General features: G+C 42.7%; 2 protein-coding genes across 3 annotated transcripts; both read left to right on the top strand.

Annotated features, from left to right (window-relative positions):
• Nucleotides 1-5,464: 5,464 nt before the first annotated feature.
• Nucleotides 5,465-61,092, top strand: LOC130116584 (cytoplasmic polyadenylation element-binding protein 4-like). Its single transcript, XM_056284532.1, has 10 exons — nucleotides 5,465-5,869; nucleotides 6,671-7,915; nucleotides 26,907-26,997; nucleotides 45,676-45,726; nucleotides 52,387-52,557; nucleotides 53,630-53,719; nucleotides 55,095-55,213; nucleotides 55,483-55,597; nucleotides 59,538-59,719; nucleotides 60,073-61,092. The coding sequence occupies exons 2-10, from the start codon at nucleotides 6,716-6,718 to the stop codon at nucleotides 60,298-60,300; spliced, it is 2,247 nt and encodes a 748-aa protein (XP_056140507.1). The 5' UTR covers nucleotides 5,465-5,869; nucleotides 6,671-6,715; the 3' UTR covers nucleotides 60,301-61,092.
• Nucleotides 61,093-71,732: 10,640 nt separating this feature from the next.
• nsg2 (neuronal vesicle trafficking associated 2) lies at nucleotides 71,733-147,830 on the top strand. Of its 2 annotated transcripts, XM_056285475.1 has the most exons (5): nucleotides 71,733-71,861; nucleotides 82,388-82,455; nucleotides 139,684-139,690; nucleotides 144,456-144,566; nucleotides 147,636-147,830. In XM_056285475.1, the coding sequence occupies exons 1-5, from the start codon at nucleotides 71,733-71,735 to the stop codon at nucleotides 147,828-147,830; spliced, it is 510 nt and encodes a 169-aa protein (XP_056141450.1). The 2 variants fall into 2 exon arrangements, with proteins under 2 accessions (XP_056141450.1, XP_056141449.1); XM_056285474.1 differs by lacking the exon at nucleotides 139,684-139,690 and having other exon boundaries at nucleotides 82,388-82,498.
• The last annotated feature ends 57,170 nt before the right edge of the window (nucleotides 147,831-205,000 follow it).

Below are 205,000 nucleotides of genomic sequence, written 5' to 3' on the forward strand. Positions count from 1 at the left end.
GTGAAAAGTTCGCAAGTTATGTCCACAATTCCGTCCATCCGTCCGTCCGTCCGCTCATCCTCGTAATTGTGGACATAACTTGATGTGTACAACTTAAGACGTTTCACCCGTTTGCTGGTTGGCGCAGGTGCATGTCGTTGACATTTATCCACGGTAAATCTTGCAGGCGTCGCGAAAATTATGCCATTGTCAATAAGCGCACGCCAACAAACAGGTACGACCGCCGCAGTAGAAACCGGAAGTCAGTGGACTACGCGCAGAGCCGATCGTGTCTGTAGGGACGCCCGACCAAGCCGGGGAGGTAACGCGGGCATTCGAACCGGCGATCCCCGTGTTGGTGGGCAACGGAATAGGCCGCCACGCCACCCGGACGCCGAGAGTAGGTGACGTAAGTTCTTTGCTGAAGAAAGGAAACAATGACGTTGTTACAAGCTGGATCACCTCTATTTTGTGATAGAGAAGAAGAAGAAGAAAACACATTAAGGAATGGCTTTCCTCCCAAATACATTTCATTTAAGTGGAAATCTCCGCATGCAGCATTCACCCCCTAGCCCCCACAACACCCCAAAAAGCTACCCATCTCAACCCAAAGACAGCGGCTCTTGTTGTTTCCTAAGCCACCCAGAAATACGCCCACACCGTTTTGTTAGCATTCTGTGAACTCTGAATATTTCATGTGGCGTGTACACAATGTTACAGCACAACATCATGTAGCTTTGTTGCCTACCCGTCCTGCCATGTGTCACTTTCATTCACCCTCCCGCAGACAACGTGTGCGTGTACGCAAACATGCACACATGCGCATGCATACATTGCCCAAAGCCTTTCCTGTGAATGCAGGGCCACATTCACAGAAATGTGCAGAGTCACACACACACACACACACACACACACACACACACACACACACACACACACACACACACACACACACTGCAGAAACTTAATTGCTGGTGTGTTTGAAGACATGTCATGTGCATATGCAAACACACACATGTGACCAAACAATTGCACACACATGCTAGTTTTGGCCCACACACACACACACACACACGCACGCACGCACACGCACACGCTGGGAAGAACGACAACATAATTTATGCCTGAGGTAGAGGTGATTAATTTTTTAATGGATTCAATGTTTTATTCATCGCCTCTTTTCAGTCTCGTTGAGCTGGATGAGAGTCCCAGCATAACCAATGCCAGAGACATGAGGCATAGTACAAATGGACGCTTCCTATACGTTTTTTTCCCCACAGTCGTGCTGAAGCGACAAGGAGGCCACTGCGTGCCGCGTCATAGCGGCAAGGAGTCATGGCATTGTTGCTGTGTGTGTTTCCATTGGCGTTGGTGCTGAAATCGGGACTAGGATGCCCCGGAGAAAAACTACACTGACAACTCGTGACCGTCTATGTAATGTACATGCGATGATGGTGCCGGCCAGGTCATGATAAAAAAAAAAATTCAGACATGTTTGTAGTTTTATTTTATTTTCTAATCAAAAAAGACAAACGCCTGCTTGTTGCGATTCCAGCCCGCACTGCAGGGTCGGTGCAGGATGCAGTGGATGCTGCAGGATATCAGCATCATCATTATCAGAGAAGATCTTCCAGAGAAAGACACGCCGCTCTGTGTCTTTCTGCTGTTCAAAGGGACACAGAGCGAGGGGGGGGTGTCTGGGTAGCGTAGCGGTCTATCCCGTTGCCTATCAACGCGGGGATTGCCGATTCGAAGCCCTGCGTTACCTCCGGCTTGGTCGGGCGTCCCTATACACATTTGGCCGTGTCTGCGGATGTGGGTATGTGGCCCGGTCGCTGCACTAGCGCCTCCCCTGGTCGGTCGGGGCGCCTGTTCGGGGGGAGGGGGAACTGGGGGGAGAATAGCCACTTGCCACTCACGCTCCTACGCGCTACGTCCCCCTGGTGAAACTCCTCACTGTCAGGTGAAAGGAGGCGGCTGGCGACTCCACACGTATCGGAGGAGGCATGTGGTAGTCTGCAGCCCTCCCCGGATCGGCAGAGGGGGGGGGGGGAGCAGCGACCGGGACGGCTCGGAAGAGTGGGGTAATTGGCAGAGGTGTAAAAACCAGGTCCAGAAAGTAGAAGTCCAAACCATGTATTTGCTCCACTCATGCGCTACACCAGCAGATTCTAGTCAACACCACTCCTTAACTAGGCAGGGAAAACTAGCTAATGAAATCAGCTGCCTTAGTAACATGGTTGGAGCAAATACACGGTTTGGACATTTACTTTCTGGACCTGGTTTTTCCTACTCTGGTAATTGGACGGGTACAACTGGGGAGGAAAAAAGGGGAGGGGGGGAGGAAACAGAGCGGTGTGTCTTTCTCTAGAAAATCACCTTTTACCTTATCAGATGTGACGGTTTCAAATGGTATTGGAAATCCAGAGATCGGCACGGTTTACAGCCATTCCACGCCAAGCCGTCCTCTGATGGGAATGCCAGTGGAATGGTTCCCCTCCCTGCTCAGGGCCGTTTGGCCTTGCTTTGGAAAAGCACCAATACAGCAAACCAAAGACGCCTCGGTAGCTGGGAACACAATGGCTGTACAGTGTGCATCCACATCTGTTCTATTTACCAATCATAAATATGCATCCCACCTCCCATCATGCTTTGCGGTTTTGTGTTTGGGCTCCTAGGGAGATGGGAAATGTGTATGCGTGTGTGATTGAGTGTGGTTATGTGTATGCGTATGCACGTGTGTCTATGTTCAAGGGTGTGTACGTGTGTTTGTTTAAGGCACATGTGCATATAGAGGGGAAAAGAGAGATGGACAGATTGCTGGGAAAAGGGTGTTGTCTCTCGAGTGAAGCCGGTAGGACCGGTTATTTTGTCCTATAGAAATCCACTTCCTTAGTACTCTGCCTCATCATCCACCCTGCTCTAATGGGGTTAATGTACCATATGGAAATAATATACTTTTTGTGTAACTCATTTGCTATGTGATCCATCAAACTCCAGTGGGTCTCCCCACGGCTCCACGCCCTGCGTGTGTGTTTTAGCCTGTGATATCATTTTCATCACAATTCAAAAGAAACATAAAACGAGGGAGCAGCTGGGCTTAACAATTATACAGACTCGCAATATTTTTAAGTATTACTCTATCCTTTAGGGGCGGCACGGTGGCGCGGTGGTTAATGCGGCCTCCTCACAGCAAGAAGGTCCCGGGTTCGAGCCCCGGGGTAGTCCAACCTTGGTGGGTCGTCCCGGGTCGTCCTCTGTGTGGAGTGTGCATGTTCTCCCCGTGTCTGCGTGGGTTTCCTCTGGGGGCTCCGGTTTCCTCCCACAGTCCAAAGACATGTAGGTCAGGTGAATCGGCCGTACTAAATTGTCCCTGTGTGTGTGTGTGTGTGTGTGTGTGTGTGTGTGTGTGTGTGTGTGTGTGTGTGTGTGTGTGTGGGTGGACTCTGTGATGGCCTGGCGGCCTGTCCAGGGTGTCTCCCCGCCTGCCGCCCAGTGACTGCTGGGATAGGCTCCAGCAACCCGTGACCCCGGTTGGGATAAGCAGCTTGGATAATGGATGGATGGACTATACCTGGAGGTGTTGTTGAGTTAGCTTTAAAAAGATAGAGTGTAAAGTACATTTTTAGGAGATAATTTAAAGTGTTATATAATCATAATACAAAGGTAACATAGGAAAGGTTATTCCCAAAAAAACACAGTTTTGAGGAATACTCTGTACATTAAAGTCACAGAATTTGATAATTTCTGTCATAGAACCTGACATTCACCATGCTGCTTTTAACGAGGCATGACAAATACATTGACCGAGTGTCACATTCCTTGGTTAATTTTGAACCAGTGAAGCTCTGTACTGGTGTCACTTTGCTTTGCTGTTAGATCTAATTGTCTCCAACAAAACACATTGGGATTACCTCTGTGGTCAACAAGTATAGCAGTGACGGTAACAATCAGCGATGCTAATGCTGCATGCACAGATGCATGTGCTCGCACACACACACACACACACACACACACACACACACACACACACACACACACACACACACACACACGCACACACGTCTGAATTCTGTGAAGTCCCTGCTATTTTCAGAGTTGTGGTAAAGGCTTGCTTGCTAAATTGTAACACTGAGGAAAACACTTCTTAAACTTTGAAACTGATCTACTCAGTGACCATGGGTTGGAAAATGTTTTGCATAATACAAATAATTACTTAAAAATGAATTTTAAATGTTACCATTAAATTGATGATAGGTAATGTAATTGACTCAGATACTCCGTTTCATTAAAGTAGTCTTATTATGCCAGTGTTCAGGTTACTTTTCTCCAAAAGCCATAACTCTGGCAGCTTATTACACAATCAAAATGTATTTAGATACTGTAGTATTGATAACGTGTATATATCAGCCACAGCCAGTGTCAACTGTGATTCTTAGATGTAGAGTTTGACATTTTTAACCCTGTTGCTTGATGGTATTTTTAATCCAATGACGTTATGCCTATACTTAGTCATTACAAGCCATTACAAGTCATCCAGCACCCACCTCCCATTGCGTCCTCTTTTATTAGTACACATTCAATCATAATGCAAAACCCCACTGATCTCCTAAGTCTCCACACTTCCAGCTGGACTTGCACTGACAGATTTATTAGATAGCCATTTGTGGCATCATGTAACACAGGAAGTCGTGGGGTTGTGAGGCTGACAGATTGTGAGCTCTGCAATGACCAAAGGGTGCTAATGACGACGCAGCAGAGAAGAGAAAGAGAGAGAGAGAGAGGGGGGGGGGGGAGTGGGGAGAGAGAGGAAGAGAGTGGGTGGCTTCTTGGTGCGAGAGAGATGTTTCGATGGTTGAGAAGCGGAATTTAGCACAACTGACACAGGCACTGTTCCTATGCCTGTATACTGCCTTGGCTAGTTGGGCTATATCTGCTAATCCTGAGTCATGGAAAAGGGTTTAATTTCTCTGCTGCTTGTGTTGCTTGATATTTTGGATGGGTATAATGCAATAGATATAATCTGTTTTAACAGCAGCAATGTGTATTCATCATGCTGTGGTCTTGAAAAGCAATATGAATACCAGGACTGGAGGTTCGTGTTTTATAGTCTTATATTACAGCAGTAGACCATAATCACAGGCGTTCAACAGCGATGCTTTCCTGGGCTTTGCCCACGATGCTACAGAGGGCTGGGCATCTCGATTTTCTCACGACCTAATACCAGCTGGATCGTGAGACTGGACCTTAGTAGGCGGAATCATTTTTTTTCTTCTTTCGATCATTTCTGACCTCATAGGGTGGTACGGCGCCCTTTAACGCTATATATGGAATAGCCAGGCGGGGTTAGTGCAGTTTGACCAATCATATACTTGCATTACCCGAGGTGTGGCTGAGGAGGGGCGGTGTCATGACATAGGGCGGTCCTCCAACCGGAAGTGTTTCGCTGCCGATCTCTCGCTGTCATTCGGCCGCGGACGGTTCCAGGAGCGAGGGGCAGCCAAGAGGCACAGTGTTCGGCTAGCTCAATAGGCTTAGAGGTAGCTAAAAAAAATATCGAAATCTTGAAAAAAATGAAACCGACTGAATAAGACTTATTAAAAAACCGTGGCCGAAGAGATTTCATATATTGCCACGTCGCAGATCTTTGTAATATACAGCAAAGATTAAAGGCAGTGGAGAAGAGAGAGAGCTGTGTCATTGAGCAAGCAGGACACGTCAGGAAAAGAGAGAAAAAAAGCTGACCGACTGTACTGTACGAGTCAGCTATCAAATCGCCCCTCATCAGCTTTCCCTGCCAGACAGTTTTGTCAAGGACATCGTATCTACCCTCAACCCGAAGGGAGGTAATCTACCGAGCCATTGCCGGGATCGAAAGTGGTAACAGAAGGTGAATAGAGGATTTTTTCGCCACCTAATCTGTCTTGCTAGCCTCTGTGCTAACGTTACGAGCTAGGTAGCTAACGTTAGCTAATGTTAGCTGCCCAGCTAACAGGTTTAATCCAACTGGTCGACCCTCGACCCAGATCTCGTATAAATAGACTGTTACATTGAACGAGGATGTTTGAAATAATGTGTACTATGCTTAATAAAGTAAGAAGATAGTGTCTTGCATGAGATGTTTTTTAATGGTCGAATTTCCAAATAGTCTTGTGACAGCTGTCAAACAAGGTCGAGGATTTTTCTCCGGATTTTGTGTTGTCGTTGCGCTCTTGCATCGTATCCCCCCCCTAGTTTCACTGAACCGTTGTATGATTTACATTCGCCGAGATAGTACTGCAGTAGAGAAATTGTCCGTCAGCTCGTTTGTGCTGGAAGGCTGTCTCCACTGCGGGACAGTCTAATCCACACAGTAATGCTAACTCGTCAGGTTAGTGGAAACCAACAGCTCATGTATAATGCAGATTTCCAAGTTTGCGACGCCACAGCGTTTAAATCGATGTAGCTTGTTGACTTTCGAAGCTCACCTTTGTAATAATTCTTTCGTGTTTATCGCGAGTAGCGCATGACATTGTGTAACGTCATGTCTTGTGATTCATTGTGGGAGCAACACGGAATTTGATGCGCCTCCAAACAAAAAAAGATATTTTATGGCACAAACAAGATGTCAGTTATGTTATCTGAAATGGTATCAGAGGGACATACTGCCAACTCATTGCATGAAATCCTGTCTGTTCCCCTTTCTCAATAGGACCTAACGATCACGGGATAGCATTTGTGTGGGGGGAGAAAACAAATGGGGGATTACGGGTTTGGAGTCCTAGTTCAAAACAACACTGGCAACAAGTCTGCATTCCCTGTCCGAATCCACCCGCATCTGCAGCCCCCACACCACCATCAGAATGTGTCGCAGAGCCCTGCTGCTTTCATAAACAGCACTACAGCCGCAGGGAATGGCACCACGGGAGGCTCTCCCTGGCTCTTTCCTGCCTCTGCCACCCACAACAGCATGCAAGACGAAATTTTGGGAGGCTCAGAGAAGCCCAAAGCACAGCAGCAACAGGAAATGCAAGAAACGCAAGAAAAGCAGCAGCAGCAGCAGTTGTCCCCTGGGAGTCACCAAGAGACTGGAAGTGGTGGAGGGATCATTTCAGAACTAGAGAAGGCCCGGTCAGAGGAAGGCAAGACGGATAATGGCACATCCGAAGGGAGTAACGGGAAAGAGAAGCAGCTGCGCCTCGAGTCACCGGTTCTGACAAACTTCGATTACCAGGAGACCTCTGGTCTGGGAGGAACTGGTCCAGTTCAGTCTAGTACGACCTCGTCATCCCTCACTGGCTTTAACAACTGGTCGGCCGCCATTCCACCGGCACCCTCCACCATTATCAATGAGGATGTCAGCTTCTTCAACCCAGCTTCTGCCAACAATGGGCCACTGCTGTTCCAGAACTTCTCCCACCATGTGAGCCCTGGGTTCGGCGGGAACTTTTCCCCACAAATCGGACCCGCAGCAGCTGCTTTGTCTCAGCACCACCCCCCTCCCCCGCCACACCCCCATTTCCAACACCCCCACAACCAGCACCAGCAGCACCGGCGATCACCGGCCTCCCCTCACCCACCGCCTCCCTTCCCGCACAGGAACGCGGCCTTCGGACAGTTGCCACATCTGTCCAACAGCCTAAACAAGCCCCCGTCCCCCTGGGGTCCGGCAAGCTACCAGAGCCCCTCTCCTTCCCCTGGCTCCTCTACCTCCTGGAGTCCTGGGGGAGGCTATGGCAGTGGCGGCGGTGGCTGGGGGGGGTCCCAAGGCAGAGAGTACCGCCGAGGGCTGAATGGTGGAATGACACCCATCAATTCCATCTCTCCACTGAAGAAGACCTTTCCAAACAACCACGTGGCTTCCCAGAAGTACCCAAGAAACAGCCCTGCAGGTTTCAATGCCAAATCCTGGATGGATGATGGTGTGGGCCGCAATGATAACATATTCCCCTTCCAGGTCAGTTTGGTTTTGACAGATTGTATCCCTTTGTAATACTGAAGATAATCCATCCATTGAATTCCATGGTTAAATTCATTTGCATTGATTTCATTTGATAACCTTTTTTAGGGTTGCTCCACATGGTTGGGTTGTACATATGGTTGTATATCTGAGTGCATGTGTGTCCATGTGTATGTTTGGATTTGATCTCTTTATGTGTGTTTTTTTCAGCAGTGTCCACTTGTTGCCTGAATGTGAAAACATAGAAGTGTCATACAAGACTTGATATTGGCTGCTGATTCTATGTGGTGTAGATGCTATTTTTAGGCCTGTGGATGGGCATGGATTTACATGATGTATTTTTCAAAGTATTGGCCAAGATCTCTGTCGCTGGAATCTATATCTTCATGACTGTGGGTCCCTGATGATGACTAATGTAGCTTCTGTCACTGCAGTGGTGTGTGCCACGTAGACGTGGTAGGAGATGGGGGTGGGGGGCATTGGGGAAGAGAGTGAAGGGGATGGAGAGTGGAAAATGAAAATAGGGAAGAGGTATGAAGCAGTTAAGGTGTCTGTGAGAGAGAGAGGGAGAGAGAGAGAGAGAGAGAGAGAGAGAGAGAGTACTGGAGAAAGAAGAGAAGAATGGGAAAGGGGGTGAGGATAATAGGGAATGATAGATTGAGGTATCGAGAAAAATGGAGATAGAGTGATGCATGAGCAATGAGATAAGACATTGTCATCTGATATATTCTCTTCCGTGCAGAAATGGAAAAATGTAGAGAACTAGACAGATGGAGGGCGCTCGGTACATATTGTCTTTACTCCCAGCAGATCACAAGCTATCAGTCTGTTGTATTTTGTGAAATTGATCTTAATAATTTCCAGTATTAATATTAATGAACCAGGACATGGCCTCCATAGCCTAGCAACCCATCTTTAAAATGCCTACCCGGTTATATTTTGAATTTGATTGTCAGGTCCACATACAATGAAGATGGCCTGGTCAAAACTATCCTCACACGTAGGCAATGGTTAATGGAATTGATGGGGAGAGGCAAAGAGGGCATGGAGATGAATTTGTTTTATTGATCAAGTCCAGGATTGATTGCGTCAATCGTTGTTTGGAGGCGGGGGATGTAGACATGAGGGCTGGTCTCAGCCTATTTGTGATGTGTTAGGGGTTGGTAAAGGCTCAGCTTGATGTTGCCTCTGATAATGCCCTAATCAAAGGCTGTATGTTCTTTATCCTCTCCCCTTTAAAATCTTTCTTTAGGTCATCTATACTGATGACTGTATGCTTTGTCAGAATAATTTTAGTTCAGTCATTGGTGCCAGGTTAATTCCAGTCCCCAATGTCATCCCAGATAGACCAGATAGCTATAAACTGCCTGACTGATTGCATCGTGTTGTTTCGGCTGCAACAGTGGCCTAACAACATTACTAATTGGCTTAAGAGACCACAGATAAAGGCCCATACCTATCCTTGTGGCAAAAGAAAGGCAACATTTTTTACTTTAATTTAGTATTTTTTATATATATATATTAGGGTTTTTTTCCCTCGAAACCGTCAAAGGTGTTGTTATAAGTGCTCAACTAATGAGGAGCGGAAGAAGAAAAAATATACACACATACACACACACACACACACACACACACACACACACACACACACACACACACACACACACACACACACACACACATAGCAGCTCTAACACAGGGCATGTCTTGAATGGCAAACATCACAAACTCTGCCGAGAGGCCCAGGTAACCCGCTGAACCCCGTTCTTGATGGGGATTGGGAATTGGCGGAGGAAGACAGGCTGATCCGTGTGGCACGTGTGCGGCCTTGGATAGGGATGGGTACCGAAACCCGGTATTAAATGTGCACCGGTATTAAATTATTAAAGACCGCAGTAATGATAAACTGACATTAACGGCTCTGCTATTGGTATTGGAGAAATTAGGAAAATAAATGTCCTATTTATTTAGACTAGATAAATTTCATCTTGCACCTTTTATCTCACCTACTCCATTTCTAATTTGCAATAAGATTAAGACATTTGTGCATTTTCGCTATTCCCAATCCAGAAAAGAGACCTCGCTCTCTCTATGAGCCTGTCGTATGTGTGAGCCGATGGGCGAGGCCAGCTCTCTGCCTCTCTCTCAGATGCACGCGCACACACACACACACACACACACACACACACACACACACACACAGAAAACGGAGAAATAAATGGTCAAAAGTCAGGTTATACTTCACTAGAGTCGATGCTGACAATGCTCGTTGCTGCAAGTGCAACAAGTCTTTTGCATGTAAGGGCGGAAACACAAGCAATCTTTCCAAACATCTAGCGAAAGTGCATCAAATACAGGTGGAGAAATGCAGTTTTTGACTGTCTAGCTCGTAGTTCATCTCTCGTTTTCCCATCCACCTCAGGTATGTTATGTATGCTAGCAGCCTAGAGTCAACAAGCAGTTAACTAAATTATAAAAATGTGGGTTAATGATTAAAAATAACACTCTGTCCAGACATGAGAAAATAAAGCGATGTTAATTCTGTTCATGATTTGTTTTGATTTTTCTCTTAAAAAAAATAACAAAAAGAACCGATGAGTCCTGTTAAAATGCCAGATTGATAAGCAGTATCAGTAAGAGTAGTAGTACCATTGAAATCTTAACGATACCCAACCCGAGCCCCGGACATTTTAAGGGCATCACAGACCTGTTATTGCTCAGTCTTGCATGGCTGAATGCCACTTGTCCCTCTAAGAAGTTGGACGCCAACCACACGGGGCCGCGTAACTAATTAGCTTGCTGGAGTCTCATTCGTTAGTGGGAATTAAGCAGACAAATTACTCCACCAACTAAGAACAGCCATGCACCAACATCTACAGAATCGAGAAAGAGCTATCAATCTGTCAATCTTTTCCATGTCCAGGCCGGGTGAGATTTCCCGTGTTGAGTCAAATTAAGCCGCAGGCTCCACTCCTAGGTTATTGCTTCCATCAATTCCTTAAGTTTCAGCTTTGCAACCATACTCCCCCCGGAATACAAAGACTTTGGTTTCCTGGATGCTGCCCTGTGGGTCATGGGTATAACGCTGTCGGATTATTAGTCAGCATTGTTTATGGTCGGAACCACGACAGCATCTGATTGGGAAAATCAACAGTCAGTGATTACGATTATGATCTGTCACTGCATCGATGCAGAAGCGTCTGCATCCGATTTTCAGTGCATCTTAGAATTGAGAAATTTCCACATCTCTAGTAAATAAGTGTCATGCTGAGCTGAGCAAGTTAGAATTTCCATTTTTTCTTATGAATGTTCACAGTAGGATTTTATTTTATCTATTATTGATTTACCTCTGCTTTGTTTCTTTATGCTAACTTTACGGTCGTTAACACTTGTTGGCTGGCAGTTATTGACACTGTAAATTTGAAGCCAAATGTTATGTTGGGTCATTGTGACGCTTTTTGTAACTTATCAAGGCAATTTTAGGCCATGCATGTGTCATAGCCTCGACATGTCTTAACAAGTTATGGTACTGGTTGTAAAAAGGCCTTGCAAGACTAATGACCATGAAGGTTTTTGTCAAAAGCTAACAGGCTAAATGCTCAAGGTGCTCATAAAGCTCTGGGGTGGTACTTAGTTAATGGTAGAGTCACATAAGATAAATGTGCTATCACATTAATTATATTGTGGAATTATACAAAGATTTACATAACAAAATGTCAATCAAATAATCTACCTCCTTTTACATGGAAAAAAAGCTGGTAGGGGCTTTGCTTTCCAAATTATGTTTGGGATGAATTTTAGTCAAGATTCGTTTCTTTTGTATTTTATACCATGGCCATGTGAAAGCCACTCTTTGTGTGCCAGTTTTCAGGTGCCATTGCTTGTGCTGGAGTTGAATCAGAGGAGCATTGTTCCTGTGCCCTCTAGATACCCCAAGGGCACAGAGTGAGGGAGGATAGGTTGAGAATGGTATTTTATTTGTGAGGTAAGGTGACAGGATATCGACATGAAATAAGCCTATCGTTTTAGATAAAAATAGACCATAGCCATTTATATTTGACGAAAGGCCAATGCCAACGAGAATAAACACTCATTTTAGCCTGTCCCCGCCCATTCACATTTTGAAAAAGGTGACAAGAAGGGGTGTGGACAAAGAGGACAGTGATGGTAGTGTGGGTTAGACTTCTCACAAGTTTACTTAGAGAGTTTAGTTGGCTAATGTTGGCGTGTCCCCTTACTAATGAACCCCAGACCGTCCCAGGTCCTTTCTGTGCAGTTTGCATGTTCTCTCCATGTCTGCTAGGGTTTCCTCCGAGTGCTCCGGTTTCCTACCACCATCAAAAAGACATGCATATTAGGGTTAATACCTTTGCCCCTGACCAAGGCAATGGAAAGAAGAGCTGGAGTTGGTCCCTGGGTGCTGCAGCTGCCCACTGCTCTTATACAATAGGCTGGGTTAAATGCAGAGAACACATTCGTTGTAAGAATACAACTTGTTGTTAGAATACAATAACAAAATAAAGTGGCTTTCTTTGCTTCTTTTTTTTCTACTTGACTCATAACACGCTGGTTCACCTACATTACATGGGTCTCCGAGTTCCTGATGCCCCCATATTAAAAAGGCCATTTGGATGGGGTTTATTGTAAAGTGCAACTCCCCCTTGAAGCAAGAAAAATCATAGGTTTTCCTTCCTCAAAGCTGCCGTGTGATGTGTCTTGTTGTTTTTTGTTAGATCTGTCACGAGGACAATCGATTCTACCATTCTAGGGTCATACCAATGGGTTTTCAGCTCAAATAATATAAGAAATAAGCTTTCTGCCTCTTTAAGGCAATAATAAACTGGTACTGGTCGACATGCCTCAAGAAAGATGCACCTATTTATTTCACTATACAATCCCCACACCAGTGAACTCTAGCCTTGTATTGATGCGTCTATTTGATATGCTGCAACTGCTCAGTGCTATTCGATTTTCCAGTTGGAGAGCGGTGCTAAAAACAGCGCTTTTCATATTTGACGCATGTCAGCTGGCACTTCCTGTATGTGACGGCAGACGGCATGTCACGTGTCATTTGACTCAAGGCTCTGCTTCTGTGCCGATATGTTTGGCTCAAGGCTGATGCTTGCTTGAGTTCCAATAGCGTAAGCTGTGTTTTCCAGTTCAGTTGACTGCCATAGTTGGACTGTAGCTCTGCTGATATTGCAGAGGTGTAATTCTTTGTTTTCTCAAGGTCATTTTCAACCTTGACAAGGCTGTGTTAGAGCCCTCGATATTCATTAGACCACAATATTTCTGCTTGCATTACATTACAGTCGTCATGGGTTAGCTCTGGCTAAATATGTCCTAGTCCTGGACAGTAGAGCCTTGATTCTGTTATCATTAAAAACCTAATCATCAGAATGGTGCTTATCGATGTTTTTACTGATTATAGGCTGACTGTATAGTTACATTGGTTGTCAATGTGCTACGCTTGTTTCCATGCAAACTAAAGTTTGGCAGGGGAAATATCTCCTACAAGTGTGGGGTAAATGGACCTAATTAGACACTGGGTTTCCACTATTATCCATGTTCAACTGCTTCACATAGTTTCCATCCTCACGAGCCCCCTAGATTAGGGGCTTTTGTTAAAGAATATTCATTGTTCTTCCTATTTACAGTTGAACAGTATGTTTACCATTGACCTCATTTCCCAGGGTACTCGTTTGCTAAACTTGAGATATGTTTCCCTCATCACAAATATTCAAACAAAGAGCCAAGAGACACCCCCCCCCCTTGATTTATTTATTTATTTTGTGTTCAAGAAGTATAATGTGTGTGTAACACATACAATCCCCACAGACACTTGCAAATGCACGGTCACACATCCAGCCTGGAAGTTGCAACAGTCTGGGTTTCTTAGTTGAGGTAGCTGAAAGAGTGCGAAGGAGAAAGATGGGGGGGAAAAACTCAGATCCACACAAGTACTGGAATTCCACGAAGCTCATCGTTTATTACTACACATCAACCTTACTGAGCCCGGTTGTACGGCTACTATTTTATCATACATGAACAAAACAGAAGCCACATGTAGCTTAAACGTTATTCTTGAGTTGAGAGGCAAAAGGACGTTGGAGGTCAACAATATGCAGTACATCCTGAGCATGTGCACCTCCCAACTAACACTACTCCCAACTAACACTAGAATACAAGGCGCTGTCTAATGACGTTGCTTCTCTTGTATCTACGCAGCACAGTATACAGATCTTAAATGTACATTTCACAATTTCAACTGTTAAAAAGTCAACCTGCGAAACCGGGTTGTTAGTCAATGGATGTGGGTGTGATGATAAAAAATCATGACTAAATTGAATGTCAAATGAGCAAAAATGGCTAACTGTTCATGTGTTGACCAGACCCCACCCTGCCCATGGAGTTGGATGTCTTGTTTTGTCTGTTACCTTGTTAACTTGTTTTAACTCGTAGCCCGTCTGCGTCGATGAATGCTCGAGCTACGTTGTAGATGCATTCCAAAAAGTGAGAGCATGTCCATTTGATGGACAGTTTATCCAAAGCACCTTACAGTGCCATGACTGCAGGCACAGAAAGAGAGGGAAAAAGTGCCAAAAACATGGCTTTTGCCTCTTATACAGGCCACTGCTGTATTAGAACCGCTGCGGTAGAGCTTTAGTGTTCGGGAGGGGCTGCAGGCCAGACACACTGGTGTTAAGTGCCACATGGTGGTCAGCTCATCCTCAGCCTTCAAGACTCACACTCTTAAAATCTCAGGAAAGCCGTCTGCAAGCTTTTCTTCCTTCATTTCTTCCTTCCTTCCTTCCTTCCTCCCTTCTTTCATTCCTTGTTCAATTCTTGGTTTATTTCTTATTACCTATTTTCTCCTCTATTCCTCCCTTGCCTGTGCTTTTCCGTTATTTTGTTCCCTTCTCCCTTTCCTTCCCTCGTATCTCCATTTCTGCCTTGGCCTTATCTCCGCTGCATCCATCTTGCCTCCCCGCTTTTCTTTCTTCTTTCCCTACCTTAATTTCTCCCCTGCTGCCTCACCAATAAAAAATGAATTTCAGGCCCCTGCTAATGTAAGGCATCTTGGGCTGAAATGGACTGGATGTGTTTGGACCAGGGCAAAATTCGGCACAGGATATTGTCTCAAAAACAGTATTAGGAAATGGTTATGAAAACACCCCTTAGGATTTTCAGGGGTTCCGACTGTCAAACGTCTGTTGTGTTCAAGCATCAGCCTCCATCAAAACCCCTGTTTCCAATGGAAGCGTGAAAGCAATTGACAGCTAAAGCCTCAGAGACTGTCATCACTGAACCTAGAACGAAAGATAATTCATCTGAAAAGTCCCCCTGTCCCAAAATCCCCTACAGTGTAGGCCATTAAAGATCAATACTGTAGGTCGGAAATAAGTGTGCTTGCATGTGTTCACATGCATTCTTATAAATTATACATCTCATTCTTTTCTATCAGAATAATGTGATTGTTAAAGTAAAACAATCACAATTTTCAACATTATCTCTGTATGTTGTTGGGATAACACTGCATTAGCAACCATAATACTTGTGAATCTTGTGTGTGTCTCTGAAAATTCACTGAAATTGTGCAGGAAAATGCTTTCTTTGGTGGCATTTGCTACAATAGTTGTATTGTCCTAATTTTCTTACACAGTGTAGCCCTATTTTGATGTAGCCTACCAAAGTTAGAAGCAAACCAGGAAGTAAGGTTTGTAGTTTCACATTCATAGATTGTCCACCGGAGTAGACGTTTTTCTGTACAATTTTGGCAGCATTTCAGAGACAAGTAGAATACTGCTCAGTATTATAGCTGCAAATGGAGTGTCTTCCCTACAACACACACACACACACACACACACACACACATATATATATATACATATATAGGTAGTGTTGAAAATTGTGATTGTCTCTAGGGCTGTGCAATATTGACAAAATCAAATATCACAATATTTTTCACAATAATTCCATCGATAACATGATGATAATTTGGGGAAAACTATTGGTGCCTTTATAAGATAGTTACAAGGATTAGTAATGTGACCACTAAGCAGGTAGAGGCCTTCGTTGTTTATGTCACGCAACTAAAAGTCTAGTAAGTTCAGAAAATTTAGTCAATTTACTGTAATTCAGCCTTTAAAACCAGGAAATGACAACATTTAAGCGATATTACGGTAACCAAAACCCAGGCAATATCCTGTCTCACTATGAAATGAACATCATGTCGATATATTGCCCAACTCTAATGTATCCCTTGGGAAGCATTTCCAAACCAACTGGTTTGGAAAGTTGTCTGCAAGGATTGGTTTGCACCCAAGCAAACTTATCGAACCATCATTTCAGATCTAAAAGCAGAGCTGTGACCCCACTTAGACAGCTACTGACCTATAGCCCATATGTTGACGAAATATTGCCATGGCCAGGAGAAGAGGGGGAAGTCATGGTTATGAAATGTCTTTGGCCAACGGCAGCATCAGCTACTAGGCTTCTGAGGAAATGTGGCCTCTACTCCATGGTTAGTGTAGTAAAGGTAGGGCAACACAGTTACATTTTCTAGGCCAGTTTTGATGTGCAGCAGTGCTTGTGGCGGTGCACGAGTTTTACAACTTAACCACCAAGGAACACCTCGATGCTGGGGGACACTTAAATTTCAAATTTGATCCAAGACCTCACTATGCCTTGTTGCTGGGGGGCAACACTCTGTTACCTCGGACAGGTAATGGTGTGTTGCCACTTGAAAATGATTCTCAAATAGGGTTTCTTATGGTGTCTTACAGGGCTTTAAAAGTTGTCTGCAGGAAATCAACTGCAAAAAAGTTACCTATAATTCTGAATGTTCATTTCACTTATGTTTAGTTTTTCAATTTGTGTCGGGGGAGAAATATCTCTCGATCTGGTTATGTGGTTATTCTACCATTAATTCGTCGTGCAATCAAACAATTGGCCTGTCAGTCAGTCAGCCAGTCAATCCAAATGTGTGTCACACGAGCAGAGGTCAAGCACTTTGTGGGTCGTGCTAAAAACAGGGTTATATTGAAGGGAGGGCAGCATTTTTTTATGTGAAGGAATGAACGTTATTCATTCTCGCTAGCTTCCCCTCCCTATGTGTGACATGTCATGACACAGTCATGCAAACAAACACAAGTCATTAATTTGCAGAGAATGTAGGTTAAACCGTGACCCCTGGTCCCAAGTGATGTCGGGGGTTAAACAAAGAAGCGCCTTTTATTTATTTAATTTTAGAACGAAGAACGGCTGTAGCTGTGCTGGCGAACACATGACTCATATAGCCCCGTTATGACCTTCCCGTACCCTTGACAGACACTCTAAAGCAGGAAGAAAGTGTGTGTGCATGTATGTGTGTGTGTGTGTGTGTGTGTGTGTGCGTGTGTGCGTGCGTGTGTGCGTGCGTGCGTGTGTGTGTTTCTGTGTACAAGAGAGAGAGAAAATATTGTACACCCACATGTTTGAACGATTCCTAATTAGGCCTTTGCTTGTGTCATTTGCAGATATTAGTGTTGTGACAAAGAACGAGGTAAGAGCAGAGGTTGCTCATGAAAAAGGCTAGAGCTTGGCCTCTCTCAGCAGTGGAGGCCCTGTATTCTTTAGCCTTCAAACTGTGACACACACATGCACACGCGCATAAACACAAACACACACACAAGGTAGTCTGACCCGTCTCTGTGACCTTGAGCACACTACACACATACACTCACAAATTGCACACCACTCTGCCGCTAACAGTGGGTAATAGGGTGTTTTTGACAGCAGGGGGTTATTTAATGTCATTGTGGGACTTTGAAATACTTTGACCAGAAAGCAAAGTAATCTTGCTTTCAAAAGCTCAAATCTGCTTCCTTTGCCGTCTTCTCTCTCTCTCTCTCTCTCTCTCTCTCTCTCTCTCTCTCTCTCTCTCTCTCTCTCTCTCTCTCTCTCTCTCTCTCTCTCTCTCTCTCTCTCTCTCTCTCTCTCTCTCTCCTCCTTCTCACTCACTCTCTTCGGCCCTCTTTCTCCCTCTCAATTTGCTTTGCCTGACCTTTTACTTTTACTTTCTCCATTCACTTCTTTCATCTCCTGTAATGTCTGCCCCCTCTTGGCTTCTTTCAGGGATGTGATCAAAAACACAAAAGAAGGAGGAAAAAGCTCTCATCATTCTTTCTTCTCCAGGCTGTTCCCCTCTCTTCCACCCTCCCTTGTCTCGTTCCCTTTTACATTAACAGAGAGGTGACATGGATGATTAATGTTTGGGTAAATCACCCACAGCATGCTGTTTTTAATCATTTCTGTCTTCTCTCCATGCTACCAAAATCTCCTAAGAGCTGGCCCTATTTAGGGAAATTCTGTTCTAAAACTACTTCGAAGTAAAACTTGGGAGGAGAGGGATAGTTGGGAAGGCTACCTAAGGGAAGGCTCACTCTTTATTTTTTTATCCAGAACTCATTAAAATGTTGGGCATCATTCACAATCCTAATATATTCCTTTACTTTGTTTGTTCATAATATGTTTTGAATAGTGGCAAAATGTAATTTGATTTTCAACCACATTTTGCATTTGGTGCAGTACATTGGTAAACTTCCGCACACATTCATAGCAGGAAGTCCTGTAACCCAGCAGTCTTGTAGAAGAAGAAGAAAGTCCAAGCAAAATGTAGTTGTAGCAAGGGATGTGCAAGATAGCAAAAACTATTAAAATAAGACCCAGGTTGTAGAAAAACAGAGTTACTCTTCAACTATTTGGGTAAAAAAACCACAAAAAAACCCCAATTAAGTGGTCTATTTGATTTTTCGTTTTCTCCTTGTTCTGGAATCAATTTGGTCCTTCCTCTTTGCACATTCCAGGGGTTGCTGATTTTCTTTTTTTTTCTTGTTTTCTTTCAATATCTTGTTTGTTATTGTTGTGTATTGCTTGTAACTACCCACCTGGGTCATTTTGGGGAACGCTCACTGATTCTGGTTAGGTTTTCTCCAAAAGTTAGTAGTGGTTGTCAGATAAAATCACCGTCCATTGCTGCAAAATGTGAGTCAACGACACTTTTTGTTGACGGCGGTCGAGGAAGGGGCAATGTCTGACTTGTTTTGCTTTGTCCAACTCAGGACTGTATCTAGTCTGGTCCGGTCTAACAGGCTTGAGAAACTCATATGCTGTTCTCATTGGTGCCGGCCAAATCTGGTCAGACAGATCCAGCCCTTTGCTCTTTGAGCACATCGTGTGGCGGGTTTCAACATTCTCCTTGCAACAAATGGTTGGACTTCAACATCGAAAGCTGTGACAAAGAATTTGAACGTGCTGCCTTGGAGGCGTTTTTGACTCACTGTCAGCAATATCAAAGATTCACAAAGAATGTCTTAAATATTTAGTTTTGATCTGTGATATCCTTGCCTGTTTGCCAACTGGCTACAGTAAAATACTTGTTTTTTTAATTTTGGCCCTTTGTCTGTGGTGAGTTAGCAAAGACATTGCACATTTCTAGCTCTAATGACCCTCAATTAGTTCTTCTACATCCAAAACCTATTCCTTTTTATGGGACTGTTATATAGATTGTGCTTGTTCCTTTGTTCCTCTTGTTTTTATATTGGTAACCACTAAGTCCAAAAAAACATCACCTTTTTTGATGCCATTTTGAAGGGAGGTTCCTCCATTGCTCACTTCCCCAAATCACTAACTTTATTCCCGTGAGTTTAGGTTCCACATTAAGCATTTGCCATGCAACAGCATCTTGGAGGAGCACAGTCATTTGAAGTCCTGCCCAGCAGAGCAGCAATTGGTTTCTTCAAAATGGGACAACTCCGTTTATTTTTTTTTCCTTTATTAGAGTTTGGTAATGGATTACCATTTATTATTACCATCACTTCCATCAGTACCAGTCCCAGTAGTGAAACAAGACAGTATCATGCCAGCTTTAATTTGGTCTCTTCATAAGGAGAAATCTGGCAGCTTCCTGAATTATTTTATGCCATTTGTTAAAAGTAAGCTTGTCTTGGGTAATGTGGGGTTGCTCTTATTGTTGTCATGATATGAGCTGAGGTTTGGACGGAGCAAATACGAGCAGGGCCCTTCCTAGCCACGCTAGCTTCATAGCCTCGTGGGTACTTGTGTCTTGCATGTATGTCTCTGGCTATGGCAAGTGAGCATGGTTACCTTGTGTGTGTGTGTGTGTGTGTGTGTGTCTGTGTACTCCTTGTAATTTGTTAGGGATGAGCACTTAGCTGGCCAGTTGTTTAGAGAAGAGAATAGGCAGATCCGATGATTAATCACCATTTGTAGCTCTCCAGTCCACTGCTTAGCAACTACACTGCTGCAGCTGACCCTCTTGTTAGTCTTGCTGAGTCGTGAGTCCCTTTCGGACATAAAATTAGTTGTGGATTGGTATGATTGTAGTATTGTGTCATACCACTGTACTACACCAGCAAGAATATCACCATACAAGGTGGTATTTTGACACCAGACGAAAAAAAAAAAAAGAAAAAAAAACGAATGAATGCATTTGGTGTTTCAACCAGTTTCAGATACAGAGGCAGGCTAATGACAGAAACTGGCAAGATAACCATCCTTTCTGCTAATCTGTACAGTTATTATGTGCTTGTAAATTTTGTAGAATTGTTATTATCCTGTCTGCATTAACCCCTGAGAACCTGTCCTTGCAGGGTCTCTCACACCAGATAGTCAGGGTGCCACATCTTCTTATACTTAAGATGGGCACCCTCTCACCTAAATATTAACTTTAGTCTTTCCATGTCATTCTTTTGCTAGCTATCAAAAAATGTATCCATGCAAAACTAATTTCTGTGAAAATATCAAACTTAAAATGGTGCAGTATGCTCAAATGAACCATGGTACATCTAACACATGTTAGCTGTGTGGGCTGTTCATTCTGCGATTCGGCTTAGTGGAATATTTCGAGGTGTTGTCCACACTCCCGCTGAAGAAACAATCCTGGGATGTTTGTCTGGGGGGATTCTCAGCAGTTTCGAAGTTACTGGCATATTGGGGTCGGCTGACATGGAAAGGAGTCTTGTGGACTTTGCACCTCCAACATAAATGTCAATGTTTTGAAAAAAACATTGTAAGAGTCAAACTGTAGACTAAAGGATCCCCCCCCCATTTACGTTTGACAACAATACAGAACATAACTTGTTGCATTTTTTTTCTTCAAATGTTCTGTCTAAAACCTTCACAGTTAGCCCTTCAGACAGCCTTTGGTTGCTCCATTTCTGCCTAAAATCCTTTTCACCCCTTTTCAGTGACAGGGTAATTGGGCAGTAATGCTGCTGCACCTCCTGGGTGTTTACCATTTGAACCCTGTCCTGAACATGCTCATTATTTACTCTCTGGTTCTGCTACCGCCAGGTCTGCACCTGTTTCTGCCCTCATTGTCTTTTTGAATGTGTGTTTTATTCCACCTGAGGCCATAGCCTAAGTTAACATGAGACGCTGAGGCGGATATGAGAGGATAGCAGATCTAGTCCGGCCTGTATCCCTGTGTTGATATTTGTTTTGAAGGCAAGGGAGTGCTTGGGTGGACTCCTCTTCGATGTGGACTCTGGCCTGTTTTAGTGGTTTCTTCCCTTTACCAGCCAAAACGCTGGTAAATTCTGGCTACAGCATCGAGGTTTCGTCCACTCTACCAGCCAATGTGGCAGGCGTCCAAGTCAGACTCTTCTGTCTCTTTGAAAAAAATAAATAAATGGTTTTAGCTGGTGAGATACTGGAAGCAGCTGTTCGATATTGGAATCCATTTTAACATTAGCTGGAAAATGTTACTTTCCTTCCCTGCCCTTGGTCATTGGCTTGTTCTCTTTCACTGACACACGTCTGTCTTTCTGGAATCTTTACACAAGCTTTTTTTTTGATTCCATGATGTAGCACACACACTGTAGGCTATATGCTCATGTCTTTCTCTTGCAGGCATATTTTAAGCATTGTTTTCCATAGACTTTGCCCTGTTAGTTTGTGGAGAGACTCGAAGTTTGTTGTCAAAGTAGAAAAATATTCACCGAACAGGTTAGGCACAGGGACTGGTTTAAAGTCAGACTGCTGTACAGACAGACCCACCAGTGAACAGACAGGCAGTCCAGACAGAGTAGATACTTACATAACAAAGGCCGACAGATGCATTGGAGTGACTCTTGTTGTGCAGGCCCTGTTTGCGGTCATCAGTTAGCCCGAGGACAGAGCTGGTCATGCTTTGCTGTTATCAAGGATGCTGCCGTGGTTGACTAAAGAGCCAGGGAGGTGAGGTGGAAGATGGGGAGGGTGAACTGGACATGGGGATGCAGTTAAGTTTGCATGCTCCCAGGTCATTTTGATATCAACAGATATCTATTTTATGGAAAGATTTTGTTGAATAGAAAGTTTGCTGTAGTTGAATATTTAGGCAGCCTATTCTGACAGATTCGTTGATATCTGACATCTCAATAAAGAAGAACATATGTTTTTATGGTACTTCTGTTTTTAAAGCGAAAATGAGATGTTTAGAGTGTGAAAAATGTTACAAAAAAGGGAAGCGGCGAGCTCAAGGTGATGAGTTTTAATTAAGTGCATGATATGAGTGAAGTCCTGCGGCTTCAGGCCACCGACCCATTATTTATATTATTTATTTATATTTTTAAGTAGAACTGTACTTCTTGAATATTTCAAGTTTTGGACAGTTAAAGATTTTTTTGAATCACCTACCATTAGCTTTATATTTAGCCTCGCCTGTGTTTTTGCAAAATCTGTTAAAGAAGTTTAGCAGGAGCTGTTTGATGAGGTGGAGCTTCAACGGAGCTCTTATCAGCATGTCCCATTGCATTTGTGTGTGTGTGCGCGTGTTTGTCTATGTGTGTGTCCATAACTGTGTGCGTGCATCCATGTCCAGCTTTTATCATGGATGCCCTTGCCATAAGTGAAATTGGTTTCACTCTTTGTCTGCCTCAGCTATTACTTGCCCCCCCCGCCCGTCTATAGTGCCTGTTTTCATATTAGACTGTGAATATGTACTACATTAGTGAAAGATATTTTTGAGCTTAATGTGAAGTCACCATTTGCCCTGCAATTTTGAAACAGCCAGAGTAACTGGAAAAGTAGCACAGCTAATACCCAACTGTCACTGCATTTGGATAATATATATTTTTATTATCTCTGCCAGGCCTGTAGGGGATTATGCATTTGGTTGCGTGTGTGCTTGTGTGTGTGTGTGTGTGTGTGTGTGTGTGTGTCTGTCCACGGCTAATCTCGCAAACTACTGGGCCTATCAGCCTAAAAATTTTTGTGCACAGTTACGACTGTATGATGAAGAACCTCTCGTGGTTGCAGTGATTCAAAACCTTCAAAAAAAGTTTGTTCTTGCCGCTTGTTGCTGCTCCCTCTCTTCCTTCACTCTCCAGCTCGCTTGACCAACGCTGCTCTCCGTTGCTGCCAAATCCGATTCTACCGTGCACATGCGTGACTCACATCTACGGTTGAGTCAAATCGGGCAGCGATAGTGTCAAAACCAAAACATTATGTATTCGTGTATGAGTCTTGAAAGTAAACGAGAAGTCGATTGTATTTCACAAGCCAGCAAATCACTCGCTGCTGATCTCAGCACAGGAGAAGTGGAGGAACAGTGGATGAACCAAATATAAATTGCCTTACTCTCCTCGCCGCCAAGCAGAAGTGATTTAGTCTCCATTGTTGAAACTCCACTATAAAAATACAATTTCAAGAGTAGGATTAATCACAGTCACAGCTGGAAATCATCTCAGTAGCTACAATAAAACATTTCCCATGGCTGAGCTAGGTTTTCTTACCATTGTCTAATGAATGAAAGTCAATCAGCAGAGCAGCCATTCGCTTTGATTCATTTTATATCATGAAAACCACAAAAGTTAAACACATGTGAAGTGTAATAAGGAATATGATATAATATTAAGTAATATAGTAATGAAGCATAATAAGGGCTTTGAAATTATTATAGCCTAGGGCTGGACCTGAATATTCCGCTATCCAGATATTCATTCGTTGGGTGGGTATTCAGTTTTCAATTTTGGGATTCGGATATTTGTTTTTTTTTAATTTTGTGGTAAATATAGGCTATTAATAAAGGCTAACCGTGAAAATACATTTTGTCAGCACACTCTTGTACTGTATTTGTACTTTTTAATTGCAATGTTTTTTTTCTCCCCCCCTTTTTTCCCCAATTGTACTTGGCCAATTGCCTCACTCTTCTGAGCCGTCCCGGTCACTGCTCCACCCCCTCTGCCGATCGGGAGAGGGCTGCACACTACCACATGCCTCCTCCAATACATGTGGAGTCGCCAGCCGCTTCTTTTCACCTGACAGTGAGGATTTTCACCAGGGGGATGTAGCACGTGTGAGGATCACGCTATTCCCCCCAGTTCACCCTCCCCCCGAACAGGCGCCCCGACCAGAGGAGGCGCTAGTGCAGTGACCAGAACACATACCCACATCCGGCTTTTCACCTGGGACATGGCCAATTGTGTCTGTAGGGACGCCCGACCAAGCCGGAGGTAACACAGGGATTCGAACTGGCATTCCCCCTGTTGGTAGGCAACGGAATAGACTGCTATGCTACCCGGATGGCCTAAAAAATGTTTGTTTTATTAACAAATAAAAACACAGACAATACAAACAACATTACTGTAGTACAACAGAGTCCTTAACAATTAATGCTTGAATTAAGTTGAACGACAAGTGTTTGCAGCGCTATGCTGTGCATCTCAGCCGAGAACGGAGAAATGTCTGGCTGAGCCCCCCCCCCCCCCCCCCAATTCTAAGTTCAAACACCGGAGAAGGGGAGATAAGCACACCTGACGGAGATCTGAACTCTACTGAGTGTACTCAAGTTTAGTATGACTGCATCCTATAAAGCTTTTCTTGCCCCATGACACAATGCACTTCACAATGAAACAACTGCATTGCATTACAGTATGGTGGCCCCAATGACATTCCTGCCCCGAACCTTGGTGGTATCAGTTCTATGCTTAAGGCATGTCCTGCCAAATCATAAGGTGCTGTACAAACTGAGCTTCACAGATTCCCATGTACAAACCCCAATTCCAATGAAGTTGGGACGTTGTGTAAAACGTAAATAAAGACAGAATACAATGATTTGCAAATCCTTTTCGACCTATATTCAATTGAATACACTACAAAGACAAGATATTTAATGTTCAAACTGATAAACTTTGTTTTTTTGCAAATATTCAGTCATTTTGAATTTGATGCCTGCAACACATTCCAAAAAAGCTGGGACAGGGGCATGTTTACCACTGTGTTACATCACCTTTCCTTTTAACAACACTCAATAAGCATTTGGGAACTGAGGACACTAATTGTTGAAGCTTTGTAGGTGGAATTCTTTCCCATTCTTGCTTGATGTACGACTTCAGTTGCTCAACAGTCCGGGGTCTCTGTTGTCATATTTTGCACTTCATAATGCGCCACACATTTTCAATGGGAGACAGGTCTGGACTGCAGGCAGGCCAGTCTAGTACCTGCACTCTTTTACTACGAAGCCACGCTGTTGTCACATGTGCAGAATGTGGCTTGGCATTGTCTTGCTGAAATAAGCAGGGATGTCCCTGAAAAAGACATCGCTTGGATGGCAGCATATGTTGCTCCAAAACCTGTATGTACCTTTCAGCATTAATGGTGCCTTCACAGATGTGCAAGCTGCCCATGCTATGGGCACTAACACACCCCCATACCATCACAGATGCTGGCTTTTGAACTTTGCGCCAATAACAATCTGGATGGTCCTTTTCCTCTTTAGCCCAGAGGACACCATGTCCATGATTTCCAAAAACAATCTGAAATGTGGACTCGTCAGACCACGGCACACTTTTCCACTTTGGGTCAGTGCATCTCAGATGAGATCGGGCCCAGAGAAGCCGGCGGCATTTCAGGGTGTTGTTGATATATGGCTTTCACTTTGCATGGTAGAGTTTTAACTTGCACTTGTAGACGTAGTGATGAACTGTGTTAACTGATGATGGTTTTCCGAAGTGTTCCTGAGCCCACATGGTGATATCCTTTACAGAATGATGTCAGTTTTTAATGCAGTACCACCTGAGGGATCGAAGGTCACGGGCATTCAATGTTGGTTTTTGGCCTTGCCGCCTACATGCAGAGATTTCTCCGGATTCTCTGAATCTTTTGATGATATTATGGACTGTAGATGATGAGATCCCTAAATTCCTTGCAATTGTACGTTGAGAAACGTTGTTCTTAAACTGTTGGACTATTTGCTCACGCAGTTGTTCACAAAGGGGTGAACCTCGCCCCATCCTTGCTTGTGAACACTGAGCCTTTCAGGGATACTCCTTTTATACCTAGTCATGACACTCACCTGTTTCCAGTTAACCTGTTCACCTGTGGAACGTTCCAAACAGGTGTTTTTTAAGCATTCCTCAACTTTCCCAGTCTTTTGTTGCCTCTGTCCCAGCTTCTTTGGAACGTGTTGCAGGCATCAAATTCAAAATGAGTGAATATTTGCAAAAAACAATAAAGTTTATCAGTTTGAACATTAAATATCTTGTCTTTGTAGTGTATTCAATTGAATATAGGTCGAAAATGATTTGCAAATCATTGTATTCTGTTTTTATTCACGTTTTACACAATGTCTCAACTTCATTGGAATTCAGGTTTGTAGTAGTCATGGGTGCTATTGCAATTATGAAATACTGCATTTTCCTCTGTGAACAAAATTGAAAGCTAACTTACTGAATAAAGAGCCTCTTACTGTTGTGTTAATTAGCTTGCAAGTTAAATTAGGTTAATTTGAGTAATTTGATTTGAAAAAAAAAATGAACATAATGTTCACTGCGACAGTTGCTCCGGTTGGGCTGCTCTGTGGCTGATGACCATTTCTAGGAATGTATGAGCTGAAGCAGGGTGGTATTGGGGGAAAAAGGCTTATGTGGTCCCTAAATATCTTACCTTTGAAGAACACAAAAGGTAAATCAAGTCTTTCTTGTCTCCTCTGCTCTCTGTTTAGGAACGTACCAGATCATTCGATGGCTTCAACATGAACACCCTGGAGAGCTCCCTGATCGACATCATGAGAGCAGAGCAGGACACCCTGAAAGGTGAGAATGCCAGCTGTTAACAGGAAACAAACAAAGCCTCGTGACCCATAGTCCACAAGTGCACCTTTTGCAAATCAACAAGGAAATGGGACCCTGTGGACTGCAACACACTATCACAAGACATCACCTGCTCTGTTCCACATGGAGGTCTCCACAGTGCTGCTAACATGCTTAGAGATGCAACCTTTTTCAGCAATGCAAAGTTATCACTTCTTACATTTACATACATTTTTAAGTTTGACATCTAATTGCTTTCTTGTCTGTTGACAGCAGTGACACAGGTTAATGTAAGCTTACATGGCTAACATCATGACTGGCTAGAAGACCTAGCAAAACAAAATGGATGATGAGAACAATTCTCCAAATTATCTGAGTTTTTTTGATGAGAAATTGCAAGCCGGTGCCAAGTGTGAGCCCTGCTTAAGTTTGTGGCCCTGCCTTTCTGTATATATTAATTGCAATCATGTGACCCTGTGTCCCTCCAAAAGAAGCACTGCTTCTGTGTTCATGCAGGGAGGTTGAGACTTTGGTTTACGACACAGTCACCAAGGGTCTGAAATGAACTTGCTGCCCCACCAGCCACTATGGCAGGTAGATGGAAAATGTTACCTGCCACTCAGTATTTACCTGCTGCTTCTGAAACCAGCGTATGAAAAAAGAACTATAAACACTGACCCATAAAGCAGCATTTTAAATATCAAATGATTGAAAATTCTGATCTAAAATACATCAGTTGTCCACATCAGATGTGGCTAGTAAAAATCTCATCTGATTTTACTAGAGCCAGCTGGTGCTTTCGAACACGGGAAGAACAGTAAACAGTTGTCTAATGGCAGAAAATCTTAGTAGTCAAGAAGCGCTTGAGGAGGGCAACCACCTTTCCGCTAGAGGCCATGCTGATGTGTCTTTTAGCAAGATCTTGGAACTGCTACCAGCTCCAGTGGCACTGCTGTGTGTCTGCTGCTGGGCTCTGGGCTCTATGTTCTTGGTGTGCAGGAAAAGAGAGCTTTCTAATTGTGATAATTTTACATGATAATTTCATTCCTTCATTCATTACCCATACAAGCTTAATAAAAACTCAGGGTTGTGGGAGGCTGGAGCATCTCCTAGCAGACATTGGGTGGAAGTTAGAGAGACATCTTGGAGAGGCTGCCAGTGCAACGCAAGGCCCACACACACACACACACACACACACACACACACACATACACACATACACATACACATACACACACGCACATACACATACACATAACACACACACACACACACACACACACACACACACACACACACACACACACACTTAGTGTCCAATTCACTTAACATGCATCTCTTCGGACTGTGGGAGGAAACAGAAGTACCCAGAGAAAACCCACACAGAACACAGGGTAAATATGCAAACGCTAAACAGAGAAAGCCTGGGCTCGGACTCAAACCCTCTTGTTGCAAGGCAACAGTACTTTTTAAGACGTGACCGTACCACCATTACAATAACAAAGATGATATTAATAAGAATGATTTAATACATACATGAGTAGGTATGTGGCTTATTGGCAAACATAGATTATTGTCAAAAATGGTACTTTTTTGGCTGAGGTCGATGAAGGATCACAGTTAGGTCATTCACTTTAACATTTACTCTCTTCCATATATGTTAAGTGTTCTTATTGGTACCAACCAAATCTGGTATAACCTGCCCTTTCCTCTGCGAGTGGTGCATTTTATTACAGATTTCAAGATCCCCTAGCAATACTAGAAAGTAAAAGAAAGTAACAGAACAAATCTGAGCCTTCAAAACCTTGAAGTAAAAGGTTTCCAAGTTTCAGATTTTTTTGTTTTTGTTTTTCCTTTTAAATTTTTAGAACTTAAAGTGTTTTGAGCTTGAACCCAGTTAATTGCCTCCTTAACTGATGACTGATCCATCATTACTACATTTACTACATTACATCGCTACAATTACATGGAAACCAATAACCCAGTTACACACAAGCAATAATGTTCTCTTCCTTGTTTAGTCTTTAAAAAAAAAAAAAATAAAAAAAATTACATGTTACTGCAGAACGCCATCCTGTCTGAAAGTGGACTATTTGCCGGCTTACCTGGTCCATCTGTTTACTCGCAGAAAGCAAACCATTGCAAACTTGGCGTTGGTATTGTAATCAGTTGCATTCACTAGGTTTTTTATCAGCGTCCACACCTTTAACTGGAAACAAGTAAGGATTTCATGGAAGAGACGTGAATGCAGGCATTAATAAGAGCACATTTTTTTATGAAGCATTGAGACAGGATTTTTTTGACAGTTGTGTAAAGTTAAAAGGGAGTGTTGCCAAGTTATTTCAATCTTATGACTTGTGATCTTATTATGAAAGCGGTCAAGGGAAGTCTCTGCCTCTTTCCACTCATGCTTTTTTCCTATCCTTTATTTGTGACAAAGGTTGAAAATGAAGTTATTCACTTGTTTCCTATTTGGTTTGCTGAAATGCCATGACACGTGGTGAATGTAGTCGATTACGATTCTATATGTTCCGTTCGTGACAAAACACAGACCCAACTTGCTAATAGCCATTTTGTGTTTCAAGTCTCCTTAACAACACGACTTTCTGCTGTGTTTGTATTTTTCAAACATCAGGCACACCGTATCTGGTGACCTTTCGCATTTGCCATTTCGAAAACCAAATCGACTGCTGTTAACATGTTAATAAATCAAAAGATTTAGCAAAAATTAAGGTATCATAATCAGGTTTTGCATACACTGATTTAGATTTTAACCATAACCCAGTAAAGATATCCTGATGAAGCCATTTGCATGACTTTCTAAAGTGGGAGTAATTCACTTGCATGTAAAAATTGTTTCCTGACCGTGTCTGAGTGGCCAAGTGCCTCGTAGGACACACTGAAAGGGCAGGCTGATGACTGATCATACAACAATGGTTATTCGCCATCTGCCACCTTGACCTCTGCCTTAGTAGAGAACGTTCTTTTCCTAAATCACATACATATTAAGTCTTCGTTGTGGCTTGTAGGGATGCACTGATCCCCATGCTGGTATCGGATATCATGCCGATACCAAGCTCAAATGGGGTTTCGGTGTCAGAAATTTTACCCAACACTAAAATCCAATACCAAAAGCCATGAGTTACAAGTCATAAATAAAAGTAAAATTGCTTGATTTACTGCCTTTTTGGCACATGGAAGCCTGCATCTCTTTAATCATGGAACAAAAACCGATTCTATCTCCATATTTTTGCTGATTGGTCCCAAACTAATGGTCTGCACTGTTCAGCAAAACTAATGGATCGGACTGGTACTCGATATTGGCCGATACATAAAGATTTGTGCTCTGAATTGGTACCAGGAGTGTAAAAGTGATATCTCTCACCCGCAGCTGTTTGGCTGAGGACAGGTTTGTCTCATCTTAAGGTAATGTTGAAGACACCATAATGCTTAGGCAATAGGCAATATTTCCTCTCACATCAAACATGAGGTGGCAAAAATTCAGGTCTCAATGGATTGCCTGAATATGGTGCATGAGCATGACCTCCTTTTCTATGGTGTTTTAGGAGAGATGCAGAGAGCAGAATCCAGTTGATGGAGGCTCAGGCTCTGTGTGTTCCGTGCAAGACTGGATTTATGAGGACTATGGAGGGGCTTATGTTTAGGGCTCCTGTTTTCAACCTGGCCTGAGGAAAGGAAGCTGTTGTCTGTAATGCATATTAACACAACTGTCTTCTACTTCTTCTTTTGACTGCTCCTGTTAGGGTTCACTGCAGTAGATCATCCCTTTTCATCTCTTCCGGTCCTCTGCATCTTCCTCTGTAACACCAGCCACCTGCATGTCCTCTATCACCACATCCATAAATTTCCTCTTTGGCCTTCCTCTTTCCTCTTGCCTGGCAGCTTCATCTTCAGCATCCTTTTCCCAATATACCCCACAGCTCTCTTCCACACATGTACAAACCATCTCAATCTTGTCTCTCTTGTTTTGTCTCCAAACCATCCAACCTGAGCTGTCCCTCTAATATACTCATTCCTAATCCTGTCCATCTTTTTCACCCCCAATGAAAATCTTAGCATCTTCAACTCGGCCACCTTCAGGTCTGCCTCCTGTCTTTTCATCAGTGCCACAATCTCCAAACCATACAACATAGCTGGTCTCACTACCATCTTGTAAATCTTCCCTTAAACTCTTGCTGGTACCCTTTTGTTGCAAATCACTCCTGACACGCTTCTCCACCCACTCCACCCTGCCTGCACACTCTTCTTCACCTCTCTTCCACATTCCCCGTTACTTTGAACAGTTGATCATCCACTTTCACCACCTCTACTCTTTGCATCCTCCTCTCATTCACGCATATGCATTCCGTCTTGCTCCTACTAACTTTCATTCCTCTTCTGTCCAGTGCATACCTCCACCTCTCCAGGCTCTCCTTCACCTGTTCCCTACTCTCACTACAGATTGCAATGTCATTCGTGAACATCATAGTCCATGAAGACTGCTGCCTGATCTCGTCTGTCAACCTGTCTATCAGCATTGCAAACAAGAAAGGGCTCAGAGCCGATCCTTGATGTAATCCCACCTCCACCTTAAACCCATCTGTACTTCCTACTGCACACCTCACCACTGTCACACTGTCCTCATACATATCCTGCACCACTCTTACATACTTTTTTGCCACTCCAAACTTCCTCATACAATACCACACCTCCTCTCTTGGCACCCTTCATGTGCTTTCTCTAAATGCACAAAGACACAGTGTAACTCCTTCTGACCTTTTCTATACTTCTCCATCGACTCTCTTAAAGCAAACATCACATCTGTAGTGCTCTTTCCTGGCATGAAACCATACTGCTGCTCACTAATCATCACCTCTCCTTGTAACCTAGCTTCCACTAGTGTTTCCCATAACTTCATGCTGTGGCTGTAGTTCTGTAATTACTACAGCTCTGCACGTCATCCTTATTTTTGAAAATCAGTACCAGTATAATTTTCCACTCCTCAGGTATCGTCTCACTTCTAGAATTGTGTTAAACAATCTAGTTAAAAACTCAACTGCCATCTCCTAAACATCTCCATGCCTCCTCAGGTATGTCATCTGGACCAATCGCCTTTCCACTCTTAATCCTCTTCATAGCTGCCCTCACTTCCTACTTGCTAATCCACTGCACTTCCTGATTCACTCTCCCCACGTCATCCAACCTTCTCTCTCTCTCATTTTCTTCATCAGCCCCTCAGAGTGCTCCTTCCACCTTCTTAACACACTCTTCCTACTTAGCACATTTCCATCTCTATTCTTCATCACCCTAATCTGCTGCACATCCTTCCCAGCTCGGTCCCTCTGTGTAGCCAATCGGTACAAATCTTTTTCTCCTTCCTTAGTGTCCAACCTCTCGTACAACTTGCCATACACCTTTTCCTTTGTTTTCACCACCTTTCGCTTTGCCTTACACCGCACCTCCTTGTACTCCTATTTACTTTCTGCATCTCTCTGACTATCCCACTTCTTCGCCAACCTCTTCCTCCATATACTTACCTGTATTTCCTCATTCCACCACCAAATCTTCTTGTCTTCCTTCCTCTGTCCAGATGACACACCAAGTACCTTCCTAGCTGCCTCCCTCACCACTTCTGCAGTAGTTGCCCGACCATCCAGCAAGTCTTCACTACCACCCAGTGCCTGTCTTAACTCCTCCCTGAACTCCACACAACAGTCTTCCTTCTTCAACTTCCACCATTTGATCTTCAGCTCTGCTTTCACTCTCTTCCTCTTCTTGATCTCCAAAGTCACCCTCCAGACCACCATCCGATGCTGCCTAGCTACGTTCTCCCCTGTCACCACCTTTGCAGTCTATCTCTTTCAGATTGCACCTCCAGCATAAGACATAGTCCACCTGTGTGCACCTTCCTTCACTCTTGTACGTCACCCTGTGTTCCTCCCTCTTCTTGAAATACATATTCACCACAGCCATTTCCATTCTTTTCGCAAAATCTACCACCATCTGTCCTTCCACATTCCTCTCCTTGACTCCATACCTACCCATCATCTCCTCATCACCTCTGTTCCCTTCACCAACATGTCCATTGAACTCCGCTCCAATCACCACTCTCTCCTCCTTGGTACACTCTCCACATGTCACCCAACTCACTCCAGACTTCTTCTTTCTCTTTTATCTCACACCCAACTTGCGGGGCATATGCGCTGACAACATTCATCATCACACCTTCGATTTCCAGCTTCATACTCATCACTCTGGCCGACATGCTCTTCACCTCCAACACACTCTTGACATACTTGTCCATCAGGATTACTCTTACCCCATTTCTCCTCCCATACACACCATGGTAGAAGAGTTTGAATCCACCTCTTGCTCCTGGCCTTACTCAGCTTCCACCTGGTCTCTTGCACACACAGGATATCAACATTTCTTCTCTCCATCATATTAGCCAGGTCCCTCCTTTTACCAGTCATAGTGTCAGCATTCAAAGTTCTGACTCTCACCTCCACACTTGTACCTTCTTCCTCTCCTGTTGTCTCTGGACATGCCTTCCCCCTCTCCTTCTCCCAACAGTAGCATAGTTTCCAACGACACCCTGCTGGCCAACAGTACCAGTGGTGGCCATTGGTAACCCGGGCCTCGACCGATCCGGTATGGAAATCTGATTTATGATCCGCATATTTGATTTGGCATAGGTTTTACACTGGATTCCCTCCCTGACACAACCCTCCCCAATTATCCAGGGTTGGGACAGGCACTAAGAATGCCCTGGCTTGTGCATCCCCAGTGACTGGGTTGTAGTAACACAACTGTGCAGTTCCAAATTTAGTGGATGTTCACAGTCGACTAACCACAATGCAGACAGATATTTTTTATCACAGCAATTATCTTATTGTTTGAATCTGCAGAATTTGGCTTTTGTAGTTAACTGTGCCTATGATTTGATGATTTGATCTAGTTTAGGATTATACAGTAAATACATCAATTAGAGCAGTCTGGTTTGCCCCTAAAGAGGTGTCAGCTTGTTAGCCTATTCATTCCTAGTTGAGTTATTGTCCCCCATATCTCTGCTCTTTGAAGTAATTATACAGTATGTGGATATGGTGTGTGTGTGTGTGTGTGTGTGTGTGTGTGTGTGTGTGTGTGTGTGTGTGTGTGTGTGTGTGTGTGTGTGTGTGTGTGTGTGTGTGTGTGGGTGTGTATGTTGGGGGGGGGGTTGAGCAGCTGTTCTGTTGTGCTCAGTTAGTTCTGTGCAGCTGTACACAGACATACCAAACACCTATACACAACATCAGTAACCTAACGATCAAATATGTTAAAAATAGTGCACACTGAGCTATTATGCAACAAAAAAAACAGTGGTAATTTGTGAACTCTTACCTACAGGAGTTTAATCTTTGGGGGTGTATGGCCAAGGCTTCTTAAACACCCTTTACAACCCTTAATAATAGCAGTACTTAGCTTTCTCTTGGCTATATACCATTTTACTCCCTATGACTTTTTCCTAGTCTCATAACACTTAGTCTTATGGCTGCAAACTGTTGAGTTTGATAAATGATCAAGATTAAGGTATATTTAATTAAAGGGACTATTTAGCACTGCTTGTTGATTTAAAGGGAGGAGCCCATAAAGGCTATATACTGAAAGAGAAGAGAGAGAAGGGAAGGGTTATTTATTAAGAGGGTGTAAATGACATCGGTTAAGGGTTTCACAAAAACAAGTTATTTGTTAAGCGAGACCTTTTTTGGATGGGAGAAAGAAGCTGATCTTAATTGGGATGGAGTCGCTAATATTGTTTATTGGTGTAAGTCACATTAGTTATTAATGGAGAGTTGCTGACGTACCTTATTGGTGGAGAGGAAGTGACCAATATTGGATATTTGCTGAAAGGGGAGAAATATTATTATTATTTTTTTTTGGACAAGGACATTATTGGCTAAGAATGAGTATAGACGCTCAAAACTGCCCGACAGTATTGAGGAAGTGGCAAAAAGTGGATGACTGTTTAAAAGGAGATTGATGGCTTAAAATCATACAAATTGATGCTGGTAAGGTTAAGGGACCCGTGTTATCAACTGAAGGTCTCGATTCAGTCTCAACAACAGCCACTGTATTCCAATTATGATTTAGGGTATGGCACATCGATGGCTGAACACAGTTTTCAACTATTTCTACTGTGTTCTCTTGTACACCATCCACCATTATTGCTTATAATACTTCCCTCAAACACCAACAAGTACAGTCACATAGTCTACCTACTTGTTTAGTTATAATGAATATGTCTACAGTGGTCATACTATAACATGCACCATGTATAAAAAAGGGATAACAGTACAGGAAGTACCACAATTAACCACAACACAGCTCCAGGTATATCCAGTTGTGTTCTAATGTTGTGCTGTCACAAATAAGTAAGTCTTCCCTTTATCAGCTTTGTTAGCCACATCCGGTACACAAGCCTTGGCTATGCTCGCATAAATTATCACATCTGTCTGATCCAGGGGCTGGCACGTGAGCAACCCAACATGAAAATGTTCGCATTTAAAGCCACAAAACTCTGCTTGATTTACAGTAAATCCATGTAGGCCTACATTGTTTTTGAAATTCGTTTTTTAAATGGTGGCCCAGTGGTTCGCACTGTCGCCTCACAAGTAAGAAGGTCCTGGGTTCGAACCCTGGGATTGTCCAACCTTGGGGGTCATCCCAGGTCATCCTCTCTGTGGAGTTTACATGTTCTCCCCGTGTCTGCGGTGCATTTTCTCCAGGTGCTCCAGTTTCCCCCACTATGAAAAAGACATGCATGTTAGGGTTAATACTCCTGTCTGTGCCCCTGACCGAGGCATGGCAAGACAAACTGGAGTTGGTGCCCGGGTGCTCCACGGCGGCTGCCTACTGCTCCTAGTTACACAGCTAGGATGGGTTAAATGCAGAGAGGAATTTCCCCACGGGGATTAATATAGTATACCAAAATCACAAAAAAAAATCAAGAACATTTATAAAGTTAATGCATTTTCTTTATGAGGATTTTGAGTAAGATGCAATATACTCAAATCTTAATTTTGAATAAGATGCAATATACTCAAAATACTTAATCTCTGCTACTTCTCTGGGATGCATCTAAGCACTGCTGTCCTCGGATTTAACTTCAAATTGTTCAGTTTTGTCCTATCCTTTTCTCTGTGGTGTCATATCTGCAACCTTCCATTTCTTTTTAACTCTCACACATTGATATGTATTCTTTCTTATTACCGTACATGGAATGTACAACATGTGACCTGAATAGCTGCTTTCTGTAGCCTATTCTTTCACATGAAGCCTTTGGTTTATTGTGTAGTATGATACTGTTTAGTCTTTGTTACACTAATTACAGTGAATTACAGTGTAGCTTGCACAATGCCATGCAAACCTCATCACCAAGATGTATCCAGTTCATTTTTTCTCCTCAGCAAGGCAAAACACCCCATGATTATAGTGCATTACTTTCATTTAAGCTGTAGTCCTTCTCCAGGGCATCGCTCTCTCTCTCTCTCTCTCTCTCTCTCTCTCTCTCTCTCTCTCTCTCTCTCTCTCTCTCTCTCTCTCTCTCTCTCTCTCTCTCTCTCTCTCTCTCTCTCTCTCTCTCTCTCTCTCTCTCTCTCTCTCTCTCTCTCTCTCTCTCTCTCTCTCTCCCCTCCCCCACCCCACCCCCATACACATGTACTAACATACAGGCGGCATGCATTACATACGTATGCACATTTGCATTAAGAGAGCCCAAATCTTGTCTTTCAGCATAAACAGATTGAACAAAGTGAGTGAGGGAGGAAGCAAGAGGATAAAAAGAGAGAATGGCTACTGTAAAGGGGGCATTGAATGGCTTCCAGCATTGTCCTAACTGAGAGAAAGGATCTCTCTGTTTAGTTCCCAGACTCCTGTGAGGTTATGCATGTGTGTGCATGTGAAAGAGGAGAGAGAGAGAGAGAGAGAGAGAGCGAGAGAGCAAATGTTGACTGCTACTGTAGCTGTGTGAAGCAAGAAGCTTGCAGTTAAGGTTCACAGAGCGGACATACTTACCCCCTCAGACACATGAGGTTTTGTGGTGTGCATACATGCGGGCCTCTGCTCCGCATACACTCTCAGAATGCAATGACACTGGTGGATACTTAGTTGTATAGCTGTTGGTTGACTGGTACATCTAGCTACAAACATCCGTCAAACGTGAATGAATGTGAAACACATAATTTAGAGTTCCATATGCAACATGGAGAAAGCAAAACCCGTAATGATTTAAGATCATAATTTTCTGCTTTAGATGTCTTTTTGGCGATATTAGACACCTAACGGACTAAGTGAGCTTGAAAATTTAGTGGCCAGCATCCAGAAGAGCAAAATCTGTTGTGATAAGTGTGCTCAATAGTGGAGAGTTCTCTATCAGAGATGAATTTTGTGCTTCCATTGCAGTCACAGGTGGTCCACCCTGTTTAATGTAGTCAGAGTCCTAGTTCTGCTTTAGAAACTATCCAACAAGGGTCCTGTGGAGCTGAGCAGGAGAGCCATGGGGCACTGAGGGAGGAGCCAGTAGAATTCCGTGTGACACAGGCATCTGAATGCACCAATCCCAGGGCGTTCTATACCCTTACAACAATGGCAACACTATTTCAGCCTGCGTCTCTCATTATCCCGCTGCAGCATGCCAGCTTAACCCAGTCTTGCATAACTTTGAAGCTTGTATGGCATCACAATTTGTGTGTGTGTGTGTGTGTGTGTGTGTGTGTGTGTGTGTTTGTGTGCGTTTCAGTTATGTGTTTGTTGCACTAGGGGTTGAGGTTTGCTGCGTGATACAGCCTGACACATGCCTCAATGTACAGAGCTTAGAGACAAGAGCACAGATGGGGAAATGGAGAGAGAGAGAGCGAGAGAGAGAGACTCCCACAAATGTTGTCTTTAATGAGTTTGATGTGGCAAAAACCCTCAGCATGCCCATAGCTTTCATAGACAGCTCTCAATTAAATAAACAGGAAGGAGCTTTCTTTGAAAAATTCTCAACACTTAAATTCCAGCCGTTTGAAATCTTACACCATATTCTTCAATGCGCGCAGCACTATTTTTGACAGCACCTGTCAGTAAAATGCCTGTGCATTTATCCACGGTCAGGAACATTATCCTATCCAGAGCTTATGCACTCTGCCAAATTGGGAACTGATTAAGGGATAATAGAAGAGTCTCGACAAGTGAATCTCATGACCATCGTGCCTTTTTAGGAACTGATACTTGAAATCATTGCTCTTCATCACTCTCAACAGTTCGGTGCTCATTCTGTGCAGTCATAGTTTTCTGGCGTGTGTGTGAATGTGTGTATATTCAGAAGAACAAAATCGCCATGCTAACTGCTAAGCTGTCTTTCGAAAAATATTTAATTGTTCAATGATAAAGCAGCTAAAATGATACAGATTTTTCAGGGTCATCTTCTTCCTTTGGCTTGTTCCCTGTTTGTCAGGGGTCGCCACAGCGGATTTTAAGTTTCCATTGGTACCCTGTGAGGGCACAGCACCAATGGTGGCTGTTGTTAACCTGGGCCTCGACCCAGATAATACTAAGATAATTAATTAAGATTAATATTAAGATTCATTTTAATATTGAATTATTATTATTATATTAATATTAAGATAATTAAATAGCATAATTTCAGGATAATACTAAGGTTAAATAGGAGCTTATAACCCCAAACCTCAAAAAGGCCTCTTTGGGGAGTCACGTGGGACCGCTGAAGAAGATGGACGTCTAACAGCATTGCTCCTGATGAACCCCCAGAATTTCTTTATATGAATGCTTCAATTAACTCCACAAGACTTATAAAGTGTGGTTAATATACTTGTGAATACTGCCGCGAGTTAATGCTCATTCGCTTCACCGATGTGGCATGACAACAGCAAACGCTAACCCAAAAATGAGAGCTGCAAGGCAGGGTGCTAGCCATGATAGCATGGCGAGCGGGGCTACATTCAGGCCTACTGAAAAAGAGTCGCAGTCTCCACAAGCTTTGGTGCCACCTGGGTTTGCTGAACTGCAGGCTGTGTTGCAGAGAGCGATGGAGGAAAGGTCACGGTTGAGTGGCACTTTATCAGCCCTGCAATTGGATGTGACCAGTGTCAAGACCAGTGTTTCCCAACCCAGTCCTCAAGGAACCCCTATCCTGCAGATTTTCATTGTAACCCTGCATAAGTATCCCTGCTTGTACTTACTCAACCAATCATCTCACAGCACTTAATTATGCAAGATGTGCAACATCTGACATAATTCATTGCTGATTGGTTGAATAACTACAAACAGGTACCTATTCAGGGTTGCAAAGACAATCTGCAGGATAGGGGTTCCTTGAGGACTGGGTTGGGAAACACTGGTCAAGACTACTCAGGGCAAAATGAAAACGGATATCACAGCCATTTTTCAATGACTCGATGAGGCTGAGAATCGGATCTCTGAACTTGAAGACAAGAACATGCGCCTGCAGCAGCTTGCTGATAACAGTGCTAAAGAGTGTGCAGAACTTTGGGAACCTGTGACAGATGTTGCTAACAGAGAGAGGTGTTTCAGTGCACAGCTATTTGGGCTGAAAGAAAAATCTGAAAATAATGTCAAGCTTTGGGAGTGCGTGAAGCAGTTTTTCTCTGAGGCTCTTGGGGTGGATGTACAGATACAACAGATAGTGCGCTGCTCTCTGAACAAGATGCAAGCAGAAGGTGCTCAACCTCACCCAGTCATTATGCGCTTTCATAGTTTTCTGGTAAAGGAGCAATAGCACCGCTGTCTGAACAAGATGCCAACAGAAGGTGCGCCGCCTCGCCCTGTCAATTTGCGCTTTCATAGTTTTATGGTAAAGGAGTGGGTATTGGCTGCAGCGAGGGTGAAGGCTCGCGACGGAGGGATCCAATGGGGCGGGGTCTTAACTTTCCATCTTCCTCGACATAACGAAGGATGTGGCAGAGAGGAGGAGGTGGTTCACCAAGGTCAGGAAGAAGCTGCATGAGTTGGATGTTCGCTTCACGTTAGCTTACACGGCCGTACTTCGCTTCACATTGAAGGGGGAGAAGATGAGCTTCTGGATCCTCGTAAGGCATGTGGAGCTGCTGTCTGGAACAGAGCGCGAGTTATCGGAGGTTGGCTCCGGTCAGAATTAGAGTGGATGGCAAGGATGACAGTTCTCGCTTTGGATGAACAAATCTCTTCTAATGTGTCCGGCAAGCGGGAGGGCCACAATGTTCATCACAGAGAGGTCTGGACTGGAATCTATATGTAAGTTTTGAACTGGACTGGGACTTTAACGCTGCTGCTGAGATTTGTGTGTGCACACGGAGCATGCAGGACAGTGCTAACCGACCAAGTTAAGTACGATGCCAGAAGTTGTGAGTATGGCCTGTAACTGAGGAGTTTATGTAGACATACAGGTGCAGGTATCTTTTTCTTGTACATTTCTATCTTAATCTTATTTTATTTCATTCTTTTGATTATAGTTTAGAACAATTTATTTGAGCTGGTTGATAAGCAGTATGGTGTTAAAATGAGGACTCGATTCAAATTCTTGTTAAGATGTTTGGCAGTAGTCACAGAGTTATGACATAGGAGTGACATGTACCTAAGATTGGGGGGGGGGGGTTTGGAGGGCTAGCTGGTTGTTGCGCCTCACGGACCATGTACGGGCAGGGATATCCTTTTGATAAAGGTATTGTTGAGGGAAAGGGGTGGGGGTGTATGGGTTTATTTGCAGTGTTATTTTTGTTCATTATGTTTTTTTGATACAGGGTTTTATGTGACATGCACAGCAAAGGTGATGGTTCAAAGGAGTTGGTGCTCTCCTCTCTTGCGAGCACATTCTCCACTAGATAATAGATAACACTGAGTAGTCTAATGGCTAAGTACATAAAGATAATTACATGGAACATTAACAGATCCCAAATCCTATAAAAAGAAGGAAATGGTTGAGCTATCTCAAATCTAACAAAGCTGATATTTCCCTGATTCAGGAGACTCACATGGAGCGTAAAGAAGCAGACAAACTTAAGCGTGACTGGGTAGGGCAGGTCTTTCATAGCTCGTTAATTAGTAAAAAGAATGGGCTGGCAATATTAGTACATAAGAAGTTGAATTTAGTGGTAATTAATCAAAAAAGGATGATGAGGGCAGGATGATTTGTATACAGGCCACCACTGATGGAGTTAAAGTTAATATTTGTAATGCATATGCTCCAAACAAATATGATAGTAATTTTATTCATATGGTTAACAAGACAATGGGGGAAATTGGGGAGGGTCAAATGTTGATTGCGGAAGACTTTAATCAGGTGCAAGATGCCCAATTAGACCGAACAACATATCATAAGGTTGTGCCAAGGGACGATTAGCTATACAAATGATGATGAAAGACCTGGGTCTGGTAGACATATGGCGCTTGGTCAATCCCCGAGAAAAAGAGTACACCTTCTATTCACATATGCGTAAGTCATTCTCAAGGATAGATTATTTCCTGGTCTCTAGTGAAATGATTGAGGAAGTGGCAGATTGTAAGATTGAGGTGATAGCTGTCTGATCATGCTCCAGTTGAGTTAAGCATAGTGATTAAGTCGAGTGGAAATAGAGTAAACAGGTGGAGACTAAATACATCAGTGCTTCAGGATCCCACGTTTAAGACTGCTCTGGAAACATACCTTAAGGATTTTTTTTATCATCATAATGGCTCAACGGAAAGACTAGGGGCGGTATGGGAAGCGTCGAAGGCGTATATAAGGGGCAGAATAATTTCACACACCACTGAAAAAATGGACAAATATGAAAATTAAAGAGCTGGAATCTCAGATTAAAAACATGGAGAATGAACTGTCACAACTCTATAATGATAAACTGTTTAAAGAAATCTGTGGCTTGAAATATCAGCTAAATGAGATATTCAACAAGAGGGCAGAGTACGCCCTCTTTAGGTTAAAAACAAGCTTTTATGAAAGTGGAGAGAAATCTGGCAAGTTGCCTGCGAGAAAAATGAAAAAATATTAGTCAGGTTTTTAATTCCAGTGATTAATAGTGGTGGGGGGAAGTTTTGACAGATAAGGTGAAAATCAACAAGGTCTTTAAAAGTTTTTATGAGAACTTGTATAAGTCGGAGACATCTGTAGATGAAATCAAATATGAAGAGTTCTTTTCCAAAATAGTCCTTCCTGTGATTTCTCCAGCCTATGCAGAGATGCTGGATGCACCTATAGATGAGTCTGAAGTTAGGGAGGCCATATTGTCAATGAAGGCCAGCAAATCACTTGGTTTAGATGGCTTGCCAGCTGAATAGTATAAAAAGAACATTGACATTGTGGCACCTATTCTAACCGATGTGTATACAGAAGCACTGACTGAGGGACAGCTGTCACCAATATTCAACGACGCTGTAATCACAGTTCTGTTGAAAAAAGGCAAGAACCCTTTTGATCCAAGTAGTTTTCGCCCAATCAGTCTGGAAAATGTAGATGGCAAGATATTGACAAAGGTATTAGCAATGAGAATGGAAACAGTTCTACCACAAATTATTAATGATGACCAGGTTGGCTTTATAGATCAGCAGCAGACAATCTTAGACGCCTACTCCACCTTATGTGGTTAAATCGTAAAGAAGATATTCTGGTTTCTACTTTCTCACTGGATGCCATGAAGGCATTTGATAGAGTATAGTGGGGATATTTGGTGTATATTTTGCGGGCTTTTGGCTTTGGAGCAGGGTTTATTAAGTGGGTCAAGGTACTATATTCAGCGCCGTGAGCTGCAGTTCACACGAATGGTATCACGTCCCCCTTCTTTAATCTGGGACGTGGAACAAGGAAGGGGGATCCTTTATCTCCATTACTCTTTACTCCGTTTGTGGAGCCACTAGCAGTGTCAATCAGAGAAGATTTCAGAATTAAGGGGGTCCTGGCAGGAGGCAGGGAACATAAAACATTTTTTATATGCGGACGACATCTTGTTGACAATATCAGACCCAGCTTCCTCTATTCCAGGTGTCATGGACATTGTTGAGAATTTCTCTGAGATTTCAGGTTATAAAATCAACTGGCAAAAATCAGAGGTAATCCCAATCTCGGTGGGTTGCTCCCCTGCTGACATTGGTGCATTTCTTTTTTTAAATGGCTGTCATTGGGGATGAAATATCTAGGTATAAGTCTGAATACAGACTTTCAAGAGGTCATTCAAATTAACATAAATCCAGTGCTCCAAGACATTAAGACTAGCTTTGCCAAGTGGAAAGTATTGAATTTATCTCTCTGGGGGAAAATAAATACGGTTAAAATGATGATATCATCAAAGGTTAACTATATCAATATGATGCTCATTTAAACGCATCAGTGCGTAAGCAGTATAACGAGGTAGTTAGGGACTTCCTATGACATGGGAAGAAATCCCAAATTAGTCTTAATAAGCTGTTCACCAGTAGAGGAAAGGGTGGCAGGGGGTGGCACTGCCAAATATAGAGTTGTAGAACATTGCCTTTGAGATGGTGAAACTATGCAAACACTGGTCAGGGAGTGGCTCACATCTGGGTTGGATGGAGATAGAGAAATCGTTTACCTCCCTGTTTAGATTTATAGATGCTTTGTCTCAAAAACCTTCAAAATCTCATCCTGAAGGGGAAGTCAATCTAGTACTTCAGCACTCATGGGAGGTTTGGAGCAAGGTTCATAAAATGTTCGGCCTTTCTCAATATAAACAAGGTTACTCTTCTTTATGGGAGAATACTGCAATTAAGATAGGGAAGAAAACAGTATGTTGGGGGGGGTGGCACAGTAAAATGGGATAGCCACAGTTGCTGATTTATGTAATGAAGGAGTGTTTTACTCCTATCAGGGGCCAAAGGATCATTATAACCTGACTGATAAAGGGGACTTTTGGAAATTTCTCCAATTACGGAACTGTGTACAGTCTATCAGTTACAATACAGGACAGGATGAAAATGTATTACAGAGGTTCCTAAAGCTTCCCAATATTGTACAGTCATCCTCTGCATTTTATAAAATGGCAGCCATTACTCTGTATGGTAAAAGTGAGAGTCTGAGGATAATATGGCAAAGGGACCTGGACATTGAGCTTGATAAAGAGGTATGAGAAAATATTGTTCAGGATGTGGGCTGGTCAGTAAGGGATAGTAAGAGCAAATTTATGTATTATAAAATAATTCATAGGTATTAATGGACTCCAGTCAGACTTAAAAAGCTTGGTCTAATTCAAAGCAATGAATGCTGGAAATGTAAAAGTTCTATGGGTACTTTTGTACATCTCATGTGGGACCGTCCGCTGGTTTCCCCATTTTGGACATGAGTGGTTGGGGCAATTGAGGAGTGGTTGGACCAGCCCTTGCCAAGTTAGCCACGTCTATGCCTTCTTGGAGATAAATCTGCTCTACCAGCTGGACTCACAAAGGCACAGTTTGGGTTAGCCCTTACAGGCTTCCTTAATGTAGCCTATATTAAGGAACTGGAAAAATACAAGCACACTGTGCTATAAGGACTGGATCAAACTTATGACGGCTACAGCTTCATACGAGTTGGTGATAGCTAAAGTGAGAGATTCTGTGTGTAAATTCGCTGAAATGTGGGGTAGCTTTCTCAGATTTATTAGTGGTAAGGAACATAAGATGGCAATATGTAAAAGAGAGTCTCGATGTATATCATATGGGGTGTTGTGTGTTGTGGGGAGGGGGGGTGTTGTGGCCTATCATGCTGTGCTGTTAAGCTTGCTACTGTTTTTTGTTTTGTTTGTACTGTAATGTTGGTGTTTTGGAAAAAAAAATATATTAATGACAAAAAAGGCCTCTTTGGTTTGCATGACATTTTTATTAAACATGGGTTTTGTACATAGAATTTTATTGTTGACAAATCATAGCTATGCCCATATCCCATGGGACGATACAGTTGCACAAAATGGCTGTAATATAGTTTGTCAATTGGGAGAAAAGGCTTGACAGTAGTCTAAAAGAATGACACTTGTTCACTAGGGGAAGTGTATTGGCAAGAATCTGGCGATACATTATGTATCACGATACAGGGGTTACGATTCAGTATATTGCGATATATTGCAATACTGTAAGAAAGGCGATATACATTGCAATTTCATAGGCCTGTGTTCTTAGTGATTACGCTACTTCCTGTCTCAGTTTACGTTACGTTGGAGTGGAAGAGTCAAATGGCGGAAGATAGGATTACAACACTGCTATCTAATGGTTGGGTTTTGCACATAGCACAAAATGAACCACTGTCTGCCATGAATCTTTGCATGTAAACTGTTAATTAAAATTGATGCAGGGCTTTTGAGAATCGATACGGTATCACAAAACATAACCAGGAATCGGGAACATTTATTTGTCGTTTCATTTCATGTACACAAATATTGTTTCCCCCAGCCCACAGCAGTGCAACACAAAGACAAAAACACCTTTCTAAACTACAATAACACATATAGCCAAACTACAAAAAAATACAAAACACATATATCTAACATATTAAAAAAAAAAATAATTTCACTGTCCAAGAGAGCGAACGCCGGGATGACTGTCGGAACTGCTACATGTCAATGTTCACACTGCTTTATCTACTACTTTGCTCTCTCATTAAAACCCCTTCTTCCATCCATATGTCACATTTTGTTAATGGTTTTTGTTTTGTGTTTCCCTGTGCAGGTCGGCTGGGCTTTCCCCATCCGGGAGGGGACAACCCTCTGCCCCTCAATGGTACGTATGGTAATGTACTCTCTCTGATCCGCTAACATTGTGGATAAATAATTGGAAATATGACTAGAGCAGGCATAGAAGAGTTTCTAATATATATATATATAAAAGATAATTTTATACAATATCCTCAGTGTTATCAATGTTATTTAACTCCTATTCAACATGGCCGCCCTGTTGACACTGTCCCCGTTAAATTCAGTTATAAATCAGAAGGGATTTGCCCTCTTTTGATTTTTTTTGGTTACAATGATGAATCACAGAAATTGTTTTTTACTGGAAAAATCTGTGTGAAGATAAAATTTAGTTTAATTCATTTCATATTCCCTACCAGACCGCTGCAAAATAAATCATGGAGTATTTTTTATTGCGCTAAAAGTGGAAGTGGTGTTTGTATATGTGTGTGTACATTGGTTGGGGAAAGGATTGAAGTAAATGCAGTAAAAGGGCCTGGACAGAGGAGCAGGATGATGGGGAAATGGATGGATTGATTGATGGATAGATGAAGGTAGGGAAGAAGATAGGGGGAAAAGACAGATAAAAGTGGTATCATGGTGAGGCTAGCCTTATGCCACTACAGTTTAACTCCTTCTATTAAGGGCACCCCCCTCAGCCTCTATCCTGGAGACAGTAGGTATCTGATTATTTCTTTCTTTTTCTCTCTCTCTCTCTCTCTTCCTCTTCCCCTATTATTTCCACCTAAGCATTCTTAATCACATGTAACCAGTTAGTGAGAGTGCTGTTTTTCAGTCGTGGGTCTCAGAAATGTGAAAGTGGTGAATGTAATGGCTTATCGGGGCTCTGAATTATTTCTTTCTAAACAATATATTTGTTATGTGCCCTCCCTCTCCTCCTTTCAGCATTTCCTTCTATGGTCAGGTTGCACAGGCGAAAAGGGTGTCTTTTAAGTGGATATAAATATTATATGACGCTTCGTGCTCTGAAGGTTGAAATCTGGAAAATCCCTTTGATACATAGCAGTTTCCACAAGAGCAGTTGGATATCCACAAGCCCATGCACAACTGAGGATATCCATCATGGAGAGTGTATTTTTGCTCTTAGGTATATGCCATTAAGCTGACCCATCATGCTCTCTTTCTGTCTCTCCCTCCCTCCCTTGATTTTTGCTCTCTCACTCTGTCTCCTCTTTTCCCTCTCGTTTTTAAACTCGGCCCCTTTTGGAAACCTACATAACCAAGCTATAGTCTTGTGCTTTTGAGGTTGGATAAGGAGCACAAATGGTTCAAGCCACTGCAGTAATGGGGTAGTACATGGAGACTACTGGCTGGGGAGAGCTTCTCTCCTGCGCTTCCTCCTTATCCCTGGGTCACATGATGGGATCACATGGTCTGGACATCTCATGTAGCCCTGAGACAGATGGTGCCAGAGGATGGGCAGGACTCAGAAATTGCAGTCTGTTTTCTCTCTCTCTCTCTCTCTTTCTCCCTCTTGCTCACTCGCCCACTCTCGCTGTCGCACTCTGAAAATGCATGCAGCTATTTTTTCAGTTACCCTCCTGGATATTGGATTCGCTCTTCCACGAGTACACGTTGCTTTTAATAAGTGCATTTCTTCATCTCTGCTAATCTAGTTATCTGACTTTATCTCTCCTCCTCTCTCACACTCAGCTTTTTATAGCATATGCTGCTCTTTCTGTCTGTTTTATACACACCCTCTCTTGCATTCAGACACGGGGTGGATGGGTGGGGGGGTAGGATGCTCTCAATCTTCTTCACACCCCCCTAAGTGCCAGGATGTCCATCTGGCTGTGAAGTCCACTGAGGGTGTTGAAGATAACCCACTCATGTGCACCCCTTCTCTTCCATGTTGTTGTTTTTTTTTCAGATAAGCTAAGTTAAAATTTCTCTGTTCTCCATATCACTTTTTAACTAGTCTAGTACACATCACCTCTGTTTGGTGCAGATGAGTCCCACTTAATTGAGAAAAATAAATTTTGTGTCTTCGAGGATCTTCGGTCAACCACCATGTGTGAATGGATCAGGAAAAGCTGAGTCTTTCATACAGTGATGTGTATAGAGAATAGTTAAGCCAAGCTGTCGACCCACGGACCTTCGTTAGACATAGGCCCAGCATTCAGTGCGGAACAAGGAGCTGGATTCCTGGCGCTGGGTTTGCACCATTAGAAAAGCAAAGTAGTCCACCAACCCCCAGGTCATCACAGGTGTGGGTGAATTGACATTCACTGAAGTCACATGGATGAATGGCCTCAAGGTCAGTTGTTCTGCAGTTTAATCCAACTAGTGAGAGCTGTGGTGGGCAGCCATATGGCTATCAAGAGCCATACAGGTGTTCAAATCAAAAAACTCTCAAGCTAATTACAGTAAAAAATCTACCTCTTGGGGCATCTGGGTAGCGTAGCAGTCTATCCATTGCCTACCAACACGGGGATCGCCAGATCGAATCCCCGTGTTATCTCTGGCTTGGTCGGGCGTCCCTACAGACACAGTTGGCTGTGTCTGCGGGTGGGAAGCCGGATGTGGTTCTGTGTCCTGGTCTCTGCACTAACGCCTCCTCTGGTCGGTCAGGGTGCCTGTTCGGGGGGGAGGGGGAACTGGGGGGAATAGTGTGATCCTCCCATGTGCTACGTCCCCCTGGCGAAACTTCTCACTGTCAGGTAAAAAGAAGCGGCTGGTGACACCACATGTATCGGAGGAGGCATGTGGTAGTCTGCAGCCCTCCCCGGATAAGCAGGGGGTTGGAGCAACAACCGGGACGGCTCGGAAGAGTGGGGTAAATGGCCAGATACAATTGGGGAGAAAAGTGGGGGGGATTCTTCCTCTCTAGTTTAAGGTGCAGCATGCTGTCGTGACATGAATGGTGGAGTTGTTAGAAAGAAAACATGCAGACTCATGATGTCCGGCCACATTGAGAAACACTTATTTATCGAGGTCATCTCACAATGGAAGGGGCTTAGATTCCATACCGGTCAATCAAGATGCTTCAGCCCACTCGCCAACCCACCCATCCATATATCTATCTATCCATCCTTCCATTATCTATACCTGTCTAATCCATTTCAAGGTCACACACACTCTCTCATACCTACGGGCCATTTGGAGCCTCCACTTTGGCTAAGATGTGTGTGTCTGAGTTGCGTGAGGAAACCAGAGTATCGGGAGGAAACTCATACAAGAGCACGGGGTGAACATGCAAACTTCACATGAATGGCTTAGTGAACCCCGGACCCTTTTGCTGTGATGCAGTAGTGCTAACTAACCACAAGGCAATTGCATTGCCAGATGCTAAAGCATTTTCTGCTCAGTATTGTACCTTGTCCTGGAAAACCGTGTCAGCCAAATGCCGAAAATAACCTACAAATGATTCTCGTTGCCAGTCATACGATCTTTGGCCTTTGAATTGACTGGTTGCTCTGTCCATCTTTTGTCAGCTAACAGGGAAGTAGTACCCGCTGGTTGTAGTTAACAATAGAACACTATTCCAAAAATACAATCTGTGACAAACTCTTTCATGCGATAGAGACACATTTAAATAGAAATGCTTCAGCCGGAATCTTTTTTTTAACTCTCTGCTTGCCAGTGTTGTTTATTTACCCTTGTTTTTTTTTTGTTTTTTTTTTTGTTTTTGGAGATACTTTATTGATCCCCGTGGGGAAATTTAATTATGCTCTGCATTTAACCCACCCCTTGTGTAGCTAGGAGCAGTGGTCAGCTGCAGTGTAGCACCCAGAGACCTTATTTCTTCCTATTGCCTTGGTCAGGGGCACAGACAGGAGTATGAACCCTAACATGCATGTCTTTTTGACGGTGGGGGAAACCGGAGCACCCGGAGAAAACCCACCGCAGACACGGGGAGAACATGCAAACTCCACACAGAGGACGACCTGGGATGACTCCCAAGGTTGGACAACCCCGGGGTTCGAACCCAGGACCTTCTTGCTATGAGGCGACAGCGCTAATCACCGGGCCACCGTGCTGCCATTTCCGATATTCTCAGTCAGAGTGACACAGAAGCTTTTTGTCTAGATGTGGGCTGCAACACGCCGAAACCTCTCTTCGCGGAAGCCTGAGCCGATATCCTTGCAAATGCAATGGGATTTCTACAGTTGTTAAGATATTTTATGAGAAGCTGCGTTACTCTTACTGCGTAATTACTGCAATACTCCTGTATGAAGTAAGACATGTGGGGACAGAACTGCATCGATTTACTATTGACAAACGGCAAGAAACAAAAATAAGAAAAGTGAAGCCAAGCACCTGTTGGGTGTGTCTTTGTACCGCTGGTCATGTGGGCCACTAGTGGTATGTACTGCGCCTTTTATAATCATACTGTCATGTTGTTGTTGTTTTTTTATTTGTCTTAATTCCACATGCAGCCAGGAATTATGGCAGAAGAAGAGGTAAACAATGATTATGGACACATTCTGTCAACTTCTTAGAGCACAGTGAAATTCTGCAGACCTTGATAATTTCATTGGTTTTGTGACGTTAAGTCCATGGTCTACCATGGTTTTGCTGATATTGCATTGGCTTGCTTGTTGTTAAGTGAATGTTTACTTAAGATTTGAATGACCCTGTGCTCGCTCTGCATCCAGCCAATGATGGAGTGTTTGTCTGCATGACTGTTCAGTGTTGTGCCTTGTAACGAGTCTGTGTAGGTTTGGCTACTTGTTTTCGTTCTTCTTTTTCCCCCCCTCTTCTCATGCTTGACTTTATTATGCATTTGCCCCATTTTCTCAAGCAATGTGCACTGAGTTTATCATCTCAGCTCAGACATTGCAAGCTACTGTCACATTCGATGTGGTGAATAAGGTACACACCAGCTCCACTGTATCCAGTCTATAGAACGCATACACATGGCCAGGCACATGTCAACACACACACACATGCGCGCACACAATTACAGTGTGTAATCTGAGGGCTAACTCCCTTACATAAATCTGTATAAAGCAGCTCAGGGCAGGTTGGATGGAAGCAGGAACAGGCCAAGCAGGGCTTAACCGAACACACACACAGCAAACTCCAGTGAGACAGCAGCACTAAATGGTTCCAGAGGAGGCTATTTGTGTTTATGTTTGCGTCCATGTATGGCTGTGCAGTCAAGAGCATGTGGATAAATTTGTGTGCATGTGTGCAAATCTACCCAGGGGTGTGACACCGCAGTAGAGGTGGGGAGGATTATTGCTGTACTTTGCCCAGCCCTGCCTCTGAGCATGTGTGTGTGAGTGTGTGTGTGCATGCGTGCACATGTCTGTGTGCTTGTTCATTCCTCTACAGAACCAGCAGTTAGTGGCCCTTGCAGATTTATAGAAGCTAATGAAGTTCAAAACACCTGAACAGAACTTCTCAACATGCAGTGCATGTCTCAGTGATATACACTTTAATGATGCATTATGTTTTCAATACACATATCTATACAGTTAAACATAACTATAATCAATACACATTCATGACTCATTCATTTTATTGTAGTTTTTATTCTGACAGATATTGAAATGTGCTTTTTACACACACACACAAACTTCTACTGACCAGTATTTGCATCTTACAGAGAGGAGTCCTTTTATCCCCTGAATCCTCTTTTATTTTACATTTCCTATTTGCATGTCGATATATATATTTTTCCCCGGGTTTCAGTATTTTTGTTTCGTCAATGTAAATTCCTCGTGTGTGCGAACTTGCAAATAAAAACAGATTCTGATTCTTATTTCAGGCGTTTGCAGATTTGCCATTGACAGTGTGGCCATGGCAACATCACTGAGGCCGTTGAGCTGCTATCGATGTACATTTTCTCTTCTGAAACGTCACACACTTTTTTCTTAAACGGAGGCAAATGTTAGATTGCGTAGCTGAATCAGAAAACTTGTCAGATTAATTTATCTGCAGGGGCAAGGTAGAATTATTTGCATTTAAGTACATGCAAGCCTGCATAATGTAATAATAATAATGATGATGATAATGATAACAACAACAACAATAATAATAATGCTTTTTATTTATACAGCGCTTTTCAAATATTCAGACGCTTTGCATATAATAAAATAAACAAAAGCAACACACCAAAAGCATAAAGTACACAACATTAGTCACATGTTAAAAGCAGTTCTGCAAGGGATGAGTTTTGATGGATTATGTGAACGTGGACAGATGGGTACAGTCTCAAGTGTGTTTGAGGAGAGAGCTCCAGAGGGAGGGGGCAGCAATAGAGAAGGCTCTGTCGCCCCTAAAGGGGAAGATAAAAGTTTTGGTCACACTTTTCTTCCTCACACTTCCAAATTAAAACGTTATTAAAACATTTCCAACAATTCTCAAGATCCCCCCCCCCCCCAAATCCACATTATGGCACCGTTCAAAGCACTGCAAACTGAGTGTGTGTTGGAAGCCATCACCTAAATGATTCACCCTTAAAAACGATTAGAAAAATAATCCCTCTCTTTGAAGGTTGAAGGTGTAGGAAACGAGTCTGTGTTGCCATGGGAACCAGAAATAGGTGTACAATTTCAAGGTAGTCAAGAGTTTTTAATTACCAGTAGATGCTTTTCACACAAACTTTTTAGTGAAACACCCACAACATTAATAAGAATTGCGGTCTCCCACGATGTTGATGACCCCTGGCTCCTCTCTCTCCCTCCATGTTTCTGCCCCAGGAAAATAAACAGCTTCCCTCCCTTTTCTTCTCCTTCAGGCCACTCCTCTCTGTTCCCCATGGAGGATGGTTTCCAAGACGACGAGCGTGGCGATCAGGGCCTGGCAGGCCTTGGATCGCCACACTGCTTCCCTCACCAGAACGGCGAGCGAGTCGAACGTTACTCGCGCAAGGTCTTCGTTGGAGGGCTTCCTCCTGATATAGATGAAGGTACTCCGATCATAGTTCGGGAAAAGATGTAGATATAGGACATTATGATACGGTGAGAATGCGTTGGAGATATTGGCCATGTGTATGGCCTGTGTGGTAGTATGGGGTGAGCAGTACCAATACTGGTGATGCGGTTCTTTAAACTAATTGTCTGCTGAGCAGTGTTGCCGAATGCATCAAGAAAAGACTATCATATCTAATGATCCATATGCACACTAAAATAAAACATCACTCAGCAAAATGGAATCAGCTCAGGGACAAACATGGTTGTTTTCCAAAAGCACGTCAAAGTGGAAGAGAGGAAGAGTTTAGTTTTAAATGAGAGATCATGAGGGCATCCAGGTAGCATAGCAGTCTGTTCCGTTGCCTACCAACATGGGGATTGCCGGTTGGCTGTCTATGGGTGGAAAGCCGGATGAAGGTATGTGTCCTGGTTGCTGCACTAGTGCCTCCTATGGTCGATCGGGGTGCCTGTTTGGGGGGAATGGCATGATCCTCCCACGCGCTACGTCCCCCTGGTGAAACTCCTCACTGGCAGGTGAAAAGAAGCGACTGGCGACTCCACATGTATCGGAGGAGACATGTGGTAGTCTGCAGCCCTCCCCGGATCGGCAGAGGGGGCGGCGCAGCAATCGGGATGCCTCTGACGAGTGGGGTAATTGGCCAAGTCCAATTCGGAGAAAAAGGGGGGAAAAATCCCCCCCCAAAAAAGGGGAAAAGAAAAGCTGAGTCAGAAATACTTGTTGGAGTGATCTGATTTTTACCTCTGAATGGTTTTAACATGTGTGCCCCCGATTCAATTTATTGATCATTTCAAGGTGACCCTTCCTGTAGACTGGAATGGTACCCAGTAGTACCACAGCAGAAGCATTCTGGAGAGGAGTGAAATTTGCAGAAAGGAAACTGCTGACTGGTTTTATAGAACTGTGAACTGATGGCTATCATCACATTTTACTTCGCATTTCTGCCTAGGGTTAACCTTGAGGTGCTCCATGGTATTTTACTGCAAAATGAAAAAAAAAAAAAAAAAAAGCCCTGTCAATAACTGTGAATTTGTTTTACCTGTGTCCAGATGAGATAACGGCCAGTTTCCGCCGCTTCGGCCACCTGTTTGTGGACTGGCCTCACAAAGCAGAGAGCAAGTCCTACTTCCCCCCCAAAGGTGAGTCAGGTTGTTTACCGTTAGAGCTGTTCCATGTTTAGCTGTGTCATACGCTTGAGTTATAGATAGAAAGTCTGCAGTTTTTAGCCTACTGGTGGATTCATCAGTACCGGTTTCACTGTTTACCGATCCCATCAATTACTGAGTGAAACTAGGTCGGTTTATATATATATATATGTGTGTATATATATATGTATATGTATATGGACTGGCGGCCTGTCCAGGTTGTCTCCCTGCCTGCCACCCAATAACTGCTGGGATAGGCTCCAGCAACCCTGAGAGCAGGATACGCGGTTTGAATAATGGGTGTGTGTGTGTGTGAGTGTGTGTGTGTGTGTATGTATGTGTGTATATATATATATATATATATATATATATATATATATATATAATATCCAGTGAGTCAAGTAAATTATGAGACAGTACAAGCCTGTTTCATGCCATAAGCAATCATCAGCTGACAGCTGATGATGACTCACTGGATTATTGTGCTCCTTATTTGTTGATCACTTTCCCTACCATTGAGTGTTTCTTTTAACAAAATTATATATAATACTTGACTCACTGCGGCCTGTCCAGGGTGCCTCTGCACCTGCCGCCCAAAGACTGCTGGGATAGGCTCCAGAATCCCGCGACCCTGAGTAGGATAAGCGGTTTGGATAATGTATGTGTGTGTGTGTGTGTATATATATATATATAAACTTAGCACAAAAGTAAGGACATTTGTGTTTGGTAGATTATTTCTTTGTTGTAACAATGCTTCTTGGCAATAAATCTTATATCAGGCACCTGATTGTCAGCACCTGGGGTACCAGAAGCTCAAAACAAGAGTCAATAGCAACAGCAAAATAAGCTGTTTGGCATTGGCAGAGAAGATTTGGCAAATTTGTCATGGGCGCAACCCACATACTCAGCTCTGCTGCTCATCCCACAAATGCACGTTCCTTACAAATGTGGCACCATTTAAAAGGGAAATAAACAGGTTTTCCAACGGTATAAGATTTATTGCCAAGAAGCATTGTTACAACAAAGAAATAATCTGCTAAACACTAATTTCCTTACTTTTGTGCTATATATATATATATATATATATGTGTGTGTGTGTGTGTGTGTGTGTGTGTGTGTGTATACACACATATGATTGGATTGTGGGGCTTTGATAGAATTCTCTGGTACAACACCTCTATTCCTGGTATCCACCCGATCCCAGTGTCAACATATCCTCCATGCAGCCTTTTTTCATTTAAAGAATATCATCTGCATTTTAATGCTGTCAGGATTTCTTGTCCGCTTCGCAGCACTCTGCAAACAGAAGTGTAATCTTAACATTTTGTCAACATACAGCAGCATGAATGACCTTTCCATATGTGTGTAGGGTATGCCTTCCTGCTGTTCCAGGATGAGAGCTCTGTGCAGGCTCTGATTGATGCCTGCATTGAGGAGGATGGCAAGCTCTATCTGTGTGTGTCTAGCCCCACCATCAAAGACAAGCCGGTTAGTGCAAGCACACACACACACATACGTACATACCTGCATAGTAATTAAAAAAAGCCACACCCATTGGCTCATTTCGTGTTTATTCGTCTTTACAAGCTGTTTAGCCTGTCTGTCGTCTAATATCTGCTGGACGTGACCTGTGTGGCTAATTGTTCTTCAGTTACAGTTCCTTTTTATAAAGAAGGGATAAGGCTGGTTGTGGCGTTTGAGTCCCATACGCTGCTTGCTCAAATCAAATAAGCCTCTGTGGTTTTTGTGTACGGCAGGTACAGATTCGTCCGTGGAACCTGAATGACAGCGACTTTGTGATGGACGGCTCTCAGCCCCTGGACCCCAGGAAGACCATCTTTGTAGGAGGTGTCCCTCGCCCTCTCCGTGCAGGTAACCTACATTTCTGTTCCAACAAACCTGTTTATTTTCTCTCCAGATGACTCTTAAGGGGGAAAAAAAAGTTTTACAGTGACATAGGGCATGGTCTAGGGGGTTGGGTGAGGCCAGAATAAAATACACTGTATTGGATTTGAAATTTGTGCATGGTGACCTCTGCTGCATGTCATCATCATTCTTCATTTTTTTTGCCACTCTTTGTTAAGCCTTACAATGCATTTTTCAACAAAGCAGAAATGGCTCAACTCATATATACATACGTAGCTCTCCTCAGCAGAAAGACTCACCAAAATTATGTACAAAATGTAAAAATGGTGCGTAGCTTTTGTGTGTGTGTGTGTGTGTGTGTGTGTGTGTGTTCTGTAATAGTCTGTAATTGCTGATTTAAAAAAGGACAGGTCAGCTCACCAGTATGGCAGGTTTTTTTTTTTAACATTTTTTTATAAAAACATCTGACCGATATCAGAGCACCGTGGTGGTTAAATTCAAAATAAAGTGGTTAAGTTCAACCTTTTTTCTCCTGGTTTTTGACTGAAATGAAACATTTATTGTGATACATGTTTCCACTATATCGCCCAGCCCTGTTCTGTAATCTGCATTGCAAGAGCTTTGTTTGTATTGTCCTCAATGATTTTGCAGTCTTTGCATGTTCTGGGGTTTGCTTTGTGTTTATATAAAAAAAAAAAAATCCAAAAAGCAAAACAGAAATTCCTTTCATTTACTTTATTGGATATTTGGAAATGTAGGCAAAGCAATGTGGAGCAAAATATGGTCTTTAATAAAGCCATGTGAAAACCAACCGGCCTGTGCTCATAGTTAACGTAAGACCTGCTGGGTGTTAGAAGCAGCACCACACTGTGTTGCTGAAATCAGCTTTGACCCACACCCGTCCTTATCAGGGAATATTCTGCTGCACATTGTACTGTGTGGCCTATCACACCGCAGACAAAAAGGCATTTACTTCTCGAGTAAAATGACATGTACTGTTTACCACTTTTCTCAAGAAATGTTTTCTGTGCAGTAGCAGTAATGTAGGATGAATCATCAGGTCAAAACATCAGAGTCGAGCCACTGGCCATCTTATGGGCCCTTGCTCTCACATTTGGGCTGTCAAAATCTGCTCTGGTCTAATCCATCTGCATCGATGGCTAAACATCACAGGTAACTTGGTGTGTATTTAAATATTCTGTGATGGCCTGGCGGCCTGTCCAGGGTGTCTCCCCACCCGCCGCCCAATGACTGCTGGAATAGGTTCCAGCATCCCCGCGACCCTGAGAGCAGGATAAGAGGTTAAGATAATGGAATGGATGGATATTTAAATACTGGCTGCATGAGCTGGTGTGTTATATCTGTTGGCATAGGTGGTGCTTAGGGCATCAGGTAAGGGGAAGCTAAATTTGCTAAACATAACAGTAAAGTAAAAAAAAAAAAACAGTCAAAAGACAAAACATTTTAAACCAAATAAGCTTACACGGCAGTGCATTGCAAAATGTAGTGGGGAAGTCAGTCAGCTTGGTATGGAGATCATATCAATTGGAGGTTAAATCTCCATATTATCACATGGAGATATAGTTTCTTGTTTTCACAAACCAGATAAATGAGTGCTGTTACTGGGCTTATGCTTCTCATTTGTGCTTATATCCAATTCCTTGGGAACTATACGTAGCATTGACAAGGCTTTTATGGAATGCAAAACCACACAAGGTGCGATTTGTTTTGTCTCTCCAAATACTGTTCGACACATGCAAACTTCTCACAGCCATAAGCACTAACAGATGCATAACCCCCATCAGGGGACATCTCCAACAATACAACTGTAATCAGCAAGAAACAACAATGACGTTGGCTCAGAAAGATGCACGCACAATCACACACTAGATCTATACACGCTAAAACATGACGCTACCTCTGTTTCTTCTCATCATCATCATCTAAAGAATAAACACATAGCTGAAGGTTTTCAGACACACCCTTTTTTGAATAAATACCACAATTAATTGGATATACAACGGGGTAGGCCTACCGTTCTGTTGCAGTTCAAAAGCAAGCATAGTAAAGTCTTTTATTTTTATTTTTTTTGGATCCCCCCCCCATTTTTCTCTGCAATTGTTCTTGGCCAATTACCCCATTTTTCAAGCCATCTCGGCCGCTGCTCCACCCCCTCTGCCGATCTGGGCAGGGCTGCAGACTACCGCGTGCCTCCTCCGATACATGTGGAGTCGCCAGCCACTTCTTTTCACCTGACAGTGAGGAGTTTCACCAGGGGGACGTAGTGCAAGGGAGGATCACGCCATTCCCCCCAGTTCCCCCTCCCCACCCCAGAACAGGCACTCTGGCCGACCAGAGGAGGTGCTAATGCAGCAACCAGGACACATACCCACATGCGGCTTCCCAGCTGCAGACATGGCCAACTGTGTCTGTAGGGATGCCCGACCAAGCCGGAAGTAACACAGGGATTCAAACTGGCGATCCCCGTGTTGGTAGGCAACGGAATAGACTGCTACGCTACCCAGACACCCCCTTGGTTTTGTTTTTGTTTTTTTGCTTTTTTTTTTTTTTGCATTGAATTGACCATTCAGTTGAGCTTGGTGATGCCTGGCCTCAGTTTGATTGGCTAAAACTTACTTTTTTTTCCCTCTAAGGGAAGCCAGGCAAAGCTGGCCTCCTTTGAGCAATGGTAGCATTTCACTGACCACTAGACAGTGCAGAGGACATCAGCTACCCCTTGTAATGCACACAGAGGGACGCTGTTTCACTCGCCAGACCAGCTAAAGAAGAAAAACAAAGGGAATAGTAAAACTCAATAAAGACACAGCAGTGTGAATGACACATTTTGCTCTCTTTCTTAGAATATACTTATGGGGAGGCCAGGCTTCCTTTGGCCTCCGAGAGAAACTGCCTCTGTAGGTTTATATCCCGTTTGAAACGCTCTGCGAACTGACCCGCCACTGAATCTTTGGCGCTGAATCGTGACTCATTTAGGCACCTCTTCACGGAGGACAGGGGCTTTATTTATTTAATGTGCCGGGATAGAAACTCAATTCTGAAAGAGGTGGTACGCCTTTTTCTCTTATTGGCCAATGATAGAATAACATGTCTTTGATAGGCTTGTTTTTGTGGCGTTGTCTTTGAGTGCAGATTAAGTTTTGTTTTTGTTTTTTGCATTTTTTTTCTTCGGCAAAGTTTGCACCGCAAAGGACCCGTCCAGTCACCACTCTGTTAAGGTCCAAAAGTCTTGCAGCTTAAGTTTAATTTAGGTCAGTTTACAACTTCACCTCGATTGACTTTTTACTCCTTTGTCCCCAAATTATTTGATTATTTTTTTTATCATGGCATCACTCCTACATATACATACTTCATTCCTTTATGTAGCTTGTTAAGCTGAATTCGAATGTCAGGGAAGTTAAATTACAGTTGCGATCACTAAAAAGAAATAAAAAGATAAATACAGTGCATCCGGAAAGTATTCACACCCCTTCACTTTCCCCACATTTTGTTATGTTACAGCCTTATTCCAAAATGGATTAAATTCCTTTTTTCTCATCAATCTACACACAATGCCCCATAATGACAAAGTGAAAAAGGTTTTGTAGAAATTTTTGCAAATTTATTAAAAATAAAAAACTGATGCACTGTAACTGACCCCATGTGTATGTCAGTGGCCCAGTCATGTGTTGGATGATTATTTTATTCACAGACAGGTGGCTATAGATAGGATTCATGTTAAATGTTTTTAGTGATAATTTTGGGAAAGTTAAGCTTCCCCTACCCTCTTAATAGTGCAGTCTATGTCTGTGGGTGTTGGCTACACAAACAAATGATGGTGTGTTTCACCTACATGTGTGTCTGTCCACCACAGACTTTGCACATAAAAGCCTTTTGCAGGTGTTCTATTTTTTTGGGACTCCTCATATGTGACTGTGTGTCTTTGCAGTGGAGCTGGCCATGATCATGGACCGTCTGTATGGCGGGGTGTGCTACGCAGGCATCGACACAGACCCTGAGCTCAAGTACCCCAAGGGAGCAGGGCGGGTCGCCTTCTCTAATCAGCAGAGCTACATTGCTGCTATCAGCGCTCGCTTTGTACAGCTGCAGCACGGGGAAATCGATAAACGGGTGAGTAGAAGGAGAGGAGACCTCAGATGTGTTCGTCTCGCTTCTCTCTCCGTCTCCCACTTCTGTTTATCTCACTACACCTCTACTTCTTGCTCCGTTTCCCCCCTTTTCTCCCCCCTCTGTAGGCACCATCATGTCCCTCTTTCCAGTTGACACAAAAGATGTTAGGTCTTTACATTCAAAAGTCTAGCAACAGGACGTACGTAATGATTGTCCTGTAGATTTTGTCTTTATGTCTTCTTTTGCCTCAGTCACTCGAACAAAATGGAGCAGATTTAATGTACCATGCGTGGGCACATCTCTTTGTGTGTGTGTGTGTTTGCCCCCCCCCCCCCACCCGCCTTCTGGTGCAGGTGGAAGTAAAGCCATACGTGCTGGATGACCAGCTGTGCGACGAGTGCCAGGGAACTCGCTGTGGGGGGAAGTTTGCCCCATTTTTCTGCGCCAACGTCACCTGTCTGCAGTACTACTGCGAGTACTGCTGGGCGGCCATCCACTCCCGTGCCGGGCGAGAGTTCCACAAGCCCCTGGTGAAGGAGGGAGGAGACCGGCCACGTCACATCTCCTTCCGCTGGAACTGAGCAGACGATGGAGAGGGAGAGACAGCAGGGGAACAGGAGGGAGGTAGTGCAGGAGTCGCAAATCATTGTAAAAATAAATGCACTTTTCTGTTGCTGGTTTCTTTTTAGATTTAATTTCGCAGAACCCTTTTTTTTTTCCTCTTTAAGTTATGTGTATCTATATTTTTTAGGGTAGAAAAGAGAAACTGGAATTAAATATCCAAATATGTCCAGCAAGGAAAAAAAAATTGGTTATATAATTTTATTTATCCATTTGATGTTTTTAAAAAAAAATATTTATGGACGATTGGGTTGAGAGACGCTACTCTGCTGTTCAATTGGCATGTGATTACCCTTTTCCTTCGAAACAAGACATTGTTGTGATTGCAATACAAAAGGTCCCAGTGTAGGTATTTTTATTTGGCCTTCAATCGACCCTTTAATTCTTAGCAAAGCTTTCACATTTTACCTTATTGTGTGTCTCCAGAGCAAACGCAATCCCTTTGGTATAATTCATTTCCATATGTTTGATTCATTTTGGTTTTGATACAAGAGGCTCCAGAGCAAATGTGATTGGAAGAAGGTGTTGCTAAAGAAGAGTGCACTTATTTCCTAACTGCAGAGTGCAAACAGTACACAGGCCCTTAGTAGTTAACCAAAGCCAAATCTCAATTAGGGTTGAACATTAGATAGGAGAAACTGCAGAACTAAATGGGCTTTACTTTCCTCCCAGATCAAAATCTTTTAACCCTTCTTTAAGTTTTAGATCCATGCTACTATTTCAGCGTTACTTGAAAAAAAAAAAAAAAACAAGATTCAGCAACATGCATTTGGGTTTTGATCTCCATTTTGACATGCAAAAACTAATACCTCAAGCTCAGCTGCTAAGTGTGCCGAATACAAATTAAAAAAAAAAGAAAAGAGAAAAAAAGGAAATGAAAGACAAGAAAAGCATCTGCCGGTGTTCTCCTTTCTGTAGGACCCCAATCAAAGGGAAGTGATGCAACGGCGCAGAGTGTGATGTCATTGGCACAGTATATTTCTGCTCACTGCTTAAGTCACTTCCATATTTTTATAATTCAACCCAGGGTTGTGCCAGGGACAAGACAGAGCATCGTACAGTATACAGTATATTACGGGAATGTACAGCGTGCAGAGGTGACAGAGACCCAGGAACGCTAGCCAGTCAAGAGATAACTCCTACCCTACCCGCCCTCCCCTGCCCCCCCAAACAAACATTTACCCCCCCCCCCCCCACACACACACACACACACACACACATCTGCCTATAGGCCCTGCTTCAAAGATAGCAGCTAGCAGAGGTCCGGGCCTTGTAGTTTTGGATTGTAGTTTGTGTGTCCAAATCCAGGGATTAAATCTCCTTCCTCTGTGTCAAAGACATGGACTCTAAACTTTGGGATTAAGGTGAAGGCTACTCATTAAGGGAGGACATTTCTTTTTTTTTTTTTCAACGCACCACCTCTCCTACACTTCTCATCTGGGCTTACCAGCTATTGAGAAATGCGTATTTTTTAGTACGTTTGAATGCAATTTGTGCAATTCTCCCGAGTCTTTCCCCAAGGCTGCACTTTTCTTATTGGGTGTCAAGCCTCTAGAATGAGAGAACCAATCAAAGCCGATTGATTTCTGAGTCGTCACCCGCACATTTGAGACTTAGAGGGGTCTGCCCTTGCAGTGAACACCTCTGTCCTTTCTCCAGCCAAGCTAATCCAACTCAGCATACAGTGTTTTCAAAGCATAAATGAAGATAGTCTCCATAGTTTGCTCTACTATTACATTCTCGTGACCCACATGCAGTTTCTTCACTCTTAAAAAAACAGACTGCAGTTTTAATAGGTTGTACTTAGGGGCTTTAGGGAACCAAAGATAGCTGTGCAGTAGTGGGTCACACTGTAGCTCATTTCCTGTCAAGCTTTTTAGTTTCTTTTTTTTTTCCCTATTTTTTTTTTTTTAACTTTTCACTCGATTTCGCTTACTTATCCCGACCAGATGTACTCTGGCAAACCAAAGATTGGCCTTCAGTATATGAAACAATGCAGTTAAAACCCAGGAGAACACCAGTAATAAACAACAGGGCTTACTGAGTTTACCCACAGAAACAGGCAGGCCATGATGCCCTCCGTAGTTTCCAGTGGAGGCATACGCTAATAAGCTGATGGTGTTTGTGAGAGCAGGTCATGTTTGGGTAAAATTAATAAAAACACAGATCGGGAGCAAAACTAACCCTCACGTTCACTTGAAGTTGTAAGTCACTCAGCGGTATCCTATTCTAATAGCCCAGCATTTAAATATGTCAGGGAGTTAGTACCGAACTATAAACTTGATTATTATACACACTAGTGAGAAACCTATCCTTGTATTGGCGTGATGTTGTGCTGTTGCACCAGTTTTGCACCCTGGACTTCAGTTTTGTGGGTGTGGTGGGTGAGCATTTTAGAAGTTAAAACACTTTGTGAAGAATTTGCTGTTAAATGAGATAAAAAAAAATAATTGATTATTTTATACATGGCCTGCTGATTTTTTGGTACAGTGTTTTCTAGCTAAATTATTTTGTCATGCACATATAAACATTTATTATGCACTACTTTTCTAAATATTTTTTTCTTTTTCCAACAGTCATTTTAGGCACATTTTTCACAAATGGGGAAACTCCTTTTTGCAATACCTCAATTTTTCACATTGTGAAAGGTAGCTTTTGTACTTTTGTTACTGAGAGATCTGCATATATGGAAATGTTCATTTTAAGAAAAACGTGGAGTGGTTTCAATATATATTATTTTCAATTATGCTTTTTATACATTTCAGTGCTGAGGAATCTTTACAACTGAGTGCGCACTTGTGTTGATGCGACTTCAAATCTGCAGAGAAGAGACCAAAGTGTATCGCTCTCTTGGTCTTAGCTTTCATACACTAGGTGTTTGTAGTCAATCTGGTCAATAACAGCATGGCGAGAAACGAGTTGTAACTTGAAATTGATGTTAATGTCTCTAAAAATGACTATCCTTGTTGGAAAATGGTAACTTCTGTCTCGGTTTCCTCTCCATAGCTGGAATATAACTTACTATAAGGAGAATGCAAAATTTGGTTCACGCTTAATGCTGAATCTCGTATCACAAGAATGGATGTTTGGTGTTTAGATATTTTAATATTTGAAAAAAAAAGTATATATATATATTCTTGAACTTGCCAATTAGCTCCTATTGTAATCCTTAGCATGCATGACAAAAAAAAGAGAAAATGACAAATACATGAATTAGCTATTTAAAAAAAAAAGATAATTGTTGTGGTGTGCACCAAATGTTTCTCAACTCTTAAGTTGTTAAGGACATCCCCAACCCCACTCCCACCTCACCAGCCCCCACCTTTTCCCAACGTGTTGATCTACTCGCTTCCCCATTCGCAGAAATCTGCAGGATGCACAGAACATTGAAAAAAAAAATAGACAAGAAACAAAATAGAAACAAACTATAAATTAATTTGGCGGTGCAAGACTTTGAGCATCTTCATAGGACACTGTTGAAAAGACTTGAGAACTCATCCCCGCTGTGTGTCGAGGTGATCTCTATAGACCTATCTGGAGGAAGGGGAGCTTAAAGACTTGAATGTGGTAAATGTTGCAAGTTAACTTCAAGTTGTTATGTGCAATACTTCTTTTGAACCTTTTTCCAGATAAAGACTCTTTGCAATGTAATTCTTTAATGCCATTTTTAATTGCAGACATTTAATTAAAGAAGATGTTAATATGTTTTTCACAGTCATTTTCTACTGTTATTGTAATCCTTTTCATGCTGGTGTTTGTAAAAAAGAAAAGAAATCAAAACTATTTGTACTAATATAAATAATTGAAGTTATTTTTAAAACATTAAAGGTTTTGTGCTCATTTGCTTATTTTGTTTATTTCAAGCTACTGTGATTGATTGCATTGTAATTATTAGGTCAACAATGTATTTAGCTGTTTATTGGTATATTTTTAATTGGAATGTATAATTGATTTTTATAATTTTGATCAGATTTTTGTTATATTTTTGAGGTGAAGCTTTTAATATGTTAAAGTGTCTAGTTTTTACTAATTGCTATATTGTGCTCCACAATATATGGTTCACATTTTCTGAAGGAAAATAAATATTTAAATATTTGTCTGTTAATGATGTTACTTAATGGCAAAATTTCAATAGTTTTTAACTGTGTATGGGAAGGTTGTTGTATTTATTAATAGCATTTTTTACTTAAGATATCACCTTAATTTTTATTGTCATTTCACTTTATAAGTTCCTATTTTTGTATTTTCCTTTCTAATTAAGTTATGTAATACGGATATGTCCATATTTCTAGGAGTTGGTCTGTAGAAGTGCTAGTGAAACGAAAAAGAAAATCTAATGTTATTTAATTGTTTGCAGCCAACTATTTATAACAGTATGCATAATTTTTAAATATTTGTAATGTGAAATGTTGAATGAAATAAAACTTAACTGTGATGATATTCTTCGTACGGCACATTCATTTACATCACAGCACTTGACACCTTTGAGACTTTTATCAGACACTAGTCAAGATGTTATGCAGCTCTTTTTTACCGTAACATAACAGCTTCAAAATCATTTTGATGGTACACTGGCTTGCAATAAGGAGAATGGTGCCTCTCATTCCCACTTGCCAGGATGGTGAAGTCATGACCCGCCCTACTTTGCCTCTGATTGGCTAGATGGTTACGGTAAGATATGGAGGGTAAGCCAATCAGGCAGAGGTAGGGCAAGTCATGCCTTCGCCATCCTAGGGAAAAAAATTACCCTGTGGAGGATCATACCCACCTTTTGGGGCGCGGAGTGGGAATGAAAGAGGCACCATTCTCACTATTACAAATCAGTGTACAGTCAAAATGATTTTGAAGCTGTTAATTGTAAGGTAAAAAAAATAGGGGTGTCAGAATTTATCTAACTTGAGTATCGCAATATTATATTTTGTGATACTGAATTGATTCTCAGAAGCTCGGTTTTGAATTAAAAGTTTACACGCAAAGATTTGTGGCAGACAGTGGTTCATTTTGTGTTGTGTGTGTGAAGACCCTGACCGTTAGATAGCAGTGTTATAATCTATCTTCAGCCATTTGACTCTTCCACTCCAACATAACGTAAACTGAGACAGGAAGTAGCGTAAACACAAAGAACACAGGCCTGTGAAATCGCAATATATCGCCTTGCTTACAGTATTGCAATATATTGAATCATAACCCATGTATTGTGATACGTATTGTATCACCAGATTCTTGCTAATACACAGCCCTAGTAAAACAATTGCATAACGTTGCTTTCAAGGGAAGTTCAGAATTTATGATGTTATGATTTTCTACTTGCCACTAATGTGGTCGATCAGTTGGTTTCATGTTATGTTCATCCATCTGGTGCTTCATACTGGATATCTAGCCAGCAGCAATGTAGTTCAAGTCAATGACAACACTCCATGATTTACACAACACCAGCTATGGTTGGTAGCTTGGGTGCGACATAAGCAGCAAGCTAGTACTGTCAAGCATCACTATGCTGCAAACAGCAAAGAAGAGCAAGCACCAAAGGATTTAGCAACCAAATTTATAAAATTCTGACATGACCGCTCGATGTCACTGTGACAGTCTGCCATAGCATTATGTTGGCTTTGGATGAACCATGGAGGACTTTTTGAACTGAATGAGTATTGACTTGCATTGCAATTTAGCTGGCTAGCAGAAACTGTGTCGAGTATGAAGTACAGGATGGATGAGCGTTAAAATTAAATATGACTATCGACAATATTAAGTGTCTTAAAAAAATAGACTTGAAATATTCCCAGTTATTCTTTTAAGACTGGTTGGCATGTTTACCTTCACCACTTTACCTAAGAGCCCTTTAACAAAGACCTTGGCTTTCTGTCTGAAATATAAAATTTTTTTATTATCTTTACTTACACGTTAAGTGCCAATTTGCATATGGGTTTCTGAAAATATTCAGCCACACTTTTGTTGTCAGTAAGACCTGACGTCCACCATGTTAACATTTTGGGTTGGGTGTTGGTATCTTGTATTGAAGACAGGTCATAAAGCTCTATAGGCTTTCACAGGCTGTTTTATCACCGTGCTTCCTCTCTTCATTTTCATTTTACAGCATCTCAGAGCATATTTAATCGTAAACCAGTCTGGTAATCTAAATTAAAAGAGTGATGCTGATATAAATATGAAGAAGAAACCAATTCTAATGAATAGGCTTACTAGCCCAAAAATAGCAATTTACAAAAGTAATATGTCATTAGCAAAACTGTAGCTGGTAACATATTTATGTTTGTCAATATGAGAAAAAGGAATTTAGTTAAGAAGGGCACGGCAGAAGAAAATGGGCATGAACATATTTGAACTCGTGTTCAGAAGTATTCAATAGTACTTTCAGGTGTTGGTGCTGAAAATATAATTGGAAAATATCACATGAACTTTACCAGCAATGTGTGCACATAAGTTAACCACCTCAGATCATAATCTATCCAGGGCCTTAAAAATCATACAAAGAAGAGCAATGAACAGCTAAAACCACCATATTAAACTACACTCATCTATTGATCATCAGTCAGTCAGTCAGTCTGTCAGTTATGGACCTGGTGTTTCTCCTTAACTTTGGTCAAAGATACTTTTTAGGAGACAGACTTGATATCAGCGTGTGAACATAACTTTGACAAAAAGGGAGGACGGTGTCGGGTTCAGCGATGATTTCAAGCTAACCCAGGCAGTTTTCAAAGCTCTGGGATTTGACTTCCATACAGGCCACAGTTGGATGGCGGCCAATGGCTGCTGCTGCTGGCTGCAGTCGGTAGACACTAACATGCATCGACTGCTGAGCTGCTGATGTGGACCTGAACCATCACAGACCGGCAGAACCTGTGAAACCACAAGTGCGGTAGTTCAAACTGCCCTGGGATAGACCCTGGCCCCCCCACAACCCTGAAATGATTAAGCAGACACAAATAATGGCTGGCTGGATGGCCGGACGAAACTATGGGCTTGCTTAATTTTGTTTGTTAATGGTCTGCCTTCAGCACATATTGTTTGTCTTTCTTTCTTTCTACAAATTTGCATCCTTTTATAATTAGCCCATTAACAACACCCTGTAAAAAGGCTAGGAATTCCTTACTTAATTATTAAACTGTAGTGACCTACTTTGGGCAGGGGAGACGTTCGCCATATTGACCGGAGACTGTCCCTTTAAGCCGGTGGGTTCAGGGGTTGACGGGTTCAGGGGTTGACGGGGGTGGGGGTGGCGTAGTGTGGGTAGACGCGAGGTTCACGTTGGTGGTGGTTGTGAGCTAGCATGTCGAGCAGCCCAAGTTTATGATTGTGAACTTGGAAGTTTTGTGGAGGAAATAAACGAGCCCACGGCTGCGTGGTCAAAAGGAGAAGTGGTCTCGTCTCCTTTCTGTCATCCTCCACATTGGTGACCCCGACGTGAGCCATGGAGAACGAAGCTAGCGGTGCAACGGCAGTGGCTAACGCCGCCTCGCTCACACTGCCCGACTTGCGGGAGACGGCTGGTTGTTTCCACCGCGAGGCTTGGGAGGCGGCAAGCCATCGGAGTTAAGAGATGGAGGCCGCTCTTCGGGCCAGCCCCGTGGGTCATGCCTTGGCCTTGCGGTCCGCCCCTCAGGAAGACCTCCAGGCTTCGTCGGCGGAGCTGTGCCGCCAGCCACTGCGGGTCCCGGGGGAATTTCTCCCGCACGGCCTGGTCTGCTGCCAGCCGACGGGCTGTGTGTTCCGGGACGGAACCGGCGTTTTCACTCCAGTCCCGACTTCGCAGCACGGCCTCCCTCAGCCGTACGTCCTCGAGGACCTGCAGTCGGCCGAGTACGACTTCATCCCGCACGACAACCACCGGACCCCCCTGCGCTCCCCCCCACGACGGTCCCTTCCGTGTCCTGGCGAGGCGAAGAACTTTGTGGGGGACGTGGGCGGTATGCCGGAGCGGGTTTCGGTGGACCGCCTCAAGCCGGTTCAACTGGCCCAGCCCCCTCGGCGTGGACACCCCCCAGCCTCTACACCCTTCAAGAGGAGCCGTTTTGGCCGCATTATTCGTCCCCCGCCGCCACGTTGATCCCCCCTTTCTCTCATGGTGAATTCTGGGAGGGGGGGTCGTGTGTACTGACCTACTTCGGCAGGGAGCCGTTCACCGTGTTGACCAGAGACTGTCCCTTTAAGGCGGTGGGTTCAGGGGTTAGCAGAGGGGGATTGTGGGTAGACGCGGAGTTTAGCTTAGTTGTCGCTGGTTGTGAGCTAGCATGTCGAGCGGCCAGAGTTGATAACTGTGAGCTGTGCACTTTAAGTTTTGGGGAGGAAATAAACGACCCCACGGCTGTGTGGTCAAAAGGAGAAGTGGTCTCGTCATCTTCTACAAAACTAAGGATTCATGTCTACAAGCGCAAGACATGAAAAACTGTACTGAAACAAAATACATGCCGTTTAAAAAGATGACTTCTGAAAAAATAATTGCTTGCTTGGAGGAGTCGCCTGTTCTGTGCGGTAAGTGTCATGGGATCTTCACTGACCACAGTGCGTCGGGTGCAGTGTCTCATCCGAAGGACGGTCTCTCCTACAGCACAGTGTCCTCGTCACTGCACTAGGATTTTTGTTGTTGTTTTTTTTTAATGAGGACCAGGGGGAAGACTGCCCACCAACACCACTTCAAGCAGCAACTCAGTTTTTCCCGGAGGTCTTCCATCCAAACACTAGCCAAGCCCACACCTGCTTAGCTTCCGTCATCCAGCAGAGACAGGGCCCATGTTGCTATGGCTGCCTTGTCAGAACTATTATCATTAGATTACATTTTGCATTGTCAGTCATTCGCCTCATTACAGTCTGTCACAAATAAGTGCCACTTCCATATAATATGGATCACCTTCCTATTAGCAATTATTTTCCTATTCCTTTGTTCGGACGTTGTGACTGCTGAGTAAAGCGACACTGTTCTGAAAGGAGTGGAAATGACTTGGTACCGGTGTTCATATGAATGCCTTTCACAGGGAAGCTCACATTGTGTGGAGTGGGTGTTTTCTCAGCATGTGCTCCCCAGTGAGCGCCTTCTGTCATCACCTACTTAGAGAAGGAGTTCAAGTCAACGGAGTAACCAAATGATAGAAATCTCTCTTGACTAACATACGTAGACCACGAGAAAAATGTGACACCGCGTTTCATTTACTGCTTCTTTACAGCAAAACTTATAAATGTATCCTATTTCAAGGTAAGTTTGACAATTATACTTCTTTTAAAAGAAGGATGTGGTTTGCCACTTTTTCTGTCAATTCTGTCAGTCACAACCCCTATTCATCACACACACACACACACACACACACACACACACACACACACACACACACACACACACAGACAGAGGACACCATTTATTTAGGATTGGCATCTTTTGGTTTTACCTGCCTTCTGGCACCATAATACAATTGACTTTCTCTCTCTTTCACCCTTCATCAGCTAAAGCTGCACAGAAAATGTTTGCCCTCAGCCTCCTGGCCAGTTTTGTCTTTAATGGTCTTTAATGCATAATTGCTCAATTTGTGTTCAGTGCAGCAGCAGGAGCAGCAGCAGCATTAAAGTTGGTGCCCAGACAGGTTTTGAACCTCATCAATCATCAAGAGGAACAGCTCATGGATCAGTCAGCATCCCTCCCTGCCTTTACAGGCTTTTGTTTTTGTATTTTAAATGTAACATTTACAATGGGTCAGTGGTATTAAGAGTGCTGTCTAACCCGTCGGTCCAAAATGTCCCATAGACGTTCAGTTGGATTAGGATCTGGTGACTGTAGAGGCCGTAGCATATGATTTACATCATTTTCATCCTCATCAAACCGTACAGTGAGTCCTCGTGCTCAGTGGATGGGGCATTGTCATCCTGGAAGAGACCCCTCCCATCAAGGTGATCCTCCAGGATAACTTTGTATTGATTTGCAGTGACCCTTCCCTCTAAGGGGAGGAGTGGACCCAAACCATACCAGGAAAATGCCCCCCGCATCATAACCAATATATATATATATATATATATATATATATATATATATATATATATATATATATATGTTGTCACAGCCTCGATACGTGACATATGTAGTGTTTCTGTTTGTGTGTGTGTGTGAACATTATATTAATACAAATGTTCTACTTTTTTTCTACAATCCTAAAGTAAAACGTACATAATTTAGTTGCAAATATGTTTTCCTGTATTTTGAAAATTTCAAATACATGCATTTTATTTAAGTACATTTACTCGCACCAGCGTTCAGTATTTCATCTTTTGATACATTCACATGTGGAAGGGATTTCGTATTATTTAACAACGTACATTTTGATATAGGTCGGCCCGTCTGTGGTTATAATAGCCTGTCTGTACGCGTTTGGCGCACACGGGCTATGGACTGATGCTCTCACCCCCTCGTGTGGCGGCCAGCTCGTCGCTTCCAGTGTCGATGTGACTCTCAGGCCACTAGATGGCAGTATAGACTCAAACAAACTAACAAAAAAACCCAGTCTCTGGGTTTGACTGGGCTTCCACTTTGGCAAGAAACCCCCCCCCCCCCGACTCTATTGAAAAAAGATTCCCACCCCTTCGCACCCCCCCCCCCTCACCCCCGCCTAGCGGCAGCTTCCAGTCGTTCGGTGTATCCAGCCGGGTGCGAGGCTGTGTTTGGATGAGGGGGGTTGGGTTGCTTGCTGTCAGTTGTCTCTGCCGCCTGCTCTCCAGTGTGGTCTCCGGCGGCGCAGCGTCGCTCCCCGCAGCATCAGCAGCACAGACACCTCCTCCCGCATCCCGCTGCCCCGCATCTCCACCGGCCCCCGTCTCTCCTCCGCTCCTCTTCATTACACTGCCGCAGGAGAAAGACAACGGACAGGAGACGCGAATCCACCGTAAGTACTGCCGGTTTTGGGGTTTGTCGTCTTCTCTTTTGTATGTTTGGTGATGTGGGAGGACGGAAGGAGCATTTGGTGCCAGGTATTTTAAGGCTATTTGATAGGCTGATGTGCGGTCCGGGGGTATGATTAGAATTTTTTTTTTTTGGTCATTTGCTTCACAAATTACTCTGCCCCAATAATGGTGATTTGAAAATCTAATTTCAGGTTGCGATTCCGAATTCATCTCGAATCTCCCCCATCCTGGCAATTCAGAGTTTTAATTGTCATCTTTACTTTAAGGCTGCACACAAGTTGCAACACAGAGCCTCAGCCGGGCTCAGTCAACACTTCACAATATGAGCTGTTGTGATTATGCTCCAGCCAGCCTCCACTGATGAAGTATGACAGACTCATTCATGTGGTCGTGGTGGTGATGGGGGGGGGGGATTATATCCTGCTAAAAAAGCGTCCTTCCCTTTCACAGGACTAAGGGCACTAAAGGAATATCCGGGGACAGATTGGCGTGAAAGATGGTGAAACTAGGAAGTAATCTTCAAGACAAAGGAGTCAAACCAGTGAGTGTGGAGGATGGCTTTCAAAACGTGCCCCTCATCGCCCCTCTGGATGTCGGCAGCCTCCAGTGCCAAGCACCTGACAAGGTGAGAGACTACACCTCGCTGCATGTGTTGGAGATGCGTGTGTGCGTGTGCATGTGTGCGTGTGCGTGTGTGCGTCTACACGAGGGGGCTCTACTGCTTGTTAGTGCATCGCTCTGTTTCCTCCATATCTGGGTGCTTTTGTTTCACGTCATTGACCTGTGCTGCCCTTAAAGCCTCAATGCAGAAAATTACCCTCCCTCTTCTGACAACCGCCCCCTCCATCCCTTTTTCATTCATTCATTCATCCATCTCAGCCGTCTCTCGGCCGTGTCCTTTGTTTTCCAACTCAGATTAGGAGACGGATTTGGAGCCGGACAGACCGTCATTTATCATTTCGACATCCCATAGTAACCGCTCTGGCAGTAGTTAATCCAGTTACCATGGTCACAGTTTTAGACGCGGCGTACTGATTGGATATCCTATGGCTTCTGACAAGGACGCCGAATTCATTTTGTTAAATGGAAATGAATGGGGCAAAGAGAGCGTGTAGCTCGCAGGACATATAAAAATAGACACTTGAAGGGAGTAGCATCCTTTGTGTGACATGGCCGGGCTCCCTGGAGGAGACGAGGGGAGGTGGATAGTCACTTGCTTTTTACTGTGACACAGTGATTGCATGTGATATCTAGAGTTTAACCATATACTATACGCATATTAGGAGTAAACCGTACCATAACATGAATTATCCACTCACCAGTGTGTAGACTCTAGGGGCAAATAGCAAGAGCTGATGGGGCTTTTCCACCACATGGTCCAAACAAGCTGAAGTTGTGCAGCATCATTTCAAACAACATTTGCTTTCACATCAACTAGGGACCAGAGTCCCATTAGGTATCATGTTGTAGCTTCATGATCATTTTTTTTAAATCCCCCCCTTTGTTTTCCCCTCCCCTATTGTACCTGGCCAATTACCCCACTCTGAGCCACGCTGGTTGCTGCTCCACCCCCCTCTGTCGATTCGGGGAGGGCTGTGGACCACCATGTGCCTCCTCCGGTACATGTGGAGTCGCCAGCCGCTTCTTTTCACCTGACAGTGAGGAGTTTCGCCAGAGTGACGTAGTGCACGGGAGGATCACGCTATCCCCCCCCCGAACATGTGCTCTGACCGACCAGAGGAGGTGCTAGTGCAGCGACCAGGACACATACCCACATCCGACTTCCCACCCGCAGATACGGCCGGTTGTGTCTGTGGGGACACCCACCAAGCCAGAGGTAACACGGGGATTCGAACCGGCGATCTCCATTTCGGTAGGCAACGGGATAGACCGCCACACCACCAGGACCCCCCCCCCCCAATAAGATATTTTTCATGACATTATGCATTTTCTTGGCTTGCCCATTTCAACAAAGCCAGAGCACTGTGCCGGACAGGGAACAGCAAAACAGGAGCTGTTAGGAATTGCATGTCATGCTCAAAGGCACTTCAGCAAAGCAGGGGTCTCATTGACATGTTATTGGAACCTCGATTGACTGGCTGAGAGGTTATCTCCCCGTTCACAAAGCCAATCCATGAAACATTCATGCATGGTAAAGCAGCGTAGTGTCCTGAACAGCAAGGTCACCCCGCAGCCCTGGCTGTGCAATAACAAGCTTGTTATTTTATTTTATTTTTTTCAAGTATTAGGTCATATTTCACCGGAAACTGTACGTATATATTCTGCACAGGTTTGCAATTTTCATTGAGTACTTGCAGCTTGGTACACCCCCCCCCCCACACACACACACACACAGTCTTTGAGATAATTCAGGGACGGCAGTTTTAAGAAGTCATCACTAATGTGGTGCAATAAACCGTCCCAGCACTTCCGAGTGTTGCATTGTAAAACCCTGTACAATATATCCATTAAAGAACATCATCACTCCACCGCTCACCTCCAGGATATAGACACCTCCCTTGTGTTGTACAGGTGCCATTAACACCGGTCTTTAGCCTCACCTTCCGTCTTATAGAAACTTGGGTGTGATACCCTTTGAAAACAGTTATTGTGATTTCCTGTGTTTTCATCATCTTATAAAAGCGGGTATCATATTTGCACAAGGTGAATATTTGGACTTTGGGGTGGATTCGTGTGATTTCCGGTGAAATATGTCTTGAAGGTGCTTCACACACACTGCTTAGAGGAGCACATGGTGCTACTGAGCCCTCATTGTGGATTCTGCTGAGGGACGCACAATCTCTTTCCATTTCACATAGCTGCTAACTGGGGAGGCCTGTCACTCACTGTGAGGCTTAACACACATGGGAGAACCCACCCACACACACACACCCCACACACACACACACACACACACACACACACACACACACACACACAACATGTGCTTGAAGGACAAGTCGTTTCAGTCAGCAGCTATCAGTTCATGACAGGATAGTCGGAGAGCTGAGAGAGTTAGTTTTCACTGATGATATCTGCCCCACTGAAGAATATTGCTTCTGCATCCTCACCGACATCGTGGGAGCCGGCTGTAGCTTACACACTGTACACACATGCCCCCGCAGACACACACACTGGCTTTGGAAAACGGCTGGATTTCACCGCGCTGAGCGACTGCTGAAGTGTCTGTTTTTGTGTACGTCTTACTGGGGGTGGGGGTGGGGTGCTTGCAGGGGTGCGTGATGAGTGGGTTTGCGTTCTGTTGGTGTCATCGGGTTGCCCACCCCAGGGAACCTGTTATCCCAAGGGATGCCTGAACAAGGGGAGCGAGAAGCCAACGAGGTATTGTTGTTGACATCGGAAGGGAGCGAGGAGTGGCTTTTTTGTGTTGGGTTTTGTTGTCGCGTATCAGTGTGTGTTTTTGCATGTTTTGCATGCTCCATGAGACACGGGGATTGGTGTGCGGTTTGTTTTTGCATACATTTTTTGGAGACCAACCGGATTTGCTGCTCTCTGTTTGAGGCATTAGGAGAGCTTAAACCCTAGATGGCTCATTGAATGCACCCCCCCACCCTCACCCCGATCAGAAGGAAAACAAAACAAACAAACAGGAAAAACACATTTTCCCTGTACCGTATGAAGCTTCTCGGGATGTTTGCTGATTTAGAGGCAGTTTGTCTTTTAAATGAGACGGAGATTTATTCGGTCATGTGACGTGAGAAGTACCCCAGATTAGCAGGCCCTTCCCTGAGAGGCCTTTTAAACACAATCCAAGCTGTTTTTACCCTGATTCTGCCTGATGACGGCGTGACCTTCCTGGCAAAAGGCTAACCCAGTGAAATGTGCAGGGGCAGGGGAAGGCACAACATGGTTGACAATGAACTGAGAGCACACACACACACACACACACACACACACACACACACACACACACACACACACACACACACACACACACACAGGCTAACCCTGCTGTGGCCTGTTGCGGCTGAGGGATTGCAGAGGTATTAGATTTGATTCCATCTGGGCAGGGATGCGTCACATCCACCCCAGCCACCACTGGGTCACCAATATCTTGATTGGATGTAAGTAGTTCCAGGGAAAACCAACCGTCCTTCACTTCTGCTGGGGTTGTTGACAGAGGAAGAGAATAAGGGGGAAGGAGAGAGAGGAAGACGAGAATTACAGTAGCAACAGGGTGTAGGAGGGGATAGATAGATAGATGGATTGATAGATAGACAGACAGCTAGATAGATAGATAGATTGATAGATAGACAGACGGATAGACAGACGGATAGACAGACAGACAGACAGACAGTCAGATAGATAGATAGATAGATAGACAGACGGATAGGTAGGTAGACAGACAAATAGATAGATATATAGATAGGTAGACAGACAGATAGATAGATAGGCAGACAGACAGACAGACAGATAGATAGATAGATAGACAGATTTGGAGGTTGATCACATTTATAGACAGACTGATGGGAAGTCGAGTGTGGTGAGAATGGATGAGCCAGCAGGAGAGAGATGATTCATCAGCGATTTAATTCAGGTAGTTCTTGTGTAGATTGAGGCTCGAGGTTGGTAGTCTGTTTCCTGCTGTGGAGCAGCTCAGAGGCTTTTAGGGCCTGGTGGCAGACTCACCCACACACACTGTCACATACCTGAGTAGTTTGGTGTGGTTTTCTTGAACCCAGTTGAATTTTAACCATTGAGGCCAGAAAAACGAGGTACTGAGAACACCAACCCCCTCCTATTCTTCTTTCTCTTTCTTCCCTCCATTTCTTTCTTCTCTATCTGTCTATCTATCTATCTATCTATCTATCTATCTGTCTATCTGTCTATCTGTCTATCTGTCTATCTGTCTATCTGTCTGTCTGTCTGTCTGTCTGTCTGTCTGTCTGTCTGTCTATCTATCTATCTATCTATCTATCTACCCATCCCCTCTTTTTACAATTTCTTAATTTTTGAGTAGAGAACTCTGAAGTAGAGAGGGATAAAACACTTCTGCAACAGACTGATGCAGACTCTTACAGCCCTTCTCTTGCCCTAGCTAGCCTGTTTTCATGTCACCCACTTACTATGTCCTGCTTTCCACCTTGCTTCTTACTGCGTTTCTGGGTATCAATACATCAATACAACCAAATGTTATTTTCCATCATACAGTTTGTTTTTATCCTCGTAAATGGGGTTGCAGGAAGGGGGTCAGCAGGGGTTTGGGGGGTGGGGGTGGGAGCAGGATTACACGGTTTGCCTCTGCTCTGTCATTGACTGTTAAACAACCTTTCAACTGATGTCACGCAAAGCGATGCACCAGTTGTTTGGGCTCACTGTGGCAGCCAGACGAATGAGCTGCTGTGTTTAAGTCGATAAATAATGGAGGACCTCTCAAACGAGTGAATGATGTGGATTTCCCTTTTTATGTACCTACCGATATTTCTACCTGGGTAGTCCAAAAAGTCCATTGGGTTGCCTGTAGGTGGGACATAACTGTCCGCCAACAGAAGGTCTAAGAGTTTGGTATGACAAGACGCCCAAGTGTCCTTGAGTATAACACTTAACCTGCATACTCACCGTGTCCCCCGCAACAGCTGTTTGCATGCACACATCTGTTTGCATGTGCAATCGGTCAAAGGGACCTTCTGGTGTCGATGAGCTCGAATGTTAAGAGTGGTTCCGGCCATCTTCGTAAGTGAATATGCACAGCGGTCCAGTTGCTCAGCTGCATTTGTCGAATTGTGAAAATGCATAAATCCAGCGCACAGGAAGACTTGTGAGAACATAAAAAAACCCATTCGGGAGAAAATAAAGATGAAAACGATAATCTCATTAATACTGCATAATCCCATATCTGTTATTCTAAAATTAAATAGAAAAAAAATCCATCAATATTCAAGGCACATGAAAATTAAATTGGGCAGTTGAGAACCTTTCATGCTCTCAGCAGTGGATTCTCTGCCCTTCTGTAGGTTTCGCACAAACTAATTTCAGAAAGAAAAAACAATTTAGGAAAAACCCCACAGAATGTTGCTGCACGAGACCTGTTGTGTTGCTCTAAATAGGAATATCAACTACATTGCCTGTAATGTACCCGTAAACCTCTTCATATAGTTGCCCTGTGGTGCTACAAAGTGAGTTTTCAACCCTAGGTGTCTTCTAGGGGCATGTGAGTTGTCCCTTCGTAACGAGAGCTTAACAGTTAAAGAATTTTGTTACAAAAATATGTTTCTTATTTTTTTTTCCGCCTCCTTTCTCCCCAATTGTACTTGGCCCACTCTTCCGAGCCGTCCCGGTTGCTGGTCCACCCCCTCTGCCGATCCGGGGGAGGGCTGCAGACTACCACATGCCTCCTCCGATACATGTGGAGTCGCCAGCTGCTTTTTTCACCTGACAGTGAGGAATTTTGCCAGGGGGATGTAGCGCGTGAGAGGATCACGCTATTCCCCCCGGGTCCCCCTCCCCCTTGAACAGGCGCCCCGACCCACTAGAGGAGGCGCTAGTGCAGCAACCAGGACACATACCCACATCCGGTTTCCCACCCGCAGACACGGCCAGTTGTGTTGGTAGGGATGACCGACCAAGATGGAGGTAACACGGGGAGATTTGAACCGGTGATCCCCGTGTTGGTAAGCAATGGAATAGACCGCTACGCTACCCGGACACCCTACCTATGTGCACTTTTTAAACAACAAAATCATATACGAACCAACGTTCATGTTCTCAACAGCGTATAGCTAATCTCTGAATTTGAACCCTCATATGTGGTTAGTGAGTGTTGAGTCCGAGCAACCAGAAGCACACAAGAGGAGTGCATCAAGCAAACGCAGGTCACCGCTGATCGTCTCCGGTAAGCCTGGTCCCAACTGAAGCCGCATGCCGAGCCACCTACAAGGCTGCATCAGAAACCACCTCCTCACATCCCCGCTTATTCTATCCCTTTCAAACAAGACATGACGGGAATCAAACACGTCAAAAGAATATCTGCAGCCGTCTCACACTGCAAGTTCAGCAAAGAGGTTTTTATTTTTCCTCTCCGTCTTCAGAGAGGCGAAGAAAAAAAATACCCCAAAACGAAACGTTTATAACAGGTCTGAGACAAAAACACCGAGGGAAGCGATGGGAAGAGATAGAGAAAGCCTCTGACAGAATTTCCAGAGGGAAAATGAAAAGGAGGAGACAGGATAAGACAGTGAGAGAGAGAGAGAGAGAGACAGATAAATCTTTCTTTTTTCCACTCATTTTAGTAAAACAATTATATCAATGGCTCTCGATGAGGGTGCTTGTCAGTATTTCCCTTGTGCGTGGTTTCCTTATGTCCTCCCAAGTCACTCCCGCCTTATATTCAGTGCTATTTGTTGTAGAAAAGCGGTCCTCAGAGAGCACATCACACAAACACACTGGACTGAATGCCTGTTACACACTCACATAGTTCACAGCAGTTGAATTTGTACTGTGCAGCACAACTGGCATTGAATGTGAACTATACAGTACAGCGGGGGTTGAGTTTGTAATGTATAGTGGTTGAATTAACTTAAGAGTAGGTGAGGAAGGGGTAGGACAAAATAAGTGTACACCTCCTCCTACTCCTGTAACAAGTAATATGATGCGTATGGAGATCTGTTTCGCGGAGGTTGGTGTGCGGATTTGTTGATCCCTTCTGATTACTGGCTGCTTATTGTTGCTGGGTGGCACGGTGGCCTGGTGGTTAGCACTGTCACCTCACAGTAAGAAGGTCCTGGGTTCGAACCTCGGGGTTGTCCAACCTTGGGGGTCATCCCAGGTCGTCGTTCCTGTGTGGAGTTAGCATGTTCTCCCCGTGTCTGTGGTGGGCTTTCTCTGGGTGCTCTGGTTTCCCCCGCCATCAAAAAGACGTTAACACCCCTGTCTGTGCCCCTGACCGAGGCAGGGCAACAGGAACTGGAGTTGGACCCCGGGCGCTGCACTAGCGGCTGCCTACTGCTCCTAGCTACACCGCTAGGATGGGTTAAATGCAGAAAAAGAATTGCCCCACGGGGGATTCAAAAAAGCAGTAAAAAAAAAAAGTATTTACATGTTCGAAATAAATCATCCTCATCATACATGTGACTCGTCAGTCAGTGGTGGACGCCGCATAGATCACAGCAAGTCGGGGAGGCCACATGGGGAACTGCGAACATCTCCCGCTGTCACTCGCAGGACTCGGCTTGCTAAGAATCGGTCTCACGGACATGCTCGAATACAGTGACCTTCCTCAATATTAACTAGACATGAATATTTGAGCGACCGGAGTTCTCATAAACTGTGGTGGGGGGAAACCGACGCGGCGCCGCTGTAAGTGGAGTCTCTGTGAGCCGCGACCGCATTTTCTGAGCCGCGTCGGGGCATATGATTTATTTTCCGCCGCCGTTCGTTGAGCAAAATCTTGGCGTTCATAAATCTTGAGAGTTCCCACAGAGTACAGGAGCCTACTTAATCAGTTGCTGGAGGTGCTATAATCAATAATTCTCTATGAGCTGCTGTTGATAGCCAAGGGGCTGTATAAATGAGACAAATGTTGTCTGATGCTCACTTTATTAGGCGACGTGAAATTAAAGGAGTGGGAGCCACGGCCGGCCAGACGAATAGTGCAGCGCTGTAGATGTGCTGCTGTGCGTGACCCTGCAGGGCCCCCGGGTGCTTCATAGTAATAAAAAATTTAAAAAAAAGGAGCTATACACTACTGGGAAAGCTGAAGCAAAGCTGAGACACGAATTCGGTGCCGTGGTGAGTTTGATAATTGAACGGCGGGCACGATGGAGCCCAGGATGCTGCGGGGCCTGTCCTGACTCCACCCGCCGTCATCGCATCTGTACCACACAGCTGTAGATCACAGCTCTGCATGTCTACCCGGGCCGCTTCGCAGTGCTCACACAGAGCCGGTCTGGGTTTCCAAAAAGTGTCTCTCGGAAACAAAACAATCAGGATTAGAGGAACGCCAAGCCCTTTTTATTTGCCTCTTTCACGCCCCCTCATTCCTTCCTGCGTATTCACAGGTTTGCGAACCCTTTGCCCCCCCCCCCCCCTTCTCTCCCTCTTGTTATGTAGTCTACAAATGCAGATGTAAACAAAGCTAGATTGTGGTAAATGATTGTTTTGGAGGTGTTGTCACTGCGTAAAGTGGATTGATGGAATTGACTTGTCTGCCGTGTGTGTCGCTGTGTTATCAGAGCATGCAGCCCGCGTTGTCGCTTCACAGATTCGGCGTGTTTTGCAGGCCGTGCATTCAGCCGTTCTGACTCATGACCATAACTCTTGCTCCTCTGAAAGAAAGCATGTGCATATACAGTAAAGTGTACAGTGAAGGTTTTAAACAGAGACGTTTGAAGGAAAACAAATGGCCTTTGCATAGGAACAGTGATTATATATAGCCCCCAACAACTGCTCATTAACACCCAGTCCTACAGGCGCTACTTGCTAACAACGTTACTTTCTCTCTCTCTCCCACCTGTCTCTCCTCTGTCTTTCTCTCCTGCCTCTGTCACTCATTCTCTGTCTTTCTGTCTCTCTCTCTTTCTCTCCTCCCTGTCTCTCCTTCTCTCTCTCACACACTCTGTCTCTCCTTCTCTCTATTGATCTGTCTCTGTCGCTCCTTCTCTCTATCTCTCCTTCTCTCTGTCTCTCCTTCTCTTCTCTGTCTCCGTCTTTCTGTCGATCCTTCTCTCTGTCTCTCCTTCTCTCTGTCTCGCTGTCTGTCTGTCTCTCCTCTCTGTTGCTCTGTCATTCTCTCTTTCTCCGCTGCCTCCATCCCACTCTTGTGGACGTATGTGTTTTGACTGCAGTTCTGAACCTGTTTGGTTGAGGAGTGTCAGAGTGACAGTATTGGGACAGGGCTATGCTACACCCCCCTCCCCGCCACCACCACCCACCCAACCCCCACACGCCCGCCCAAGCCCAGCCCTTCCCTGCCCTGGTGCTACTCCTGCTGTAAAGCCCAGTGGTATTGAAGCTGATCGGAGGCCTTTATTTAGTGCACCACCGCTAGACCTCTGACAGATGCTAGGCACAATACCTTGGAGGTGTTATGGCTATTTTTGTATGTGTGTGTGTGTGTGTGTGTGTGTGTGTTTGTGTGTGCATGTTCATGGTCCACCTGTGTTTGTGTTCTCATGTCACATATTCCTCTTGCCTTTAAACCTTTAAACCATGACTTTGATACCAGAGTCAGAATCATGTCTACTGGCCATGTAGTTCGCACATAAAACCTGTTTGCATACATATATATCCTGGGAGCCTGAAATAAATAAATAAATTAAACTTCCCTTGTGAGGCAATTCTTCCATCTCTGTTGTTCCTGGGGTATCAATGGCTCCCATCCTTGAACATATGTATCTTCATTCACCCCATTTCCTTTTGAAACTTTTTTATGGGCGAGCTGCTGTTTGGTTGCTCTCTAACTTTGTCAGAAATACTCCATGTTTTTATTTCGTCCACAGCAGGTGAGCCGAGGCCTGTGAGGACAAATGATGTTAACACAAAGGAGACCCGTGGACACTCCGCAGTTGCACTTAAAGTCTTTATGCAACCACAATAACCACTAAAAGGCGGTGTGTTGACATTAGCAACCACCGGCCCCCCTTTTGCAGCTTTAACAGTTAGCATTTCCGACCTGAGTCCAAGTCCAGGATCCTTGGTTTTGGCTACAAGAATGACTTGATATCTGTGTTTATTTCTGTTTATTACCTATTTAATTTCTTTTTACCCCTCACCGTTTTCTTCTAGTTTTCCATCTCGCCTTTCACCTGACCAGGTTTCCAATGATGGCCTGCTCGTTCATCTCTCCCCCCACAAGTGGATAGGAACAAATGGGGTTTCATGGCCTCTACCGTTTTCAATTTCCTCTCGATGAGAGCGTAAAGCAAAAATCGGAGTCAGCGGGCGGGACGTTATTTGAAAAATATTGAGAGTCATAGTCAAACTGATACCTTCTCGATGGCAGACTATATGCGTTTTGTCCCTTGAGACATTGGGATGCTGCAGCAGCCCACCCTTCTTCTCTCCAGGAGGTTCAGATTTCTGGAGCCCGACAGCCCTGTGCGCTCCACACTTCACTCCTGTGGTAAAAGCCATCTGTCCACACCTCCATCACTGTGTATCAAATCATTTTCCTTCTCTCTCCCCTTCCCTCAGGTGGTGGTGAAGACTCGTACGGAGTATCAGACAGAGAAGAAGAGGCTGAAGGTGCCCAAAGTAGAAGAGTTTACCATCAGCTTTACTGATGGGGTGTCTGAGAGGCTCAAGGTAAGGATGTCCATAGTGGGGAAAAAAAGGGGTATGCATCGTGAATGAATGAATGAATGAATGGCTAGATATTAAAGTGAATGATGATGGTGTTCCTGCAAGCTAAGGTGCAGATGATTTGAATGATGAGCCCATACTTATTGTATTGGAATCAAAGTAATTAACTTAAAAGAAAAAAAAAGGATGTAAGCAGTAACAACAACCCTATATTTCAGGGTTGTGAAAGCTCTCAGGGTTGTTAGGTCTAATTATAATAGTTTTCCTCTCCTTCCTTCTCGTTCCGGGTATACCAAATCACAGTAATGTGGGCCAGGTCAGGCTGCCAGTTTGAATCAGAAATTCACCTGTAATCGCCTCGGACAGGCTAAGTAAAATACTCACAGGGTCGGGATGCAAGCACAGCCACAGTCAAACAGTGGCGCGCCCTGGTAATAATAGAACAGTCCGAGGCAAAAACAAATAGATATGCACTCTTGTGTGCACACACTTTGCTGGTTAGTAGGAGGAGAGGGAGCGTTTTATGGGAATCACAACAGCGTTTTCTCTCTGAAAGCATCTCTTTTCGCCCGCGCTCTGTCGGCGCCAATCTTCCACCGTCATTAAGGGAGATCAAATAGAACTCATGTTGTCATGGTAGCAAAGAAAACGTCCTTCCATAGCAACCCTTTCTGAGGATGAGAGAGATATAAACGGAGAGTACATGTAGTTGTGTGTTTGTGTGCGTTTGTGTGTGTCTATGGATGAGACTGATGATACTGGTATGAGGTGTCTTTTGCAATGGGAGAGATATGATTGAGATATCCGACATCTTTCATGGCTGTGGTGTCTCAGCTACATCAGCCAAGCAAAACACCGCACACACTCAAAAAAAAAAATAAAATAAAAAATTAAGAACTCATTGGAAGAGCTCAATTAAATTTTAGGATTTCCATCCAATAAATGGATTTAGCCCCACCTCAATCTAAGTACATCCATGCAGCGTAATGTAATTTAGTCCACCTCATTTTTATCAAATACAGCTAGAATAATTACGTTAACGAAGTGACATTGATCCAACTCAAACTGATATGATTAACTGGAAATGAAATGGACGCACACGAGACAAAATCTGGTTGAAGTGTTTTAAATGAAAATGCTCAGCGGTAAATTCAGCATGGTCGACACCGTCTTCGAGAGAGAGAGACATCTGCTTTTGCTCTTGTCGAAAAATTCATTGACTGGCAAACGCTGTTGAGCAATATCATCCCGTATTGATCTGAGTTTTAATGATGAATGATTTAAAAGGATAATGAAGTGGGAGAGAAGCGCTTATGCAGGATTTGTAGCTGTCTTGTAGGTTCAGTTACTGCAACAGCATTCTTTTTTTTTTTTTTTGGATTGTTCCCCCTTTTTCACCCCAATTGTATCCGGCCTGCTCCACCCCCTCTGTTGATCTGGGGAGGGCTGCAGACTACCACATGCCTCCTCCAGTACATGTGGAGTCACCAGCCGCTTCTTTTCACCTGACAGTGAGGAGTTTCACCAGGGGGAGGTAGTGCGTGGGAGGATCAAGCTACCCCCCCCCCAAACAGGCGCTCCGACCGACCAGAGGAGGCGCTAGTGCAGCAACCAGGATACATACCTACATCCGACTTCCCGCCCGCAGACACGGCCAATTGTGTTTGTAGGGACGCCCAACCAAGCCGGAGGTAACATGGGGATTCGAACCAGCGATTCCCATGTTTGGTAGGCAACGGAATAGACCCCCATGCCGCCCTTCCTGAATTGAGCATTTTGAGAACAGAGCAAATGCTCGTGAAACTGGTCCTTCGGCATTAATGGGATTCCTGAAGGTTAGGGATCCGACTGCGTGTGCGTGATATGAATGCATCAGTAACCGCTTCAAACAGGGATGTTTCCCTTTGACTCACCTGTGTGTGTCGTGTTGCCATGATGATGCAAGGTTGCGTGATTGTTGTCTCGGCCTCAGGGGGAAGTGATCTACTCCCCACTACAGGACAGACTTCCCAGCCGCAGGCAACGAAGCACAAAAAGTTCAACAGTCGGACAAAGTGTTTCTTAGAAACAACACGTTTGCTCATGATTAGCGCGGCAACGCTGGGATGACTCACCGGGGACCGTTTACTCATCGCAGTCGAGCAAAACGCCGCCCTGTGTTCTGCGGCCTTTGCAGCTGAATCTGGATTTGGATGGTTAAAAAAAAAAAAGTGTATCAGTCAGTCTTATTTGTGCTATGTTAGTTGGTTTAGGGTGCTCGACTGAACAGCCGGGTTTGCGTGACTGACAGCACTGACTCTGCAGGCACACGTGAATGTGTGCGGCGCCCTCGAACACGCACACATACACACACGCTGTGATGCGTACAAAGTAAAAAAAAACCAGACAGGATCACACACTTGTGCGCGCGGACACACACACAATGAAACACACAGCGCTGTGTGCAGTGCATTGCAGAGCAAACATTTCTGGGCTAAAGCTCGCACAACTCCTCTGCTCTTTTCAAAGCTTTGCAGATTGTGTTGATGGATGAAGCACTCAGAGTGTAAAATGCTCTCTAATCTTCCCTCCCTCGCTGCCTTGCTCCCTGCTTACCAGCCCCCTTATCCTCTCTCCTCTGTGTCTCTATTTGCCTCTGTCAGCCCCCTCCACCTTTTGAGCAAGCCACATTACATCTCGTCTTTTTCAGTCACACATTTGCAGGGAAATGCAACATTAGCAGGCTCAGTAAAACGATCACGATCCCATTTACATTTCAGTCATTTAGTGTGGATGCTCTCGCTGAGAGCAGCGTTCGGCGAGTGTGTCAATCTTTAATTTCTGGATCATCAGCATGAAGCCTATCGTGAAGAGGACAGGGATGAGAGCCATGCTCCTGGGAGAGTAAAGATTAACAGAGTAACTCTTGGATGAAATGGAAAAGTTACCACTAAGTAGAAGGGGATCTTTTTCGGGGGGGAGGGGGGTGGTGGCAGTGGTGGTAGGAGATTAATGCCAGTATAATACAGTAACTAAAAGGGGCTAGTAGATATAGCAACTTGAAGTGTACGTAAAACTCAGCTATTAAAGACCCCATGAAACGAAAAATGTGTTTTTCATTGTGTTATACCCTTTTTTTGGGCTCCTAATATGCATATTTATATCACGCCAAATATTTGACAAAAAATAATCGGCCTATAATTCCATCGAGAAAAATCCATTCTTTCTTTTCCTTGAAAACGCTTGCCTGCCTGTGAGAGACTCATATCTGCACTCGGGGCGTACCCCAAAAAATCTCGTCCAATAAAATACGACGATGGTCATTTAGATGCCCCCCCCCTCACCACTTTGTAAAGCTGTAACGTACATGCGCGGTCACGGCTTTCACTCTCACCGATCGCCATGGGACGCCGGTGTGTTTTCGGTTGCACCTTAAGCAAAACGCTATTTCCCTTCCCCAAAACCCAGTGGCTGCTCCAGAATTCTTCTTCTTCTTCAAACATTGCCTCCATCTCTCGGAGCGGGGGTGGTGGGTGGTCCTCTACCACGGGGTCGAAGCTAGCCTCAATATTTAGGACGTCCATTTTCCCCCCCGATTTTCAAAAAGCGCACATGATCACTTTCGGGTGTCAATCAAATCGGGCACATCCCCTCGTAAAGTACCCACCTAACGGTCTGTTTTCATCCGGAAACACGTCACATGAACGAAACTCGCGATGCTCCTAACGCCATTTCCATGGGTCTTTAATCATCCTCAGATTCTCACTTTTTTATTTGGGCTGATGGGAGTGTGCTAGGTGAGCGTGGATAGGATATAGCCTGTGATGTTTCCACATCGGCCCCTGTCTGCAAAGCTTCCTCTTGTTGCCGCTGGTATACACCCCACCACTTCTGATAGTTCTGACGAATCATCTTGGAAGGATTTTGGCAAGATGGCGGCGCGAATTCATGTTTGCAGCGGCCTCACCCAGTACCGGTGTGGGAAGATGGCGGCGCAAACTTAACGTTTGCGGCGGCCTCACCCAGTACCGCCCATGCAGTGTCTTTGTCCACGTCTCTCAGCCTCTCATATTATTCCCATCAGGTCTGAGTTTGGCTGCCGATGCGATCCAAAACCCCCCACCAGCTCCCCTCCGGCCCCTCCATCAGACCGAGCCTTCTCTCCAGCATGCTTCACCACTCCAGCCTCCTCCTCTCCAACCTCTCCTCTGTGTCTTGCAATCTCTCTGGTGGGTTTAAGAAGACCCCAGCCACTGTGTATTCCCTGTAGGTGGTCTGCGCTACAGTAAAAATGGGAGCCCCCCCCCCCAGCTCCTACCTTGCTAAAGCAACAGCAGACTACATGCCACAGAGCCTCCCAGGGTGCACAGCATGCCACACTGCAGGGGGGAGCAGACACATCATGTCACGACAATTAGAAATAAATGAATAAATAAATGAATAAATATTGGATGGGTGGAATAATTCTTTTATATAATTTTTTTGGAAGAATTCCATCTATTTGCAGCACTCCATCAGGAGGAGGAGGAGGAGGAGGGAGAAAGGGCCTAAAAGAGAGGAAAAAAGATAGACGGCGACATAGGACCGGTGGAGGAGCAGATGGATGATAAGCGGAAGGATTTCATTTTGGCTCCAGACATATAGACCTTATCACAGACGATCGAGCGTTCCTCATGTCAACACCACATTCTGCTCATTTCTAAAAAGAAAACATTTGATTGATGTCAGTTGGGGGTTGTTCAACAGATAATTGTGTAACGGGACATCATAATTTGAAAAGTTATATTTCTTTTACAACACTGACACTATCTTTGCTTTTGTGCCGCTGCACTGGAAAGGTCTCCTATATGAATGAAACGTATTGTCTTTGTCACTGCTATTGGTCCAAGCAGGGGCGAACATCTGATATCAACTTTGGGGGGGGGACAATTACATGAAATTTTCTCAAGCGAAATTCCTGAGGGAGACACCAAAAGTAGTGCTGTAACACATAGCCTACCTTGTAATATGTTAAATGTATATTGAGGAACCATAATTACTACTACTGGATGATTGATGGTAGTTAACTAAAGGGTTGTCCCAACTTGTTATAATGTTTAAATCATTATACTACTACTATTAGTGCTACTAGTTATAGCAGTGTTCCTTATCAGTCCAGTATGTATGCAGGTATTTGTATTTACAACCAGCAATACCAAGAAAGGCCAGTAGATGGCAATGATCAAACCATTGTGATGTAAAGGGCGGGGGATCGCGATCTTTTGAAACTTAAATATGCCCAATTAAGTGTCTATAATCAGCACAGGTTCTTTCGTTGTGTATTATTAATATTAGTGAAATTACATAGTTATGTTTATAATGATATATTGGGAGGGGGGGTATATCATATTTTTCCAAGGATGGGGGGGTCGTGTCCCCCCGGGATTTCCGCCTATGGGTCCAGGCAAAGACCGATTTCACAACGTTTGTGACGGGTCATATATCCTCTCATACCGCCTGTCAAGCCCCTCCACGGCACACTTGGTGGATGGGGCAAAGAAAGGGCTGGTGGGATGTAGTGGGGTAGGTGATTGGAGAGGTGGAGGTGGAGGCGGAGAGCGATGGAGAAAGATTTGAACGGCTGGCTGTAGATCAAGTCGTCCCGTTATCTGGCTGGCTTAAGATCCAGAAATCATGGTGTGTTTGGCTCTCTCACACACACACACACACACACATATGCTCAAAAATTTAACAGCGCACACATATACACACGCACGTGCGCACACACACACGCATGCACACACGTGCAAACGTGCACGTGCACACACACTCACTGTACATAGCCAAACACATGCAAACCCATATATATACACACACATACGCTAATGCAAAGGCACAAACATAGAGAAAATAAGATAAAACAGACCCCTGTGCAAAAGACCCCATCACAAACACAAACACACACACTCATGCACACATGCACGCACACACAAACGCACATGCACGCGCACACACACACAACTAGACACTAACCACATGCCATTACGGACATTACCATCTGCAGCACATCCACACGGCTCCAACAGCAGTTTGCAGTCTTGTCCAGGTACCAATAGGGGGGGCATCTCTCATCCAAAACAATTATCTCATTATTACCTCCACTTTGTGGTCTGGTAAACCCCTCGCTGCAACCTGCTGTCTACACAGGCACTCCCCCCGAGCAAAAACCGCTCAATTAGTCCTGTATTTAGTCATGGAATCAGGTTTTTCATCAAACAGGGGAGCGGGTTGACTAATTGGTTGAGGTATTGTGCTTGTGACTCGGTTTCAGGGCTTTTCCAGAGACAGCGAGACAATACTGTCTCATTAAACAAGGCAGGAAGAAATCATACTGCCACACCGGTATACTAGCAGGGAAACTGGCATCTCTATGAATGTGTTGCAACTAATACAACCAAGTGTAGGTCAACAAACCACATTTTTTTTGGAGTTTCTGTTTCTTTGTCATGTTTGCAATTATTTTTTGCTCGTGTTTTGAACAATGCAAAATCTCCCGTTCAGCTAGCTTGTGCTAATTGTTTTTATAATGTGACAGACAGTACACGCGTTTTATGCTATGTTTACACGTAACACACACCCACACTGCCAATCAGAGCGGGGCGGACAAAACAACAGCACACTTCATCTGCCTTCAGGTCCGCACTCGGTGCCTCGTGCTCGGGTCCTGGGCTGTGAGAGGAAACACGAGGGGGAGGGACAATGGGGGAAAAACAAAAAAGAGACAGGAGGTATTTTTTCCTCCTCCGGATGCTGTTATTATTCTCTGTAAACGCCTCCACTACCTCCGTTTTACATGGGATTTATTTGAAAACTGCAATGATAATGTCAGTGTGTAGTGGGGCCTTTCCAGCTCACAATCACCTAGTACCACACACGCACACACCCAGTGGTCACACACTCCAGCACAGCTCTCGAAATGACATTTTGGTTTCCATCTTACTTTTAAGGGTGCCAGGCTTTGCTGGAGATTATTTTGCGAAGTAATGTCGAACAGCCAGGGAAATTGTGTGGACCACAGTAAAAGAGAATATGCAATCAAACAGATTTTTTTTTCTTTCTCCCCAATTGTATACGGCCAATTGCCCCGCTCTTCTGAGCCGTCCTGGTCGCTGCTCCACCCCCCCACCCCCCTGCCGATCCGGGGAGGGCTGCAGACTACCACATGCCTCCTCTGATACATGTGGAGTCGCCAGCCGCTTTTCACCTGACAGTGAGGACTTTCGCCAGGGGGACGTAGCGCGTGGGAGGATCACGCTACTACCCCCCCCCCTTCCGAACAGTCGCATCTACCGACCAGAGGAGGCGCTCGTGCACTGACCAGGACACATACCCACATCCGGCTTCCCACCTGCAGACAGGGCCGATTGTGCCTGTAGGGACGCCCGACCAAGCCGGAGGTAACGCGAGGATTCGAACCGGCGAGCCCCGTGTTGGTAGGCAACGTAATAGACCGCCACACCACCCGGACGCACCCAAACAAAATATTTTGATTGTCCTCATTGAAAACACCAACCCATTTAAAGAGCTATGTATCCAGGTCAGTTGTCCAAGATGAAGTTGTGATCACAATACTAGTGTCTCTAGAGTTAGCAGCCCCCCCCAAAGGCACCTTGAACAACGCGTTTGTCAAAGTGGTTGTGAGTATGCGTCACATTCACTTTTCCGGCTCAGATGATCCCAGATGGACCCAGCAACCCCTGGCTGGTTCTGTGGCTTTCAGAAACGCTTCCCCTTCATCTCTAACCTTCTTTTCCTTTCATTTCTGTTTTTCTGTCCTCTTCCCCCCCCCCCCCCGTTTTGTCCTTCCTTTCCCTTATGCTCCTCTCATCTCTTGCCATGCTTTTGTTCCCCTTGCAGTGGACACCTCTCTCTCTCTCTCTCTCTCTCTCTCTCTCTCTCTCTCTCTCTCTCTCTCTCTCTCTCTCTCTCTCTCTCTCTCTCTCTCTCTCTCTCTCTCTCTCTCTCTCTCTCTCTCTCTCACTCTCCCCCTGTAAAGAGCCCACTGAGGCAAATTTGTGATATTGCTATACAAACAAAATTGACTTGACTTGACCCCCCCCCTCTCTCTTCCTCTCCACCTCTCTCTCTCTCGCCCCCCTCTCCTTCCCCACCTCTCTCAAATTCAAATTCAAATTTGCTTTTATTAGCATGACAAATATACATTTGTATTGCAAAGCATTTTCACATAAAGGACAATAAGAATGAACGAATACAGAACCTATATCGTACATCAACACATGCAATAAAACAACTTACACAGCTACATCATGGCAACTCTCTCTTCCCCCCCTCCCCCCCTCTCATGGATAGGCACACACACACGCACACACACATTGCGCTGGATTACTATACTGTCCAGTGCACTGTCATGCAAGCAGACACCTCTTTGATTGACATGGCTTTTGGATTGAATGAACGAGTTAGATGCTACTTCGAGAAGCATGCACGCACCCACAAACACATCAGCACACATAAACATGCACACACAAGCATAAACAGACAGACAGGGTCATGGTTTGTAACCTCCATTCCTTGTTTAATGACCCCCCCCCCCAAACCCCATACTAACAGACTTAATTTTTGCTGTTTTATTTTTTTATTTTCTGTTTATTTATATATATATATATATATATATATATATATGAGTGTGTGCTTTTGTATATATTTTTTCTCATAATTTTTATTTTAATCTTTTTTTATTATTCTCTGTACCAACAGTGCAAAGCTAAAAGCTAAAATCCTAGTGTGCGTAATGTACCTGGCAATAAAAGCCTTTCTGATTTTGAATCTGATTCCTAAAGAACTTCTGATGCCTTCGCACGGCTCATTGTGTTGAGGCCAGGCCTCAGCTGCATGTGGCTGTGTTAAATGGAGCCTGGGACCTTAACGGCAGTGTCTGAAGTGGAAATCAGGCATTGCTATGAATGGACAGGAGGCGGAGGATCGTGTCAGCACACAAACAAATAGAAACCCATACATGCACACACATATTTTCCAGCATGCACACGAACTCACACTCTCACATTAGCTCAGTTAAATGCACCTTTGTGAACTCAAACCAGCGTGCAGACGGATGGTGCCATACACCGGTCTTCATGCTCCGCTGAACCACAAACACAGTCTTGGTTAAGTCAGTCCGGAGTCCCAGAGGCGGTAGAAGGCAACTGTTGTGTGAGTCATTTGTCATTGCAGAGGTCCACTGTGTCAGCTGCCAGCTGTGGGACAGACCGATAGATAAGACAGTTAGATAGACAGATTCAGTCAGAGAGAGGAACAGCCAGACAGAGAGGGACAGAAAAAAACAGACACTCAGGTAAAGAGTCAGTCAGACAGAGAAATAGGCAAACACTCAAGCGAGACATAGAAAGGATCAGACAGCGAGACACACACTGTCAAACAGAGAGACGGACACCGCGACAGACGGACAGATAGACGGACAGAGAGACAGATGTATACTCAGACAGAGATAGACAGCGGCGCTGTGTGAGTTGTTTAGGATGATTTATAGCGCCAGATGTCCGTTCTGCTCTACTTCTGGGCTTAGATCTCGTGTCAAGGAGCACCTCAAAGGAAAATTCACATTTTATCATTATCTCGGGATCAATACCAGCAGATGCAAATGCACATACATAAATCACCCCTTTAACTGATATGTGGGTGCACGGTACCGAATAAAGCCCCAACTGCGCACGCGGCCGTAACTCGAACATCAAAGATGAGGAAAACCCTTTCTTGCCATTACAGAGGAAAGTAATCCTAAATCCACCCTGGTTTTTCATCTCACATTTGAATAGCCTGAGTTGTTATTTTGAAGGATGTCCTGACAGCTGGGCCCATTATAAGAGAGCTAGCAGAAAGCTAGCACAACCGTGATGTTATTGCTATTTGTCTCTTTATCAGTCTCTCCTGGGGGCTTCATTCAAAATGTTTAGCTGTGATATAAGGATATGTGTGGATGTATTCAGCTATATATAACTGTAGAATTTTTTTTTATGGGTACTATCAGTGAAATTTTGACTTTAGCATAGCAAAAATGGACCATCATATATGAGGGGGGGGTGGTGGAAAGAATTGTGGATCTACACCAATTACACCAATTTGGGTGGCACGGTGTGGCCCAGTGGTTAGTGCTGTCGCCTCACAGCAAGAAGGTTCTGGGTTTGAACCCCGGGGTTGTCCAATCTTGGGGGTCATCCCAGGTCGTCATCTTTGTGGAGTTTGCATGTTCTCCTTGTGTCTGCAGTGGGATTTCTCCAGGTGCTCTGGTTTCCCCCACCATCAAAAGAAACATGCATGTTAGGGTTAATACTCCTGTCTGTGCCCCTGACCAGGGCAATGGGAAAAGAACTGGAGTTGGTCCCTGGGAGCAGCATGAAGGCAGCAGCCCACTGCTCCTAGCTACACAGAACACAGCTAGGATGGGTTAATTTGCAGTAACTGAATTTCCCCAAGGGGATTAATAAAGGAAACTTAAATTAAAATATCAAATTACCAAATGATAGTTTTGCCATGTGATGAGATTTCTGGCTTTCCAAACCTGTTTTACATCCCCAAATCTTTAATTTGTTAAATAAACCACTAGAAGGCTCCCCATCCTTTAGATCCCAACGTCCTTCCATAAAACTATGGGTCCAACACACTCATCTCACTGTGCGTCTCAACTTTCTAGTGCGGAGGAAACAGCGTCACTGAAACACAACTTGAAAGAACCCAAAAAACCCTCATAATCCAGCAAAACATTTACATGATAAATGCCTCTCCAAAAGTACAAGAAATATGCTTATCGCTTTTGAGAGGGGATGAAAACTTTGCTTTTATAAAGGCATGAAAACCAAGGCCAAACTGGCCATGCTAGTCCAGGACAAATAAGCAGGGTTTTAATTGAATATATACCTCTTCACTAAATATTTCTGCATGATGTAGCTTGCAATATTGTGAGCTGTTATTCGTATTAGTTGTGTCACTTGGGGGCCAATGTTGTTGCTATTCCTAATGTGCGCTGATTGCAGTCTCTAGAAAGAAAGACGATCACTGATTGTACCTTTAAGGTTTTTACCATTCATAAACGTATTTTGCTATGGAAACGAATGGCAAACTGTTATGATGTAGGAGGGAGACCGGAGCAGCATTGTCTGGTTATAACTGGCTGTCCCCAGATTTTGATGGCCCAGCCCTGCTGTTGCTATTCGCCTGAAACCACTTAGAATTGCCCTACCAAGATCCCGCTAATAACTCATGCTAACTAGTAACAACCAAGTAATTAACTTGCTTGCTAATCACTTACTTTTAGCTAGCCCACACGTTTTCCTCAGCAAATTCACCTTCTGGCTGGACTTATTATCTCTGGATATTGGGGCCAGATGTGAGATCAGAGGCACACATTAGTCTGATATTGAAGAAAAAAAGTGCACTTGGATATGGCCAAGTTTGCAGATTATCTACTTAGCATACCCAGGTAATTTAATGCAGTTTCAGTTTGTTAGTTTGAATATGGCTACCGGCAACATATTTTGCAGCTGTGTTTATCCTTCCTGAGATAAATTTGTATTGCGGATAACTCTTACTAATCATGGTTAGCCTAATGCACAAAGATAATACCGAGTGTAACACTTTAGTAGCTCTGGTCCTTAGTCTCATCAGTGAGTGACAGGAAAAGGCCATATTGGTCACATGGTTAAGTAAAACTCACACAGTTATAGTTGTGTTTATCATTTATTTCAGCTTCAGTGCACATCAGTAACGCCATTTGCACGCTATTTGTATCATACCAAAATCAATAATTATCAGAGCCTTACTAATTCTCTAACATGAACAAGTCATTACTCGTTAAGTTTAATTTTTTTTCCCTCTTGTGGTCATGTCAGAATGTACTTATGAATTTCCCAAGAGGTAAATGTTTTCGCGCAAAGCAACACACACTTGAAATTGAACACACACACCATTAAAGACTGAATAGCGGCCTCACATCAAATGCTCAGCGGTGCATGCAAGGCTCAGAGCCAGGCAGTCTTGCAGCTGCGAGTAGGTAGTAGCTGAGAACAGTCAAGATGAAACAGAAACATAAAAGAAGGCTGCGCTTTAGGGTTTTCACACAAGTAAAGATAAGAGTTGAAAAAGACTGTCTCTCTGCTCTCACTTGTTGTTTCTCTGACAAGCTACGCCATGGGGGCGATTACGAGGGGGCAGAAACACTGTGGATGGCCTAGGATGCATATGTTCATACGCTCACCATCCACTTCTTATTTATCTGGACAACAGACAGCCTTTACTCTCAGGGCTCTTCTAGGCCTTAGTGGTATCATGACCATCACCACCCAGGACACAGCCCTCCTCGTAGTTGAGGGGGGGAAAAAAGAGTGTTGCATTGAATTTTTCAACACAGAAACTATAATAAAAGACTATTTTAGAATACTTTATATGTTTTTAACACTTCATTTGAAAAATAATCCCCCTCTACTCCCCGCTTACCCTGATAGATGTTGTCTGTTGTAGACACTCAGCAGATGAACAATACAAGAAAAACAAGAAAAACGTTTTTTTTTTAAACATGAATTTTTGAAGAAAATGCAGCAGTATGTTGTACGCAGAAATAGAAAAATAGTAAACAAGGCATATTCAGTTTTTACAGTGTCTCTCCCCAACCCAGAACACCCTGAACACCTCTTCCACAAGGACTAAAGCGATAGCATAGTAGTATAGATAACAGAGATAGAACTGAAAGTAAATAAAACCATATAAATAAAATAAAATAATGACATTTGGTGTAAAAATAAAGATGAAGATGAGAATAATAATCAATTATAATAATGCAACTTTAAATAATAAATATTTAAGTATACAAATAATAAATTACAAAGCCAGAAGTAAATCAGTTATTAGTAGGACCAGGGCCATTGCAGTACTATTGAGAGTACGGAGCTGGTAGCTAGTGTACGTATTCATGAGAACATGCACATTACACCCATATCTCCTTAAAGGGGGGTGAACAAGCGGCAAGGTGTTCACGCATCGCAGACAGGCCCAAGGCACACCTCTGCTTTGAAATTTCACCAGCAGGCAGCTGATCAAAGTAATTGATTAATGGTTGCAAATCGGAATAGAATATATCAGAGGAACCTCTTATGGAAAATTTTATTTTTTTTCCAATTCTAAAAAAGGAAATGAAATTGCATATCCAGGATTTGAATGACAGGGGTAGAGAGGATTTCCACAACAGGAAAATTCTTCTGCATGTTATTATGGAGGTAAAGGCAATTACATTACCGTATTTCCTGGACTATAAGTCACACCAGAGTATAAGTCGCACTCAGCGAAAAAAAAAAAAAACGCCTTGTTGCAAGGAGAAAAAAATAAGTTGCTTCGGTGTACAAGTCGCAATTTATATGGTGATACAATATAGTCAATTGAGTAACAATATCAAACAGTGGCATCTAGTTGCCTTAGTTGAAATGCAGTGTGTTCGTCTGACAAAATCACTTTGGAATAAAAGTCGCCCAGACAATTAAAAAAAAACAGTGACTTATAGTCCAGGAAATACGGTAGTTTTACTATTTGTTGCAACACCATCTTCTGTTGATCTTTCAAAGATGGCGAAATTTGAATCTGTATTATTTTAGAAACTACACTGAAGAATGAGTCCCAAAGCCTAAATACTTTGGGGCACGACCAGAACATATACTATGTTAGAAACCATGGGGGGAGTATGCATCTATTTCATGTATCCTCTACGAAAAACATTCTCACTCACTCTTGTCAACGATACTCACTCGCACCAATAACCGCGTGTTTGGATCTCCTGGAACCACAAAAAGATGATCAAGTGGTAAGAAATGGTGCAATGATCTTCCAAGTTCATCTGGAGGAGCAGAATTTATCATCATTCACTGCAGGCTGAAAAAAACCCCCTAATTTCTCTAAGCAGCGCCTCACATTCCCCTCCTCACCAAGTCAGCTAGCGTAACCTCCTCACTCTATTTACCTTTAATATTTGCTCCCTTGAAGTCGAAGTAAATCCTCTTTATTGAGTTGTTATTTTCCTCATTTCTCATCCTATATTTCTATCTTACGTGACCATTCTGCAGTCAGGAGACTGACTATTCTTACCGCTAGATTAATGTAAATTGCTTATGTAGTGTTGGTCGTTCAAGAATGAAAGCTTTTTCTCCCCCCCCTCCCCTTTTTCTCCCCAGTTGTATCTGGCCAATTTCCGAGCCGCCCTGGTCACTGCTCCACCCCCTCTGCCAATCCGGGGCGGGCTGCAGACTACCACATGCCTCCTCCGATACATGTGGAGTCACCAGCCGCTTCTTTTCACCTGACAGTGAAAAGTTTTGCCAGAGTTTTGCCAGGGGGGACTTAGCGCGTGGGAGGATCACGCTATCCCCCCTTTCCCCCTCAAACAGGCGCTCTGACCGACCAGAGGAGGTGCTAGTGCAGCGACCAGGACACATACCCACATCCGGCTTCCCACCCGCAGACCCGGCCTATTGTGTCTGTAGGTATGCCCGACCAAGCCGGAGGTAACACGGGGATTCCTTTGCTTACCGTGTTGGTAGGCAAAGGAATAGACCGCCGTGCTACTAGGATGCCCATGGGAACTTTTTCAAGGTGCAGCACTCCAAACGAGCATCAGCAAACTACTAAATAAACAAATAAGATCAGCTTAAGTCTCATGAAAAAATGCTACCCATGTAATAGTGTTCACAGCCAGACGAGTCGTATTGCCAGTTCGCTGTGTGTACTTATTTGCTGCTTGTTTACTGAAGTAGGCTTATTTAAAGACCCACAAATGCAGCTATAACTAATGTTGGGTCCTGAATTTGTATTAGAACCCGGTTTGCATTCAATGTGCCCTACCTTGAGAGCATTTGATTTTGCTCAGGTTATTGAGTCGGACTTCGGGATAGCATAGTATATATATAAGAGTCTTAAACACATTTGTATTCTGTCATTGATATAACCTAACGTGACTCCGAATTCCGTTCGAAGCTCAAAGACCCAACTTAGATTTGCTTAGGGAAAATGAAGTATTTATCTTGAGAGATTGTAAGTGACAAGCATGAACACACACACACACACACACACACACACACACACACACACACACACACACACACACACACACACACACACACACACACACACACCGAGCTGGCCCACAAGATGAAAACATAAGAGGAAGAATATATAAGTACCCATGAGACTCAGAGCTGGAAAACATTAGCGTAATGAACCCTGTATGGTGATGTAAACAGTGTTTAGATGTGTGTTGCTTTGGTTGTTTGTCAAACCCAGGGGGAAGACGAGTGGATGTAGACGTGTGTGTGTGTGTGTGTGTGTGTGTGTGAGTGTGTGTGTGAGATGGAGGCATGCCACATCATTAATAATATCACCTTCTCACTTCTGACATCTTCATTTAGCAGAGTAGGAGCTGATTAGCAAATCTAATCCAGATGTTTAGCGTCTCCTATGAGACCTATTACTGACTTGTAAGAGGAATGTGTGTGTGTGTGTGTGCGTGCATGTGTTGGAGAGTGTGGATACAAACGTGTGTGTTTGCCTGTGTTTTAGGCATGCTGAAGAGACACAGAGTGATGTACTGAACTCGTGCTGTACTTCTCTCCACAAGTGGTGTGTGTGTCAGTGTGCATCAGTTTGGAAGGAGTGAAGACACAATAGGCTGTATCGGGTGTGTACAATTATCACTTCCCTGGAACAGATGGTTATTGGGGTCACAGCAAGTGTAACGGCTACACATTTTGCCTCTTCCCCTTTCTCTCTTTCCCCAGCTCTGTTTTATCTGTTTTCTTTTTTGTAGTTTTTTTCTCTATATTTCTCCCTCTCCGTTTCTCCGTTTCTCCAATTCTCTCTATCTCTCTCTCTCTCTCTCTCTCTCTCTCTCTCTCTGTCTCTCTCTCTCTCTCTCTCTCTCTCTCTCTCTCTCTCTCTCTCTCTCTCTCTCTCTCTCTCTCTCTCTCTCTCTCTCTCTCTCTCTCTCTCTCTCTCTCTCTCTCTCTCTCAGACCGTTTGGACTATTCCGCATGCGGCCATGCTCCTCCGAGCTGTACAAACCACTTTGACAGCGAGCTCCTGCACACCTTTGAAGTATTGTTTCCATAGAGACCATGCTTAATTGGGAGGCATTAGCATAATTAGCATTCATCTCCAACTGAACACGGTTCTTTCCTTCCTTAGCTAAACGATTTGGCATGTTGACGTGTGTGCGTTAATGTGTGTGTGTGTGTGGATAAGAGACAGAGCGAGCATTACCTGTGTGTGTGTGTGTGTGGTTGTGTGTGTGTGTGTGTCCATGCCAGAGGAGGCATTGCCCAGGGAGCGTTGTGTGACAAAGCTCTGATGTGTGTTCACTGTGTAGCACTCCTCCTTTGTGTTTGTGCTTTGGGGAATGGTGCGTGTTTTGTGCTTCCTATGAGTGTGCATTAAAAGCTTTTTCATAATGGCCAACATTTTTAACATTTTTTTATGCAAATTTTGGAAAAGGGATTTGGTTAAATCGCATAGACCAAGATAAAAGAACAAACAAACCAAAAAAGAAAAAAGAAACCAAAAGAAAACCTACAATCTCTTTGATGCTTTAACTTTTATGTTTTCAGTGGTTCATTTAGACACACGTACATGAATGAGTAAGTCAGTAATAACCCTGCGACACATTGTTCTTTTTGTTTTTTAACTTTGTTGCTGTTGTGGCTGTCTTATTTATTAACTTGTTTTCAGTTTTCAGTCATTTATATATATGGACAGCACTCTGCTGTTCCTTATGTATGGAAAATCAAGATAATAATCGGTGACATCAAAAATCAAACAAGCAAAAAAAAAAAACATTTCCTGGAATCACAGATTCCCGTTTCACTCTCCTTGGAAGACGCTGAGCTTTTTGGGATTCCAGATGTTTGGTCAGAAGTGATTTTTTTCTTCCCTCCTTTTTTGGAGATTCATCATCATATGTGCTTTGTTTTATGAAGTCGTGTCAATACTAGCAGTGAAAACTAGTGTGATGATCACCAGAGTTTCTTAGAAAGCAATTTTGTATTCAATGTTTTTTAAAGGGATTATGGCTCAAGTTCATGTCTGTTTTTTGTTTTGTTTTGCCACCGTCGGAGAGATCTGATGGTGGACAAAAATCTCGATGGACTGGACTGTGTTTGTTTTAAAAGGTTACAAGTTTCCTTCAGAGACACAAGGAATCTCAGTGTTTGTGATAGTGTTTGCATTTTGTTGCCAAAGTACTGTAACTGTGCTTACTTTTACCGGATAGCCAGAGCCACAGAGACCAAGTCCCATAACAGCATCTCCTAGGTAGTGCTCTGCCCTGTCTCAGACACCCCACGCCGAGGAAGGCGTGTAGTCAGATCCACGTCCCCCCCGATGAATCCGTGCTCCGAGAATCGTCTGCATTGGACTGACACAAAACAAAGGTGAACTCGACACTTGGATATCTTTTGAGATAGAGAAGTCTAGCACTCACTGCTGCCAAAGCCTCCAGACAAAATCAATGAAAAAAATGTTTTCTTCTCACATATATCGGAGATTGGTCTGCCTATTGTTTTGCACCCTTCTCGAAACATCAATTTCAGAAAATAAAACAACAGCAAAAAAAGAAAAACAAAATATATATATATTGCGCCTCATTTATGTTCTTGGACACTAATTTGTTCTTACACACCACTGAATAATTTAGCACTCCATTTTGTTTCATAGGTAAGACATAGAGCAGGGTTCCCCAATTAGTTTTCCCCAAGGGTCAAATCATGTTATCATCATCATCATCATCCTCGATTACTCAGGGTCGAGTATGACTGTCCTCCCTTTGGGTCCCTCTGGGTCCTCAGGTGGGTGTGGAGGCTGATCCCTGAGCCACAAAATGGGAAGACACCTGCGCGTGACAGCTTTTTACGTGGAGTGGCTGATGCACCTGCAGCCACCACACGGTCCTTGGCAGGGGGTGGCCAGAGTCCAATGGCATGGAGAACCAAGATCCCCCCCCCCCTTTTGCAGCCTTCATCTGCCTTCACTGCCACTGTGACCTGGAGACATCTTCCACCAGTTCCGCCATTGAGGTCTTTGTTGGATCGCGCTTCGTCTGGAACCTCCCCCTTAGCCAATCCGCCTTGGGTGACCCTACCAGGAGCTAAACTCCGGAGAGCATAGCTCTTGGGATCATTGGTACACGCAAGCTTCTCCACCACGCCAAGATGGTGATCCAGGAGGAGAAATTATGTCATGCATGCCAAGCCAAGGGCCAAAACGTCCGGGGGTGGGGGGGTGTCAATACAAAAGTTGTAATATGTGCAGATGTTGTTGTTGTTGTTGCTATTACAATTATTATTATTATACAAATTTCCTTTAGCTTCATGCCATAATACAACATAATAACCGGGCTCATTCCTTGGGCCTAGGGTTAGAATGATGTAGAAGTCTATGTGATGGATAGTGCCCTTCTTAGGATATGAGATGTTCCAAGTAGTGCGATCTTCTGTAGTTCTTGTATTCTGATGTTACCCGGGATCCCTTGGGTATATTTCTCCATCCCTTTTTTTTTTTTTTACAAGTCCCAGGGCTCCTGTCACTATTGGTATTGTTGTGGTTTTCATTCCCCACATTCGTTCAATCTGGATTTCAAGCTCTTTATATTTGGACAGTTTTTCAGTTACTTTTACTGAGGTGCTCCTTTCAGTCGGGATGGACATGTTGATGAGTAGGCAGCTTTTTTCTTTTTTGTTCTTGATGATGATATCTGGTCTGTTGGCATTTATCTCACGATCTGTCTGTATTGGCATGTCTCATAAGATTGTGATGTCGTCTTTTTCTGTTACTGTTTGGAGCGTGTGCTTGTACCATTTTCCTTTTGTGTTGATTATTATTATTATTATTATTAGTAGTAGTAGTAGTAGTAGTAGTAGTAGTAGTAGTGGTGGTGGTGGTGGTGGTAGTAGTAGTAATAGTAGTAGTAGTGGTAGTAGTAGTAGTGGTAGTGGTAGTAGTAATATTTTAGGCCTGGGAATCTTAGAGCCTGTGTTGAGGGTCACACAAGAAAAAAAATACAGTCTTGAAACAAAATAAGTCCAAAACCAACTATTTAATTATGGACAAATGGGAAAAAATAAATGGATTATTCACCAATCAGTGAGAGAAGTGAGAGCGATGGGGCGAGGCAATCCTTCTGATGTCGGGCCTGTATTCTGTTGTGGCGAGCCTGAGACACTGGCCAAGATGTGCATCGGAGAGTCTCTTTCTTTGCTGGTTCTTGATCGAGTTCATTGAAGAAAATGATGACTCGCGTATGTACGTGGAGGGGAACATTGTGGGTAGGAGCATTGCAATAGCTCTCATGTTTTTGAATTGAGCTTTGGGAACCACATTGATCCAAAAGTCACTCACCCCAATGTCCTAGTGTTGTGCTTTGAGCAAATCAGATTTTCCCATCACCAATACCTCCATCTGGAGTTGCCTCATATGGAAGGTATCAGCCTTTCGGCCTCTGCAGTCCTCTGGCCGTCAGCCAAAATGGAGAACATCTGTCTCAGGAAGAGGAGGGTGTCACCTGAGAGTTTAGGGGGAGCTTTCAAATCATTCCTTGAAGTCTCTGCCAGGCTTGTCATGAAATCCTTCATCGCTGGATCCTCCCGCATTTCATTCTTCTCGCAATGCTCCCGCAGACGTGGAAATGCAACTTTCTCCCATGAATGTCTCTCTCCAAAAGGTCCAGCTTTGACCAGAAAGCTTCTACCTTCTTGTACACGTCTGCAGCAGCGTGGTTCTTGCCCTGTAATTGCAGATTAAGGTGATTTAGATGAGATAGGATGTTACACAAAAAAATAACATGTGCCATCACCTTATTGTCACTTAAAAACCTCTGATATGCTTGGGCTTTTTGGCTCCGCAGTCCAGATAAAAATGACACAAGGTCATTGGGCAGGTTGTACACTCTCTCCAACACATGGCCTTTGTTCAGCCGGTGAACATCATTGTGTAGCAAAAGATAGTTGTGTTCCGCTGACATTTCCTCCAGCAATGCTCTGAAAAGGTGATGTTGCAGACTAGAACTCTCACAAACGAAATGTACCAGTCTCGTCACAGTATCCATCACCTCCTCATTTCCCCACACCGTTTAGAGCACAGCACTGATTTGTGAATAATGCAATGAAATGCGAAGAGTGCTGGGTTAACAGTGGCAAGCCCGCTTACTAAGCCCTTGTGTTGTCCCACCATTGACGGAGCCCCATCAGTGCCAACAGACACAATTTTGCTCACATCCATGCCATTCTTCTCAAAGAACTGTGTTAACTGATTAAAGATGATTTCACCAGCTGTGCGCCCAGGCAGAGGAAGCAAACAAAGTAGCTCTTCCCAAAAGATCTTCCCATCAAAAAGTCTTGTGAACACAGATGCTGTTCCATATCGGTTCAGTCACAGGATGAGTCTATGGCTTGTGATATGGCTTCTGCTTTCTTCAAAACGGTGAGTAGATTGGAAAAACACTCCTCCGCTAAAAGTTGTATTCTTCTTGTTGGCGTGTGAGCCAACAATGGCGCCTGCTTTAATAGCTCCATGACCGTTTTGTATTTCTCATCATGACTTAAACCTTCGCCAACCACATCAGCTGCACACGTTTTAATCAAGCCAGCATCAGCGAACGTCTTCTTAGCTGTAGCAAGGTTCCATGACACATACAGTGATGCTGCTGTTGCGCTCTCACCCAACCTTTTTCCAGCTCGACGATGTAGGACCTGGATGACCAAGTTGCTTCATTCCTTGGCGCTCCCTCAAGACCAGACACGCCTTCCTCTGATCCAAGACACAGACCTGGATGCCGGACCACTGCCCTGCGGGCTACCCGCCAGGCTAACTGTGAAGCGGGGTATGTATTCCCCCAGAATCTCCACCTTCTGGCGTCGGAGCCATTGTCGGATTATACCGCTATCCCGGTCAAAGCGGCTCTGTTTAACGTGGGATCCTTATCCAACAAGACTTTTATTCTCAATGACTTTTGCACCGCCCATGGACTGGATTTCCGACTGGTGATGTAAACCTGGCTGAACCCTGGTGAGCTTGCTCCACTTGTGGAACTCTGTCCAGATGACTAACTTTTTTAGCATGCCTAGACCCTCCTGGTGCAGCGGGGTGTTTAAAACTTTGATCGAGTTCTGATTCTTGGTGATTTTAATATTCATGTTTTCTGTCCTGCTAAGCCTCTCGTTAGTGAATTTATACATCTTATTGAGTCTTTTAATCTTGCTCTGCTTATCACTGGTCTCACTCACAAACTGGGCCATATGCTCGAACTGGTCTTGTTGTTTGGACGTGGATATAACTGATGCTTCTGTGTCGCACCATAGTGCCGTTTATAAGGGTGGGACACCTGCAGTCAGCTGAGACTGAAGGGGTCACTTAGATGAGTGATGAAACGTTTCTCCCACTAAACGTTGTGTTCAGATGACCTGATTCAACTTCCTGAGATTTCCTTACCTGGATTATTGAGCATGCATCATGACAGTCTTATGATGCATTTTAAGAGACTTGGAAAATCAGCTTGTGGTTCTTTTATAAAAGAAGTGTCACCATCCACATGTCAAGAGGTTTGGCAGTGTCCATATGCTGCTGGTTAAGGGGCCTCATTTACTAAATGTTCACATGCACAGTTTTGTTCTAACACATTCATGGAAGATTTTATCCATCACATTTGTCCCATACAATGCAGAGCTTTGGTAAATTCTGAACTTAGACACCAGTTGGCTAACACTGATGTGTTTGCAAGACTGCGAGTGACTGCTCGTTGCAAGAGTCAGACAATAGACGTCAAGCAGAAGGAGATACAACCAACCATCAGGCCTTGTTGTTGATTGTCAGACAAACCCGAGGGCCACAAAATTCCATGTGTGTCAGAACAAATTTGTGCTTAACAACAGTTCATAAATGAAATACAACGATTCTGTCTATTCAACAGTAGTATCATGCTTACCACTTCCTGAATCCTTATCGTGAGTCAGAGCAGTTGGGACATATGTCGGAGCCTTTGTAGCCCAATGCTTTGTTTGGATTGAGTTCGCAGATGTGGAATCTCACAACAAGTACTTTCTTCCTCAAATTGCTTCATTGATCAATTCAAAATCATAAGAAGCTGCCTCAAACAGAGTATTTGATTTACATTTTGCTGGTATTTTCCTAATGCCCTTATACAGTAAGAGGGTAGTGGCTCCATGTCTTGCCCAAGAGCACATAGCTGTGGCTAGGATGACTTTGGCAATTACAGAAATCAACCTTGTGAACTAATTAATTAAATGTCGCCTTTAACCACTGGCCAGCCACGTCACTCCATCCAGCTATTTCAAATAATCAACAAACTGCATCAAAAGTGGCTGATTATTAGCGAGAAGTTGGCGTCTAGGTTACAGCCTTCACAACACTTCCACGTCCCTGCCTGGCTTGGTGTACAGAGTGCTGTGGATGGAGGCTCCAGGGATTGCGTGCCTGAAGCAATTGCAGTTGAGATATTTGACCTCATCTTGTTCAGACAAGGCATGGCCGATATGCACACTGAGATTTTTTTGGCTGTGCCTCACCTTGCGGTTGGGTTTTATTCCTTTTTTTATTTACAAGATTTTTGCTTCTTTGTTGTTTATACTGATATTTAAAATAGGACTTATATTAAAAAATGAGTTTCTTATGACTTTTACCCAACTCACAGACAAGCTGTTAAACTTTTCATTTTGTTGAAATGTTCTGCAACAACATGTAGAAGAAAGCCACGTTGTTTTTGTCATTGTAGAGTTTTTCGGTTACAGTGAAATTTGCCTTCTGCATTTAACACATCCTATTGTATAGCAGCAGTGGGCAGCTGTGGTGCAACGCCCGGAGACCAACTCCAGTTATTTTCCTATTTACTTGTCTTAGTGACAGCCGATAACAGATGTTCATGACATATTGTAGTTTATTATTTCTATGAAATTGCTTTTTGGATGTCTACATGCAAGTCAAATCAAGTCAATTTTATTTGTATAGCCCAATCAATATCCCAAATTACAAATTTGCCTCAGTGGGCTTAACTGCAACACAACATCCTGTCCTTAGACCCTCTCATCGGCTAAGGAACAACTCCCTAAAAAAAAAAACCTTTAACAGGGAGAAAAAATAGGAAGAAACCTAAGGGAGAGCAACAGAGGAGGGATCTCTCTCCCAAGATGGACAGCGTGCAATGGATGTTGTGTTTACACAATTTACATAATACAACATTGAAAGAGGATAGCACAATTATAATGGACATAAAATTTATGAAGAACATGATGCACAGGATGCCAAGCAGTATCCACATGCCAACGGAACAGTCCAGGACCCAAGCCACGCGACCAGCATCATCATATATATATATTAGAAAAAAAACTTATGTGAGCAGAGGAAGGGCAGGCAGCATCCAAATGGCGACCACCATTACCACGGAGACCTGGGCGGAGAACCGATTGCACGCGCACGCAAGAGAGACTCACAACACCATTCAAACACAGAAAAAGAGAAAGGAGAAGACATCATTCAGAGAGAGAGAGAAGACATGTTAGAGAAGAGAACATTTTGCAATAGTCATTAGCCATAATCAATTAAGTCATCAATTAGTCATAATCTATACGCGATAATCTCATCAGCAGGACAGTGGTTGGTAAATTCATTGAGACAGAAAACCAACCCCACATCCATGGCTACTGTTATGCTATTGGTCATGTTGTTATGGCTACTGGTCATATTATTATGGCTACTGGTCATGTTATGGCTACTGGTCATATTGTTATGCTACTGGTCATATTGTTATGGCTACTGGTCATATTGTTATGCTACCGGTCATATTATGATGGCTACTGGTCATATTGTTATGCTATTGGTCGCATTATTATGGCTACCTGTCATATTATGATGGCTACCGGTCATATTGTTATGGCTACTGGTCATATTGTTATGGCTATTAGTCATATTGTTCTGCTACCGGTCATATTATTATGGCTATTGGTCGAATTATTATGGCTGTTGGTCGTATTGTTATGCTACTGGTCATATTGTAATGGCTATTGGTCGTATTATTACAGCTACTGGTCATATTATTATGGCTACTGGTCATATTGTTATGGCTACTGGTCATATTGTTATGCTACCGGTTGTATTGTTATGGCTATTGGTCGTATTATTATGGCTACCGGGCGTATTATGATGGCTACCGGTCATATTATGATGGCTACCGGTCATATTGTTATGGCTATTGGTTGTATTATTATGGCTATTGGTCATATTGTTATGCTACTGGTCATATTGTTATGGCTATTGGTCGTGTTATTATGGCTACTGGTCATATTGTTATGCTATTGGTCGCATTATTATGGCTACCGGTCATATTATGATGGCTACCGGTCATATTGTTATGCTACTGGTCATATTGTTATGGCTATTGGTTGTATTATTATGGCTACTGGTCATGTTGTTCTGCTACCGGTCACATTATGATGGCTATTGGTCGTATTATTATGGCTACCGGTCATATTATGATGGCTACCGGTCATATTGTTATGGCTACTGGTCATATTGTTATGGCTATTGGTTGTATTATTATGGCTATTGGTCATATTGTTATGCTACCGGTCATATTATGATGGCTATTGGTCGTATTATTATGGCTATTGGTCATATTGTTATGCTACTGGTCATATTGTTATGGCTACTGTCATATGGTTATGCTACCGGTCATGTTGTTATGGCTACTGGTCGTATTATTATGGCTACTGGTCATGTTTCTATGGCTACTGGACATATTGTTCTGCTACCGGTCATATTATGATGGCTATTGGTCGTATTATTATGGCTATTAGTCATATTGTTATGCTACTGGTCATATTGTCATGGCTACTGGTCATATTATTATGGCTACTGGTCATATTGTTATGCTACCGGTCATATTATGATGGCTACTGGTCATATTGTTATGCTATTGGTCGCATTATTATGGCTACCGGTCATATTGTTATGGCTACTGGTCATATTGTTATGGCTATTGGTCATATTGTTCTGCTACCGGTCATATTATGATGGCTATTGGTCGAATTATTATGGCTATTGGTCGTATTGTTGTGCTGCTGGTCATATTGTTATGGCTATTGGTCGTATTATTACGGCTACTGGTCATATTATTATGGCCACTGGTCATATTGTTATGGCTACTGGTCATATTATTATGGCTACTGGTCATATTGTTATACTACCGGTCGTATTGTTATGGCTATTGTTCGTACTATTATGGCTACCGGTCATATTATGATGGCTACCGGTCATATTGTTATGGCTACTGGTCATATTGTTGTGCTACTGGTCATATTGTTATGGCTACTGGTCATATTGTTATGCTACCGGTCATATTGTTATGGCTATTGGTCGTATTATTATGGCTACTGGTCATATTATTATGGCTACTGGTCATATTGTTATGCTACCGGTCATATTATGATGGCTACTGGTCATATTGTTATGCTATTGGTCGCATTATTATGGCTACCGGTCATATTATTATGGCTACCGGTCATATTGTTATGGCTACTGGTCATATTGTTATGGCTATTGGTCATATTGTTCTGCTACCGGTCATATTAAGATGGCTATTGGTCGAATTATTATGGCTATTGGTTGTATTGTTATGCTACCGGTCATATTATGATGGCTATTGGTCGTATTATTATGGCTATTGGTCATATTGTTATGCTACTGGTCATTATTGTGGTTACTGGTCATATGGTTATGCTACCGGTCATATTGTTATGGCTATTGGTCGTATTATTATGGCTACTGGTCATATTGTTATGCTACCGGTCATATTGTTATGGCTATTGGTCGTATTATTATGGCTACTGGTCATATTATTATGGCTACTGGTCATATTGTTATGCTACCGGTCATATTATGATGGCTACTGGTCATATTATTATGGCTACTGGTCATATTGTTATGCTCCCGGTCGTATTGTTATGGCTATTGGTCGTATTATTATGGCTACCGGTCATATTATGATGGCTACCGGTCATATTGTTATGGCTACTGGTCATATTGTTATGGCTATTGGTCATATTGTTCTGCTACCGGTCATATTATGATGGCTATTGGTCGAATTATTATGGCTATTGGTCGTATTGTTGTGCTACTGGTCATATTGTTATGGCTATTGGTCGTATTATTACGGCTACTGGTCATATTATTATGGCTACTGGTCATATTGTTCTGCTACCGGTCATATTATGATGGCTACTGGTCATATTGTTATGGCTACTGGTCATATTATTATGGCTACTGGTCATATTGTTATACTACCGGTCGTATTGTTATGGCTATTGGTCGTATTATTATGGCTACCGGTCATATTATGATGGCTACCGGTCATATTGTTGTGGCTACTGGTCATATTGTTATGGCTATTGGTCATATTATTATGGCTACTGGTCATATTGTTCTGCTACCGGTCATATTGTTATGGCTATTGGTCGTATTATTATGGCTACCGGTCATATTATGATGGCTATTGGTCGTATTATTATGGCTATTGGTCATATTGTTATGCTACTGGTCATATTGTTATGGCTATTGGTCGTATTATTATGGCTACTGGTCATATTGTTATGCTACTGGACATATTGTTCTGCTACCGGTCATATTATGATGGCTATTGGTCATATTGTTATGCTACTGGTCATATTGTTATGGCTACTGGTCATATTATTATGGCTACTGGTCATATTGTTATGCTACCGGTCATATTATGATGGCTGCTGGTCATATTGATATGCTATTGGTCGCATTATTATGGCTACCGGTCATATTATGATGGCTACCGGTCATATTGTTATGGCTACTGGGCATATTGTTATGGCTATTGGTCATATTGTTCTGCTACCGGTCATATTATGATGGCTATTGGTCGAATTATTATGGCTATTGGTCGTATTGTTGTGCTACTGGTCATATTGTTATGGCTATTGGTCGTATTATTACAGCTACTGGTCATATTATTATGGCTACTGGTCATATTGTTCTGCTACCGGTCATATTATGATGGCTACTGGTAATATTGTTATGGCTACTGGTCATATTATTATGGCTACTGGTCATATTGTTATACTACCGGTCGTATTGTTATGGCTATTGTTCGTACTATTATGGCTACCGGTCATATTATGATGGCTACCGGTCATATTGTTATGGCTACTGGTCATATTGTTATGGCTACTGGTCATATTATGATGGCTACCGGTCATATTGTTATGCTACCGGTCATATTGTTATGGCTATTGGTCGTATTATTATGGCTACTGGTCATATTATTATGGCTACTGGTCATATTGTTATGCTACTGGTCATATTGTTATGGCTATTGGTCATATTATTATGGCTACTGGTCATATTGTTCTGCTACCGGTCATATTGTTATGGCTATTGGTCGTATTATTATGGCTACCGTTCATATTATGATGGCTATTGGTCGTATTATTATGGCCATTGGTCATATTGTTATGCTACTGGTCATATTGTTATGGCTATTGGTCGTATTATTATGGCTACTGGTCATATTGTTATGCTACTGGACATATTGTTCTGCTACCGGTCATATTATGATGGCTATTGGTCGTATTATTATGGCTATTAGTCATATTGTTATGCTACTGGTCATATTGTCATGGCTACTGGTCATATTATGATGGCTACTGGTCATATTGTTATGCTATTGGTCGCATTATTATGGCTACCGGTCATATTATGATGGCTACCGGTCATATTGTTATGGCTACTGGTCATATTGTTATGGCTATTGGTAATATTGTTCTGCTACCTGTCATATTATTATTGCTATTGGTCGTATTATTATGGCTATTGGTCATATGGTTATGCTACCGGTCATATTGTTATGGCTATTGGTCGTATTATTATGGCTACTGGTCATATTGTTATGCTACCGGTCATATTGTTATGGCTATTGGTCGTATTATTATGGCTACTGGTCATATTATTACGGCTACTGGTCATATTGTTATGCTACCGGTCATATTATGATGGCTACTGGTCATATTATTATGGCTACTGGTCATATTGTTATGCTACCGGTCGTATTGTTATGGCTATTGGTCGTATTATTATGGCTACCGGTCATATTATGATGGCTACCGGTCATATTGTTATGGCTACTGGTCATATTGTTATGGCTATTGGTCATATTATTATGGCTACTGGTCATATTGTTCTGCTACCGGTCATATTGTTATGGCTATTGGTCGTATTATTATGGCTACCGTTCATATTATGATGGCTATTGGTCGTATTATTATGGCCATTGGTCATATTGTTATGCTACTGGTCATATTGTTATGGCTATTGGTCGTATTATTATGGCTACTGGTCATATTGTTATGCTACTGGACATATTGTTCTGCTACCGGTCATATTATGATGGCTATTGGTCGTATTATTATGGCTATTAGTCATATTGTTATGCTACTGGTCATATTGTCATGGCTACTGGTCATATTATGATGGCTACTGGTCATATTGTTATGCTATTGGTCGCATTATTATGGCTACCGGTCATATTATGACGGCTACCGGTCATATTGTTATGGCTACTGGTCATATTGTTATGGCTATTGGTCATATTGTTCTGCTACCGGTCATATTATGATGGCTATTGGTCGAATTATTATGGCTATTGGTCGTATTGTTGTGCTACTGGTCATATTGTTATGGCTATTGGTCGTATTATTACGGCTACTGGTCATATTTTTATGGCTACTGGTCATATTGTTCTGCTACCGGTCATATTATTATGGCTACTGGTCATATTGTTATGGCTACTGGTCATATTATTATGGCTACTGGTCATATTGTTATACTACCGGTCGTATTGTTATGGCTATTGGTCGTATTATTATGGCTCCCGGTCATATTATGATGGCTACCGGTCATATTGTTATGGCTACTGGTCATATTGTTATGGCTATTGGTCATATTATTATGGCTACTGGTCATATTGTTCTGCTACCGGTCATATTGTTATGGCTATTGGTCGTATTATGATGGCTACCGGTCATATTATGATGGCTATTGGTCGTATTATTATGGCTATTGGTCATATTGTTATGCTACTGGTCATATTGTTATGGCTATTGGTCGTATTATTATGGCTACTGGTCATATTGTTATGCTACTGGACATATTGTTCTGCTACCCGTCATATTATGATGGCTATTGGTCGTATTATTATGGCTATTGGTCATATTGTTATGCTACTGGTCATATTGTTATGCTACCGGTCATATTATGATGGCTACTGGTCATATTGTTATGCTATTGGTCGCATTATTATGGCTACCGGTCATATTATGATGGCTACCGGTCATATTGCTATGGCTACTGGTCATATTGTTATGGCTATTGGTCATATTGTTCTGCTACCGGTCATATTATGATGGCTATTGGTCGAATTATTATGGCTATTGGTCGTATTGTTGTGCTACTGGTCATATTGTTATGGCTATTGGTCGTATTATTACGGCTACTGGTCATATTATTATGGCTACTGGTCATATTGTTCTGCTACCGGTCATATTATGATGGCTACTGGTCATATTGTTATGGCTACTGGTCATATTATTATGGCTACTGGTCATATTGTTCTGCTACCGGTCATATTGTTATGGCTATTGGTCGTATTATTATGGCTACCGGTCATATTATGATGGCTATTGGTCGTATTATTATGGCTATTGGTCATATTGTTATGCTACTGGTCATATTGTTATGGCTATTGGTCGTGTTATTATGGCTACTGGTCATATTGTTATGCTATTGGTCGCATTATTATGGCTACCGGTCATATTATGATGGCTACCGGTCATATTGTTATGGCTACTGGTCGTATTATTACGGCTACTGGTCATATTGTTCTGCTACCGGTCATATTATGATGGCTATTGGTCGAATTATTATGGCTATTGGTCGTATTGTTGTGCTACTGGTCATATTGTTATGGCTATTGGTCGTATTATTACGGCTACTGGTCATATTATTATGGCTACCGGTCATATTATGATGGCTACTGGTCATATTGTTATGGCTACTGGTCATATTATTATGGCTACTGGTCATATTGTTCTGCTACCGGTCATATTGTTATGGCTATTGGTCGTATTATTATGGCTACCGGTCATATTATGATGGCTATTGGTCGTATTATTATGGCTATTGGTCATATTGTTATGCTACTGGTCATATTGTTATGGCTATTGGTCGTGTTATTATGGCTACTGGTCATATTGTTATGCTATTGGTCGCATTATTATGGCTACCGGTCATATTATGATGGCTACCGGTCATATTGTTATGGCTACTGGTCGTATTATTACGGCTACTGGTCATATTGTTCTGCTACCGGTCATATTATGATGGCTACTGGTCATATTGTTATGGCTACTGGTCATATTATTATGGCTACTGGTCATATTGTTCTGCTACTGGTCATATTGTTATGGCTACTGGTCATATTATTATGGCTACTGGTCATATTGTTATACTACCGGTCGTATTGTTATGGCTATTGGTCGTATTATTATGGCTCCCGGTCATATTATGATGGCTACCGGTCATATTGTTATGGCTACTGGTCATATTGTTATGGCTATTGGTCATATTATTATGGCTACTGGTCATATTGTTCTGCTACCGGTCATATTGTTATGGCTATTGGTCGTATTATGATGGCTACCGGTCATATTATGATGGCTATTGGTCGTATTATTATGGCTATTGGTCATATTGTTATGCTACTGGTCATATTGTTATGGCTATTGGTCGTATTATTATGGCTACTGGTCATATTGTTATGCTACTGGACATATTGTTCTGCTACCCGTCATATTATGATGGCTATTGGTCGTATTATTATGGCTATTGGTCATATTGTTATGCTACTGGTCATATTGTTATGCTACCGGTCATATTATGATGGCTACTGGTCATATTGTTATGCTATTGGTCGCATTATTATGGCTACCGGTCATATTATGATGGCTACCGGTCATATTGCTATGGCTACTGGTCATATTGTTATGGCTATTGGTCATATTGTTCTGCTACCGGTCATATTATGATGGCTATTGGTCGAATTATTATGGCTATTGGTCGTATTGTTGTGCTACTGGTCATATTGTTATGGCTATTGGTCGTATTATTACGGCTACTGGTCATATTATTATGGCTACTGGTCATATTGTTCTGCTACCGGTCATATTATGATGGCTACTGGTCATATTGTTATGGCTACTGGTCATATTATTATGGCTACTGGTCATATTGTTCTGCTACCGGTCATATTGTTATGGCTATTGGTCGTATTATTATGGCTACCGGTCATATTATGATGGCTATTGGTCGTATTATTATGGCTATTGGTCATATTGTTATGCTACTGGTCATATTGTTATGGCTATTGGTCGTGTTATTATGGCTACTGGTCATATTGTTATGCTATTGGTCGCATTATTATGGCTACCGGTCATATTATGATGGCTACCGGTCATATTGTTATGGCTACTGGTCGTATTATTACGGCTACTGGTCATATTGTTCTGCTACCGGTCATATTATGATGGCTATTGGTCGAATTATTATGGCTATTGGTCGTATTGTTGTGCTACTGGTCATATTGTTATGGCTATTGGTCGTATTATTACGGCTACTGGTCATATTATTATGGCTACCGGTCATATTATGATGGCTACTGGTCATATTGTTATGGCTACTGGTCATATTATTATGGCTACTGGTCATATTGTTCTGCTACCGGTCATATTGTTATGGCTATTGGTCGTATTATTATGGCTACCGGTCATATTATGATGGCTATTGGTCGTATTATTATGGCTATTGGTCATATTGTTATGCTACTGGTCATATTGTTATGGCTATTGGTCGTGTTATTATGGCTACTGGTCATATTGTTATGCTATTGGTCGCATTATTATGGCTACCGGTCATATTATGATGGCTACCGGTCATATTGTTATGGCTACTGGTCGTATTATTACGGCTACTGGTCATATTGTTCTGCTACCGGTCATATTATGATGGCTACTGGTCATATTGTTATGGCTACTGGTCATATTATTATGGCTACTGGTCATATTGTTCTGCTACCGGTCATATTGTTATGGCTATTGGTCGTATTATTATGGCTACTGGTCATATTGTTGTGCTACCGGTCATATTATGATGGCTATTGGTCGTATTATTATGGCTACTGGTCATATTGTTATGCTACTGGACATATTGTTCTGCTACCGGTCATATTATGATGGCTATTGGTCGCATTATTATGGCTATTGGTCATATTGTTATGCTACTGGTCATATTTTTATGGCTACTGTCATATGGTTATGCTACCGGTGATATTGTTATGGCTATTGGTCGTATTATTACGGCTACTGGTCATATTGTTCTGCTACCGGTCATATTGTTATGGCTATTGGTCGTATTATGATGGCTATTGGTCATATTATTATGGCTACTGGTCATATTGTTATGCTACTGGTCATATTGTTATGGCTACTGGTCATATTGTTATGACTATTGGTCGTATTATTATGGCTACTGGTCGTATTGTTATGCTACTGGTCATATTGTTCTGCTACCGGTCATATTATGATGGCTATTGGTCGTATTATTATGGCTATTGGTCATATTGTTATGCTACTGATCATATTGTTATGGCTACTTGTCATACTGTTATGGCTATTGGTCATATTATGATGGCTATTGGTCGTATTATTGTGGCTATTGGTCATATTGTTATGCTACTGGTCATATTGTTATGGCTACTGGTCATATTGTTATGGCTATTGGTCATATTATTATGGCTATTGGTCATATTGTTATGCTACTGGTCATATTGTTATGGCTACTGGTCGTATTATTATGGCTACCGGTCATATTGTTCTGCTACCGGTCGTATTATTATGGCTATTAGTCATATTGTTATGCTACTGGTCATATTGTTATGGCTACTGGTCATATTGTTATAGCTATTGGTCGTATTATTATGGCTACTGGTCATATTGTTCTGTTACCGGTCATATTATGATGGCTATTGGTCCTATTATTATGGCTATTGGTCATATTTTTATGCTACTGGTCATATTATGATGGCTATTGGTCGAATTATTATGGCTATTGGTCGTATTGTTATGCTACCGGTCATATTATGATGGCTATTGGTCGTATTATTATGGCTATTGGTCATATTGTTATGCTACTGGTCATATTGTTATGGCTATTGGTCGTATTATTATGGCTACCGGTCATATTATGATGGCTATTGGTCGTATTATTATGGCTATTGGTCATATTGTTATGCTACTGGTCATATTGTTATGGCTATTGGTCGTGTTATTATGGCTACTGGTCATATTGTTATGCTATTGGTCGCATTATTATGGCTACCGGTCATATTATGATGGCTACCGGTCATATTGTTATGGCTACTGGTCGTATTATTACGGCTACTGGTCATATTGTTCTGCTACCGGTCATATTATGATGGCTATTGGTCGAATTATTATGGCTATTGGTCGTATTGTTGTGCTACTGGTCATATTGTTATGGCTATTGGTCGTATTATTACGGCTACTGGTCATATTATTATGGCTACTGGTCATATTGTTCTGCTACCGGTCATATTATGATGGCTACTGGTCATATTGTTATGGCTACTGGTCATATTATTATGGCTACTGGTCATATTGTTCTGCTACCGGTCATATTGTTATGGCTATTGGTCGTATTATTATGGCTACCGGTCATATTATGATGGCTATTGGTCGTATTATTATGGCTATTGGTCATATTGTTATGCTACTGGTCATATTGTTATGGCTATTGGTCGTGTTATTATGGTTACTGGTCATATTGTTATGCTATTGGTCGCATTATTATGGCTACCGGTCATATTATGATGGCTACCGGTCATATTGTTATGGCTACTGGTCGTATTATTACGGCTACTGGTCATATTGTTCTGCTACCGGTCATATTATGATGGCTACTGGTCATATTGTTATGGCTACTGGTCATATTATTATGGCTACTGGTCATATTGTTCTGCTACCGGTCATATTGTTATGGCTATTGGTCGTATTATTATGGCTACTGGTCATATTGTTGTGCTACCGGTCATATTATGATGGCTATTGGTCGTATTATTATGGCTACTGGTCATATTGTTATGCTACTGGACATATTGTTCTGCTACCGGTCATATTATGATGGCTATTGGTCGCATTATTATGGCTATTGGTCATATTGTTATGCTACTGGTCATATTTTTATGGCTACTGTCATATGGTTATGCTACCGGTGATATTGTTATGGCTATTGGTCGTATTTTTACGGCTACTGGTCATATTGTTCTGCTACCGGTCATATTGTTATGGCTATTGGTCGTATTATGATGGCTATTGGTCATATTATTATGGCTACTGGTCATATTGTTATGCTACTGGTCATATTGTTATGGCTACTGGTCATATTGTTATGACTATTGGTCGTATTATTATGGCTACTGGTCGTATTGTTATGCTACTGGTCATATTGTTCTGCTACCGGTCATATTATGATGGCTATTGGTCGTATTATTATGGCTATTGGTCATATTGTTATGCTACTGATCATATTGTTATGGCTACTGGTCATACTGTTATGGCTATTGGTCATATTATGATGGCTATTGGTCGTATTATTGTGGCTATTGGTCATATTGTTATGCTACTGGTCATATTGTTATGGCTACTGGTCATATTGTTATGGCTATTGGTCATATTATTATGGCTATTGGTCATATTGTTATGCTACTGGTCATATTGTTATGGCTACTGGTCGTATTATTATGGCTACCGGTCATATTGTTCTGCTACCGGTCGTATTATTATGGCTATTAGTCATATTGTTATGCTACTGGTCATATTGTTATGGCTACTGGTCATATTGTTATAGCTATTGGTCGTATTATTATGGCTACTGGTCATATTGTTCTGTTACCGGTCATATTATGATGGCTATTGGTCCTATTATTATGGCTATTGGTCATATTTTTATGCTACTGGTCATATTATGATGGCTATTGGTCGAATTATTATGGCTATTGGTCGTATTGTTATGCTACCGGTCATATTATGATGGCTATTGGTTGTATTATTATGGCTATTGGTCATATTGTTATGCCACTGGTCATTATTATGGTTACTGGTCATATGGTTATGCTACCGGTCATATTGTTATGGCTATTGGTCGTATTATTATGGCTACTGGTCATATGGTTATGCTACCGGTCATATTGTTATGGCTATTGGTCGTATTATTATGGCTACTGGTCATATTATTATGGCTACTGGTCATATTGTTATGCTACCGGTCATATTATGATGGCTACCGGTCATATTGTTATGGCTACTGGTCATATTGTTATGGCTATTAGTCATATTATTATGGCTAGTGGTCATATTGTTCTGCTACCGGTCATATTGTTATGGCTATTGGTCGTATTATTATGGCTGCCGGTCATATTATGATGGCTATTGGTCGTATTATGATGGCTATTGGTCGTATTATTATGGCTATTGGTCATATTGTTATGCTACTGGTCATATTGTTATGGCTATTGGTCGTGTTATTATGGCTACTGGTCATATTGTTATGCTATTGGTCGCATTATTATGGCTACCGGTCATATTATGATGGCTACCGGTCATATTGTTATGGCTACTGGTCGTATTATTACGGCTACTGGTCATATTGTTCTGCTACCGGTCATATTATGATGGCTACTGGTCATATTGTTATGGCTACTGGTCATATTATTATGGCTACTGGTCATATTGTTCTGCTACCGGTCATATTGTTATGGCTATTGGTCGTATTATTATGGCTACTGGTCATATTGTTGTGCTACCGGTCATATTATGATGGCTATTGGTCGTATTATTATGGCTACTGGTCATATTGTTATGCTACTGGACATATTGTTCTGCTACCGGTCATATTATGATGGCTATTGGTCGCATTATTATGGCTATTGGTCATATTGTTATGCTACTGGTCATATTTTTATGGCTACTGTCATATGGTTATGCTACCGGTGATATTGTTATGGCTATTGGTCGTATTATTACGGCTACTGGTCATATTGTTCTGCTACCGGTCATATTGTTATGGCTATTGGTCGTATTATGATGGCTATTGGTCATATTATTATGGCTACTGGTCATATTGTTATGCTACTGGTCATATTGTTATGGCTACTGGTCATATTGTTATGACTATTGGTCGTATTATTATGGCTACTGGTCGTATTGTTATGCTACTGGTCATATTGTTCTGCTACCGGTCATATTATGATGGCTATTGGTCGTATTATTATGGCTATTGGTCATATTGTTATGCTACTGATCATATTGTTATGGCTACTGGTCATACTGTTATGGCTATTGGTCATATTATGATGGCTATTGGTCGTATTATTGTGGCTATTGGTCATATTGTTATGCTACTGGTCATATTGTTATGGCTACTGGTCATATTGTTATGGCTATTGGTCATATTATTATGGCTATTGGTCATATTGTTATGCTACTGGTCATATTGTTATGGCTACTGGTCGTATTATTATGGCTACCGGTCATATTGTTCTGCTACCGGTCGTATTATTATGGCTATTAGTCATATTGTTATGCTACTGGTCATATTGTTATGGCTACTGGTCATATTGTTATAGCTATTGGTCGTATTATTATGGCTACTGGTCATATTGTTCTGTTACCGGTCATATTATGATGGCTATTGGTCCTATTATTATGGCTATTGGTCATATTTTTATGCTACTGGTCATATTATGATGGCTATTGGTCGAATTATTATGGCTATTGGTCGTATTGTTATGCTACCGGTCATATTATGATGGCTATTGGTTGTATTATTATGGCTATTGGTCATATTGTTATGCCACTGGTCATTATTATGGTTACTGGTCATATGGTTATGCTACCGGTCATATTGTTATGGCTATTGGTCGTATTATTATGGCTACTGGTCATATGGTTATGCTACCGGTCATATTGTTATGGCTATTGGTCGTATTATTATGGCTACTGGTCATATTATTATGGCTACTGGTCATATTGTTATGCTACCGGTCATATTATGATGGCTACTGGTCATATTGTTATGGCTATTAGTCATATTATTATGGCTAGTGGTCATATTGTTCTGCTACCGGTCATATTGTTATGGCTATTGGTCGTATTATTATGGCTGCCGGTCATATTATGATGGCTATTGGTCGTATTATTATGGCTATTGGTCATATTGTTATGCTACTGGTCATATTGTTATGGCTATTGGTCGTATTATTATGGCTACTGGTCATATTGTTATGCTACTGGACATATTGTTCTGCTACCGGTCATATTATGATGGCTATTGGTCGTATTATTATGGCTATTGGTCATATTGTTATGCTACTGGTCATATTGTCATGGCTACTGGTCATATTATTATGGCTACTGGTCATATTGTTATGCTACCGGTCATATTATGATGGCTACTGGTCATATTGTTATGCTATTGGTCGCATTATTATGGCTACCGGTCATATTATGATGGCTACCGGTCATATTGTTATGGCTACTGGTCATATTGTTATGGCTATTGGTCATATTGTTCTGCTACCGGTCATATTATGATGGCTATTGGTCGAATTATTATGGCTATTGGTCGTATTGTTGTGCTACTGGTCATATTGTTATGGCTATTGGTCGTATTATTACGGCTACTGGTCATATTATTATGGCTACTGGTCATATTGATATGCTACCGGTCGTATTGTTATGGCTATTGGTCGTATTATTATGGCTACCGGTCATATTATGATGGCTACCGGTCATATTGTTATGGCTACCGGTCATATTGTTATGCTACTGGTCATATTATGATGGCTATTGGTCGTATTATTATGGCTACTGGTCATATTGTTCTGCTACCGGTCATATTGTTATGGCTATTGGTCGTATTATTATGGCTACTGGTCATATTGTTATGCTACTGGACATATTGTTCTGCTACCGGTCATATTATGATGGCTATTGGTCGTATTATTATGGCTATTGGTCATATTGTTATGCTACTGGTCATATTTTTATGGCTACTGTCATATGGTTATGCTACCGGTGATATTGTTATGGCTATTGGTCGTATTATTACGGCTACTGGTCATATTGTTCTGCTACTGGTCATATTGTTATGGCTATTGGTCGTATTATGATGGCTATTGGTCATATTATTATGGCTACTGGTCATATTGTTATGCTACTGGTCATATTGTTATGGCTACTGGTCATATTGTTATGACTATTGGTCGTATTATTATGCCTACTGGTCGTATTGTTATGCTACTGGTCGTATTGTTCTGCTACCGGTCATATTATGATGGCTATTGGTCGTATTATTATGGCTATTGGTCATATTGTTATGCTACTGATCATATTGTTATGGCTACTGGTCATACTGTTATGGCTATTGGTCATATTATGATGGCTATTGGTCGTATTATTATGGCTATTGGTCATATTGTTATGCTACTGGTCATATTGTTATGGCTACTGGTCATATTGTTATGGCTATTGGTCATATTATTATGGCTATTGGTCATATTGTTATGCTACTGGTCATATTGTTATGGCTACTGGTCGTATTATTATGGCTACCGGTCATATTGTTCTGCTACCAGTCGTATTATTATGGCTATTAGTCATATTGTTATGCTACTGGTCATATTGTTATGGCTACTGGTCATATTGTTATAGCTATTGGTCGTATTATTATGGCTACTGGTCATATTGTTCTGTTACCGGTCATATTATGATGGCTATTGGTCATATTATTATGGCTATTGGTCATATTTTTATGCTACTGGTCATATTATGATGGCTATTGGTCGAATTATTATGGCTATTGGTCGTATTGTTATGCTACCGGTCATATTATGATGGCTATTCGTCGTATTATTATGGCTATTGGTCATATTGTTGTGCTACTGGTCATTATTATGGTTACTGGTCATATGGTTATGCTACCGGTCATATTGTTATGGCTATTGGTCGTATTATTATGGCTACTGGTCATATTGTTATGCTACCGGTCATATTGTTATGGCTTTTGGTCGTATTATTATGGCTACTGGTCATATTATTATGGCTACTGGTCATATTGTTATGCTACCGGTCATATTATGATGGCTACTGGTCATATTATTATGGCTACTGGTCATATTGTTATGCTACCGGTCGTATTGTTATGGCTATTGGTCGTATTATTATGGCTACCGGTCATATTATGATGGCTACCGGTCATATTGTTATGGCTACTGGTCCTTTTGTTATGGCTATTGGTCATATTATTATGGCTACTGGTCATATTGTTCTGATACCAGTCATATTGATATGGCTATTGGTCGTATTATTATGGCTGCCGGTCGTATTATTATGGCTGCCGGTCATATTATGATGGCTATTGGTCGTATTATTATGGCTATTGGTCATATTGTTATGCTACTGGTCATATTGTTATGGCTATTGGTCGTATTATTATGGCTACTGGTCATATTGTTATGCTATTGGTCGCATTATTATGGCTACCGGTCATATTATGATGGCTACCGGTCATATTGTTATGGCTACTGGTCATATTGTTCTGCTACCGGTCATATTATGATGGCTATTGGTCGAATTATTATGGCTATTGGTCGTATTGTTGTGCTACTGGTCATATTGTTATGGCTATTGGTCGTATTATTACGCCTACTGGTCATATTATTATGGCTACTGGTCATATTGTTCCGCTACCGGTCATATTATGATGGCTACTGGTCATATTGTTATGGCTACTGGTCATATTATTATGGCTACTGGTCATATTGTTATACTACCGGTCGTATTGTTATGGCTATTGGTCGTATTATTATGGCTACCGGTCATATTATGATGGCTACCGGTCATATTGTTATGGCTACTGGTCATATTGTTATGGCTATTGGTCATATTATTATGGCTACTGGTCATATTGTTCTGCTACCGGTCATATTGTTATGGCTATTGGTCGTATTATTATGGCTACCGGTCATATTATGATGGCTATTGGTCGTATTATTATGGCTATTGGTCATATTGTTCTGCTTCCGGTCATATTGTTATGGCTATTGGTCGTATTATGATGGCTATTGGTCATATTATTATTGCTACTGGTCATATTGGTATGCTACTGGTCATATTGTTATGGCTACTGGTCATATTGTTATGACTATTGGTCGTATTATTATGGCTACTGGTCGTATTGTTATGCTACTGGTCATATTGTTCTGCTACCGGTCATATTATGATGGCTATTGGTCGTATTATTATGGCTATTGGTCATATTGTTATGCTACTGATCATATTGTTATGGCTACTGGTCATACTGTTATGGCTATTGGTCATATTATGATGGCTATTGGTCGTATTATTATGGCTATTGGTCATATTGTTATGCTACTGGTCATATTGTTATGGCTACTGGTTATATTGTTATGGCTATTGGTCATATTATTATGGCTATTGGTCATATTGTTATGCTACTGGTCATATTGTTATGGCTACTGGTCGTATTATTATGGCTACCGGTCATATTGTTCTGCTACCGGTCATATTATGATGACTATTGGTCATATTATTATGGCTATTGGTCATATTTTTATGCTACTGGTCATATTATGATGGCTATTGGTCGAATTATTATGGCTATTGGTCGTATTGTTATGCTACCAGTCATATTATGATGGCTATTGGTCGTATTATTATGGCTATTGGTCATATTGTTATGCTACTGGTCATTATTATGGTTACTGGTCATATGGTTATGCTACCGGTCATATTGTTATGGCTATTGGTCTTATTATTATGGCTACTGGTCATATTGTTATGCTACCGGTCATATTGTTATGGCTATTGGTCGTATTATTATGGCTACTGGTCATATTATGGCTACTGGTCATATTGTTATGCTACCGGTCATATTATGATGGCTACTGGTCATATTATTATGGCTACTGGTCATATTGTTATGCTACCGGTCGTATTGTTATGGCTATTGGTCGTATTATTATGGCTACCGGTCATATTATGATGGCTACCGGTCATATTGTTATGGCTACTGGTCATATTGTTATGGCTATTGGTCATATTATTATGGCTACTGGTCATATTGTTCTGCTACCGGTCATATTGTTATGGCTATTGGTCGTATTATTGTGGCTGCCGGTCATATTATGATGGCTATTGGTCGTATTATTATGGCTATTGGTCATATTGTTATGCTACTGGTCATATTGTTATGGCTATTGGTCGTATTATTATGACTACTGGTCATATTGTTATGCTACTGGACATATTGTTCTGGCTATTGGTCGTATTATTATGGCTATTAGTCATATTGTTATGCTACTGGTCATATTGTCATGGCTACTGGTCATATTATTATGGCTACTGGTCATATTGTTATGCTACCGGTCATATTATGATGGCTACTGGTCATATCGTTATGCTATTGGTCGCATTATTATGGCTACCGGTCATACTATGATGGCTACCGGTCATATTGTTATGGCTACTGGTCATATTGTTATGGCTATTGGTCATATTGTTCTGCTACCGGTCATATTATGATGGCTATTGGTCGAATTATTATGGCTATTGGTCGTATTGTTGTGCTACTGGTCATATTGTTATGGCTATTGGTCGTATTATTACGGCTACTGGTCATGTTGTTCTGCTACCGGTCATATTATGATGGCTACTGGTCATATTATTATGGCTACTGGTCATATTGTTATACTGCCGGTCGTATTGTTATGGCTATTGGTCGTATTGTTATGGCTATTGGTCGTATTATTATGGCTACCGGTCATATTATGATGGCTACCGGTCATATTGTTATGGCTACTGGTCATATTGTTATGGCTATTGGTCATATTGTTATGGCTACTGGTCATATTATTATGGCTACTGGTCATATTGTTATGCTACCGGTCATATTATGATGGCTACTGGTCATATTGTTCTGCTACCGGTCGTATTGTGATGGCTATTGGTCGTATTATGATGGCTATTGGTCGTATTATTATGGCTATTGGTCGTATTATTATGGCTACTGGTCATATTGTTCTGCTACCGGTCATATTATGATGGCTATTGGTCGTATTATTATGGCTATTGGTCATATTGTTATGCTACTGGTCATATTGTTATGGCTACTGGTCATATTGTTATGACTATTGGTCGTATTATTATGGCTACTGGTCGTATTGTTATGCTACTGGTCATATTGTTCTGCTACCGGTCATATTATGATGGCTATTGGTCGTATTATTATGGCTATTGGTCATATTGTTATGCTACTGATCATATTGTTATGGCTACTGGTCATACTGTTATGGCTATTGGTCATATTATGATGGCTATTGGTCGTATTATTATGGCTATTGGTCGTATTATTATGGCTATTGGTCATATTGTTATGCTACTGGTCATATTGTTATGGCTACTGGTCATATTGTTATGGCTATTGGTCATATTATTATGGCTATTGGTCATATTGTTATGCTACTGGTCATATTGTTATGGCTACTGGTCGTATTATTATGGCTACCGGTCATATTGTTCTGCTACCGGTCATATTATGATGGCTATTGGTCATATTTTTATGCTACTGGTCATATTATGATAGCTATTGGTCGAATTATTATGGCTATTGGTCGTATTGTTATGCTACCGGTCATATTATGATGGCTATTGGTCGTATTATTATGGCTATTGGTCATATTGTTATGCTACTGGTCATTATTATGGTTACTGGTCATATGGTTATGCTACCGGTCATATTGTTATGGCTATTGGTCGTATTATTATGGCTACTGGTCATATTGTTATGCTACCGGTCATATTGTTATGGCTATTGGTCGTATTATTATGGCTACTGGTCATATTATTATGGCTACTGGTCATATTGTTATGCTACCGGTCATATTATGATGGCTACTGGTCATATTATTATGGCTATTGGTCCTATTATTATGGCTACTGGTCGTATTGTTATGCTACTGGTCATATTGTTCTGCTACCGGTCATATTATGATGGCTATTGGTCGTATTATTATGGCTATTGGTCATATTGTTATGCTACTGATCATATTGTTATGGCTACTGGTCATACTGTTATGGCTATTGGTCATATTATGATGGCTATTGGTCGTATTATTATGGCTATTGGTCATATTGTTATGCTACTGGTCATATTGTTATGGCTACTGGTCATATTGTTTTGGCTATTGGTCATATTATTATGGCTATTGGTCATATTGTTATGCTACTGGTCATATTGTTATGGCTACTGGTCGTATTATTATGGCTACCGGTCATATTTTTATGCTACTGGTCATATTGTTATGGCTACTATCATATTGTTGTGCTACTGGTCATGTTGTTATAGCTATTGGTCGTATTATTATGGCTACTGGTCATATTGTTCTGTTACCGGTCATATTATGATGGCTATTGGTCATATTATTATGGCTATTGGTCATATTTTTATGCTACTGGTCATATTGTTATGGCTACTATCATATTGTTGTGCTACCGGTCATATTGTTATGGCTATTGGTCGTATTATTACGGCTACTGGTCATATTATTATGGCTACTGGTCATATTGTTCTGCTACCGGTCATATTGTTATGGCTATTGGTCGTATTATTATGGCTACCGGTCATATTATGATGGCTACCGGTCATATTGTTATGGCTATTGGTTGTATTATTATGGCTATTGGTCATATTGTTATGCTACCGGTCATATTATGATGGCTATTGGTCGTATTATTATGGCTATTGGTCATATTGTTATGCTACTGGTCATATTGTTATGGCTACTGGTCATATTGTTATGACTATTGGTCGTATTATTATGGCTACTGGTCATATTGTTATGCTACTGGTCATATTGTTCTGCTACCGGTCATATTATGATGGCTATTGGTCGTATTATTATGGCTATTTGTTATATTGTTATGCTACTGATCATATTGTTATGGCTACTGGTCATACTGTTATGGCTATTGGTCATATTATGATGGCTATTGGTCGTATTATTATGGCTATTGGTCATATTGTTATGCTACTGGTCATATTGTTATGCCTACTGGTCGTATTATTATGGCTACCGGTCGTATTATTATGGCTACTGGTCATATTGTTATGCTACCGGTCGTATTGTTATGGCTATTGGTCGTATTATTATGGCTACCGGTCGTATTATGATGGCTACCGGTCATATTATGATGGCTACCGGTCATATTGTTATGGCTACTGGTCATATTATTATGGCTACTGGTCATATTGTTCTGCTACCGGTCATATTGTTATGCTACCGGTCATATTATGATAGCTATTGGTCGTATTATTATGGCTATTGGTCATATTGTTATGCTACTGGTAATATTGTTATGGCTATTGGTTGTACTATTATGGCTACTGGTCATATTGTTCTGCTACCGGTCACATTATGATGGCTATTGGTCGTATTATTATGGCTACCGGTCATATTATGATGGCTACCGGTCATATTGTTATGGCTACTGGTCATATTGTTTTCGCTATTGGTCGTATTATTATGGCTACCGGTCATATTGTTATGCTACCGGTCATATTATGATGGCTATTGGTCGTATTATTATGGCTATTGGTCATATTGTTATGCTACTGGTCATATTGTTATGACTATTGGTTGTATTATTATGGCTACTGGTCATATTGTTCTGCTACCGGTCACATTATGATGGCTATTGGTCGTATTATTATGGCTACCGGTCATATTGTTATGGCTACCGGTCATATTGTTATGGCTATTGGTTGTATTATTATGGCTATTGGTCATATTGTTATGCTATCGGTCATATTATGATGGCTATTGGTCGTATTATTATGGCTATTGGTCATATTGTTATGCTACTGGTCATATTGTTATGGCTACTGGTCGTATTATTATGGCTACCGGTCATATTGTTCTGCTACCGGTCATATTATGATGGCTATTGGTCATATTTTTATGCTACTGGTCATATTATGATAGCTATTGGTCGAATTATTATGGCTATTGGTCGTATTGTTATGCTACCGGTCATATTATGATGGCTATTGGTCGTATTATTATGGCTATTGGTCATATTGTTATGCTACTGGTCATTATTATGGTTACTGGTCATATGGTTATGCTACCGGTCATATTGTTATGGCTATTGGTCGTATTATTATGGCTACTGGTCATATTGTTATGCTACCGGTCATATTGTTATGGCTATTGGTCGTATTATTATGGCTACTGGTCATATTATTATGGCTACTGGTCATATTGTTATGCTACCGGTCATATTATGATGGCTACTGGTCATATTATTATGGCTATTGGTCCTATTATTATGGCTACTGGTCGTATTGTTATGCTACTGGTCATATTGTTCTGCTACCGGTCATATTATGATGGCTATTGGTCGTATTATTATGGCTATTGGTCATATTGTTATGCTACTGATCATATTGTTATGGCTACTGGTCATACTGTTATGGCTATTGGTCATATTATGATGGCTATTGGTCGTATTATTATGGCTATTGGTCATATTGTTATGCTACTGGTCATATTGTTATGGCTACTGGTCATATTGTTTTGGCTATTGGTCATATTATTATGGCTATTGGTCATATTGTTATGCTACTGGTCATATTGTTATGGCTACTGGTCGTATTATTATGGCTACCGGTCATATTTTTATGCTACTGGTCATATTGTTATGGCTACTATCATATTGTTGTGCTACTGGTCATGTTGTTATAGCTATTGGTCGTATTATTATGGCTACTGGTCATATTGTTCTGTTACCGGTCATATTATGATGGCTATTGGTCATATTATTATGGCTATTGGTCATATTTTTATGCTACTGGTCATATTGTTATGGCTACTATCATATTGTTGTGCTACCGGTCATATTGTTATGGCTATTGGTCGTATTATTACGGCTACTGGTCATATTATTATGGCTACTGGTCATATTGTTCTGCTACCGGTCATATTGTTATGGCTATTGGTCGTATTATTATGGCTACCGGTCATATTATGATGGCTACCGGTCATATTGTTATGGCTATTGGTTGTATTATTATGGCTATTGGTCATATTGTTATGCTACCGGTCATATTATGATGGCTATTGGTCGTATTATTATGGCTATTGGTCATATTGTTATGCTACTGGTCATATTGTTATGGCTACTGGTCATATTGTTATGACTATTGGTCGTATTATTATGGCTACTGGTCATATTGTTATGCTACTGGTCATATTGTTCTGCTACCGGTCATATTATGATGGCTATTGGTCGTATTATTATGGCTATTTGTTATATTGTTATGCTACTGATCATATTGTTATGGCTACTGGTCATACTGTTATGGCTATTGGTCATATTATGATGGCTATTGGTCGTATTATTATGGCTATTGGTCATATTGTTATGCTACTGGTCATATTGTTATGCCTACTGGTCGTATTATTATGGCTACCGGTCGTATTATTATGGCTACTGGTCATATTGTTATGCTACCGGTCGTATTGTTATGGCTATTGGTCGTATTATTATGGCTACCGGTCGTATTATGATGGCTACCGGTCATATTATGATGGCTACCGGTCATATTGTTATGGCTACTGGTCATATTATTATGGCTACTGGTCATATTGTTCTGCTACCGGTCATATTGTTATGCTACCGGTCATATTATGATAGCTATTGGTCGTATTATTATGGCTATTGGTCATATTGTTATGCTACTGGTAATATTGTTATGGCTATTGGTTGTACTATTATGGCTACTGGTCATATTGTTCTGCTACCGGTCACATTATGATGGCTATTGGTCGTATTATTATGGCTACCGGTCATATTATGATGGCTACCGGTCATATTGTTATGGCTACTGGTCATATTGTTTTCGCTATTGGTCGTATTATTATGGCTACCGGTCATATTGTTATGCTACCGGTCATATTATGATGGCTATTGGTCGTATTATTATGGCTATTGGTCATATTGTTATGCTACTGGTCATATTGTTATGACTATTGGTTGTATTATTATGGCTACTGGTCATATTGTTCTGCTACCGGTCACATTATGATGGCTATTGGTCGTATTATTATGGCTACCGGTCATATTGTTATGGCTACCGGTCATATTGTTATGGCTATTGGTTGTATTATTATGGCTATTGGTCATATTGTTATGCTATCGGTCATATTATGATGGCTATTGGTCGTATTATTATGGCTATTGGTCATATTGTTATGCTACTGGTCATATTGTTATGGCTACTGTCATATGGTTATGCTACCGGTCATATTGTTCTGCTACCGGTCACATGATGATGGCTATTGGTCGTATTATTATGGCTACCGGTCATATTATGATGGCTACCGGTCATATTGTTATGGCTACTGGTCATATTGTTATGGCTACTGGTCGTATTATTATGGCTACTGGTCATGTTGTTATGCTACTGGTCATATTGTTATGGCTACTGGTCATATTGTTATGCTACTGGTCATATTGTTATGGCTACTGGTCATATTATTATGGCTACTGGTCATATTGTTATGCTACCGGTCATATTATGATGGCTACTGGTCATATTGTTATGCTATTGGTCGCATTATTATGGCTACCGGTCATATTATGATGGCTACCGGTCATATTGTTATGGCTACTGGTCATATTGTTATGGCTATTGGTCATATTGTTCTGCTACCGGTCATATTATGATGGCTATTGGTCGAATTATTATGGCTATTGGTCGTATTGTTATGCTACCGGTCATATTATGATGGCTATTGGTCGTATTATTATGGCTATTGGTCATATTGTTATGCTACTGGTCATTATTATGGTTACTGGTCATATGGTTATGCTACCGGTCATATTGTTATGGCTATTGGTCGTATTATGATGGCTACTGGTCATATTGTTATGGCTACTGGTCATATTGTTATGCTACCGGTCGTATTGTTATGGCTATTGGTCGTATTATTATGGCTACCGGTCATATTATGATGGCTACCGGTCATATTGTTATGGCTACTGGTCATATTGTTATGCTACTGGTCATATTGTTATGACTATTGGTCATATTATTATGGCTACTGGTCATATTGTTCTGCTACCGGTCATGTTGTTATGGCTATTGGTCGTATTATTATTATGGCTACCGGTCATATTATGATGGCTATTGGTCGTGTTATTATGGCTATTGGTCATATTGTTATGCTACTGGACATATTGTTCTGCTACCGGTCATATTATGATGGCTATTGGTCGTATTATTATGGCTATTGGTCATATTGTTATGCTACTGGTCATATTGTTATGGCTACTGGTCATATTATTATGGCTACTGGTCATATTGTTATGCTACTGGTCATATTATGATGGCTACTGGTCATATTGTTATGCTATTGGTCGCATTGTTATGGCTACCGGTCATATTATGATGGGTACCGGTCATATTGTTATGGCTACCGGTCATATTGTTATGGCTATTGGTCATATTGTTCTGCTACCGGTCGAATTATTATGGCTATTGGTCGTATTGTTATGCTACTGGTCATATTGTTATGGCTATTGGGCGTATTATTAAGGCTACTGGTCATATTATTATGGCTACTGGTCATATTGTTCTGCTACCGGTCATATTATGATGGCTACTGGTCATATTATTATGGCTACTGGTCATATTATGATGGCTACCGGTCATATTGTTATGGCTACCGGTCATATTGTTATGCTACTGGTCATATTGTTATGGCTATAGGTCATATTATTATGGCTACTGGTCATATTGTTCTGCTACCGGTCATATTGTTATGGCTATTGGTCGTATTATTATGGCTACTGGTCATATTGTTATGCTACCGGTCATATTATGATGGCTATTGGTCGTATTATTATGGCTACTGGTCATATTGTTATGCTACTGGACATATTGTTCTGCTACCGGTCATATTATGATGGCTATTTGTCGTATTATTATGGCTATTGGTCATATTGTTATGCTACTGGTCATATTTTTATGGCTACTGTCATATGGTTATGCTACCGGTGATATTGTTATGGCTATTGGTCGTATTATTACGGCTACTGGTCATATTGTTCTGCTACCGGTCATATTGTTATGGCTATTGGTCGTATTATGATGGCTACTGGTCATATTGTTATGGCTACTGGTCATATTGTTATGACTATTGGTCGTATTATTATGGCTACTGGTCGTATTGTTATGCTACTGGTCATATTGTTCTGCTACCGGTCATATTATGATGGCTATTGGTCGTATTATTATGGCTATTGGTCATATTGTTATGCTACTGGTCATATTGTTATGGCTACTGGTCATATTGTTATGGCTACTGGTCATACTGTTATGGCTATTGGTCATATTATGATGGCTATTGGTCGTATTATTATGGCTATTGGTCATATTGTTATGCTACTGGTCATATTGTTATGGCTACTGGTCATATTGTTATAGCTATTGGTCGTATTATTATGGCTACTGGTCATATTGTTCTGCTACCGGTCATATTATGATGGCTATTGGTCGTATTATTATGGCTATTGGTCATATCGTTATGCTACTGGTCATATTGTTATGGCTACTGTTCATATTGTTATGGCTATTGGTCATATTATTATGGCTACTGGTCATATGGTTATGCCACCGGTCATATTGTTATGGCTACTGGTCATGTTGTTATGCTACCGGTCGTATTGTTATGGCTATTGGTCGTATTATTATGGCTACTGGTCATATTATGATGGCTACTGGTCATATTGTTATGCTACTGGTCATATTGTTATGGCTATTGGTCGCATTATTATGGCTACTGGTCATATTGTTCTTCTGTCGGTCAGAGTATGATGGCTACTGGTCATATTGTTATGGCTATTGGTCGTATTATTACGGCTGCTGGTCATATTGTTCTGCTACCGGTCATATTGTTATGGCTATTGGTCGTATTATTATGGCTACCGGTCATATTGTTATGCTACTGGTCATATTGTTATGGCTATTGGTCGTATTATTATGGCTACTGGTCATATTGTTCTGCTACCGGTCATATTATGATGGCTATTGGTCGTATTATTATGGCTATTGGTCATATTGTTATGCTACTGGTCATATTGTTATGGCTACTGGTCATATTGTCATGCTACCGGTCATACTGTTATGGTCACTGGTCATACTGTCATGGTACCGGTCATATAGGTAGCATAGGTAGTTTTATGCAGATTGGATTTACACTAGGTGGCGTTTTGCAAGCGCTACCTAGGGGCTTATAACATGTTTATGATGTTATTATTAATAGTTATGTTATATTAACACAACGTTAATAATCATTTTATAACTTATAAGGGCTTATTACCTATTTACTAACACTTTTGCCCTTCGCCTAGTCCTCGTGTGAGTCTGCATGCGGGGCCACATGGGGTTGGCGTTGTGTATCTCTTGCCCCTGTACTGATCTGTCCAGTGTCTCTGACATGGTGATGATTGGCGCTTGTCTGCGAGTTTGTGTATGTCTATGTAGACTGTAGAAACGGAATTGCTCTTCTGGGATAAATAAAGTTGTCTGAGTCTGAATGTTATTACATGCACTTAACGTAAAGTGGTACCGGCTGTTTTGACCTGCAGCTGATATGATTTGTGCTTGACCGCCTTTTTTTTTCTGCGCCAAGACTAAGTGACAGAGCCATGACAAAACTCCTACAGTCCCGTGCTTCACTCGGTCTGGAAGAGGCAAAAGCTGTCACCTATAATGAAAAAGGATTAGGTTACACAGGATAGAAATGGGGGTTTTGTCGGCCGTGGTCTGGCTCTTGAGCTTGTCCTTCAAGGGGCAGCGCAGTGATCGGCCCCGCTGGATGCGCATGTTAAACTTTAAAATGATTGTTTGGGGGCGTCTAGGTAGGGTAGCGGTCTATTCCGTTGCCTACCAACACGGGGATCGCTGGTTCGAATCCCCGTGTTACCTCCGGCTTGGTAGGGCGTCTCTACTGACACAATTGGCTGTGTCTGCTTGTGGGAAGCTGGATGTGGGTACGTTTCCTGGTCGCTGCACTAACGCCTCCTCTGGTCGGTCAGGGCGCCTGTTCAGGGGGGAGGGGGGACTGGGGGAGGGGATAGCGTGATTCTCCCACGCGCTACGTCCCCCTGTCGAAACTCCTCAGTCAGGTGAAAAGAAGCGGCTGGTGACTCCACATGTATGGGAGGAGGCATGTGGTAGTTTGCAGCCCTCCCCGGATCAGCAGAGGGGGTGGAGCAGTGACGAGGACGGCTCGGAAGAGTGGGGTAATTGGCCGGGTACAACTGGGGAGAAAAATAAAATAAAATAAGATAAAAAAAAAAGATTGTTTGGCGTCCTTTTGATGATCCCTTAAAAACTAAAAAGATGTAACACTTCTCAACTGGTTATCTGTGGAAACGTACTGCTTTAATTACCTTTCCAACAGTTCAAAGACCAATTAACACTTCTGCATAGCCTGGTTGTTGTTTTTTCTCATTGCCTGTTTTGTGTTTGCGTTAACAAAATTGTAGATTTCTTAAGATTATGTGATAATACGAGAAGTAACGGATAACACAAGTGCCACTGCTAGATACTGGCAGGCAGAGAGAAAGAAGAAAAAAACAAACACATCATTTGAGTTGTAATGTGAGACTTATGCGTCACAGAGAAATGTGTTTGCGCCTCATTTTGCATAATCAACATCCCAAGTGCCACATTTTGCAGGAGGCAGCCTGTCCCCTGCAACCACAGGCATCAGCAGGGTCCAACACGGTTTCTCAGAACCTACTTTAAGCACCCCTCTGTGATAAATTAAGTCATATTAAGTTTTAGCTTGTGCAACAGCACTTTAAACTGTACATCTTAATCACTACATTTGTTTTAATACCGTCTCCTTTGCCACCAGTCCACCCCATTACCCGATTTGTCAATTTCAAACCTCTAATTTCTTACAGACCAGACCAAAAAGGCGTGTAAGATCAGAGCTTTTCTCGCATGACACTGGGCCTGCGTGTCGAGTCCTGTGATTCATCAGGCATGCTGGGCGCAAGATGACAGCAAAACCCGCTTTCCGTTTCATCACATTTCAGCCGTCCGCACAACCGCTGAGAAGAAAAGAATTCACGAAATAGGCGGAATCATCTTTCCCTTGTGCTCACACTGACCCAGTGTCAAGAGGATAATCATCGGATGAGTGAAAAATAGGCGTTTATACAGCGCCATTGGTGGTCTATCGATTGATGCATCGAATCATCTATGCGGCATTATCTCTCTATCGGCCTGCTCCGCGGGGCCGGTTCTGCCACCTGGCGAGGAAGAGATTCTCTCCATCTGCCCCTGGACCGCCCTCATCCTGTTGCACTCTCTCATCTTCTCTCAGCGCACCGTTATTTGTTTTCTCCTCTTGGTTCTCCCCCTCACTTCGCTCCCTCTCTCTGTCAATCTGCAAGCATTATTTTTTTTTTTTTTAGCAGACATTTTTCTGCTGTAACCCACCCCCACACACAAACACACCTACCTTCTGTCTTTTTTCACTGTTTTTCATTTTGCTCTCCCTTTCTCTCACCTCTGTGTGATGCGCACACACGTGTGTGTATACGTGCTCCTTCTTCCCCAGAGTGAATGTGAGGTTGTGTCTTCTCCATATGGCCTGTCAGGTTCCAGGAGAGAGAGAGAGAGAGAGAGAGAGAGAGAGAGAGAGAGAGAGAGAGAGAGAGATTGACCTTTAACCAACACTCATTCATGTCAAGATAACAACATTAACACAAATACTCATATACATAGTGAAAAACATAACAACCGCCATGCACAGTAAAAACAAAAAGATGCAGACCTTCCCTTATTTTTTTTTTCAGAAATTAAGAATTGGTTTTCTACAGGGCACAGCACATCCCCATGTCGCCAAATAGAAATAAATTCTTCCAAGTTTGAAATAAGTTTGAAAAACATGAACTCAATTTTCAGCTGAGCAGCCACGAGACCCCTGAATACAAGCGTAGCGTCCGTGGACCCTGTGCCTTTCATTTGTTCCTTCTACTAAGCCAAATGCTCATTTTTGCCTGACCCATCAGAAAAATTAACCAAGGTGGCATGTCTGTACTGTGCTGCCATGTACCTCGGACCAAAGACAAACAGGCTGTCTTCGAGAACCTCTGTTAAACCTCCGAGCCACTGCTGCAGTACCGGGAAAAGAGGGCTCAACCGGGGACATCTGGGCCAGGAGTGCTGTAAGGTTTCCTCATCATTCCAGAAAGAGCAGTGGCTCCCTGCCCTAGGATCAATGTGTGCCACATGTTTGTTCGTAGTAGATTTCTTCCAGAAATCCAGGAGTTGTGGGCAATCCCAGAATATATATATGTAAAGTCCCCCACCATTTCACAGCCCCTCCAGCATAGGTCAGATGTATTGCTACATTTTGATGGGCCCGGCGGCCTGTCCAGGGCACCTCCCCGCCTGCCGCCCAGTGTCTGCTGTGATAGGCTCCAGCATTCCCATGACCCCGACAGCAGGATAAGCGGTTTGGATAACAGAAGGATGGATATATGGAGTGTTAAAATACCGCATATTCACCTTCCAGTCAAATTCCCTCCCTGCTGGGCTGTTGGTTAGTTTATGCCCTGCTTTGAATGTTTCCTCCCATTTTTCATCTGTTATTATATTTGTTTCCAACTCCCATTTTTCTTTGACACCCATATCGTTATTCATGGCTCGATACGGAGATACTTTTAATGACTGCTAGATACTAACTGCCCAAGTGGTCGATACTTTCAGCTGTGATGGCAACTGCTACCTGCTTTTATGGACTGCAACAGCCATGTCGCTGCAGCTAAAATGACCTAGTGACTATATAATGCTGGGATTTTGAAAAAAAAAAATTCTGGTCCTCACAAGACCAGAATTCCCGAACTTCCTGATGGCCAGTCCATGCCTGTGTAACAGCATAACGTAATTAAATTTCAAAATATATGTAATTGTTACAGTTACTGAGAAAAAAATGTGTAGTTAGATTACAGTTACTAATCAAAATGTTGGTGAAAGAAAGAAAATATTATCCTGGATGGAGAAGTGTGTGACGACAGCTGTGAGGCAACACTTACAGCCCATTTCATCTATGCTCTTTAATTTGTGCCTCCTCACCCCCTCCCCAAAGCCAATTTTCTTCCAAGCCAATAGTGTGCCATTCAGTTAGAATTTGGTCACAATTTAGGAGACATTTTAAGTTGCATACAACATCAGTACTTTCCCCTATCCAAAATTACAACTTCCCGCCTTGTCTCTCTCATTCTACCTTTGGAGTTTGGTTCTCAAAGGTAATCAAGTCACTTTCTAATTTATACGTTGATGGCAAATTCGGTTCATTCACACAACTTTCCCAAATGTACGATCTGCCAAAATCTCACTTTTTCAGATATCTCCTACTCCGACTCTCTGCCCACAAAAACGTTACTTCTTTTCCAAATTTGCCAACAAACAATACAATCGATCGCATTTATTCTTTATCACCACACCGCAAAGGCTTAATATCAATTCTTTATGACAGAATAATTCATATCTCCCCTCATTCACTACAAGTTAGGAGACTTTGGGAAGAGGACCTTGGAGGGGAAATAACGGATGATGACTGGGAGGCTGCACTTGGCCTAATACATACCTCCTCACCATGTGCAAGACACAGCGTAATACAACTAAAGGTTGTTTCGAGAGCACATTGGACCAATGCTAGACCGGCCAACATTTTTCCTACTGCAGACCCTTCCTGTCCTCGCTGTAAAAGTCAGCCAGCAGATCACACATATATGTTCTTGTCATGCCCTAAGCTTAAAACATTTTGGCTCAGTATTTTTAATGCACTAGCACCTCCTCTGGTCGGTCGGGGCTCCTGTTCAGGGGAAGGGGGAACTGGGGGGGAATAGCGTGATCCCCCCACGTACTACGTCCCCCTGGTGAAACTCCTCACTGTCAGGTGAAAAGAAGCGGCTGGCAACTCCACATGTATCGGAGGAGACATGTGGTAGTCTGCAGCCCTCCCTGGATCAGCAGAGGGGGTGGAGCAGCAACCGGGACAGCTCAGAACAGTGGGGTAATTGGCCACATACAGCTGGGGAGAAAAAAGGGAGAAGTTCCAAAAAAAAAAGTTATATTGAAGAACTTTTAATAAAAGTTTGACAGTAATCAGTGTCGAGTACTGTTGTGAGGTTTACCCTGGCGGGTTTAAATTTATGTTTTTAGGACTTTTCAGCTTTATTGCCCAGTTTAAAATATTTGTTGGAAAAGTAATCAAAAAGTAATAAAATGTAATAAGTTACGTTACTTTGCTGAAGTAATTAAAATAGTTACATTACTTATTTCACAGGGTAACTAGTAATCTGTAACCCATTACATTTCAAAGGTAACCTTGCCATCACTGACAGCTGGGAGGGAAAAGAGGAATTACATGTCAGATAACGGTGGAATAGGTGGTAGAGAAGCTGAGCCAGAAGTGAAGTTTGGATTGCCTTTGTTTGAGATTTACAGCCACATAGCGCAGCCATAAACGACCAAAAACACGCACAAAACGATTTTTTTTAAATGCAAGACATGGACTTCTTTTTTTTTCCTTTCTTTTTTCCCCCCCAGGAAGAATGTATTAGAAAGGAGTGTCAAGCTATCTACCTTGTTGGGGTTCCTGTGTATTTGTGTCTGCTGTCTGTGTGATAAAGAGAGAGAGAGAGAGAGAGAGAGAGAGAGAGAGAGAGAGAGAGAGAGAGAGAGAGAGAGAGAGAGAGAGAGAGAGAGCGAGAGCGCAGTTGGATACAAATGCGTAATCCACAGTCAGAAATCATACACGAGGAGAGCTTAGGGACAAAGGACGAATCCCACTGGGTGTTTTTATAATCTACATCGATTGTTTGTCTTCCTCCAGTGCAAACGTCTGTGCAGCACAATCTTGTGTAAGACCAGATCTGTTATTCCACTGATAGGACTGACTGCTGCAGTAGCAAAGGGGTGGGGGTGGGAGGGGGGCATCAGTTTGGATTCAGTCAGTTAGAATGATATCGGCTCATACCTGAACACAAGGTCACGGATTTGACTCCTGCTGGTGATCCTTGTTTTATCTGATCCCTTTTTACTCTCCAAGCCAGCTGTGCTTGTACTACAAAAATAAATAAATAAATAAACCAAGGACTCCATGCAGCATCTTCATCAAAACAATATGTGATCCAAATTGAAAACACGGGCCAAACTGATTTCAGTTGATGTCATGCATAATGAACAGGGCCCAAATCCACCCCTTGGTGGTTTTAGTGAAATAATAATCTGTTAATAATTACCACCTGCCAATGCCTCCTCCTTTAATCTTGGCAGAGGACATGTTGCTCCCATTTCAAAACAGAGAGGGATGCTGCACACGCTGCCAACAGACATGACGTCTGTCAACACAGCGTTCTGGGTCACACAGGACACAGGATGACTGTTTTCAACGGTGATGATCGCATAGGGGGGTGTCATGTGCTGATGACAAACACAGCCAAATTGACTGTCGTGAACAGAAATTGGGATGATGGTTGTGGTGATGAAGAGGTTAGTGAGTCACTAACAAACACAGCCAAAATGATTACAGTAAACATATACTGTAGTAGGATAATAGTAAAGGTTGAAACCTCCTATTTAATGGTTTTGAAATACGCATTGTGCCTTTGGTCTGTTGTTCTATTCTATTCTATTCACATTCCTCTCATTAGATGAAGTACAAAAGAACTAAAATTCTGTGATCACAGCAAAGGCCAATGACAGAGACAGAGTTTGCAGCCACCTTGTGTGCAAAGGGAGTCTGTACTGAGTGCTCAGCATCACCCTGACCTGCCGAGGTTTACTGTGGAGTCTAGACAGATTATAAATGATGGAGAAAGGTCACCGTAGATACTTACTGGATTAGAAAAAAAAATCTATCCTGAGAGTACCAGAGCTTCAGAAATGTAGGTTAAAAGCTATTAATTGTATTACAAAGGGCATGAAATATTCTTGTTTGGATTGTATTTTGAGCATCCATCGTGTATCTACATTTATGGTGCAGCTTCACAAAATGATGTATTTAAACACTGTGAAATCTTTCGTTACTATTATTGATATTTCATTATCATTGACGCAATAAAACTGAGTGACTCCACCTTCTTTTTGATTCATCAGTCTTCTTTTTTTTGGGTGGGGGGGGATTTTTTTCCCCAATTGTGCTTGGCCCCACTCTTCCGAGCTGTCCCGGTCACTGCTCCACCCCCTCTGCCAGTCTGGGGAGGGCTGCGGACTACCACATACCTTCTCCGACACATGTGGAGTCGCCAGCCGCTTCTTTTCACCTGACAGTGAGGAGTTTTGTTAGGGGGACGTGGCGTGTGGGAGGATCACGCTATTTCCCCCCAGTTCCCCCTCCCCCCTGAACAGGAACCCCCGACCAACCAGAGGAGGTGCTAGTACAGCATCCAGGACACATACCCACATCTGGCTTCCCACCCACAGACACGGCCAATTGTATCTGTAGGGATGCCTGACCGACCCGGACGTAACACGGGGATTCGAACCGGCGATCCCCATGTTGGTAGGTAACGGAATAGACCGCTACGCTATCCGGACGCCCCCGGATGCTAGTCTTTGACTATAGGATAATCTTCATTGCTTCTGAGCCAAACAAATCAGCAGTCATGGAATGGCTGATTGAGGCTGGCCTTACATTGGTGCTGTTAGCATTATTTCAACATCCATTTAGTGTATTTAGCCACCTAACATCTAGCACCAACCATGATCAGCGATGAAACAGAGTTTATCATAGTGATGTCTTCTTGACCCTTCACATGAGTTTATTACATTGAACGGGCATGTATGAGGCTAACACCAAGTTTTTGATTGTAGACGTGGAGCGGATTCCTTGAATCATAAGATGCTGCAGTTTCAAGTTAAAGCAACAGGAAGTGTTTAAAGTCTGCATGGTGCCTAAACAAAGCAAAGCCACGCTACACCTCTACAGGCACCAAGTAGCCCACTGGCTCCTCCATGTTATGAGGAGATTTGCATTAAGCCTCTTAATAAGCCATCTTGTGTGATTTACTATTCAAAAAAGGGGTCATCATGGGTCTTAACACATCCTTTTATGCCCCCCACCACCCCCACTCCGGTCCAATGTGGCAGATCTAGTTTACAGAAGCTGTCAACGGCAACCAAGGCTGAGCGTCATGTCCCCAAGACGACACCGAGTCAACAGTCACTTAGCCCGCCTGGCCCCGTCCTCCCGGATGAGGCCAGGAGAGACAAACCATCACACCGGCTGTAATTGCTCTGACATCTCGGTGCGGGAGCAGGAACTCAGGGACGGATTTAACAACGGTCTCAGATTATAAACAGAAACAGGACATTTTAACTGTTTTTTTCTTTCCATTTCTGAGGGATTTTTTTTTTTGTGGGTTGGGGGGGTGGGCGTGGTGGGGGGAGGTGTTGATCTCGGTTGCTAGGGCAAACCTGACGTTGTTATGGCAACAAAATTCTTTTGGGCACAGAGGTTTTAGCACATGCACACAAGCTGTGGGGCACACGTCCCACACGCGTGAACATCAGCGTTTAAAAGTGGGCAAAAAAATTAAAAACAAAAAAAAACCGCCATTCTTAGACACAGCTATCTTGCACAGTTGATTTGCATAATTCAAATTAAATGCTCATTCAGAAGTGCCCAATCAGCGTGGCAAACAAAAACTATGAGAATTGTGTCCTTTTATATGCTAATCTTCTCTACTTCGACGCTGTCTAGGCTGCTAAAGGAAATGCACGTCTCACGCAGTACCTTCAAGTACAACAGGGGGCATAATAGATCCCTTATTTACACTGGGCTGATGACATAAATGTTCTCGATCACCTCAGTGTGGGTCTGCTCTCTGGCATTGATGGAGTGGTACTGTACTGTACTGTATAAGGATACTTCTGTCATTGTAGAACATGCTATACATGAGAGGCAACCAAATGAAGTACTCAGGTCCTGGTGCAGGTAATAGCAACAATAAAACCGAGAAAAGAAAGCACACAATAAAACACCCCCCCCCTCCAAAAAAAAAAAGTTAAAGTAACATTAATAAATAAATATATAAGTATGGAGTGAGAAGAGTGTGAGGGTGAGAATAACAATGTGAGGTCTAAAAGAGAAACAAGGTGGCCAAGTGGGCTCAAAGTGCAGCAATGCCCTGATATGACAGCATTAACATTAATTAATTACGTTTCCTTTATTAATCCCCTTGGGGAAACTCAGTTCCTGCAAATTAACCCATCCTAGCTGCGATCTGTGTAGCTAGGAGCAGTGGGCTGCCGCCTTCATGCTGTGTCCGGAGACTAACTCCAGTTCTTTTCCCATTGCCTCGGTGAGGGGCACAGACAGGAGTATATACCCTAACATGCATGTTTCTTTTGATGGTGGGGGAAACCAGAGCACCCGGGGAAAACCCACCGCAGACACGTGGAGAACATGCAAACACTACACAGAGGACGACCTGGGACGACCCCCAAGGTTGGGCAACCCTTTGGTTCGAATCCAGGACCTTCTTGCTGTGAGGGGAGAGCGCTAACCACTGGGCCACCATGTCGCCCATAATCCTGCATAATAATAATATTAGTAATAATAGCAGCAGCAGCAGCAGCAGCAATTATTCAGCCTTAAGTGTTTCCTGTTCACAAATGTATAATTTCCATAAGCGAAATGCAATATATACTAGTCTAATGTAGTTCAGTCCAGTTTGTTTGTTAATTGGCCAGGCATTAAGACAATGCCAATTAAAGAGAATGTCCACTGAGAGGACGAGAGACCTAGCTCCCCGTTTCAAATACTATTTTTACACTTATTCCACACTTTTTTACCTTACTTTGCAGCCCACTGACTGGCTAATTTCTGACTAGTAGCTTATCAGCTGAGGCCGCTGCAGTATGAGGGAATGCAATTTTAGATTTGAAGAGTTGACCGAATTTGCTTGTTACCTCCCTCTTTATGAAAAAACAAAACAAAAAACAAACAAACAAACAAAAAAACAAAAACAAAAAATGAATCCATTCTTTCTTCTGCTTCTGTTTTCACTCAGCTTGAAGCGTTCATGAATCAGAGGCTTATTTATATCTCTGTCTGTCTATGCCTGGTGAAAAATACAACACTTAAATCTACCAAATAATGTTACCACGAATTGAAAGCACCTGAGTGAGTATTGCCAGTTTATTAACTGCGTAAAGACGTGGTACATGCTTTCAACATGCCAGACGTTATTAGTGGTTGTGATTTTAAAATATTCATCAGGATTTGTTTTGAATGAAAAAGCAAGTTGAAGTGAACCTGTATGAGCTTTCTTAAAAACAAGATTCCGGCATCTGGGTAGCGTAGCGGTCTATTCCGTTGCCTACCAACACGGGGATCACCAGTTCGAATCCCCGTGTTGTTTCCCACCTACAGACACAATTGGTCGTGTCTGTGGGTGGGAAGCCGGATGTGGGTATGTGTCCTCGTCGCTGCACTAGCGCCTCCTCTGGTCGGCCGGGGCGCCTGTTCAGGGAAGAGGGGGAGTGGGGGGAATATCGTGATCCTCCCACGCACTACGTCCCCCTGGTGAAACTCCTCACTGTCAGGTGAAAAGAAGCGGCTGGCGACTCCACATGTATCGGAGGAGGCATGTGGTAGTCTGCAGCCCTCCCCGGATCACCAGAGGGGGTGGAGCAGCGACTGGAAATAGGGTAATTGGTTAAGTACAATAGGGGAGAAAAAGAGGGGAAAAAAGCCACAAAAAAAATGCAATGAGACTTCAGTCTATTTCACAGTCTTCAGCCATAGCCATTAGTCATTGTAATACAAATTATAGGAAAGTATGGGCGTTATAGATGCAATAGATGCTTATAGGGCATTATAGATGCTTATAGGGTGTTATAGATGCTTATAGGACGCTATAGATGTAAGACAGTGTTACCAAAAAAAAGAAAGAGAAAGATTCCATCATTCACACAATGGGACATGAGAAGGATTCCTGGAAAATTTCAGGAGATATATTTTCCACATTTCTCCCAATCAAAGGAAACAGCAAATATTTGCAAAATGTGGTAGAAGATAGGTGGCTTCAGGTGTGGGGGATGCAGGGAGGAGGGGGGTATGAAAACATGGAACAGTAAACATGCAAAATGAGGGCGAGAGAGAGAGAAAGAGATGCAGAGAAAACTGCTTTCAAATGCCATACATAACAGACAACAACGAGCACACAGCACAACTGAAAATAAATAAGTCCAGCCTCCCTCCACTGTCCTGCACATGTCTGTGTCATGCTCCTAATTACCAGGCTGCTGCTGTGTGTGTGTGTGTGTGTGTGTGTGTGTGTGTGTGTGTGTGTGTGTGTGTGGGTGGAGGCCAGGTAGCTTTTAACAGAAGCAAAACATGAGTCATTTATCATGTGGATCAGATGGAACACCTTGCCTTGAGGAGCTACTGACCTCAGTACGCTTTTCCTTGCCATTTATTATGGTTACACACACACACATGCATGCACGCACATAGGCAGGCACGCACACACACAACTATGACAACAGTCACCCACCCACATCCAAGCTAATTAACTTGTTTCGTGTTCTGTCCTCTGTGCAGGTGACTATTCTGATCATCCTGGCCCTGGCCTTCCTCGCCTGCATCGTATTCCTAGTGGTTTACAAAGCCTTCACCTATGACCACGCCTGCCCAGATGGATTCATTTACAAGGTACAGCCTCTCGTAACACAACCGCCCTGCTTGTACTCGTCCTTAAGGTCACGATTCACGGTCAAGCTAGAAAGGCACGGATGTAGGCCATTTCATCAGCGATGTCAAGCGCTCTGCTATAGCCGACAAATGTTCCTCATAACAATTGAGCTCCCTGTACACCCATAAAATACACATGTACCATCCAGAGCCGAGTGCTGCTGCCCAGTAGAAATAACAACTCAGATCTGCACAGGGACCTCGGCATTACCATCACTAACTCCCTCCCTGCCTTGATGGCTGAAGGGATCAGACGACTAGACGAAGCAGGCACAACAACACGCACAACAACACTCTGCTGTTCAAATTCAGCCCAGCACTCCGTGACTGATGAATAGCAGATATATTCGTTGACTTGTGTCTGTATCTCAAGCCTGATGAATTCAGCGGTTTCTGAGAAGACACCTTGGAGTTTGGTGTCTCCAAACCAATCTGTTTCTTAGATGGAATCAATATAGATTTGGGCTCGCACCTCTTCAGGGATTCTGACTGCAGTCTGCAGCTAACAGTGTCTCTTGCTCTCTCTCCGTCTCGCTCTCTCTCTCCCATACACACGCACACACACAAACACATGTACTTTTGAGGACCCCCACCAACAACTCTCATCCCCTAGCCCCTAACCCCCATGTAAACCATCAGAGACACGAGCCTAACCCTCAGCCGAAGTCCTCACACGGGAATAGCAGATCGCAAAATGTCCTCTCTTATGATTTGGTCCTCACTAATATAACTGAATAAGAACACACTCACACACACACACACACACACACACGGTGCGTACACATCAAACACCAAGTGGCGATGGACAAACAAGCGCAGGCAGCCAGGCACATCAAAAGCAGGCGTTCACTCACACGCCACCAGAGACAAACATGCGGGACGCTAATAGGCAAATATGCACACTTGGGCACATTTTCTGTAAGGTTGTGTGGGCAATGTACTCAAACACAGACACAAACACAGTTGTCGAAAGACAACTACACACATAGGCAGAGTTGCGTATGCACACAAACAGAAGCACAGGCACAGAGGATCTGACAGACACACTAAAGAACATTAAAGGGTGTAAAGACGGGAAGATGCTTATGGATCCGAGTCGAGTCCTCGTCTCAGTTCAGCTTGATGTGAGCAGAGGTTCCCGTGGAAAGGTTTCTAACGCCTTTTCTGTTGCTCTCCTCTATCCAGCAGCGTCTTTCTGTTATTTTCCATAACACAACCACATGTTGGATAAGGTTTCTTGTTCCACCATATAAAAGGAGTGGATTTTGGGGCGTCCGGTTGGCATGGTGGTCTATTCCATTGCCTGCCAACACAGGGATCTCCGGTTCGAATCCCCGTGTTACCGCCGGCTTGGTCGGGCGCCCCTACAGACACAATTGGCCGTGTCTGTGGGTGGGAAGCCGGATGTGGGTATGTGCCCTGGTCGCTGCACTAGCGCCTCCTCTGGTTGGTCAGGGCACCTGTTCAGGGGGGAGGGGGAACTGGGGGGGAATAGCGTGATCCTCCCATGTGCTACGTTCCCCTGGCGAAACTCCTCACAGTCAGGTGAAAAGCAGCAGCTGGTGACTCCACATGTATGGGAGGAGGCATGTGGTAGTCTGCAGCCCTCCCCGGATCGGCAGGGGGGTGGAGCAGCGACCAGGATGGCTCAGAAGAGCGGGGTGATTGGTTGGATATATTGGGGAGAAGTTCCAAAAAGGGGGGGGGTGGATTTCAGTGAATTTCACATGTTACTAATGAATTTCACACAGCTTTTATTCAAATCCAGCATAACAGACTTAAAGTCCATTCATAGTTTACAACTGGTTGTTCATTTGGGGTGTAGATCTGACTGTTTATCAAATCATGACACAATAAAAGAGATAACACATTTGTATTAATAATAATAATAACATTTTAATAATAAAAATTTAATTTATAATAATAATAATAATTTAATAATGTAATCATTATTTAATAATAATAATAATTTATATCAGTTAATGTATGTCTCTGAAACACTGAAAAATTGGAATCTGAAACATTCTCTCCTTGACATAGAGAGTAAAAGGCCAGATCAGTGTTACAGTGTAATGAAATGTTCTACTGTGACTATGATGCTAGGCTACTACAGTTTCAGTCATGGTCTGTAACTGGACTTGCTCTGTACTGATATCAGTCGTTCCACAGGTATTGGACACACTGGTCATGAGTTGGACTCTCCACCTTAAAGGATTATTCCAATTTTTTTACAGCATTGGTTTTATTTTCATTGTTCTTTGCCATTTTGTGTTATGATACAATTTTATCCACTGGCATAATTTTGGACCTTTTGCCCACCGGCAAAATCACCGCGAGGCTCAGCTTTACAATGGTGTCTTATGGAGCAAGTTAAAATTAGCCTTAAACCTGTCCTTTCAACAACAACAGCGAAAAAGTCCCTAAAGTCTCAGTTACTGTGTACATGATTTCCCATTGTCTATGACTTATCAGTCACACTGGCCGAGTAGTTTATCGATGGTTAATATCGCCCACGGTAAGCAAGACGGTCATTCCCGTAAGCTGAACCAGGAGGTAGCTCAGCAATGCGATTGCTCATTGGTAATATTTGACATTTCAGGTAATAACCTTTAGCTTTACTTCCAAATACATGATTTGGATAATTGGGTTAAACTGGACTTGTTGAATCATGACTGATGCTCATATTCCATTGTCCCGTAACACGCCGTTGTAAAGCTGTTGCCAGAGAGGTCCCATTACCACAGTGTCCAAAATGAAGCCAGTAAAATGATGTGAAGTGCAAGATAGAAAAATGACCAGAATAAGACCCAGCTTCTAAAAAAAAAAAAGAATTATCCTTTAAAGTCTTGGGCATGCTTCAATCTAGGCTTGGACGTGCCCCCCCCTAATACTTGGTCTGGACTTGGGTTGTCTTGACTACTTGATCCATCATTTGAACCACAGTTCCTCCATTTGAATTTCGATCTTGCTGTCAAATGAAGTGAAAGGAAAGCTAAACTTCCTTGTTCTACGCGTCCTTCTCTCTTACAGCACAAGCGGTGCATCCCGGCTTCTCTGGAGGCCTATTACGCGGCTCAGGACGCCAACTCCAGGGGCCGTTTCTACACAGTGATCAGCCATTACAGCATGGCCAAGCAGACCACCTCGCGCTCTGTCTCCCCCTGGCTGCCCGGAGGAGCTGGGGGACAGCACGACACCAAGCCCCCCGGGAGCGAAGGCCATTGAGTCCCAAGGGCTTTGTGGGATAAGAGAGTCGTCAAGGCATCAACATCCGCAGATACATGCAGACACAGACATGAATATACAGACACAGGCAGACGCAGAATTAGACACAGACCGACACAAACCAACCACATAGGTGTCTATTTAGACGTATCGAGGAAACAAGAAGCCTACATATACACAACAGCTGAGAACATAAGCCTCTGTTTAGTACACAAAATGCATGTCCACACACACACACACACACACACACACACACACACACACACACACACACACACACACACACAACACAAGTAAACAGTCTGTTCCACCATTCTTTCCTTCATACAATCTCTGACTGTTCCTCTATTTCCATGATTTGTTTTATTGTCAGTACATATTTATTTTTCACTGTCACGTGTGGATGTTTTGTATTTGATATCAGGCAAATGTTTGTACAAAGGCACGAATCAATGCTGAATTTCGCTCTTTCTCCTTGTGAGTATGAGTCTTTTTTTTCCAAGTGTGTATACTGACTAAAAAAAAAAAATTTAATTTCTCTCGCCATCATCCTTGCCCATGCTGCATCATCTGAATAAAATGGCAAGCCATGTGCGGCACACAAAAACAAGCTTTTTATCCCGGCCTAAAGCCTATCTGTGCAGTATTGTATCTCTGTAACACGTTCCCATTTAGACAGGCAGAATGGGCTGTCTGCAGCAGTCCTGATTTTAAACTGAACTCCCTGAGGAAAGTTTGACACAAAAAAAAAAAAAAAAAAAACTTGATCATTCCCAGCAAAACATCCTCAGACAACTATGTAAAGTATTCCGTCGTATCGGTTTGATAACTTCAATAGAAATGCAAATTTCTGTGCTTTACATCCCACGTCACACAGTATGTCCCACTGGTGAGCCGACTTGTACATACAGCCCTGTGCACTCAGGCTTGTTTTCTGTGTAGGCATTGTAGTAGGTTCATTTCTGTGTAAGCTCCCTTTTTTTTTTGGTTTAAAGAGCTAGTACCCCTTCATGTGATTTACTTGCGTATTGCTTCAGTGGGCAGACTCGTAGCTCCACACTCCATGGGAACATTTACCTGCCTGAGTAAATAATAAAAAAAAAAACCCATGGATAAGAGAGGAGCCATTGTGCATATCACTGTCTCTTGCCAAAACTATGATTTTCTGCTACTTTTCGATATGTTTCGAGGAAGGCTTCTACTGTGGCCAAGTTTAATTCTTGTACTGCTTTTTTATTTTTCTATCTTTTCGGCGTTAAGAGCGCTTCTATGAGATAATGTGATGTTGTTAGTTGATATGTAGCGAAACCTGGTGTGATTTATCAGTGTGCATCCCTGTCCCCCTTCTCATTAGGTTGCCCGTGTATCGAGACCTTAAACTCAAAATAAAAACAAGTTGTGACCAGTGCTGGGCCTGTCTGACCCATTTGCCTCCGTCATTTCAAGTGCTCCCGAGGACCTTGATGCGAAGGTGCCCTGGGGGTAGAGTTGCATGAGCATCAATAAGGGCTCGTCACACATTTCGTTTCACTTCATGTGCACAAGTACATGAGGTGAAGTGACAAATAAAGTGCTCCTCATTGCTGAGATTACGAATGAGTTCTGTTTCTGAGTCTGTTCATAAGTCGAATTTGTATGTAAGTCGGAACAGCTACGTACAGTTCACATCCAGTGTCAATTAGTCAAATGTTTGTCTTTGTATATAGTGTTTATTTTACCTAAAACATCATAAATATAATAAAGCAATAGCCTTATATTAAAAAAGTAAACACTGCCCACTCTCATTGTGCCCACGCACATTTTAAGGGCATGGGATGGTGTGGGTTAGACTGAGGGTAGTGGTGATGTAGTAAAACACCTCACCCCAATTTCTCTCAAGTCCACCCAGAGAGTTTAGCTGGCTTACACTGATGTGTCGCCTTTATACTACTATTACTTTCACCTGCTCCTGTTAGGGGTCGCCAAAGTGGATCATCTGTTTCCATCTCTTCCTGTCCTCTGCACCTTCCTCTGTCACACCAGCCACCTGCATCTCCTCCCTCACCACATCCATAAACCTCCTCTTTGGCCTTCCTCTTTTCCTCTTCCCTGGCAAATCCATATTCAGTATCCTTCTCCCAACATACCCAGCATCTCTCCCCCACACATGTCCAAGCCATCTCAAACTTGCCTCTCTTGCTTTGTCTCCAAACCGTCCAACCTGAGCGGTCCCTCTAATATACTCGTTCCTAATCCTGTCCTTCTTCGTCACTCCCACTGAAAATCTTAGCATCTTCAACTCTGCCACCTCCAGCTCCACCTCTTGTCTTTTCATCAGTGCCACTGTCTCCAAACCATACAACAGCTGGTCTCACAACTATCTTGTAAACCTTACCTTTAACTCTTGTTGGTACCCTTCTGTCGCAAATCACTCCTGACACTCTTCTCCACCCACTCCACCCTGCCTGCACTCTCTTCTTCACCTTCCTTCTGCACTCCCCGTTACTTTGAACAGCTGACCCCAAGTATTTAAACTCATTCACCTTTGTCACCGCTGCTCCTTGCATCCTGTAATCCCACCTCCACCTTGAACGCATCTGTTATTCCAACAGCACACCTCACCACTGTCACACTTCCTTCATACATATCCTGCACCACTCCTACATACTTCTCTGCCACTCCTGACTTCCTCATACAATACCACACCTCCTCTCTCAGCACCCTATCATATGCTTTCGCTAAATCTACAAAGACACAATGTAACTCCTTCTCTATACTTCTCCATCAACATTCTCAAAGCAAACATCCCATCTCTTTCCTGGCATAACACCATACTGCTGCTCACTAATCGTCTCCTCTCCTCTTAACCTAGCTTCCACTACTCTTTCCCATATCTCCATGCTGTGGCTGATCAACTTTATACCTCTGTAGTTACTACTGCTCTGCACATCACAGTTATTCTTGAAAAGCGGTAACAGTATGCTTCTTCTCCACTCCTCAGGCATCCTCTCACTTTCCTTCATAAGATATAGTCCACCTGTGTGCACCTTCCTCCACTCTTACACATCAGCCTGTTCCTCCCCCTTCTTGAAATATGCAGTCACCCCAGCCATTTCCATCCTTCTCGCAAAATCCACCACCATCTGTTCTTCCACATTCCTCTTCTTGACACTATACCTACCCATCACCTTCTCATCACCTCTGTTCCCTTCACCAACATGCCTATCGAAGTCCTCCCCAATCACCACTCTCTCCTGCTTGGGTACACTCTCAACCACTTCATCCAACTCACTCCAGATGTCTTCCATCTAACACCCAACTTGCGGGGCACACGTGCTAATAACATTCATCATCACACCTTCGATTTCCAGCTTCATACTCATCACTCTGTCTGACACTCTTCACCACCAACACACTCTTGACATACTCTTCCTTCATAATCATCCCGACCCCATTTCTCCTCTAATCTGCACCATGGTAGAAAAGTTTGAACCCACTTCCGATGCTCCTGGCCTTACTCTCCTTCCACCTGGTCTCTTGTACACACAGTATACCTGCCTTTCTTCTCTCCATCATATCAGCCAGCTCTCTCCCTTTACCAGTCATAGTGCCAACATTCAGTGTTCCGACTTACCCCCACACTCCAACCCTTCTTCCTCTCCCCCTGCCTCTGGACATGCCTTCCCCCTCTCCTTTTCCTTCATCCAACAGTAGCATAGTTTCCACCGGCACCCTGCTGGCGGTCATTGGTAACCCGGGCCTCGCCCGATCCAGTATGGAAATCTGATTTATGATCCGGATATTTGATTTGGCATAGGTTTTACTCTGGATGCCCTTCCCGATGCAACCCTCCCCACTAAGAATGCACTGGCTTGTGCACCCTCAGTGGCTGGGTTAGTTCACTTCAATATCACATACATATAAAAAGCGCCATGTACCTTCAAATGCAATGAAATGCATGTGCCCTGGCTCACTCAGCTCTTGAAAGTATGGATAAGCTAATAATAAATAATAACAAAAATAGAGAAATTAGAAATCCCACAAAATAATAAAATCAATGAAAGTTATGGAAGGTGCCTACTGTTCATTATTCTGACCGCCTGGGGGTAAAAACTGTCTTGGAGGTGGCTGGTCCGAGCTCTGATGCTCTGTAAGTGTTGGGCCTCCCTTTTGCAATGGGTGGTGTAAATGTCCTGAAGAGAGAGAAAGAAAAAGACAGAGAGAGAGAGAGAGAGAGAGAGAGAGAGAGAGAGAGAGAGAGAGAGAGAGAGAGACAGAGACAGAGACAGAGACAGAGAGAGAGAGAGAGAGAGAGAGAGAGAGAGAGAGAGAGAGAGAGAGAGCACAAACAGGCAAATGGGGCAGAGAAAAAAAGTTAATATCTTCTCTGGAATCCGACAATAAAAGCTGTCAATGTCCTTGTAAAGCTGTCTACTCAGGAAACCTCATTGGCTCATTGGCAGAGAAATCTTATCATCATCCTATATACAATTCCAATTAAATATTGAACAATATATCATATTTGATGCTTCGTGAGCTTAGCCATCTACTTAACCTAACAGACTTTCCTTTTGTACATACAGTAATTTAACATACCTACAATCCTCCCCAAGCTCATAAGACCATTCATTTTGAAAACCGTGCGGCTCTGATAAGAGCAAGGGGACAATTGGTAATCAGATATGAGAGGAGCCATGGCTTAATCCTCTCTCTAGTTTTCTGATTATAACGGAAAATAGCTTCCAGGGGCATAATTCATGCTTAATTCTTCCAAGCCCAGGATATTGGAGACTGATGTAGAGAAAGACAGATTGTTGCGACAGCATCTTCCTTCATTCAACTGTCTCCTCTGCTCACTTTCTGTTTTATAGTTCATTTTTCTGCCGCTTGTCTGTTTTTCTGTAGCTCATATTTTTTCTCTCTTTTTTTTTTTCATAGTGTTTGTCTGTCTCTTTCTAACCATCTCAGTTTCTCCTTTACTTTCAGCACTGATTTGATTGCTGTCATCTCCTTTCCTGCCTGGGTCTTCAGCGACTTCTCACTTGTGTTCTTAAAAGGCAGTCTGTGATCTGAGCATCAACAAGGGCAGACACCAGACATCAAATAAAAATAGGATTGAAGAGGGTTTTTTTTATTTTATATCTGATTGAAAGCATTTTTTGGGTATGAAGTTTAATAAAATGTAACAGTTTACAGTAACATATAAATCGGCATTCACGATTTAGTTAAATGCCTTCATTCGACACACTTATTTTTCCAAAAGCAACCTCCAAGGAAATTAGAAGCAACACCGGGGCTCAAATGATAAACCTTAGCATTTGGATGTTAGTGTTTTAGTTCAGCGCACCATTGAGGTAGTATCCGAAGACTTCAGCGTCACTGGAGAAACATATCCAAACTTATTAGAAATAAAGTAGTGGCAGCAGTGCTTCAGGTATTCCCAAATAAAATAAAGGTGCGCTGCAGGAGGGCAACTAACTGATGGAAAGTTAAGGATAAATTACGTTCACAAAAGGTGGTTATGTGGCTTATCGATATAGATTCAGGCATCCATTTGCAAGAAAAAAAATTTGGATGACTTAAAAGTATTACGCTATGCACTTCACATCAGGGTGTGACACACAATGGAGTGAGATGTGTTAGATGCCAAATGGCAAAGGAACACAAGTAATAGTGTTACTAAAATACTAGGGAGCAGCAGATCAGATACATTTCAGAGATTGTGGGTGTTTCCAGTACAACTTTTCTTTTTTCTTCTTCTTTATTCTCCCCAATTGTATCTGGCCAATTACCCCACTCTTCTGGGCCTTCCTGGTCACTGCTCCACCCCCTCTGCCAACCCGGGGAGGGCTGCAGACTACAACATGCCTCCTCCGATACATGTGGAGTCACCAGCTGCTTCTTTTCATCTGATAGTGAGGAGTTTCGCCATGGGGACGTAGCGTGTGAGAAGATCACACTATTCCCTCCAGTTCCCCCTCCCCCCTGAACAGACGCCCCAACCAACCACAGAGGTGCTAGTGCAGCGACCAGGACACATACCCACATCCGGTTTCCCACCCACAGACATGCCCAATTGTGTTTGCAGGGACACCCGACCAAGCTGGAGGTAACACGGGGATTCGATCCAGCGATCCGCGTGTTGGTAGGCAACGGAATAGACTGCCACGCTACCCGGACACCCCCTCCAGTACAACTTTTAACTCTTCCTACACCCATGCAAGTGAACGCCGCACAGGCCAAATCAAAAACAAAATCAAGACATGTATCAAATATATATTTTCCATCAAGTGTGCTCTGTAGTTTGAACCACTGCACTTCATGTCTTGATGCATGTTCAATAATCCAGGTAAGAAAATCAAGAAAGGTTGAATCAGTTCATCTGGATACAACGTTTATTGACAGATACGTTTCACCACTACTGATCAAATGGTAAATGGTAAATGGACTGCATTTATATTGGGCTTTTCTAGTCTACCGACCACTCAAAGTGTTTTACAGTGTATGCCTCACATTCACCCATTCACACACACATTCATACACTGATGGTGGAGGCTGTCATGCCAAGGTGCCAACCTGCTCATCTGGAGCAGTTAGTGGTTCAGTGTCTTGCTCAAGGATATTTCGACACGTTCTCCCCAGGAGCCAGGGATCGAACCAGCAACCTTCCGATTACTATAGGTAATGATAGGTTTTCGTTATTGAACACATCCTTAAAAATAGTTGCTTTGCACCATGTTCCCACCGTATCCGCAATTGCCATAGCAGAAATTGCCTTTTGGGTTACTGTAGCCAGTAATCTCCTCTGGGAGGTTGAAGCTACTTTCTTACAACACTGTCTCTTAATGTAGGAGCATGTCTGAAGATGACTCCTGGGGATTCGGTGAAATTTTCAAGGAGAGTATTGTCACTCTGAATTATATCTCATAATTCAGAAGCTACCTTTCTGCTCCCAGAAGAGAAAACTAGCTATGGAAAACCCAAAGGCCATTTCTGCAGTGGCAACTGAAGCGCAACTCTTCAACTCTAAAAGCAACTTTTTGAGGATGTTTTATAACACACTTATCTCATCAGGCCACCACTTATCCTGGTCTCAATGAGGATCTATAGCTTTCTCACTCATCTCTACTCTACATTAGTAATGGGGCACTCTTGTGCTATTCAGATCTCTTGTTATGTTGAAAAGATTTCCACTTTTTATGGCATAAAATCTGCTGTGGCAACCCCTGAAAAACAGGGAACAAGCCGAAAGAAGAAGAAGAAGGGGGAGGAAGAGGAAGAGGAGAAGAAGAAGAAGTAGAAGAAGATGATATTCCTGATATGCTTACTCGTGCAATTTTCTATAGTGGCATGCACTTTTTGGTGGCACCCTATTTAAACACAACCTATGTTCAATAATCTACAGGATCTGATGTTAAATCCCTTGTGTTGATATTTAGGAGGCTACACACAAAAACTAAATTCAACAAACAAAGATGTAAAAATGCAACTAACTTCATACACTTGCATTTGTCCCTGCATTGAAAGCGAGAACATCAGACAGTGCCATCATAAATCTCCATGAACCCCGTTCCAAATGGCTTAGTTGGCAACCAAACTACAACAAACCAATGACAGTGTCCAGGCGAGTATGTGTATCCTCAATCTTGATATTAACAACTGTAATCTAATTAGGTGGGTGAAACTGCTGGCTTGAACAATCCACGAGAGAGCCAACATGAGTATTTCACTGGGGTTATCAAGGGGGCACCTTCCATCCCAGATGTTTCATTTGAATTCAGCCCACGACACCTCCAGAAGGCTCAATGTTGACTTCTGGCATCTCAGAACCCCGTCCCTCCATACCCACATCTGACATTCTCCATCTACCACTATCCTGCAAGAACAACAGCTAAGAGCTACCACAGCTGACCTGACTTCTTAAGATCCACAGCTATTGACCTTTTCTTTCTGTTGTGGCAGACAACTTCTTCAGGGCAGACCCCAAAGAGCGACCTCAAATACCAAATTATAAAAGAAACAACATCATTGTCTAGCCACATAGCTCTGTTTCAACTGGTCCCATGTGAGTTTCCCAACCATGAGCCCTTGCCTCACCTATCAAATCTGCATACTATAACCTTTTCCTCTCAAAAGCTTTCCCCATTAGATCTTCAAATGGCATTGCTAACTACATGAACTTATGAGAAAAATGTGTTTCGTATTCATGTTGCCACCTTGCTCTATTTCTAGTGTGCTGCCATCTAGTGTTCAATTAGCACCATTAGTGGTTTATAAGGGTGTGGCAATTAGCATCCAACAGATCTTGCTCCACTGTGTGTCATACCCTGATGAAGGCACGAGATGAAAACTGTCATTCAATGTTGTATATCATTGCATTTTTTTTCCTGGCAAACATACATGAGTGCTTGAACCTGGATTTTTAAAGCCATATAACTACACTTTTGTGGCCTTCGTTTTACTTTAACCTTACAATTTGAATTGTCTTATGAAAGTTATTCCAAAAAGGAATATTTCATCTACCAATCAAATTCTTTTGAGAACGACTGTGAAGTTACCCAAACCTTATACAGACAAAACTAGTCCAGCGTTAAAATGGTCAGAGTAAGAATATGCTTTACTTGTTCAAAAATCTCAGGAATAAAAACAAAATTTGGTAACACTTTATTTTGGGGGGTCAGAAATTACCTAGTAATTCCCTAGTAATAAGGTGGTAATTATCACGTAATTTCTTAGAAATAAGGTTGAAATAACCTTGTAATTTCCTAGTAATAAGGTGGTAGTTTTTACAGGTAATTTTACAGCTAACCCTAACCCTAACTGTAACCCTAACTTAAATTACAAGGTAATTTCTACCTTATTTCTAAGAAATTACGTGATAATTACTACCTTATCACTAGGTAATTTCCGACCCCTAAAATAAAGTGTAACCCAAAATTTAAATGTTACAATTTTTTATAGTGTATCCCGAAGTGCGCTTGTGTAAGCCAAATGTTAATGATTCTACATTACTGTCTTTGAAGTCTGAGAAGGTCAAGGAGTCTCTTCCTTCTCATACTTAGACTTTGTGTCTCTCTCTCACGCAAGCATGCTCATACATGAACCAAAAGGTATGCACAAATAGTGAATAGCATGAATTAATAAGTGTGCACGCGCGTGCACACATACACACACACACACATTACACACGCACACATAAACACACAGTTATCTGTGTGGTATATCCTCTGCAGCCCCATCTATCCTCTTGTTGACTCTCCTGCCATCAGAGAAAGGCTGCTTCACAGCAGTAGGCCTCTCAGAGGACAGGGGGAGATAAACAAGGAGAGAAGGAATGAAAATGAAGACAGACCAAGAGAAAGTGGAAGGAAAGAGAGAGAGAAGGAATGGGATTAAAGAGAGTGGTGCAGTCACCAGGGCTATCATTGAACCCAAAAATGAGAAAAACCTCATCTGCCTTCTACTATTTCCCTCACTTTCGTGCAGTGCCTTTTAATTTTGCATGCTTTATTGATGTTGACAATGATGCAGCTGTGAATCTTCAGATCCAAGAAGTCCCTTTATCCTCTTCTTATTATCTGCATTAGATAAGAGAGGCTCGTCACCTCTCTTAACAAATGCAGATGGAAACCAATACTTGTACATAAGGTGTGTTGACTAACCTATTCCCAAGTGGTTAATTCATAAAATGAGATGGCCTCTAATGGGCACACATTGTAAAAAGTTTAATTTCTTAGTTTCTCAGAGGATTTCTAACCACTTATACATCTCCAATTTTCTCATTTACTACCCATTTCTGCAAATGGTTATTGGCATCCTTGACTGCCCTCTGGACAAAGAAAGGATTATTGTGAGTGGAACTTGCCCAACTGCAGTATACACAAAAAAGTTTTAAAAAGGAGATAGAAAAATATTTAACACAATCAGCATTCTGTGATAAACCTGTGATATTCATTTACAAATACAATTCATTTACAAGCCTCATCAATTTCTTTTAAAGGCTTATTAAAATCAAATTATTAGTGTAGCAGAGCTTATAATTTTAAATCTAATGTTATAGCACAACTGCATCCAAATAATCTAAATGAAGGGTGTGTGGATCACTGTGTGTGAGTGTGTGTATGCGTGTATGTGCATGATGCATGTGTTTGTCTGTGTGCATGTGTTTTTGGGAGCATTTACAAGCCTGTGGTTTTCTGTACTAGTAACCTGTGTGCTTCAGACTCTACAAATTCAACCAGTTCACACTAAACATGTTCCACTGACCCCTGTGGCAGTTTATATCAAGAAATAAAATCTGATCATTTGTGCACAGGACTACCAAGAGCTCCTGTGCCTCAAAGCCAGCTGAAGAAACCGGCTTTTCCTTCCCTTTGGCCTCTCTTCTCTTATCAAGCTGATCCCTGTTTCCAAAATCTCAAAATCAGACCTCTTCAAGTAACACTCCATGTCCTGGTAAACCCTAGCCCAAAAAGAAAATCAAAAAAACATATATAACTTTGTTAAAATAAACACTCAATGGTAGGGAAAGTGCTCAACAAATAAGGAGCAAAATTTGACAATTTGACAGCTGTTGATTGCTTATGGAATGAAACAGGCTTGTACTGTCTCAAAAATAAATTACTTTACCCACTGGATTATTTTATATATATATATATATATATATATATATATATATATATATATATGTGTGTGTGTGTGTGTGTGTATATGTATTGCAGCGAATTCGGGGGGCAGTCCGAGAACCACCACAGCCGGGACGCAAACCCATAACTCCCACTCTGCAAGCGACAACGTTAACCAGTCGACTAAAGGGTCCGACCTGTTAGTCAAGGGCCAACGTGTCTACTTATTCGTGTATGTTACACTACCCCTCCTCCCCGCACTTCAGCACATCAGCTCCCTCACGCCTCTGGGCGCACGGGATTCTGATGACCTCACGGTCTCACCATCCCACTTCTGACACCAATGCAGCGAATTCGGGAGGCAGTGCGAGAACCACCACAGCCGGGACGCGAACCCGTATCTCCCACTCCGCAAGCGACAACGTTAACCAGTCGACTAAAGGGTCCGACCCATTATTCAAGGGCCAACGTGTCTGCTTATTCGTGTACGTTACTATACATATACATATCTATATATGGGGTACCATTGACAGTTTCCGAAACCCCCCCCCCCCCGCAAGATATATATAGCTGATGATTGCTTATGGCATGAAACAGGCTTGTACTGTCTTTTTATTTATTTATTTATTTATTTATTTCTAGTTTTTCCCCTTATCCCACCCAATTAACCCTACGGCATATGGCCGGAACTCTTGTCAAATAACTCCCCTGGCTCACGTTTCCACAGGGAGGAGATAGTCGTAACACCAGCTTCCTTCAAACTCGTGTCGGCTGCTCTCGCTATTTTACACGCTGAAGCCTCGCATGGATTGCATTATCTTCAGGCCATGAAGGAGACGTAGGGAGAATGCTTTCAGTTGCTTGGCTGCAGGCACCTGGATGGGCCAGAGGGGTCGCTGGACAACGATGAGACCCCGAACACTACACCGAACTACACCCACTATCCCTCGGGTATGGGTGGCCTAATGAATGCCTTACCCCGTGGACGCTCTGGCTGTGACCAGTTACGGCGAGTCTGGGATACGAACCTCCCAGCCACATTACGAGCGGAACTGCAAGAACGGCGGTTTATTCTGCTCAGCCATCAGAGCAGCCTGGGCTTGTACTGTCTCATAAAGAATGAACTTGACTCACTGGATTATTTTGCTCCTTATTTGTTGAGCACTTTCTCTACTGTTGAGTGTTACTTTAAACAAAGTCTTATATATATATATTCCATCAATTCCAAGTTCTCAGCTATTGTCCATGAATGTCTTGTTCCAGTAGCCCATTTCCCATCAGGTTGCCTGCCCTGTTTCCCAAACACCTGACATGGACCTGGTTGACCCATGTGACATCCGAGCCAGTATGACGCTATTCATGTTACTCTCATCCAAGGTAGCTGGCTTGTATAACATTAGGAGTCTAAGCCACAGATTCTTATTAGATATTTGTCCCAACTAGGGTTTGAACTCCCAATCTCCAGCATGGAAAGCCAACTTTCTTACCAACTGAGATATCCAGCTGCAATGATCCTGTGGGACTTCAAATTCCAGACTGACAAGCAGGTGCTGGCTAACCAACCAGACATTGTGCTGGTTGATAAGGAACAGAAGAAAGCAGAAGTGACTGATGTATCAGTTCAAAGTGACAGCAACATCTGAAAGAAGAGCATGAGAAGCTAGAGAAATACCAAGGGCTGAGGGAAGAATCAGATTGGATATGGAAAGGGAAATCAACAGTAGTCCCAGTGGTAATAGGAGCACTAGGGGCTGTAACATCCAAACCGGGAGAGTGGCTCCAGCAGATTCCAAGAACAACATCTGAGGTTTCTGTCCAAAAGAGTGCAGTTCTGGGAACAGCTAAGATACTGCACAGAACCCTCAAACTCCCAGGCCTCTGGTAGAGGACCCCAGCTTGAGGAAGACAAACACCAACCAAAAAAGGGTGAGGGAGATGGGTTTTTTTTTAACATTTCAATTTAAATGTCTAAGGAACCATGACTTACTGATCATTTATCATAACCATCCTCTCCCATTGTGCTTGCAGTATGTATGATAAGCCTCTCTGAAGAAAGAGCATAAGCTAAATGCCTAAAATGAAAATGTAATTCAAAATATCTGTATGCCCCTGACTGTGTTTGCACTTTGGCTCTGGCCTAGTTTCTGCCAGCCATTTAAACACTGTGTTAGAACACTCTACTAGTGTGCCCCAGGCACTCAGTGTTGGCACATGTAATATTCAAAACACTAGGAGTGATTTAATTATTTAGAAAAAAATGTCTGGCAATGCGATGGGGGTCTATTGAGGGATAGAAGTCTAGCCGCTCTATCTCTGTGGTAGAAGAGAAGGAAGAGAGGAAATTGCTGGCATGATGATCCGAGTATCTGCAGAGGTTGCTGATTGTGATAATGGGCCTCTGTGATGAGTCATATTGGACAGGGAGGGAATATTAGGGGGAAGCAGAGTCATAAACCTCAGTATTAATGTTAATTTCACAATTTTATTTTCCATAGGAAAAAGCATGAGTCATCCATCGGTCATTACAATTTGGTAGTTCACATCTGCTATTTTGAATTGCTTGAATGTACATTCTGACAACACACATAAATACAGAAAACAATGTATACATACATGCATAAACACACACATGCACATACACACAGAGACTATCTTGAATATATTTGGGAATTGAGGCTGATTAGATGAGAGCATTTACACACACAGCCATGGAAACAATTACTAGATCGTGTGCAGTTTATGCATACAAGCAAGCAGATCAACAACACATTTGAATATATTCAGACACAAGCAGATAAAGACCAACATTTAATGACACTGACACACAAACACACACACCATAGTCTTTTTCTTCCCACCAGCTTTGTGTAGGCTGCACAGCTCATTTATGACACACTGCGTCTGCTTGTCCCGGTGAAAGTAGGGCATTGGGATAATCTCTAGTCAAATGTCAGTCATATTTAGGAATGGTTGCCAAGGCACTGTGTGCTGCTGACACAAAAGTGAGCACTGGTAGAGCAGAGATTACCCATAGATGACTTTTAAATAGTAGCCGTGATTTGACCCCTAAACAGCCTCTTCAAATTTCACATTTTCATGGGACCATTTGGATTTTTTGATTCTCCGTAACGGCAGCTGTTCCCTCCGTGAAGGCAATTTGAGTTTAACGACTTCAAAGATTTTGATTGGACTTATTAATTTGTGGCCTCATCGTCATAAGGTTGTATTTTCCCATAGCCCTGTCTGTCATTGATTGAGGTGGCTATGAATTTAAGGAAGTAGCCTCACTGAAAACTTGGGTGTGATATGGAAAAGAAAGACGTATTCTGGAGTGAGTTGGATAAAGTGGTGGACAGTGAACCCAAGGCAGAGAGTGGTGATTGGAGCGGACTTCAAAGGGCATGTTGGTGAAAGGAAGAGAGGTGATGAGGAGGTGATGGGTAGGTATGGTGTCAAGGACTGAAATGTGGAAGGACAGCTGGTGGTGGATTTTGCGAAAAGGATGGAAACGGCTGTGGTGAAAACATAAGAGGGAGGAACACAGGGTGATGTATGAGAGTGGAGGAAAGTGCACACAGGTGGTCTATATCTTATGTAGAAGGTGCAATCTAAAAGGGATTGGAGACTGCAAGGTGGTGACAGGGGAGAACGTAGCTAGGCAGCATTGGATGGTGGTCTGTAGGATGACTTTGGAAACCAAGAAGAGGAAGAGAGTGAAGACAGAGCCAAGGATAAAATGGTGGAAGTTGAAGAAGGAAGACTGTTGTGTGGAGTTCAGGGAGGAGTTAAAACAGGCACCGGGTAGTAGTGAAGAGTTGCCGGATGGCTGGGCAACTACTGCAGAAATAGTGAGAGAGATAGCCAAGAAGGTACTTGAGTGTCACCAGATCAGAGGAAGGAAGAAAAAGAGAACTGGTGGTGGAATGAGGAAGTACAGCAAAGTATACAGAAGAAGAGGTTGGCAAAGAAGAAGTGGGATAGTCAGAGAGCTGAAGAAAGTAGACAGGAGTACAAGGAGTTGCAGCATAAAGCGAAGAGAGAGGTGGCAAAGGCAAAGGAAATGGCGTATGGTGAGTTGTATGAGAAGTTAGGCACTAAGGAAGGAGTAAAGGACTTGTACCAATTGGCTAGACAGAGGGACTGAGCTGGGAAGGATGTGCAACAGGTAAGGACGATCAAGGATACAGATGGAAATGTGCTGACAAGTGAGGGGAGTGTGTTGAGAAGGTTGAAGGAGTACTTTGATGAACTGATGAATGAAGAAAATGAGAGAGAGAGAAGGTTGGATGTTGTGGGGATAGTGAATCAGGAAGTGTGGTGGATTAGCAAGGAGGAAGTGAGGGCAGCTATGAAGAGGATGAAGAGTGGAAAGGCAGTTGGTCTAGATGACATACCTGTGGAGGCTTGGAGGTGTTTAGGAGAGATGGCAGTGGAGTTTTTAACTAGAATATTTAACACAATCTTGAAAAGTGAGAGGATGCCTGAGGAGTGGAAAACAAGTATGATGGTACCGATTTTCAAGAATAAGGGTGATGAGCAGAATTGTAGCAACTATAGAGTTATAAAGTTGATCAGCAAGAAGATATGGGAAAGAGTAATAGAAGACAGGTTGAGAGGAGAGGTGATGATCAGCGAGCAGCAGTATGGTTTCATGCCATGAAAGAGCACTACAGATGGGGTGTTTGCTTTGAGAATGTTGATGGAGACGTATAGAGAAGGCCAGAAGGAGTTACGTTGTGTCTTTGTGGATTTAGAGAAAGCATATGACAGGGTGCCGAGAGAGGAGGTGTGGTATTGTACGAGGAAGTTGAGAGTGACAGAGAAGTATGTAGAAGTGGTGCAGGACATGTATGAGGGAAGTGTGACAGTGGTAAGGTGTGCAGTTGGAATGAAAGAGGAGTTCAAGGTGGAGGTGGGATTACATCAAGGATTGGCTCTGAGCCCTTTCTTGATTGCAATGGTGATGGACAGGTTGACGGACAAGATCAGGCAGGAGTCTCCATGGACTATGATGTTTGCGGATGACATTGTGCTCTGTAGCAAGAGTAGGGTGCAGGTTGAGGAAAGCCTGGAGAGGTGGAGGTATGCACTGGAGAGAAGAGGAGTGAAAGTCAGTAGGTGCAAGATGGAATACCTATGCCTGAACAAGAGGGAGGACAGTGGAATGGTGAGGATGCAAGAAGTAGAGGTAACGAAGGTATATGAGTTTAAATACCTGGGATCAACTGTCCAAAGTAAAGGCGAGTGAAGAAGAGAGGTGAAGAAGAGAGTGCAGGCAGGGTGGAGTGGGTGGAGAAGAGTGTCAGGAGTGATTTGCGACAGAAGGGTACCAGCAAGAGTTAAAGGGTAGGTTTGCAAGATAGTTGTGAAAGCAGGTATGTTATATGGTTTGGAGACAGTGACACTGATGAAAAGACAGGAAGTGGAGCTGGAGGTGGCAGAGTTGAAGATTCTAAGATTTTCATTGTGAGAGACAGAAGACAAGATTAGGAACAAGTGTATTAGAGGGACAGTTCAGGTTGGATGGTTTGGAGACAAAGCAAGAGAGGCAAGTTTGAGATGGCTTGGACATGTGTGGAGGAGAGATGCTGGGTATATTGGGAGAAAGATGCTGAACATGGAGCTGCCAGGGAAGAGGAAAAGAGGAAGGCCAAAGAGGAGGTTTATGGATGTGGTGAGAGAGGACATGTAGGTGGCTGGTATGACAGAAGAGGATGCAGAAGACAGGAAGAAATTGAAATGGATGAGCCGCTGTGGCGACCCTTAACGGGAGCAGCCGAAAGTAGTAGTAGTTGTAGTAGCTTCACTGAAAACTGTGTCCGGTCCAGGAATGACATTTACTGTATATCTCAGGCATCTGAGCAGTTAAGCTCATGCTGTTAACCAGAATTGATTGATGATGATTACAATAGTTGAATAAACAAAAAAAGCAAATCACCAAAACTAGACAAAAAAAAAAAAAGCAAAACAAAAAACCATGTTCAGAATCTACAAGCAATCAATAGCCTTATATTAAAAAAAGTAAACTTTAATTTTAGCCTTTGTGCCCACTCACATTTTAAGGGTGTGGGGTGGGGTGGGTAAGACTGGGTAGCAGTGATGTAGTAAAACACCTCCCCCCAATTTCTTTCAAGTCCACCCAGAGACTAAACTAAAAATAAAAATAAAAATAAAACTAAACGGACTTAAACTGGCTTACGCCGTTGTGTTGCCTTTATACTACCGCTACTTTTGGCTGCGCCCATTAGGGGTCGCCACAGCAGATCATCCATTTCCATTTCTTCCTGTCATCTGCATTTTCCTCTGTCACACCAGCCACCTGCATCTCCTCCCTCACCACATCCATAAACCTCCTCTTTGGCCTTCCTCTTTTCCTCTTGGTGGACAGCTCCATATTCAGCATCTTTCTCCCAATATACCCAGCATCTCTCCTCCACACATGTCCAAACCATTTCAATCTCACCTCTCTTGCTTTGTCTCCAAACTGTCCAACCTGAGCTGTCCCTCTAATATACTTGTTCCTGGTCCTGTCCTTCTTCGTCACTCCCAATGAAAGTCTTAGCATCTTCAACTCTGCCACCTTCAGCTCCGCCTCCTGTCTTTTCATCAGTGCTACCATCTCCAAACTATACAACATAGCTGGTCTCGCAACCATCTTTTAAACCTTTCCTTTAACTCTTCCTGGTACCCTTCTGTCAAAAAACACTCCTGACACTCTTCTCCACCCACTCCACCCTGCCTGCACTTTTTCACCTCTCTTCCACATTACCAGTTACTTTGAACAGTTGACGCTAAATAATTAAACTCATACACCTTCGTCACCTCTACTCCTTGCATCCTCACCATTCTGCTCTCCTCCCTCTCATTCACACATAGGTATTCTGTCTTGCACCTACTGACTTTCACTCCTCTTCTCTCCAGTGCATACCTCCACCTCTCTAGGCTCTCCTCACCTGCACCCTACTCTTGCTACAGATCACAATGTCATCCACAAACATCATAGTCCATGGAGACTCCTACCTGATATCCTCCATCAACCTGTCCATCACCATCACAAACAAGAAAGGGCTCAGAGCCGATCCTTGATGTAATTCTACCTCCACCTTGAACCGATCATGCATATGTGCACAAAACTGGTGTGCAGTTGCGCATGCGTGGTCAAAATAAATGATGCGCAGCAGATAATATGAAAAGGGGCGCTTTTGCGTATCAACATTTTTGGGACACAATTACTTACTGAAACAACAGGTTTTTCACCATATAGCACTGGTAAGAAAGTCATTATGACAAATATGTCAATTTTAATAATCAGTTGTTAATCGTGCAACTTTTAGCCTTCATTCTTGATTAAGTGTATGTGGGTTTTTTTCCCAAGTTAGCAAGGTTAACTGTTAAATCTTGAGCTCCAGCAAATAGTTATCTTACGTTACAACTAGCTTAACATTACATATTTTCTCTGGTTTTAGGATTTTCATCCATTCATCAAAATGTTCAAGAAGCAAGCTACATCAAGTAATTGCTTTGGTGTTGCACCACCTTCAAAGAAATGCCAGACTGAACCTGTACATAAAAAAAGGTGTATTTGCAGAAAAGTGGCTTCCGTAAGTAGCTTGGATCCAAACAGATGACGACCGCGGAGAGATGTGGTGCAAAATATGCGGTGAAAATCCCAATCTCACGGATAAAAGCAGCACCTTTTATATAGGGACAAAAATTTTCTGTCATCAAGTTTTTGAAAAGCACGAGAAGGGTAAAGATCACATGAACATAGTGCAAACTGTTGATAACAGGTGCAGCCAGGGTCAGAAATCCACTCGCTCTCTTGACACGTGGCAGGACAAACTGAATGAAGAACAGCGTCAAGCACTGTAATATTTTTCTGTTGGCCTTTCACAAAGCGAAACATGCATGCCCAATGCATTCATACGAGGAAGACATTGCACTTTTCAAGACGCTTGCAGTTAATGTCGAGAGTGCATATCATCCATGAGAAGGGGAACCCATATCATGCAGGGCATTGCCCAGACAATCAATTTAGAATTGAGTGAAAAACTGAAGGCAGCTGAATTTTGGGGGGTGCCCTTTGATGGATCAGAAGACATAACACAAGTGGAGCAGTAAATTGTGTACACGGTGCCTGTGTCTAGCTACGCAGCGTTTACCTCAGATTTCCTTGGATTAATTAATTTGGGTGTGAACCCAGTGGCACAGGACATAGTGAACAGACTGGAGCAGCTCTTCCATACTTGTGGTTTAGGGGATCAGCTGAAGGTGAAGTTGGTCTCGGTGTGTACAGACGGAGCAGCAGTCAATGTTGGAGTTTACAGTGGGGTCGTTCCCAAAGTGCGTCAGATGTGGTGACCGGGAATTCCCTTGTGCATATTCTGTGCACCACCCACATCCTCGAGAACTGCACAAAGTCAGCTGATCTCATGGTACCATATGGTGAGACATTTAATCGCTCCATTGTCAAGTTGCTGAGCTTTTATCTACAGAGAGGGGTTGCAAAAAGAACAGAAAAACTAAAGATGATATGTGATAAGGATGGCATTGCCTGTGTGAAACTAGGAAAGTTTCACAACATCAGATGGTCTGCATGGAGGCAAGAGACTGTTGAAAATATGGAGGCTATTAACTGCCATTCAAATTCAAGTGATGACAGTGACCTAAAATATATCTACAGAACGTTTTCAGTGTTTCCTAGTCAACATGCTTGACACTGGAAACATTTTACAGTTCACCTTCCTCAGGTTCCAGCAAGATAAATTGACTATTGGTAAATGCAAAGATGAGCACATGATAGCTGTTGGACAGCTGACAATATTGCTTGACAGTGAAGGCAAGTACAGGAAACAGACTGATGTTGATGCTGACAGGGACAAGGCTGATGTATTGAGAGATCTAATTCAGGAGTTTGAAAGCAGATATGAGTCCCTTAAGTCAATTTTTAAAAACGTTTTATCCTTCAACTTGGCCTCAAGAAATGCAAGACGTCCACAGTTTTGGCAACACAACACATACTGACATCCTCCAGAAATATGAGGCCAGCTTGTCTGTTGACAGACTCCACTGTAAGAAAATGGATGCATTTAAAGCAAGCAGGAAAACGTTTGGCAGCCTCCTCTGTGTATGACTTGGTCAACACAGTGAGGACAAGTAATCCAGATAATTACTCCAACATTCATAAAGTCCTTCTGTTGCCCCTTACACTGCCCTTGAGCAGTGCTACACGTGAGAGGGGACTTTCACATCTCAATATAATAAAAAGCAAGTACAGATCCCACCTGTTAGACTCTCGCCTCTCATCCCCGATACACATCCACTTGACAACACAGACTTTTGACCTCAAGTCAGCTGCTGACATATATGGATGCAAACAGCTAATCAGACTCAACCAGAGAGAAAGAAGTAGGCCTGCATCTTCATCTGCCATGTTTGAAAGAGAGGAAGACAATGAGGAGAGCAGTCCGGAGGGTAGTGATGACGACAGCTTGTAGGATAACCGTGCCGCATAAAGACTGAGTACCAAGCAACCTCTCCAGGTGCTCCCTTGAGAACCAGACCAAAAAAGTTACGTGCTCCCCTGGTTATATGCCCTCATACAACATCGGCAAAGCATAATGTGCTGTTTGCAATGTGCATTTTACCCCAGAAGAAATAGAAAGCGTAGATTTTCTCCCTCAGAACTGCTGTCTTTTGTTTTGTTGAATTTATCATGAGGACAGTCAGTTCTACCACCTGGGGGAAATACCATCATGTTTTCCGCTCAAAAACACGTATTAAAAGTTTAGCACGTCTTTTACACAAGCAATACACCAGTGAGCTCTGGCAATAGTCCTGTGATCATAGAATAATTGTTTAAGGGAAAAATACTGAAATAAACCAGAGGAGCTGCATGAAGGAGAGAAGTTGAGGGTTTTTTTTCCCTTCTTTTTTTTTGTAGAAGCAATTCGAGTGATTTGGGTACAGGGGATGTGACCCAGGTCAGTGGGCGGTACCTTTTGAAGCTTTAAGATGTGGTCTGATGCAAGACTGGGGGGTGACTATTGACTGTTTGTTTGAGAGCAAAAGTGCCTAATGGCCTAGTCTGGACTAACGGTTGCGAGAAACTCATCTAGCGTTCTGATCGGTTCCGACCAAATCTGGTCAGCCATCCTTTCTTCTCTGAGCATATCGGGTTACAGATTTAAACATCCCCTTAAAACATGAGACAAAAAAAAAAACAAACAAACTGGATGGTGCCCTATTCAAGGAATGTTTGACTCATTCTGTTAGCAGTACCAAAGGCTTGCAAAGAACATGTACTAAACAGAGCGGCATGGTAGCACAGTGGTTAGCGTGGTCACCTCACAGCAAGAAGGTCCTGGGTTTGAGCCCTGGGGTAGTCCAACCTTGGGGGTCGTCCTCTGTGTGGAGTTTGCATGTTCTCCCCATGCCTGCGTGGGTTTCCTCCAGGGGCTCCGGTTTCCTCCCATAGTCCAAAGACATGTAGGTCAGGTGAATTGGCTGTACTAAATTGTCCCTAGGTATAATTGTTTATACTGATGATTCAACCAGGAGGGTTTAATGACCATCCAGGGGTTAGAAATGCTTGAGCAGCCAGTCACTTGACTCTGACTATTATAAGAATTATTGGGAATTTTCTTCTGGAATCCAAGGCCCCCGGAAATAACTCTCCCCACTTCTCTCCATTCATTCTTTAGTGCTCAGGATCACTTTCATTGGTCAACACAGCTCATCCATTACTACCTAACATTAACCCTAAACTTAACCATCTTAACTCGTCTTACCACAGTATGCGATCATGAGCTCCCAGTCAACACAAGGATACCCTGTCATAGCTGCAATGAGACCATATTGCTGAACAATGGCTGGGAAGTATGTGGGTGTTGATCTCCTCACAGCATTGCATGCCAGCAACATGATTTAAATACAATACCGGAATATAATATTGGTTATTTAGTGGAAGGAGGGAGTGGCAGGGAGAATTGGGGGACATTGAGGGCGAGGCCGGCTGCAAAGTTGTGGCTGGGTTGCAGTGGGCCAGGGAGTTGCAGAGGTCAAGACAGGCGATGGCTAATGCTTGGATTTATAAATGCACCAAACAGTTAGAATCATTAAATAAACAAATGAAATTGAGAAATTGTTGCTGGTTCAACAAAATGTTGAATATTTTATTATGAACACTGAATATGAATATTAAAAATATATTGTTCAAAGCAGATCAGTGGATCAATCTGACTGAAATGAGAATGAAAAAGTGCCATTTTATAAATGCCATTGTTTAATAACAATTAATCGCAATATTTCTTAAATAATTTCCCATAAATAACACTGAGGGTGGTCTGGCGGCAGCCTCACCTAGCGTTGACTGTGTTTGTAGTGTCATCGTGTGGAGTGCGGGGAGGTGTGTCGAAGGTGTCTGGCTGGGAGAACTGGGGTTGAACCGGCTGGGGGAGCTTGGTCTGCTGCATCCGGGACCAGGCAGGGACCACAGCCCTGCCTGGAGCTGCACCCAAGGAGGAAACACTGAGGGCGGTCTGACAGGATGCGGAAGCGGGGCAGGCTAAGCTAACTGCTAGCCCATGCAGTCCAGCAGTTCCGACAGTCATCCTGCCATTTGCTCTCTTGGATAGTGAAACATTTTTTTTTTGTTGGATATGTGTTTTTGTAGTTTGATATATGCGTTGTAGTTTGAATATGTGTTTTTTGTTGCTGTGGGCTGGTGGAAATGACAAATAAATGTTCCTGATCCTGATCATACATTTTCAGGATGAAATCATTAGAATTAGCTGAAATGGTTGATAAACAATATACTATAAGAGTAGTCGTGGCCTTAGACTTTCATACTGACATTTGCTTCATAATGTTTCAAACATATTACCAAACAAAAAATGCCCTGGACATTTTCCTGTGAAAAAAAAGTCGCCCAGCCTATTTCATCGGCGCACTCAGCAGTCATTCTCTATCATCACATGATTTTAAGAGTCCAGGATCCTAACTTCTTTTTGTCGCTTGCCATGGTTCTCATTAAAAATCAGCCAAGAAGTGAGATAGCCATCCTTTATCAGCAAAGTTTCCCAACTTTCCCTCCCTCCCTTCTTTCCATGCTCTGTTTCTCCCTACCTCTGTTTCTTTCCTCTCTTCTCTAATTACCTGGTGATTGGGGCTTCATTCACCAATCTTATCATATTAAGACTTGGACACAAACGCTCATCAGGAAGCGAGAGCGAGAGAGAGAGAGAGCAAAAGAGAGAGAGAGAGATTATTAACCAGGTTTGTTATCTTGTCCCTCCTGATTTGCAGCCAAACTTCAAAAACAACCTCATGTTCTGCTGCACGCCTGCACATCCTATAGTTGCTGATCCGCACACAACCTCCCTCCTCATGAAATTCTGCCAATTTGCACTTACAACAGTCTCAGAGCTGGTTTGTTGTTTTCTTACCTATAGTTTCTAAAAGCCATCAGCAGAAAGCGGGATGGGCGGGTGGCGGAGATCCAGGGGAGTTGATGTTTGGAGAATAGCGGGAGCAGAGATGTTCGGAGCGAATGGAAAATGAACTGAGCAGAAAATATCCAGAGAGTAAGCAAGGAGGAAGAGAGCCAACTACAGTCTGAGGTGGCCTTGAAGTTTTTAGCTCAATAAAAGTAAAACTTGCTAGAGTGGCACCATTTTGTCCGGGGTCTGTTTTTGCCTGGAGGGAGGGAGGGAGGGGGGGGAGGAGAGAGAGAGAGAGAGAGAATTTTTGACTTTTAAAAACAACTTTAATAAAATATCAGATTCACAGCAGTTTTGAAACAGAAACAACAGAACCAGACTGTTAACAACATATCGAAATAACATTATCTAAAAACATTACTAAGCATTAATTCATCATCCATCACTGAACAAATGGCATCATTATAACACTACTGATATACAAACACAACCATGCCATTCATTAATTAATGAAATTTAAAATGAAATAAAACTGTCTTTTATAAGAGAGGTGAACACAGGGACTATTTCTTCACACAATTTTCCTTCTATCTTGTTCTTTCTGGTAAAAAAGGTAAAATATATATATATATATATACACACCCACACACACACACCCGCGTATATATAACTTTGTTAAAAGAAACACTCAACGGTAGGGATAGTGCTCAACAAATAAGGAGCAAAATAATCCAGTTAACTAACTGGGTTATTTATATATACACACACACACACACACACACACTAACTGGATTTTATATACCAACCCACAGAAAGGACATTCATTAGAAACGGTGTGATTAATTACAGACATAAAATAATTCACTGCAACAGCTCCATGTAATATTCTCAACTGTAAGTCACCTGTTCGCTTGTTTAAAGGCATTTTATAGAGGACTCTCCAAACTGGCTTCAGTGTCGCTGATGCCAAGTTTTTCCTTCCAAACTGTATCCATTTACCATTCAACTTATTTTTAGTTAAACCGTTTACACAGCATCTGTAGATTGCTTTTCCATTCACACTATGCTGATCTAAGTCTTTTCTCTGTTTGACATCCACATCAACCAGAACAACAGTCTGAATTTGGTAACAGTCCTAAATCTGGAAAAGGGTCCTCTTCATCTAGAAACTCACCAACTTCCCAAAGCATTTTCAACAGTTCATTATCTGCTTTTGTTAATTTTGCAATCCAGCTATTTAAAATGGTTCTCACATGGCAAACAGATTTTAATCCAATAAATGCAGTCACAGCTTCAGTGTTCATAAATCCAGGTCCAGCTACATCTACTATCCATCTGAGAGTTGTAGCACTAGCAGAGCAAAGTGTGTGACGGAGGCCTGGTGTTCGACTGTCCTGTATGTCTATTCTGGATCCACCAAAAAGAGGTTCCTCAAGTACCAGTACAGGGAGACTGATGGCTCCAAACACCTCTTTTTAAAAAGGTCCCAAGCCTTAAAAACTCACTTATAAAAATCAGGAAAAGAGGACAAATTTAAAAACCTAGTCAAGTCCTAACTTATTTGTCCTTCTCAAAAAGGTCCCACTCAACTTGCTAGGTGTCCCAGCCCCCCCCCCCCCATCCCTTTGGTAAGTAAAGCACACTTTGAGGTACCCAACGCATCATATTCCCCCCCCCCCCAAAAAAAAAACAACAACAAAAAAACCCTAATAAAACTGCTTGTAATTTTGGGAATAACCCAATACGCGATTCCATACAAGCTAAACGGTGCCATTGTGCGGATTCTACAATATTATTGATGACTAGCGCTCTTCCTCTAAAAGACATCTGAGAGCAGCCATTTCCACTTGTTTAACCTTTCCTTCATCTTCTCTAACATGCCCTCCCAGTTTCTCTTAACCATTAACAAGATCAACACCAAGATATCCGACACCATCTTTTTTCCACCCCAAACCCCCCAGTAAAACTGGAAGACCACTAGACCAGTTTCCAACTGCCAGTGCTTCACTTTTTCTCCAGTCTACCTTTGCATCAGAAATAAGACCAAAGTCAAACACAAGTTTGTCAACACTACTAATTTCAGATTGGTTTCTAATAAGGACCATGACATCAGCAGCATAAGCAGATAAAACATGAGCAGTATTAAAACCTGGTAAAACCGAACCATCAATACAGGACCTCATTGTGTGTAACAAGGGTTCAATAGATAATGCATAGGGCATTCCAGATAGACAGCAGCTTTATCCGACACCTCTGTGTACTGTGACGGGAACACTCAGCCCCCCATTTATCGTCAATACACTCTGAATGTCTCGGTACAAAACCTTGATCATAGCAATGAGACGTGGGCTGAGATCAAACTGCTCCAAAACCTTCTGGAGATAAAGGTGCTCAATCCTGTCAAATGCTTTTTCTTAGTCTAATGAGATGAAACCAAAGTCTGAGTTCAAACATCCCTGATTAAATTCACATTGTCTATGATGGACCAACCACGCACACATTAAGTCTGGTCCAGGTGAACTACTTCATCTATAACGTGTTTTAACCGGTTACCCAGGGCATTGGACATGATTTTATAATCTGAACAGAGGAGGGAGACTGTTTCGCCAGTTTTTCATGTCCTGAAGGTCTCCTTTCTTTGGCAGCAGAGTAATGACTGCTCTGCTGCAGCTCAGAGGCAGAGTCAGATTTTCAAAACTTTCATTGAAAACCTCTATAAGGTCTCAACCAAGTTCATCGCAAAGGGTCTTATAAAACTCCATAGGAAGACCGTTAATCCCCGGGGCTTTTCCTGCGTTCATCCCCTGCAGGGCTGCACACAGCTCCTCTAAAACCAGTGGCTCCTCCAGCTCAGTTTGGTCATCTCTGGAGACTGTGGGCAAACCCTCACAAAAACATCCAAACAGCCGCTCATTCTACAAATTCTCTGTTTTGTACAGCTCAGAGAAGAATCTCCTCTGGCCCAGCCACAGCTATTTTACAATCTTCCTTCTCCTCCTCCCCTTCAATGTTTTCACCACCAACGCCTGTCTCACTGCTCTGTTGAGACTCATTTGCCTCCTTTCCTTCATCACTGATGACTTCACTGTTTAGAGCCTCTTTTTCTCCAACACCTTTACTTCCTTCCTCCCCTTTTCCACCATCTCTATAGTTGTCCCCACCTGTCTCCTCCTTCCTTTCCTTCATCTCAGGTCTGTCTCCTTGCTCTTTGTCTTTCTGCCCTGATGTTCCCTCTCCAGTAGTCCGATCAAACCTCTGACCACGTCCCTCTCTACCACAGCCAAAGCATTTCATATCTTCTGACGTCGCAAACAAAATATAATCAAACCCATCAATTGTCAGCCAAAAAGACAAGTTTAACTCCTCGTTGCTGTTGTCCAGAATCATGACTAATTGTCTCCTGTAAGACACCACATGCTTAATCAAAGCAGACTTACACCATGACAGGATTTTTTTTTTTAATGAGGTTATTTTACCATGTCTGGAAAGCTCTCTTTTCAATACTTCATCTCTGGTGAACGGGGGGAACATTAGACAGAATCACCTTCCTGGTCGGTGAAGCCAGAGGCAGCACCGGCATATACGTGTCATTCATTACAATGCCATTTGTGATGATGGCATTAACCTTCACCTCATCCACAAAAAAAATCACCACTGCTCCATTCATTCTGGCCTCAAGTTTTAAAACTGCTGGCCCAAACAACCTCCGCCACTGCTAACCCACACTCCTCCACTGAACAGGAGAAACTCAGGTTGATCTTAAGTCCGTGTTTCCTTGTCGGCTTGAAGGGATCAATGACGCTGAGCAACGAAAGCACTGCCTGACACAAAAATACACAAAACCAATAAACTCTAACAAAACTAATAGAAATACACACCACAGTAATATAACATAGTGTGAAACGATGAAAAAAAAAGACAAGTTAGAAAAACTCACTCTGCAGACCAACACTCACGCTACACTCCCACTTCCACTCCTAGCATGAACGAGAGAGAGAGAGAGAGAGAGAGAGAGAGAGAGAGGGAGGATGTGAAAGTAGACATGTTTGTTTGGAGCCAGACGTCATCTTTTTTTATTATCGATAATCCAGTGAATTTAATCTGCAGAAATTAGTATGCAGTATTGGGAAAAGTAGAACAGCTTTTCAAACTGTTGATATTGTCCGATGCCAAGTGTTGGGCCATGATCTGTACTTAACATTTGTCCATGAGGAGGAAATGGCTGCAAAAGTAAGTGACAAGGTACACATCATAGTTGCACGATCATATGCAACTATGTCAAAAATCAAATAATGTAAAAAAAGTCAAAAATCACATGCAACTAATGCACTGTACTTACAGGAAATGTTTATACTATTGTCATGCCATGAGATCTCTGAGTCAACTTACAGGTTGTACAATGGACATAATGGATGTAGACGAGCAAGGAAGAGCGACTTTCTCTGTCCTTGGCCATCCAATCCACGTGTCTACCTGGTCTTTATTGAGAGCTCTGTTGCCCTGAATCAAGATCTTATGATCTCTTAAAATCATGAAGTCATGGCTTCAACACTGTGGAATGCTCTACCTTTAGACAAGATCTGCAGTCTCTGTTGATGTCTTTACAAAGCAGCCAAAGACCCATTTATTCAAACTGGCCTTTGGTCTCGCCCCGTGCTGTCTAATGTTTGTAATTTTGTGTATTTTTAAGGTCATTTAGATACTTATGTTTTATTGTTTTTGTTTTTTTTTGTTTTGTTTTTACTGCTTTTATGGCCTTACTTTTAACATATAGCTCTGATAACGACTTCAAAGAGGATAAATATCTGAGTTTCATCACCAGCCAGTCAGACTAGCTTGGTCTAGTCAGAAAGGCACGAACTGAGGAAGCCTCTTGGATGAGAGGCGAAACGTCTTCACGGATATATACCAAGTCCAGTTGCACTTGATTCAACTCCTTTGGATAACCATGACCTGGATGAATGAGAATATTCACAGACATCTTACTTTTAACATTTTTACTCTTGTGAAGCACTTTGTAACCTTGTTCTGTGAAAGGTGCTATACTAAATAAACTTTACTATACTTACATCACTCAACATACTAGGTTTCCTCCTCATCCTCTCTTGTCCCCCCCCCCACACGCACACAAATACTTTCCCTCTGACATAATGGTCATCATTCCAGGCATTAAGATAATGGTTATTAAATTGGTCAATGGTTATCAAAAGCTAATTTTATTTTTGCTGATATTCTGTAAGGGTTGGCACCAGTTCCCACTAAATAATTTTAACTTTCACATTTCCGCTGTGCTCCCTCTGCTCTAAACTGGACTGAACTGGCAAATTCAACTCACTGGACATCTCCTCGGTATTTGCGCTGTGTTGAGATATACTTCAATTATCAGGTGTCAGGTAGCCAAAATCACAAGTTTATGTTTTCCATCCAGTGTTTTCCAATGTTGTTGTTTTTTTTTAAAAATTAAAACCTGGGTCTTAGTTTTGTATTTTTTTTCCATCATGCATATTGGTCATGATATCCTTTGTACTCACTGGTGATTTCAGCTTTACAATGGTGTCTTATGGGGCAAAGGAACATGAACATCAGACATGTTTCAACAAATCCAATTTCACTCAGTTATCTAAACCACGTTCGGTTGTTAAAGCACCATTGTAAAGCTATTTCTAGTGGTGGTCCCCTGTCCAATATCTCCAAAATGAAGTCAGTGAGAAAAGCTGGCCAATCACTTTGACAACATGTGCAGCATACGGTTGCAAGGCTACACTTAAAAGTGATGTCATGTGGTTACAGGATGGAGTAAAAGTATATGCAGGTGATCGTAATTTTAAAAGAAATAGTCATTTATCATGTCTTTATCATTGTAACATTAGTTTTAACATTAACAGTTGTTAACTCCATATTTTGAGATCTGATGGTGTTAACAGGACATAGTATTAATGGTCATTGGATATTAAGCACATGCTGAACTTGATCACAGTCATGCAGAAGGAACCCAAAATATTATCAAGTCACTGCTTGAAAATGCAGATCCACCCAATCCAAACTGGTGGGTACACAAAATGAGTGCTTTTGGGGCACTTATTTTGGAGCATAACATTTTGCAAGCATAAACATGGGTGTAACAGGGGGACTAGGGGCACGTTTCAGAGGTGACACAGGTGAACATGTCCTGCCCTTCCACGGTCTACCTCATCATCTGGAACTGGCAATGCTAAGCACTCAAAGGTCAATGCCAATGATTGAGAAAGTCTATGACCTTTTGTAGCTTGTGTGGAAAACATATCACTTCAGTCCTAAAAGCAAGCAAGAACTGAAGACAATAGGTGCAGAATTGGGCTGTACAGTATGAAACCCTTTGGCTGTTAAAACTCAGCGCTTGGTGCCACACATTAATGGGACACTCTCGGTTTTCCTTCAGTCAAATTATGCAACAGGGCAGGGGCAATAACACTGCTATGCATCATCACATGGAGCACCTTGCAGCCACATTCAAAAAAACTGAAATAAAGGGAAGGGCCAAGCACATTGTGCTGCAAATCGAAAGCCTGTCTTTTGTTGCCTTTTGTCACTTTTTGCATAATCTTTTTTCAGAGGTCTCAAAACTCAGCCTCACACTTCAGAGAAATTATCTGATCCTCCCACAAGCAGTTGCAGCTGTTGAGAGTTGTCTGGAGATGGTTAAAAGTTGAAGGTAAAGCCATTGAGAGAAGGGGAAGCGTCAGGAATTCTTACAGCACATAGGGAAAGATTCTGCAGGTACAGAGAAGCAGGAAGTTCTGCCAGTAAGCAAGAGGCGGATAGCTGCAAGTAAGGGCCCCCAAAGCCATGTCACATTCACAAATAATCTGAATGCAGTCATTGACAAAACTATTGATATTACAGTTAAAGAACTAGAGAAACGATTTGGAAACTTGCTGATGATTGTTACAGAAAAGGACATTCAAAGGGATCAGAGGTCATCAGGTCCTTTTCATTGTTCTGTCATGATGCATGACCGGAAGATATTGTTACCTACGGTACGGTGGGGAGCAGACTGATACAATTGGTACAGAGAGCTCTTGACAAACAGTGGATGTGATGTTACAGCTGTCCAAAAGGAATGGAGAATGCTGAAAACATTTGTGAAAGGTCAGTTCATAGATAAGACATAGTATATATGGAAAGTGAAGAAGGAGCCACTCTGCACAGATTTTAAGAACATTCTTCACTTAGTTGAAATTATGCTGGTGCGTCCCATATCTGCAGCTCAGTGCGTAAAAGGATTCTCAGCACAGAATAGAATCAAGTCAAAAGTGTGCATTTCCCTAAGTATTACAACACTGGAAGACTTGGTGAGGATCAGTACTGAAGGCTCCTCACTTGAACAGTTTGACCCAGAACCCAGTGTGAAGCGCTGGTTGTCTGCAAAGCAAAACAAGGCACAGACCTGACTACACTGGCTGAGCCTGAATAGGCAGCAAAATACTAATTGTACATAGTTGAATAAAAAAGTGAAAAAAAAAATAAAAATAAAAGCAGACTGGACATTTAAGTATTTATGGTATACGATTGCAGTATATTGAACAATGCACATAGTGTATGTAAATAATACATTGTATACACCAGTGTTTCCCAAACCTCTCTTGGAGGACCACTTGTCCTGCATGTTTTAGATCTCTCTCTGCTCCAACTGAGCTGATTCAAATGATCAACTCTTTATGAACTCCTGAAGCTGCTTAATAACAAACTGATCATTTAAATAAGTTGTGTTGGGGCAAGGGGAGATCTAAAACATGCAGGACAAGTGATCCTCCAGGAGAGATTTGAGAAACACTGGGTGGACTATGGAAGGCAGAGCAAACAAAGGCAGACAGTACAGAGGGGAAAGAAAAGGCATTGTGAGGCAGCCCTTTAACAATATAACACATGACATTACTATATTTTGGCTCCTGAAAATTTCATTTGGCTCCTAAATATTTTAGGTTTAGGACCCTATCGCTCCTAGATATTTTTTTGGCCTGGAGCCCTGCATTGACAATCATAATTTACAACAAACAATATCATGGGGAGCATAAATGCTTAGCAAGCAGGGAAAGTGTTGCTGGTGATGTCCAATGTTGCCATAGCGGTGTCACAGATTTTTCATCATCAACAATCCAGAGTTTATTATGTTACAATTTCATTTAGCAGACACTTCTATCCAAAGCAAAGTACATCTGAGATTTAATACAACACAAACAAGGATCTAGTTAGGAGGCGACAATGCAAGTAAGGGGCAAAAAATAGGTTCAAGTCTGATAGGACGTAGGTGTCAACAGGCAGTGCACAAAGGCAGTGCATAGAAGCGAATTTTATTTTTATTTTTTTATATTAATACCATCAGATGTAGAGGTGTTCGAGAAAGAGCTGGGTCTTTAGGCTCTTCATAAAGATGGGTCTTTAGCTTCTTCTTAAAGATGGACAGGGACTCAGCGGATTGAGTTGTGTTTGGTAACTCATTCCACCACTGTGGAATTACAGAAGAGAAGAGTCTGGCTAGTGACTTAGGGCCCCGTTGTGGCGGAAGTGCCAGGCGCCTTTCATTGGTAGAGTGTAGTGAGTGGGACTGAACGTAGACCTGAATGAGGGAGTTCAGGTAGGCAGGAGCTGTTTTAGTTGCTTTTTTTGTAAGCGAGCATGAACGTTTTTAATTTGATGTGGGCAGCAACTGGGAGCCAGTGGAGAGACATAAACAGTGGAGTGATGTGCTGTTTTGGTTTGGTTGAAGATCAGACACGCTGCTGCATTCTGGATCATTTGCAGAGGTTTGAAAGTGCATGCAGGGAGACCTGCCAGTAAGGAGTTGGAGTAGTCAATGCGTGATATAACAACAGCCTGTACCCGGTGTTGTGCTGCATGCTCAGACAGGTAGGGTCTAATTTTCCTGATGTTGTACAAGGCAAATTGGCACAACCAAGCAATCGAGGCCACATGAACCTTAAACATTAGTTGGTCATCACTCATGACACACAGGTTTTGGGTAGACTTTGTGGGCATGAGTTGGGTTGATCCAAGTTGGATATTTATCTGTTGTTATAAGGATGGACTGGCTGGGATGACCAGGAGCTCAGTCTTAGATAGGTTAAGCTGAAGGTGGTGTTCTTTCATCGATGCAGAGATATCAGCAAGGCATGACGATATCAGTAATGAGACTGTGAGGTCATCTGTCGGGAATGATAGAAGAGCTGGGTATCATCAGCATAGCAATGGTATGACAAACCATGGGAGTGGGTGATTGCATCAAATGAGGTGGTGTATATTGAGAAGAGAAGGAAACTGAGCACTGACCCTTGATGTACCCCTGTGGATAAGCCATGCGGTTTGGACACTTCTTCCCTCCAAGATACTCTTAATGATCTCCCCGAGAGGTAGGACCTGAACCAGCAGGGGGCAGATCCTGAGATACCAAGAGGAGGATTTGGTGGTTAACCATGTCAAAGGCAGCTGACAGATCTAACAGCAATAAAGCTGAGGACTGACCAGCAGCTCTAGCCAAATGCAGTGATTCTATTACCGACAGGGGTGCAGTCTCGGTAGAGTGTTCCCGTTTAAAGCCAGACTGATTTGGATCATACAGATTGTTCTCAGAAAGGAATTCAGAGACTTGGTTAAAGACCGTACGCTCAAGTATTTTTTAAAGAAAGGGTAGGAGTTAAACCGGTCTATAGTTTTCAACCTGCGCAGGGTTGAGTGTAGGTTTTTTGAGCAACAGGGTGAACCAAGCTTGCTTAAATGCAGTGGGGAACACACCTGTTCTAAGCAAGGAGTTGATGATGTCTGTGACTGCAGGGTTGAGTGAGGGGGAAATGGTCTGTAGGAGGTTGGATGGTATCGGGTCCAGTGGACAGGCAGTGGGACGAGAGTCCAACAGAAGCTTGGATAATTCCTCCCTGGTCAGGAATGAGGTGAGTGAGGCATTGTTAGTTGGCAGTGGCAGACAGAGTTGGTCAGGCTCAGAGAACTGGTTACTGATGGCAGAAACCTTATAAGTAAAGTATAACGCTAACACGTCAGGAGTGAGTAGAGTGGAATTCGGAGGGGGAGGCTGATGGAGTGAGTTAAAAGCAAAAAACATTTTTTGAGCATCAGTGACATCACATATCTTGTTCTGATAGTAAGTGGTCTTAGCTGTTTTTAAGCTGGAGGAGAATGATGCTAGGAAACACTGATAGTCACTGAGGTCAGGGGACTTTCTGGTTTTACGCCATTTTCTCTCTGCCGCTCTGAGCCCTGCCATTTGCTCTCTGATGACCTCAGTGAGCCATGGATTGGGGGGGGGGGGCATTACGAGCAGGTTTGGATGCTAGAGGGCAGAGATTGTTCAGAGAGGAGGCTAGTGAGGAACAGACTGTCTGTAGCCTTGTTGACAGGGAGTGAAGACAATTCATTACGAGGAGACATGGAAGCCAAAACCTCATTGGAGAGCTGGGTCGGTGTGTGGGACCAGAAGTTTCAGTGGAAGGAGCCCCTTTGTGGAGCAACAAGACAATGTTCCAATAAGGAGGCTATAAATGTAATAAAGAAGTTGTCTGACTGGTGTGTGTGTGTGTGTGGGGGGGGGGGGTCAAGTCATCAATTTTATTTGTATAGCCCAATATCTCACATTACAAATTTGCCTCAAGGGGCTTTACAGCAACACAACATCCTGTCCTTAGACCCTCGCATCAGATAAGGAACCAACTCATCAAAAAAAAAAAAAAAAAAAAAACCTTTAACAGGGAGAAAAAATAGGAAGAAACCTCAGGGAGAGCAACAGAGGAGGGATCTCTGTCCCAAAATGGACAATGTGCAATGACTGTTGTGTGTACACAATTTACAGAATACCATTGAAGGAGGATAACAGAATTATAATGGGGGTGACAGTCAGATTTGCTGTGGAGCAGTTCCGAGTCAAAATCAGATCAAGAGTATTGCCCGCTTTGTGTGTGGGAGGGATGGGGACCTGTCTGAGGTCAAAGGAAGAAGAGACAGGAAGTCTTATAGCTCTTATAGATCAATGATTTGAACCTAGGAACTTTTTGCTGTGAGGCAACAGTGCTAACAACATGCCATCCACGGTGGCTCACTCATCATTCAGTCTGAGGACTTAAGCAGACAGTCAAGTAAACAAATCATAATATACTCATATATCACCCCTTCCTGATTTTATTGTATATATTGTAACTTTAAAGTGTTTTATATTATTATTGTAGCCACATATAAAATAAGAAGTCTTTTCCCCGAAGTACATAGGAAAATACTTTTTGATGGTTTGAGCATAAAAAGACATTTTTCTTACTTGGGGCTTTGCTAACCTGCTCTGTAAAAAAAAAAGAAAAAGAAATAGCAAGAAGATGGATACGCTTGATCAATGGATTGAAAGCATGAAAAACACTGCTTTGCTGTGATTTCAAGGCTATGTCCCCCACAGCATATCTGCAGCTCCTCACTATTAGATGTCAGGTATGAAGATGCATTACTTCCAAGTTTTAGGAAATGCTAGGTCCTTAAAGATCTCTTAAAATGACTCAAAATTGCCACGGGGAGTAGAGAACCCGTCAGAGACTCACTTCTCATAACTTAATTGAAAATCCCTGCCAAGCTTTACTTTGCTCATCATAGAAGATGAAAAGAAATGGGCAGGATTCACTTTCCTACCTCTCAGGACCTCTCAGCGGATCCCTAAAAAAAAAAATCAACTCCTAAATATATTAACGCAAATTCTTATACAGCTCCATTACTGAAGCAGGAAGTCTTCATAAGAATCCTCTTCAGCTTTTCAGCATTAAGGGTCTGCCATTATCAAACCGTTAATTCTAAACAATTATCTCTACTAGTAGGAAATAATTATCACAGTGTTCATGTTACACCTACAAATAATACCCCCCCTACACACACACACCCGCTGATAATTTATATATGAGAGAGGGAGTGAGAGCGAGAGCAAGAGAGAGAGTGAGAGAGTTTATGGCCTCCATCAAATTTTAAATTTTATGTTGCTTTTACATTTTAATGACTTTTTTGTTTTATGTAAAACACTTACAATTGCCTTGTTGCTGAAATGTGCTCTACAAGTAAATGTGTCTTGTCTTAAACCGAGCTTATCCCCATAGTTGTACTTCTCCAGTGGCATGTCCAGACTCTTTTGACTAGGGTGGCTCAAGTGGGGCACTGACTTATGCATGGGTGGCATAAAGTACAAGTGAACACACACACACACACACACACACACCGGAATTGCATTAATTTACCATATTCGTCTTCACTACCCATGTCCACTTTCATTGCTAGCATTACAGTCTTACATTCCTGTGTTAAAAATTTTATTTAAAAGATAAATAAATAATAAATGCCTGGGAATTAACCACAATGTTAGCTATTAAATAAGTGCTTACTAAAGAGAAATCTGGAACTATCAGGATTTTACATAGCCATGTGCACAGCTCAAGCTGGAGGCTCCTGCTGAACACCCCTGCCAGCGGTGAGCTGGCTCTCATCCTCACTGCTGGCTGCTTTGTCCAGCTCTGCTGGTTCGGATTTCTTTCTTTTGAAAAAAACAATCCTGAATGCTCCGATTTCTTTTCACTGTGCAATAGTCGCATGACGCATGCCACTGTATATCTTGCACGACGCATTTAATTACGTATGCATGAATGCGTGTCACATGCAAAACGTACTCAGGCCTGCAAAGTTGCACAAAGGCAGATTTGCATAGCTAGCGTTAGCATCGTTGACAATAACCAAACAATGACGACGAATTTGCTAGCAAGCTGAGACGATGACAGACCCGCACCACGTTATCACGAAATGTTTTTTTAAAAAAAAGACAGGGGAAACTTTTTAATTCACGACAGCTGAATTTTTTTTCACCACTGGCACAGTATGTGTACCGAAAAGTCTACTCACATCTCTCCGAAGCGGCAAGCAGCGAGACGAGACCAGCGGAACACACGCAGCCCGGAATCCTCGGAGACTTATTGACGTGAGGTTAACGGCTCCGCTACAAATCAACACAAGCGCTTGATCTTATTCTTCTTCTGGGATTTTGGCACGCTAAACGCTACTTTGCTACATTACCGCCTCTCTGGTTTCAAGGCTGAATAGCAGTTATAAACGAAAGTTCTGTTCACTCGTCAAACGGTTCAAACCAAGTCCCGCCTCTGACTGGGCAGACAGCAAATCATAGTTTAGGATAATGGGGCGGCACCCACCCCGGGTCAATTCCTGGACACGCCCTTGTTCTTCTCTTCACGTCTCCTTTACCAAATAACATCTTTATGTATTTTTATATTTTCCCCCTCGCGGCATACACGAACTCGGGAAATGTACTATTTCAACCTGAAGTGTCAGTATCCTAACACTGGTTTGCACCAACCTCTTGGGGGGGGGGGGGGTCTCCTGACTAGTGTAAACTACTAATAGGACACGTTAGCCACTACTAATAGGACACGTTAGCCCCTAGCTAACGGGCCTGACCCTTTAGCCGAGCGGTTAGTGATGTCGCCTTGTGGTGCAGTACACCCCATACCGAATCCCGCACCGGGCAAGAAAATAACCGGTTACACTAGGTTACCTTTCAAACACACATCCTGAACACTCGCTGGGTAGGATTGGGATTCTGACCCACGTCCTAACTTACAACACAGCGAAACACACGGGGACGACAACCTCCTGAGGCTGACATGGCAGGAAGAGTGTGAACTCGATGGGTGCATCCAAGGAGAAACTGTTCAGCAAACACAGTCCTCAACTGAAACATCTCCCGCCTTAGGAGGGGGATGACAAAAAAATAAAAATTAAATCACAGCCCGACTTTTTGCTCTTCACAGTTTTTTTTAACGTGGAAGCTTTTTGCCACCATCTATCATTTTCACCGATCTACCCACACAACCATTCACATTCTATCTATCAAGTGACTTAATCGATGGTATTATTAGACAAGTAATATTTCACTAGTTACACAAAATTATCAGGTCAATGCATGTATGTAAGTATGTATGTATGTATTGTAACGTGCATGGATAAGCAGACACGTCGTTCCTTAACTAACGGGTCGGAACCTTTAGTGGACTGGATAACGTTGTCGCTTGCGGTGTGGGGACCACGGGTTCGCGTCCCGGCTGCGGCGGTCCCGGACCGTCCCCCGAATTCGCTACTGTATGTCGTAGTGTGTCTGTCTGTCTAGATCTAAATATAAGTTAATGTACTCGGGAAAGGTAATTTATAAAGTACGGACACTAACTGTAATTACTGTACTATACTTTGAACAGAGTTGTGTTGCTGCACTACAGAATGTCCGTTTTTTTATTGCTGCACTTAGTAAATGCCAAGCAATATGGAATGACAGAGGGTGATGTTCCTCATGGTCACTCTGTTGTGTGCACAAGGACACGGTGCTACAGAAGCAAAGCTCTGCTACTCGCGAGTCCAACCAAGCAAGGACTAAAATAAGTGTGCATTCAGCACACTTATTTTATATGCGCTCAATAGGCACATGGCTTATGAGGACATAGTTCATTAAAAGAGTTGCCAGCAGCTCATACTATGACTTAAGATGGTATAATCCATTTAAGGGGATTCAGAGGTGACTGGACACTGAGTTGTTTCATGTTTTTCCCCCCATATCTGCTTGCTTCCATTTTCTATCCTCCCAAGCCTCACTAAATACACCTTATTGCCATGCAATCAATTTTTTGTCTCTGCCTCTGTGCACAAGTAAAGAAATCAGGTAAGTGATTCAGTTCCTTTCCAGGTCCATGACATGTTTCACATTAAAAGTAACATACTGATCAGGGTGAAATTGGGTATCTGTGAACAGTATGCCTGATCACATGCCCAGAAATGCATTCTCTACTGGTAATCTGAGGAAGACACAGATACCTTCATCCAGAGATGTACTGCCTTTATGCCTTCAGAAAAGCCCGGTCTTCACAAATCTCTTGAAATGGTGCAAAACTTCCAGGGATTTCAAGAGGCTGTCAGAAATGGTTTCTTCTGATATGTCAGTAGGTAAATCCCTGTCCAGTATCATTCATTCTTCCGAAAAGTCAAGACACTGCAAGGCAAACCTACCCAAGCCTGGAGACATGTACTTATCCCATGACCACATGAAGCTATGCACTTCTTAAGATATCTGCATAAAAAGAGTGTGGATGCATTTTTAAATTCCTTTACACTAGCATGTTTGTCTCCTTTCTTAAAACCCCAACTGTTGAACATTTCACCCTTACTAAGCACTTAATTAGCAGAACTCAGTTACCATTCAGAGATGAATCTAAAAAGCTTACAGGAATCATGAATCAGGAACACTTTGTCATTTCACATCATGTACTTGCATACATGAAGTGAAACAAAATATAATTTCCCCCAGCCCACAGCAGTGCAACACAAGACACATTTCCAAAAACTACAAGAACACTTGTACAACAGTCCAAACTAGAACACCATCAAACGAAGACATACATTTCGATGCAAACGTGGACAGACACTATATGGACGGTACTGGGTGAGACTGCTGCAAACGTGAGTTTGTGCCACCATCTTCCCACACCGGAAGCGGAAGGAGTCCTGCAGCTGTGATTTTGATGGTATGTGATTATTTCAAAAAATGTAATACGTGTCACATGAAAACCCCTTGCATCTACTGCTTCTGTAACTGCTCTGTGCGGTCTATTCATCTATGTTTTTACTGTTTACAGAGAATAGCACAGCAATAATGAGATACAACATCAATTGATAAGCAAGTGGTTGTCGAATGAACTGAAAATATGTTATGCTCTGTATTGGATTTTGGGAGCAGCAGAACCCACCACACTGTGCTCTCACCATGATCATCAATACTTACACAATATATAGTCCAATGTGATTACATCTCATAGGAACCCCCAACAGTTGTAGTTTATGGCCCTTGACGTTGTTGACTAAGCGTCGATATATGGTACGCATTATTATCATTATTATTATTATTATTAATGATGATGATAATAATAATAATAATAATAACAATAGCAATAATAACAATAATAATAAACTTTATTTATATAGCACCTTTCCAAAACAAGGTGTATCGAGGATCTTTTTTCGTTTTCGTTTCGTTCCGTTTATTTCGAACATGCTAAAATAACTAAGTAAAATACACAGGCAGGAATACAAGAACTCCTTTGTCTCCCTGTCTTCCTGTCTCCCTGTCTTCCTGTCTCCTTGTCTCCCTGCCCCCCTCCCCCATCTCCTTTGTATCCCTGTCTTCATGTCTCTCTACCCCTCTCCCTCTCTTCCCGTCTTTGGAATTTCATCAGAGATAAGTAAGCAAAGTCTTTTCATATACTAACTGAGTTTCACAAAGTGGCTTTCGACCCAACCCACATAAAGGTGCCAAACTGACATCAACCAGACCACAGGAGCTTTCAAAAGACTCATATTTCTGATGTGATTATCCAGTTTATAGCAGGACATGAGAACAATTAAACAACCTTTCTAGGTTCTCTTCACCATTGATCACAGGAAGGAGTTAATCCCATCTCCACACAAGACAAGAGCTCTTTTTCCACAGAACAGGAAAAAAAAACTTTCTCATCATTGGTGAATATGGGAGTTTTGTACTCGAGGTTAAACACGGTTTTTCTTAGTCAGGACTCTCTCTCTCTCTCTCTCTCTCTCTCTCTCTCTCTCTCTCTCTCTCTCTCTCTCTCTCTCTCTCTCTCTCTCTCTCTCTCTCTCTCTCTCTCTCTCGATCCCTGCCTCTCCCTAGCTCTGACACACACACACACACACACACACACACACACACACACACACACACACATCATCATCATCATCATCAGCGGTCACTCCGGGTCCAGTGTAACTGTCCCTTGTGGGTCTTCAGGTGGGCATAGAGGCCAATCCTGGAGCCGCATATTTTGGGGCAATGTCGGTAAGGGTGTGAAGAAGTGGTTGAGGAAGGGGTTTGGGCCGTTCTAGTAGTTCGCTCCTTTCTGAGTCTGTGCTTGTTTTCAGCAGCACAGTGGAGGTCATGGTTGTAGCGCCCAGCACCCTCACGGACAGCCAGTCTCCAGGCCTCCCTGTTTTTTGCTGCTTGTTCCCGGGTGTCAAAGTCGATGCCAAACCTTTTGACATGGGCCTTGATGTTATCCTTATATCGCTTCTTTTGTCCTCCTGGGGCACAGTGTTCTGTCACAAGCTGAGAGTAAATGACTCGTTTTGGGAGAGTCAGACATGCGGAGGACATGGCCAGTCCATCTCAGCTGATGTTGTGCAATAGTGACAGCTATAGTAGGCATGTTGGCCAACTCAAGGACACTGAAGTTGGTGTGCTTGCCCTCCCAGCTGATCTTAAGGATCTCCCTGAGGCATCGTTGTTTGTATGCCTCGAGTGTCTTCAGGTGCCTGTTATATGTGGTCTAGGTTTCTGATCCATATAGTAGGGTGGGCAGCGCTACTACTTTGTACACAGGAATTTTTGTTCTGGCCTGAAAGTCGCGGTTTTCAAAAGCTGTTTTACTCAATCTTGAGAAGGCCCAGCTAGCACAACTGAAACAATGGTGTATTTAAATGGCTTTGGAGGAGAAAATGCTGCCAAGATATGGGAAGTGTTCTGTGTTTTTGAGTCTGGCATTCTCTACAGAGATGGATGGGGGCAGAGCAGGCATATTTCTGTTGGGTGGGGGTTGGTAGAAGATATGGGACTTTTTGATCTTAATAGCCAGGCCAAACTTCTTCTATGCCTTTGTAAAGCTGTCCAGTATGCTCTGTAAACCCTCTTCTATGAGGGACACATGTCGAATAAGCACACATGGTGAATAAGATAAATCTTGAGTAGGATAAAATAACACATAAAATGAATGCTATTTTTACAGGGCAAAGTGCTCAAGGATGAGTTGCCCTCTAAGCTGTCTGACCTTTTGTTTAGGAATGAAATAGCTGGCGGTACAAGGGCCTTTTCATATCTATTAAGCTCCACACCTTGTTGCCCTTAACCTTTACGCACAGGGAGATACCTGGAAATCACTATATAGAGGATAGGATCGATCTTGAAGGACAGAGTTGACTTCACGCAGCAGCTATGAGGCGCACAGTGCAGCTGGGCTAAGCCGAGGCTCGCCTTGCTAACTCGCCTGATTAAGTTTGATTGGGATGACTTTTTTCGTTTTTCAGAGACTGATTTCCAAACAATGAACACAAAGGACAAAAAAGATTCAGATAAAGTGGAAAAGAGTGAGCATAGTTTTGCCTCTGTTCAACACGGATAACTTTGTACAATACAGATGCTGACACCCCCACCCCTTTACACGCTGCCCCAGAGTTGCCCTCAAAGGTAATTTTACAGTCAGTGACTGTCCCAAGATAATTGTAGTTCCCTACACTTTCCACAGTCTGACTCTTGATAATTGTCTCTTTCTTGTGAGGTGCAGAACAAGCCTTCAATTCATTGATCACATCCTTTGTCTTCAAGATGTTCAACTGAAGATAGATATCATCACACTATGGGGCAAAATCCTCTGTAAGAGGGGAGTGACAGGACTCATCTTGTAGCAAACTCATAATAACTGAGTAATATGGCGCTTTGAATGTATGGCCTTGTTTTCACATTTGCAAAAGAATGCACGAGAGAATACATGATGGAACGAAACCCATTGGGCCTAGCCAGTAGATGAGCAGACTGGGTCATATTCAACATCATCTACTTTCTGCTCTTTGAGACCTATCAGTTGAGAAATCAGTGATCCATCCCACCAGATTACAATTTCCATGTAAATAATTATACTGCCTTTTCAGCTAAGATGTGAGGCTGAAATGTGATGAAAGCTGAGGAAAAGTTGCGTGGATTTTATTCCCCTCTAGATTTTTGTGTCAGAAAATGATCAGCGTGATTTTAGTATCTTCTACTCCTCTACATTCTCCATAAAGCAAATAACACGGGGTCAAACTCATGCTCGCGGTTTCTTTCAAAGCATTTCATTATTAAGGATGTAAGGGCAACCAACCAGTCTCGAGTTATTTAGGCACACGCATTTTGGTACAGGAGTGACCATAGAGTTCTTCCCTTAACTTTGGTGCTTGTTGGAGTTTTGAAGACTTCATAAAGTCAATTCAAGTTAAGTCAATTGTATTTGTATAGCCCTGTATCACAAACTACAACTTTGCCTCAGTGGGCTTTACAGCAACATGACATCCTGTCCTTAGACCCTCGCATCGGATAAGGAACAACTCCCTAAAAAACCTTTAACAGAGAGAAAAAATACAAAGATACCTCAGGGAGAGCAACAGAGGAGGGATCTCTCTCCCAAGACGAACAACGTGCAATGGATGTTGTGTATGTAGAATAAAACACAATTTACAGAATACAACATTGAAAGAGGATAATAGAATTATAATGGAATTATAAGATATATGAAGAATATGATGAGGAGGATGCCAAGCAGTGTCCAGACGCCACTGGAACAGCCCAGGATCTGAGCCACGCGACCACCATCACCATGTAGACAAAAAATGAAAAAAAAAATAGTCACACACCAGAGTGAGAGAGGGATATAACATTAAAACAGGATAAAATTATATGGCTTTATAAGGTATACAAAAAGAAAATGTGATGTGGGGGAAGCCAAGCAGTGTTCAGGTGGCGCCACCATCACCATGGAGACCTGGGTGGAGGACAGACTGCATATGCACACAAGAGAGACTCACATCACACCATTCGCACACACAGAAGAAGAGAAAGGAGAAGACATCATTCAGAGAGAAAGACTGATGAAAAAGATAAGAGATAAAATATCATGAACGATTTTACCTCCTAATTTCTTTATCAACATATAATGCCAGGTAAAAATATAGCAGCACAAAGCAACGCTTCAGTGGGACAATGTACCTATGGGATTTGGGAACAATCTTCAGGCCTCCATAACCCTAAGAAAGAAGCTAATAACGGGGTAAGGAATTCATTAGGCCACCCTTACCTGAGGGATAGTCGGTGCAGATCGGTGTAGTGTTCGGGGACTCATCGTTCTCCAGCGACCCCTCTGCCCCACCCGGGCGCCTGCAGCCAAGCAACCGAAAGCATTCTCCCTATGTCTCCTTCGCGGCCTGAAGGTGATGTAATCCATGCGAGGAGGCTTCAGCGTGTAAAATAGCGAGAGCAGCCGACACGAGTTTGAAGGTAGCTGGTGTTACGACTATCTCCTCCCTGTGGAAACGTGAGCCAGGGGAGTTATTCGCAGGGGCGGATCTACAGGGTGGCAAGGGGTGGCAGCTGCCACCTCTGGGACACAGTCTTGCCACCCCTGTTGCCACCCCATTTATAAATCAGATATGTTTTTAAAGTATATTTTATGTACATGCATGGTGAAGGTCAATGAGACCCGTACCAAACTCATCTCAAACAGAAGTCGCCAATGTAGAATCCCCCTCCCCCTCACAGGTGCGGATCTACAGGGTGGCAAGGGGTGGCAGCTGCCACCTCTGGGACACAGTCTTGCCACCCCTTTGCCACCCCAGGAAAAAATCTCCAGATCCACCACTGGTTATTCGACAAGAGTTCTGGCCATATGCCATTGGGTTAATCGGGTGGGATAAGGGGAAAAACTAGAGAGAAAAAATGCTTGTCTTTACAGCCCGCTTCCCACCTAAAATTATTCACACCATTATGAAATCAGTAATATCTTGATGATTTGTCTTTTTAAAATCCCTGGGTTGTCTGGTAGTGTAGTGGTCTATTCAGGAACACTTTGTCATTTCACCTCATGTACTTGCACACATGAAGTGAAACGAAATGCCATTTCCCCCAGCCCACAGCAGTGCAACATACAGACAAAAACATATTTAAGAACTGCAAGAACACACATATTCAAACTAACACATATATCCAAACCAAACCAAAAAAAAAATCACTGTCCAAGGGAGCAAACACCAGCCAGGATGACTGGTCTGCATGGGCTAGCAGTTAGTCTAGCCTGCCCTGATTTCACGTCCTGTCAGACCGCCCTCCGTGTTCCCTCCTCGGGTGAAGCTCCAGGCAGGGGCCGTGATCCCTGTGGCAACCGGACGAAGCAGACCAACTCCTCCCAGCCGATCCAGTGCCAGCTCTCCCAGCCAGATATCCTTGACACACCTCCCTGCACTCCAAATGTGGACATCAAAAAAACCACTCAACGCCAGGTGAGGCCGCCGCCAGACCGCCGTTAGTGTCATCAGAACTGTAAGTCTGCATGGGCCTAGCAGTTAGCTTAGCCTGCCCCACTTCCGCGTCCTGTCAGATGCAAAAAGGCATCGGTGTTTCCTCTTCAGGTGCAGCTCCTGGGCCCGCAGCACAGCAGACCAAGGTCTCGCAGCCAATCCAGTGCCAGCTCTCCCAGCCAACAAACAAAGACAAAAATTTAGACGCAGACGTGGACAAAGACACTGCATCGATGGTACTGGGTGAGGCCGCCGCAAATGTGAATTCACGCCGCCACCATGTCACACCGGTACTGGCTGAGGCTGCTGCGAAGAATTTGCACTGCCATCTTCCCACTATTCTGTTGACTACCAATATGGGGATTGCCGGTTCGAATCCCCGTGTGTTACCTCCGACTTGGTCGGGTGTCCCTACAGACACAATTGGCTCTGTTTGCAGGTGGGAGGCTGGATCTGGGTATGGTCCGGGTCGCTGCACTAGTGCTTCTTTTGGTCGGTCGGGGCACTTGTCAGGGGGGAGGGGGAACTGGGGGGAATAGTGTGGTCCTCCCACGTGCTACATCCCCTTGGCAAAACTCCTCACTGTCAGGTGAAAAGAAGCAGCTGGCAACTCCACACGTATTGGAGGAGGCATGTGGTAGTCTGCAGCCCTCCCGGATCGGCAGAGGGGGTGGAGCAGCGACTAGGATGGCTCAGAAGAGTGGAATAATTGGCTGTACAATTGAGGATAAAAAGGGGGAAAAATACAAAAAAAAATCCCTATGCAATCTTTGTTTCTAGCAGAGTGCTTATTAAACAAAACAAGGAAGTAAGTAGATTTTGGACGTGTTGTAATTTTGGTAATCTTGCGTGGGGCCTCTGTAACCAAACGTGACGGCACTTGCTCGTTCCCAGTGGAGAAAGTCGGGTACGATATTTCAACAATGTGGACCCTTTTCTTCTTCATCCCAGAGTCATCGTTCAAAGTTTCTTTAAATTTTGAAATGACAGCAACATGAATATTCTTTCAGCAGGCCCTAGTTTCATGCTACTGCATGGACCATAGGAGAAGGGACACTGACATTCAATTCAATTTATTGTCATTAAAAACAATGTGCAGGCACACGTTAAAAATGAAATGAGGCCTTTGGCTTCACCAAACAGTGCAAAACCGACACTAGCTCAAAATTTCACTTGCTTCGGCTAATCATCAAAGCAGTGTGTCAATGAGACAGCAGCAACAGCCCTAAGAGATTAACCATCGCGATAATCATTCCCGTCACATCTTCGTTCAATTAAGGAGATCACTATTGCTCCCTATGCTTCAGTGAGTGTACATGAGATTTCATTCTGTGTGTATTGCTTTCTGTTGCCTTTCGGCCTCAGCGTCAGTGGTCTTAAACTGGCATTGATTCGCCAGGTTTAATAATGCTCATAATAATCAGGATCATGTAACCTCTCTGTCCTTCTCTCTACCTTATAATGCCTTATAAAATACGCATACACAAAAATAACCACACAAATAAACACTTAACTCTAATTTGATTTGAAATTTTGGGAAATTCTGCACTGTAAAAATATAATCATTCTCAGACTAAACCTTGTAACAACCTTAACATACCCAGACATGACTTTAGGCAATAACAGGGTAAACATCTCAATTTATTTTGGGTAGCACTATTCTCTCTATGCTGTTATGATGACTCAGAGCATGGCTAGCTTGGATCTCTCCAACATGTTAAAGGGAAGGCTGGTAGCAACAAAAGTGGCTCAGTGTTTGTTGTGTCAATTATGCTGAATACAATGTGTATCCCGAGGGAGAGGTAGAATGCTTTTTAATGGCGTCTTTTAACATTATACGTTGTTGGTGCTTATTATATATAGAGATGCAAGAGGAGTGACGTGCACACACACACGATCCCCAGCATTTCAACACTTCAGCCGATGTTTGAATCAACAAGTTTTTTTTAGTTTTTTTTTTTAAATTGGATGGGAATTGAAATTAATGTTGAGCTGAAATATAAATACTGTATCTTTCTTCTTGATTACTTAATGGGCAAATCTGTCTGACGGCGAAATGAAGCAGTTGCAGTCTTGATCATACGCCTGCGTTATCCTTTTTTTTTTATTCCCTCCAACAGCCTGCGTGCGTAAAATGACGTCGTTCGACTTCCGACGTACAAGTACTTGCACAAGAACTTCCGGCTTTGTTTTACACTCGCTGTTTGCAGGACCTCCTTAAAATCACGGTCAACGATGTACATCACATCGTGAGTGCTTCCTCGGTAAATCAGACGAGCAAAAAAGAAAAGGTGTTTAAGATGTATATTTTGAGCTACATCGACAACTCTTAGACCTATGCTAGTGCTAGTTAGCGTTACCTTGCTACTTTGTTTTTATTAGTCGGTTAATGTTGTTAACTTACATCTACATTCAAAATCACAAAATCAGTAACGTTACATTCTTGACTGATGTAAATCCGTCTCTTTTTCAGTATCAAACAAAAATAAAATACAGGAGAGGTCAGTGTCAGGGCGACCTGCTATAGGTCCACGAGAAAGCATGAGAAACCCTACGATTTGAGAGTAGGAAGAAGAGCAGTTACTAGTTTACAGTGTTAACCACTGGGTACGGCAGTCAATGTTATTAAAGGATCAGATGAAGAGTCAGTGTTTAATAAATATCAACTGGAAAACTAGGCATAGAGGGGCAAAAAGTACAACAAAAAATTGCTAGACAGAAGTTCATTTCTAGTTCTTCACAGATTTGCAGTGTCTTGCTGTCATTATTTTATTATTTACTATTACACTCCATAAGTGTTTTATTTTTTAAACTGATTGAAAATGCTAGCACATTGATTTCCCCTGCGTCAGCACAGGTAATCTCTGCTTCAAAAGAAGTAAAGCTGTCATGGCGTGACACCCTTCTGATCTTGGCCACTAATTGAGTTGTAACTAGTAATAGAGGACTCAGTTACTTGCCACACAAGACTAAATGAAGATCCTTGTCTACCTGGGGCCTGAGCTAATAATACTGAAGCTTGTCTTAGTGTGCTGGCTTCACTTCTCAAAGGCATATATAAAAGAAAAAACACAATGCTTTCTCTACTAATAGCAACATAGTTGTCCATGTCAGCACCAATGATACTATGATACATCAGTATTAGGTCACCAAGAGTTACATAATTAGAGCATATGACACCTCTGAAAGATGAGTCGACACTAATAAATGTTTGGTTTCTTACCATGGAAACAAAATCAAGAATGTATAATTAAAAATGTGCAACCAGGCATATTGCAAATGTGTACAGTTTTGTAAATATGCATCCAGATTTGCAAATCCATACTGAGATTTTTTTCTTTTCACCTTCAGCTGACTACATGGTTTCAAAATTTCCATTTGGGGATGAGCTGCTTATGCATGCTGTTGTGGCAGACATAGCTAAGAGGCAATCTGGGAAATTCTGTTCTATCCTGTTCGTTTTCAGCCAATTTCCTTGTATTCTGTCTGAAGATGTCACTGTGGATCAAATGGAAGATGAGTTCCGGATGTATCAAATCACTAGCTTTGAGTACAGCATCCTCAGCAAGTGCACTGATGAGGCCTGGCGAGAAGAGGGTAGGCAAGGAGAGCTTCTCCAACCTTTCAGCAGTCATGCTTGGGATATTGGTTGTCTTCCATAGCAATGCTGATTGTGAGAGGTTTTTCAGTCTCATTACAAAAAACAAGACCCAATACAGAGGAAGCCTGAGCGCTGACATGATAAGCACATTGGGGACACGAAAGGTGATCATGACCGCAAAGGGAACTGTCTGTCACATGGAAGGCTTCAGTGATGCTCTGCTCAGAAAGGCCAGGCCAGCAAGCTATGAGGCAAAGTGGTCAAAGCAGTCAAGTTAAAATGCTTCCTGCAAGTCAAAACCCAGGGCTTCGGCCTGCTCTGAACTGACTATATAAAAAGAATGAACTTACTTGGTTATTCATTTATATAACATTTTTACATGTTCCAAAAATGTCTCAGCACTGTATGTTCTGTTGAACGGCTTTCAATGGTACAGTCAAATACATGTGCTTACAGTTATTATGTTGGATGTCTATGTTAAAACATGGACAAAGTTCCAAAACTTGAGGTGAACGTATGTAAAAGTGTTCCCTGCAAGACTAAACCCAGGAGTTCAGCCTGCTCTTAACTGACGTAAGATTGTTCACACATGCCCACAAACGGCCATCTATTCCAAACTAAATATGTCTTTTCATTAAAGGGATTCTTCTCAAGAATATATGGTTGTATTGTTTTCTTCATAGCCAATTTATCGGTTGAGTAAAGTGATGATATGGCGATGAGTGGGGAAATGACCATGTGCAAAGAGAAGTGGTGTAAAAGCCTGTGAACTAACATTATTGTGGAACTCCAAAGGTTGGCAGGTCTGAGGTTGTCTCCCCGCCTGCCACCCAATGACGGCTGGGATAGGCTCCAGCATCCTACGACCCCAGTTGGGATAAGCGGCTTGGATAATGGATGGATGGATGGATAACCAGAGGTGCCTGGAAACTGAATGAAGCACTGGACTGTAAGTGCTTCATTCACTTGAATGAATGAATTCATTCATTATACGTGAGGAAGTAGAGAACTGAACTGTTGCTCAAAAGCCCCCAAAAAAGACCAATAATTCATTCAGAATAATTATCAACACTACCTTGAAAAAAACAACATTGATTAGACATAGAATGCTATATAAAATGTTAATTTTAAATAGTGATGCTGGTATACCACAATATTCTTCTCATCGGATGTCGTTCCCCAGAGTGCCTCAATCATTTAACATATATTTTTTATTCTCCATCTCAGCTAACACGGGATACAGCGGTCCTATACAAACTCCAAACTTTTTTTTTCAATGGTTTCCTACTTTTTCAGATTGATTATGTCAAAAAGATGTTAGTCAGTGCACGTCATTGAATGCACATGGTTGGGGTGGCCTGAACTTTTTTCAACTTCCTTAAAACTGTTTTTTAAATCCAATCTATACAGCTGACCCAAACTCTCCTGGCTGGTCTTTCTGAGTCAACCCCAACACACACACACACACACAAACTTGGGTGTTTTTATACTAACGTTTTTGAATACTCCCAAAAGCTTTATTTGGGCTCTCTGAATGAGAAATCAGGGAGCTCATTCCAACCTTTGTCCTGAAGTCATGCTTCAACTCCAGCTTTGACAAGATTTTATGAATAGGGGTGTCCTGACGGACACCCTAGGTGAGGTGAGGTTGATGAATCTGTTTATCTAATCATATTGGGAATCTCAGTTTGCAATCCAGCACAATATGCCTGTTGCAGCCTCGATCTGAAGCTCCTAAGTTATGGCAAATAAGTGAAATGGGTAAAAAAAAAATCTGATTTTTTTTTAACTACTTTATTAATCTCCGTGGGACAATTCTTTCTCTGGATTTAACTCATCCTAGCTGTGTAGCTAGGAGCAGTGGGTAGCTGCCGTGCAGCGCCCGGAGACTAACCCCAGTTCGTCTTTCCATTGCTTTGGTAAGGGGCACAGACAGGAGTTTAAACCCTAACATGCATGTCTTTTTGATGGTGGGGGAAACCCGGAGCACCCGGAGAAAACTCACTGCAGACACTGGGAGAACATGCAAACTCAAGCCAGCCAGCCAGACAGACAGATCAGAATCAGAAACACTGTCATTTCATTTCATGCACTTGCGCACATGAAATGAAAAAAAATCATTTCTCCCAGCCCACAGCAGTGCAACACAAAGACAAAAACACATCCAAAAACTACAAGAACTATAACAACACATATATCCAAACTAACACATATATACAAACTAAAAAAAAGAAAAGAAAAAAAGTCACTGTCCAGGAGAACGATTGTCAGCCAGGATGACTGTTGGAACTGCCAGTCTGCATGGGCTAGCAGTTAGCTTAGCCTGCTCCGCTTCCACATCCTGTTAGACCGCCCTCAGTGCTTCCTCTTCGGTCGCAGCTCCAGTCAGGGCCGTGGTCCTTGGGCCCACAAGATGCAGCTGACCAAGCTCCCTCAGTCAATCCAATGCTAGCTGTCCCAGGCAGATACCTTTGACACACCTCACTGCACTCGGCACGACATTAAAAGCACAGTCAAGGCAAGGCGAGGCCACCGCCAGACTGCCCTCGGTGTTATCGGAACTGCCGGTCTGCATGGGCTAGCAGGTGGCACAGCTCCAGGCAGGGCTGTGGTCCCTGGGCCCCCACAGGATGTAGCAGACCAAGCTCTCCCAGCTGATCCAGCACCAGCTCCCCCAGCCATCAAACGAAGACAAACTTAGACGCAGACGTGGACAAAGACACTGCATAGACGGTACTGGGTGAGGCCGCCGCAAACATGAATTCGCGCCGCCATCTTCCCACACCGGCTGGCTGATGATACCACATTATTTCTGAAAGATGCATCTCAAGTTCCCATTGCTTTAGATTTAATTGGATCCTTTTCTAATGCTTCCGGACTGTGCTTGAATTTAAAGAATTAATGGTAATAAAAAATTGCAATATTTCAACTCTTTGCAATATCCCTATCAAAAATCAAATAACATATTTAGGAATTCTCATAACTAAAGATTGTAAAACAAGTTGTCCCTCAAAATTCTCTTCAATAAGACTCAAAAGAAATTTAACTCATGGCTTCTGAGAAATTTGTCCTTGAAGGGCAGAGTTTTACATTCTAAGGCTGAAAGGCTGTCCAGACTTACTTATGCAGCTCTCGCTTCATATGGTGATGTTCCTACTCTTAAAAAAATGGACAGAATGTTATTGGACTTTGTATGGAGAAAAAGGGTTCACTTCATTAGAAAATCTGTATTAATGAATACTTTTGAACGCGGTGGCTTAAATTTTCTTGCTATCACAACATTAAACAATACATTCCAAATAATTTGGCTGAGGCATTTTCTAAAAAATCCCAATTCAGTTTTGAATGTCATCCCCTCCTACATATTTTCTAAAATATGTGGCTTGAAGTTTTTATTAGTCTGCAACTATGCCATCTCAAAGATCCCCATCAAACTGCCCAACTTTCACAGACAGATGCTTTCCTCCTGGTCTCTCATCTTAAAACACAATTTCTCACCCCACAAGAGTTTTATCTGGAATAACAGGGCCATTACCTACACAAATAAATGTATTTTCTTTGAAAACTGATTTAAAAATAACATTAAACAGGTTGGTCAGTTACTTAAACCAGATGGTCAGTTATATAACTATTCTGAATTTCTCTTGGTTTATGCCATTCCTGTAAACGCCAAAAGAATTCTCTGTTGTGTTTGATGCCATTCCTTCAGGTGTGACTATGCTGTTGAAAGGGATTTCTTTCTCAACTCCTGTTGTTTCAGCTTTTCACCCTTGTGAAACAAATGTGGGAAAATTAAATATGTTTGTCAGCCAGTCATCTCAACAACAAAAGAATTAGATCATGTTTTCAATAAGATAACGTCACTGTACTTTATCTGGTGTCATATTGGAATGGCACTGTTGATGGTATTCTTTGGAAAAAAGTTTGGTCCTTACCATATAAATATCTTCTAACCAATAAGGTGAGAGAAGTGTCATTTAAGTTGTTGCATAAATACTACACGGCCAAATCTTTTCATTCTTCGAGATGTAAATAAGACATTGACACCAGCTGTTCTTTTTGTAACTCCACTCCTGAAACAACTGTACACTTGTTTTGGACATGTTTCTATACGGAACAATTCTGGTCAGATGTTCTTGTCTTTGTACAAATGTTCTTTATAATAAGTTTTATTTCTCCTTTAAAGATATTCCTTTGGGGATTTTTGATTACATGGAGGAGGAGGATGACAAATATTTTATAATAAATTTGATCTTTATATTTGCCAACTTCTTTATTCAGAAATGTAGCAACTGCAGACCTTTCTTTCCTGTTTTCAAAAAATGACCTTTCAAAATATTTAGAAAGTATTTGGCATTCAAAAAATACTAAGGCTGGTATATTGCTGTATCTATGTGAATCTTTTAATGTAGATTGTTAATTTGTTTCTGTAAAATAATGCTGCTTTGCTTTTCTACTTCCCTTATTGTACATTTTTATTATTTTTCACTCTTCTTGTGCCCCCTGTCTATGTTTTGTTCCTGCTGTTTTGTTCAATAATAATAATTTTTAAAAAATCTATTTGCAGCAGGAAGCCAAAGCATTTTTGTGTGCTCCTTCAATCAAATGAGGGGTGAATCTTTTTTCGTGCTGGTGTGACTGCAGCTTTACTTTGTCAGCGCTGCAGAATGAGGTAGGAAATGTGAAAAACATGCTCATAGACAAGCAGGGAAAAGTCCAATAGCAACCAACGTTTCTGGTGGCATGGGGCATTTAATTTTAGTTGATAATACAATGAAGGATGCCTTTAATAAATGCCCTTTCTTAAAGGACAATGTTATTAATGAACCTAGATTTATGGTATAGATTTGCTGTACTTGTGTATTGTGTTTTAACTGTTGAAGCCATTTCAAGCCAGCAGTGTCGGTACAGACCAGTACAGAAGGGGAGATGTGTGGGAGAACTGTTGAGGCCATTTCAAGCCCTTTAGTGTATGCTTGAGACTAGATGAACATGTACCAAGTATTGGGGTGGCACGGTGGCCCAGTGGTTAGCGCTGTCGCCTCACAGCAAGAAGGTCCTGGGTTTGAATCCCGGGGTTGTCCAACCTTGGGGGTCACCCCAGGTCATCCTCTGTGTGGAGTTTGCATGTTCTCCCCGTGTCTGCAGTGGGTTTTCTCCGGGTGCTCCGGTTTCCCCACCATCAAAAAGACATGCACATTAGGGTCAGTACTCCTGTCTGTGCCCCTGAGCAAAGCAATAGGAAGAGGAATTGGAGTTGGTCCACAGGCGCTGCACGGCAGCTGCCCACTGCTCCTAGCTACACAGCTAGGATGGGTTAAATGCAGAGAAAGAATTCCCCTCGCTGGGATTAATAAAGTAGTTTAAAAAAAGTACTTTGGATACTACCATAACAACTACCACTGCAAATAGTACTGCAGCTGCTATCACCGTTACTATCACCGCTACTGCAACTACTATACTGAACAAAATATAAACGTGCACCAGAGCTGTTGCCCATGAATTGAATGGGCAACAGCTCTACCATAAGCCGTCTCCAAAGTTGTTGTTCCGAAAATTTGGCAGTACATCCAACCGGCCTCATAACCGCAGACCACGTCTAACCACGCCATCCCAGGACCTCCACATCCAGCATCTTCACCTGCAAGATCGTCTGAGACCAGCCACCCGGACAACTGATGCAACAGTTGGTTTGCATAACCAAAGAATTTCTGCACAAACTGTCAGAAACCATCTCAGGGAAGCTCATCTGCATACTCGTCGTCCTTACCGGGGTCTTGACCTGACTGAGGTTCGTCGTCGTAACCGACTTGAGTGGGCAAATGCTCACCTTCGATGGCGTCTGGCACTCTGAAGAAGTGTTCTCTTCACGGATGAATCCCAGTTTTCACTGTACCAGACAGATGGCAGACAGCGTGTATAGCGACATGTGGGTGGGCGGTTTGTTGGTGTCAATGTTGTGAATAACGTGGCCTATGGTGGCGGTGGGGTTATGGTATGGGCAGTCATAGGCTATGGGCAGCGAACACTGATGGCATTTTGAATGCACAGAGATACCGTGACCCTGAGGCCCATTGTTGTGCCATTCATCCATCACCTCATGTTGCAGTATGATGTTGCAAGGATCTGTACACAATTCCTGGAAGCAGAAAACATCCCAGTTCTTGCATGGCCTGCATACTCACCGGACATGTCACCCACTGAGCATGTTTGGGATGCTCTGGATCGGTGTATACGACAGCGTGTTCCAGTTCCTGCCAATATCCAGCAACTTCACACAGCCATTGAAGAGGAGTGGACCAACATTCCACAGGCCACAATCAACAGCCTGATCAACTCTATGTGAAGGAGATGTGTTGCACTGCATGAGGCAAATGGTGGTCACACCAGATACTGACTGGTTTTCTGACCCCCTGTATATCTGTGAAATCCATAGTTCAGGGCTTAATAAATGTGTCTTTTCAAGGTAAAACTGCACATTTTAGAGTGGCCTTTTATTGTGACCAACTTAAGGCACACCTGTGCAATAATCCTGCTGTCTAATCAGCATCTTGATATGCCACACCGGTCAGGTGGATGGATTATCTCGGCAAAGGAGAAGTGCTAACTAACACAGATTTAAACAAATTTGTGAACAAAATTTTAGAGAAATAGGCCTTTTGTGTACATAGAAAAAAGGCTTAGCTCTTTGATTTCAGCTCATGAAAAATTGGAGCAAAAACAAGTGTCACGTTTATATTTTTGTTCGGTATACTAACAGAACAGTTAGTAGGACAAGTTAACATTTGTAAATTGTTGTATGCGTTAAAGATGTTGCCAAGAATAGACTGGGTTGCCAAACTTTGGTAGACAATGCATTGTGACTAGATGTGACAAAATTTTGCATTTGAATTTTAAGACCATGACATTGTCAAATTGCCATCCTTAATACTTTAAAGTCTGGTCATGCTAAGACTTGTGTTTCCAATGGTTGCCCTTTGCATATGTCATGTGAGCTTGTCAACTTAACTGACCCTCTTGTCCACCCATTCCACCCTGCCTGCACTCTCTTCTTCACCTCTCTTCTGCATTCCCTGTTACTTTGGACAGTTGACACCAAGTATTTAAACTCATCTGCCTTCATCGCTTCTACTCCTTGCATCCTCACCATTCCACTGTCCTCCCTCTCATTCACGCATAGGTATTCCTTCTTGCTCCTACTGACTTTAATTCCTCTTCTCTCCAGTGTATACCTCCACCTCTCTCTAAGATATAAACAATATAAAATATACTTTTAAAAAAATAGAAATCGGTCAACAATGGATTTACTATAAAAAAAAAAAGCCTTCCTGTAAAAGGAAGATTTAAGAAGTGATTTAAAAGAAGGCAGTGAGTTTGCTAGCCTAATTTCCTCAGGTAGGGAGTTCCACAGCTGTGGGGCTCTCACAGAAAACACCCGGTCGGTCGCCTTTAGTAGTGAGGCTGGCTGAGGGAACAGTTAAAAAGCAGCTGCCCGAGGAGCACAGGCAGCAACTAGGCCCATGGGCTGTGAGTAAATCAGTGATCTATGTAGGGGTGAGGCCATGTTGGGCTTTAAAAATAATTAGTGAAAGTTCAAAATCAATCCTGTACCTAACAGGCAGCCGGTGAAGCATTGCAAGAATGGGAGTGATGTGTTCATGTCTCCTGGAATTTGTTAACAGTCTGGCAGCTGAGTTTTGGACAAGCTGGAGGCAGGGTGGACTTTTGACTGAGCCCTGAATACAGGGAGTTACAATAATCCAGATGTCATGAGATGAATGCACGGACGACTTTTGCAAGGTTCTTTCGAGAGAAACAAATTTTAACTTTTATGATGTTCCTCATTTGGGGAAAGCAAGACGACTACCTTGGCGATTTGTATGTCAAAATGCAGCTCGGAGTCAAAACAGACAGCCAAATTGCAGGCAGAGTGCTTAACATTGGAGGACAGGTTCCCTAGACTCTTTTCCACATCGCCAGTTAGGTTAGGGGGGGCTGAATAAAAGGAGAGTGAGGAGCTTTTTGAAGTCCATTTTGTGTGTGTACAGTCGTCAAGGAACAATTAAATTTGTATCGGTGACTTAAAGCAAGATGTCATTCTTGTTTGGGCCCCAAAAGAAAATCTTGCCTAAGGCCCCTGTTGTCTAGAGCCAGGTCTAGTTCCATCAGACAGATGAATAGAAAATGGTTGGAAATGCTTTCAATGTAAGTTGGTCTCTAGAATCCATCATAATTACTTCTGATTTATTTTTATTGGTTTTGCAAGAAATCGTGGAACATCTGTTCATTCATATTTCCAATGTAATAAATCAATATGTCTATGGGACCAAGGTCATCGGGGATATATATATATATATATATATATATATATATATATATATTATGGTTTGACGAAGTGGAAACATATACAGTTTGAATAGGAAAGTTGAGAATTGAGTCCTGTGGAACTCCACATGAGATGCTAACCTTGTCAGATGTGATGTTTCTGAAAGAAAAAGAATAAATATTTGTCCTGAATTTAGGTACTACTAAACCAGTTTACAACTGGTTAGGAAAGTCCAAATCATATTTCCAGTCATTTTGTTAAAATGGCATGATCGCCAGTGCCAAACACTGCTCTGCAATCCAGTAACCGAAGGAGGGAAAGCTTATTTTGTATCCAAGATGATGCTGGGATCATCGGCAATCCTAACAAGCATTTTCCATGCTATGACAAAGTCTGGATCCAGACTGGAAAATGACAGCAAGGCCAACTGTAATTATATAATTACAGATATTATTATATTGTTTTGTTCCAGGATCTAGCAGAGGAAGGATTTTTGGAGATGGGTCAATAATTACTGGTTGCTGATGGGTGAAGGTTGCAGTTCTTAAATCGAGATTTAATGGCAGTTGCCTTAAGGGCATTTGGAAAGACACTGGACTTGAAAGAGCTGTGTTCAGTATTCAACACTATCTTCTGCTAGGCAGATAAAAATAGCTTTAAAAAAGCTTATAGGGAGGATCCCCACAAGTGCCTGTACAGCTACAGGTACTTCCTGCTGTCAAGTGGATTCGAAACATATTTAAGCACAATGATTTATTAATATTTCAGTGTGTAGGCTCTTAAGCACATATGCAGACATGCACAAACTGCAGGTAAGTGTCTGATGTTGGTGCATACATTTCTGTCTGCTGTTTTCAGTCTAGTCCCATTTTTTCATTGTTAATCTGCAGTAAACTAACCCAAATATACTACTGCTACTTTTTTTTATCCCCATGGGGCAATTCTCTCTCTGCATTTAACCCATCCTAGTTGTGTAGCTAGGAGCTGTGGGCAGCTTCCGTGCAGCGCCTGGGGACCAACTCCAGTTTGTCTTG

Source organism: Lampris incognitus, chromosome 8, assembly GCF_029633865.1.
Source record: "Lampris incognitus isolate fLamInc1 chromosome 8, fLamInc1.hap2, whole genome shotgun sequence".
Taxonomy (NCBI): Eukaryota; Metazoa; Chordata; class Actinopteri; order Lampriformes; family Lampridae; genus Lampris; species Lampris incognitus.

Coding starts and splice junctions, on each gene's coding strand:
- nsg2 (XM_056285474.1), top strand. CDS start 71,733: ATGGTGAAACTAGGAAGTAATCTTCAAGACAAAGGAGTCAAACCAGTG. Junction 71,862..82,387: donor AGTGCCAAGCACCTGACAAG/GTGAGAGACTAC, acceptor CCCTTCCCTCAG/GTGGTGGTGAAGACTCGTAC. Junction 82,499..144,455: donor GGGTGTCTGAGAGGCTCAAG/GTAAGGATGTCC, acceptor TCCTCTGTGCAG/GTGACTATTCTGATCATCCT.
- LOC130116584 (XM_056284532.1), top strand. CDS start 6,716: ATGGGGGATTACGGGTTTGGAGTCCTAGTTCAAAACAACACTGGCAAC. Junction 52,558..53,629: donor TCCTCCTGATATAGATGAAG/GTACTCCGATCA, acceptor ACCTGTGTCCAG/ATGAGATAACGGCCAGTTTC. Junction 53,720..55,094: donor GTCCTACTTCCCCCCCAAAG/GTGAGTCAGGTT, acceptor ATATGTGTGTAG/GGTATGCCTTCCTGCTGTTC.